At 37.4% G+C, this 251,979-nt stretch overlaps 1 protein-coding gene across 1 annotated transcript; it reads right to left on the minus strand.

The window, feature by feature from the left end:
* Positions 1-2,485: 2,485 nt before the first annotated feature.
* On the minus strand, positions 2,486-207,408 carry ATP8B4 (ATPase phospholipid transporting 8B4 (putative)). The gene is made up of 28 exons (XM_081049971.1): positions 207,026-207,408; positions 196,807-196,879; positions 181,544-181,602; positions 149,595-149,708; positions 146,068-146,166; positions 144,450-144,511; positions 117,268-117,340; positions 112,650-112,720; positions 108,343-108,425; positions 96,779-96,937; positions 90,468-90,556; positions 87,798-87,994; positions 80,377-80,585; positions 77,273-77,316; positions 66,485-66,650; positions 60,548-60,736; positions 53,076-53,191; positions 49,941-50,105; positions 48,896-49,007; positions 47,110-47,215; positions 38,268-38,415; positions 35,252-35,435; positions 34,504-34,727; positions 21,736-21,819; positions 18,283-18,528; positions 9,511-9,649; positions 6,454-6,584; positions 2,486-4,783 (listed from the first exon to the last, which is right to left on the minus strand). The coding sequence occupies exons 2-28, from the start codon at positions 196,832-196,834 to the stop codon at positions 4,502-4,504; spliced, it is 3,579 nt and encodes a 1,192-aa protein (XP_080906097.1). The 5' UTR covers positions 196,835-196,879; positions 207,026-207,408; the 3' UTR covers positions 2,486-4,501.
* Between the last annotated feature and the right edge of the window lie 44,571 nt (positions 207,409-251,979).

Here is a 251,979-nt window from a genome sequence, read left to right on the forward strand (position 1 = left end):
AAATTTATGGACCTTGATCTCAGAAAGGCTTTTGTGAACTTGACCTCAGAGACAAGGGAAGTAGAAGCAAAAATAAATCAATGGGACTACATCAAACTAAAGAGCTTCTGTAGAGGAAAAAAACAAACAAACAAAAAAACAAACCAATAAACAAAACCCATCAACAGCAAAATGGCTACCAACTGAATGGGTGAAGATATTTACAAACAATACCTCTGATAAGGGGATAACATACAAAATATATAAAGAACTTTTACAAATCCACAACAAAAAAACAAATAATCTAATTAAATAATGGGCAGAGGACCTGAACAGAAAATTCTTCCATGAAGACATACAAATGGCCAACTGATGAAAAGATGCTCAACTTCACTAGCTATTAGGGAAATGCAAATCAAAACCATAACGAGATGCCACCTCATACCTGGTAGAATAGCTACTATCAATAAGACAAGAAATACCAAGTGTTGGAGAGGATGTGGAGAAAAAGGAACCCTCATTCACTGCTGGTGAGAGTGTATATTGGTACAGCTTCTGGAAAACAGAATGGAGTTACCTCAAAAAATTAAGAATAGAGCTACCTTATGGCCCAGCAATCCCTCTTCTGGGTATCTACCTGAAAAATGTACCCCTATGTTCACTGCATCATTATTCACAGTAGACAAGACATGGAAACAACATAAGTGTCCTTTGATGAATGGATGATTGGATGAATAAGATGTGATATAGCTATACAATGCACTACTACTCAGCCATAAGAAAAGACGAAATCCTGCCATTTGCTACAACATAGACGGATCTTGAGAGTATCATGCTAAGCAAAAACAGTCAGACAGAAAAGGACAAGAACCATATGATTTTACTCCTGGGGATTATATAACAGAAAACAACAAACAAATAGGAAAAACAAACAAGCAAAAACTCATAGACATTGACAACAACTTAGTGGTTGCCAGAGGGGAATGGAGTGGAGAGAGGAAAGAGAAGGTAAAGGGGGCCAAATATATGGGGATAGAAGGACACTAGACACTGGGTTGTGATCACAAAGGGCAATATACAGATGATATATTATAGAATTATACATTTGAAACTTATGTTGTTAACCAATCTCATCCCAATACATTTAATTAAAAAAAAAAAAGTCCTCTAAGTCCAGGGACAAGGTAGAAAGAATTTTAAAATGGCTTTCTTCTTACTGGGTAGGAGTGTCTTGCCTTTCTTTTTGTATACTTTTGATATTTAAAATGATAGAGAGGAAAAGAGAGTGTGGATATAAGATGTTAGTGAATCATTAGCAAGAAATTGAGTGTGTTCAACAGTCAGAAGCTCTACTATAGGGTTTAGTACCTCTGTGGTAACCTGAGAGACAGCAGGACACCAGGGGCTGTTCTAGAAAAACACAAACCAGTACAAGAGCCAAACCCTTCCTCCCCCCAATCAAAAACAATTACAGTCACAACACTGGCAAAAACAGCTCACAGAATGGGTGAATGAGAAGGGGTGTTTGAGACCACACTGCCTGATTTCTGCATAGATGGACTGGGACACTAAGGCCTGGAGAAGTCAGTGGCATGCCCCGCCACACACCACTCAGCACCATCGCTGAGAAGCCAGAGTTCCTGGCCCCCTTTCCAATAAAATGTTCTTGATCTCACACTGACTGAAAAGGAAGTTTTGTTATTCTCTTCTCAAATACAATCTACTTTTTTTTCCTCTGAAGAGTTAAATTTATTTTTTCAGAGAGTCTTATCACCTTAAGAGATATATAACTGGAAACTTTTCTCTCTCTCCCTCCTCTCTTCTCTCCATTGCTTTCTTCCTCTCTTGCTTTATCTCTCTTGCTTTCTTCATCCCTCTCTCTTTACTTCACAGGTATGTATACCTGGAGACGGATGAAAGAGACAAAGATAGCAGAGCTATAATATGTCAGCGGGATACAATTTGTAATTGCCAGTTAAAGCTCAAAACTTGGAATGAGACTTTAAAAACCGAAGGTTACCAACATGAGTCCTGAATCTAGAAAAAAAAAAGTTTTCTTTCCAAATAATCTGATAACATTTATGTAAAATTAAAATTTTATTATTCCCCAGCGCACTGCCATCACCAGCCACTTCTCGAGCTCTTTTTCTTCAGGTTCAAAATAATCCCTGGCACTTGTAATCAAATGATCTCGCAATGGGTGTGTGAGCTTATTTGAATCTCATGGGGCCAAAGTAAGCTGATAATGTGTTTCTCTCACAATCATCAACATTATCTGCTTATAAACAGCCTTATTTAATTTGAACTGAATTTACAAACTTGGACCATTCCTAATCTTTCCCATCCCTTACACATAGATCCAATTCGTTTGTTTTATTCTTGACTTTGATCCTAAGAATGATGTACACTTTCCCCAGGCATATAAAGGAGAGGGGGAAAAAAATCAGTTGACCAATGTAACAAAAACTCTTCCCAATAAGTTCCCAATAAAGAAGAGGCAAAACATCAAACACCAACAGTGCCAAAACATTTACTGAGAGTTTTCAAATCTTTCAAAAATGTTACAGAAAGTGAGCAAACACAGTTAAACTAATCACACATTAGACACTGAAAACTACCATCTGGGTAAGTCTACACAGGCATGTAGGGGAAAAGGGAACATCTATGAGCTTTTACTTGCTTAAAGCACTGGATTAGGCTCTTTGACACATACTTCATTTGATTCCATTCTGGAAAAATTATCCCAGACTTGAAAATTAAAGCAAAAAAATAAAAAACAAAACAAACAAAACCCCACCAGGATTGTGTGATCTATTAATATCATGCTAGTCCAATATTCATCAAGACCACCCAGGATCAAGACCAACACAAATCAGGCTATCAGACTCTCTAGGGAAATACAACTTTGTTTGACTAATTCAATAGGGACCAGATTTAGAACCCTATAAAGTTGAAGGTTGATTTGTAAAAATTGAAAAGGCATGAGGATGATTTAGTTTTGCTTTTGGTAGGAAAATTCACCTCCTAAAACTCCAAAGTTTTAGTTTTATTTCCCTATAGGGGGAACACTAACCAGTTTTATATTTCATATAAAACCTTAACCAGTTTTATATTTCATATAAAACCCTAACCAGTTTTACATCTTCCTTTCCAATCTCATTTCATCAAGGCCTTTCCCACTGACTAGTTAGATTCTCGTTCTTCACATTCTCTTCAAATTGCTCTGCTATTCTAATGAGTCAAATGGAACTTAACTCATCATATATTCATATGAGAATTATGTTTTTAATGATTTGAGAATTTGTGCTTTGACAATCCTCAACCAACCACATAAGGTAGATGGTATATCCTCATTTTAGAGAAAGAAACTGAGTCTCAGAGGAGGCACATTACCTGCCCAACCTTATAGAGGTAAGAAGAAATAGAGCTAGAGATTGAACACAGATCTCCCTGAATTCTTTTATGGGAACTACACTGATCATTCACATTTGGATTGGAACATCTCCAAAAAACATCAACCTCACCTACATATGTTTATATATTGGAATTATAAACATTACAGCTGAATACCAAAAGCAACTAACTCTGTATGACCTAAGCCTGAATATTTAAGTAGTACTTGAAGAGAATGTTTATTAATTTGTTTGGTTTCAAACGGAACTTTTAAAAACAGGAAGTGTTGAAAGGATTTGCCCATACACTATATGGAATACTGTCATTCAAGTGTGAAATTCCAGTGCTTTGATACTACCATTAATGGTTCTGGATGACACAGGGCAAATTACTACTGAGGTTGTTATAAAAGTCATTGAAAAGTATTTAGAATACTTATTAGATAACCTCTTTTTGACATTTCATGAACATTCTGAATAAATTTGACCAAATTACCAGCCTATCCCACCATAAAGATGCTCAATCTACTTAGTCTTGTAGGACTAGTAGAAAAATGAGCAACACCAACACGCTCTTCTATTCTTTAGGCATGAAGATGATTTTGTTCTCACTGAATTCACAGGTTGATATCAACACTGGGGAGAGACAAACTCCTCTTAGTCTGAGAGTACCTTAGTACATTTTAAACCTTAAAAGTGTATCTCGGGAAAGGCTGATCTTGCATATATGTTTGTCTCTCAACAAACATGCTTTTCAGCTGGGATATATAACTTTGGAATGCACCCTTTTATCCACCTGAAGATCCATTCAATGTATAGGAAGATTTACAAGTTTTTCTCCATAAAGAAGATCCTAAATTCAGGTCAGTTGGTATCTAGGTTGATAAAAACCTGTGCTTGTATTGTGAGGGGGTTTTTCTGGCAAATCGCGATTTAGATAGTGACTATCTGGCTTGGTTTCCAGTAGAGCACACCTCCATTTCACAGCACCAGCCGCTGTCCGCCACATATTTAAGTTAAGTGAGGCAATCTGCCCCATTCCTAGCCCCTGATCCCAAACTCCAGAACCAGATGAATTTCAACTCCAGGTGAAGTGAAAAGATAACTATGTGGTTGACATTCATCTTGACTCACAGTTTTACTGTTTTATCCTGGCTAAAGCTGCTCACGGTTTCTGTGGTTTCCTTACATAAATTTTCAATGCAGCTAGTGCTATTATACGGTGTCTTTTCCACCCCTGACGTTGGGGGTGGATTTTTAGCTCGCATATTTTTCCCAGATGTGATAAGCTCTCCATAGCCCTCTTGGTGAGCAAAAGCATATCCAGATCTTCTTGAGCTTGATCTACGAGTGTGAGGCCTTCGGCTACGTAGTGGCCTTGCCTTCTTTTGAGCCTTCTGCCACTGGCGGATCTGGAAAGGAAGGAGACCCAGAGTGAGTCGGTACATCCAGATGCTAGTCTCCAGCAGTGGACCACTTGGTGCAGTGAAAGCCTCTTCAGTAAAAACAACATCAACAATAATAAAATATCATTGCAAAACTTCACTGCAAAGTTTTCACCTAAAAATGAAGACTTTTTCTGCCTAAAATATTACACTGGGCACTGGTTAGTTTTTATTTCTATCAAAGGACTATTAAGTAAGTGAGAAGTATTATGGCAAATTTCATTACTGTCTCCATCTCATACATCCATCTTCAATGAATAGAAACATACTTTTATACAGAAAGGTTTTCTAACATGCACCACCCAAACACAGTCAGTATAATAATTTATAGTCCCATTTCCCACCCCCAAAAGTCCTTTTCCTTCTCTTTTAAAGATTCTCAGGATCCAATAGTCATTAGTTATTAGATAAGGGCAAAAGTTAGAGAATGAGAATCAGAAATTTCCAACTCTTGTACAGATCAATGTATCATGAGATTTTCAGGATTTTGAGATTTCTTTGGGATTTTTTTTTTTTTGTGGGCTTTTAAAGAGGTCAACACCATTTGGGTGGGTTTCAATATTTCTTTCATTTCCCTATAAAGTTGGGGAGAAAAAAAGGCAAGGTTTGGTGCAAGCCAAATCAGTTCTCTGATTCATCTCCTTGCTTGGAGTCTCGGTTTTGTGTCAGAAGAAAACTGTAAAGCCGAAAATCATGATCTGACTAAATACAGAAAGAAATGAGCATCATCTTTCTTCATTCAACTCATCCATCATTTTCTTGATTTACATAAGAATGAGATTGCAGAGCCAAAGAGAAAGGACAGATATAACAGGAGACAGTGTGAATCATTTCAGAAGGAATCTTTTCATATTTTGGCCCCAGAATGTGAGGGATATCATGACAAGGCAAGTTCTGCCTCAGTTTCTCTCAGCATCATTGGCCTGGTCACTCACCCCATCAATGTATTTCCCCTTCTCATGATGTGGCTACAAATGTGTGTCTCCCCTTTCTTTCTCTTTTTCTCTTTTTGTGGGTTCTGACCTAACTTGACGCTGTCCTGCTTATATTCCTCTTCCCATGAAATACTGTTAATCCCTTGGTTTAGGTATTTCTATAATCTGTTTTTTCTATTTTCCTTCTAAACTGTATATTTTCCAATCCATCTGTTATGCTGCTGTTCCCTTTCTTAATCTGTTCAGAAAGTAACATCTCCCCCATGTTTTTGAATCTGCTACTATATTTCTACAAATATAGAACCCTTGCAGTGTATACCTCGAGTTTCTCTTTCCCTGTACCCTTGTTTCCCCTCCTCCCTGTCAATAACTTCCCCTGTAGCTTGCCTTTGTCTTAAGAGCAACTGCCCAAAATGCTGCCAGAGACCTCCTTTTTAAAAAGTCAATTTTAAAAAATATCCAACTTAACTTGTAATTCATGCCTCCTCACCCATGTTTATTCTAGACATTTATCTTTAGTGGCACTCACAAGGCTAGTGTTTTCAGATACAAGATATTCCATCTACTGTGATATCATGCCTGCACCAGTGGATGTTTGTCAATGCAAAGTTCATTGGCCCTTCCGTGGTCTTCTGATCAGGCCGTGAAGGACACAAGAGCCAGGAACCAGCCCTGCAAGTACTCATCAGCACTATAGCATACCTGATCACTCAGTGTTGGGAATAAATCCACCTTCAAAAATCTGAATGCCAACACAGGCATAACTGAAGCCACTGTTGTTAGGAGAATAACAAGCCAGACGCACATCTGGGTCAAGGACTGCCGTGCATTTCCTATCGTTGAAGAAAAATGTATATTGTGGTTATAAACAGAGTTGAATTACTGAATTAAGAGGCTCGTTGTCAATCCCATGAGATCTTTTTTGAAATGTTGAGATTTGGACTACCAAGGGAGAACCATCAGGTGTTTTCTCCAGGATACAGTATGTTCAATGGGGATAAGGAGAAGTCATGAGTGGTGAGATAACTCTTGGGAACTGCTCTGTGACCTGATCACTGGAAGGCTGTCAGCTGGAGCCAAGCTTTCTCTTATTCAGGCTCAGTCCTGCTTCATTCATGAAGCATTATTCTCTTATCCAGCCTCAAGATCCTTTGACTACAAACCAACCATTATTTCTAAAATGCATATTTACCTTGGCAGTTGAGACACATGCACCATCTTGAGCTAAGGAGAAAGGGGAATAGGTGGGGGGAGAAGCTAGTGGTTGGACTTCAAAGGGGAGGAAGGTAATTCACATGGAGATGGAGAAGCAAATGTCTGGTAAACAAATGTTTGCGGGGCCACCTGTAACACTGGGTCACAGAGAGGGCTTTGATCAAGCAGCCTTGCTAGTTTCCTCCCTCTGTATCACAACTAGTTCATGCTATCTCACTTCCTGGAGCATGTCCTTTACCTAATTCTTTTAGGCAGTCAGGGGAAAGGTCCAAGAGTCTTCTTGAGTCTTGTTTCTTAAAAAATAACCAGCTTAAAATAAAATATCCCCCCAAAAGGTGCATTTCTGGCATGGCAAACACTGTTCCCCCTCACTATCTATCGTATCAAAACTACAAAATATATGTCTTGGATGCAGGTACAATTTCAAATAATGGTCTTGGTGACTGGCTATGTCATAAAAGGTGAGCTTTAATCTACTACAGGGCCAACCTTTCCAATTGAGGCAACAGCCCAAAAAACTCTGCCTCAATGGGACTTGCTGATCTCTCTGACTTTCACTCAGTTGTAAGGTACTCAAGATTCCTGGGAGATCAGGAATGCTCCTGAGTTTGTGAAAAGAGCATTCCTCTCACCGGGAAACCACGGATGCAACCACCCATCATGATACTGCAATTCATTTCCAGGCCTGGAGCCAGTTTTCTTATTTTATACTCACACCTCGTCTACTGGGATGTTTGTTTAAACAAAGCAATAAGGGTCAGTGAGGAAGACAGACTAGTTCTATGGAAGATGTCAACCCTACTTATATCACCAAAGTAAACTTTTGTTCCTGTTGGTTTTCTAGGGATTTACCATGATACCTCCAATTACCCAGGTTCCCTCTCCAATGCTGAAGTGTTAACACCATTTGAATGGGCTTTGGGGATGACGGCATGGATGTTGATTGGTATGCCTGAATTTTCTGGCTTTGGAGGATAGACTCTGCCTACCAAAGAGCAGTTGGTTCCAGTTGCCAGGCAGAAACAAACTTGATTCAATAAATTAAATGTCTCTTTGAGCTGCTTGAAGCTCAGTACCCTGAGGCATGGCTAGGAAAAAACTAAGCTTCGCTTTAAAACCACACTCCTGTTTGCTGCTGGCTACTAAGGAAAACATTTTTTTGTTGTTGTTCTTAAACCTCAATGTTGATCTAACTTTTGAAAAGTCTCATTGGAGTGCAGTAATTAATTCCTGGAATGACACGTACTTAGCTGGGAGAGAGTGGTCCCCACACAAACTACTTTCTCCAGTCGAGGCATTCCAGTCTCATTACACATGCTAGAATGCTCTCTTAGGACTGGAAATCTTCTGGTCAATGCACTGAACTTTCAAATTTGGCAACCAGAAAAAAAAAAAAAACACAAACTTAAAAATAGTTTTAACGTCTTTCTTTCCTAATACACTTATTCTTATTCATAACCATCATGTTTCTACATGGCTGGAATCTTTTGGTAAACAAAGTATTAACATTACATATTAAGAGTGGTACAATTTAAGACTTCCATGTACACACAGGGCAAGGCAAAAGTTGAAGAATAACATTCTTAAGTGTATGAATGCACTTAAATGCGATTATAATTTCAGGTGTCTTTGCATCATTGGAAACGTATAACACTACAGTTGCTCTTATTTTGCTTTCTACATGAATCAGTCTTCTGAGAATTCGTTTGTAGACTGGATTCCTCAACTAGCAGATGCAAATCTGTCTTGCTTGATTGAACTCAAGAAGATTGTCACTGTGCATCTCTCCTTTCCAGCTTGCTGGGATAAACTCAGAAACATCACTGTTACCAACTTACCTCACATACCCTAGAGATTTCAAAACTTCTCAGAAAGTATATTACAATGTTTCTCCGAATATAAGACCAGATCTTACATTAAGGTTTACTTCAAAAGACGCATTAGGGCTTATGTTCAGGGGATGTCATCCTGAAAAATCATGCTAGGGCTTATTTTCCAGTTAGGTCTTATTTTGGGGGAAACACGGTAGTAGCCTCACTATATAAAGTTCAGTGGCCCTTGCTACAGAGCGTACTCTTCATGCCACTTAATGTCCTGCAATTTTTAGAAAGCTCTAGATGTCTTTCTTATATAAATGCAAATAAGTTCCACTGGTAAACTTTGGCACAGATGTTGGAGATAAAGTGGCATAAAAGGCAGAGCCTACCATTTCTTTCTCTTTCCTCTATTAATAACAAACTTTTCATAAGTCTTCAGGTAGCCCTCATATATATGCTGTGCCTCTTCTTTGCAAAGGGGCAGTTTACTGCATCTGGGCTGTTGGAAATCTGTAAGCAGCTATCTTAGTGATTCTTCTTCATCTGGTAGGGACTAATCTTTTGGAGACCTTTTCAAGCCTGGAAGCCTTCAGATACTTGCAATGTAATTAATTCCTAGAGAAAGGATTATTGGTCATCCCTAGTCCCACCCGACATAGAACATAAATTATCGACAAATAAATAACCACATGACACTAGGTCCCAGTAGATAGTAGGATTCACTTACCAACAAACGGAAACTGGTTTGGAAAGATGCCAAAGATGCCATTACTGTGCATTGTAAATAAAATGGAGAAATAAGTGGCAATGCTGCCCCAGATGAAGACGTGATTAATCGCAGTCCAGTAACTGGTGTCCAAGGCTATCTGTAAATAAAGTCAAATGCAAAGGGGAGATATTTGAGGATTAAAAGAGCATCATTTTACTGAGTGGTGTTTCCCCATAACTGCTCTGTGAAAAAATGGTTGCACCTGTTTAGCTACCAGCCAACTATAGGCACTCCCATTTTTTGTACAACATGGGATTGACTTGACATTTCTACTAGACAACTGACTTTGGAACTAATATCTGCAAGCCATTATATCTGCCAAGGTTGAGTCAGAATCAGGAGATAAAGTGTTCAATTACTTTTAAGAGAGAAATAAGAAAGTAGAATGGTAAATTGCTTTCAAAGCTTTTCTGTTGGAAAAATATATTCTGTAGTGAGCAAGTGCAACATACTATAATCTGTACATAAATTTTCACATGGCCATTTTTACACATGCATAATTTGTTTCACATCAATATTCAAAGTCATTTTGATGATCCTTTCCCTAAAATTATTCAAATAACAACAGAGACAAATCCTTAATACTCTTTTGGCATACCATTCAGAAGCTGGGGTTCATGCTGCCCTGCGAGTATGTTCATAAGCCCTTCTCCCTTCCAATAACTTGTAGCTGAAAAAAGCGTAGCTGTCTATCGGAGTGTCAAGGAAGCCACTGGTGAAACTGAACTATTGAGTTCTCAGTTAAAAAAAAAAAAAAAAAAAAAAAAAAGTAGGTTCTGGCATCATATTTGCATCTCAGAGGTCCCAAATGTTCCAAGTGAAGGTTTGCATTTCTTGCAGAGTCTGGTACAAAACCACAGACTTCTCACCTGCCTGAGGGGCCCTAGTTACTACCTACATACTAAATAGATCCTTCTCTGCATATGGAGATATACTTCCCCTTCCCACTTGAAGTTTACTGTCCTTTAAAAGGTTGCTCCATTAAAAGAATGCTGGCAGCCTTGGATGTCAACTGCAAGAGTTATAAAAGGACAGCCTTTTCTGTCCTCAAGAGGCTTGACAGCAGAAAGGCCTGATATCCATGCCTCAGCAAAGAGATGCTGGTTTTTCAGTTTGTTTGACTACCAAGAAATTAGACCAAAATCTCCAACTGTACCTTCTACCACCTGTCGGTTCATCAGTATCAAAAGACACCAATCGCCTTGACTATGTGAGTATGAGTAGGCAAAGAAAAATCAGAACCAATTTAAGACTCAACTGAAAAAAACAAGAACAGGTGGCTCTTATTGAGGCAGAACTAATGGAAAAGACAGACAAGCACTATAACCAAGAAAAAAGAAAAAGAAAAGAAAAGAAAAAGTAATGAGAACTCTTAAGGGAATGCAATTAGATCCCAGAAAAAAATCTGGAAGAAAAAGAGCATTATTCTGAATTTAAAAATTCAATAGAGAAACCAAATAAGAACAGTCACTGATGAGAACTGAGTTAATAGTCTGGAAAAAACAAATGGAAATAATATCTCACAACAGAAAGCAAAAACTTGAAGAAATGGAAACCATGTGCAAAAAGATATGACACAGGAATGGCAAATTCATAGATGTCAGACCATGGGACAAATATACAAAAAAGAAAAAAAAAGCGTCTTAAAGAGAGAAAAAAAACAAACAGAGAAGTAACGATCAAAAAATGACAGTAGAAAACTGCTGTTATAACAAACAGCAAAGATTTTTCAGATGGAGGTGTGGCACTCTAAATCCTAGGCAAATCAATGATATGTTACATTCTGGTGACATTTATGAAGTCCAGAGATAAAGAATACAAGCTTCTAGACAGAGAGATATCACAAAGGAAAGAGAATCAACTTAATACCAAACTGCTACACTGAAACTGGGATATAGTGGAACAACATTTACTAAGTTCCTAAAGAAAAAGGCTCTTACTCAAGAACCTTATGCTAGTCCAATACATCATTTAAATGTAAAGACAGAGAAAGAAAACTTTGAGCTCAAAAGTATAATATCTGGGTGCCCTTTCTGAAGAAATTACTCAAGGAAATTGCTGCAGCCAAATAAAAATTAAATCAGAAAAAAAGACCTCAAAAGAGCAGAAGAGAAAGAACATAAAAATGATGGTGAGCAATGATTCTTGTAAATTTATAGTTTGTTCTAAATGACTAATAATGTGTGAACTTCAGTATTAATTTATAAAGAATTTTACAACCATCAAAATATGTTAAAGGAGCATTTAATAATAACCTGGAACTAGAATTCTAAATTATTAACATGCAAGAACTGGGGAGGGGATAGGTACAGGGAAGGAGAAGTAAAGTAAAAACATTTCCAAAACTGTTTAATTTAGAGTTGGATGAGGGAAGGTGCAGAATAGAATAGTGAAACATTAGGTGGAGGATATAGTTATTATTTAGTTTTTGGTATATTAGTATAGAAATAGAGATTTAAATGACTATGACTATTTAAATGGTATCATACTAGAATAGGGAGACATCACTGGTAAATGGTAATACACTAGTATAACTTGTAAATTATTCATGACAAGCAGGGTATTTAAAAATCACAACATATTCAAGTATGTAAAGGAAAAAACGGAAATAAAAAGATAGAGTTAAAACATCATAAAATCACATAAGAGGAACAAGATGAAATACATAAGTCATTATAAAGAATGAGCTGCTTATCTCCCTTATCAAAGGAGAAAAACTAATAGAATGAGATTAAAAAAAAAAGAAATGAAAATGAAAGGATGGAACCAGATTATATACTAGGCAAATGCAGACTAAAAATAGCAAGAAAAGTAAAACATATTCAAAACTGAAATTTAAATAAGGATATTTTATCATGAAAAAAAGACAAAAGCTACAAAGAACAAATAATAAGTGAGAACCATTACGTGACAAATTATAGAAAGTAAAATCTCCTTGAAATACAAAGAGGGCTTGACAAGAATCATAAGCACAATGGAAAACATTAGTACACTTCTCTCAGCATTTGACAAGCCTGGTGGTGGAGGTGATTATTCACTGGAAGTCAGTGGCTGATCTGCCATCCAAAGTGGTCAGAGCAGAGCTGTAAGAGGTGGTAACAGCAATGTTTTCTCTACAATGACGCAGCGACGTGGTTGGGTGCTGCTTCCCATGGGTAGGCCTAGCTGTGGTCCTCCCTCTTTCATTTGTCCTCCTGAAGATTCTGGAGCTACCTAGTAGCTTTTAATAAACCTTTTTTTTTTTTTTTTTTTTTTTTTACTTAAAGAAGTCTCTGTTGTTTGTAACTGCAGTCTTTTTGGAAATTAAAATGACAATATTTATGAAATTTAATGTAAATTTAATATACACACTCTCTGACCCAGCAGTGGGAAAAAAAAACACATACCATTTTTTATACATCTGATGGGTGCAAGTTAGGAGTCCAGAAATTTCATTTCTAGGAATTTATCTGGCAGTATGTAGAATATATGTACTAGTATATGATACATACATGGCAGCATTGCTTCAATAACAAAAAAAAGGAAGAAAGAAACAAAAGAAACATCTTGAATGTCTATCAAAGGAGAATGGATGAATAAATCATTATATATCTAAATTATAAAATTCTGTGCAGCTTTTAAAAAGATGAAGGTAGACCTGAATGTGTTGATTTGGAAAGCTGTCCAGCATATCTCATTAAGTGAGAAAAGCATGTTACAGAATAATATGCATAGCTATGATCCCTTTTTCTTGATCCCTTTTTCTTCAAAGCAAAGAAAAAAATATGGAAAGATTAAGCTATGATTATCATAGTAGTAGTTAACCAGGAGAATATAGGTAAGGAAAGGAAGATGGTTCATTTTATTTTAAACACTTCTATATTGTTTGAAATGTTAAAAGGAACGTTTTATAATTCAAAGAATTGAAAAAAACAACAACCTGGCATTGAAAAAAAAAATAGAGTGCTGAAGTTTGGTATCAGCAGGACATATACATGAGACTTATAGCTAATTATGGAACTTATAGCTAATTATGGAACATGGAAATTTCATGGGGATTGCTACCACAATGACAAGTTAAGCTTAGAGAGGAAAGCCACTGTCAAAGTGAGCTTATTCACAAATTTCCTTATTTTTCTACATATTAAGAACAGCAGTTTCTGATTGAAGCCAAAATTGCTGAGTTTTCATGGTTATAAACATTTACACACTCAGGTCTTGGAATTCTACGGTAAAGTAGACATTTTTAGGGCTTCTTAGAAAAAAAGATAAATGTTAGACTAAAATGACAGAAATTAAGAATTTATATATTCCTCAAGTTGAAATTTTGATATTGAGAGAGGATCTGTGTATTTATCATCTATTAATAGTCTCTTTCTTATTTTATTTGAGGATGATGTTGGTGTCCTAGGTACCCCCTCACAGAAGAAAGAGGTGGACCATGAGTTCCCTGTAGCTACTATATATTTGGGGAGGACCATAACTTCCAGTCATCTTTATAGAAAAGGGAGGTCCACATGGCTTTGGAGTTAGGGATCTGAGGTCAGATCTATGTTAAAATCCTGGTCTGCCACTTTCTGTGTGACTTGAACTGTAACAAGTCTATTTTTTCATCTGTAGTAATAGTGTCTATGTTTCAGAGGAGTAACTGTGAAGAGGAGTAAGTGAGATAATGGGATTATCTCAGTAATAATTCATTTACATAGTAAATATTCAATTTATGGGAGCTGCTCTTGTTACTCTGAAAACCAGAAACGCTGACAGAGGCAAATGGGCCAGGTTTGCTTTCAGGGTCTATACCCTCTCCTTTCTCTATTCTTCCAGATATTCTCTTTCTGCCAAGTTCCGATGCTTCTAGCTTTATGACTTCTCTCTTTATTTCTCCTATATAAACAAGAAAGTATCTGGTATCTTGCTTTATGCTCAGTGCAACCCCTTTGTTCTCATACCTGAAAATTTGCATTTTAATGCGTCTTACTCTAAAATAAGACTTTGTCACAGACAACGCTGGAGTCAGATAGGTCTAGCTGGGTTCCAGTCCTGATCTGGGACTCACTGTGTGATCTCAGGAAAGTTGTTTAACCTCTCTGAGTTTCATCTGTAAAAGGGGACAGTATAATGCATGATATTACTCAGAGTCATTATGATTATTCAGGTTCTGAAGGCTAAAGCCAATGACAGGCTTCCTTTAGTCATCTAGAGTGAGATGGGCATGCAACTAATACAGTAGGGATAGTTGGGTACCTCAACCAAATTCTTCCCACTTCCTTTACTCAACTTTCACCTCTCTCTTCATATGCTTCCACCCTTACATTCATTCAATAGAGCTCATTTGTGTCTGGCACTGTAGTTTAAATTGAAGTACAGTAATAAACGAAGCATGCCAGATGTTGGAAACTGGTATCCATTCTCATCTTTTCTGCTTCTAGGCGACCATCTCTAGCTTAGATCTCTCATACCTCATTCTCCTGCCCAGAAACTTTCTCACTCTCCTGGTTGTTTCAGGCCCCTCCAGCACTCAGAATTAATGGTGGGGCATGAAGAAATCAGGTGGAGGAGAAATCTATGGGATGGAAATATGTGAATAAGATTTAGAGGACTTCACCCTTTAACATGGCAAAGAGATCACCAGCCACCAATGGTGAGACCCAGCACCTTCTCTTTTGAAATACAACTCCACGTGTGTGCATTGCGGCTTCTCAACTATGACTAATTACCCTGCAGCCCAGTAATAATTGTGTTGTAGGAAATGCTTGCTTCACAGTTGTCGTAGAACACTCACAAATGCATTTATTAAAGGATGTTTATTTGGGAAATAAGACTACTGAATCCTAGTCCTAAACTTGCAAGGCAGTCACTGTGTGATCTTGGGAAAATCTTGGAACCCAGTTTGTTACATCAATTTTATTGAAAATTATACCTGTTATGGTTTTAACATATGACCACCAATTCTTTGAAACTCCTCTCTCCAGGCAATGGAGCTTAATTCTCTTCCCTTTGAATGTGGGCAGGACTAAGTGACTCACTTCAGTCCATTCCTAAAAAAAAATAAACACCCAGGGACATTCTACAAAATACCTGACCACCATACTCCTCAAAAGTGTCATGGTCCTGAGAGACAAGGAAAGATTATAGAACTGCTAGAGATTGGAGGAGACCAGGGAGATGTGACCACTAAATGTAATGTGGGATCCTGGATTGGATTCTGGTACAGAAAAAAGGTCATTAATGGAAAAATTGAGAATATCTGTAGTTCAGTTAATAGTACTGTAGTAACATTACTTTCATAGTTTGACCACTGCACAATAGTTATGTAAGATGTTAATGTTAACATTAGAGAATAGCAAGGTGGACCACAGTTGCCCTTAAGGAGATGGAAGGCAGAGAATGGATCTTAGAGAGACAAATGGTGAATTAGGCCTGAACCAGACAGACCTGGATATCCCCACCCAACGCATCCTGAATGAGGGATCTATGGTTACTTTGAGTTCTAAGTATGAATACCTCTGAGAAAGCATGGGTATCATTCTTATAAAACTTTGATAACCAAGGTAAGAAATTTTGAATAGTTTATTTGAAAAACTCAGAATCACAGAATGCAACATTCTGTGATCTTTTCTGTAACTAAATAATATTTTTAAAACAAGGTTGTTTCTATGATCCCTCCACTTGTGAAAAAAGCAGAAATATAATTGTGACATCCAACTGTAACAAGAACTGTGTGATTTATGGGGGAACAACTCCTAAATCTAAAGTTACTATAGAAACATAGCATTGGCATTGCTGTGATAGCGCAAAGAAAACAATTTGGAGACAAGCAAAAGGAAAGAGAGAAAAAGATATATAAGAATACCAACAGACATTTTTTTAATGAAAAAGATAAAGTTAACCAAAATTGTAGAGTTAATTGTGAAAACCAGTTTCACTAAAAACATATAGTGTCTGTCATATCTACAACAAATTGTCCAGGTAATTTTTTCCCCTTACTTATATAGCAGATAATGTTAAGGACAGTTTGAAGAATAGTTTCCCTTTGCTTTTTTCTTCAGATACTGGCCCTTTACCTCAGTTACTACCTTTCAAATCATCTCTTGGAGTACTGAGTAATAGGTCTGACCTGGAGGTGACTAAGCTGTTACCACTAAAAAGATGTCTCTGTACACCTCACAACTGCCCTTCCTACTGGAAGGAAAATCTAGAGAGCTGGAAATGTACCCTCATGACAAGGAGTAAATCACCTAATTCTGTGGACTGGAACTATAAGAATACACACAGAGTTTGCTCAGTGATCAAAAGGAAACAGGACAAAACATAGCCTAATACAGCGGCAAGACCTACAAGAAAAGATGGAGCGATAATTTCTTGTGAGGTGATACAGACCTTATCCTGATATTGGACTCTATGGAAGCTATGTCGGATGCTATGTCAGAGGCTTCCAAGTCACACCATGATTTCCTCCTGTGCTGCAAAATTGAACATAGAGGAACTAGGCTTGGAGGGTTCACAAAGCATCAGTATGCTTTATTTAGTTGTGAAACAGACAAACTGAACTCTTTTTCAAGTGGAGAAATCTGATTCTGCTTTTGGATGCTACCTGTCTGATTCTGAATTTTGAACTGTCAAAATGTCAAGTATTAGATGGCTTCAGTATGGACTTAATGATAGTCACATAAATGGGCCAAGGGATGGCAGAGATGCCCTTTAAAAGTAATATGTTTACATTCAAGCCATTCAATCTATTTAATACTTATTGAATCATGAAGAGAAAGTCTATGTTTAATGAGATGCTTTGTTGGACATGAGCAGCTAAGATTTGTAAAAGAGATTGTTGGTTGGATAGAAAAAGGACTGACCAAAGGCAATTCAAACTCTATAAAAATTAAGCTCTTGATTCATACTTGCCCCTTAAAAACAAAGAAATACAAACAAACAAAAACAAAACAAAAATAAAAGACAGAATTCACATTATTCTCTGTACAAGCCCAGAGCAACAGATTTTCATGGATCAGAAAGCTTTTGGGACAACTAACTCCATATCTAATAGTACTGTCCACCATTTGAATTTAAAAGGAAATAGAAGCATAACTCAAGATGCCCAGTGGAAGAAGATCAGTGGAACCCCAAAAATCATCCCCACCAGAAGAGCTTCTCCGAACTTCAGATTTGGAGGTGCCACAGATATAATATTGAACCTCTTGAATAATTCCAAGGAAAGGTATTGCCAAATAAACTTTAGATTTCACTTTAAAACCTGGAAATCATTAAGTCTTCTAGAAATCATGGGGAAGTTTCTCTCTGTGTTATACGTGGAAAAATTTCTTCTTTAAACACCAGTAGGAAGTTTTTGTATAATCATAGCTCTTTACATACAGTGCTCAACGCCAAGAAGCGATTCATTGTGAGGTTTTTACTAACTGGAGGCTATCGTCAGCTAATGCTAATTCCCCACATCTGGTAATTTATGTTAAAACTTCGTGCTTTCTTTCTCTCTCTTTTTTTTCCTCAGTTTTATGAGAAATAATTGAGATACATCACTATATAAGTATGAAGGTTTGATTTACATATATTGTGAAATGATTACCATAAAAGGTTCATCTAACATTCATCTCAAAATGTGTAGTTAAAAAGGAAATCCCAGTATTCCTTTAGGATTTTGTTCCCCCAAGAAGTTGACAAAACCAGTCAACCATGAAACAGATTTTTGTAAGTTGTAAAGCCGTTGAGTTCAGATGTTTTCAGCAACAGGCTTACCTGCACACTGACCACAATGACCAAAGATGTGGCCATGGTAACTGCAAAAGACTGGTAGTCAGTGATGTGGTGCCCGTCGTCTCCAACCACATCGCAAAAGGCCCCATAGGGGATGAAGAAAAGGGTGAATGAGGTATAGATTCCATGCACCAAGCAGATGAAAAATTTATGCTTGTTAAAAAGTAGATTCAGCTGTCCAGGTTCGTAGAGCTGGGGACAGTCCATGCTGTTCTGGTCATTCACATCCTGTCAACAGAGTGTTACTTCAGTGGAAGAAGCTTGAGGAGAAGTCAGAGAGGCCCTGAATTCCCTACCTCCAGAAATAACAAGTGCATGTCTAAGCATGCCCTCATGTGCACTATTCATCTTGTTTGCATTCCCACAATAATCCAGAGGATACTAAAATGATCCCTATTTTATAAAGGAGGAGTCTGAGTTTCCAAGAGAGATTCATGAGAGGTTTCACAGCTCTTATAGCAGAACCAGAACATGACATGTACCCGGATGTTTGGCTTCAAATTGAAGTTTGTTTCCCATACTCTCCTGCAGCTGCACTTGTGCTCCCAGAATTCTAGTACATCATTTGCCGTCAATGGGCGCCCAGGGGTTAACTGCCAAGGCAGTGAGTGGTAGTGACTAGGTGATGGCAGCAGAGCGAGAACTGCAGAGTTAGACCTGGCCAGTCAGAGTTCCCAACTTCAGGGGGAGGGAGAGCAGGAAAAGGGGAACAGGGAAAGGGAGAAAGCATGTGGGATTCTAGGTGGGAAGAGAGCTTAACCTGAAGAGCTGAGTGTTCACCCAGTGAGGATTCCGATGGCAGTTACCTGGTATTTAGGACAATAAGTTTCGATAGAATGAGATGCTGTCAAGCTTGGCCCCCACAGGGGTCCTGGTAGAAATTAAAATAGTGCTTCTCAAACTTAATGCACATACCAACCACCTGGGGAGCAGAGGATGATCCAGTAGGTCTGGAGTGGGGCCTGAGGTTCTGCATTTCCGGCCAACTCCAAAGTAATGCTGTGAGCACCAACGCCAAAAGCAAAAAGGAGGGCAAGGACATCAGAGGACCATGGCTGGCGGAGAAGTAGGCAAAGAGGAAGGAGCACAGGCATGAACTCTGGGGGAGACCAAGTCTGCCTTCCTGCTTGTGGGCTGGCTTGAACCTTGCTGAATGGGGTCCCATGAAGATCACTGACATATTCTCTTCAGGAAGTCCTATTTTGAGATCTGCTGGGTGGTTGTTTCCCCAGCCCAGTGACTGATGGGATTCTATGTGCACAGGCTTTGAAGCCATACAATCCTGAGTTCAAATCCCGGCTCTGCAGCTTAGCAGGTGTGTAGCCTTCAACCTGTTACTGAACCTGTCTGAGTCTCGGTTTCCTCACTTACAGAAATGCTGACAGCACCTCCCTCACAGGACTACTGTCATTAACAGTGCTTTTGGCGTTTGGCGTTGGTGCTCACAGCATTACTTTGGAGTTGGCCGGAAATGCAGAACCTCAGGCCCCACTCCAGACCTACTGGATCATCCTCTGCTCCCCAGGTGGTTGGTATGTGCATTAAGTTTGAGAAGCACTATTTTAATTTCTACCAGGACCCCTGTGGGGGCCAAACTTGACACCATCTCATTCCATCGAAACTGATTGTCCTAAACACCAGGTAACTGCCATCGGAATCCTCAATGGGTTCAACACTCAGCTCTTCAGGTTAAGCTCTCTTCCCACCTAGAATCCCACATGCTTTCTCCCTTTCCCTGTTCCCCTCTTCCTGCTCTCCCTCCCCCTGAAGTTGGGAACTCTGACTGGCCAGGTCTAACTCTGCAGTTCTCGCTCTGCTGCCATCACCTAGTCACTACCAGTGTCATTAACAGTGGTCCTGTGAGGGAGGCGCTGTTAGCAATTCTGTAAGTGACGTTATATTCAGCAGAGTTCTTGCCACACCATAAGTAATAAATAACAGAGGCCTTTATAAATAACAACAAATAAAATAATGATAGTGAGAATAAAAATAGTAATAGCATAGCAACCTCTGAGTCAAGTGGCCTGTGCTAGGCTGAGTTCTATCACTTATTGGCCATATGGCTTTAGGGCAGTGACTTGAACCTCTGAGCTTTGGCTTCCTCCTTATAAAATGAGTGATCTGTAGGTGATCACTGAGGTCCTTCCAGCATAGGATTCTATGATTCTGTGATCAGTTTAAGGACCAATGTTGACAAAGCGAGAAAGAAAAGGAGCAGACACTCAACTGGATGGCAATAAGGGCTTATATACTTTTTTTCAAATTGCACAATAACCATCTTTTCCCAAAAACACCTTTAGTTTTTATTTTATTCCACATTCTGGGCAGATACAAAGCACTAAGGAAAGCATTACTTGTCAACATGGGCACTTGGAAATGAATGTGCTTAAATCCTTTACATCTAAGGTCTTTAGGAGTCTATTATTTTGTGCAGAATTCCATAAAATATGCCATTCACAAACTGCCATTTTTACATATGGAAAAATGAGACTTATAACTGACTATAAAGCCACAGAATGAGAGAGTGGAATGAGCTCATAATGTGAAGATTTATATTTTGCAATAGATGGCTTTGGGCCAGAAAATGAGGCCTAGCAAACGGGTCTAACAACAGCCTGGAGAAAATCTGGTCTCCTTAAAAATACTTCAAAAAAAATTTTTTTTTTAATAATACACTCTAATTGTGCCATGGAAAGTCCTCTGGCGAGACTTCTACTTCCCCATAGGCAGCCAGACTTTTCCTCCCTTCCAGGAAATACCTTCCAAGACTGAGTGTGCCAAGGAGCCACCATTTTTGTAATTGATCCCCTCCCTTCTCACCTCTCAAGCATGTTGAGCTAAACAATAGAAGACTGCACTCTTTCTCTCCATGGCTGTAAGGCTTGTGTCTTCCTCTCCCATTGGGAGAGTGCTCTGCTGGCCTGTAGTTCCTGTTCTGAGCTGTGCTGGCCAAGGAAGTGTCACTGCAGATGCTAGCTCTCTACACTCCAACCTAGTTCCATGATTTTCTATCACTTGTGGTTCTCCATATATTCAGAGGCTAACACAGGACTTCCTGGTGCATGAACCATGAGGTACTAGTCCTGAGACACACATGATATATGAAAAACAGATAAGTAAAAGTACAGACATATGACTTTGGGAAATGTTGACTTCAACTGAAGTCAAGAGACTATTTCCTGAAAGATGTCTCAGAGCCTTAATAGCAATAATGTGGGATATGAATCTCTAAGAGGAGAATAACAAAACTTTGATCAGAGAACCCTTTTGGGGTTGTGGAGGGACTAGACTGGTTTTTGATTCATGCAGTACCTCTTAAAACAACTGCACTCCTAAGACTCCTTCCATGACTTTTGTCTTCTACTTAGAAGTTAGAAGCGATTAAAAGGCACCAACAGAGCAAAATAAGTTGTAAGGATAGAGACAAACACATACCTGGTCAAAAATCCCCATGGCTAAAACAGGCAACGATGTGTAGACAATGTTAAAAAGGGTAATAAACCACGGGTCATAGACGGTCTGAAAAGAAATAACACATCAGTGAGAAACACCAGGAATGAGGCTATTCACCTATTGGCTCTTGGATTACATATCTCAATTTCCTGAGGTGGGTGAGAGTTCAGTTTTGCAGTGAGACAGACATGAGTTCTCCCCCAGTCTCTGTCTCTTAATAGCTCTGCTGTCTTAGTGTGTTATTAGAGCTCTCTAAACTTCCACTTCTTCACCTGAAAATGAAGCCATATTCTCCCTGCAGAGTTGCAGTGGGAACAAAAGGAGATCACATGTATAGAACACCTAACACAACACTGGACACATACAACGCTCTGGACCCTTATGGTGGGTTGTTATTTCATTCTTCAGGTTTTTGATGGCTTATAATGAATCCAGTGGTCTAATCCAAGTGGTACACAAAGGAGCCACTAAAATCTTCAGAGAGAGATGCAGAAATTAACCTGTCAGCTCTACCCTGAGAGCTTTTTCTTGGGAATGGTTTAAAGTAAGGTGAGTATGGAGCTAGCTGCCCAGGATATTGGGTATAAACAAGTAAGACAATAAAAATAGCCCCTCACACCTATATAGAGGACTTCCTTGCATGATTGTCACTAAAAGTCAGTGAGGCATGTAAAACAGGTATTGTATCCCCACTTTGTTCATGAGTACACAGAGAGGTAGAAACAAAATCTTTCAGACTTACAATGCTTAAAACAGGCAAAGGCAAAACTTAAAATCCCACTTCTAACCAATGTCTATTCTACCACTGATAACATAAGTTCATTCACACATTCATTCAATAAATATTTATTGAGAAACCAATATATGCCAGAACCACTAGGTTCTAAGCAATGGTAATTCAACATGATCATTTGGATAAAAATTCCTCATGAAGCTTGCAATCTAATGATGGCAGGAAACATATATGGGGTAAGTGAGTTCGAAGATAATAAGTAGTAGGAAGAAAAGGAGAATGGGAAATACAGGAGGGTTGCAATTGTAATAAGGTGATTGGAGAGGGTCTCACTGAGAAGTGACATTTGAGAAAATGTTGTATGCAACAAGGGTTGGCATGCATTCCTCCAGGGTCACAGCCCAGAGGAGGAGTCTTTAACAGCATCCCAGATGTCAACTCCTATCTACCCTGAGTCCGCCAGAGCTGCAGCTCAGTCTCTCTTTCTTCTGATGAAGGAATGCTTTCAACAACTCTACACCTAGATATACGAGTTCAGAGTTTCTGCTTTCATGTACCAGGAGACATACGAGATGAAGTCAAACAATACGTTGAATGTTTAAATTTAAAAATATTTATTACAGGAAAAGACACATTGCCATTAATCCCCCTCAGAATACTCCCCCTTGCTTCAATTACACTTAACCTATCGTTCTTGCCACATTCTGAAGCAGTTCTGGAAGTCCTCTTGCCTGAATGTCTTTAGTTGCGCGGTTGTGGCTGCCTTGATTTCCTGAATCATTTTGACTTTGGGGAAGAGTCAGAAGTCACACAGTGCCAGATCCGGTGAATAAGGTGGATGAGGACACACCATAATGTTTTTATTTGACAGAAATTGCCATATACCAGAAGCGATGTGAGACACGGAGCATTGTCATGATGTAGGATGATATATGGCACACTTTAAAACACACCTTCTCTCAACCATAACCCAACTGACTGCACTGAACAAGTTGAAACTTGTCTCACACACACACACACACACACACACACACACACACACACACACTGTTACTAAGGTTCCACATGCCGCCTCCCATATTGAAGACCCCTGCCTTTCCACTGGATGGCACTCGACAGCAGCATTCACCATATGTTGTGATCATAACGGAAAGGCTCCGTGTCATACATCGCTTCTGGTATGAAAATGTCTGTCAAATAAAAACATTATGGTGTGTCCTCAGCCACCTATTCACCGGATCTGGGATCTGGCACCGTGCAACTTCTGGCTCTTTCCCAAAGTCCAAATGACCATGAAAGGTAAACGTTTTGAATTGATTCAGGACATTGAGGCAGCCATGACAGTGCAACTATGTAATGAAAGATGACTTCCACAACTGCTTCAGAAAGTGGCAAGAACGATGGGACAAATGCCTTCAAAGTGAGGGGGGTATTTTGAGGGGCATTAATGGCAATGTGTCTTTTATGTAATAATTTTTTTAAATTTAAATATTCACCATAATTTTTGATCACATCTTGTATGAAAGTGCTCATTGCAGCACTGGTTGTATTAGCTCCAAACCAGAAACAATGAAAGTATCTCTCAGGAGTGGAATGGAGAAAGACACTATAGTACTACTATATTGATACAATGGAATACTACAGAATAATGAAAGCAAGAAATTACAGCTATGTCCAAAAACACAAATGAATAAAAAATATAAATAATGTTGAGCAAAAGAAGCCAGACAAAAAAATATGATTCAATTTCAGTAAAGTTCAAAATGCAGCAATCTATTCTGTATTGTTTAGGGCTTCATACTCATGTGATAAAATTAAAAGACAAAGCAACGAAGTGATTATAAAATGTCAGGGTAATAGTTACCTCTAGAGTTGGAAAAAGGGTCTGGCTAAGAAAAGATAAGGAGAGCTACTGGGAGTTTGGCAACATTCTGTTTTTTTGCACTGGATCATAGTTACATGGATGTTTGGTTTACAATTTGTTAATCTGACTTTGAACTATTAGGTACTTTTTGGTAGATCTGTTGTATTCCATAATAAAAAAAGAAAATACGTGACCTTTTTAAATCATAGCCTAGCAAAACTGGAAGTATTTTAACAATCCCGGTGCCGATACCATACCTCAGGCCAATTACATCAGTATCTTTGGGGGTGGGATGACCCAGGCATCGGTAGTTTTAAATTTTTTCCCAGGTGATTCCACTGTGAAGCCAAGATTGGGAATTTCACTCACCCACATCCAAAAAGAAAAAACAGTAGTTGACACAAGTCCTCAACTATTTGGTGATGGCAACTGACTTCCATTCCTCAAATATATCAATTCATTTCATGATTGCAGTTTGGAAAAAATGAGGGGGAAAGCAGTTAAAACGAAGTCTTGTAGCCTCAGGCAGAACTTGCTGCTGTGAAATCATTTTATTCTTCCTCTATCTCATCCATCACCCAACTTCCACTCATGGAGAAGAGATGACTTCAGGTATTAGGAAGAAAGGAAGAATCTTGGCAATTATGACCTGCCAAACTGTAAGTAGCTGATGGTCTGGCAGAAAGTGCCACCATCATCACAAGCTGGCTAGCACTAGGTAAAACCTATGATTATTTGACAGCAGCATTTGTAAACTGGCATTAGGATTTGAAGCCTCATTTCACAACTGCAGCAAGAGGGGACAGGAAGGGAAAATTAGTGAGAACAAAGTTTAAGTGAGTTTTTGCAATTTCTTGGAAGAGTTTTTACTGCCACTCAGAATCACAAGAAGAAAAAGAAAATCAGTTGATATTTACTGAGCACCTACCGAGTTTCCCCGAAAATAAGACCTAACCAGAAAATAGCCCTAGCATGATTTTTCAGGATGACATCCCCTGAACATAAGCCCTTATGTGTCTTTTGGAGCAAAAATTAATGTAAGATCCGGTCTTATTTTCGGGGAAACATGGTACTATGTACCAGGCACCAGTTTAAGGACTTTATATATATTGACTCATGACATCCTCTCAACCCTAGGAGGTCAGTGCTATTAATGGCCCCCAAATTACAGATGGGGAAACTGAGGCCCATCAAGTTAGGAGATTGTCCAATGTCATACATCGAACACAAAGATTTTCAAAGTGTCATCTAGGGAACATTTAGGGGATCCACAATGTCAAAACTATTTTCACAACGATACTAAGAAGTTATTTATTTGCCCTTTTCACTGTCATTCTCACATAAATGTATCTGACTTGTGATAACACAACCAACCAAATGCAGAAGCAGATATGGAATTCAGCTGCCTCCTATTGTGCCAAATAGTAAGAGATTAAGTATAAAAAATGACACTCTTCTCACTAACTTATTTTTTGTTTTGGAAAATGCAGTCTTTTTTTTGTTTTTCTCGCTCAAATATTTAGGTAAACATTCTGGGTTCATTTTTTTAATGAATTAGTAAAAGAATTTTAAATTTTTCTCCATTTTAATTTCTAATATGATATATATTGATAGAAAAGGTCTGGAGATCCTAAAGTTTGGGAACTGCTGGCCTAGCAAGTGTCAGGACCAAGTTCTTGGCCTGGTACTCTGGCCTCAGTATTCACAGCAGTTCATACATTGCATGAAACCACCTCTCTCGATCAGTGGTATCATTTGACAAGTTGTCTTAAAGGCCTTTTCCCCATATTGTTTTATACAAGTTGAGAGTATACAATAAATACAATTTTGTATGCTGGCTTTTGTCATTTAAAATGATAACATTAGCATCCATCTACCCAGGTTAAAAATCCTCCAAAGGCTTCCCATTTTACCTGGAATGGAATCCAGACTCTTTACCATGGCTTAAACGCCTTCCTGATCCCATGCCTGCCTGCCTCTTCAAGTTCACTTCACTGCATTCCCTCACTCACTGAGCTTCAGCTTCACTGACTGTGTTTCTCTAACTTACCAGGCTCATTCCCACCTCAGAACATTTGTACTTGTTATGCCCACTGCCTAGAATACTTTAAACCCAGGGTGTTCATATGAAAGTTTCCTTCTAAACACTTAGGACACAACTCCAATGTTACCTCTTAATGAGACTTTTTATATTACCCAGTTCTTTCTTAATAGTAATTCTGAATTTATCTTACCTATTTACTTCTTTATTATCTGTCTTCATCCTACTAGAAGATAATCTCCGTGAAACAGACTTTTTCACAACTACAATTCTGATGCCTAAAGCAGGGTCTAGCCAAAGGTAGGTGCTCTATAAATATTTGTTGAGTTAATTATTTTACAGCCTTTTATAAATATTACATATTTAACATGCTACTAGACATTCCCCTGAGAATGTGCCACAGGTTCCTCAAACTCAGCATATGTACACCTGAACTCATTCTCACACCTCCTTAACCAAACCTTCCTCTGGTGTTCCTTGTATCAGTTTCTGACACCACCACATCCATCCCAGAACCCAAGTGAGAAATCTAATATTTCTCCCTTTCTCCGACATTCACATCAAATTAATCCCCAAATCCCACTGATTTAAGCGCGCCAGATGGCTTGTGTTTCTGCCCAAGCCATTCTTCACTCTTTGAGTTTCCTCCTGTAGTATGCCAGCACACAGGGGTGTGCTAGCATGCCCATCCCTCTTACTTCTCCCCTGCTTCACTATGATTGATCCTTGAAGGGTCAGCCCAGGTATAGGTTTCCCAGGAAGCCTTTCTGAGCCTTGCTCACTCCACCCTCCAGGGTTGGGTTTCCGCTAATTCTGGGTAGCACCATGACACTCTATACCTCACTGCTTCATGATTGTCGACTTATCATTATTTATGTGCCAGTTCCCAGTGCCACCGCCACTAGATTGTAAGCTCCTTTTGAGCAGGTTATACGATTCAGTCCTCTGTATGTGTCCAAGAACCTAACTCCACACCTGGCATGTGGGCATGTGTTAAGTATTCAACAAAGGGAAGCTAATGTCTTACAGGTAACAGGGTTGGAGTCAGAGACAGAACTGGGTGTCCCTGAGTAAGATACTCAATCTCTCTGAGTCTTACTTTCCTTGGCTATAAAATGTTCTATTTAAGGAAAACCCCAACTTGCTCCCTTCTTTGTGGGAGCAATTTATCACGCTTATACCATTTTATATAGAGTGAAAATACTCCAACTATAAATTATAACGTAAAAGCTTAGGGAACACAAACTCTATGATTTATAGAATACCACATTTAAATAAACCTTAATAAGGCTTTTAAACAGTTACTAAGGGCTTTCTTCTCTGAGACCACTGGCTTAGTTCTCTGTTCAAATAACTGGATGAACCACCTCTTTGGAGCCGTGTCTCCCCTTTTTGCTGTGTGTTGCAGGGGGAAATTATATAACAATATATATTTTTTTCTTTTTGGCCTTAAAAAACATTTGTCATTTAAAGAAAACACATTTTGGAATAAATATGAGGTGCTCAGCCTCAGCACATCTGTTACTGATTTGTATAATTAGCAGAAACCCATTCGCAGGATCCAGGAATGGCCTGAGCCTGAGCACCCGCCCCTTCCTGGGTTTTCCACAGAGCCCATCTGGATGGCGAGGGGGAAAGGAACCCCCATGCCAGGTTGAGATGGGCTCTCAGGTAACCAAATCCATGAAGTCGTCAAAGCCTTGAGATTAGTTGCACTCTTTCGTGTCACTTTCCAAACTTTTCATTATGAGTTTTCTTATATTGTTTGTCAGAACTAAAGTTTTTCTGGCCTTGACAACATAATTGTTTCCATATCACAGCAGAATTTAAAAAAAAAAAAAACCATACACAGCTCTGTATCTCACTGACAATGATAAATTGTCATCAGATAATATCGTCTCACAAGTACACAGTGCCAGTAGTTGCATACTTTCAAACACGAATTTCCTAAATAGGGCCTCAACCAATGTCTTTTTTTTTTTTTTTTGGCTCTATACCTGGTGGGAACAGCTCATCTTTATTAAAAATCCTGAGGGCATAGGGTGCTTTTGAAATGAGTTACACATACAAATAGTGCACACAAATCCACAGTGGACTCCATGAAAGTCACGTGGGCTTTGATAACAGATTAAGGATGAAGCATGTCCTTAAAAAGTATCTGTGATTACACTTAGAGATTTATTTGACCTTTTTCCAAACACCTCTGGTCCAGAAATCTGGTTGAAAATCTCATCAGGACAGATTATATTTAAATTGTCTCTCAGTAGCAGTTTGGTTGTAGTGTTTGCTGGCAGAAGGTGGCTTCAAGCTTCCAGATGATTCTAGGAGGCAGTTTGCCTAGTGACAGGCTTGGCCTTTCTAAGGACCTAAGTTCTGGGAGATACACCCCAAGACATTAGTTCTCTCTCAGTAAAGGAGTTAATTTCCTCCCCCAACAGTCACATTATACTGAGATTTCCTGGATGTTTTTTCTTTAGAGTCAAAATAAAGCAAACATTTGCCTGGTTAGAGATTTGGGGAAAGATAATTTAAAAAGAGAAAATAAATAAAAGATAATAGACTTTCCAAGATACAGTCTTTCCAAAAATATTCTCCTTTCTAAGTCTGTGACAATTCAAGTGGCCACTTATCAAGCAGAGTAGATGGAGCACTGAAAAGAGAGTCGGAAGACTTGGGGTCCAGTGCCAGCTTGCCTTGGTTCTTGGGGGACTCAGGTTGTTCTTCTCTAAAAGGAAGGGCTGGACTCATTATCTCTGACATTCCCTGCCAGAGCAAAGATTCTAGATTTCAACAAAACGTACACTTTTTGTTCTGTACCTCAGCTGTTTCTCAGGAAAGTCCACCCAGGAAAGCAAGCAAAAGGAGTCTGGTTCTTCCCAGGCAGAGTCTTTTCTCGTGTGTCCCTAAGCAATCACAACAGAGGCGCGGTACTGACGTTAACCAGAAGAAAGTCCATAAAACAAGCACAGCCCAGCCTGTATCACATCATCATTCATCTGACATGTCCTAAGTGCCTTCATCCCACAGGCAGTGCACGATCCCACCCACTGGCCCTTTTGAGCCTCGCATGCCACAGTTAGATTGGCTTGCACATCTACCCTAGCCCACCTACCACGATGGGGCACTGGCTAGAATCTACTGGGGCGATCGTCAGAGAGAAACAGCCTGGATAAAATTTACCAGGCTCTGAGAGACAGGCCAAGGTAGTAAAGAAATAGCACATGTCACTTCATTAAGTAATTAAACTGGTGTTTTTAAAAGTCAACATTGTATGTAAGAAAGCCCAATCTGTTTACATTTAGTCGGATGTTTTCAGCTGCAGAGTGGATTACTTCAAAACAATCTGTGGAGAGGTGCAAGGAAGAAATATTTAGGTACTTATGAATCATACTGAGATTGGACAGAGTTGGCCCCAAGACATGGCTCATCCATGACAAATGTAATTTAAAAAAAAAAACGAAAAAAAACACAAAACACAAAAAAAAACCCAACAACAACAACAAAAACTCTTGGTGGAAAAATAAGAGAAAGGTGACTATGGAATTATTCCACATCAATTTCACAGTTATGAAAATAAAATTGTTCTCAGAATGTAAGTTCCCTGAAAAAGGAATTGTATCCCTGTGGTCCATTCTGGTGTCCCTGGAGGCCAGCAGAGCACTTGTCCCTAAACGGGCACTCTGTTTATTCCTGTTAAATGAATGAGAATTCAAAGACTGTATGTTCTGTGTTGGAGGATGTGTGTGTGAGTCTCAATTCTGTCAGGATGGGACAGATAAGTGACTGACGATCAGGCCTACCAAGGAAGGCAAAGGCCTCTTAAACACATGCCTGTTGTTCCTGAAATCTTCCGAGTTTTTATTACTGCCATGTTTTTATTTCACCATGGAGCTTTCAGTTCCATTGAAGCAATTTAGGAGAGTAATGGCACGGGGTAGAGAGACCTCAGATGTCCGACTTGCATTAACAGACTAGACGTAAGCTACCTAATGGGTTTTTGAGGCTAAGAAAGCCTTGTCAGCCAGCACATGGCTTTAGAGGCCAAAGTCAGCCAAATGAACTCAATGGGATAAAAAAGTGTGACTCCAAAAGTACCCCTTATTCAAAAAATTTCATTCTCTGAAGACTAGTATCTCTCCCAAATATGTTGTTTTCTTTTCACTTGCCTCATTTACAGCATATCATCCTTAGAAAAACAGGGCTAAGAAAAGGGCTAGAAAAAATGCCAATAGATTTTTCAGTTAAACCTGTTACTAATCAGGACCTTCTCGTGAAAAACAGGGCATGGGAAAGAGACAATTCTAAGAGGCCCTCACAGCCAGTTCTCAGTATCACCACACACCAGGCCACTTATATTGGGTGGGTCTGGGGAACACCAGAATTTCCATCTTCATAGTGGAATATCATCTGTTCTAGAAGATGCTTTTGTTGTACAAAATACCGTTAAGTATGATCCCCCTTCAGTGCCATCCAGTTTTTAAAAGATTTTTCTAAATGAGTTGACTTTAAACGAAATTTTAGAAATGAAAAAGAGATTTCTAATTCAGCTAACTGCTGGTCAGTTGGAACATGTTCAGGTATGTGGGGGAGGGTTTTCCTCCTTTTTCTCTACAGTCTCATACCTTTACACAAGCCAGCCCCTGAATCCCTGCAGGTAGGTAGACTTTCAGGCCTCAGACCTCCACTTAATTTTGGAAACATTCATATACTCATTTGAGATTAACTGAGCTCCTGAAGTTGTCCCAGATCCTCATAAATTTCTCCTTTTCCCATGCTCTCATATTAACTTCAATTACAATACTTCTGTTGGACTTACTATATGGAATTCTTTATTTTCCCAATGAGAAAATGAGTTCCAGGTGGGTAGGGACTTGTCCTATTCATCATTTTGTTTTTTCTTCCCAAGATGGTAAAAAAGTATTCCTACTAGCAATTTGACAATGTCATAGGACTCACAGCCAAGGGCAAGGAATAAATATTCAATTTAAAATCGCAACAATTTAAACATTCATAAAATCAGAATAGTTAAATAATTTATAATAAATCCATATTTCAGAATGCCGTTAGAAAAAAAATGTAAAGAATGTAAAACGAGGGATTTATCAAAATGTGATTTTTTTTAAATAAGAAAGATACAAATGGTATGATCTTAAATACATAAAAGTTGATATATATTCACATATAATTATTTTTATAATCAGAGAAAATCTTTGCGGATGGTGGAAAAGACTTTGCAGGAGTTTAACTGTAAACCCTCCACACTTTAGCACATGAAAACAGGGCTCTTTTGTCCCCTGGACTAGAGTTAATTTAAAAAATGGAAGTTTTTTAATGGAAGAAAAATAAATAGCTTGTTCCTATGGAGATAGTATTGTTAGCATAATTTTGTCCTTCATACATCTTACTGCCTCCAAAACATTGGAACTAAGATAAATAGCAGGGCGTTGTCAGGTTTTGAAACTGTCATGGAAGTGACATCTATTCCAGAATTTCCCAAAATGGGTTCTATATGGCACGTATTCTACAGGACATTATGAATATTGCTTGGGGGAAAACAAAAAAACAGGGTTCTGTGCCCAATAAGTTTGGGTACTAATACCAAATCTCATTGAGTCTAAGACACACTTTACTGTAAGAGACACCATTATTGATGCCAAGATTAGACCAAATGAGGAATCTAATAAAGCTAAGGCAGCTAAGGGCTGAATTCTTAGTGTGAGAGTAAAGAAAAAATCCATGTGCAGAAGGGAATGCAACAAAACATGACTGTCAACCTTGGTACTGGCTAAAGGGAGAGACAAAAAATTATCTCCTGAAACGTTGCATCACAAATGGTATTCACCAGATTTACAATTCAAAAGATCCTGGAACAGATAAAAAGATCGCAGGTAGGCAGTGTCCCCAGAGAGCCAAATACTCTCTGGAAAAAAGTGACTTCAGAAGTAATGCCATCAAGAACAGTGTTAGTTCCCCTCACAAGATGACCAATTGGCAACTATCCACAGACAAGGCACCATTGTGAAAATCCAGAACTGGGGAATGAGGCAGAAGCATCCTCACCCATCCCAGACCACAGAGACAGAGAAGGAGCATATGAGAAGAGAAGCAACTATCCTCTGACCACATCGCTCCTCTCCCAGGCGGCACAGCACTGCATCCAGTTGGGAAAAAAGAGCCCAAGATGGACAGTCAGCTCTTTGAGCACTAAAGGACACTTCCCGGGAGGCCCATTCCCCTCTTGCCTCACTGGAATCACAGGAGGAATCTGCAGGAGCTCAACCCTTGAGCATCAGAGAGACAGAGAAGGGGGGCGGGGCCTATAGCAACCAGCACTCATTAGGAAACTCTCACTCCTACTTGTGGTAGCCCTGGAGCAGAGATCCCAGTAGGGACTCTGCCCATCTGCAATTAAATCAAATACTTAAGAAACATAATTCTAGACAGGTTATATGTCTTACAGCTGGGTTTAAACATCAGCTACTCATGTCTTTGGAGCAATCATTGTTCTCCCTTGCTGTTCTCTTTTTAAATGTGAACATTGGCGAGAGAATTAAAAATCTAGTTGCTTAAAATCTGACTGACCAATTTTATCAGATCCTGAAAGCAGAGCATAAAATCATCTAAATGTAGAGGTTAGAAGTTATTGAACACTAGTTTCAACTTCACAGTTTTAACAAAAACAACTTTGGCAGTGAACCTGCCTCTTCAATCTTGATGTGTCTGTATATTGTACAAATCATTAACAACTTTTCTGTGCCCAAAGAGTTCTAAGTGAGGGTTAAGGCGTCCCTGCATAGTTTTGTGATTATTCAAAAGGCCCAAATCTTTACAATATGAAAACTGGATCTCTCAGAGACAGAGCTTAGCAAATAGCCTTGCTTCATTCTTACAAGGAGGGAAAGAAAGTACAGCCTAGGAAGGCACCGGCCACACTCCCATACCTATCTGTGCCAGACAGCGGTGAAATTGTGAGCAGGTAAATATCCCCATCACAATGCCTTCTCAAAGTAGAGCTAAGAAAAGTTTTATTTCTGAGAAGCTAAAATCAAGACTTTGCTTTACTTCAGCTATCTAGAGATTATCAAAAATATCAATAGAGTCTGCTTTTAGTTCTGGGAATGTTATCCTTAAAAGAGAAAATTAGGAGTGGGTATAGGTGTCCCTCACTTTAAGAAATCTCAACTTCTCAGAAAAAGAAAACGATGTACAAAACCTATTTTCATTACAAAAAGGATTTTCTAATCTCCCTTGGCACATTTAAGATAATATAGAATGCAAAGATTTAATTCATCCTCATTTTTTCTGGAATGAAATGATTGACAAAAGTTAGCTTCATGCATGTCATTGAAACCAGTGATTAAACCCAAGAGGAAGAACAACTGAAGAAATCTCTAATAAGTTATGGTTACCATTTCATTTTGAAGGACAATCTTTTTCTTTTGTTGTTCTTTAAAACACTAACATCTTTTTTATTCATAAGTATATTTAAATGCTATAGGACTTACATTTCACAGTTGACACCCACAGTCAAATGTGCCTGATATCCAAGCTATGGGATTAAGTAATATCCTTTAATATGAATAAGTGGATACAAAAGTAGAATTCTAATTTATAAATTTGCTAATTTTTCTTCCTTACAAATACATAATCTATATATCAATTTTTAGCTACTGTCAAAACATCCTTGCTATCAGGGTATCAATGACTTCTCCCTGATTTAAAATATTTACATTCAGTGTGTTAGGTGAGTGGCCTTCTTCCCAGTAGAGATACCTCAACATTTCTTGTTAATGTTTCTCAGACTTCTGAATTAAAACTCTATATCAAGCTTACCTGTCATCATACAAAAACAATTTAATACAAACTTAACAATGCACCGGAAAGAGTACCTATTGATTATTAGGTAAATAAGAGAAGAAGAAATAAAATTCCAACTAACTATATATTATTCTTGGGTTCAAAGCTCAAGTCAATTATCAATTACATAACTGCCATACTGTCACTTGCATTAGGCACACAAAAATGTTTTTTATTAGTAAAGAGCCATGAGGAACAGTCATTTACAATCCAGGGGGGTCTTAATAAAGGAAAGAAAAGTGCTTTTTTACCAACCTGGGCTGAGAAACCGCAGAAGAATCCGAACCAGAAATGCACAAGTGTGAATGCAAAATTCTTATAGAAAAAATAGCATAAGAATTTGCACATTCGGAAATAGGACCACCTTCCATGGACAAGGAGAAGCCTTTGGAGGTATCTAAACTGTGCAAATGAATAGTCGCTGGCTAAGACCGCCTGCAGTCCTTCCTGGCCGCTGATGCCGACACCGATGTGAGCACCTACAAAGGCAAAGAGGAAGGCTTTCACTCCCGAAACAAAGATACAGTCTCTTTGGGAACTTGTCATTCCATTTTTATGTTATTATTCATGTACAGAAAACTTACAGTATAACATTAGTAACTTTCATGTATGTTATCACATGAAACACTCACAATAGGTATTTATTCTAGTTTTACAAAAGAGGGCATCAGCTCAGAAAATTTGAGTAATTTGCACAAGGTTTTACAATCTGTAATTTACAGGTGAAACTGGGACTAAACCCAAGGGTTGGGATTATAGGACCAGTGTTCCTTCCTCTACACTAATATCCTTTTCTGGCCTAAAAATATACAAATGATTTAGTTACAAAGAGGATTTTTTTTTTTAATGAATGCTAATAATGGTAGGCCCATTAGATCCAGAGTGTTCACTCAGAACCACTGGGAAAAGGAAGTTGTCATGCAGTCTCCATTACATACAGCCAAACGCTGAGCCCAAGGGCGCCAGATAGGCAGCATTCCCCATTGAGCGAAAGTTCTCTTACTCTTGATCATGCTGACATCGTTGGCTCCATCACCTATGGCCAAAGTGACAGCATTTCTGTGCTTCTTCACCAGTTCTACTACTTGGGCTTTCTGGAGTGGTGTCACTCGGCAGCACACCACAGTCTTACACATGCAGGCAAGTTCTAGGAGCTCATTCTTGACATCACTTTCTAGGACATGAGCCTGTGTGATTAAAAAAAAATAAAGATCCAGACTAGAACAAAAAACAATAAATAAGAGACATCATTTGGGAAGCAGATTTCTTATTTCTCAACTGATTTCTTTTCTAATTCACTTCAATACTCATCGTCAACTCAGGGTCACACAAGCAACAACAACCAAGTAAAGAAATGAGTATTGAACTCCTACTCAGTGCCAAGTTTTAGAATAAACATAAAAGACACAGTCCCTTTGCGTGTCCTCCTTGACGCATTATCATGCTGCATTGGAGAGATACAGTTATTATAAATGCCAGAGAAGTTCCAGAATCTCTGGAAATAAGGAAAAACAAAAGACAGAACCTATCCATCGCCTCACCAAGTTTAGAAATAATTCATCAAGTTAGAATTAACTAGATGGCGAGTTGTTTATCCTCCATGATGGAATTTTTGCTTCTTTTGCATGTTGTTTTGTATATTTAGTGTTTGTTGTGGTTGTTAACGCACAGGTGAATGAAAAGCAGATAATCTGGAAATTAGCCCTTGAAGAGTAGTGATTGAAATCCAGAAGACTGTGCAAAATAGTGGCATGCAAAAAAAAACAGGTGGTGGCTCCCACAGGGTTCCCCAACCATTTCCACCCTCGCTTTTCTCCAAGTACATAATGGCCTTTACATATGCCAAGAAATAACTTAAAAAGAGAGCATAATCTTTTGTAATTAACTGTGAAATTTTTTTTTAGAAAATATCTCACTGTACATTGCTTAATCAACACAATAAGAGGAAAGGGGAATCCACCTAAACTTTGAGTCATCAGTATCTTTGAATGAATCTTTGGCAAGATATTCACAGCTCATCACAGTTGGTCCTTATATTTCTTTTGAGTTCTGTTTCTACCACCACCTTTAACTTTACTCTTTACTCCCATCATGCCAAATTGCTTATTTCCATAATTTGACATGTTCTGTCTTGCTTCTGCACCTTTGCAATGCTGTCTCCTCTATCTGAAAATACCACTTCCTCCAGGAAGTCTTCCCTGACTTTCCCACAGGAACTAAGTGTGTCTATGCTCTCAAGCACTGTGTTCGTTCCTCTTTATAGTATTTGTCATACCACTGTGAGATCAGTTCTTGCAACAGATGGCAATCCCTAAAACAAGGACCATGTTCTATTCACATCCTTATCTTCAGGTTCTAGTACTATGACCTAGCATGCTTAGTAAAAGTTAATGGTATGACTAGAAGGATAGATGAATGAGTATAAAAACATGACACTGGTAGAAAATTCTCATATCAAGGCCTATAATTCCTAGGGGGGAAGAGTGAGTTAGCATTCTCAAATAAAAATACCCTTTCTGAACGAGAAGGTATATAACTAACTATCTTGCTCAGAATAGTCCCCTTTTCTGTATTTTCTTTTTCCTTTGTTATCAACAAATGAAAACCTAAACTCAGATTCTGAAAAAGACCCAATTATATTCTGCAAAGCATCAAGGTTTAAGCAAACTGGAATCATAATTTGTTTTGTGTTTGTGTTTGTTTGTTTTTTTAGCCTTTGACAATGCTAACAGAAACATGGTCAGTTCTCCTTAAATGGAAAATGACATTTCATAGTTTCACAAGCTTTAGGCATTGATGCTGAAGGGGTTCTTAAAAGTATCTATCTTAGTTCTTCCTTTCAACAGATTTAGAGACAGAAGGAGAATAATGTGTTATCACCTGAATACTTTAACCCACCACATATTGGCTTCTTTGAGCCTGAGGGGAAAAGCAAACTACAGCTCATTGGCGACCTTTTTCATATTGTGGTCCCCGGGCAAGTTAGCTTGGAAGCCAAGAGCTCCAAGTCCCAGTTGACAGGTTCACAATTTTCAGTTGCTATTCATTTGTGCAAAGAGAAGTTCGTGTCATCTGGACAAACTTTCAACGGAGCTTGGCCTGCAGCTGAGCTCTGTAACTTTCCACGGTGTGGAAGGCAACACATCATTACGTCTGGAATCCAGCTGGATAATGCTCTAAGCACTAAGAGCTAACAGACAGCTGATCACAAGGGGGAAAGTACAATATATGCATATCCAGCTTCTTTGGTCCTCTAAGAAACTGTCTAAAAGAAGATAACATTTATTTTTCAAACTCCAGAAGTGAAAAATGATCATGAAAGCTGAAGAAAGATGTGAGATTAGCTCTTTTTGCATATAAATGATAATTTTACTGGAGCACCATCAGAGCTTTTGTTTTCTAAATTAGAAACTCAGAAGAGCGTTTTGATATTTGTTCAAGATTTGGAACCTGAACTACATTAAAAGTACAATGCAAGTTTATTCTATTACGACAAGAACCAGATTTCCTAATCAAAGCAAATTGTTTGGCATTGCTGTAAAATTCTGCTATTTAGAAAAACCACCGGAGGTATCTTAATGGCAATAATTTGGTGTGGTAATTATATGAAGGTCGGGTTGTACTCTGCAAATCACAAACATTAACAAGAGCAATAATTGTAATACATTCATCCAGTTGCATTATTTTAATTAAATAACAGTGAACTGTGACACTCTCCCTTAGAAAAACACTTAAATGATATTGCTAAATGGTCTATAGTCATTTAGGCAAGATTGATATTCTGTGATTTCAGTATTTCTTTGTATCCTCCCCCTTCAGTGTGGTGATTCAAGCAATAATATATGAAATATATATTAGAAGTTTCCTTTCCTTTTGCAAACAGGAAATCATTACATATGCCTTGCTTCCAGTGGTGTCATTTGTTTGGAAAACACAAAAGGAGATCTCATTGCGACAGTACAAAAAAGACAATTATTAGGATGAAGAAAAAGAAAGAACAAAGCCTTAAGTGAACTCACCAAACTGTGGCCATTTATGATTAAGGCATAATCTCCTGTTACAGTTTCTTCTACAACTGAGTCCAGCTCTAGCTGTTGCTTTTTTTCAAAAGCTACATGGCCATTGGAAAAGCTTCTGTCTTGTCCAAACAAACTTTCCTTTGCTTTCCTTAAAAGAAAGGGAGGAAAGCAAATCATAACAAAGTATACAGAGCATACCTTTTAACTTTAATAAGAGACTAGCTTAGAGCTAAATTCATTTCATCACTATTCAGACAGACTGTGGCATAAGATTCAGTTTCTGTAAGCAAGTTGGGTAATTCTTTGTGATAGGGATACCATAGCAAATTCCAAATTCCAACAAGTAGGAGGGTCAACACAATAAAAACATAATCATCTTGTATGTTTTAAATTACTTATGAGCTAAATCACCATCTTAATCTGGGCTTCAATTAGGGGCTCTTGATAAATTTGGCATATAAGGTTGAGCTTCAAGTGCTTAAGAACCGCTGATCTGTCACATGATGTCATTAAATAATGAAAGACTACAGACAATTGATGAAATCTTCTAGGAATTCTGGGGCATCTATAGAGTAAATAAAGTAATCAATCTGGAGAACAATGTAATATCATCCATCTTAAAACAGCAGGCTTCTAAGAAAGACATCTTTTATAAACTTGACAATTAAAAACAAATGATGGCATTTACTGAATTGGCAGTCATTATAATACAATGGAATATTTTAAGTGAAAATTGTATTCATCAGCTCAAACAATAGAATAAGTCTCTAAAGAAACTACAGACACCCAAGTGTAGAGGGTCATTCCAAAGGGGAACTCCCTTCACTTTCCTAGATCTAATCAGCAGAATAATCTTGCACACATCTCATCCATCTCTGAGGAAGAGGAAGATTGTATGGTGAGTCAATATCCTTAGAAGTGGCATTTTACTTTTCTCTTCAAAATGGAAAGATGATGCTTTTAAAGGAAGGGAAATTTCCTCTCCAAACATCCTTGAATGACAGGCCTTGAAGTAACATAGGGCAAATTGACAAGACTACAGAACTTTCAACCACAACCCGAGAGTTGTACAGCAGACACTCCCTGAAGATGAGTGTCAAAGTCTGCCACCAACACTTTCAGCTACAACTCACATATACAAAATGAGTGCGCATGAGAAAATGGGGAGTGAGAGGCCAGAAAATGGATGTTTTGGCTTAGAGAAAAATGAAATGATTCCCCAAAGGCTCATTCTACATAGAAAATATTTAATAAAATGGTTTTATGCTGTTGCTCCTCTGAAAGAAGGGAATGTTCACTGTACTGAAACAACCATTTTAATCTTCAACTTTCTAACTATTTGAAAATGTAACATTAATTGTTTACATGCTAAGTTTAAGAAACAAATCAAAACAAAAAACCCTATCTTCCAGCTCAGCATCTTTTGCTGTCCAGGACCAAAATCATAGTCTATATTTAGGAACCCAAGTAACCCAGAGGTTACATATCCCTGGCTCCAAGGATGATATTATGCATTTAGCTATCAGTTTCCAGAATAAAAAAAAAATTATAAAGTCAGAGTGCTACGTGTGAAATTTAAGAGTTAGGATGGGGAAGGGGAGGGAGAGCAGACATGAAAAATCATTGTTTTAAATGGGAGGACCAGACTATTGCATCAGATAACGATGTCAGGGAATCCTTCTCACAGACATGAAAATTTACAGTCTCATATAATGAAGAAAGCAAGAGAGACAAGTTCCTCGAAAATGAACACTCTTCTGACAATGTTGCAGAGCTCATAAATTGGGTCCTAAAAGAGCACCAAAGGGCAAAAATCTCCTGAGGTTTCCTTTTTCGTAAAGTTCACACTAGCTGTATAAATGACACAATCTCTGTTTTCCCCCCAGAGAATGAAAACATTCCAAAGAAGGGTGAAGTTCATGAAAGTATTGGCTGAAATTTTATTTACTTAGGATTTTCCCCCCCTAAACTGTCTTCCTAACATTTCAAATGAACCCTTTCCAGGCAGACAAGGCACAGTTTTTCTAACTCTGCTTAAATTCCCAGCGCACTTCCTCTGCACTGGCCAGCCCTCTAGACTGGGCTCAGAGGTTTGAAGACCTCTGCCGATGCTCTATTACTGTCATTTCTTTCTTCTTCCTGGAACTTAGCTCTTCAAATACCAGCTGGTTCTCACAAAAACAATTTATTAGGAGGGCAAAAGCTACGCATAACTCCCTTCAATGAAGATGAACTATATATTTTGCAGGCATTACACACAATGTTTAACCACAGGATACAAATAACACATGCTAAAACAAAAGCATGCCTTTTTTCCAAGCTTTGTAATAAAGGTCAGTCTATTACAATGTTGGCATGCAGAAATGAATTAATGGTTGAAGCAACCGTGGCATTCACAGCCCCATGCCACAACAAACACAGCAAAGCAGTTAGGCCCACGTTGGCTTACATGCAGTCTATAAAGAAGAGATGGCAGGGAAAGGAGTCCTTTTGTCAGTCAGTCCACTTAAGGCATTAAAAGTGTGAGAACATAAATTAAAGTCATGACATCATGTTTGAAAGAAGACAATCTTGACTTTGATGTAATAGCATTAGGGTTGGGACCCAGAGATCTGGGTTTAGGCCTGAGGTCTGCATCCGGCATCTCATGTGCCCACAGTTGAGTTATCTGACCTCTAGACATTTGATTACTCTGTAACAGGCCCAGGCTAGAACCCAGGACTTCTAACTCCTAGTTCTCGGTCTACCATAATGAACAGGTTTACCCATAGATTCAAGCCACAGGTTGCCTCTATGGTGAGACAAAGACAGAATGCCAGAAGAGCAGTTAAGGGGCTGCACTACTCTGCCAACTGTACCAAAGTGGAGAGACAGATGAAATTTTTATTTCAATCCCTAGTTCCCCCTTTTACTACCTGTATGACCTGTAAGACATTAAACCTCTAAACCAGTTTGGAAACTGTGTTCTTTCTTAGAAACTGAGGGAATGGTACCAGCCAGTCAGACTGGTTGATACCAGCTATGAAAACTTGGGTAGCTGTACCCACGTGTACTTGATCTCTAAGATTACTTAGTGCTCTACAGTTTTACCATTTATGATAGAAACTTAACTTACTAAAACATTTTGCCTGGGGGACTAGAAGTTGGGAATTAGGAACAAGATGCATTTTTGTTGAGCCTGCATAGTGTTTAAGAAAATCTGTCTACATTTATGGGCAATGTGATGTTCACCTTCACCAAATGCCTCCTATTGGCTAATGTCTTATATAGAGCCCAGGTCATACAACTAATGCTACCTTCTTGGCCCTGGAGCCAATCAACCCTGCTCATTCAAACAACTAACTTTCCACCAAGGAGATGTTAAAAAAAAAAAACAAGAAAACAAAAACAATGCATATTTTGTTGAAGGAGGAAATATCAATTCCTACGTATATTACTGGGATACTTCTCAGAAGCAGTGGAGTGGAGTCACTTCATGGTTTAATTATTTATAAGACATCAATTTTCCTAACAATAAAGCATGTAATCAAGGCAACAAAAATGAAACATGGAATGAGTTTGCCTGTCAGCCCAAGCAAAATTATATTCTCAGTCTGTTTTTCTTTTGGGCAGACAACATATGTATTGATGAAATGTAATAAATGCAGTAATCTTCTGAGAAACTATAAAAGAGTTTCATTGTAGACCTCTGAGCGTGTCCTCAGTACTAGAGCAGGTATGGCAGCAAAATTAACCCAGGACTCTAAGTGTCTAAAATGGTTTCATGACACTAAATTTCAAACAAGTCATATGCATAATATATATGAAAACTACATATCCATGTTTATGAAATAATCTAAACACATTTGTCAGGTTTAAAAATAAGCATTTAGGTCATTTCCTCCCAATAGCTACTGGATTCTGTTCTTTTGATATATTTTGTTTGTTTTTGTATGAATTCTCACTGAACTCAAAAGCATAACACAAGAAAACTGAAGGGTATAAATTTATGATTTCAATAGTTCATCCCCAAAACTATGAGTTTTGATATAAGTATCCAAGATTAGAATTATAGAGAGCACCTCGAGCAATAAATTTTCTTGGATGTTCTTTTCTCCCCAATCCTAATAGTAAGCAAATGCATACTGTAAATGTATTGATTTCTCTTAAACAGGATTTTCTACTATGCATTGCCTCTCAGTTTTAGACTCTAAGAAGGGGGTGATCTCTAAGTCTGAGTTGAAATAAGCATTATTTGCCAGTCAGTTAACCAAGGTGGCCACAAGGGTACTGAAATAATTAGTCTAGATAGAAATTATTTTTTCCCTCTGAAATTTTTTTCTTCTCATTTTCTTCTCATTAAAAAACTGGAGATAATTTTTTGGCTTTTTTCTTAATTGTAAAAGTATTGCATGAATACTATTACAACTTCAGATAACATAAAGAGCCATAAAAAGAAAGCAAACATTATCCATAATTCTATCAACCTGAGAGAACAACAGTATATGTCCTCCAGAGCATGATGGGTAGGTAGATAGATATGGATATAGAAGCATAGTGTTTCACATATATACATACATACATACATACATACGTACATATATACATACACTCACATACATTTTTTTTAAAAAGGGTTTACAGCATGCATGATATTTCATAATCTCATTTTTCACTTAAATATACCATGGATATCTTCCAATGTCAATAAACGTAATAACTTTTAATGACTACATAGTATTCCATTGCACGTATATGAGTATATCATAGTAATTAACAAAATTTTTATGGCAGGGTTATTTGAGCAATTTTAATTTTGTATTTTCATAATTTATATAGCAATGCATATTTCTTTATATACATATTCATACATTTGCCCATTTATTTTCTTAACAGTAATTCTTAAGAGTAAGAATCATTGGGTCAAAAGTGTACATATATATAATTTTGAAATATATTGTGAATTTGCCCTCTAGAAAGTCTCTACCAATTTATACTCCCAACAATGGTGTATAGGAATTCACATTTCTCTACATTGCTTCCACATAACAACAGTTATGTTATCTACTTATTCAACCAATTGTAGCTGGATAAAATCTTGAGATAACTTTGGGTCCCCACCCCTTCTGCAATCAGCGCAGCTACCACAGGTGACTCTCTCTGTTAACTCAGAGACAGACCTTGCCTCAGAGGGATCTGACAGAGACAAATACAGGGGACATTTAAAGAGAGTCAAGATCTTGCTTTTTGAGTATCAAAATAGACTCTTGAAACCCATAGCCATGACATCATTCTGAATTTCAGCAATCTGGAATTTCACTAATTGGGCTTTTTCAGAGGGTAGAAAAACGTTTCTTCAAGTCTCAAAAGTCTAATCCTTAAAAGAATTTGGGCATAAAATGTTGCCACAAGCAACAGACTAGAAAGAAATGACCTCTTTCTCCATCTCCCATTCAGCCTAGAGTAGAGGGACACTGATGAGGAGCTTAGATGCTGCTGAGTTACTCAAAGAAGCCTGGGTGCTGACCCATACCCTGGACTGGTAGTTGATGGGAACCATGTGGGTAATGAAATCCTCAGGTAAATTTCTGGGAATCTGAGTATGGAAGAGTTGCTACTGAAGGACAGTGACATGGAGGGTATTAGAGTAAAGGGATTTCAGGAACAGAGGTAGCCATATAAGAGCACAAGTGTTTGTGGACACAGAGAGGTTAGGAAGAGCAGCCAGACTTCATGTTTCCCCAGGAGGGTGTGAACATCATCCCAGAGGGACGGCCAGCAAGCCAAAGAGACCAGAGACCAGACAGGGACACCAAAGTGGGAAGCACTAGATGGCCAGCAGGGCAAATGCTGAGAATCACTAGCACATAACGCAATCGTGCACCCTACACTTGAACGAAATTTACCCCAAAGTGCCTAGTTTAATTGTTCTATCATCAGGCAAAAAAGGGTTCAAGTTCAGCTTTAGAAAATTTAATGAGTTTCTATTCTTGCACATCTGAGGGTATTCTGGACTGTGAAGTCAGACAAGCTAGAATGACAAAGTATCCTTCTACTTCTCTTGACATCAAATCAAATTCCAAATCCTATTCATTCTATTTCCAATATAGCTGTCAATCTCACACCATTCTTTCCTTCCCCATTGTTATCATCTCACTGCCTTAGTTTAATCTTCATCATCTCTGTGCTTGAGTATTCTAACCGTGTCCTGAAGCATTCCCGATACCATTCATTTTCCCATCAAACATACGCAATCTATACTGTCACCAGAGTGTTATTTCTAAAATGCAAAATTACATTTGTCACGTTTCTGCTTCCAAGCAATCTACATCCACCCAGTACCTTCAGGATAAAGTATAATCACTTTTGTTTGCCAATCAATCTATCACCAATCCACCTCTGAAAAATTATTTCCACCTTAGGTCTATGGTATACTCTAGCTGCAACTTGGAATATTGCTCCTAGAATATAACATGATTTCTTTCATGTTTCAATGCTTTTGTCAGTGCTACCACTGAAAACAACCTACAATATCATTATTCAATATAACCAATAAAGGAAGAGGATCCATAAAAGTGTAATAGAGGTCAGCATAGTGTTTTCAATATCATAAGAAGGTTAATAAAAAATGTAAATTTCTCTATGATAAAAATGCATAGAACCCCTAATTTTTTGTTTTGTTTTGTTTTCTGTCATTTTTGGCAACCATGACATCAACCTGGTGTAGAAAACTGCTATATCATTCTGATTAGAAGCTATGACTGGAGATTGCAAATGTCTTTGCCAAATAAAAATTGGGAGATCTAATTAATTGTTACTGATATAATTTTATTATTATTATTTTTATAATTTCAATGATAGACTCCATAGAGTCTACTGGGGAAATATTAATAAAAGTAATCCTTTTGGTGGAAAGATTGGGAATAATGACTGAAGGAAAGAGGGAAGGAGGGAAAGGGAGAAAGTGGAGAGAGAGTGGGGAAGGTAAGGAGGATACTGGTTGATGGCTGTAAAACTTTCAATTCTTACCTCACTTAATCCCCCAATTAAAATAATCCATAGGGTAGATATTTGTATATTTTCCATTGAACAAATGAAGAAACCAAGCAAAGAGAGGTTGAATAGCACATTAAAGTCACTCAGCTAGACAGTGAGCTTGAAGTCAAGATTCTTACTCGGCTCCTATTAACAGGAAGTCTGTACTCTTCCACCTAACAATTGCTGTCTCTCCCTGAAATTTATTCTTTCCTAGTTGCTCATCTGGTGTCTGACCTCAAGTGAAGCAATAAGATGCCTCAACGACTACATTTTTCTTCTATTAACTATTTAAAGGGAGTAAGAATACATGCAAGGTGTGTTTAGGAAGACACATGACAAGTGATTCGGAGCACAGGCTCTAGAACCACCTGCCTAGATTTGAATCCCAGCTGAACCACTGACTAGTTGTGAAACTTTGGGCACCTTATTTACACTATCTGTCTCAACTTCCTACCCTGTGAAATAAGGATAATGATAATGTCTACCATTGGGTTGTTTTGAGAATAAAATGAAATGATACATGTATACATATCCCAGGCATGGTCTCAAAGCATTTAGCATTAGGCTCATTAGAATGTAGATCTCCTCACTATCTTCCTTTAGCAAAAAACTTTAATTAATTACCAAATTATTAACATTTCTTCCATAGACTCTGTGGAATCTACCATTAAAGTTATGGAAATCATCATACTAAATTATATCAATAATAATTAGATTTCCCAGTTTTTATTTGGCAAACACACATGCAATCTCCAGTCTAGCTTCTAACCAGCAGGATCTAGCAGTTTTCTACAGTGGCTAAAGGCAGTGTAGAAGAAGTTGGGAAATTTGATCTACAAGTATCAGTGGTGCTAACAGTTAAGACTGCCTTTCTTTTCAAGATGCAGGAACAAAAGTTTAATGGTGGAGACACATTAAGGAAACCCTTCACGCACCACTGCTGTGTTGAGAGAAGGTTCAGCCCTGCTCTAGAGTGTAACAAGCAGCAAGAAGTTTGCCTCTAAGTCAAAGCTCTGCTTGGCTAGACCCAAAATGCGTTGAGCTTAGAGAAGCTACTACCACAAGTTTAGCAAGGAAAAAATGTTATAAGACTGCATTTTTTAAAGTTCTGGGAAAATATTTATGCAGACATAAAATGTTTTTCTTCAAATGAATTAACAGAAAAGGAATAAATTGGCAGATATTAAGAAATGTTATTTCTCAACATTTAATGTTTGCCCACTCTTACCTCCAATTTTACCACTTATATAGTGGTTACACAAATTTCACAGTATCTTGTTTCTCATAAGCATGATACATCTAGGTTTAATAGCAACTATGTCAAAATGCCTCATTCTAAAAGACTCTATTCCAACTTTATACATCATCTTTTACAGCTGTGCTTCCCAAGTTTATCTGACCATAAGCTTCATCTAGATGCTTATTATTAAAATACAAAACCCTAGGCCCCGTCTTAGCTCTAAATATTCTTAATTTTTAGGTCAGAATGAAGCTAGTATTTTAACAAGTACCCTCAGTAACACTGATCACTCATTATCATGTAAGAGTTAAAAGTTTGCTCACCCATGCATAAATTTAAAGGCTAACAATGTTAATGATTTGAAATCCTTTTCTAAAAATACTTGAGAAATGTTGGAGGCCTGAAGACGATAACTCACCACTAATGTCAAACTTATCTTAATTTGTCACCAAAATGGATAGAACTTCAGGAAACAAGACCATAGGAAACTACAGAACAGCTTTCCACTTTCTCAGCTATCTGATCTTCCTTTTCTCCTCTCTCCCTCCTTTCCTCTCTTCCTTTCCTTCTTCCTTTAACACTTACCTGAGTTCTTCTCTGACTTCCACTTCCGTGTTCCCTGCTATAATGAACACATCATTCATGTCATCAGTTAGCATGTTGCAAGCATATCCAATGTTGATGGCAGTTTCTGATACAAAATAAAGCCGACTTCAATTAGAACATCACGTGATAACATAAGTACCCTTTCCAAAGACATTTTGAGGCCATCACTGTATTTTCTTAGAGCTTACAGGCTTCCTTCATGTCAGAGAGAACATGACGAGTGATAAAATGCAAGAAACCCAAAGGGAAATTCAAAGACCTGGTCCCCTGATCAAATTCACCAATTGGTAAATCCCTGGAGAGGTGGCAACATCTATGAATCTCCATGTTTCTCATCTAGTTTTTACCAGAAGTCCCAAATACTGCCTTTGGAGAGTTAAAATACTAAACTTAGCTACTGTGCAACTCTAATATGGTAGGCAAATTGAAAAACATCTCACAAAATGTTCAGTGGAACAGCAAAAATGCTCTTGTAAAATTTTTATAGTTCTCCCACATGCAACATTACCATTTTCCCATTAAGTGAATAGACGGCTGCTACTAGATAACTGGAAAATTACATGATGTTGGGCATTCCTTCCTCTAATTTTATAAAAATGAAGCCTAGGGTAGTTAGGTAACCCTTCCATCTTCAGTCAAGTCATTCGATACAAATCCTGTCGAGTTCTTAGGCTCTAGCTAATTCTGTGGAATCATTAGATTTGTCTTAAGTCAAAGAAGACAACTGATCTTAGCATATCCTTTGTATAAAGCACAGAAATTAAGGTTAAAAAATAGCAAACTTGTCAATATTCGTAACTAATTGAACAGCTGTACCTAGGGATCAACATCAAACTCTAGGAAATCTCTAGTAACACATCACATAGCTCAACCCTCTATTGTTCATTTTTTGGAATCAGTGGTTTGGGTAAACATACAGAGAATTGATTTATCATATCTGCAAATCCTCCAATGTTCTAAAAATAATAAACAGGTAAATAGACTCTTAAAAACAGGTGTGTGCCAGTTAACAAAATATTTTTGGTTTACTAATGACCAAGCATTAAATCTCTTTTGCTTTAACCATTACTGTGAGAAATAGATCCAAAAGATCCCCTTTTCTTTCTTAGGAAACACAGTATTCTGAACATAGTGACTCTTTCTCTGATGACTTGGTATTTTGTCATGCCTGAAAGTGGGTCAGCACTCATTGTACTACTGCATGGGCAGACTTGGAATTCAGCCAGGTTGCAGCAGTACAGCTATGGTGGTTCTTAAAATACCAAAATATTTTCATACCAATTGATAAACTTGCTTTCCTGAGCCTCCCAAAACTTGCCCACCACCCTGACCCCTCCTCTGAGACCCCCAAGCCTCCCTACCATCAAGAAATTAAGAGGAGTAGCCCAAAAGGGGCTCCGATGTCCTGCTTCAGTGCTATGCCAGGCTCGGTTCTGATTGGAGGCAGTGCTCATATAAACCAATAGTTAAACATTTTTAATTCCATTGCTGCCTATAGGTGTAACTATTATATTTAAGAAACAATTGAGTTGAAACTCAATAGACCCCAAAGTATACTAGAGAAGATATTTTGTTAGTTTGGAATATGTTTATGTTGTTTTTAAATAGTAAATTCTTACATTACCTTTCCTTTTTGTATTTCAACTCTTTCCTTTATGGAGGACTGGGAAAAATACCTAACTAATGAAACTTTCTGGTTAATTAAAATTTTACCATATAAATTATTGCCCTCTTTTCAAAACATCATTATCCATTTTCAAATTACCTTGTTTGTCTCCTGTTAGGACCCAGATCTTAATATTGGCTAGTGACAAACTTGCGACTGTTTCAATAACACCCTCTTGTAACTTATCTTCTATGGCAGTGGCACCTAGAAGCTTCATTGAAAAATACAGAATACCTTATGTTAATGTATGCAAACAATGTTCATAACATCGATGGCTTTCAGTCACAGAGTTCAGAGGTCAAGGACCATGAATTGAAGACGGAAATTATGATGCATTGATATAGCAAGCATTCTATTATGTACAGAAGTGTGTTGACAAGGATTCAAAAAGAGTTTCTTAAATCAAGCCAACCGATAGGCACACCAATTAATGGCAAAGATCTTGGAAGTTAGCATATACAATCAGAAGCCATTTGGGCTTTTAAGGACTTAAGAATTCCCCAGCTACTTCCCCATTTATATCAACATGAAAGGGTCCAAAAAGAGCCCTCATTTCATAGTCAGATTCACAAAAATGTAGAGCCATTCTCCTACATTAATAAATCAGCAGGTGCCATAAACTAAAAAGTGAAGGTTCTTCTGAAATATTTCATCCAAAGATGAACAAGGTATGTTCTCTATCACTTCACCATAATTGAGCATCCTGGTCTTGGGGAAGAGTAGTTTCTAGAATAGATTGTACTCTGGGCAGCACAGATATCATTAGGATCTCATGGCTATAAGATGGTTTAAAGCTATAGCCCCACTCTTAATGACAAGTTTCCTTGCTCTAAAAAGGTCGATAATAAAGCAGCGAGGGGGAAAAAATAACATTAAGAACATACCAGAGTTTGACAAAAATAGGGAGTCTGCTGTCTTCTACTCTTGGGAAACTTCCAATTGCATAAGCTATCACTAATAGAAATAATTCTCTAGGGCCACACATGGGAAACTCAAAGCCAGCATATAATGCATGATTCAGTGTTTGAAAGAGTAACATCTGCTGTGAGCAACATGATGTAGCCAATAGATTATTTCTATGCTGGATCTCTGAATACATACTATCCCCTGTATAACACGAACCACCATGCTCTGAAACTCATACCATCAAGTCCCTTTCAATTTCTTCATACAGTACAGCTATCCGTTCATCCCTCTCATCTGTGGCAGCATTTGCATCTTCCAGCATCGTAAGCCACTCTTTAAAGTACTTGTCGTCCAGATCTCTGTATGCGATGGCCAAAGTTCGAAGGCCTTCCCCTGCAAATTCCTACCAGAGGAGACATTGACTTAGGAACCATCCCAAAACAATAATCACAGCAAGAACAACAATAACGGGCATGAAGTTTTGCACTCATTTTGTTCCAAGAGCCATCTTGATCTCCACCTGTTTAATCCTGGTAGAAATGGGAGATAATGTTTGTATTCTGTATTTTACTTTTACGGGGTTAAAACATTCAGGGGAGCTGGTTAGCAATCCACCTAAAAGATAGCTGCAATGCCTGCTGACGTATCCTAGCTGAGAGGTTATCTAGTGATGCCCATGATTTAAGATAGCCATTTGAAGCAACATGTATAGCCCTCCCAGCAATGCCAGGGACCCAGCCTGTTCCACAGTCCACGGCCCTTGGCTTCTAGCACAGAGGAAAAGACCCTTTGAGGAGCCATAGCTCTCAGAGGCAGGAGGCCCTCTGAAGAGATTGTAGCATGACGTCTCTCCAAAGTCTTGTCGTATTCCTCCTAATAATATAGCTGTGGCTAAAATTAACTCAGTCCTACTTTTGTTTATGCTTGAAAATGTTCACAATAAAAAGTTGAAAGTCAATAATAGATGAATAAATGATGTTAGTCAGGTAACAGACGTTTAAGCATATTAATTAAGGTTATAATAATAACCATTAGGGGAAAAAGGGAAGAAAGGCAGGAAGTTAATATAAATGTTTGTTTTTGGGAAGTGGAAGCTGACTTTTACTTTTCATTCTAAGTATTCTGTAATTTTTAAAAACAGTTTTTGCTATATGAAAGTTTCATTTTAATAATAAAAATGATTTGAAACTGTCAAAGACACCATCAAGTCAGGTTAGTTTTAAAATTATTTTTTATAAACTGCTTCCTATGGAGTGAGTATTTAATAATAGGTCAAATTAATGGGAGAATTATGCTTTTCCTTTAGCATCTGAGTAAACTGATAATCTTAAGTGATACCTCTGGTGCTGTGTCCTTCTAATAGGAAAAAAAATAAACAATAAAAATAGGACACTGGTAGTTGCTAAGTCTCACACAGCAGCAATAGCTAGAAACATGTAGATTGCTTTGGGGAAGTGCTAAAAACCTCCCACTTTGCCTAGGCCCCCAGTGGTCATTTTATGGGCTTCTACACTACAAGCGTTTTTATAACCATTTCTATTCCTTTGGGCATTGTCACTGAGTATATCTTCTCTGTGTGTTTTGGCATATGGAACAGACATAGGTTTGTGATGGGGCACAAGTCAAACCACAGCACATCCTAATTGGGTTAACGGAAAGAAAAGTCAGTGCACACTGCAATGATGTGCTTTACTCCAGAGAGACCATGGGAAAAATTGTCCAAATTTATCTTGTAGGCAGTTGGTAGCACTTTGTATATTGCAATCACATTTTACAAGCCCTGCCTTCCAAGACCACCACTGGGTCCCCTACTGATCTGAAAATCAAGTCACTGTGTTGTAAGGATCTTTTGTCCTCTTAGCTCATATAAACACTTCTTTGACTTGCAACCCCGCTGGGCATCACAGTGCTTTCCTCTCTGTTCTGCACGACAGTGAATCAACTCTAAGACGACATTACAAAAGGAGACAGATGATTTAAGTTATTTAATTACTACATGAAACACAAGTTGAATCCTAAATGAGCATTTAAGCAAGGTCCTTTCCTATCCTTAAACAATTCAAAATCAATGATTAAATATAAATTTAAAACCTCAGAATTTGAAAGCTGAAATGAATAAAGTGAATGAAGCAGAGTCAAAGTCAAATTGATACTATCTGAAAAAATTTTCTTTTACATAGAAATGTAAGAGTCAAATTAGGCTTTCAATATTTCATACTTTCATATGAAGGGAGAATGTATGAATCCAGAGCCTTCCTGTTTGAGCAATGGCAAAATCAAATACTTATGATTCCAATGTTGTTCTCATAAAAAAAATTAAAAATAAATAAATTAAAAATTAAAAAGACCCAGGCTGGCCTTCTGGAAGAGATTAAAAGAAAATCAAGAATGCTCTATTGGAAAGACTAAAACAATAGCTATGTTTGTACCCAATGTTACTAAACCATCATTCTTTAAACTTAAAGTCAGCAAAGTTTTTTGTTTGTTTGTTTGTTTTTTAAAGATTCAGAGAATGTTTTGTATTAAATATAGGGCTTGACAAAGAACATGAATTCTCAATAATTTTTTAAAGGAGAGAAACCAATGAGGAAATGAGAGTTTTGGCCCATTGCCCTTAAAGTTCATATTGGGTTAAACAGAACCTCAAACAAATATTAAGAGAGACACTTGAGTCTCAGGTTTAAACCAGGTAATGCTCATGTTAATTCATGGATTCTTTTGGGAGGGAAATTGCAAAAAATTGCACTGCTGCTCCTTTCAGAAAGGTTTTGGCAAAAAAGTATGCATAGTCTCAGAATGTATGCTTTTTGTAAATTCAACCTAGGGAACATTAAGTGTCTCCATGATTTATGACCTGAATAAAAGGACCCTTGGAGGAGAAAATTGGCTACAGAGACTATTTTCCTTTCACTATGTAAACATAGCCCGAAGCTATTCATTGGGATGATCATAAGAGATTCTGTTGGTGCCAAACACCATGGAATCCAGGTTAAGTGACTCTCCTGCTCCTCTTCCCTGAATCAGTCTAGTCTCCTCAGCGGAGCAGCCCCAAAAGCAGGGGAGTTAGAGAACATTTTCCCAAGTGTCCTGAGCCTTCTCCTGGCTGGAGTTCAGGAGCCTACACTCAGTGGCTACTTGTCAGCTGCTGTGTGTTAATCCACCTGTGGTGAGACCAACCAGCCTCTCAGCAGGGGAGGGGGTCGGCTCATGTGCCAGTTTCCAGACATTCACTGGCACAGTTTCCAGTGGACCCACTCTCCACATGTTTTTCATTTGAGAAGTCAGGTCATTTAGCTGATATTTTTAAAATAAGACCTAACCATAGAAAGTGGCCGAAGGGCCATTTTGCTAACCGTAAGACAAAGGCACTTACACTGATGTGGTCTGATGTCAAAGTCAGAAGGGCTTCATTGGCTGGATGAAGTTTTTCAAACAAAATAGTGTCTGCTCCTTTGGAATAAAGCTTTATCTGTCCTTCCGGGTTTCTAACTGAAAAGAAAAAAATTTGGAAAGCAGATTATAATCAATAAAATCTGTTAAAACTAGGCTCTACTAGACCTCCAGCCAGGCAATGTGGAAATGGGCATAATGTGTTAGCCAGTAGTAAAATATTCAGTGCCTTTGGTTAGAAGGTCACTCATTACCTAAGTCACTTGGCTTTATTCCTGTTTTATTAACTGAGAAATATTTCATCTACTGAAATCCTTTGATTTCCCAAACTCAGAAACAAGTGTTTTTACTCTGACACGTATGACCTTCCTATTTTACTTGCTTAACATTTCTGAAGGGTTAATGCATTTAAATTACGCCTGTATTGAGCAGAATTGAGACCTTTGTTTGCCGTCTCCCGAAATTCAAGACCTACTGTAGGAATCAACTATCAATGTTATGCCAAGTGATCTCCATATGGAATTCTAGCCATTCAAAGCCATGGTTTATGCATTAGTTCTCAAACCTTGCTAATACATATATATATATATATATATATATATATATATATATATTTTTTTTTTTTTTTTTTTTTTTTTTTTTTTTTTTTTTTTTTTTTTTTTACCCCCTTCACTTGTTGGAAAAGCCCTTTCATTCTGTGGTTCATTCTTGGGTCATTGTAAACATGACCATGTGAGGCTGTAACACGTAAGGCTGTAAACATGCCTCACAGGGAATTTTCAAAACTAAAGTTTCTACCTTCTTCCCACTGGAAGACTGTATTAGTAGGGCTGTGTTTTTAACCTGCTCCCCAGGTTTGGGAATGGCAGCCTTGCCTAGGCTCCCTCATCTCCAGTCTAAGCCTTCTCCTTGGTGTCCCACATATTTGTCAGACAAATCTTTCTTTATACCACAGAATATCTGGACTACCTTTCTAGGCTTGGTTTTACAGCTTGGCACATACTAGGCATTCAATTATTTGTTGAATGAATACATGAATGAAGGAATGACATGGCAGAGTATTTCTTTCCAGGAACAGCCTACAACTTAAGACACCCGGGTCACAGCTTCAATGGTCTGAACCTTGTGACCCTCACAAGCTTAATCAAGTCATAGATTATTACATGCTTTCCACTCAATTATAGCTTTTCTCTAAAAATAGAATGCCTCAAAACAGAGGAACATAAATATTGACGACCATGAATTTAATAGGATACAAAATTTAGAGCTTGATTTAAAGACTATAAATGCCATAGTACAATAAATTACTTACCCCTTCTTATCTTTAATGGCCCTTAGTCAGCTCTTAATCTGTTCTAGTTTCGTCCTGGCTTGAAAACGCCTAATGCAACCTGGAAACCCTTTTGTACTAAGACTTGTCTAGGGTTCATCATCTCTTCTAAGACTTTTGGTCAGTTTTCCTAGTTGCCAAAACTCATGTAATTTTTCTTATACTCAGCTCTAATTGTCCATATTGGGGAAAAGGAGAGACAAAAATATGCAAATTATCTAATTGTTTAAGTGGGAAGAAAACATTTAATTCTAGAAAAAGTTTTCTCTTGCTTTTCTTTTAAAACAATCCGATTTAATAATTCCCACCATATTTTCTCCCTTCCATCACCAGAGCTATAAAAACAAAGTATGTACATCTTAATTTGCCAGTATGACTTCTCTATGACTGTTTTTTATAGTCCAGGCTAGGACATCAGTTCTTAAACTTTGTGGTCTCAGAATCCCTCTGTAGTCTTCTATAAGAACATAAGAGCTCTTTTTAATTGGTTATACCTATCAATATTTACCAAATTAGAAATTAAACCTGAGAAATTTTATTATATCAATAGTCTTATGACACTAATTATAATACCATTATAACAATAATTAGAATAATAACAACCCTATTATACATTAACATAAATAACATTTCCATGAAAAATAATTGTATTTTCCAGAACAAAAGAAATTTAGTCTGGGAAGTGGTATTGTTTTACATGATTATAGATCTTTTTAATGTCTGGATTAAGAGAAGACAGTTGGATTTTCATATCTGCTTCTGCATCCAATCTGTTGTGATATCACATGTTATGTGGTTTTTGTACAACTCCACAGTATACTCATGAGAAAAAAATGAAAAAGACAAATCACATTAGTATTATTATGAAAATATTTTTGTCCTTATGCATCCTCTGAAAAACTTCAAGGTTTCCTAGGGTTCCCTGGACCACACATTGAGAACCACTAGTCTAGGGAAAACACAAACTACGGTTTGTGTACATCCTTTACTATCTCTTTGTCTCAGTTACTACATGTGAAAAGTTTTTAAAAATTTAACTTCTAAGGCCCTTTTTAGCTTACAATTTTCTGATTCAATAAAGGTTTTCCTTCTCGGATGTTTTCTCTTAACCCAGCCTTCGTCCCTTTACACTTTATCTTCCTCTAATAACTAGCTATTCTTCCTATGTCCCCAGTCTCAACAGAAAGCTTCACCATTCACTCAGTCTCCTAAATAAAATATCAGGTCAACATTCAAAGCGCCTTCCCCCTCACTATCCATACATCCAATAGAAGTCATGAATTTCTCTCTGCCACTTTCTCTCTTGCCTAGATTACTGCATTAGCCTAAATGACTTTATTCATTCCTGCCTCCTTCGAGACTTTTCTTTAACACAGCCAGAATCATCTTCACACCACTGCTTAGAATCCTGCAATAGCTTCCCTCTAAAATTAGATTGGGTCTGGACTCCTTCACAGGGGAGAAACAGGGATCATCAAGATTTGCCCTTTTCCTGTCTATTTTCTACCCTACTGTACCATCTTCTCCTGGGTGCAACCACACGGAACATTTTTCAATTCCACATTCTCCTTTAGTTTTAAGTCACTGGAACATGGTAGACACTTAATAAATACTGATTAAACGCAGTTGAATTATAATTATGCAAAATTCATTGAAAGCAGCAGCTATGCCTTTGTAACATAAGGGAAAGAAAAAGGTCAGAAATGGTTTCCAGGTTTACGTTGCAATAGTGGATACAATAGCAGCACTGTGAAAGATGACGAAACGTTCTACTTTGTCATACCTCAGCTGGGTGGCTGTTCATACATTCACACAGAGAAATACTTGCCATATGGCAGTTTGATTTGTACTTTGACAATCTAAAAAATTTACAGTTTAGCAATCCTTATCTAAAGATCTTGTAAGAGCTTTTCAAGAAGCTATTGTAATTAATTCTTCTTTTATGATTACCTGCCACTTGCCTCTGTTAATTACTATCTTTAATTTTATCTTTTTACTTATATAATTAGTAGATTGGTCCTTCAAAACTATAAGTTGAGATTTATATGTTTATGAATATAGTAGATTCTACACACTCTGACATACTTCTTTATGGAAATTTATTTTTACTTAGAGACTTCTGAATTAAATCAGGGTTCTTGCCCCAGTATTGAAACTATCGATTTATGATTCAATGAATTATAGCCAAAAAGGGCAGGGAGGGGAGGAGAAGAAGAAAAAAGAGGAGGAGGAGGAAGAGAAAGAGGATGAGGAGGAGGGAGAAGAGGAGGAGAAAATATCTGAGACTTTACATCAGGGTATTGTCCCCACAGACCAAGCCACGTGACAATCATGAGACTAGCATTGCTTTTTGCCTTGTTATCAAACAGACTTTTCTACTCTTATGCAGTCACTCTTTCAAATTGCTCCAGACTGAAAACCAAACAGAATCAAAATAAAACCCACAAGCCTCCATGTATTTTGTGGTAGAACATTACCTTTCTTCATATGGGATCTATTAAGACAAATATCTGATGTTTGTGGTTAGACTGTGATTTCTCCACAGCCGTAATGGTGACTGATGCTGGGGAAAAGCCAAAAGTTTCCTTGTGTAGCAATCTTAGGTTTTTGTCAACACCCTCAGAGCCAGTTCTGGACCAACCCAACATCAATAACACCTCCCCTGAAGCCATAAAGAGAAGAGAGCGCCTGTTGATACAATATTAGATCAACACTTAGAGCAGCGTATGTGCTCATCAGCAACATTGATGATGACTGCCTATAGCTTATTGTCAAAAAAATAAAAATTAATATCTTCAGATGATGTTTAGTTTTTACCTGCTGGGAGTAATCTCCCAGAGCTAGTTTCCAGTAGTTTAAGACCAAAATTCCTACAATTACATATACACACATGTTTTCCACAGTAAAAATTGATTTGATATGATGCTCAGGATATTCTTAAGTTGCAAAATTTGGGGTTAAATTTTATTTAACAAACATTTATAGAAAACCGATTGTGTGTCATGCTCTGTGCTTGTTCCTGGGCAGCTTATGAAAACTAAGACATAGCACCTGCCTTCAGGTAACGCACACTCTAATAAGTGGGGAAGTTTTGAGTATCCTGGGACTGGTATCATATTCGTATTATGAACAAGGGGCCCTGGGAAACAAAGGAGAATGCAGTTGTTTGAGAGAAGGAAAAGAATTGAGAGAACAGATGACAATTGAAGTGGTCATTACCAAGTGAGTAAGAGTTTCCAAAGAAAAGAAGTGAGGAGATGAAGCACTCCAGATAGGGAAAATAGCACACGCAAAGGGGGTGCAAGTGCACAATGCATGCTGGGAATCTTGCCTGGCAAGGTCTAGAGAGGCTGGAGCATAATGTTTGGGGAAGTGAAAGAAACAGGTTGAGGTCAGATTGCAAATGCTTTTGAAAGTCATGCAAAGGACTTTATGCTTTACATTCCAGGAAGCCACCAAGGTTTATTCAGTAGGTGATACCAAAATCAGCCCAATGTTTTAGAAAGAATACCCTCATGTCAGCACATAGGATGATTTTAAAGGGGAAGAGTTTTAAAGATATTGTAATCATACAAGCAAACAATGATGAGAACCTTAACTAAAGCAGTGGTTACTGGGAATTAAGAGAAAAGAAAAGAAGACTTTTAAAATTAAAATGGTTTTGAGGCTATTTCTAGAAAGATTACTCTGATGACCTAGGAGGAAAGACTTAGAAACAGGATGACTACTGAGGATTCTATATATAAAGCAAGAGATACTGAGGCCTAAGTAAAGAGAGTAGCAGAGAAGGAGACAGGTTTAAGAAATGCTCCAAACAGCTCTGGGCAACATAATGAGTAGTAATGTGATGACCTATTAGTCCAGGAAAGTGGTTCCCAACAGTGGTTCTCTGACCAGCAGCACGAGCGTCAGTCTCGTCTGAGAGCTTGTCAGACATAAGTTTGTAGGCCTGCCCCAGACCTGCTGAATCAGAAACTTTGGGACTGAGGCCCAGCATTCTATGTTTTAATAAGCCTTCCTGTGGTGCTGATGGGAGCTAAATTTTGAGAACCACTAGCTTAGGGGCATAAAGGAGATGGAGGGGTCAAAAGCTAGTGAGCTACAATAGAGATTAAGAGGGCAGACTTTAGAGAAAGAGAAACCTGCTGTTTATATTACCAGCTGTGTGACAAGTCAGGTAACAGCTGTGTGACCATTTTGGCAGGTTATTTAAAATCTTTGAGCTTTAATTTCCTCAACTCCTAAATGGGGTAACATAGTATTGCAAGAATTTAATAAAATAATTCATTGTAAATTGTTCAGTTCACTGACAAACATACTGTAAAAAGTGATTGTCAACAATTTTAATAAGGGCTATAGAAAAAGCCGTAGCTGTGAAAGAAAATCTCACATTAGACATGTAAAATTTGAGGTAACCATAGTACAACCCAATGGCAGAATCCAGGAGAAGGATGAAAATATGGGTGTGTACTTTAGAGAGAGATCGAAGCTGAAGAACTATATAGGAAGGACACAGATATAGGCAATAGCTACCACCATGTGAATGGTCAAGATTATCCAAGCGGAGCCCAGGAAGCAAGAAAAGAAAAGGATACCAACACTGAAAATCCGAAGGAGAGTGGTCAGCAAAGGAGCTTGAGAAACAAAAGACAGGACAAGAGGAGAACCAGGATCTAGTGAGGTCCCAGGGGCCAAAAGAAGAGTGCTAAGAGAAGGTCAACAGTCTCAATATAAGTAAGTTAAAAAAGATAGGTAGGGAGGGAGGGAGGGAGGGAAGGAGCGAGGGAGGGAGGGAGGGAGGGAGGGAGGGAGAGAGGGAGGGAGGGAGACGGACGGATGTACAGACAGACAGACAGACAGATAGACAGACAGATAGGGAAGGCCACTGCATGGAAAAGTCATGAGGTGTGACTGGAAACTTCTGATAAAGCATGCCTCTTGAGTAGTAGAAGCAGAAGCCTCACCCTAATAGGCTGAAAAAAGAAATAAAAGTGAGGAGCAAAAACTGACCTTGAGAAATTAAGCTGTGATGGAAAGAAGGCAAATAGGATCATAAAATCAGTGGAGGTTAGGACATGAACATTATCTTTACAGAAACAGGACAATAATAGAGTGGTGGGCTGAAGGAAGAAGCCAGTGATAAAGAAGAAACAAAGACACAAGTAAATGGGAAGGGAGCAAACAAGGAAGGAAAAGGAATGGGGAATGGGACCAGGTAGAACCTTTAGCTTTGAAAAGGAACAAGAGCAATTTTTCTCTGAGGCAGGAAAAGAATGAGTAAAGTAACAGCTAGGGGCTGAAGGAGCAGGATGAGGAAAAGTGTAAGTCGATAGTGCACACCTCTGAAGGCCTCTATTTTTTTTTAAAGAGAAATAGGAGATTAATTTAGCTTCCAAAAGTGAAGGAGATCATGGCAGGGGTGAACACTTGAGGAAAAGGCAAAGGTTTAGAACATCTGTTATAAGGACTGGAAACAGGAGCAAAGTAAGAATGAGAGGGACATTGAAGTATCACTGAGGGTTAGCACAGAGGTAAAAAAGCATGCGTTTGTTGTGGTGCCACATACAACATTAAGTGGTCATCTCCAGCATTGTAGGTAAACAGAGTAAATGAATGATAGTGAGGAGGCTGATGATGATAGTCCCAAAACAATATGGACAACAACTCTTAGCACGTGCCAAGTAATTCAGGAACGCTTCCTGAGCCAGTGTTGTGTAGTGATCAAGTGCATGGGCTTTGCAGTCAGACTTTCTAGATTTGAATCCCAGCTATTCCACTACAAGCTTTGTGACCTTGGGAAAGTTACTCAACCTCTCGTGTGTCAGTTTCATTATCTTTAAAATGGTCATGAGTACATAGTGCTTACCTTATAGGGTTGTCATGACAATTACATCAGTTAATTCATGCAGAGCATTTAGAACAGTGCTGGATACATAATATGTACTTGTTAAATGTTTGTTATACTTATTATTACAGTGTTGAGGCTAAGCTTAGGATGGCAGTACATAAAGTTACAAAAATATCACAACTCTCAGCACATAACCAAGAGTGAAGTCATCCCTGAGAAGTATCAACATAATCATAGCATTATCAAAGGTCACAAATAATCTCACTACCAACCATACCTATAACAGACATCCTTTTTCTGATATTGTTAAAATCCAAAAAAGCAAGCAATTGATAAGTAACCAATGTTCCCAATTCTTCTATTGTTATTGTCTCTGGGGTCCGAGACTTAAAAACGAATCCAAAATGTCTTGCAGCAGTCACTAAAGCCCCTTCATCTGGTGACTGAACTTGGTAAATCAGCTGTCCTAAAAGGAAAAGAAACAAGTGGATTAAACTACAACCACAAAGGTGTATTTTCAGTGCTTAAAGATGTGCCAGGAAAGTTTCACAAACTAAAACACTTAATACATATTGACTCATATATCCTCATGGCAAATCTTTGAGATAGGGATTATTAAAATTATTATATTTTCATTTTTTACTGGTGAAACCTGTGACGGAAGAGGTTATGATTTTTGCAAGATCCCACAGCCAAAGAGTGATGAAGAAGATACTTCAAACTCAACTTCAGTCTGCCATTAAAGACCTTTTTATGAGAAGGCAAATATGAAATCTCCTGAAATGCAAGGAATGAAACCAGGATGCCAATCCTTGGCACCTGATATTGTACATTTACTGGGGGCAGGGGGAAGGAGTAAGAGGGTAAAGTAGAGAAAAAGAATGAAGTCAGAAAAAGAAAACCAAAAAAAAATACACTTTAACAAATAGCATGTATACAGTAAGCCCTTCCATGTAAAATTAGTATATTATTTTTACAGGTAAAAATAAGTTAGAAAGAATAGGCAAATCTAGGTGCATATTTACTGATTTATAGTGATATCAAGATAAATTATACAAAGAAAATCAGTGGCATATTGATGTATAGATTATGACCCCTTTTCGTGAAAAACAAATAAATCACCTTCATGTCTGCATATATTCACACACACAAACACACACAAGAGCAAGTAGAAAGGGTGAAATGATGCACACCAAATGTTACCATTGGTTACCCCTATTGAGGTGGGATTAGAAGGAGTTCTAGAAAAAAAAAATTAGTTTTACCTTTGTAAATCCTTGTACTATATGGTTTCATTTGATATAATGGTACAAATTAATTTTTGAAAATCAAAAAAAGGAAAAAAGTAATTACTTGATTTATATATGAAATGATATAATAACGTTCACTTCTGGCAAGATGTTGAACTAGGTGCCAGAACCAACCTCCCCTGCTACAAACAACTACATATTCTATATCACATTTTAATATTTTTAATACATTCATGAATTGGCAAGAAAGCAAGAACTGTTCAGGTCAAAGACTGAGAAAATGAATATAGGTGGAATAAAGGAAGGGTTACAGGCATCTTTTGAGTTGAGGAAATTTTCTAAACCAGGAGAATCAGGAATTGGATAAGAGAAGACATAGCCCAGGATAAAAAGTCTAATGGAAGACCACTTCTTAAAACTGCCTCCCCCAAATGCTACTCTTTTAGTATAAGGATAAATTGGAAATCAGTGCCCCCTTTAAGAGTACCTGCAAGGAAAATCACCTATCTATAAGTGAGAGGGGAAAAAAAGCCTTTGCTAAAAATTTATGCCCAGACTGGCTTTCATGTACATTTACATCCTAAATTCACAATATTGGGGTAACCTGAAAAAAAAAAAACCACTTGAAAATTTAGTTTATTAATAATATGTTCCTATATTAGAACACAGACTGAAGCAAATGCATATCCTTTTTGGAGGAATCAGCCTTCACTTCAGGACCCAAAGAATTTATATAAGTAAGTTCCAAGTAAAATGGTAATTTCACAGTGAAAAATCATTAAAATCACAGTAAACAAGACACAATGGAAACTAATAGAAAGAACAAGAGAATAAGATCTGCCAAAACTTTAAATACTGGAATTATCAGAAATAGCACATACAAATATTCATAGATGACAAGAAATTAAAGAGAGACATGAGATTAAACAGATTTGAAAAAGAATTAAAGACCTTGTAGAAATAAAAAATCAAAAACTGCAGATTAGATAAAACTAGAGAATTAGTGTTATGGAAAAAAAATAAAGAAAATTCCAAAACATATCCCAAAAAGACAAAGAAATGGAAAAATCAGAAACTTGTTAAAAGAATAGAGAATAGAGTGAAAATATCTAACAATGACGATATGAGAGGAAAAATGAGTTAAAGGCAATACTGAAGAATTACTTGGCCGAGGAAACTCCAGAATGATAAAAGATCACATTCTATAGATTCAAGAATCAAAACGAATCCCAAACCATAAAAATTTTTTAAATTCTACAGCAGTACTAAGAACAACAACAACAAAAAAAAGAAATCTTAAAAGTAGCCAGGGAGAAAAGACTGATTACCTTCAAGCTACAATTAGACTGACAGCTAACTATATAGTAATAAAAATAGCAGCCAGAATATAGTGGAGTATCTTCAGTGTCTTGAAAGAAAATTGACACCTTACTACACACAGCAAAACATAATTCAAGATAAGGATGAAATAAAGATGTTTTCAAAGAAAGTTTTTGAGTGTCTACTACCAGTAGGCTCTCCCTAAAGGAAATTCTAAAGAATGCATTTTAGGTCAACAGAAGATCAGAGATGGGACAAGCATTGATGAGCCTAGAAATTAGTAAGGATATGGATAAATCTAAGCAAACATTACTATAAAAACAATAAAATAACATCTTGTGGTATTAGAAAAGTAAATACATAAGAAGAGTACTATGAGTTCATAAGTCAGGCAGGGTCAATTAGTATTGAAGGGTTTTAAGTCCTTGCTTTGTTCAAAAGATGGCTTAGGCTTTGAAAAATTAATTTTTCTAAAATTTCTAGGCTAACCACTAAAAGAATACAAATAAGACTATGTTATTTCCACATTAATGAATGCCAACTATAATTTTATATATATAATGTGATGGTTCAGTGTGACGTCGGAGGGATAGTGGATGGGGGGAGGGGGGTTCACAGTGTGAGGGATATAAATGATGAACGTCTAAGTATTACCTTGTCTTGTACACCTGAAACTAATAAATAAAAAAAAAAAAGACTATGTTATTTCCAAAGCAGCAGAAGTAAAAATGGACTAAATCCATAAGAAGGCAATAAAAGAAGAGATTAAAAAACAAAATATGGAGTAAACATAAATTAAATACTTAAAATCTAAACATATCAATAATCAATAAAGGTAAATGGATTAAATGTTCCATTTAACCTTTAATTTTGTCAAACTAGACATTCTTTTTAAATGGCAGAGATACTGCTTCCTATTAAATTAATCTTAGTCTGAAAGAAACAAAAAAAAAATTGTCACTTGCAAGAGATGTGCCTAAAACATAAAGGAAAAAAACAGGTTGGCAGTAAATGGGAAAAGCTAAATAATGCAAATATTAACAAAAGGAAAACGTCTATAACTATATTAATATCAAACAAAATAAACTTTAAGGTAAAAATATTTCTAGAGATAAAGAGGATTAATATACATTGATAAAAGTTTTAATTTAAAGAACATGTGAGTCTAAACTAATATCTGAATAACATGACCTTAAAACATATAAAGCAAACATTGACAAAACTACAAACATAGACTAATTCACCACTATAGTTGATGATTTTAACATATTCTCATTAACTGAGAAATCAAATAGTCAAAATAATCCACTGAGAAATAAAAGATTGAACAATACAATCAACAAATATTATCTAATGGATATATTTAGAATCCAGTACCCAATAACTGTGGAATGCACATTCATCTCAAGCACACATGAAACATTTATAGAAATTGACTGCATACCAGATCATAAAGCGAGCCTCAACAAATTTTAAAGGATTGCTATAATAAGATGATAAGAAAAAAAATCCTAAATCTTTTATCTCTTTAATTACCATCCAGTAAAACAGGAAAAAATAATCCTGCTGAAGCACTTGTACTTTTTACTTTCTTATTTCTGAAATTTCATTCTGGTAAAGGGAATGAGAATATCAATTTCCCCAAATGTCTTCTCCATGAAACAGATAGGACACACTTAAAATAAAAGCAACACCAGGAACTATAAATTATACAACTATTGCAGTTTTAAGTTTGTTAGATTTATGTTCTGTTCTTTTGCATAACTAACATTTATATAAGAAAACTTGATGTTTTTCAAAGTACTTTAACACACATGGATTTAAGCTATCTATCCTATAAATAAAGATTTAAATGAAAAGCAAATGTCATTTCCCCTTACTCAGTGATGTAATTCTTCACTTAGAATTTGATATCTTAAAGCAAGAGACAGAAATAATTGAGTGGATACATACATTTATCTCTCTGCACTTCAAAATACTTTTATATGTCAGAAGAGATATTAGCTAATATCCACTAGAATGGGTAAAATTTAAGAGTGACTACACTAAATGTTGGTAAGAAGGTGAAGAAACTGGAACTCTCACACACGGATGGTAAGAACCATTTTTGGAAATTGTTGGGCAATTTCTTATAAAATTAAGCGTACCTATACTATGACCTGGTAATTTCCATTCTTAAGTATTTACCAAAAACAAATTTGTTAAATATTTTTTAAAAGACATAAAAATGTTTATGGCAGCTTTATTCATAATAACCCAAAGCTGGAAACAACCCAAATGTGCATGAACATGGAATTGGAATGAAAAAAATAATGTGTTATATTCAAACAAGGAATATTACTCAGTCAAAAAAATGAATTATTAAAAATAGAATGAACTATTATTGATTGATACAACAACATGGATGAATGAAAAAAACAGACACAAAAGAATACATATTGTATAATTCCATTTATATGAATTATAAGAACAGGCAAAACTCTTCTTTGATGATAGAAATCAGAGCAGTGGTTTGTTAAGCAGGAGTTGGTGGTGTGGACTGGAAGGGAGCACAAGTAATCTTTCTGGAGTGATGGAAAAGATTTATACTTTGATTGGGAAGGTGGTTACACAGGTGTATATAATTGTCAAAACTCATCAAACCATATACTTAAGATCTGTGTGTTTCATTACATTAATTTTATCACATTATGAAAAAAATTTAAATGTTACTTACATTAAACATACCAACACTGTGGTGTGGTAATATCCATTCTTAAGTACTTGTGGAAATTACAACTGCAGCACCCGGCTCAAGTAACCAGAGAAACTATACCACAGGACCCCACAGGACACCTACTACATAAGGCCACTCTACTAAGGACAGGAGTCATAGCAGCCCTACCTGATACATAGAAACAAACACAGGTAGGCAGCCAAAATGGGAAGACAAGGAAACATGTCCCAAATGAAATAACAGAACACAGCTCCAGAAAAAGAACTAAACAAATGGAGACTAGTAATTGACCAGATACAGAGTTCAAAACACTGGTTATAAGGATGCTCAATAATCTCAGGAAGAACTTCAACAAAGAGACAGGAAACATAAAAATGGACATAGAAAACAAAGAAGAACCAGTCAGAAATAAAGAATACAATAAGTGAAATGAAGAATACATTAGAGGGAATCAATAGTATATTAGATGAAGCAGAGGGTCAAATCAGTGATTTAGAAGTTAAGGTAGCAGAAAACACCCAATCAGAACAGCAAAAAGGAAAAATAATCCGAAAAAATGAGGATAGTTTAAGAGGCCTCTGGAATAACATTAACTGGACCAACATTCACATCATAGGAATACCAGAAGGAGAAGAGGGAGAGAGAGAGAAAGAAGGGAAATAATGATGGAAAACTTTCCTAACCTGGTGAAGGAAATAAACATATAAGTCCACAAAGTGCAGAAAATCCCAAACAGACAAAATGAGAGCTAAGTGGAAAACATTCAATATATAAATAAATACAAAGAAAAGCTAAAGATAGGTAAGCCCCTTATGCAATGCTGTATTTTTAATTAAAAATCCTTCTAATTCCAAATATTTAAATACAAATATCAGTTCAGATTTAGAAAACAAGGTTCACTCACTGCTCAGACACACTTTCCACTTACCTGCACTATTTTCCTCTGACATTACAGTATGGCAGAGAGCTAGTAACCTAAGGAATTCATGCACTTTGGGATCACCCAATTTAATGGCTTCCATCAGATGATGGTCAAAGAACTGAAATGTTCTGTCTACTTGGAGGTTGACTGAGAAATCCACAGGCTCTTTTTTCTGTAGGAGAAAACAGCAACAATGAGAACTATAGACCTCATTCCAACAATAATCTTTTAAAATTCAAAAATATTTTCTCTAAGCATTTTTAGTGCCTATATGATTTTTTAGCCTCAAACGTCTGGCATTAATATGACTTTCTGTTTCACTACTGTTAAAAAATATCTTCTCATTTCAGAGCCATGTAGCAAAACAGTGAACCTTCAAAAAGCATATGGAGAAGAAAAATATCCAATACTGTAAAGATCCTGAAATGTTTATTGAAACTCCAAAACACAAACAAGCTCTGAAAACTGAAATTTTTTTTCCAAAACCTGTTTGATGGCAACACCTGACCTGATTTGAACTCATTTTGGCAGCGATATCTGACCTAAAATGATGTGTCTAATTATAGATGTTTTTAGCCTACTTAGTGTGAAGTAATAGTTTCTGATGTAAAAATTTAAATTAATTGATTACGGAACACTTTCTCAGATTTCACTGGTGATACTGGATAATATAATGACAGAATTAACATCAGGATCTTGAAAAGATATTTGCACTAATACATGTTCACTGCAGCATTACTCACAGTAGCCAACATGTATAAACAACATAAATGTCCATAGACAGATGAATGAATAAAAAATATGTGGTATATACATATAATGGAAGATTATTCAGTCATAAAAAAAAGGAAATCCTATCTTTATGCTACAACATTAATGAACTTCGAGGACACTACCCTAAGTAAAGTAAGCTAGTCACAAAAGAATGAATACTGCATGATTTCACTTACATGAGGTATCTAGAGTAATAAAAATCATAGGAATGGAAAGCAGAATGGTAGTTTCCAGAGGTTGTAGGAGGAGAAATGGGGAGTTGCTATCCAGAGTTTCAATCACACAAGATGAAAAAGTTCTAGATATCTGCTGTACAACATTGTCTTTATTGTTAACAACAGTATAGTTTATACTTAAAAATTTGTTTAGTAAAAAAAATAAGATGAAAGAAATAGGTTTCAAAAAAGAACAGAACAAAACAGTGAAAAATGATTCAATAGTAAATAAGGTCCCTGTTAATTCACCAACTTCTGGAAAACACAAAATGTAGTTCTAAAAGTTTAGTACTCAAAGCATTAATCCTGTGACAACGTCTTTACAGAAACAGTGGATGGGCAAATACTTTGTCTTGGAGACTGTAGAATAATATTTTATATTGTATCCAAATACATGGGAAGACCCATATACAAGACACTCAACTTAGTTTTGCTTATCCCATAATCATAGAGATTTATTTAATCACAGATTGTTTTATTCACATAATAAATTTTAAAAACAACCTCACTGGGGGCTGGGGGGGCATGATCAACACACTAGTAAAGAATAAAATATACAACTGATGTTAGACTTCCCTAAACCCTCCCAGATAATAAACTGTGACTCAAAGAGATTATAGCCAGTCAAACTGTCAGTCAACTGTAAAGTTAACTGATAGTTCTGAACACATATTTCTTCACCCTTCTTGAAACTGTAAGATAAACTTCAGCCAAATAAGAGAAAAACTATGGGAAAGGAACTAGTTAGTGGTGAACACCAAAGCTCTTCAAATGAAGAACTAAGTCTAAAAGAAATAGAGATTAGCATGGCCAAAAAAAATGAACACATAATATACATAAACTACTTAGAAAAGACAGCTAAAAGTTTTGGGAAAAATACTGATTTCTTAATTTTAACATTTGAAGGTCAGAAGATATCATTTAAAGATTTAAATCAACTAATGGAAATCTATATACATTTAAGATTAAGAAGTATCATCAATAAAAATAGTAGAAAAATCTGAGGGAAATAAGAAATCTAATAATTTAAGCATTGTTCATATTAGGAAATTAATAGAGTTGCCATAAGAGAGTTAAAAGTATTATATAAACTCTTGAAAGTATACAGTAGAAAAACAATGAAATACTTTTCTAAACATTACAACAAAAGTACACACACAAAGAGTCCATGTAGAGAAAGAACTATTAAAAATTATAAAGATACAAAGCATGACCTAAAATATTATAACAGAACTAAGACAAGATATAGGCCAATGTAGATGACCCAAACTCACTTATCAGAAATTGGAATGCAGAGCAAAATCCAATCCTATGCTGTACACAAGAGACATCTAAAAAAATGAAGTCATTCAGGAACACTGCAAATAAAACGTAGACAAATGAAAATGAAAAGAAACTAGATGACATCATAGAAATGGTGGCATGAAGTGAGCCTCTTGAAATCTCCCTCTGGAATTTACAACAAATTGAACAACTCTAATTCCACAAAGGACCCCCTGCACAGCAGACAGGCAAGACTAGGAGACGCATAACTGAAATCATCTAAAGAGGTAAACAGAGCCGCTGAAACATACAGGCCCTGAATCTGGTGCAGGAAGAGCTTCAGAACTTCAGGAGCTTTCCATATCCCCCAACGGAGATGGTGCCCTGAGACCCAGGCAACCTGCTCACAGAGGAGAGGCCCACCTTCCAGGGAATCCCCCCATTGTATGAGAAGGCAGAACATTGCAGAGAAACTATAACACTACAGCATGAGAGAGAATAAAAGACTGCAGTAGGAAAGAAAATAAAGCACTCTACCAACACCTAGTGGAAAGCAAAGATCTCTTCCTACCAATCTGTTGCAGAACCCACTCCTGTATATGCCCTAGAATGAGAAATAATAACTCACTAATTGCCATGAATAATCAAGGTAATAAGGCAGCTCAGAAAGAAAATGTAAAGTCTCCAGAAAATGAACTTAAAAACATAGAAATATGTGACTTAAATGACAGAGAATTCAAGATTGCGGTTCTGAAAAAACTCTACGAGATGAAAGAAAACACAGACAGGCAGCTTAATGAACTCAGAAACAAAATCAAAGAACAAAATGAACATTTTACCAAAGAGATTGAAATTTTAAAAAAGAACCAAATAGAATTTCTGGAGATTAAGAACTCAATAAAAGAAATGAAGAATGAAATAGCCAGCTTAGGTTATTGAGCTGACCAGATGGAGGAAAAAAATCAGTGACATCGGAGATAAAAATCTGGAAATGACACAGATCAAAGAGAGAAACTTGAGATTTAAAGGAAATGAAAGAACTCCACAAGGACTTTCTGACTCCATCGGAAAGAGCAATATAAGAATAATGGGCATATCAGAAGGAGAAGAAAGGGAGAAGGAAACAGAGAGTATATTCAAACAAATAGTCGTGGAGAACTTCCCAAACTTGTGGAAAGAACTGGATCCTTAAATCCAAGAAGCAAACAGTACACCTAATTACCTCAACCCCCACAGGCCTTCTCCAAGGCATATTGTATTAAAGCTGTCAAAAATTAATGACAAATAAACAATCCTCAAGCAAGCCAGGGAAAAGAAGACAACCTACAAAGGAAAGCCCATTAGATTATCATCAGATTTTTCAGCACGAACTCTACAAGCCAGGAGGGAGTAGACTCAAATATTCAAACTATTGAAAGAGAGAAATTAGGAGCTAAGAATAATATATCCAGCAAAGATATCCTTTAGATATGAAGGAGAAATAAAGACCTTTCCAGATCTACACAAGCTGAGGTAATTTTCTAACACACGACCTGCACTACAAGAAATGCTGAAGGAGGCTATTTGACCTGAAACAAAAAAGCAAAAGAATACAAAACAATGAGTAGTATTACAGACAGACAGACAGACAGAAGCAGGAAATGGCAATGCCTACACCAAATAAGACACTATACACTTAAACATAATCACAGGGTGAAGAAGAAAAAAAACACTTAAAGAAAAAGAGGAAAAAGACAACTTGCTACTGCAGTGCAGATATCAACTCACAGCATAAATAGGGATAATTTGTGACAACAAAAACATAAAAGGGGGGAGAGTAAAGGTCTGAACCAGCAGAAGGGAATGGATAAACTAAGCATGCTGAAGAAAATGGAATACTCTAAATAAGAAACATTCTTTTACACAAATTTAATGGTAACCACTCAAAAAAAATCCATAACTGAAATATGTAACATAATAAAAGAATAAACAGAGGGAAAAAAATCATAGAATACCACCACACTGAAACAATACGCAGCAACAAAAAGGCAAAGTAACAATGGAGAAACAGTCCTACCAGAAAACCAAAGGCAGAATGTTGAGAAATCCTCACATATCAATAATCACCGTAAATGTAAATGGACTGAACTCACCAATAAAAAGGCACAGAGTAGCAGATTACATCAAAAATCTAAACCCAACCACAAGCTGCCTCCAACAGACACATCTCAGCTGCGAGGACAAATATAGACTCAAAATGAAAGGGTGGAAACTGGTATCCAGAGAAGAAAATGGTATCCAGAGAAAATCAGGTATAACCATACTGATATCAGATGAAACAGACTTCAGGATAAAAAAGGTAACAAGAGACAAACATGGACATTTCATAATAGTAAAGGGGACTATACAACAAGAAGACATAACAGTCATCAGTATTTATGCCCCCAATCAGGGAGGACTGAACTATACCAAGCAACTACTAACAGAACTAAAGGGAGAAGTTGACGAAAACATAATTATAGTAGGGGACCTAACTACATCATTGACAGCTGTGAATAGATCATCCAAACAGAAAATAAATAAATATCAGTCCTAAATGATACATTAAATGAAATGAACATAATTGACATTTATAGGGCACTTCATCCTAGAATATCAGACTATACAATCTTTTCTAGTTTGCAAGGAACATTATCAAGGATAGACCATATATTGGGACATAAAATTAGCCTCAGCAAATTTAAGAAGATTGAAATCATACCAAGCATATTCTCTGATCACAAGGCTTTGAAATTGGATATCAAATATCAACTGCAAAAAGAAAGCAGGAAAAACCACAAATATGTGAAGATTTAAAAACATACTTTTAAAGAACAACTGGGTCAAAGAAGAAATAAGAGGAGAGATCAAAAGATACATAGAAACAAATGAGAATGAAAAAACATCATACCAAAATTTTGGGGATGCAGCAAAAGAAGTTTTAAGAGGGAAATTTATATCATTACAGGACTATCTCAAGAAACAACAAAAAAAATCCCAGATAAATAACCTCACATTACACCTTTAAAACTTAAAAAAGAAGAAAAACTGAAACCCAAAATCATCAGAAGGAAGGAAATAATAAAAGTCAGAGCAGAATTAAATGAAATAGAGAACAAAAAGACAATAGAAAAAATGAAAGTGAAAAAGAGCTGGGTTTTTAAAAAGATTAATAAAATTGACAAACTCTTGGCTAGACTCACTAAGATAAAAAGAGAAAAGACACAAATAAACAAAATCAGAAACGAAAGAGGGGAAGTTATCACACATGCCACAGAAATACAAAGGATCATCCAAGAATACTATGAAGGACTATATGCCACCAAATTCAATAACCTAGAAGAAATGGACAAGTTCTTAGAATCATATAGCCTCCCTAGGCTGAATCATGAAGAATTGGAAAATGTAAATAGACCAACCAACAGCAAGAAAATTGAATCAGTCATCCGAAACCTTCCCAAAAGCAAAAGTCCTGAACCAGATGGCTTCACTAGTGAATTCTACCAAACATTCAAAGAGGATCTAATACCTGTCCTACTCAAACTGTTTCAAATAATTAAAGAAGCAACAATACTCCCTAACTCATTTTATGAGGCCAACATTACCCTGATACCAAAACTTGGTAAAGATAACATCAAAAAAGAAAATTATAGACCAATATCTCTAATAAATGCAGATGCAAAAATCCTAAACAAAATTCTAGCAAATCGGATGCAACAATGCATTAAAAAGATTATACATCACGACAAAGTGGGGCTCATCCCAGGGGCACAAGGATGGTTCAACACATGCAAATCCATCAGTGTGATACAACATATAAACAAAATAAAGGACAAAAATCATGATTATATCAATAGATGCAGAAAAAGCATTTGACAAGATACAACATCCATTTATGATTAACACACTTAATAAAATGGGTATAGAAGGAAACTACCTTAACATAATAAAGGCCATATATAACAAACCCTCAGCTAGTATCATAATTAATGGTGAAAAACTGTAGCCCTTTGTTCTACTTTCAGAAACACAACCGGGCTGTCTTCTCTCACCTCTGCTTTTCAACATAGTGTTGGAAGTCCTCGCCAGAGCAATCAGGCAACATAAAGAAAAAAAAGGCATCTGAATTGGGAATGAAGAAGTTAAATTGTCACTTTTTGCAGATGACATGATGCTATATATAGAAAACCCTAAAGACTCCACCAAAAAGCTATTAGAAACAATAAACAATAAACAAAACTATTAGAAACAATAAACAAAATCAACGTACAAAAGTCCATTGCATTCCTATATACTAACAATGAAATCTCAGAAAAAGAAATTAAAAAAACAATTCCTTTTGCAATTGCAACAAAAAGAATAAAATACCTAGGAATAAACTTAACCAAGGATGTGAAAAACCTATATACTGAAAACTGTAAGACGTTTTTAAAAGAAATTAAAGACGACACAAAGAAATAGAAAGACAATCCATATTCATGGATTGGAAGAGTCAACATAGTTAACATGGCCATATTACCCAAAACAATATATAAATTTAATGCAATCCCCATTAAAATCCCAATGGCATTTTTTAAAGAAATAGAACAAAAAATCATCAGATTTGTATGGAACCACAAAAGATCCCAAATAGCCAAAGCAATCCTAAGACAAAAAGAACAATGCTGAAGGTGTCACACTCCCTGCCTTCAGCTTGTACTACAGAGCAACAATAATCAAACAGTATAATATTGACAGAAAAACAGACATACAGACCAATGGAATAGAATTAAGAACCCAAGAAATAAACCCACATAAATATAGACAGGTAATTTCTGACAAAGAAGCCAAAAACATACAAAGGAGAAAAGACAACCTCTTCAATAAATAGTGCTGGGATAATTGGAAAACCATGTGCAAAAGAATGAAATTAGACTTCTATCTTTTACCATATTCCAGAATTAACTCAAAATGGATCAAAGATCTAAGCTAAGACCTGAAACAATACACTACATAGAAGAAGACATAGGTACTAAGTTAATCGACCTTGGGTTCAAAGAATATTTTATGAATTTGACTCCAAAGGCAAGGGAAGTAAAAGTTAAAATAAATGAATGGGACTATATCAAACTAAAGAGCTTCTGTACAGCAAAAGAAACCATCGACAAGATAAAGAGGTAACCAACCGAATGGGAGAAGATTTTTGCAAACAACACTTCCATTAAGGGACTAATATCCAAACTTTACAAGGAACTCATATAACTCAACAACAAAAAAACAAACAATCCAATTAAAAAATGGACAGAGGACCTGAAGAGATGTTGCTCCAAAGAGGACATACAAATGGCAAATAGACATATAAAAAAATGCTCAACATCACTAATCATCAGAGAAATGCAAATAAAAACCACAATGAGATATCACCTCACCCCAGTCAGAATGGCTATCATCAACAAGACAAATAGCAACAAGTGTTGGAGAGGCTGTGGAGAAAAAGGAACCCTCATACACTGTTGGTGGGAATGCAGACTGGTGCAGCCGCTATGGAAGGCAGTGTGGAGGTTCCTCAAAAAATTACGAATTGAATTACCATATGGCCCAGCAATCCCTCTCCTGGGTATCTACCCAAAAAAACATTTATCCATAAAGACATATGTGCTCCAATGTTCATTGCAGCTTTATTTACAGTGACCAAGACATGGAAACAACCAAAGTGTCCTTTGATAGATGAATGGATAAAGAAGTTGTGGTATATATACACAATGGAATACTATTCTGCCATGAGAAAAGATGAAATAGTACCATTTGCGACGACATGGATGGATCTTGATATTATAATGCTAAGCGAAATAAGTCAGACAGAAAAAGTAAAAAACCATATGATTTCACTGATAGATGTGGTTTATAAAACTGAAAACAACAAAAGAATAAGACAAACAAATGAAGAAATAACAACTCACAGAAGCAGACAATAATTTAGGGGTTACCAGAGGGCAAGCAGGGAGGAGGGTGGTAGATGAGGGTAAAGGGGATCAAATACATGGTGATGGAAAGAGAATTGACTCTGGATGGTGAACACACAATGTGATATAGATGATGTAATACAGAATTGTACACCTGAAATCTATGTAACTTTACTAACAATTGTCAGCCCAATAAACTTTAATTTTAAAAAAATGAAAAGAAACCAGGAGCCAAGATCTTAATATCCAATCAGGTTGAATTCAGGCCAAGAAGAATTAAATAAATCAGAAAAGGGCACTTTTAATGTTAAATTGTGTAATTCATAATAAAAATGTAACCACTATAAACATTAATGCACCCCAAAATAGCAAAACAAAACAAAATTTCAGGCTATATCGGAGCTATATAGAGAGATTATCAGAACACTTTAATTAACCTATTTAATCCAAACAGATAATATAGATAATATAGATAAAACAGAAATAATGAAACAAAAGATCTCAACAATATAATTAATAAGGTAGAACTATATGACATCTAGCTAATTTTGTACACTTGAAACTTATATAATCTTATTAACATGTCACACCCATAAATTTAATAAAATTAAAAAATAAAAGCATTTCTGTGTTAAAAATTAATAAATGACATCTAGCTGATTTTACACTTTGAAAACATAATTTACATATGCTTTCTTTCATAAGGATCCTGGAACATTGACAACAATTGATCATGGTAAGCCACAAAGAAAACCCCAATAAATTCAAAACGTAAAAATAACAAAAATATGTCCTTTTTTAAAAGTCCAATAAAATTTGAGGAAAAGAGCCCCCACCAAAATTTTGAAACTCTTCCGTAAAAATTCATGGTTCAATATAGGTATTCAAATTGATATGGTAAAAATAAAGATACTTTAATAAACTACATGCCAAAATCCATGTGATAAAACTAAAGCCTTGTCCAGGGGAAAATTAATAACCATAAATATTTGTATAAAAAAAGGAAAGAATAAAATAAATGTTAAGCATCCAAGTATGAAGTTAGGAAAATAATAACAAAAGAAAACCCAAGGAATGAAGAATGAAGGCATTAATAAAGATAAAAACAGAACTTATTGATTAAAACAGAAGATAAAATAATATAAATAATAAATTCAAAGCTTGTACTTTTTGGAGGAGAAAGGGGCAACTTTCTAAAATCATCAGGAAGGGAAAAGAAAACCGAAAACAAAAAATAAGAAATGAGAAAAAGAAATAGCCACAGATAAAGAGGAAATTAAAAGAACCATAAGAGATCTCTTTGCTCAGCTGTGCAAATCAATCTGAAAATCCTATTGAATTGGTGAATATTCTAGGAAAATATGATTTTCCAAACCATTTCATAAGAGGTAGATAATCACTATAGAAAAGAAACAGAACATTATCAAGGGGCTACCACCCCAACAGCACCCGGTCCACGTGATTTTACAGAATTCTAGGAACACTTTAAGGCACAGATCATTTTGATGTTATATGAACTGTACTATAGAATATTAAAATAAGGAAAAATATAACATTTCTAAAGCAAATGTAACATTGGTAGCAAAGCAAACATTAACCCCAAAATAAACACTGAGGATCCATGTGTCTTATGAACACCAATGCACATATCTAAATAAAACATTAGCAAACAAAATGTAATTGCTCATTGAAAAAACAATTTAACATAACAAGTGACATCTATCCCCAGAAATTATGGGTGGATGATAATCAAACAGAAAAGTGGGTAAAAAATATGAACTAGAAGTTCACAGAAAAGGTAATACAACAGGCTGTTGGAATATATGGAAGATGGGCAACCTCACTCATAATACCAGAAATTAAATTTAGAACAATTTTGATATACCGTTTTTCACATAGTTTGGTCAATGATCAAAAACTTTAATAAAACATTGTGTTGGTGAGGATGGGATAAAGCCAGCACTCTTATACATTGCATGCGGCAGGATAAATTGGTATAAATTCTAAAGATGGTTGGGAATATTTATCAAATTATGAATGCACATAACTTTTGATTTAGCAATTCCATTTCTAAAGATGGAATTGTTAGTAGAGGATCCATGTGAATAATATGCGTACACAATGTTATTTTTCTACATTTTCTTCACTAGCAAAATATTGGAAATATCCCAAATGTCCATTAGTGTCTCCTTACATAAATTATGAAACATCAATATAGCAAAATATTATTCAGTCATTAAAAAGAATAAGGGAGCACTTTTTATTTTACTGATCTAAAAAGATCTCCAAGTTGGACTAGTGAGAAAGAAAGTTGAAGAACAGTATGTATAATATGTATAAAAATGGAGAAGTATTTTTGCTTGCATAAATATCCTCCAAAAAATAAAAATCAGTGAAAATTCTGTAGTTGGGGGACCTGGATGAAAAGGAATTTTGAACCATATGAGTCTATTTTTTTTAATGTTATGCATAAATGTCTCATCTGGTCATAGTAGAAATCAGGTCTCTCGGAATGCATCATTTTTAAAAAACATGTACCATTAGAAATTAAAAGTAAGAATAAAGTTTTATCACCTCCACACCTTAGTTATGTCTGTCTTCTGCCCCAGGTCATCACGAACTTCACCTGACAAAACAAAAACTGAGAGTTAAAAATACATAAAATTGAAATTAAATCTAGACATTTAGAGTTAAGGAATACACTTATTTATTAAAGCACCACTACTAGATAGCATCATCAAATATAAACTTTTTAGGAACGTTTTCAAATTGTAACCTAAACGTACCAATTCATGCAGAGAGTTACTCGTGTCTGCCTAAGATAGAACTAATAAGAATGCATTTAAACAAAATATGAAACTTGCAATCATGTTGTTCAGAAATTTTGTAATTCTGTTGTTACATTATCTATGATGTTCACAAGTGGCAAATTACATCTTCTACTTTACCCCCACTGTTAGGGAATACAAAATTATATCCTGGCCAAATCAATTCTCATCAGGGCTAGCTAGAGCTTGGTGAATACATCTTGCTCTGTCTTGGTTTGGGCAAGATACATCTGTGTAATATCAAGGTCAAACTAGCATGTAAACTTTAAATAATGTCAGTACCTTTTGCAGTCAGAGAACATAACCACCTATGTGCCAGGTATTTAAAAATAACTTTTCTTAGTATCAAGTCAATATGTGTTTACTATAGATACGCATATATTGGAAAATACAGGACATTTACAGTAGAAAAAAATTGCTAATAGTCCCACCACCCAGAAATAACTAATATTTGTAAAGTTGTTTTGGGGTTGATTATGTGTATATGTACGTATCTTCATCATACTGTCCATAAATTTCTGGTTCCTGCTGTTTTTAACCAGTTAAAATGTAAGAACGTCTCCTGTCATTAAAAGTTATTTGTCAATCTAATTTTGAATGTTGTATAATAGCCCATGTAGTATAATTTATTCAGATGTCCCCTATCTAGAGAGCTTTAAGATTTTTCTAATTCTTGCTTGGCATTTGAAAGTTTAATAATATTTTCCAGGACTATATTTCTTGTAATAATAATAAGAGTTACTTTCATCAGTCCTGTGCCAGGCACTTATATTATCACTGATCTTTATAACAAACTTGCCAGATGAAGATTTTCATTCCTGTTTTATGGATGAGGGAACTGAAGAACTAAGTAACATGACTAAACTAAAACTGAAAAGGCAGGACAGTGGATTTTTTAATACAACGCTCTTCTTTTCACTACACAAGCTGTCACCGAAACAACCCTTGACCAATAGTTATTTTTCTGGAGCATGGGTCTAAATCTGGAATGCTCTGTGGCTGTATGTGGGAGGAGTCCCTGAGCTAGTGAATGAACCTAGCCAAGCACCTGGAATTTAAATCTCAACTCACTGTGGTTATGTTCCAGTTATTACCCCATATGCAGTAATTTTAATAAATGATAAAAACTGTGTCTTTGTGTAAAATAGTTCCCCCCAAAGAAAGCCCATTTTTAAAGCTGTGATGAGAGGGAAGAAAAATTAAAGAGGTCTAAGAAAATAATAGTTTGAGCCAGAAAATAAAAGATTTAGATAAATGAGAGAGGAATATCAAAATTTTCCAGGGCCTGAATCTATGATACAAACAAGATCAACTTGTACGAAAATAAGAAAAAGTGATTCTGAAACATTTTTCGAGTACTTTAGTAAGAATATATATTTAATGACATCATAAATGCATTAGAAATTATTATGGTACATAAATTCAGGATCTAAAGAGGTTACTTAAATATTTCAGTTACTTTCCTGCATTTTATGATGGAAATTATGAGCTATTATGGAATTTGTAAATTTGGAGATTTGCAAAGATCTTGGGATATATTTGTGAAAATCAAGGGCATTCTCTAGATATAGCTCTGTGACAAACAAATCTTGGTGCACATGTATGATAATTTCCTTCGTATCATTTCCTGGAAGTGATATTATTATTATTATATTATCAATATGTGCCATGGCAAAATAAATCAAAAGATTCACAAATTCAAAATATCTCCAATACTCACACTAAAATTTTCCCATTTAAACTACTCTTTTGGATTAAGGCAGTATTTTTAGAAAGCCTTTGAAAATAATATAAAAAAAAAAACTTTTTAAGGAAAGGTTCTGTTTTATTTACCAGTCATTGTTATAGTGATACACAAAATGCACAATGAGGCCTTGTGGAAGTCCAGGTTGAAAATCATTGGGTCCAGACAAGGGAGGGAGCAGAGAAGAGGTGAGGAAACCATGATGACCATGGGTTTCAAGGGTGGGTTTGGAAAAGGGAGGTCAAAAGGCAGGAGAGAATAAAAATCAACTTCTTGTATTCTTAGTTTTGTCCAAAGTCAAACCTTGCTTTAAATTATTTGGCAGTATGTGAAGTTTCCCATCAGGAGACAGAGGGGAGTTTTTCCTCTCTTTCTTGGATTATCTTTACTTCCTGAAATTTCCTGAGAGACTAGAACTCAAAAGTGAGATTGGGAGTCCAGGGGAACCCAACAGAAACCCTCTGCACAGCTCCCATGTTCTCAGCAGAAGAAACTGTCTGCTATTTGGCCAAAGTGGGAGAGACAAGAATCACATATAAATAGAATGCTTGAAAATCCAAATACAGAGCAGGTATCCTGACAAAAGCATAGAAAGAATCAGATGTTGATGAAATAGCTTGTCTGGCCACTCAAAGCAGCCCTCTGTAGTGCAAATTCTCAGGAATGAATAGTAAATTCTCACAAACACAGGCACTAACATCAATTCCAGAGCTGACAGGAAGCAAGTATAAAATATTACTTTTATTGAAACAAATCAGACTACGAAGATACATCAGGCTCTGTCCTCCCGGAGATAAGAGTCCATTAAGTACCACAGAGCAGAATCACACAGTGGCAACATGGAATGGAACCTCAGACAGTATCACATCTAAGCCCCTTCTCTAAACACGAATGGTCAGAAATCCAAAGTTTCATCTAAATTATTCAACATTCATCCAACAAATACTTAGTGAGTGTTATTATGTGTCAAGTGCTGTGTTAGATGCTGGTGGTGTCCATATTAACGAAAAAGCTGGCAATGGTTTGGGTTTTTCTAATAAGAAAAAAATAGGATTGCATTATTTTTTAAGGACCATTAACCAAATAATTAAGAAAAAGGAACTGTGCCCCTTACCATAGATTATCCCATTAATGGAACATTTTTTAAAAGTCATAATGTTTTGAGTGAGGGTGCCCGTTTTGTCGGAGAAAACATATTCAATCTGGCCCAGTTCCTCATTGAGCGTGGTCGTCCGAGCTTCAGCAGGTGTTGCTTTCCCAGAGTAATACATCTTCCGATCCCAGTTTATAAAATAACTGTGTCCCAGACGAATTACTTCCACACTTTCATCCATTAACATGGAAAAAAAGAAGAGAAAAGCTTCATCAATTTCAGAATATACAAAACTTTGCCAAAGTAAGAAGTCTGTCAAAGTCTTCAGTTTTAAGAAAATGTGGATGGTCTGTTCCTAGGTGCTCGTGACTTTCAAACTATATCAGCAGTTTGTATGTAAACCTTTCTAAGTCATTTCCTTACAGCACCACGGAACAATAGGCTGGCTTTACACGGAGCCTTAGGGAATGTTCCACGGTTCTCTATTTACCTTACACTAGCACGGTGGAGATTTCTTGTGTAGCATATTAGTTGGCATCTCTCCTATTTCTTAGGAGAAACTATTATAAAGATGGCTTGTCAGTTGTCTGATCTAAAAAAAAATGTGTTGTTAAAACGAAAAACAAACAATCCAATTAAAAAATGGACAGAGGACCTGAACAGGCACTTCTCCCAAGAAGACATACAAACAGTCAACCAATACATGAAAAAGTGCTCAAATTCACCAGCTATTAGGGAAATGCAAATCAAAACCAAAATGAGATACCACCCTCACACCTGTTAGAATAACAGACAAATAAACCTGTTGGAGAGGCTGTGGAGAAAAAGGAACCCTCACACACTGCTGGTGGGAATGTAAATTGGTACAGCAACTATGGAAAACGGTATGGAGGTTCCTCAAAAAATTAATAATAGAATTACCATATGAACCAGCAATCCCTCTCCTGGATATTTACCAAAAAAATCTGAAAACATTTAACTGTAAAGATATATGTACCCTATGTTCACTGCAGCTTTATTTACAGTGGCCAAGACATAGAAACAACCAAAGTGTTCTTTGACAGATGATTAGATAAAGAACATGTGGTACGTATACACAATGGAATACTACTCAGCCATAAGAAAAGATGAAATACTACCATTTGCAACAACATGGATGGAGGTTGGGATTATTATGCTAAGCAAAATAAGTCAGATAAAGTCAAGAACAATGACTTCATTCATATGTGAGACATAAAACGGAAAGCAACAAAGGAACAAGACAAAGAAACGAAAACTCATAGGCACAGACAACAGTTTAGTGGTTACCAGAGGGTAAGGGGGGAAGGGAGTGGAAGAAGAGGGTAAAGGGGATCAACTATATGGTGAGGTACTATAGAAATGTACACTTGAAACCTATATAATTTTGCTAACCAATGGCACCCTAATAAATTAAAAATAAATACATAAATATGTTCTTGAGGACTTTTTCTCCAATGCATTGTTTGATGTAACTTCACTTTGCCAAAAGAGATAGAAAGCAGCATCTCTATGAAACACGGAGAAAACCATAATAGACATTGAGTGAAAACAGGGGTGTGTTGTCATTTTACTCTGCCCATTTACCAGGACAAGAGCATTGTCTCATTATGACTTTCCAACTCTGAGGTGGGATTTCTGTAGCCAAGGGTATGAACTTTTTCAATCTTTGTCATACATAAGGCCAAATCCATTTCTAAAAAGATTAAAACAATATCAGTTTCTACCATTAGATTATTGAAAACTGTCTTTGACTCTACACCAAGTCAACTGCATCTCATTACTGTTTACTGCATTTCTTATCAGTGAGTTGAACATTTTTATCAGATTTTATTGGGCAATTGTATTTCTTCTCAGAATTGTCTAATAGCGTTATCTGCCTTGTTTATTTTTCCTATTCAGAATTCGTATATGTCTTATTGATTTGTAAGAATTATGTGTATAATAAATCAAGACTACACCCCTACATTTAGGAATAGAGAACTGCCTTAGACTAGATAGCACACCTTTGCAACAGATGTTTTCTGATCATACAAAATAATTATACATAGTGGAATAAAGAAGGTGAACCACCAAAATAAAAAGAATTATATATGTATTATTTATATATGTACACATTATGCAATATGCTATCTAATTTATTATTTGTCTTTTAGTTTTGTTTCCACTATTTTGACATACAGAAGTTCTCTCTTTTTAACTGATAAAATTTATCCATAGTTTATCGTTTCTGTTTATAGTTTCTATTTTTGGAGTTTTGCTTAGCTAGGCCTTCTTTATGCCAAGATAATACATACAGATGTCTATATTATTCTTCTAGCTCTTTGTTGACTTTTTCCACATTTAATTCTTTATCACAATTGGAATTTTTTGAAGTATGATGTATATATGAAGAGCTAATTTCAACTTTTACCAACAGAAAGTTTTCATCACCATTTGTTGAACAACAAATTCTTTCTCCTATTGTGTTGGGCTGCTTCCATGTCACGTATAAATTATTATTTTTTCACTAGCATCTATTTTAGGGATTTCAGTTTTGTTCCTTAATATGTCACTTAATGCATCTCATGTTTTCATCATGTAGCTTTACAAAATTTGGCAATACCTGGGAAGATAGAAGAGAACATTTATTCTCTTCTTTTTCAAAAATTCTTAGCTGTAATCACTCATTCATTCTTCCTGTTACAATCAACAAACTCATCTAAACAAACTTTAGAATCAACATATCAGCTTCTTCATAAAATTTATTTGAGATTTTTATTAATCCTATGTTAAACACTTCATTATTTGAAAAGAATTTATATTTTATAATGCTTAGAACAATTTCAAAAAGGATAAATCTTTCCAGGAATTCAATTTTGAAAAATACCTCTATTGGCAAAGAGCTTTCGTTTAGTCTCATTTTGCTTTGTTTTTCACATAGGTCCACACCACAGCTCCATGGGGTTATTCTCAGACATAATATCTCTTATTGATGGGATAATTTTTTTAACTGTTATTGGCTTAAAGGAAAGCTTTTTTTAATACTAAAAGCTTTTTTATTAAAAATGTGATTATGTGGCAAAATCAGACATTTAAGTGAATTATCTTACTAAGAGTTTTGCAGAATCATTCTTTTGGATTTTCTAGGTTTACAATCACATTGTCTATAGACTTCTTTTCTAATAGGTTTATTTCAGTATTAGTTTCATGTCTCACTTTGTTCATTGACATTTCAGTTGCATGTCTTGGTACAAAGGACATCTAGAATAGTGGAAAATAGGAATGGTAATAGCAGGGACCCATAGCTTATTTCAAATCTTAATGGTAATTAAACTTTGGTTTTCTCAATTGTAAACTGAGAAAGTTGATAGCTGCCTGTTACATTAACTCTGAACATGTGTCTTCTTCAAGACAAAAAAATAATACCCAATTGCTTTCTGGGCATTAAATTCTGTGGTTCTAATTCTATACGTGCATGACATTATCTACATTTCCCTCCCAAAATGTGGTATGGTGCCAGTTCAGTTTCTAACCATTTAAATAGTAACACTTTTTTTCACTTAAACTGAAAATCACGCTATGACTCTGTAGAATCATAACATATAAAAATAAATGTCATTTGGCCATAAATAAGAATGAAATCTTACTATTTGCAATGATATGGATGGACCTACAGAACATTATGCTAAGCGAAATAAGTCAGATGCAGAAAGACAAAAGTCAGATGCAGTGAGACATATGATCTCACTTATATGCAGAATCTAAAGAACAGAATAAATGAGCAAACTAAACAGAAATAGTCTCAGAGATACAGAGGAAAAACTGATGGTTGCTAGTTGGAACCGGGGTGGGGATGAGGGAAAAGATGAGGGGATTAGAAAGTACAAACTGGCAGTCACAACATTGCCACAGGAATATGAAAGACAGTTTGGGGAATATAATCAATAATGTTGTAAAGATTTTGCAGGGTGTCAGATGGGCACTTGTCTTATTGGGAGACCATTGTGTGGATGGTGTAGATGCCTGACCACTGCAGTGTACACCTGAAGCTGACACTGAATAATACTGAATGTCAACTATAATTTAATATATACAAAACCACGGGATGTGGAGTACAGCATAAGGAATAGAGTCAATAGAATTGTAACAGCTATACACGATGTTAGAGGGATAATAGATTGGGGGAAGGAAATATCCCTTTGTGAGGGGCGTAAATGTCTAACAAGTACATTGTATTGTACACTTGAAACTAATAAGAAAAATAAACAAATGTCATACTCTGTATGCATTTATTTACATATTTTCCTGTTATGGCTTAATCTTCTGTATGTACCCCATCTACATGCACCTTCTTGTGTGTTTCTTAGCAGCTGTTCTGATTCAGCTTTGTTTTTCTTATTCAAACAGCATTAGCACCTACGGACCAGGCATAGTGCCTTCCTTGTCTAGGCAGTCAGTCCGTGTTGCATGAATGAATCCTGAGCCGCTATTGCCTAAGTTCATCCTTAAGGATATTAAGACCTATAGAAGTTAAGTGACTAACCCTGGATCACACAAATAATTAACCAGATAGCCAAGACAAGAATTCAGGCATTTTGTAACGCCAACGCAGACCTGACATTAAAAATGCCATTATGCAGGTAACTGTACAAATCACTTGATGCTTTTATTTATCTGAAAGTAAAGTAGCTCCCTGAAAACTCAAAGCATAATGAAAGGGACAGAATTTGATCTTTCTGCATTGCAGTATAAGCCAATGGAAGAATTCCAAATTAATTGTAATTCTTAGACCTTAAAATAGTCTGCAGAGAATAAGAGTATCTTTTTTGTTTGTGAAAGAAAAGGTTTAAGAGAGTCACAGTGGAACATTCAGCCCTTTGTTTTATAATAGCAGAGAAAAAGAGACAAGTGGTCAGCGTTAGCATAATCGAGCTACTCAGTGTTTTCTGCCTGGACACTCCAAGAGCAGAGCTTATGATGTCCCCCATTCTGTAGCCAAACAAGCAACATGGAAATGAGTTCCTATTGCTTTGGGGGAAAAAAACACTCAAAAGCTAATTCCTTGGGAGTACAACAGCTGCATTTCTTATGATGTATTAAAAAACTGTAGCTGAGCATGTTTTAGCATTACAGATAAACAAGTTGACAGCAGAGATATAGCCTACCAAAATCAACGCCCTTTGCTCACGTGGAATTATAAACCATTCAACGTAAATTCTACACTTTTATTCTCAAGTGACATATGGCACTAATTTATTCTTTGTACCTATTCAAAAGGTTAATGGAAGCTAGTATAAAAGGCCTTTATCCCTCTAAACAGAAATACTGCCTGAAACTTCTCTCTTCCTAGATCTCAGTCTTTAAGACTGAGCACCCTGAAATTCCTCAGAATGCTTTTTCCCCCAAGTTGAGATCAGAATCACTATTCTTAGTTGGTGAGGGAAAAGCTTACATTTATCCTCATCTATACTGTGCCTTACCAACAGATAAAGAATTCCAGCCTTTTTTTTTTTTCAGTCCTGATGTCTTCACTGATTAATACATCATATACAGCTTGGGCATAGAGAAAAAAATAATGTGCCAAGTGTCAGAAGACTTGTGTTTGGATCTTGGTTGTGTCCCTAACCAACTCCACGATTCTGAGTAAATCATCTCATTTGTGAAAAAAATTTCAATAACTACTTCCTAAGAGTGTTAGGATACATAAATGAGATGAAGTATGTAAATGCACTTTATATCAAATATAAAATGCTATCTAAAGGTAAGGTGGTCTTATTTGGAGCAGAAAGAAACGCAGAAACCAATTATTTGAATCCCCTCATTTTACTGAGCAGCACAAATTTGACAGACAAACTAAGGCACAGAGAAGCCAAGTACTTTCTCCATGGTCACACATCAATCAATGGCAGTGCCACGATTAGAACCTGGATTTGGACTATTTTAAACAGGTTTTCTTTCCACCACTGCAGGGGGCACATTAGAAGAAAAGGAAATGCTAACCTAGGAATCTAGCCTTGGTCTCCAAAAAAATCCAATCTTTCAAGTCATTACATGAAAAATACCAATGTACTTCAAAGAAAGAATGTATACAAAATATACTTCCTGCATGGGGACATATGAAACTGCACATGTACTAATGGTAAGCCACTAGGAGCATTTATTATTCATTTAGGACATAAAAGGAAAGCTATAAAAGCTGACCATAGCTCTTCTGGCAAAGAGCAAGATTTACTACAGACTTTATAATTGGATACAAGCATGAGAGGTCCTCAGAATCAAAGATGAGCCAGTAGGATACAGTTTAAATAGAGCCCACTCTAACCACAGTTCCAGAAGGCTCGAAGCAATTTGTGGTGTTGTGGCCACATGCCACTACTTCAAGTCAATTTCCCACAACTTGACATTTCAGTTTCCTGACCACTATCCAAAACAAGGGTGGATTTTGTGCATTAAACTTCCCTTGCTTCATCATAGTTAGAATTTTGGAAAAAGAGAAAAAGAAACTTGTAAAAATTAGTGGAGATTTAGAACTGGTGATTTTGTGTATTGTTAAAATACTGGTGATGAGGAAAGTCAAACAACCAAGTCTCATCTTGGCTCCAGTGTCTCTGGGACTGTCTGACTCAGTCTTGCTATGATTAGGATTAAGAATGTCTCAGGTACAGCCTCTAGGGCCAATTTCTAAGCCTTTTCAAACACACACACACACACACGCACACACACACACACACGGGGGGGGGGGGAGAGAGATCATGTTGTAGTGAAAGTTATGAATCATTCTTCTATTTAACAATGGTCAAGCACCACCAACTATATTTTAACTCTTTCATGTACTCATTTATAGTTAAAATAATAACAGGAAAACAATATTCATGAAGCTCTAACAATGTGTCAGGCATTTTTCTAAGAGTATTACATGTCTGTTTACTCCTCATACAATCCTATTAAGTAGAACTATTATTTTCTCTATTTTTAAAATGAGAAGTGAGGCACTAAAAGGTGAGGTAAATTGCCCAACATTATCGTGCTAGTTAAGTGTAGAATGGGATCTGAATCCAGGTATCTGGAACCAGACTAGTGGCACAGCGGAGCCATCACCATAGATCTCCCTAGATATTCTTTTATTTCATACCCAACATCAACTGAATTCTAATTGGTCAGGTTGTATGAGATGATATTATAGTCCATATAGTCCAAAGAAAAACATTCCTAAGAAAATGAATAGAATCAAGAAGAAAAGAAAATGCATTTATTGTCATTTGAAAATGTAAAAGTTAAACAGATTAAAGCGCTTAGTTGCCTCATTTGTAACAGATGTGGCAGATCATAAGCAGAGCAAGACATCTATCTCACTGCTGTAAATTTAAAACAAACAAAAATGGTTATGCAAAACAAAGGCTTTTGAAGAAATGGCCTCACTAAAGTATAAACTCTCATCTTACCTCACGTATAATGAAATGGGTACAACTGTATTGAGAATAATAATATATGACCAGAATGTTAAGAATCCTGAGAACACAGAGTTCTTCTGTCCTTCATTCCAGAAAAGGAAAGTTCTGAATTGATTCCCAACTTGATTCTCCCAGATTGAATTTCCTATCGCAAGAACAATTCCCAAGCATATCAGAAACCCAAATATCTGAAACGAGAAGAGAGGTCTGGTTATGGTCAACTTGAACCCTAAACTAGTCATATCAATGCAATCTGATTACACTTCTAACTCCAAGAAATTGTCATTTGAAAAGCAAGTTATACCACACTCTTCGTATTTATCATTAATCACATTAATCATACGAGTGAAATTTAACATTATGTCAGGATCTCAGCTAAATATTTTACACACATTTTCTCAATTCTCCCATTAACTCTGAGATAGGAACAATCATTTTCACACTTTACTGGTCAAAAACAAAACAAAATAAAATAGAATCACAGAAAGATTATATAACTTGTCCACAGTCACAAAGCTAATAACTTGACATCCTCAATTCATGATAAAAGTACATATGTTTAAGTGGCTTAAGTAAAGAAAATCATATGTCCTGATGTGCCCTGGTCAGTCCAGTTTACGTCTATTGTCCAGATGTAATATTAAAAGTGTTCCCCTCTTCCACCTTCAAAAGTATCCTATGATCACCCAAGGCACAAAAGCCAAAGGAAGAAAAGATTAGTGATAAAGAACTGTCTCAGACCAGTCAAGTCTCTTGGCTATAGATTTAGCTATACAATACTTACTTAAGGTCAACAAGAAAAATAAGGATTAATTAAAAGATTTCACAGCATATACTTTCCCTTTGAAATAAGAAAAAAGAAGTAGGAAGCAACCTAAAAATTAGCTCTTACATTGTGATTAATATCAGTATTAGCAAAGCAGATATTTTGGAGGTATAGCAACTAGAAAGACAGCAAGGTCAGTCTCTTGTGAGTCCAAAATCCCAGCTTTAAAAAGGAAGGACACAAAGTCAATGAACATGGTAAGACCTGAGCTGAAGAGGGTGTTCAGGGGACTTCGCTCTGCTAAGTGTCACACTATGCTAGGAGTTGAGACCAGTCACTGTTGAGGGAGGAGTGGGGCTAGACAATAGGAATGTATTTCTCTCCAATTTCCTTTCTCCTCTAGAAAGAGTATTCAGATGAGCTAGGGCTGTTTTCTTTTTCCACTCATGAACAAAATAGACACATAAGAAGACAAAGTTTAGGAAAAGTTGATTTAAAGTAAACCATGTATTAGAGGAAATTAGAATTGTGAGTCCCCAAAATTCTACCATGTGGTACCTGTATCATGCAGTACCCTCTTTCTTTCAATGGCTGATACTACAAATTAATTTAACCAAATTACTTTAAGAGCATTAAAATTGATGATACTTGGCATTAAATGCCCAAATTTAGAGACAGATTTGGCTTCTAATTCTCCAATGGATCATCCAATTTTCTAGTATGAAAAGCTGGGACAATCCCTCCTTCACAATCACTAATTTTACTCTGTCCTGGATAGATATACAATCCCCATGCAAACCCTAGAAGTGGGCTCAGGGCCATTTAAATTGGGAATTCTAGGAGAGGGACACAGACTCCTTCTGGTATATCTCGTTGGTCCCGTGGACTCAACCCCAAGAGGACAGGACTGAGAATGATACTGAAAGTAAAACACAGAGCCTGGACAATACTTTGTGCCCAAACAAGAGTCCATTTCCTTCTTTCCTTATTCAGAGTCCCACTGTTACACATCAGTTAAGCAAATATATATTGAGCTCAGATTGTATAATTTTTTGTGAGTCTGTGATGGGGCAGGTGGGAAAACATGGTTCAAAGTCACCGTCCTCATATTTCAAAGTCAATGTCCTCAACCATTCCCTACAATAAGGAGGCAATGCAATATTACAGAAAAATCAGAATAACCATCAGATCTGCTTGAGATAGCACAAGATTAACTGACAAAAAGGCACGAGATGAGGAATACTGGATAGTTTTTGGTAACTGGGTAGTAGAGAAAATCATTTCAAAAAATTCAGAGGAGAAAAAAAAATTCAGAGGAAAGAGATAACCACGGACTTGGAAGAGAATTGTGATTTCAGTGTCAGAGGATTCATAAGCAGAATCAGCGACATAATTTTCAAAGCCCAATGCAAAATTAAAATGTGTGACCCCTTGTTCAAAATTTATTAAGAATGTCTACATAGACAGCAGATCAATAACAAATGTGAGGTCTTTCAGAGTGAGGGTCCTGTATAACAGCACAGGTCACATACCCATGAAGTCAGCCCTGTCCATAAGCTATGTAGAGAGGATGTGAGCAAGAGTCAAAAAACAGAAAGACCAAACTATCTTAAAAGGTATGTTTTGATTTTCAAAAACAAATCCTTAGACTATGCAGAACTTACCATGAAGGCTTCATAAGCACTAACTTACCTCTCATAAGAAACTCTACCAAACGTTGAGAAATCATACCCTAGAAAGTAGAGGGCCAAATAACTGGGCCCAAAATATAAGATCCCCAAATATAAACTACACAAGGAGAACATAGACTTCTGAAAGAATTCCCAGCAAAATATAAAAACTATATTGTGATTATAATGACTAATGATATTGCCTACGTTTGTTTAGTAACTTACCCATAGTACTAGAGTATTCATCAATCTCTCAATGCTGGTCCTTTTAAACTTTGTCTTACCACTGTTCTGCATTAGTTTAGTGTCAGGACCTGCAAAAAAAATCTTTTTTTAATACCAACTTTCAAATGATTAGATCATGATGATGATGATGATGATGATGATAAAGATGATGTTGACGGAGAGGAGGAGGAAGGGGAGAAATTTCTACTCATATCATATGTTTCTGGAAAGAAAATAGTATATTTTTCAAAATAATTCCAGTTTTATTAAGAGCAAGCAAGGGCCATTATTAAGTTGCATGTGATTCTCAACTGGTGGCCTAACAACTCTGGAAAATACAGGAGAGTTGGTCTCCGTTAAACAGGATAAATCCAGACAGAATTTGTAGGTGAAAGATTTAAGAAATGTTATTTCTCAAAAAAATCTGTGTACGGATATGCTTATAGTTTGAAGCAGTTAAAAATAATTAAGTCACAAAGTGAGCAATAATTTGGAAATGTTTAAAAGAATGCACTAATAAACATAATTCAGAACACAAAGGTCAAAAGTGGAAAGTTAAAATAAGAAATCAAATTCTGAATCTGTTTCCAAAAAATATTTGAGGTGCTTTCACTGGAGAAACCAGAATAACTCCAAACAATACATGAGCAAATAATTTAAGCCTTTATTGTGTATTACACTCTGTGTATGTAATATTTACCTTATGTAAGGGCAAGAATTGTCTTAAATCTTGTGTTAGATTTATTTCAGGTAAATACATTATATCATGATACATGTACTAAATGTGTTGTTCAAAGAATTCTAAGAATATTATTAACTTCTTTAGAGGTAGATTATTAGATGATTAACAAAGGAAAATATTAAAATATATTGTTAAGATATATTCCAGACCAACTTATGATCTTCAGGCATATGTTTATCTCTGTCCTCCATGCTCTCCATGCTCCAGTATTCCTTATCTCAGGAAAGAATGGGCATATCCTTAAAGACTTTCATTTACTTTAAAGACAAACTAAAGTAAAGATTAGGTCTTAGAACAATTCAGTGTCTTGATTTGGAAATTGTACCCCAGTGTCCTATTTCCAGCCACTGTTGTGTAAAGCAGGCCACCCACATTGTCTCAAAATCATTTATTAAAATCTTATGGACATTGAGGGTGCGAAATATTTCTTTTATAGTAAAGATCACAAAGGGCAAATGAAGTTTCTGATTGCTAAAAGCTGAAATATTGACAGACCAGTTCTGTGCTAAAAATTTGCATTTCTTAGGCATATATACACACAGAGACTAGCTAAGAATCCACGTAATGGGTTTTTAAGTATTTATTTAAATATATCCCCAGATGTTGCTACACACATCTCTTCTTCCTCTCATAGCCACATCTCTTGAAAGAATTTCCTATATTCAACAGTCCTTGTTTCCTCATCTCCTTCTCATTATTCAATACAGTTTCTGGGCGAGTCACTCCACCCAAATAGATATAGTATTATCATCAATCCTCCATGCCTTCTTTGACCTCTCATCAGTCTTTGACACTGTTGACTATTCCATCCTTTTGAAACACACTCTTAATTTACCTTGTGTTACAATGTTCTCCTGCTTTTCTTCCTGCCTGTTTGATAGCTCTTTTGTCTCCCACGATGCCCACCCCTCTTTGCCCAGCCCTGAAATACTGGGATTCATTAAGACTCAGTCATAGGCCATCTTCTCTTCTTTCTCAATCCACTTTCCCTGGGCAATCTCATCTAAGACCACAACTTCAATTACCGTCTATAGGCCAAAAGTATATCTCTAGCTCAGATTGTTCTTCTGAGCTCTAAAAACTCATATATTTAAATTCATAGATTTAATTGCCTATATGACATCTCCACCTGAATCTTTCTAAGGCGCCCAAGTGGCCCTTCAGCAGCTCAACTTATGATCTTCAGGCATATGCTTATCTCTGTCCTCCATGCTCTCCATGCTCCAGTGTTCCTTATCTCAGCGAATAGCACCATCATTCATCCAGTTGAGAAACCTAAAAGTCTAGTCTATCTCCATGACTTCCATTCTAATCTAAAGTACCATCATCTCTCAAATGAACTATAATAACAGCCTAGTAATTTTGTCTTCCTATATGCACTCTATCCCAAACTCAAATCAATATTTTTCCTCCTTCCCCACCAAAATCATACATTCTTTCCAGGATCTGCTATTCACCAACTTTACAAACACTGTAGTAGTCAAGAGTGAACCTTTCAAATTTAACACATAAACACACACCATCTGTTTGAAAACTTGCAATGGCCTTCCAAAGCTCTTAGGATAAAGACCAAAATTCTTTTTTTTTTTAATTAAATTTATTGGGGTGACAATTGTTAGTAAATGTACATAGATTTCAGGTGTACAATTCTGTATCACATCGTCTATAAATCCCACTGTGTGTTCACCACCCAGAGTCCATCACCGTATATTTGATCCCCTTTACCCTCCTCACCCACCCCCCACACCCCTACCCTCTGGTAACCACCAAATCATTAAGACCAAAATTCTTGATACAGACCACAAGGTCGGACATGGTCCAGCCCCTATCTACGTCTCCAGGCACATGTCCATTTCTATCCTCCATGCTCTTCATACTCCACACCGGTCTGCTGAAGTTTCTTTCACCTCATTTCTTGCCTGCCATAGGCCCTTTGCCCATGATGTGCCTTTTAGCTAACTTGCTCTCTCCCTTCATATTCTTGCATTTTATGTTCTTGTGAATCCGTGTTCTTTTTTTTCAGAGCACTTATGTTAGCCTGAGATTATATATTCATGACTACAATTATTGGAGTGTAATATCTCTGTCACTTACCAAACTGAAAACTACATGAGTGAAGGGACTATCGTGTTTCCCCAAACATAAGACCCGGTCTTATATTACTTTTGCTCCAAAAGACACATTAGGGCATATGTTCAGGCGATGTCTTATTTTTTCATGTACAACAATCTACATTTATTCAAACACAGTCCTGTCATCTTCTTCTGGAACATCGCCATAACGTACTAAATGCGTCCGTCTGGCTGATGATCTTAACTGGGGCTTATTTTCAGGGTAGGTCTTATTTTCGGGGAAACGCAGTGCATTTGTTTTGTTTGCCATCTTAATCACACATGAGTAATTAGCATAGTGCCTAACATGTCGTAGTCAGTCAATAAATACTTGTTTAATGAATTAATTTATTAAGTATCTGCTATGTTTTAGGTAATGATCATATGTGTTTTTCGTCTAATATCACAGCTAATGCTTAAAACAAGCCAACAAATTAGGTACTATTATCCTTTGTTCACTAATAATGAAACTGAGACTTAAAGAATTTAAATAGTTTGCCTGAAATATTTAGTCTAATAGGTATCAGAGCCAAAATTGGAACCCAGAGATAGCTAACTCTAAAGCTCTAACCACTATTTTAAAAACTATATGAAATAGTTCATTAACTCATTAAGTCACTAACCCATTCAATCAAGGTGTGTTTAAGACTGTGACTCATTCAGAGTCTAAATGGGAAATACATGACACATTGAGCAACGATAATTAGAGGAAGGTTTATTTATAAAAGGACTCTATAAAAGTATGCCTGGAGATATAGGGGAGGCAAAAGGTTAAGGCAATACCAAGGACTTAGTAGTAATCAAGATGTTTCTATCTAAGCCATAAGGGAGGAATGAGAAGAGAGAGTGGTTACTAGACTCTACAGGAGCGGGAGGTATGTAGAGTCTGCAGACTTTAGAGGAAGATGACTCTATGTTGAGGGACTCAGTTAGCTTGCAATGACTACACAAAGAGGCTGTCTGGAAGAATAAATACCTTGATCTCAATGTTCTTTCTCCCTTTGGTTTCTTCCCAGGGATCCCTAATGACAGAGCCCATAAAAGCCAAAGTCCAAGGAAATCTATTAGTAATCATACAAATCAGCCTCCCAGGGCAGAGAAAAGAGTGGGAAAGGGTGACAGTAGATCTGGAGGGGCAAATGGAAGACACCCAGCACAAAAACCTACTGTGTACCAGGGCTGACTCCTATGGACTCCTTAAATGAATGACTCCTACCCTCAGAAACAAACCTTTCTCTTTTCTTGAGCATAAAAGCAAAGTCATTACCAGGGAGGCATGGCCTAGCCATTAATGTACGAGAATCTCATAAATTATAGATTTGTAAAGTCAAGTCTGTCTCAAGTAGATCCTTTAGGAATAAGTTCATGATGTCAGTCCTCAGTGGTAGGTATCATTAACACAACAACACAGAAAGAATAGTTAATAATTCATGTTGGGTACCTTTCATAAGATCTAGGTGTTCCCCTGGAACCAGTCCCCCAAGACTTAGGGGCTCTGAGACATTCATCTCTCCAACTTTGACATGGACAAAACCAACCATTCCTCTGCCTGCTATCATTCTAGTTAAGGTTTCTATTAACATTTGTGCCCAGACAAAAGTCAATGCAGGCATTCTCTGCTTTACAACTATCAGCCTTGGGAAGGGTTCCTGCCAGGGATCATCCAGGCCACATCACAGAAGAGGGTGTTCTCCCACTTCCACTTGCCAAGATCCAAAGAGCAGTACATTTTCCCAACTCTCAGCCAACGGAGCAGGCAATGCTGAAAGAAAGGAGAAGCAAGGAAGGAAGGCAAATAACATTTGTCAAGGTATCCTCTTCCATACGCATTGCCTCAGTGAGCTTTTACAATGACTGTCTGATGTACTTTTTATGATCCCCATTTACAGCAGAGAAAACTAAAAGCGTAGGAAGTTTAGGAAACTGAGGCTTTTACATCCCGCTGCTACTAAACAAATCTGAAGCCAGATCTGTCTAATCCAAATTCTGTGAACTTTCTGTTATACTGCCTTAAAGGGAGACCTGTTCAACTTACCACCCCACTTCCCTCTGTGTAGGAGCATTTTCCCACAGAGCCAACCTTATGAAGCAAAACTTGGCCCCTGAGTGGCTCACAGCAGCTGTCCTAGCTTAACGTGCTGTAGCTGAACCATAGTCCTGGTTAGTCTTTCCAAACACTATCACACAAATGCAAACAAAATTTTGGGCCGCAGCCCATTCATAAAATGAAGCACTCTCATATCTGGAATGATATGGAGCAAACAAGGAGGATCCTTCCCATCAGAGAACCTTCAAGAAGTCTCCCCATGATTAGGTAAGAAGGTAAATGGAGGTTCATGTATAGGCTTAGCTCTCTTTTTCTCAGTGCAAGAATGATGCAGATAAAAAATATATGATCATAGGCTTAATTCTCTGACAAAAGAATGAAAGCATCTGATGAGACAATTATGAAACCAGATTCATTCCCATATAAAAGCACATGCACTGCCTCATTTCTAGGGATTTCCAAAGTCCTTTCAATGGCAATGCCCCAAGCAGCAAAAGCTTTGCTAACACCCACAGCTGAGAGTATTTAGGAAGAATTGGGAAGATGTTTCTAGGTTTGGAATCCTTTTAAGTCTTTAATGAACATTCTGTTGTTGTTGAGGAAAGTCAGTTAGGAAAAACATTCCAGTTTTGATTGCACATATAGTCAACAGGCCCAAAACACATCTTAATTTGGTGTCACAATAAACAGGATTTTTAAAAATCAAGGGCTGGCAATTGAAGCCGTGAGTACAATTTGAGTGGCTTTATGGAGTGGTGCTACTGGAAGTTTCCTGAGCAGGAGAGTGCCACCTTGGGCCTGTAGCGATAAAGTAGAGCATGGGAAAGTGGCCAGCTGGAAGAGTAAGAGGTACCTCCGGCCCTCCCCTGACTTCCACCCTCACCTCCATCACACAGTCTTTCCAAGACCCGCTGTCCTATTGACAAATAGTAGAAGCAGCTCTGGAGTATAAACAGAAATGATTGCAGGATCTCTAAGAAAGCTTTTCCAAAAGGATTACTTGACCTTTGAAAAGTACAAAAGTAATAGCAGAGCAGGCAGCTTTCCTTCATACTATTTCCACACTTTAAAGCAATTTGATTAATGCATATAATGATGGGAGGATGATTGAGATGGTGTTAAAGAAAGAGAAATCAAACAGTAGGTATCTAGTGCCCCTGAATAATTAAGTTCCAAGCATCTTTAGGAATAAGTTCATGATGTCAGTGATTCCTCACACAGTGTGACCACACAGACTATTTCCAGAGCGTTGGTGTCTTCCCCTGGTGCCCTGCACTCTGCAGTCAATTCGGGGGGGACACCTCGGGGAGAATAAAAGCACTGTGCTCCTCTAATCTGGAGAGCCTCCAACCGGGACCATGCATAGCTCAGAAAGGGATCGTCAGAACCAACCCTGGGCTTTTGGCTGTACCTGCAAAAATAACCATTCCGAAACACCAGCTGGTATTTCTCAGGATGCATCCCCTCAGGATTATCTTCTCATTGCTGAGGGAGTGCTTGCTGTCATTCCAAGAGAGGACTCCTGTGAATTTATCTAATTTGTTGTTAGGTGCCTCACATACAGCAATCCCTGTAAAACAAAAAACATTTTTTTAAAAAAGCCTCTTTACGACTCACCTTGAACTCTCTTTAGAAGCCCACAGTACTTGGTTACCACTTTACTTCTCCTATACAGTATAGTTTACCTTTTCTTTTAGACTGCACAGTGTTACATACATACAAGATTGTGCTAAGAAAAATAAGCTAGGGGGGTACAAAAATGAAAATCCATGGAATGTTTTGAACGTAACTTTCACCTTGTCCAAATAAGAATAGAAAGCTAGAGAGCCATGAGATATTTTTTTCCTTAAAAAAATAAAAATCACTTATCTCTACTTCGGATTGCAACAATGACTTTGAAAGGATAAAGCAGGGCTGTCCTAAAAGTTTTTCTTATTCCATATCTTTATACTCACTGTGAACTTTCCCACAGGTTAAGATGGCATACTTCCAGTTTCATAACCAAAGTTAATCAGGTCTTTCTAGGCTCATAATCAGAATTTCGAGGGTTCTACTATATTCCACCCCCAAGACACCTGGGCCTTGTTTGCTATATGTGCCTGAGAATGCGTGTGATTCCTTTCAGCTGTTCTATGCTTCTTATCTTGATTAGATTCAGAGTTCTGGGGACTCTCAAAGGCACCATATAACTTGCCCCAACCTGGCCAGAAGATGTTTTTAGTTTTTTGTTGTTTTTTTTTAATTCCAAGCCCATTCCAAATCAATGAATCAATTCGTTCCATTATTTCAATAAGAATATACACTTTCAGGGTGGGGTTTCTTTTGATAGAAGAAGAAACCAGAAATAATCTTTCATGGACCCTGTCACAAAATATAATTATTAGATTAAAATATATTTGCACTGCAAACAGTTGGGGGTTTAAATTTTTATAAGTAATGAATACAAAGACTTGAAAGACAGAGGAAGCAGGAAAGGAAAAGAGAGAGGGAAGAAATAAAAAAGAAGGTTGTAGGAGATCCAAACAGGATTCAAACCAGAGTCAGGGGGTAATTAGTATCTATAAAATTCTCTTTCTCAAAAACAATAAAAATACATTTATTTAATCAGAAGCCAAAAATGGTAGGTTGGAACATAATAAATGGCATTTGGAAAATTAAAAAGGGAGGCATGTCTTCAGTACTGATTGAAGGGAAAGGAGACCAGCCCAGCCGGGGGAACCTCTGTATTACGGAGTTACACCACTCACCAAGCATCTTCTGAACTTAGAACATTGTTACATAGGCTCCCTTTCCTTCCTAGGATATCTTTTCCTTTTAACACTCTTAGAGATAAGAGACAGCAGCCAGTTTTCAACTGGCCTGATCACTTCTGACCAGAAGATTAATAAGATTAATAGACCTTGCATGAAAAAAACAAAAATAAACAAAACCCTGAAAGAAATGAGTGACTTGTGGCCTCAGGACTGCTTTTCCAAATTCCATCTCCCTTTCCTCAGTATAACAAAAGTGCTGCCTAAATGCCCCCCCACTCAGGCACTCACTGGCGTCTTCCCAGACATCCACTGCTAAACAAGAGAGTGCTGGCAGGAGAATTTGGATGAGGCTAAATAACCTATACAAAGTCACCTTTTATATGAAGGAAAGTGGCCAAATTCTGGTTGCTCCCCTTATGGTCTATCACTGATGTTAAAAAGTAAATTAAAACTGATTTCAACTGGCCCAAGTTGTTTGGACAATTACATTGTGAAAGAAGAGACCTTTTTCTAAATTCTAAGAATTCAATGTCTTTTTTTTCTTGACCAATAATTTTCATTCCTAGATTTTGTCGAACCTTGAATTGGTGTCACCAGAAAAATCTACATAAAATAACGGGTTGACAGCAACCCTTAAAACTTATTCCAGTTTCTTGACCCAAGACTCAATTTCTCAGACTTCAAACTTGGCCACCGGAAAAAAAAAAAAAAAAAAAAAAAGTGCTTTGGGCAAAAACAACATGATACACAGTCTCTGCCAATAGGAATATAAAAAACAGGCTCATTTGATCATTTTTTGTTGTCGCAAGCAAAGACAGGCATGGAGGCAAATGCAGCCTTGGACATGTTGGCTTGCTCCTCCCTGGCCCCAAGGCTCATCCACTTCTGGCCAAACACCAAGGGTGTGCTTCTAGACAGGCACAGGCAGTAAGGCCAAGGGGTTCTGCCCAGGTTCTTGGAGGCCAAGCCCCAACTCAGCCTTTCTCAAAGAGTGTGGTCCCAGTGATTTAAGTACTAAATACAGGGCCCAGTCAAAACAAAATGGTGAGAACCAAGCCAAACTACATATTTTATCTTCAGAAATGCCAAGCTTCCCGTTTCTTAGACCTGTTGGTATAAGACACAAGCTTTCCAATTTCTTTTCTGTCCCTTACCGAAAGGGGTGAACAGGTTCCTTAGAAGCGAGCACTGTATTCACTTCTGTATCCCCATAACCTATCAGACTGCCGACATAGTAGGATCTCAAGAAATATTTGTTGGAGAGATGGATGGAAAAAAATTTCAGATGATTTCAAAAGAGAGGTTGGGAGATGAGATGGGTATTAGAATAGATCTAAAATGAATGAAAGAATATTTCATGGTAATATTAATAGGCATATTTCCATGGTAATAATGATAAATGGGGATTAGAAAACCTAATAGCCCAGCCACAATGAAGAACTTAGGTTAATCTAACTCTAAAGGGTTACAAATAGACCTGAGAACACTGAAATGTAGGAATCTTAAAGCACATTAAAAACAACCAGAAATATATCCCAGACATAAGCATAATAAGGACTAGGGAAAAACTTCAAAACCTTTCTTCTTTTTGCTAATTGTATCAGAGAAAAGTAACAGGCAATAAACAGTCTGACAATGGATCAGAAAACTGTTTAGAAAAAAATGGCATTGTTTCTCACATAGTTATTCACTAAAAAGAGGCTTGGAGCACAAAGTCATTTTCAACGGGCAATAAAACAACGGGGAAATACCATGTCAATAATGAAGTATATATATTATATAAATGTAATCAAACTAGCCAGTCACATTTGTTTGCCTTCTGAAGAGAACACACATGAAAGCAGATAGTAATTCATCCAGTTCACCATCACATAGAAATGCCCTAGACCCATGCTAAACAAAATCCACAAGATTTCATTCTGGACCTTCCTCAGTTCTCTAAATTTAGTCAGGTAGATTGTTCATTAATGAGCAAACTAATAACCTTTGCCTCAAAGTGGAAATCTGTAGCTTATCATGAAAATGGAGCTCAGTACCCAGTACTCCATGATTTTCCAGAGAAGTTGGCTTCATTTCTCTAAATATATTATTATTAGCAATATTTTTTGATTACCCACATTGTAACTTTTCCAGAAGAGAAATTATCTATTAAACAAGACATCATTATTGCTGTTCAAGAGTTTCTCCAGCCAAGAGCTTCTTAGAGTTTAGGATATTGCCCACTACTGTTGCCCTGATAATTGTGATAAATATGTGGTTTTTTTCTTAGAAAGAAGAGTGTCACCTCCTTGTTTTCTAAAGCCTCTTTATTCTTCAACCGTTAAGCCTCAGCCACCCATCATCACCACCATCATGATCACATCAATAACAGCAGTAAACAGGGAAGTTATTCTTCCTGTTTTTACATGGAATCTGGGTCTCAGGCAATCACATTAGCTATGCTGTTGGGCTGTGCTTCTGTCCAGGTGAATGGGAAACCTCTCTGGTAGGTAAAAAAAAAAAAAAAAAAAAAAAACAAAGTCACAGGATCCTAACCAACCCTTTTTGTTTTGTTTTGTTTTTAACCAAAAAGAGATGCCTGTTTTTCTGTGTTTTAATTACACACATGCTATTCTTTAGAAAGGACCACAAAATACACAGGATTCCTGAAATAAAGAGTCAACCTTTCCCCAGTTCAGAACTCAGTATTAACAGTCATACAAAATATGTAAACTTGTCATAAGTTGCAAAAAACAGATCTCAGTCCACTCAGGAACAATATGCAAAAGATTCTTAAACACATTTGGACAATTCACATCCGGGGCTTTCCCCAAGGCATAAAAATGTCCAGTTTACAAAAGTATAATTGACAAGAATTTCCCGTTACTTATTTGAAAAAGCTTATCAATTCCTGTAAGATATTAGCATGAAAAATCAATGCCCACTGTATTTTTACACTTGTTATAATATTAGATCAAGTTATGAGTTTTCTTATAAAGTTCAACAAACTACATATCAATTTTTTTCTAATGTTTGAAATGTACAAAAATATTTACATGAGAACTTTTCAAATAAATGGACTTACCTACCACAACTCAACTCTGTCTTGTGAGTACTGGTCTCTATGTTTGGTCAGCTCTTCTATAAACGCTTGTCAGAGATCCTTACATTCAAGATCACTGAGAACACTGCTATTTTTAAAAAATATGACAATGCCATCTGAGTTCTGGATGGACATGATCTGTAGTAATTAATTTTGTACCTTTAGGTTTACAGTATTCTTATAATTTCTTACACTACCTTATAATTTCCTAGCCTGATTAGGGACTAAGCTTTCCTATTAATCCCTTCAACTCTCCAATGCTACCTTTCTGCTTGTAGTTTAAAGTCTCTCAGCCCCTTTGTAAAATAGGCTTTGCTAGCAGTCCTGGGTTCGTATTCTGGCTTCTCCACTTAGTAACCATCTGACTCTGTGAAAGTTACTCAATTTAGCTGGATCTCAGATTCCTTGCCCATAAATTGGAGGTAATAATAATTTCTTCCTCCCAGGACTGTAAGGATTAATAAAACTGTATACAATCACTTAGCATGGTGCCTGGTACATACTAAAAAATGTTCATACGCCAATACCACATTTAGTGCCTGAGAGCTTTAGGATGTTTACTTAATAAAATGTTTCTTTGGGGATGAGCACGTTTTCAAGTGTGCATTCTCCCCTGGACTATAAGCTCTATGAAAACAAGGCCTGCATCTGACTATTAACTACTGTATTCCGAGCCTTAGTAAATCCCTTGGTATTGCGTTAAAGATATATTTACCAAGGCGTTTTTTACAGAACTAGAACAAATAATCCTAAAATTTATATGGGACCATAAAAGACCCTGAATAGCCACAGCAATCCTGAGAAAGAGGAACAAAGTTGGGGGTATCACACTACCTGATATCAAACTATACTACAAGGCTATAGTAATCAAAATAGCATGGTACTAGCATAAAAAACAGACACATAAATCAATGAAGCAGAATAGAGAGTCTAGAAATAAACCCCTGCCTATGTGGTCAATTAATACATGACAAAGGAGGCAAGAATGTATGATAGGGTAAAGACAGTCTATTCAATAAATAGTATTGGGAAAACTGGACAGATACATGTAAAAAAATGAAACTGGACCACCTTCTTATACCATATACAAGAATAAACTCAAAACAGATTAAAAACTTAAATGTAAGACCTGAAACCATGAAGAAAATATATGCAATAAACTCTCTGACATTGCTCTTACTAATACTTTTTTCTGGTATGCTGCCTTCGGCAAGGGAAACAAAAGAAAAAATTAAAAAATGGGACTACATCAAACATCAATGGGACTACATAGAAAAACATTTTTGCACAGCAAAGGAAACTATCAACAAAATGGAAAGACAACTTATTGGTATATCCAATATGGGGTTAATATCCAAAATTTATAAAGAACTCATGCAACTTAACACCAAAAACATAACAATCCAATTAAAAACTGGGCAGAGAACCTGAATAGACATTTCTCCAAACAGGAAATAGAGATGGCCAATAGACATGAAAAGATGCTCAATGTCACAAATTATCAGAGAAATGCAAATCAAAACCACAAGAAGATATCACCTCACACCTGTCAGAAAGGCCATCAACAATAAACTAACAAACAACAAAAGTTAGTGAGGATGTGGAAAAAAGGGAATACTCATAAACTGTTGGTGAGATTGCAAACTGTTACAGCCACTATGGAAAACAATATGAAGGGTCTCAAAAAATTAAAAACAGAACTACCTTATGACCCGGAAATCCACTTCTGGGCATTTATTTGAAAAGATCCAAAACACTAATTCAAAGATATATGCATCCCTATGGCAAACTATATCAAACTACTATAGCACAATTTGCAATAGCCAAGATATGGAAGCAATCCAAGTGCCCATCAATAGATGATTGGATAAAGAAAATGTGGTATGTATATACAATGGAATATTACTCTACCATAAAAAAAGAATGCATTCTTACCATTTCCGACAATAGGGATGGATGTAAAGGGTATTATGCTAAGTGAAATAAGTCAGACAGAGAAAAACAAATGTCACATGATTTCACTTACAAGTGGACTCTAAAGGACAAAATAATGAACAAACAAAACAGAAACAAACTCATAGATACAGAGACCAAACAGATGGTTGCTAGATGGTAGGGGGGGTCGGGGGGCAGGGTGAAAAAAGTGAAGCAATTAAGTACAAATTGGTAGTTACAAAAAAGTCACAGGGATGTAAAGTAAAACACAGGGAACATAGTCGATAATATCGTAATAACTTTGCCTAGTGCCAGGTGGGTACTAGACTAGCCAGGGGGAACACTTTGTAATTTATATAAATGTCTAACCACTATGTCGTACACCTGAAACTAATATAAAATAATACTGAATGTCAACTGTAATTGAAAATTTTTTTAAAAGGGGAGTAAAGTGAAGGGGAATAAAAGCTTCCAATTTCCAAGTATAAAATAAATAAATCATGGGGATATACTGTACAGCATAGAGAATATAGTCAATAATATTGTGATAGCATTGTACAGTGTCAGATGGTTGCTGGACTTATCAGGGTGATCACTTCTTAGGTATATAAATTTGAATAACTATGGTGTACACCCCAAACTAACATAATACTGTATATTAGCTATATTTTAATAAAAATCTTTTCAAAATGATGCATTTACTAAGTGAACCAACAGGTGGCGGAGTAAATGAATGAAAGAAAAGAATGAATGAAAGATCATGCCACGCCAATGGAGGTCACCAGCAAGATACTGTCCTTTGGTTTAGAAGTAAAATTGGGGAAGCAGGGACACTTATGAGAGCTATCCTGAGGCCCTTCCCATCTCAGTTTTGACCCTGGTGTCCCCAATTTGGAGTTTTCAGTGGGAATTTCTCTGTGGATCAGAGTGGGACACTCAAGTCTTCAGACACTTGGAAGATATGCACTTATGATACAAGAACAGAATACTGTAATTTGGTGCCAGAGAAAGCATTTTGGCAAGTCTCAGGAGAAAAACCACACAGTAATTAGAAACAAAAATAATGCCATACTCAGATTTGCCCAGAAGTCACAAGCTAACGATATACTTAGCCCAGACAGGCACGCCTCACATGTCTGTCTCATCTACATGAACTTGCCATAGCTGGGCAGGCCATTTCCAAATGTACACAGTGCTGATATCATATTTTTAATTTAAACAAAAGAATGCAGTACCTGGTTTTGATTCCCACAACTCAGGAAGTCTTTTTCTAGTCACCAAAGGAAAGCCTGAAATCTATTGATAATCTATTATGGCAATGGTGAGTAGAGGAGACAAAAAAGAGGAGCGAGGAAATGGATGGGAGAGTAAAAGGACCAAAAGAAACTTGAAAATACATGTGGAGATATTTTATAATTCTACATACTTCATGTTGCATCTTGTGCTTAGGATGTGCTTAATAAACAGACTTAATAAACTAATATGGAGCGATGACAAACAGAAAAGATAAACAGAAAAAGAGACAATGCAGGTAGAGAAAATAAGAGTGAAAGAGGAAAATGAAAAGGAGAATAGTAAAAATGCAAAAAAGGAGAAAGGAAAAAAGAACTGGTAAAATGGGGTAGTTAAAGAAATGTGTGTGCATAGTGTACAGTATGTGAACGTGTGTGTCAGAGAGGCAGGGAGAGATCAAAATTAAAACATGTAAACTAGGGCTTGGAAAGAAAAAAGGGGGGCGGTAAGTTGAAGGCTATAGGAGAGCAATAGTAATTGTGGGAAGGATTTGGGGTTTGTTAAGTGCCCAACTCTTTCAAAAACTTTTCATACCACATCTTGTGTCACACTCAGGTCTTTAAATTTGGCTACTAACAGGGAAATCCAATTTGTATATTATATCTAATTTATTTCCCCTTAATGCCTCTATTCATTCTTCAGATACTTCTTTGGAAACAAAATAAAATCACATTCTACTAGGCTAAACCTATAAAACATCATATTGTCTTGAATTTTAAGGTAGATTGAAATTCTACCCAAGATTTAAGAATGAAACAGCAATGATGAACGTCTAAGTATTACCTTGTCTTGTACACCTGAAACTAATAAATAAAAAAAAAAAAGAATGAAACAGCATATTTAACGGAAACCTGGTTCTTAACCCTGAAGTGTATCAGCCTCATGCATTTGGCATTATATATTCTCTGAAAAATAACCACAGTTACAGAAAAGAAACGTGTGTGTTGCCTTTATTTGAAAACAATGATACATTAGAGATTTGGTGAGTTACCTATGCTGTGTGAAGCAAATTCAGGCCACATCTAATAAATAATTATTACTCCACTTAAAAAACAAATTTTATGAAGTACTAAAAGGGACTCTATTTATATATAAATAACTGCTTTAACCTTTCAGGATATCCCATCTGTAAAAAAAGAAATTATTTCAGATGAGAAAGTGGTTTTTGCTTCAGCCTGAGTAACACCACTTGTATTGCTTTAAATTAGGTTTCTTGCATTAAATTATGTTTGGAGAAAGGATTTTGAAGTAAAGGCATTATAAAACCACCACACCAGATGATCCCTCTCCCAGCCACCCGCTCTTTCTAGCTTTGTCCTACAAGGCCCCATCAGGAAGCCTTCTCCTCACCCCATCATTTCATAGGCTATTCTCAATCACTTTACCTTAGGCCCTTCCTTTGCTCTCCTATGCCTTTCTGGGACCTGATGGTGATCCTGTCCCCTACTCTCTGACACTTGGGACCATATATTCATGCATTCAGCAAGTACTTATTGAGCACCTACTATGTGCTAGGCACTGTTCTGAGAACTAGGTATATCTCAATTGCAAAACAAAGATCACTGTGCAGCTTACACAGCAGCAGTAGAGATGGACAATAAATAATAAACTTAGAAAATAAGCAAGCTATAGAGTACATCAGATGGTGGTAAGTGCTATGAGAAAAAGAAAAAGTTGAGCCAAGTAGGGGGGATTGAGAGACAAGGACTCATGCTGAGAAGGAGGAATCTTGGCCCCATTCCTGGGGTTCCATGTAAGAAATCCACTTAATCCAGGCTGGACCTTTACCCACTATCTTGGCATTGACCTATGGTCAGAGTTCTTGGACGATAGCAGAGACAGCACTCAACAAATATCCATACTTGTTATTTCCCAGGGTCCCTCGGTCAGACCCATGTGACTCATTCTTGCCAATGAAATGTGAGAGGAAAAAGCAGTTAAAAGTTAGTTTGCCTCTTTCATCTCATCCTTACTCTGATGTGCTGACCTTAGAGGCCACTAGTCTTAGAGGCCACTAGTCTAGGCACCATCGCTACGAGATAGAGAATGCCACCCAACCTGCATCAGAATGTGACATGAGCAAGAAATAAACTTTTGCTTTTTTATTCCACTAAGATTTGAGGGTTTTCTGTAACTGAATCATAGTATGGGCTATCTTCATTAATATCTATGAAAGAAAGTGAACTGGGTAATTATAACCTTCATCTTCCGCTTTTTGAGGATAAAGAAAACTAAAAATCATCAATTTTTACCTCCTCATAGATTGATAGAGGTATAAAGGTACAATTCTGGCAAGACAGAAATGAGGAATGGTAAATTATATTTAGGTTGCCATTTTAGGACTCCATAAATATACTACGAGGTATTTTAAGCAAAGTATTTTAATTCACGAACACAACTTACTTTTTTTGAATTCATATAACAATAAAATTTCATTGAAAAAATTAGTAGAAAATATGTAATTTGTTCTAATCTAATCAAAATATTTCTTGAGCCATTCAAAGATTCCTGGCTGTTCCCCGACTTAAATCTCAAATTGGAGGAATATTTCTTTTTTGTATACATTTTTTATAACAGAGCTATTTTTGTTTTTTCTATATATTTAAAAATAAAATTTTGGTGGGGTGGGGGAGATATGGAAGAATAGTGCTCCTCTCCAGGACCCATCAGCTCCAAGCTGCCGGCCCCCAACCCAGCCAAGGAAGGCACAGCCACTGTCCTCAACCTTCCATTGCAGGGGTACAGGTCACCTTCCCACGTGGGAACTGAACTGGCAGCCCTGTCGTTGAGAGCTCGCACTCCAACCAACTGAGCCATCCAGCTGCCCCCAGAACTTTTTTTTAACAGAGATTAAAATATTAACAGAATCCAGTTCACAAGTAAATGCAAAGCACAGACAATATAAGCTCCAAGCTGTGCCTTCGTAGTGTGAAACTCTATAATGTAAATTTGCCTGTGTTTAACTCATAGGATCATGCTAAGACCCTTGTCCACATTTTTTTTTAGTGGACTCTAAGGAAAACATTTTGGAAGGTAGTCTCAAACTCATCAAGATTCATTAATAAATAAAATCAATCTGTATGGAAATAATGATGTTCAGGGCCTAGCATACAAGTGTGTAAAGCAAGAGTCCATTGAGGGGTGGCAGAAAGGCCGTAAAGATTCTCCTACAGTTTGCCATGGTGCCTATAGTCCTACCATTAATGGCTCTTTCCTTCAGCTCTTAAAGGACTTTGTTCTCTATGACAGCTTTAACAGAAAAGAGCAAAACAGCTGGAACATAACAGGCAGAGGAGACCATGCTGAGGAGGAGCAGACTGGGTTGAATGGTGTGAAGATGTTGATAACAAAACCGTGATCTAGAAGGGCAACATCCGACCAACTGAGTAATAAATCAGAATATTCTTCCTGAGCACCAGCTGTCGTTAAGACATAAGGTACTATCCATGATATAGAAATACAAAAGGCAAGATTATTGTCTTCATGAAGTTTGGAGTCTAGTGTTTGTTCTTTATTATAGAGCTAGAGAATGAATGGATGGTTAGAACTAGAGCTTGAAATGTGTGGCTGATATTCATCCTCAGCAAGTCTTCATAGGGCTCCAGGGAGGCCAAGGTCATGCAAGTGAAGGGTATTGTGGGATGAAAGGGAACAAGATGTAGAGAAGAGGAAACAAGAATGAAATGAATGATGAACTGATAAAGTCATTCTCCCCTTGGTAATCATTTTTAATCTTTAGTGTGAGAAGTGATTACAGGCTTTGATGCCTGGAAAATTTTACGTCCTTCCACCAAATGAAAAAGAACAAGAAAAACAAAAATTGGTTTTCAGATAATTAGTTTGTTACTTTTTTTGTTATAAAAGCTTTTCGATTTTGAGGTTTTTGTTTGTTTGTCTATTTTAAACACTTACCATCAAATTCTGCAAGTCTGCTAATATCTGCTCCAAGCTCTGAGGTAACTGATAATGCATGGCGGACTTTAAGGTTCGTTTCCCTGTGAAATTAATAGACATGATGTGAATTTTCATATGGAACAGCCCAACAGGATCTTACACAGAACAATCAGGTCGGTGAAGCACATGCAAAATCCAACATAAGAATTCAAGAAATGCCCTTTGAGTTTTATTCACATCTCTTACAATGTGGACAGGGGTTTGCAGGGTCCTAAAAATCAGCATTCCACCCACAGCATATCTTTGTAACAACACAGCAATCTGTTTTGCTATATAAAAGAACAGAGGACATAATAAATATGGCTTCATTCGAATCTACTCAGACATTATGCATGAGTTACAAAACACATTAGGGACAGGAACACAGTTGCCAAATAAAGGAGGCCAGTATCACTCCAGAGTCTACTATCTGCATAGGAGTTTACTTGCAAAAGATGGTCATGGCTAATTTCACAGTAGCTGAAATTTAAATGGGAAAAGGCACACAGTTTTCTTTTTCTTGGAAAATCAAGCCAAGCATTCCATAAGTCTAGAATCAAACAACCAAACAGGAATTCAGTGAGCTAGTCATCTTCTTCCAGGCAGAACCATACATACGTCGTACAGATAGATGGCTGTCTGGTATTCACGAAATGATCAGCAGTGAAAGTTCTATGACCACCACTCATATCTTGTGTTTAAGAGCTTGCCATGCCAGTTTTCTCACTGAATTCAACCTGTTCTCTTCTACTGTATGTAGCTTAAGATCATCTGTCAAAGTTCTATATTTTATGGAAATGCTTATTAGTGGGTTCATTCAGTCAAGAAATATTGATTGAATACACACCATAGTCACACATGATACTCAATGCTGCCCCACAAGAGTTATTGTCCTCTTTAGGGAAACAAGTACCGTGTTTCCCCGAAAATAAGACCGGGTCTTACATTACGTTTTGCTCCAAAAGACTCATTAGGGCTTATGTTCAGGGGATGTTACCCTGAAAAATGATGCTAGAGCTTATTTTCCGGTTAGGTCATATTTTCGGGGAAACGTAGTAGTAGGTAAAAAAGCAAATATCACCTTTTGGAAGTAAATGCCAAACCATGAAATTATGAAATTTGGAGAACTAAGAAGCAGATAGCTACCTGAGAGAGCATTTAACCTAAACTTCCCATAGAAGAGTTTCACAATGATATTAAGACAATATAAACCCCATAGGAATGCCCATCGATGAAACAGCTTTCTGTGGGAAACACTAAGTTGGATGTATAATTGAAGTTACTTTGTATAAAAGTAATATCAGTGATCAAAATCTATTAATTCATAGGAGGCAGAGATGAGTAGGGAATGAGATAGCCAAGAACTTCATAATTAAGGCAGAAATTGAGCTGGGCTTGATGGACAAGTGAGATAATGGTGTTGAGGTTAAAGGACTGATGTGTGCATTCATTTAAACAACTTTTCAAATACTAGAAACAGTCACACCAACTAGGCCAGACAGTCTCATTCCTTAATCCTACTCAACACATTATGTCATGTTAAAGTATTTTATCATTTTAAGTTACTTCCTCAGGACTCTCTCCAATATCTCACTTCTACCTTCAGATACAGAAATCAAAGAGGGAAAATAATCACACATAGGCCTATGGTAAAAATTAAATGTATATTTTTCAAGACTCCTGATTAATACCTTCAGTGTCATGCCATATTCTTAAGACCTTAACCTGCCTAAGTTTCTTGATAAACTTCAGAATGATTTTCAGCATAAGAAATAATACAGAAACATCCTGTATACCCTTCATTGTTTCCCCTAATGGTTTCCCCTAAAATATACCAAAATATACCATTGTTTCCCCTAAAATATACCAAAAACGATATCACAATATCACAGTAAGGATACTGGCATTGAATCAGTCAAAATACAGAGCATTTCCATCACCACAAGGATTCCTCAGGTTGTCCTTTGTAGCCACACCCACTTCTCTGGCTCCTCTACCCCATCTTTAACTCCTGGCAACCACTAACTTGTTGTCCATTTCTATAATTTTGCCATTTCAAGAATATTATAAAAATGGAATATTATAGTACGTAACTTTTGGGATTGGCTTTTTTTACTCAGCATAAGACTCTGAAGATTCATTCAGGTTGTTGCATAGTTCATTTCTTTTTATTGCTCAGTAGTATTCCATAATATGGATACACCACAGTTCATTCATCCATTCACCTGTTAAAGAGTATGTTGAGTTGGTTCTAGTTTTGGGATGTTACAAACAAAGCTTCCACAAACATTTGTGTACAAGTTTTTATGTAAACACAAGTCTTACTTTCTCTGGGATAAATGCCCAGGAGTGAAATTGCTGGGTTGTATGGTAGTTGCCTGTTTAGTTTTTTAATAAACTGCAAAACTGTTTTCCAGAGTGATTTTAACATTTTACATTCCCCTTCAGCAATGTGTGAGTGGTCCTGTTTCTCTACATCCTTGCCAGCATTTGGAGTTGTTACTATTTTTTTATTTGAACCATTCTGATAGATATGTGGTGATTATCTTATTGTGATTTTAATTTTAATTCCCTTAATGGCTAATGATGTTGAATTTTTTTTCATGTGTTTATTTGCCATCTGTATGTCATCTCTGGTGAAATGTTTCTTTATATCATTTGTCAAGTTTCTAATTGAATTATTTGTTTGTTTGTTTGTTTTTACTGTTGAGTTTAGAGCATTTTTCTTACATTCAAGATATAAGTCCTTTGTCAGATAGATGGTTTGCAAATATTTTCTCCAAGTCTATAGCTTATCTTTTCATCCTCTTAATAAGGTCTTTTGTTCAGCAAAAACTTTTAGTTTTATAAAGTCCAGTTTATCAAATTTTTCTTTTATGGGTCATGAATTTTGTGTCAAGTCTAAGAACTCTTTGAGTTGTCAAAGATCTTGAAGATTTTCTCCTATGTTTTTCTCTAAAAACTTTGTAGTTTTGTGTTTTACATTTGAATTCAATTTCTTTAAAAATTACAGGGCTATTCAAATTATGTTTCATATTGGATGAGTTGTGATAGTTTGTTTTTCAATGAAGTGATCCATTTTATCCATGTTGCTAAATTTATGTGTATAGAGTTGTTTGTAGTATTTCCTTATCCTTCTGATGTCTACAGGCTCTGTCGTAATATCCCGTTTCATTCATTATTTTGTTAATTTGTGTCTTTTCTTTTTTTCTTTTTCAGTCTTCCTAAAGGTTTGTCAATTTTATTGATGTTTTCAAAGAACCAGCTCTTTGTTTCATTGATTGCCTCTATTGTTTTTCTGTTTTCAAGTTCATTGTTTTTTGCTCTTGTTTTCATCTCCTTCCTTCTGCTAGCTTTGGACTTATTTTGTTATTTTCTAGGTTCTTGAGATGGGAGATTAGATTTTTAATGAGACTTCTTCTCTTTTCAAGTGTATGCATTTATTGCTATAAATTTTCCTCTCAGCACAATTGTAGCTTCTGCCCAAGCCAGGGATAGGATTACAGAGGCCAGAATATTTGAATGGCTCAATATGACAACAATTTGGGAGGCAGTGGTTAAATGATGAGTTCTTTTGTCAGGCTGCCAGGTTGAGTCCTGGTTTCACTCTATAGAAGTTTGGGACAAATTACTTACTCTTTCTAAGAGTTGTTTTTCTTACTGTACTATGGGGCTTATTTAGTACCTACTTCAGGAATAAACGATAAATTTCATCTAAAAAACATTTATGGTATCTTTAAAATGTAAGCATTCAATAAATATTTTTATGTCAGACAAATTGACTCCACTGAAACAGAACCACTCTATGCACTAAATTCTAAATTAACATCAATGTCAAAACTGCATCACACTCCATTTCTCTTCTTTTCCATGTCTTCATTTGACCCAGTTCCAAAAGGCTGCCTTCTAAAGTTACATTAGTCCTTCTTTCCTCACTAGATCTGATCACTACTCCTCTCACTTTTCTTAGAGAATCACTTGAAATTAAAAATGAACAAATCCAAAAAGAACCCTTCTAAAGAATTTCAGTGAAGAGTCCCTGTGTAGAATTATTCACATATACATGTTTGGCTCACTGTTTCTGAAAGAAAATATATTCAAGAGAAAAGATAAGAGTTTTCAAAAGATCTGCAAAGTAATTAGCAAATTGACCTTGCAATTTAGACTCCTATTTCCGCCAAGAAAATAAAATGAAGAACAAAGTTTATATTTTAATCTTATTTCTAAAGGTATTACTCTTAAATTAAAAACCAAACTCATTAATTATCCTAATGTTAATAACTTACCCATCGAGCTCAGCAGTTTCAATATAACACAGGCCATGTGGCTCACTGCTTGATAGGAGAAGAAGATCAGCCTATTTTAAAATATCAGGATAAAGAATAGTTATAAGGGAAGATTGGTTAGAAGCTTTCTATGTTGTTTCACCCCTCCACTAGTAATGATCCAGGAGAACCTTAGGGAAAAAGTGAGAGAGGTGAAATCCTATTCCACCTCTCTGTCATACCCTGGACCAAATCCTCCCTCTACTTCCCTGCTCCTGTTCTGCTCACACTTGACAATCAAAGTATAAGTTAAGGCAGTGGATGTCATAAAAATAAATGTATTTTTGCAAGAAATATATAAAATTCTATTTTCTTGCTTTGATAATTACTAATAGAAAATATAAAACTTTCCCAAATAAATAAGATAAATGGAAATATTTAATATGCACATATTTTAATTCCTTTGTATTATCAGTTAAGAGCAGGTGGCAGGCAAAGAAGATGGGGAAAGACAGAAGTGAAGTCGGAGGAACTTGAAAACAATAGAAAAAAATAAGAGAGAAGAAAATTTTTAAAAGAGAAAAAAGATAAAAGAGAAACAAAACATATAGTTTAGAAAAAAGTAAAAGGTGGTGTGTAAGGAAGAGAAAAGAGAAAATAAAGCAGGGACTAAGCAAGAGGGCAAGGGAGAATAGGAAATGTGGTAAAAGATAGTGGAAAAACATTGAGAGATTGAGTAGTTGGTTTCTCACAGAGATAAGTCATTCTATGTAGCTGTCCCTTTGAGCATTGGAAATGACCTATCACAATTCAGTTTTAGAATTCTGGTAGCTTTCTATATTGGGAAGCTGTCATTTTATTTCAAATTTCAAATTTTATTTTAAAATAAGGGTTTTGCTTCCACATCTTGGTTATTGTAAATAATGTTACAATATTATTTGCATAGGGGTACGTATATCTTTTTGAATTAGTGTTTAGTGTTTTTGTTTTCTTTGGATAAATGCCCAGAAGTAGAATTGCTGATCCATCAATAGATGAATAGATAAAGAAGATGTGATACACACACACACACACACACACTCACACACACTCACACACACACAATGAAATACTATTCAGCAATAAAAAAAGAATGAAATCTCACCATTTGTGACAATATGGATGGACCTACAGAGTAGTATGCTAAGTGAAATAAGTCAGACAGAGAAAGACAAATACCATATGATTTCACTTATACGTGGATTGGAATATAAAACAAAATGAATAAACAAAACAAAACAGAAACAGACTCATAGATACAGAGAACAAACTGATGGTGCCAGACGGGAGGGGAATGAAGAGATGGGTGAAAAAACTGAAAAGAAGTACAAACTTCCAATTATAAAAAAATGTCACGGGGATATAATATTTAGCACAGGGACTATAATCAATAACATCTTAATAACTTTTTTCAGTGACAGATGCTTACTAGACATATTGTGGTGATCACATTATAAGGTATATAAATATAAAATGACTATGTTATACACCTGAAACTCATATAATATTGTATGTCAACTATACTTTAATTAAAAAATAAAGAATAATAAATAAAATAAGGGTTTTTATGAAATTCTGAAGATTTGAATGTCTAAAAAGAATTGACTAAAATTTTAGCAATATATTTTGACACATTAGCCCAACAATTTTCTGCCTATATCTGAATGTACAATTGGCATTTCCGAATGTGTGAAATTTTCTTACCTTTGTTTTTTAAAATAGAGAATTGCTGTAATTGCACCATTCTTAAATTCTGAAACCTAAATTTGAATCAATCCACTCCTTTCGGTGTCTCAATCTTTTACATTTCCAACTCAAAAATAGAGGGTCTGTATGTGTGTATGCATGTTTTGTCTAAATTGTGATAAAACCGAGTTTTAGAAGAAAAGCAACTCTAGGTACAAATAGGCATCTTTATACCTCATAACTATTTTCAATTACAGATGATTACAACGAGAGGATTTTGGATTTTGTTTAAAATGATCTTTTGAAGCTCAAGGAAGGAGAGGCATCGACCCAAAGAGCATGAGGCACTATTGCTATCATATTCATTGAAATTTAAATATGAGAAATAAGACGAAGGGAAATTTTCAAAAAGATTTTTTCCATTTAAAGTCAAGGTGGGTCATTTTTGGCTCAAGAGTGGCATATACTCTTCACATATTCCCTCTAGAGTGGGTATGCTTCGGTTACATTGTGACAAGTCAGAAAAAAACTTCTGCCTCAACAGGTTCTGTGACTCTTTTCATCTATAGATGAGGGAGAGCCTTGATAATGCAAACCTATTCATTCCTTCGGGAAGGGAAAGCAAGATTTTTGGAACTCACAGGTGGGCCAGGCAAACATCATTAATTCCAACCAGAACCATCTTATTTAGACCTCCATTTGTACTTTCTTCTCTCAGTTATTGGTTTTTTTTCCATGCCCTGCCAGGAAAGACTCAAATATGTCTCCCATGCATGAAGCAGTGTTTCCGAAAACGGTGCCTTTTCCCCCACCTTCCACAGCAACAAAAAAAAGCCCAAGCATCTGCCTTATGGATAACTGAAACAAATAGTCCAATCAGAGAAAAATTGAAAAGAATCCTCTGAACTTCTTTCAGTCCTCAGAGCCAACGACATGGCCCTGACATCATTAATGTTTGTTGAATTAAAGAATAAATGAAGGAAAACCTCAAGCAATGATAATATCCAAAAGCCTTACAATTCTTTAAGGATTTACAAAACACTTTTGCATAATTGTGTCACTATTTTCTCAACCACCCTGTGTGGGGGCAATACCATTCCCTTTGCATGAATAAGAAACCTGGAAAGGTCATCTCTGGCCCCACAAGCACGAGATGAGCTAAATTAATTCATGTAAAGTCCATAAGCTTTACAAAGTCATGGTGAGAGCTTCATCACAGCTAATTAAGAAACCCAAGGCTCCAAGAGACTTAACACCACACTCAAGGCCACACAGAGCTTAAAGAGCAGAGCTGGAACTAGAATTCAGAACTCTGATCCCCAAAATATATACTCTTTCCTCTGGTTGACTGCAAAATCACTGGCTACAACTACGAAAAACAGAAAGCATTTTGCTTTGTTTTGATTTGCTTTCTTGGTGTTCAAAAACCAAAACTACAATACTGAAAGAATATCACGATAGTGGCTCCACCACCTCGAGGCAAGATAAATTTGTAGAATTTGTTGGAACACCTTATTTGGATGGCCTTTTATTTTTGTAAGCTATTCTTACACTTGAAGTCTTTATCTTCTTTATCATCTGTAATATTATCTTACTTTTTTGTAGTCCAAAAATACAAATGCAAAATAGCTCATGCAATATGAGTAGACTTAGAGGGAAATATGTTGATATGGACAAAAATCAGAATAAAGTCTTAAAAATGTGTAAGATTATAGGTAATATTTTTATTTAAAATTTAAATTTCACATCGCAAAAACACAAGTTGAGTACTAATATGTACTAGATATAGCATTATTTTTGTTTTTTATAATTAAATTTATTTGAGAAAGTAAAGTTAAAAAATAGTGAAAAAGAAGAGAAGGAATGGAGGAAAATAATAATGGCCATCATAATCATCTATTCATGGATATGTCCTTTTTTTGGTTAAAAAAAAATCCCTGCCCATATATTTCACCCCCACAAATTAGTAATTGTCTATAAACACTGGCCATTTATTTTTTCCATGTTGAAAGTAGTGTGCTACACCTCTATAATTTAGCAAGAAGCTTCCACTTCAATACAGTTCAGACAAATGTTTAAAAAAACCTTTCTCTGAAAATTCCCAACTTTCTACTTCTCACATATTTTTTTAAAAGGAGGATTTATTTACAGAATTTATAGTACAACAAGTAACTCTGACTTGAAGCGATAAAACTGAAAATAATGAAGAGGGAAATTAGAGCACAAAATGCCCTCTCTGGAAAGATGTCCAAGAAAGGTGCTCATAAAAACTAGATAAGATACCCTGATGTGTCAAGAGAGAGCCAAAGCCTGTCCTTGTCAGGATTGGAGTTGAGGTCAAATTAATCTTTCTAGCCCTTTCATTTTACATACAAAACAAAATCTCATAAACAGCATTTTATTATTTCAAAACAATCAATAGAAATTTTCTGATTGTGATTATTCAGAAAGGAGCATAATTTTTCTCCTTCTCTAGCTTATCTTTTCTTCCAATATCCTTCAAATCAACAGAATTAATTCCATTATTGAGGGATAGTATTCAAATTACATGGGAACAAACTGTTTTTAAAGTACTCTGGAGCATTTCAAAAGCTCTTATTTGCATCAAACATTGGAAAATCTTTTGTATCTATTAATTTAAATAAAATCCCAAAGGAGATAGACAAGGTGATAATCACTCAGTCTTATCTGAGTTACCACATTATTGAAAGTAATTAATCAATATATCTTTTAAAACATTTTATAATTGAGACATTTAATTAAAACATTTTATATATTTTACAAATACATCCTGGTATTCCCTCCTTAATTACTCTGAATCAGTATAGATTTACTAAATTTTCAAATGTAAATACTGCAGTACATATGCTATTTTAATCTGAGATAAATTCTTTAAACAATATTAAATACTCACAGCAACAAATTGGTTATTTTCTAATTTAATGATGTCTCCCACTTTGACATTCATCCATTTTTCATTCTGCAGTCTAAGAACAGAAAAAAAAATAATTTTTTTCAGTAACAGAGAAGAATCAAGGGAATGTATTCACAATGGACCATCATATTAAGACAAAAGAAGCACATAAGACTTTTCTAGAATGCTAAATTCAAAGGCCCTTACATACAAAATCTTTTACCTAAGTGATGTGGGAACTAAGACCCAGAGAACTCAAGTGATTTGCCCAAGGGTACCCAGCACATTAATAGCATCCTTGGGGCTAAACTCAAGAAGGCTGACTCTTAGCTGTGAACTTTCCACCACTCCATGGTGTCAGCTTTACATAGCAGCTATTAACTCTTACTTGCATTTCCTCAGCCAGAACAGTAAATCCAGTCATTGACGTTCTTTGCAAACTCTATTATTAATAAATGTAGAAACAACATTGCCATTATATCAAAAGTCTGTTTAACTGAAGGAAAGAAGTGAGGAAGTAGCAGAGGCAAGGAAGAGTGGTTCGGGGCAATAGCTAAAATGCAATGAAGAGGAAAAGAATAAATTTTGGAAAGGACGAGAACAACAAGGAGTGATAAAAGAAGACTTGGAAGAGTTAATGAAAATGACCACCTACAAATCCTCCAGAGCCCTATGGCTCAGGACAGATTTAGTGGCATTCTAATGGCTGGGTCCAGCAGCTCAGAATTGAGAAGGACACTGCCAAGAAGCTGCACTGCTTTCTTTGACGTTCATGTATACAGTGGAGTTCTGAGTCTACCCTTCACAAAGGGGGTTATGATAAAAAGTGGATTGTATCTAGTTGGTTGGGCCCCTCATGACAAGTTAGGAAGGCAAGCCATCTGAAAACAGACCACCTGTGGCAGTATAACGTGATGTTAATCATCCCTTCTGATATTCTCTAAACCAGCTTTGTTTTTCGAGTGGGAAGCCTGCATCAAACATCTTTTTCATGATTCTTTTTAGGAGAGAAAGCCAGATGAGTAGGGCCGATTCCCCCAACAAGTTAAGGTGGGCAGGTTAATTTCATTATGGAGTTTTAAAAAACAACCTAATTTACTTGTTTTATAGGCTTGAAAACAGTTTTAAATATTTATACAACTGTGAAATATGCCTCACACTATCAACCCTGCTGGGTCATTTGGCTTAAACACTCAAAAATTTTTTCTTTAATATGGGTCCAAGTACATGTTGTTCTGGAAAGTTTTCAACTGCAGTATTTTCATCTCTAGCCAGAACTCAATAATTTTTCCAAAGCCATACTTTTCTGCACTTTATCTAGTTCAACGACAACAGGAGAACCTAGGAAGCCTTCTAAATCTCATTTTATTTATGTTTACAGGTATGGATGATGTGCTGGTTTGTTTCTTCTGGGGATACCTCCTTTGGAGTGCTAGCGACATTTCTCAGGGGACAGTATCTCAGATAAAAGCTGATGTGAAGGGACTGAGATGGAGACCATGTCTTTATTTATGGAAATTTCACTGCTACTGAATTGCCCTGAAATGCATCTCTTTCAAGAAGAAGCTGAGATGATATTAAGTTTCATTTCCAAACTCTTTTTCCTCCTACCTATACACTATAAGCTCCAGGAAGGACAGCATCCTACCTCCTCCATCCAAATTGAAAATCAACCATAGGAAAAAGGGAATACAGGAGCTCTTACACATTTCAAAATGCACTCTTGACAGTTACGTTTGCACAGAAAAGTGATAATAGCCACTCTTTGGGAGAACAAACCAAAACCTGAATTTTCCTACTTAAATTCTCTTTAACTTCTTTTTCTCCAGGTCAGTATCCTATCTCCCCCTGTAAAACCAAAGCATTTGGAAAGGTGGTTTTAAAGGTGTGATGGTTTCCATCGGAATTACTTGAATTAACTGTTACACTTGGGAAAATATAATACTAGAAAAAAATCTCTTCAAGAAAAAATTTGCAAAACCCCAGAGCATGCAAAGAATCCCTGATAGGAACAACCTGATATGGTAAACATGAAGTCCTACCAGAACCATAGAGAGGAGTGATGAAGCCAAGCTAAATACCTTTCCTTGTGCCAAAGTCTCAGGCCCATTCACCTCCTACCCACCTGTACCCCTACCTGTATTTTAACCTCTACTTCCTAACTTATTTAATATTTCCAAAAGCAGAAAAATACTCAAATAATTCATTTGACCATGCTTTGTTAAGATCTGACCATTAATCTGCTCATATCATTCGATAGGCCAAGAAAGCAGAAAATACCTATAACGATATATGAGCACGGGCTCCCTTGCTTTATCTCACTCTAACCCTCTTTCTTTTTCTCTCTTGCCACCTGCATGCTCTCTTCCCAGAACATATTCCTAGCAGTTTCTTCAAGCTCCTCTTCTCAAAAGGCACTTTTGTTATTCCAGACATCTTCCAATACCATCTCTACTCTTGGTCACCTATACTCCTCTCCACCTGTCGTAATGGAAAACTCTCTCTTAAAAATAAGTACTCCAAATATTTTGCCTCCAAAGTTTTATGATTAACAAACAATATTTGAGATCTTTGAAAACTTTCCAATATGTGTACCGTGTTTCCTCGAAAATAAGACCTAACTGAAAAATAAGCCCTAGTAGAGTTTTCAGGATGACATCCCCTGAACATAAGCCCTAATGCCCTTTTGGAGCACACCTTAATATAAGACCTGGTCGTATTTTCGGGGAAACATGGTACATACAAATTCCAGGGGATGCTATACCACTTGTGTGGACTACGGGCCGTGGAGAACTTCTACCAACCAAAAATACAGGCTGACACAAATTTTTTCTGAGCTTGAAACTAAATATAGCTTGTGAAGGTATACAACCATTGGAGAAATTTCCTCAAAAGAAATATTATTCAAAACTAATTAACAATCTGGCAAGAAACAGCAAGGAATATATCCCTTAGATGTTGACCCTGACCTAGCACTATTGAACTACTTCATCAATAAGCTACACAATGAACACACAGACACATCTGTTGTATTTGTGGGTGCCTCCTACCAAGAAGAGAGCATAACCACTATGAAGTAAGACGATGAGAGAAAGCCGTCATATGACTTGAAGAAGTTACCCAAAACTGAAAGAAGAAGTACAAAATAAATTATTGTAGAGAGGAGAAAGTAACACTCTACAGGTGTGATTAGTTTTGAAGAAATAGGGCCTGCAGATAATGGTAAACCATAAGGGTGTGTGATACCTTGGTTAATACCCTTATTTGAATATATACCCATAGAACAATCAATGTGTATAATACAATCGGAGCAGATAATTTTTTTTTCATGTTATTCCCTCTTCTATCTTACCAGGTAATTATAACTGCACTTAACAAGAACTTCAGAGATGTATTTCAAAGAACACTAAGGGTCATAGCTAAGAAGTAGCCAAACTTCCTGAACAAACATAAACTAACAAAGACCTGCAAATAAATGCATTTAAATCATCTATATTTTAAATTCCGCCATATTGCTTGTCCTGTTCACTACCATTGCCACTGATGACACATAAAAGACACACCAGCAGGACTGCAGAGGCAGACAGGAAAATTTACTTTAAAGCTCATCTTCAAAATGTTTCTAGACTTCTTCTAAGATTTTAGTCTGTATAGTGATTGCATTTCGTCATCATCCTGAAACAATGAAAACAGGCACTCCCTGGCTCTCCATGTGTGGTGCAGCTGTTCTTAGGGCTCGGCTAGTGTTTAAAGCAAGTTGGCATCATAGCTCTGTGAGGGAGACACGGGACAGCCTCCTGGGCTGTAACAATGACACTTAGCTACAAAGACTTGGCACAAACAAACTTTGCTTTTACCTTTTTCAGGGAAAGCCCTTCTGCTCTAGTGGAGATTCTTGCAATAAACGACTATTCTGAAAGCAAGTTAATTCACTTAATTGCACTGAATCAAGAACTTCAAAGACTTTAAAATATGCTTATTTCATTTCAGGTTTTGAAATGGACATAATCTAGTTAATGCTTCTTTGAGCCAGGTTTTTCAAAACTAGAATAAGGGGTAATAAGACAGTTTTTACCTTAGTAAACTCAAAAGCCAATCTCTAAATACAAAGCCAAAATTCAAGAAAAGAACTCATAAAATTTAAATTCCAAAGGCATCATAAAACATATGGAGTTTAACTGCCATGGAATAGAGACTAGAATTACTGAGAGGAAAGAATTTTTTAAATACACTCATTAACTACGGGCATACCTCGGAGATATTGTGAGTTTGGTTCCAGATCATCACAAGAAAGAGAATATCACAGTAAAATGAGTTGTATTCTTTTTTGCTGGTGGCAGGTCTTACCTTCCATTAGTAAAAAAATGCAACATCTATGGAGCCCAATAAAGTGAAACACAATGAAATGAGGTATGCCTGCATAATATCTACTCTCAAAACATCAGAATATCTGAGTTCTGAGAAAAGGTGGTAAGAGATAGCAACTGTGTCTAATAATTTTTGATAAATTAGTCTGAATCTGCTTCTTCCTGATGAGGCGTAGCATTATAAGAGCTGCTAGGTTTTGCTGAGAAACTTCTTGAGAACATGCAAGTCTGAGAGTGAGATAGCACCTACCAGGCTCCCTGTCACTGAACTATTGGCTCCCTGTCACTGAACTAGAGGCTAGAAATCAAGGATTTACCTTGAGCAAAACACCAAGCCCACTGCTGAAATCTTAAGGGACGGAAGGGGAGTTTGCAATGGGCTCCTTGAGGCTCCTGCATTCCTTTCTATACTCTAATGCTCCTGATTTTCTATTGGCAACATAGATTCCTGAAAAGAGGATTTCCTCAAAAGGAGGAGACATGTTGGGGTACAGGAGATGTGTTGGGGTGCTAGAAAGAGAAGATAATAAGAAGGTCAATATCATTGACCACCCCAATCGATCAATCAATTCACATACAATGAGTGTGGTTTCCTCTTTAATCTCAAGTCTGTGTCAGGTCTATAATATAACAAAAGTATTCTTCTGCTCATACAAACATTGTTTTATTCACCATTGTATTCTCAGGACCTGGAATAATGCCTAGCTCATAGTAGGCATGTAATAAATATTTGTTGAATGAATGATAAATTAATTAATGAATATAAAATAATTATAAGAATCATAGCAACCAACATTTATTTAGTGCTCACTGTATTCCAGGAACTGTGCTGATCCCCTCGTGTATAGGATTGCCAAATAAAATAAGTGACACCCAATGAAACCTAAATTTTAGATAAACAACAAACAAATTTTAGTATAAGTATATCCCATGCACTATTTGGGACATACGTATACTAAAAATTATCACTGTTTACAGGAACTTCAAGTTTAACTGTACATCCTATATTTTAATTTGCTATACCTGACAACGCTATTCATGTGTTTTATCTCATTTAATTCTTACAACAATCTTATGAGACAGTCATAAGCTATCACTCCCATTTTATAGACAAGAAAACTAAGGCTGAGAAATTGAGATATTTGGTGTATTTTGCAACCTCCATCGAAAGTTTAAATGCCTACACTTTGATGGAAATATTCTCCTTTACAGAACTGATCACACAGGTGCTCAAAGATGGACGTACAGAATGTTTATTGCATTATTATTGGTAATAGCACTCTATTAGAAACTATCAATGCCCACCAATAAAGACTAGATAGATGTACCGTGGTAAAACTATTCACTCATGGCTCATCTACTCAGTGGAATATAATGTAGCCAATAAAAAAAATAAGATAGGTCTATACGTCCTGATATGCAATATTCTCTAAATTACATTATAAGGTTGAAACATGCATATGCAGAGCAGAGCATATGCTTGGTAAAATTCTAATGGTGTTTTGAATCAAAGATATAACTACACACATCTCTGTTTCTACATGTGTAGACAAATTTTTGAAAGATACACATGAAACAGTTCAGTGGTTGCCACAAGAGGAAGGAAGTGAAGTGGGACGGAAGAGAGATTTTGTTTCAGTGTATACTGTTTTGTACAGTTTGAATTACATTCAGTGCATGAATTTTTGGCATTACATATAGATATTTTAAAGGCCAACTGAGGAGGGAAAATAGAAGAAAACTCTTCCAAGGTCACATGTTAATGACAGAGCTGGGACTGGAACCTGAGTCTACAAATCCCATGTTCTTAATAAATCTATATTTATGGTTGTCTTTTGTTTTATTTTTTAAGACACTTATGCATTGCCTATTTAGAAAAAGAATGGATCCTAAGGAACTAAAGCGATTTGATGACAGCAATAGTGCACACCCTCAGTGTTTAAAACCAGCCGATCTAAAGACAACTTGCAGTCATGGTCCCATGACACAAATGTTCAGTGGACAGCAGCAGTTTCTGGTTCTTTTCAATCCCACTGCTGTCAGAGCCACACTAGAGTAAGACGTGCAGCCTGGCTCTAATCCTCTAACAACAGACTGGTGAACAGAATCTCATTACATTGAGAATAGCATAATACTCATATCTTTGGAATCTATTTATTTTGAAGAATTCAGATGTTTCCCTCTCTTTCCCCCCTTCTTATTAGCACAATGCTAATGCTGAGGCAGAATCACACAGGGAGGTCTGTGGTCGGCTGCTGAAGATGCTCTTCTACCAATTTTGCCAGCAGAAAAGGGTGGGAAGAAGTGGAGATGATAAAAGATGTGATCCCACAGCATGGATAATTTAGTTAAATAATTTGCTGAGCAATAGTAATCAATCTTAGAGATGTCTTGCTTAACTTATTTAAATCCTTATAGATCCTGTTGTGCGTTACTAGGAGGCAAACACACACACACACACACACACTCACACACACAGACGCACACGCACACACACAATGTAGCTTTCTTATTTTAAAAACAGAATGACTAATTCATTTACTGTTTTACCTGAACTGAAAAAGCCTACTGAGAATTGTACAGAAAACATATTCTCTTTCATCATTTCCCTAAACTGAAACCCTTCTCCTGAATCAGTCTCTTAAGATCCTTTGTCTTCTGTTAATTCTTAGTAGAATGCCATTAATAGGTGGGTAATAGATGATGAGACCACAAGGAAATCAGAAGAAAATCATTTCAAAGGAAGACTGTTACACCTACTCTCATATGAATGCTGAAGGAAATACCTTAGATTGTGGAGAAAACAATTATTTAGGTCCATGTTGGATTCCTGAGTAGCAGTTTCAGAGGGAAATCTGTGTACAGGAAGTTTATTGGCCAGTTCTCTTAAAATGAAACCTGTAGAGGAGTGAAGGAAACACAGTTGGACAGAGGGAGGAAGTGGGCTGTTGCAGTCACAACAAAGGCTCAGCTAGCCCCTGGGGAGCTCTGGAGTTGATACAGGCCTTCAGAGCTGGATGGAGGGAGCCAGACCTGATACCTTGGCATTGTTCAGCCATTGGATGCTGTCCGATCCCAGCAGGCAAGGGTGATGAGCAAAACAGTTCTTCTCAGACAAGGTCAACTCCCAGAGAGGGTTAACACTGGAGGGTTGTATGTAGGCAGCACCTCTGGTAGCTGGGGAAGTACATTCTGCCTTCTGGAAGGGAGAAGTGGGTGGGACAGCAGAGTGTCCCCCACAAACTGAGAGCCTACTTCCCAATTTTGCTGCGAACATGTTCATGTAATCAGCTTAGACTTGAAAAGGAATATTCTATTTCACTTTTCTCTAGTTCCAATTTCAATTCTATAAAATCAATAAGAACAGCTGCCATGAGTCTTTGTATGCCTCCCCTCTGTTTTAACACTTTTGGGGGGAAATCTGTAAAACTTTGAGTCATCCAATTTACTCCTTTTTCCAATGATTAGTAAATGAAGTTAGAAGGTAATTTTTTAGTACTTTTCCATTAAAAAAATATATGCTCTACAGATAACTGTTGACTACCCAAATGTCCTAAGAATGTCTATAGGGAAAAAGAAAAATCACTGTTTCTAAAATATTCCTTAGAGAAAGAATATGTTTTGATGAAAAAATGTTCAAGTAAACACCTTAGCCTAAGTAGATCAACCATTCCCTTCATCTAAGTTGCCTCACTTTATTTTGAGACGAGAATATGCTCTGACTCAGACCAGTAGCGAATAACAACTTCTCTATTTGAAAAACACCCCCAAAGAAGATAGCTCCCAGTGGAGGAGAATCAAACCTGAATACCTTGGTTCCAGGATAAAAGGCTTATATTGTGTTTTCTCATTGCCTCTAGTGACATTATGAATCAATTTTCCTGTATAGGGCCAGGTTATGAGAGAACCAAATGTCTATTAAGACAGAAAAAAATATTAGTTGCTTAACATGCCAATTAATAAGTGTCATACCAGCATAGACAAAGCAAAGGCATCTCTCGGTGGTATGATTTTGTTTGTTCTTGTTAGAGAACCTAGTTTTCCGGAAATAGCATTCCAGATTTTGGAGCACAAAATACAACCACAAGAGATCACTGGAAGATCACGAGTTTATTTATTTAGTAGATTTACGGTCATATTAAGTCCTAAACTCTTTTTAAGAAAAATAAAAAATATTACTTTAACATAGGTTATAATGGTTTATCATTTTGAGTTCCTCTGAAACAACACCATGTAGGTAGAATTCTTAATTAAATCATCTCCCACTGGCATGTGAGGTCCCTTTCATCAATAGTTCAAGACCACCATACACACAAAATGGGCACTCTGAGCCAGGCACTGTGCTGAATGTCAGAGCTCCAAGTGCAGGTGGATACATACTGTGGTTATCAAGGAACCCAGAAACTAATGGGAAAATATAAATCTGGTTCTTCAACAACCCTAATTAAATCATCCTTGCCTTCTGATACCTGGAGCATATGGATATTCTTCCAGTCAGCAATGAAGAATACCTGTACTTCCGGACAATGACTTCAGTGTTAGATTGTTTGCCATACAGCTGTCATCAGAAGCCCAGTGAGAAAACCAATAGACCAGAGAAATTGTCTAATAAAGGATATATTAACTTTCATTCCTCAAAATATTCCCTGCTTTGTCCCCTTATACAATGAGCTCATCAGAAAACTATATGCCTGGACTATATTACTCTGGTCCCTGTAGACTTGACTTCTCAGAATCATGACTTAACATTGCGCCAACAGACTTCAATCAGGATTTACTTGTGGTCATAAGTAAAATATCTCTGCTTTCTGAGGCTTCAATCATTATGTCATTCATGTTTCTCTCAAGACCAGTATAAATCTTATTTCTCGCAATTATTAGAATACTTCCTTTCAATGAGCCATCAGTTTTGTACTATAGACACGTTCATTATGAGTAGAAACAAAGTTCAAGACAGTACTTCAAATTCATGAATGACAAATCTTAATGGATTATTTAAAAAAAACTTAATGGGTTATTTAAACAAAAACTTTATAGTAAAGACTCTGTCCTTTGAGGATGACATTGCAGGGACAATCTTGATACATGCAGAAACAAAATACTGTTCAGAATGGACCAGAAGTTGGAATCATTTTTTTAAAAGTCATTACATTCTTAAAGAGAACAATCTTGATCTCCTATTTATGACAAAAATGGTGCCACATAGTAGAAGAGTCCATGTCATTAGAATCAGAAAACATGGACTTGGGTCCCAGCTCACCCAGTCAGCCATTAGACGCCAGCAGGAAGTTGACCAAAATTGGAAATCCCCATTTTGACCTACATTAATTGGCTTATGCGAACCCCTCAGAATACCTCTTCATTCATAAGACTAAGGTCTTTAAAATGGGGTAAACCCACCTGACATTTAAACCCCTATCTATCATGACCTCTGTGAATTTCACATAAGATAAATTTATAAAAGCAGTTTGTAAACTATAAAATAATGTCTACTTTAAAGTATTGTGACTATCTTTATTATTATAAAGTACTTCATTATAAGGACAGTACATTCTGATTTTTATTTCTAGTCTTCAAAAGAGCTATTTATGTTCAGTATCTCAACTTCTTGATCACCCATGTTTTCTTCATTCACGATTTTGTCTTCATCCTTCCAACTGCAACGTCTCTTCATGTTGCTCAGTCCAAGGGTCAGCTCTCAGTCTTCACTTTACTCAAAACAGTTAGCTACTCCCTCAAATACTTTCTTTGTCCTAAATCCAGAGCACCACATTCCTTTGGTTTTCTTCTTACTTCATTTTTCACTCCTTCTCAAATCCTTAGCCAGCCTTTTCTCTTCTTCCCTTCTTCAAACCTCGGAGTGCCCCAGAGCTCCTGTCTTCACTATGTAGAAGGACTCTCACCCTAGGTGGTCAGATGATTTTCAAATATATTTTTTTAGACAAGACATCTTCCCTAAGTTTCAACTGCACATTCTATATCTCTACAGAATAACTAATACCACAATAGAACACTGGTCTCTCTGTCCAGGCAAAAAAATAACCATCACCACAATAATATGCTCCTTCCCTAGTTTTCCCCATCTTGGAACCTCAGCCAAGAACCATTCCTGATTTCTCTCTTCACAAACACCCATTACAGCAGCATACCTATTGGCTCTTCCTTCAAAATACATTTCAATCTTTGAGTTTTAGATGTTATTAAGGGAGTACTGCTACTTTATTGGGTATGGTAATGGTATTATTGATAAATATATTTTAAGTTCCTATCTGTTCAGGACAAACACTAAAGTGTCTACTAATAATGTGGTATAACACAGAATTTGCTTTTAAAATACCCTAGACAATAAAAAGTGAGGATGGATGCAAAAATATCAGGAAGTTAATGGTGGCTACAGCTGGGTATTACATAAATAAAAGTTCACTGTGTCATTCTATTTTCATGTGTTTGGAAACCCATAATAGGGTATATTCCTGCATCTCATCTTCTACATTACCACCACCAAGCGTATGGCATCATCACCTCACTTGGACAACAGTAAGACACATAATTTGTCATTCTAATTCTGTTCTTGCCTCTCTGTACTGTCCACTGTCCACACAGCAGCCAGATAAATCTTTTTGTCATTTCATGTCATTCTCTGGCTTGAAACCCTCCAATAGCTTTTCATTACATTTAGTATAAATGTGTAATTCCCCACTACGACCTACAAGAATTGGCTCTCTCCTCCCTCAGAATTCCTCTTTATCACAATACTCTAGCCACAGTCGACATCTTACTGTCAAGTTCATTTCCTCTTTGGAGCTTTTATACTTATTGTTCCTTTAATCCCAGATCTTGGCATGGCTAGCTCTCTCTCAACTTAAATCTCATCTCCTCAAGGGACCTTGACCACCCTACTTAAAATCATATCCCCACCTCCCATCCCATTGCTCTCTATCTTATTATCCTATTTTATTTTCTTTGGTGCACTTAGAAGTGCCTGAAATTATAGTATTTTTATTGTCTGTCTTCCCCACTAGAGAGTAGGCTCCTAAGGCAGGGATTTGTCTGCCCTGCTTATTTCTGTATCCCTAGTATGTATGACAGTGCCTGACACATATTAGGTACACAGTCCATATTTGTTGAATGAATATTTAACTGGACTAATTATTATATGGTTACTCATTCTGTATGCTTAACATATTTAGCTCTAGGGCTGAAATGAGTAAAAATTCCACATAACTACACCTGCTGGGAAGGCCCTAAGAAAGTATAGCTGAGATAACCGCAAAGTATGAAAAAAGGGTACAGACAGCATGACTGATTGCAAATCCTAACAGTTTAGAGGATAAAAGCATAATTCATTTTCCTCAGTGTGTACTGATGACTTACATTTCACACGGCTATAAGGCCAGATGCGTACCCACAGGGATGCCAACTTCTTTCATGTTTTTAAATTTCCAATTTCTTCATTATGATCTAGGTTCTGAATGTGTGTTGCTGGTTGAAAGAGTAAGTAGATTCTGCTGAACTCAACAAACACTGAACACTTACTACAAGTCAGGCAGTGGGCCATGCGCTGGGGATAACCGCAGTATGGTTCCCGGCCTGAAGACGCCTACCTCAAGGAGGAGGCCTCAAATGGATTATTAAAATGCTGGCTTAACTCTAGCCTGGTAACATGCATGTGCTGTGGGAGCACAATGAGGGGACTGATTGCTCTACCTGCCTAAAATAGATATTGGAGGGATTTCCCAACGTGGTTCACACAGATGCTGAGCCCCGATGGATGGAAAAGGAAGAACGAAAAGAGCACATCACAGGTTTAATCAAAGCAAGTGGTTCCCCACGATTATTGACAATGTTAGAAAGGCTGGCTGGAAGCTTGTTTGGAATAGGTGCTCTGATAGTAAGGAATGGGAGGGGACATTACTAAGGAGTTTTTAGCAGGACTATGTTTTTATCTGAGTTGTTTTATAGAAAGAAAACCGTCAGGAATGTAGATGGCTTGGCACCACCCAGTTCTGCTTAGAAAACCATGCTCAACACGCACACCACACCAGCAAAGAATCATCAAGCAATATCTCTGTACACAATGTAGAGATGTCATTGTTTCTGACTGAGAAATTTATCAGATGACAAAATTTTAAATATATTTTCAAACAGGACACAAAATTACTGTAGACCAGTAGGCAACAAATATAAACAGACAAGTCACTAAAAAGAGAAATAATACAATTAAAAAATACTTGAAAAAAATCACTTTTACTAAAAAAATCAATGAATTTTTAAAACAAGACACCAACTTGTACTTATCCAGTTGGCCTAGATAATATTCAAAGTTGTGATGGTTTTGTGGAAAAACCATTCATTTGTTCAAATGAGAGAATAAATGGGCACAAACTTCCTAGAAAACAAATTAACAATATATATTAAGAATCTTTAAAAAAGAAAGAAGGCAAAGTCTAGATTCCCTAGAATTGTAACCTAAGGAAAGAAAGATGTATATAAAATTTACATGCAAAGAAGTTCCTCTGAGAGTTATTTATAAAAACAAAAATTAGAAACAAGCTAATTATCCAACAATAGAGGAATGACCTATTATTCAGCTATTAAAAACATATTTTCAAAAAATTTTTAATGTCATATATGAGTTTTCATGTCAAAGAAAAAATAGAATACAAAGTTGTACATATTGCACGGGTCTTTTGCATATATGCATAAACAAATACAATAACAAGAAATAATGCTTTTCTCTAAAAAGGAGAAACTTTTTACTTTTCTGAGTTTTTTACACTTTTATTTGATTAATTTTAGCTAAAGCCTCACATCTTCCAGGAAGCCTCCTTTGACTCCTAAACTGAGCTAAACACCCCTCTTCAGTACTTCCATGGTAGTCCATGAATACCCCACTCATCATACACATTAGCTTGAAACTATCCTCTTGTTTATCTCTCTCCCCACAAAACTTGTGAATCCGTAAAAATAGCAATGGCATGTTAATCATCTTCGGTACATTAAAGGTACTGAATATTTGGGGAACTCAGACAGACTTAAACATTCTTCTTTTGTTCAGAGCAGCCATGTCTGGTTTCATGGTGCTGGGACCACAATTTAATTGGCCCCAACAAGACTGGCTCCATTGTTAAGCCCTCTCATTTTTTTCCAATCTAAGCCAATAGTATTTGGGTGGAAGCAGGAACTGTAACACTCCCTTGTGCCCCAATCTAGAACATGAATTACAGCTCCCAAATGAATCTACTATTCCTGGACCCTGCAAGCTTAGGTAAACTTGGTTTCTAGTAAAGATCCTTACACATCCGTTGCCCCATGCCTCATAGGCCACAGTTCTGGAAGTTCCTGAAACAGCTGAAAGCTTTGGGCTGATAAATGGTGGTTCCATTTCTCATATTTTAGATGCAAGAGGGATGATAAAGCCCTTCTAATACAATCCCTTTATTTCTCTCTGGCTTTACTCAAATCCCAAAGTCTCTAGAATTTTCTGCTCCTTGGATATATCTAGATGATGCTTTTTGTCTGCAATAGACTCTGGTTTTCTCTAAGGAAAATGAAACCTTTCTGCTAGACAGTTGCCCTTTTAATTACTTTCCAGGAAATGTGCTATATTGTGTGCTCCACTCAGCTCCAAGATGAAGTTTTTCTGCTTCAGAGCAATGACAGGCTGGCCTCACACTGCGCCAGGCCCTCTATGCTTTTTACCTATCAAGGTTTCATGCATAATTGTTTTATTTGTGATCTACAAAACTATATCTAAATATGTGTATAAGCAATCTTCTCTCTTCTGAATTTCTTTCCTAATAAGAAAAACCACTGCTGGGAATTATATTTTCGACGTGGTTAATTGAAAGATTTCACGCCAGAGATGGTGGCCAATAATTAGATACCCTTTAAGTAGAACTTATATTAATTCGACATTATCAGTACCAGATTTGAAACTGAACATCAACAAATCTGCATGCCAATTCTGAGCATTTATGCTCTCTACTTAAACGTGCCTATATTAAATATTGTTTTCCTAACATTTTTTGTATCTTGACTCCAGTGTTTTTTCTTTATCCTTAGAAGAGAAATGAGATACAGAAAAAGGATGAAATTTGTAAAACAGAGGGGAAGAAAAGAAGAATCTGAAGATATTTGCCAGAACAGAATGAAAAGGTGTTGCTGACAGTTTATAGTGACAGTGTCTCTGTGTCTTGGCACCCACAAGAATTAAGGCCAAAGTGGGGGGCAAAAATCTTATAGAAATACGTGCTACAACAAAAAGATCAGGTGAAGAAGAGAAAGCCCAACCAAGAAAACAGGACATATGTTGGACAATATTTCTTAATGTGGAAAGTGATGTGGTAGCACATTATTTACTTGGTGACAAGAAAATAAAGGAAGCCATGCCCCTTTTCCTATTTATTCTTTTTCTCACTTTTACTGTAAAATTAGGCTTCATTATTTTAAAGAATATTAACCTATTTCTAGCACCCTACTTTCAGAAGGAAGTATTAAGTGAAAGAAGGCAAATTTCCATTAAAATATTGTGCCTAATAACTTAACTCATGGTACATATCTGTGACCCCAAAATCTATTTCTATTAATGCAAGTGTTGGCAGAGCTGAGTTCTCAAGGGGGTGAAATCTGGCTGATAGAGACAGTAAACAGACTGTATGATAGAGGTCAGTACTTTCCAACAGATATATAATAACTGAGTCTAGAAAGGAAAAATAAAAGAAAACAAACAAAAAAAAAAAAAACCCAGCTCTCTCTTTTGGCAGAAAGCTTTACTTTTTTACATTTTAAAACTATTTACAATTCATATGGTTTCCAGACCTGCTCTCCAGAAGCGAGGGCACAGTTCCCTGCCTGGGTCTCTCAGCTCTCCATATGTGATTTCTCAGGCAACCAGCAACACGAGCATTTGATTTGAAAATTAAGCCTTAAATTTAGCAGTGTGAAGGGGGAAAATATGTCTGAACAGAAATGCCTGGTAAGGGGCAAGGTAACCAGATGAGGCAAGCTGGGTTAACAGGATTTGTTAGCCAGACAATTCAGAAAGTCCGGCTGGAGGCAAACATCTGACGCAGACAGAAGGAAGCCCATTTCTGCATCTCTGTCCAAGTGTCTAGGGCTGCTCAGGAGCCCACATTTTTCTTCTTCAGATGTGCTGCACTCAGGAGGCAGCTGCGAAACAATAAGCATTGCTTCAAATACTACCTTGAGCTCTGCTAATTCAGAAATGAAGCCCAGATGGACCTAATTGTCTCCCTTTCTTTCCATGTCAGACACGGTCCCATGAACATTAAGGTGCAGCAATGTCAGAGAGACTCCCAGTAACACAGAACACTTGAATTAAAGATGGGTTTGTTATCCAAAGACCCCACAGCAAACACCAGTCTCAAGTGGCAGTGACAGCAGACAATGATGTTCACAGAACATGCCATGCAAATGCACCCCCTTGCCTCATATTAGTTGTAGGGAAGAAAAAAGGGGGAAGGAAAAGTACATAAACGATATTCTGATCTTGCCTCACAATGATTCATTTAATTCATTTAGATGCCCCTCTTTCTTCCTCTTCTCCTTTTTCTCCTCCTTTTCCTCCTTCTCCTTCTAGTATTGTACATATAATCCTTGCCAAAAGTCAGTAAGTAGTGAGAATTTTTTAAATTCCTGGCATGTAAGGAAATAGATCTTAGTTTTTGAGAAACTCAAGTGTAAAGGTAGTTTAATGTTTCCCTGAGTTACAGCTTCAAGACACCATTTCCAACCAGGTTTTCAAATCCTCTAAGGTTTTCTGCCACCTGGCACTGGTTTGTCTACAGAGCCTGTATACTGATAAGGATTTTCAAAAGCTGCACATTCCTAATGAGATGAGTCATTTTGCTCACTCGCCTTACCAGTGAGTAAAAACAATAAAATGCTGAGAGTATTGTGGCAATTCTAAACATAAACCAGTTGCATACCATATATGTATGATTGCATTATATTTCAGACACAAATTATGTCTTCTTTAACTTTGCATTCCCAGCCTAAAGCTTTCCACCTGATATGTACTAGGCATTTAATAAATATCTATCGAGTAAAAAAAAAAATTGAACAAACAAAACCTCTCAATTAAAAGCTAAAAACAAGTGAGTGTTAGTTTCCTAGGACTGCTGTAACAGATTACTACAAACTAGGTGGTTTAAAATAGTAAAACTTTATCCTCTCACAGTTCTAGACACTAGAGTCCAAAATCAAGATGTCAGCCTGGCAGCACTCACTCTGGGGGCTCTAGGGAACAACCTGTTCCATACCTCACTTCCAACTTCTGGAGGTCTCATGCATTTCTTGACTTGGGTCTGTATAACTCCAATATCTGTCTCCATCTTCACCTTACCATCTTTTCTGTTTATCTTCTTCCCTTCTCTTATAAAGATGCTTGTGATTAGATAAGCAGGATGACCTCATCTCAAGATCCTTACCTTAATCATATATGCAAAGACCCTTTTTCTAAATAAGATCATAATCACAGGTTTTAGCAGACATATATTTTGGGGGGGGGCACAATTCAAACCATGACAATAGGAGATAGTATAATCTCAATTATTTTTAAAATGAATATTGTTGAAAGTGTTGAAAGGAAAAAGAAGAGGAGAAAGCAAAGACGGAGGAGGAAAGAAAGCAATAAAATGCCTTCACAAGTTCATTGTAGTTTACTCTGAGCTGAGTAGTGGGATCAATAATAATTTCTACATTTTCTTTATACTTTTTTAAGTTGTCTTAATTTTCTACCTACAACAGACAGATCATATATCGTGTTTCCCCGAAAATAAGACTGGGTCTTATATTAATTTTTGCTCCAAAAGATGCATTAGGGCTTATGTCCAGGGGATGTCATCCTGAAAAATCATGCTAGAGTTCATGTTCTGGTTAGGTCTTATTTTCGGGGAAACACGGTACCAATCTAAAATGCGTGGAAGAAATTAACCCATTGAAACTATCTCAGGATATTTAAAGCAAATGCTCCTGTAGCAGAAATCTAAGTAGTTAATCAACAAATGCTGTTAAAACATTTGTTTGGTTTGGTATAGATGTGTGGGCTCTGACTGAAACCAAATTTACTCACTATAACATTATAATGTCTTTTTAGCTTTCAGATTTTAAGATCTTAAGAGGGCTTTACATTATTAAAGTTAATGTTCTAATATCCCAAGGCGTTTGTGGCCTTAAGTTTGGGTTGTGTTTTTTTTTTCAAAAGAAATTCTAGATCTCCTCCTTATGACAACAGAGAAGAGATACATAAACTTGTCTTTTAAGAGAGGGAAAGAATCAAGTTTTAAATGTTACGTAGAATGTGGTGTATTTTAAGCTTCCGTGGTCGTCCAACATAAGTGGATCCTAGCTAAGAAAAGTCTGCTATTTTGGTAAGCAGCTGTGATGGGCTTGAGTTCAGAGCCAAGGAAGAACCAAACTACATTGAGTAATAAAGGGAGATAAATATGAAGAGCCCCAGATACTGAGAGAAGAGGAATGGAGCCAACTACACTGAGCACTGAATAGGGAAAGAGATTGCAAAGGCCAGCAGCAAAATAAGAACTTTGAGGAAGAAAAATGTTAAAATGGAATTTTGCATTATTCGCTATGAAGTCTGTGAAATAAAACTCCTCATTTGCATCCCCCACCAAATTTTCATTCAACTCTACCTTGCTCTCTAATGCTTTAGTGGTGGGGGAGCTTTAAGAGGAGAAAAAGAGAGCAACCAACATCTGGGTTATATAAATTTTAAAAAGAAATTAGGAGATACCACTGAAAAGCCCATGTGCAGAGTTTTGAAGCATTATAATTTCCTGTTATTTCAAGATGTACTTCATTTGGGGAAATAGTCACCATTTAGAAATTTGACATTTTAAAAATTGTATTTATGCAATATAATAATTGATTACAATGGAAAACATTTATAAGAACTATAACAATGTCACAACTCACACACAGAAACCAGCCCATTGGCAAATGGACCCTTCCATCTGCAAAGCTGACACGCAGAAACTGCCCAAGAAATGATCAGTCCAAGGCTGAAGAAACTGAAATTAATTTATTGAGGGTGAAACTATTTTTGAAACACTTTTTCTGTGAGTTAGCAACATGAACTAAAAATTAATTTTTAAACAACTTCCTCTAAATTCACAAAGCACTGAGATTATTCCCATTAGCTTGTTTTTAAACTCATTGTTATTTAAGCCCATAATAGTATGTTTTACTAACATTGTTTAAAAGAAGAAGAATCAAATTTTTCACATCAATTTTCCTTTCAGATATGCAATCTCTTCATATAGACCCTAAGTAGCTATCCCCTAGACCCAGTGGTATCATCATAACATATAAATTGTCTTGGTGGGCTGAAGATTAAAAAAACTCAGAAAGTTGGTGCTCTGCCTTATGTTTAACCACAGAAGTCTCCACTCCAATTGCAAGCCCACAAACCCTGAAGACAAGGTAACTCAATGCCGGGTGCATCAGTTCTCCCACGTGATAGGCAGAATCCCAGAGTTTTACATGTTCCCACTTATAAGAAACACACAGACATACTAAGTATGTGTCAGCTTCAGATGCATTAAGTTCAACAAACTTTGATATTTTCTGTTACAGATGCTCCAGGAGAAAAAGTAAGAGCATATTTAACAATAATAATCCACTCTTACCCAAGACTGATATTTTGGATCAAATCCAGCAGAGGGCAATGCCATACATGAATTCCCCCTTTTTTGGGTAAGTTATTTCCAAGAATTCAGCAGCAAATGATAGCTCTTTTGACCATTGCTACATACCTCTCTAATCTGGAAGGACAAAGAAGATGGAAAGAGTTCTTTCACAGCTGCCTGAAGAATCTGCTAGCCACACTGCCCAGTCACTCCCCAAATTTACTCTAGGAACTCTGCAGACCAGAACTGATGCATATATTTTACATATGAGTGCTATGTAGCTAGTAATTGTAATATAAAATTTACATTCAAACTGTTTCAGATTATTGATGCTTGGGGATTTGCATGTGTCACTAATACATTTTTTAAAGCAGAACATTTTGAGGTTTTTTTCATGTTGTGCTATGATTAAGAGAAGATAAAATAGGAACTTATGGTAGTAGTTTGACAGCCACCCATTCAGGAAACCCCCCATGTTTGACGGACTGAAATCTCCCAGGGTTCCATCAATACTATGCCCAATCTGGTCCTACTCACACATAAACCCTGGATACTTCAATAAAGGTTGTTGTCAGTGGATTGAGTAATGCTTTAACTTCTAATTACTTCATATAGGAAATAATGGGTACAATGTAATCATCCTAGGTGAGTTTTATAAATATGTCACCAAAACCTAGTCTCATGGAAAAGAATAATTCTATCAGTTCAGAAAGATCAAGAAACTATATTTTAAAATTTAACAAAAAAGACTAAATATCAAACAAGGGAGTAGTAAATTATGAGACTTGCATTTAATGGAATGTTATGCAGCCCTTAAAAATTATGTGTATAATGGAAACAACCGAAATGCCCATCGGTAGATGACTGGATTAAGAAGCTGTGGTACATTTATACAATGGAGTATTACGCAGCCATAAAGAAGAAAGAAATCTTATCATTTGCAACAACATGGATGGATCTAGAGAACATTATGTTAAGTGAAATAAGTCAGAAAGAGAAAGACAAGTACCATATGATCTCACTTATATGCGGAATCTAAAGAAAAGAATATGTGAATGAACTAATCAGAGACAGTTTGAGGACACAAAGAAAAAAACGAGAGTTGTTAGATGGGCGGGGGCGGGGAGGGGGTTGGGGATAAGGGGAAAGGTGAAGGGATTAGGAAGCAGCTGGTAACCACAAGATGGCCTCAGGGTTTTTTGAAAATTAATTTGGGGAACTTATTCAAAAATGTTGTAAAGATTTTGTTGGGTATCCGATGGACATGCGTCCTATTTGGGAGACCACCTCAGAGATAATGTGGATGCCTGATCATGGCATTGTACACCAGAAGCTAAACATTAATGAATGCCAACTATAATTTTATATATATAATGTGATGGCTGGTTGTGAGGTCGGAGGGATAATGGATGGGGGGAGGGGGGTTCACAGTGTGAGGGATAGAAATGATGAACGTCTAAGTATTACCTTGTCTTGTACACGTGAAACTAATAAAAAAAAAAAAGAAACTGTGGTACATTTATACAATGGAGTATTACACAGCCATAAAGAAGAAAGAAATCTTACCATTTGCAACAACATGGATGGACCTAGAGAACATTATGTTAAGTGAAATAAGTCAGACAGAGAAAGACAAATACCATATGATCTCACTTATATGCTGAATCTAAAGAAAAGAATAAGTGAATGAACTAATCAGAAACAGTTTTGGAGACAAAGAGGAAAAACTGAGGGTTGCTAGATGGGAGGGGGGTGGGGAGAAGGGGGAAGGTGAAAGGATTAGGAACAGTCGGTAACCCAAAGATGGCCATGGCGTTTTGAAAATTAATTTGGGGAACATAATCAATAATGTTGTAAAGATTTTGGAGGGTATCCGATGGACACATGTCCCATTTGGGAGACCACCTCAGGGATAATGTAGATGCCTGATCACTGCACTGTACACCTGAAGCTGAACAATAATGAATGTCAACTATAATTATATATATATATATATATATATATATATATATATATATATATATATATGTATGTATATACTTACAAGAAGTGGAGTACAGCATTAGGAATAGAGACAGTGGAAATGTAATGGCTGTGTGCGATATCAGAGGGATAGTGGATGGGGGGAGGGGGGTCCACATAGTGTGAGGGATATAAATGGTAAACGTCTAAGTATTACTTTGTCTTGTGCACCTGAAACTAATAAAAAAATGTATCACAGAAAAAATAAATAAATAAAAAATAAAAATGAAAACAAAACAAAATTTTAAAAAAATTATGTGTATAAAAACAAGATAAAGACTGGAAAATGGTAATGATGTGATGCAAAGTGAAAACAGAAGGGTATGTGTATATATATATATATATATATATATATATATATATATATATATATTTGTGTATATATACATACATACACACACACATCTACACAATTTTAAGAAATATTGGCATAGGAAAAAAATAGAGAAAGGACATACAAGAAATTAGTAACACTTTTGGATAGTGGAAGTATGAATGTTATTTTTTTCCTTCTTTTTCTTATTTTCCAAATTTCTCTTAATGGACATACGCACAATGGGGAGGAAAAAAAGCCTACGTATTAAGAAAAAAATGAAACAAAATTTTCTATCCCAATATCCAATGGGAGTTATCACTCAAACTGGAAAAGTTGATTAAACAAAGAGAAAATATGTTCCTATTGAAATAGTATGTATTTTGACACAATTATGCAGCATCGATGAATACCAGGCTTGAATTGTGCAGACAATACTCTGCAAATGTAAAAGAAATCCTTTGCCTCTTCCTATAAATACACAGTTGCCAAATGAAAAATCATTGAATAAGATTAATGGGGACATTTCTGTGAAAGAGCTTGGGAAATTTAAGTCAAGTTTACCAATGCTCAGAAAGGTATAAAGTGAAATGTGTTGCACAAAAAGCTGATGGTCAAGAGCAATTTGAAAACTAGAGGTGTCCAGGAAATATCCTGACTGAAAGAGGGGTAACTGCACTGGAGTATCTGAGCTTGGATTGTTTGAATGTAGAAGTATGAGTTCAGGAGATGTTAGGGACGTAAGAACATTACGAAAAAGTGATGCTGACTCTATTAGTTCAAAGCCAGCAGCCTGCAAGATCAAATAGAGCATCCTGGATTGAGAATCAGGAGGCCAGGGTCATAGCACAGAGCTCATTTTCTTCTCAGCTCAGTTCTCTCACCTGTAACTAAGGGTGGGGTGTGGAGCAGTACCATCCAATAGACATAAAACTCCAGCCTCAAATGTGAGCCACACAGATAATTTTAAATTTTCTAGTAGCCACATTCAAAAAGAGTTAAAAAAAAAAGGTAAACTTAATTTTAATAACATATTTGATTTAAATTAATGTATACAAAATTATAATTTTGAAACAGAATCAATATAAAACAAATTATTAATGACACATCTTACATTCTGTTTTTGGTTAAGTCATCGAAATTTGGTATATACTTTATACTAATAACACATCTTTATTTGGACCAGCTACATTTCAAATGCTCAGTAGCCACATGTGGCTCAAGGCTGCCTAATGGGGTAGCAAAAAGTTTCCCCACTTCTTCTGTCATCTAAAATCCATATGACTAGAAATGTGATGGGCTAGACAGGGGTGTCCAAACTGCGGCCCATGATCCATTGTTAATTGGCCCGCAGCAAATTCCAAAAATGTATTTAGTTTACTTAAATAAACCAGGTGAGGCAATACGTTCTTCACCTCGAGTGAGTGGCCCGGCTGTTTGTGTATTTTACTACATATGGCCCTTGGTGGAAAACATTGAAAAAAGTTAGGACACCCCTGGGCTAGAATAATAAAAATTAGAAGTTGGATAAATATGTTAAAGTCAGCAAATGATTCAGCATTGAGAACAATACATATAGGTAATGGGGAAATAAATAAAAGACAACAAATAGGAGAATTTTTAATTTGAATTTCTGAAGGAAAGAAAAGCATGGCTAAGTAATTATTGACTGGCCAACTGTTTGACTGAAAATGTGAACCTTACCACAAAACAAAAAGTAAATACGTGAGGATATTTATTATGTGAAAAACTAAGTTTATCATTTAAAAACTTTGTAGAATTTCTTTCCTTGGATGTCTTTTCAAATTAGAGGGACATAGGCATAGAGATATAGACATGGGTAAAGAGATGGCTACCATTAGGGGTTCTTGACCTTGCATGTTAGAATCATTTTGGAAACTTTAAAAATTACAGAATTGTACACTTGAAACCTATGTAACTTAACTTACCATTGTCACCCAATAAACTTTAATTTAAATAAATAAATAAATAGATAGATAGATAAAAAGAAATTTTTAAAAAACACCAGGGCCTCACCTCCAAGACCCTCATTTAATTACTCTAGGGTGTGGCTAGGGCATTGATATAATGTGCATTCAGGTTGAGGAGCACCAGATTCCATGACCTCTGCAGCAACTTTCAGACTCTTTCTCACAACCTTCACCTGCCCAGTTGCTCCCCCGGTGGCCCAGGTGTTGGCATGACTTGAGAAAACCTCCTCTTGTGAAACACTGGTATTCACAGATTCAGTCAACAGACATATTTCATCTTGTCTCGGGTGAGAATGTGCACTTCCTATTCAAGAGTCACATTAATTTTTACCATATGGAATCATGCCACTACTACTTAGTTTTAAAACTGAAGTCACCAAAAGATCTTATCAAAGCCTAATACACCTATTTCTTAAGCACTTTCACATATTATAACAGATTGCAGATGCAGACTATTGATCCTAATTTCAAAGAAATACTAGTAACAAAACCAAAAAAGTAAAATTGAAAAGGAAGGTTATAAAGGAAGGGTTTTATTTCCCTAATTATTTTGTAACTTCAGTTTACAACGTCCAGCATCACAGCTTACACAATGCTAAGAACATAGATGAGTAATGCTCCAAGCACTGAAAGTGTGGATATATGTTTATTTACGTATCTATATTACATATAGATAAACTACATATATATTATGTAATTATGTTCATATTTCCATAATTGTATACAAAGCCCTTCAAATACAATATAAACAGTGAACATATGATCAAACCATAAAGTTCACACTTACATATAGCCTTGTGAGTGGGTAGAAGTCAATTCAGGGTCTAGCCATGGAACACTAGACCAGTCACTCCCTTCCTAGTCTCTTCATCTCCAAACTAGGGCATCATTACCTACATTCTGGGGTTTTATGAGAGTTAAAAGTGGAAGCACTGGAGCCCACACATGGTAGTTGCTCAATAAATACATATTGAATCTGAATGTACCTGCCAACCGCCCTTGCTTCTGGGCACAGAAGGAGACCAAAGCCCAGAAGGAAAATTAATTGCCCAGAGTCACACAGTGATCACTTACATAGAACCAGGTTTCCTAACTGGTGCTTTCATTGCTCCCTCTTCCCTTCAGGAATCTCCTCCCTGAGGCTGACTGTGTCTCTTCTTTCTTCAGGACAAGCCGATGATGGCTTCTGCCCTAGTATGAAGCCTAAGTCCAAGACCTTTTGCCAGGAAACCACAAGCACCCAGTATGTCACCTACTTCCAGCAATGCCTGGACTTCTCTGATCCCCTCCAGGCTTTTTGCTTTATCCTGGATCCTGACCCACAGGTGCCAAGGACAGACACAACATAGTTTCCTACTATTTTCCATAACATTGCTATGGGATTAAACATGCATTAACTACTGTGTTAGATCAGGCTCCCTAGAAGCAGATCCTGAGATGAGGATTCACAGGCAAGCTGTTCATTCAGGAAGTACTTCCGGGAAAATCTGGAAAGGGAAATGAGAAGCAACACGAGGAAGGGGAAGAAGTCACACAAGAGTGTGATTTCAGGCAAAGTCCCATCGTCAGCCTGATCTCCATGGGTGTTCAGGGGTGTAAAGTACACCTCAGTGCTTATTCCACTTGAGACAGGGATGCTGTTTTTTCTTACACCTGTACAATTGACCATTGGCTCCAATAGCCCAAGGGCAGTGCTCTGAAGAAAGTGGCAGGTGCTAACCCTTAGTAGCAATGCACAGAGGACCTGGGGGTGAGCATAGGAAAACAGTGGTGGTCTGCGCAGAGCACCAACAGCAGTGCTCTACAACCACCAGCTCCAAGGAGGACTTGAATCTCCCTGGGCTGTCTCAGATCTGAACCCATTTGATTTCCCCAACTTCTCACAATCCAAAAAGTACAATGCCAGTCTCCATAGCCTGAGTACATTCTGCAAAGACCACCACTCTAGCTGCTAAAATTGGCTAGTGATGAGACTGCAAAATTTCACAGATCAAACTCCTCTGGTACATTGCCCTCTCAGCAAAGATATGTGTTACTGTTCAATTTGAAAATTCAACAGGCACTGTGCTAGGCTCAAGAGACATAAAGATGACCAAGAGATGCCCTAGAGGAGCTCACAATAGTAGGTAACCTCACACATGGAAAATCTTGTCTGATTTTTAACTGATTCTTAAAGAATACTCCAGTCTCAATGATATATGCTTCTCCCTTCAACTTGACAGCACCAGTAACAATACTTTTTAAAACGTCACACCATACTGAATTACAAAGAGATGCCACCTCATAAGGACTCAACAACAAGATAAATGAAACCACAAGAAAATAACACTACGGCTACTTCTAATAATAATGACAATGATAGCTAGCATGTGTGAGCCACAGTCATCAAGTTCCTGAATATCTAAGTTATTGGATTACTCTCATACGTTATATGAAATGATACTTCAAAGTAATGAGACTGATTATCAAATGTTGCATGGGAAATTAGTCAAATCATATTAATGTCAGTGTAATAGCAAGTCAGAACTGTAAGACTTGAGAAAGTCAAAGATACTCGTATGCAGCAGTACAGCCCAAAGTCACATACCACATTAGCTTACAAAAGTCACCACCTCTTAAGACCTTTTTCAAGATTGCAGAATTATTCAGGGTCGGGACTCAACTCATATTTAAAGTCTCCCTGAGTGCAAAAACCCACACTTTTAAACACCATGCTATAGTGGCAAAAATTCAAAACCTGCTAACATTGGAAATGAACCACATGGTTCCAGGCATCTCTTAATGGCTTATCCATGTCACACTTTCAGAGGCTCTGTCTGTACAACTAGTTTTAGATTAAGATCATTTTTCTTCACTGAGCATTTAACATCATTTTCCAAAACAATCTGATATAGAAAAACAATGTGTATTCATTACATTATTAGCGATCAGTCAACATTAGTAATGAAAAGAGATTAATTCCTTCAAGCCTACCAGTTATTGTCTTGGCTACATAGCCCCTCTTGATATCTTTCATTTCTTGGAATTTTCCATCTCACATGATTACTTTGTTTTATTATATTTCCTTTAAAAACTATATATTTTTCATAGTATCCAAATAATTCAAAATCATCAGCAGATGTGGTTGACTGATGGATTGAAGTACATTCTCACAAATTTACTTTGCCGTATGTTATTAGAAAAAAAACTGGGACAGAGAGAGTAAGAAAGAATGGAATGAAAGTTTGAAATTTACCTTTTGTCTAAGTTTTCTGGACGTTTTTATTCCCATTGTTCGTAAATACACATTTTAAAGCATTTCAGATTCAAGAACCATTCCCATACGTAAATATTTCTTTATTGATGGACAAATTTAAAAGCACTGAAAAATCTGTGTTGTGGTGGGTAATCTAGTCTAAAATCAACTATCAATGGAATACAGAATTCTTATCACTATCAATAATGTATCAAAGTCTCCCTAGCAATATTCCCCAGAAATTACCAAACTAAATAATTCAAGTACTTATGAAACATCTACAACATACAAGACATCACATGTGTACCAATTCTAAATAGTACTAGATCTCGAAATGAAAAGTGAAGATGATATGTCTACATACCACAGAGAAACTCCAAAGGGATTTGAAGTAGAAGTTGAGTGGCTAGCACAAGCATTTGCTGAGCACAAAAAAGAACCACGAAAATAAAATGGGCTTACATTGCAATTTTTAATAAATTAAAGGAGGAAATAAATACGTAATTTAAAGAGGAAGCCACCGATTGTCAAGATCTGTTTGGTGGTCTCAGAAATCTTAAAAATAACCCAGAGTGGATATCTTACTTGCTGTTGATGAGCACTTCAGATTGCCGATTATTCACTTGATTATCACTCTTGTGGCGAAACTGAAAAATCAAAGTGTTTATGAACAAACATATTAAATCATACTTTGTCAACACAAATAGGGACACTGAAAGTACTTCAAGTTCATCTATTTGGACAATGTTACCATCGGTCCAAAATGAGCACAGCTTACATTTATCTTGGACCAAGCTCCATGTGTTCTAAGTGTGAGTCAAGACCCTTCTCACTAAACCTCCTTCTGGGTGTCACCAATGGAACAAGTCTATCCACATGCTCTTCCAATTCCTACACATTTTTAGTTGATTCTAAAAAGACAGTATGCCCTTTACTCAGCCGCAGAGTTCCAGAGAAAACCATACATTAATTTTGATGCCTTCAACAAGGAATGGGGACTTCCATTTCTCTCACATATGTGCTCAATACTTTATTGGAACATCATTCATTCTGTTTTATGGATTTCTTTGAAGTCATGAAATTACTTATAACAACATGTATTTTTATTCTCTAGAAATTCTAATTGTTAACAGTGATCTTATGAAATACTGAATACTTAAAACAAAAATCAAAATACAATACTGAACCACATTTGGTGTAGATTTGTGTTTTTATGCCCAAGTGATCCTATTTCTTATTGTATATTCCAGTAATGTAAACATCTTTTATTACTTAAAAGAATCCAAATATTATGAGCCCTCTACTAAACTCATAAATTAGCAGCCATTGAGATAAGACTGTCTACGTGAAATGTCAAGATCAGATAGTGATAGGCTAAAGCGTAAGGTGTTATTTCAAACCAATTAGCCTCGATGCACAGTGGAACAAGGGGTAGTATCAGGAAACATGAAACTGACTTCATAGATCATAATCATCAGGATTGGTACTTTTTTCCTTTTAAAAATACTCAAAATATTACATCAATATCACAATAAATAAAATGTTCAAACCAGCCCTTCCCTTTTTCAACATCCTTCCCAAACCCATCCTAATCTTTTCTCTTATGCTATGCCCAGTGCATACAATTACACTGATTTCCAGGTATAAATTAATGGGGATTACCAAGAAGAATAAAATATTTGGCATTTGTTAACATGGACAGTTGATAATATTGGTAGAGGAGTAAATTAAGTCAGCCCATCATCAGCATGCAATCTTCTCCCCACCAATAGAACAATAGAAATGGAAACAATTATTTTGTCTGCATACATAACTTGACAGGGGTGCTGGATATTTTCTATTTGCTCTTCCATGTCTATACCCATCCTTCTCCACTCTGCCATGTGCCAGGGAAGCTGACCTCCAGGGTTCTGGCCCTCTGGTTTCTGGTTGGGCTTGGCCAGTAGGTGGCACTAGCAGAGATCAGAGTGCCAGAGAAAAGTGCCAGAGTGCCTGGCTTCCTTCAAGATGGGTTAACAGTTGCTTCTTCCTCTCCAAACAGCCCCAGCTGCTGTAAGCAGCCCTCAACTACAGCTCCAGGTCTGGTAATTGCTTCCTTCCTTTTCCCCTTCAGGCCCAGAGATAGTTTTGCCACACTTTGTTGCTATCTTATGTGTTTTTTCTCACCCATACCCTTTGTAAATGTGAAAAAGCAAGTACTCACATAGTCATCTGTAGCATCTTTTACAGCTGTCATAGTTATCACAAGAACCAAAGGCACAATGGTGGTAAACCAGGTCAAGGAGGAAATTTCTGGAATCAGCTGAAACAAACATTTCAAATAGCTTAGGACTTTTAAATTTAGTAAACATATCTTCTAAATGTTGTCCTTTAATTTTGTAAAACTTGACAGAATTTAATGGGATTATATTCAGTTATTTATACAAATTTAGAACAACTTTCAGTAATTTAAATGTTTACATTTGGTTGTAAGATACACAGAATAGAAGTACCATTGAATCTCTTTTCAGACTACCTGATAAAAAATAAAATTTTTATAGTGTGAAGTAAGCTTCTTGAAATCTTTCACAGATGATCATTCCCCAGGATAATAAACATCACCTGTCTTTTTTCAGCTTCTCAACTTTTAACAATTTTACCAACTCCTCACCAGTTTCCAAAGAGAGATTCTTTGAGCCTCTTCCTTGAGCCAGACACTGTGTCAAGCACTTTCCATATATTACATCATTTAATCCTCAGAGAAGTTCATAGAGTTAGATTCTGTATCAGAGTTGTTTTGCACGAACACTTAGGATTTGTATTCCATGTAAATACCACCCCAGCACAAGACACACAATATACTGTGAATGGTGCCCCAGAATCAAGAAACACTGTAGCCCTGGGTATAATTTTCCCATTGTATAAATAAGTATCTGAGAGGTCAAGCAACTGGGCCAAGAACATATACTGCTAAAGTTTGAACCTCAGTCTATTTGACTCCAATGCCTGGTGCTTATCCTCCAAAGCCACCCACCTGAGACACACATCATGACAGTTGACATGACTCTCTTAGACAGGTAGTTTTCAAATGAGGCTCAATTTGTGGCTGCTTTAGAGCCATCAGGAATGGAAGGTTTGGGTAGAGATGGTCAGTGTATCAATATCAGGTGCCATCAAAACAGCTCTAAATGTAATCGATTTTTATAATATTTCCACATATGATTCAAAAAACAAACTAACTTCGAAAGCTTCCGAGGTATCACCAAAAATATTGGGCTGGGTGGCAGAAAATCTGGATTCTAGTCCTGGTTCTATCATTAACTGTGGTAAAAGCTTTATATGAGGTCAGGCAATTAAGTCCACGAACTCATCCTAGAAAAAGTGCTACACACCTCATTGCTGAGTATCACTACAGTCACCTTCGAAGTACTCCCCTTGGGAAGCTATGCACTGATGCCAGCACCTACTGTACCCTTCAAAGCAATTATGGAACTTTTTTTCTAGAATGGCCATCAGAGCTGTTGTCATGTTACACTTGATGTCCTGAATGTCATCAAAATGTCTTCCTTTCAATATTTCCTTTATCTTTGGGTAAAGAAAAAAAGTCATTGGGGGCCAGATCAGGTGAGTAGGGAGGGTTTTCCAATACAGTTATTTGTTTACTGGCTAAAAACTCCCTCACAGACAGTGCTGTGTGAGCTGGTGCACTGTCATGATGCAAGAGCCATGAATTGTTGGAGAAAAGTTCAGGTCGTCTAACTTTTTCACGCAGCCTTTTCAGTACTTCCAAATAGTAAACTTGGTTAACTGTTTGTCCAGTTGGTACAAATTCATAATAAATAATCCCTCTGGTATCAAAAATTTAGCAACATCGTTGCAACAAGTTCGGGAACTTAACTGTCAGAACTCGTACATCCTCTAAACTTTCTGGGTATAATTTCTTCATCAGTAAAAGAAAGGAGGTTGGACTAAACCATCTCAAAGATACCTTCCAGATATAAAATTCTGTGAACAAAAGGCTTTGACCATAAATAATAAAGCAATTAGAGAAATGACCTCAAAATTCCAGAATGGTGTAAAGAGTTGTATGAGGAAACCAAAAGCAAATTCACAGGGAAAAAAAGAAAGAAATCTAGGATACTAAAGTCTCTTCAATAACTTGTAAGGTGTACAGTTATTGTTTTTGTTGTTGTTATTGTTGTTTATTGTTTTTCTTTCGGTTCAGCATCCAGTTCTTTTCAACTAACCCTTATTAGGGCGCTTCCCCACCTCTTCCACTTTCAGTCCACATCATTTTAGTGCACTTATTCCATCCTCGCTCGAGGTTTTAGCATGTGATCTAGGTCAAGACAGTCATTGCATCAAAATCTTGAGCCACAGTGATTGGTTTTGGAATAGGAGTGTAACTCAGCAAAGTCCAATCAGAACTAATGTCCCTTGCTCTCTTTCTCTCTCTCTCTTTCATATTGGAGTTGAAGCTAGGAAGATAAAAGTTTAAAGCTTTCAGGGTTTTCCACATAGAGAGATCCTGTGAGAGAATGAGGCCAACATAAAGTACAACAGAGGAAAGAGAGGTCACATTCTGTTGAAATAAGTTGCCCATAAATTGAGTCACACATTAAATGATATACTGGGGGTGCCACAAAATGTATACACATGACTTGTATTCATCTTTTGTTATCAGCATATATTGAGTATTACAATTTCAATACAGTTTTTTCCTTTCTTAAATTGTGTATACATTTTTGGCACCCTCTGTATACTCATGAATGTGTTTCCTTTTTGCTTAAAAGAATTAAGGTTTCTGCCCCTTACAACCAAGATTCTTAATGCAAATAGTTACTCAATTAAAGAAAAAATAGTATCAAGCTATTAATCTATACTGCACATATATAATCTACCTGCTTACCTCCTATAATTAACACAGAGACCAGCACATTCTGAATCTACCCGTTTATTCTGATTAAATTACTCTAAAATAAATACTAGGTGAATAACTGGCTAATATGTGCTGTTTATATATATATATATATATATATATATATATATATATATATATATATATACTTTGATTTATGCCTTTTCTTTTCTAAAATATCAGTAAAAGCTGAAATTTCATTTAGGCCCAAATTTTAGTAGAATGGGAGGAAAAAGCAAGGTTATCAATTAATGTATAAATTAACCACTCAAAACTTCAAAAAGTAGTCATTCTACAGTCATTCTATAGCATACATCACTTATTTTATATATATATATACATATATGTGATGTGTGCTATATGTATATGTATATATATGTGCTATATGTATATGTATATATATATATATGTGTGTGTGTAAAATATATCATTGTTCTTAGATGCAAATGAAATTTTCCAAGTTAAGTTCCACAAACTACTACTCAGCTAGATTCTTTGTCTCCACTCTGGCATTACCCATTCTGTTGACATGAGAGAGAGATAAAGAAAGGAGGGAGGCTATGAACAGTAATTATTAGGCTCTGGTTTGGTTCAAATAAAGTGCAAGGCTGCATTTTAAAATTACGTCAGTGTTTAAAATGATGAATGTACTAGTTTTTCCCCATTCCTAGCCCTCCCACATTTGTGAAGAGAAACAGTAATATTAACATTAAAAATCTAAGGATGGTTTTACCTAATCATGAACATTTAGCTAAGTGAATTAATTTATTTTTTTCAAATCATATGAATACTTTTAACCAAGAGATGATGAGTAAATACAATGTAAACATTACCTGTAAAATCAGAAGAAAAAGGAAATAGGCATTCGCCACTCTTTGGAACTGTTCAAATAAATTAATTGGCAAGAAGGTGAGAATGTTGTACTTGGATGTGTGGATACGATTATCCTGAAAAAGAAATAGCATCTCATTAGTTTGGAGCAAGGCATTGCACATTATTGGAAATAGCTCTAAAACTTACAAAGCTGAGCATGAGTTATACCAGAGCAAGAAAGATAAGCCAGTTATCTAGGAAATTTTAAACTCTATGTGGCCCAAGGCCGTTCATTTTCCCCAAGATGATATTCTCCTGATACTAGTTGAAATTACTGTTCAATGCCATACAATCATCTATGAGTCAAAAATGTATGAAGTGCAAAAGTCTATCCCTGAGTTTTTTTACTCTTATGCATTCATTCATTTGGCAGATATTGCTGGAATATTTACTATATACAGACACTGAGCTCGTGCTGGGGCTCATGAGGTTGGAAGGAACTTTGGGGATCCTCTGGTCCACCTTCCCAAAGTATGACCCTTTAGATAACTCCAACAAGGAACCCCCTAGGTCTATCTTTGAAAGTCTTCTGTGATGGGGAATTGACTACCTTGCAAGGCAGCCTGTTTCCACTTCAGAATGGAGATTGCTGGAAAGATTTTTATGAGAAACCCAAATCTACCTCCCTCTAACTTCTTGATGTGTGTCAAATTCCATCCCTGGGTAATCTAATTCAGGTCTAAGACCTTTCCACATTGACAACCTTGAAAACTACTTCTAGAGCTCCCTTAAATCTTCTCCACTCTGATCCAGACGTTCCCGAATCCTCAGCCATTCTCCATGACATATTTTATAGATATCTCTTCCTGATGAGCTTCTTCTGCACCCATCCTAATTTCTCTGCATCTCTCTTAAAACATGGCATCCAAAACCAAACACGTATTGCAGATTCAGTTCAATCAGTCCAAGTACAGTAGATACTTTGATGTCCTGTGTTCTGGACTATTGCATTAACATGACTTATATTTCATTAGCATTTTGGCAAGTATATCTCACTGTTTATTCACAATGACTTCTGATGAACTAAAAATTTCTAGATTATGTCTTCATAAATCACCATTAAATCATGTCTCCCCTTCTGAAGCATATACAGTTGATTTTTTTAAAATATCAATGCACAAGATCTTTCATCTACTTCTATTATACCAGCCTATAGAAAAAAATTTAATCTTGGGTGTACTATCCCAAACTGTTAAATATTCCTCCCAGCTTTCTGTCATCAAAAAATTTCAAACACATGCCTTTTATATAGTCTTCCAAAACTATAGGCTATTACATTTAAAAAGATAGGACTAAATACCAAAAAAAAAAAAAATTAATTAAAGAAATATAACTTTGGAAAATTACTACAGACCTCTGCACAGATTACTGTTAACACCTTTTTCAGGTATTTATATAAAACATGTTAAGTATGTTTTATTTAAACATTTACAAATCTGTCTAACTATACTCCCATGAGGCTTAACTCTATCTTATCCACAAAGATCTCATGAGAAATTTGAGGTCTTTCTAAATTCAGAATCAACATACCCAGCGAGTTTCTATCCACTAATATTTTAAAACTGAGGTTAGGTGGTGTGACTCGTTTTAAGTGAACCTAGACTGACTCCTAGTAATCACTGACTCTCTTTAAAGAAAATACAGTCATCTGTTAAAGGGCCATTTTTAACATTTACCAGGAATCAATGTGTCCAGCTCTGTGCAATAAGTTTTGGAAGAATAAGACAGGTGTCAAGAGAAGAGTTTCCACCCTAGTTGGTCTAATACATAGTAAGGTGCTAAAAATTGTTCTTTATGTTAATGATGACTATTTTGCAATGAGTTATCAATTCAAGAGCTGGGCTGGGAAGACTGTCAGAACTGTTGATCGTCACATGTTTTTCTAAAGAAAGGACTCGGAGAAGATAATAAGGAAGAAAAAGAAAGCTAAGAAGAAAAAGCAGTTAACTAAAAGGATCACATATTCCTAATTCTGTTTTATATTTTCCTAAGTTGAAACTAAAACAGAGGTTAAGACTGTAGCTTGCTAAAAGGACAGACTGAACATCTTCTGGGACATTCAAAATCATGGCAGGAATTATAATAAAACTCTCCTACAAAATTCAATTCGCCATAGGTGAAGAGCCAGTTGTATGGGATAAAGTGATAATGCCAAAGAGGGACTGTGACAATTTTCTCCTATTTGCTTAACTTAACATATAGCAATGATTGTATTTGTTCTACTGACTCTGTCATGACTTAGTCACAGATGATGCAAATCCTCACAGCTGTGACTGGAAGGAACGAGGGCTCCCCCTCCTGGAGACTCTCTGGACACATTTACCTTTGTTTTTCAGTCAAAAGGAAAGAATATTTTCATTTCTATTGCTGTGTCCAAGAATATGAGTATTGTTAAAACCTTATATTAGACACATTAATATTCAATCATGTCATTGACCCAGGCTACAGTCAAATTTTAGTACAACTCATTCCATAATACAGTATGGGAGATCTTCACCACTACCCTCTTAACGTTCCCACCATGACCCATAAGAAATACCCCAATCCAGAAGAAAAGAAGAGCGGGACAAGCATGAAGAGGAGGAGGAGGAGACCAAGAAGAAAGAAATACATCTGGAGACTCTAGATAGCATATTTAGTGCTGACAGAAACCGGGCTGCAAGTCATGGTTTTAGTTTGTAAGCCAGGTGAGCCAGTTAACTGACGCCATGATGAGGTAGGCTTAACCACATAGTCATAGGCAACGCCAGACCAGGGCAGACCTCCCATGGAGTGGGAAAGAGCCTACCCCTAGAGGAGCATCAGAGACCACTGGCTCCCTGTAGAAAGCTTACTTCCAAGAGGAAGAGAGCAGAACTGAGCTGAGGAGGCCCAAGTATTCCTCTAAGACTGACACAAGACTCTACTTCCCATGAAGCAGAGTGAGTAAAGAGGTGGAGAGAGAAGTGTTACACCAGTAGAGACCCCTCCACCTGAAAGGTAATGTCAGGACAAGAAAAACGCATTGTTTCTCCAAAATATATTAATATTAAAGCCCTGGAGAGATCCAATATGGCAGAGTACATAAACACTGTGCCTGCATCCTTCCATGAGCACAATAAAATTACAACTAAATTATAGAATAATCAACCTGGAGAACCATCTGAAGTCTAGCTGAACAGAAATTTTATAACTAAGAATATAAAGAAGAAGCCACATTGAGACTGGAGAAGAGTGGAGACACAAAATGTGCTGGCCCCAAACTTCCACGTGGCAGTTGAGAATCAGGAGGGATATCTCAGCTTCAAGGGTCCTTCCAGAGGAACAGGGACCCCAGCCCCACATGAGGGTCCCCATTCCAGAGTACTGGTACTGGGAAGAGGAGCCCTACATCTGGCTGTGAAAAAAAAAGTGGGGATTCCAACCATCTGGGTGAGATGGAAGGCTGTGGAAAACCCAAACATCCTCTTAAAGGGTCCATGAACAGATTCAGTCACTTGCGGGCACTCACCCTGAGCTCTGGCTGAGGGACAGTAACTCAGGGGATGTCAGAGACATGGAGAGGGGAGCAGACTGAGGTGTGTAACTTTGAGGTGAGGGCTGGGGGACAGTCACTATTTTCCCTGTGTGGAGTCCTTGTCCCTTGAAGCTGGCTGATAGGCATCATTTTTTCTGTGTTGAGCATTCCCCCACACCCACGGCCAAATCTGAATCTGTTGACCTGGTGAGTTCTGCTGGAACCCCACCCCACCCAACTCCCCCAATGCCAGAAGCACTTTCTCAGCAAGCAGCCAGCCCCACCTGGATGTACTGTTTCTTAGAAAACAATAGGAGTCCACAGGCCCCAGGCACGTGGCAACTAGCCTCAGTGTGCTGTGAGACTTTTGCTGAGTAAATCCAAGCTCAGAAGTGACACCAAACCAGAATCTACATTAACCTGGTGACCAGAGCTCTTCTCACTCTAGTGACTCCCTGAAACCCTGCTTCACACAACTTGTGTACCACATGAGGCTTTATCAGTAGCTGAACAACCTTAAGGGAGCTGGCAGGTGACAGCAGGCTTCAGGGTGTCCTGGCTTTTTGTGGAGCTACCCCAGGCATGGTACTACTGGCAGACATCCTCAGTTCACAGCATGGCCTCTCCCATATGCCTACAGGTTTAGCACAAGCAGCGAACAACTGTGGATGCTTTGCAGTTCTTACCAGGTAGTCCATGGCCAGTAACAGGCAGTGGGTGACCCGGACATGCACCAGATCGCCTCCCAAGAGGTCCCAGAACCAACATACTTTGAGCTCAGCTTCAGACCACAGCAGAGCACTGCCCAATTAGCCCCATAAGGGGCACACACAAAGGGTGGTCTCAACACGCACCAGAGCCCACTGGTGCAAATCCCACTTACTGAGATTTGCAGTAAGTGGGATTTGCACCAGTGGACTCTGCAGTAAGTGGGGTTTGCACCACTAGGGTAAACCCCCCAACCCCCGCCAGCAGCCTGTAAGGTTTGGATGTGGCCAAACCCTGTAGCCAATCAGCCTGAGGGTCATACTCATCCACTGATGAGCCAATAGTAATCAAGGCTCAACTCTAACAGAAGGGCACATCCACACAAGGGACATTCCTGGAGCACTCACAGTAGATGACCAAGGAGACTGTGCCAGGGCCCCATGGGACACCTACTACATAAAGCCACCTGGGCAAGACTGGGAGACAAAGAAGATCCATCTAATACATAGAAACAAAACAGAGAGGCAGTCAAAATGAGGAAACAAAATAATGTATACCAAATGAAAGAACAGGAGAAAACTCCAAGAAAGAACTAAACAAAATGGAGGCAAGCAATCTACCAGATATAGAGTTCAAAATGATGATTATAAAGATACTCAAGGAACTTAGTGAGAACTTCAGCAAAGAGACAGCAAGCACAAAAAAAAGGACATAGAAACCATACAAAATAACCAGTCAGAAGTGAAGAATACAATAACTGAAATGAAGAATGCACTAGAAGGAATCACCAGCAGGCTTGATGAAGCAAGGGGTTTGAATCAACCATTTGGAAGACACAGTAGCAGAAAACACCCAATTGGAACAGCAAAAAGGAAAAAGAATCCAAAAAAATGAAGATAGTTTAAGAGACCTCTGGGACAACATCAAGAGTAACAACGTTCACCTCATAGAAGTACCAGGAGAAGAGAGAAAGCAAGGGATTGATAACCTATTTGAAGAAATAATGGCTGAAAACTTGCCTAACCTGGTGAAGGAAATAGACATTCAAGCCCAGGAAGTACAGAGTCCCAAACAAGATGAACCCAAACAAATCCATAGCAAGACATATTATAATTAGAATAGCAAAGGTTAAAGACAAAGAGAGACTCCTAAAAGCAGCAAGAGAAAGGCAACTAATAACTTATAAAGGAGCTCCCATAAGATTGTCAGCTGATTTCTCAACAGAAACTTTGCAGGACAGAAAAGATTGGCATGAAATATTCAATGTGATTAAAAGCAAGAACCAAGGGTACCCTACCTAACAAGGCTGTCATTTAAAATCAAAGAAGAGATAAAGAGTTTCCCAGACAAGAAAAAAAAAAAGCTAAAGGAGTTCAGCACCACCAGTATTATATGGAATGTTAGAGGGACTTCTTTAAGACAGAAAAAAAAAGATCAAAATTATGAATTATAAAATGACAATAGCTACATATCTACCAATAATTACTTTCAATGTAAGTGGATAAAATGTTCCAAACAAAAGACATAGGAGGGCTGGATGGGTAAGAAAACAAAACCCTTCCATATGCTGCCTACAAGAGACTCACTTCAGATTGAAAGACACAAACAGACAGAAAGGAAAGGGATGGAAAAGACACTTCATGGAAATGGAAACCAAAAAAAAAGAAGAAACTTGGAGTAGCAATACTTATATCAGACAAAATAGAGTCTAAAACAAAGGCTATAACAAGAGACAAGGGACCGAGTACTCCCAATTCTGGGTATTTATCCAAAGAAACCCAAAACGCTACTTCGAGAGGACATGTACATCCCTATGTTCATTGCAGCACTGTTTACAATGGCCAAGATATGGAGGCAGCCCAGCCTGGGTGTCTGTCGATGGAAGAATGGATAAAGAGGAGGTGGTACATATATACAATGGAATATTGTTCAGCCATGGAAGGGGATAGGTTCTTGTCATCTGTGGGCGGCACGAATGGACTTGGAGGTATTGAATTGAGTGAAGTGTCAGACAGAGAAAGACAGATGCAATGTGATTTTGCTTATATGTGGAATCTAAAGACCAAATAAACAAACAGATAGATACAGAGAACATTTTGATGGCTGCCAGATGGGAGGAGGGTTGAGGGGGTGGATGAAAAAGGTGAAGGGATTAAGAAGTACAAATTGGTAGTCACAAAATAGTCATGGGATGTAAAATAAAGCATGGGGAATATAGTCAACAGTATTGTGATAGCATAGTATGGTGTCAGATGGTTCCTGGACTTATTGTGGTGGTCACTTCTTTAGGTGTGTAACTGTTTAATAACTATGGTGTACCCTTGAAACTAATATAATATTGTATGTTAGCTGTATTTTTAATAAAAATTTTTAAAAAACAAAAAAGCCTTGAGGTGGGCCTTAAACGGCACACTGGGGATCTGAAAGAGGGACTGTGAGGCTTCACTATAAAGGTCAGCACAAACTGAGGCTAGGGAGAGAAGGTCCTTGGAATCTATACTAAGGATATTAGTCTTTATTGGAAAGACTAAAAGGAGAAGTGAAGAGGGAATTATTGAAAGGTTTTAAGCAAAGAAATAACTTGATGGATTCTAATCTTAAAAGGATACCCGAGCTATCAGGTAGAAAAAAATTGAAAATTATATAAGAACAGATGTGAGGAGGCCGACGAGGAGGTCTTCAAATTAGTCCAGGTGACAGATGATGGGTGGGTCAGATCAGGGTGGTGGCAGAAGGGGTGGCAATGAATAATAATAAATAATAATAATAACAATTAATGATATTTATCAAGCTTTTACTATGTGTACTGTTCTAAAAGCTTTACATTTCATAGCTCATTTTATCCTCACAATATCCTTATAAAATAGGTATTGATATCTCTATTCTCTATAGAATGGGGGAAATCCAAGGTTCAGAGAGATCAAATAACCAGAATTTGAATCCAAGCACTCTGCTTCCAGAGCCTACCATCTTTACTATTTATGCTCCCCCAATTCAGTACAAAGAAGATATCTCTTTCACTTTCAGAGCAATTAGTTCTTGCTCTCTGCTCCACTCTGTGTTTCTAGTCAGCTGCCACTTTCTTACCAAGGGAAATACTGTATATTTACCTTTTCCCCTTGAGTTAACTCACTGAGTAGGAGCCCCAGTTACCTACTGCCTGATGTATGATTACAGCTTCCTGTATTCCCTCTCAATCCCCCTCAAGAGTGTTTCTCTTGGCCCCTGACAAAGCTCAATGCAGGCAAATAGCATAGCCAACCACTCCCTTAGTTCAGCTTTCCAACAGAAGCTGTAGTGGCCAAAGCCCTTCACATTTTCATCACTGACGAGTTGGTATGGGGAAAGAATAAAGTAAAAAGTGATAAATTCTTCAGGGGTGGGCAATCAGATGAAATATTAATAAAATGAGAAGCATTCTTTATAATGAGATTTTTGTTGCATAATTGTATTGCCTAAGAAAACAAAGCCAATAGAAAAATAATCAACTACTAAATTCATACACCAAGCATTAGTTTGCCTCAATTCTTCCACTGGCAAAATGCAGCTAATATTTCTCATCTATAAATAGGACTATTGCAGAGATAAGATGAGTTCATAGATGTGAAAGCATTTTTGCTAAGTTGAAAGAATTATACAAATGTAGGATTTCTGTAAGCCACCCCTAAATAATCCAAATGAATTTAGGAAATCCTATGTACCAGGCAGCATCAACTGGGTATGCCATGGTAACTACTCCAGAATCTTCAGAGCTTAATGCTACTTGTCCAGCATGAGCCAGCATCATCATTACTATGATGAGACTCTGGTCATCCTAGTAACTCAGGACTGACCAGCCACAATTTCAGACACTTCCAGTTGCAGTACCAGAGGGAAAGAGAAAGATCTGAAGGGTCTCACACCCACAAATTAATGCTTTAACTCAAATGGTCACAACTCACTGACCAGAAAGAGTCACCATATGAGTATATCCAAGAGGCAGAAAGTCGGAAACACTAATGGACATGACTAATGGCTACAACAACCAGAAATGGAAACTAGCTCTAATATTTGGAGAGCATAAGACACATCAGCTGCAAAAACTAACATCAGTGCTGCATATCCAGTCCTGTTTCCATTCGAGATGTAACAGATATTTGACTATTTCCCATTCTCCTTAGCTAACAGTGCTCCAAATTTCTTAGTCCTATAGTCTGGATTCAACTTCCATCCATAACTCCAAGGTCAGGCCCAGATTAGTTTAAACCAACTATGTGACCCATAATCCTGATTACAATTTTGAATTTAGGGATTACCACATGACCTATGTAAATTCCGGGAATTTGCTGAGGAAACAATCTTACTCTTTCCTCCAACTTGGAGGCAAGTGGCACTGGGGTCATTGATGGCATCTTGCGACCATGAGAGGGGACGCTGCCAAAAATAAACTCCACACTGAAGATACAGGACTGAGAAATGAAGAGAAAGAAACTAGACCAAGCCTCTTCTGAGGGTAGGCCCTATCTCTAGACTTTTCAGTTATATGATCTGTTCATTTATTTTATCATCTAAGTCAATTTGAGTTGATTTTTCTTTTACACCCAACCAACTGAACACCAGGTAAGAGTATTAATAAGATCAGTTTACACTTTTAATAGTTTATTTTTATCTCTATTACTTGCCTGCAAGAATGAGTCACAGAAGACAAAGCGTAAATGTGTTCAGTGGTTGTCTGGGGACACTGCCTGCGTCTGTGAATCCCACAGGCCAAACCCCAGGAGCTTTCGCAACGAGTACCACAGTTTCAGCACTATCAAAAAGATCTCCCCACATTTGAAGAAACATTTTTATGTCATGACAGCTCTAAAAAGTAATTGTCAGGAGCTTGAGGGGGGAAAGCCTAGTTTTCTTTCCATAAGAGGAGACAGATATAATACTGTTAAGATACAATCTGGATTCCAGAGAGAAAAATAGTCATGACTCTTAAGGGAGAGATTACCTCTAAATCATAAAATAAAAACCAAAAAGTGAGTGTGTCCACAGACCACTTGCATAAAAAAGGAAGTGGCCTACAGGCATTTGCACCACTCAGGAAATATGTGAAACACCCATGTTTATGCAAAGATTCCAAAAGAATGCAGTGTGTGGGGCAAATAGGCCTGAAGATTGGGCGTCTGGCGCCTCACTGATACCAGGCAGAACCACAACTCCTCAGTATTGTCCAAAGTTGCCCAGTGCGGGGTCCATAGCCTTCAGGGTTGGGAGGAGTGAAGAGGTGATAGTGTTCCTCTGTGAACTGTTGAGAGAGAACCAAGTCTCAGGAGAGGCTTTAGAGACAGCTGTCAATAAACATTGGTTACAATCAAACATTTGTGGGAGGGAAAGAGCAGAGGGCCCATCTCCCCCAACATGCATCCATTTATTCACCTGAGGGCATTCTATGTGTCAGGCACAGTGTCACTAAGCCAGGACTACAGATGTGACTAAACAAAGTCCCTGCCTCCTGGAGCAAGTCAGCATTATAGTTGTGGGGAGAGAGGCAGGAATGAGCAGACAATAAACTTGTAAACTGATGATACAGTTTAAGAAAGTGATCAGTGCTGTGAAGAAAGCAGTGAGCAATAGAACAGGAGCGCCTGGCCTGCCAAGACTCCCTCAGGAAGCATGTTTGTTTGACTTTCCAGGTTAATGCAACCTCAAGATTATCTGTCTGATGAGACCGCTGGGGCACCTATCCCCCAGGGCATGCCCAAAATAGTCCTTCAGGCTACCAGAGAAAAAAATATAAACTTTTAAGCATATATTAACAAAAACATTTAAAGTTACTAATGTTTAACGCACAGATGGTCTTAATCATATATGTATATACATACACATATATATACACATATGCCTGTAGACAAGTATACATATACTTATACAAATATATAAATACATATATATATAAAATAAACATGTATATTGGGAAGGTTTTCTTTTTACAAGGAGGGAACATGCTCAAAACGTATGAAGATCACCAGATTAATCATTGTTATAGTCAAAGGAAATGCGTCTGACCCACATGTCACGAAGACTTGATCACAGAATGGAGAATGTATCACACTGTGTATAATGGTATCATACAATGACACCAGCTAACATGTCCCATCTCCTTACATATGCCAAGTACCGTATATACATCATCTCAGGTAATCTTCATCAAATCCAGTGAGCTGTTACTATTTCAGCACCATTTTACAGAGGAGGAAGCCAAGGTTTAGAACAGTTGTATGGGTGGTCCATTAAAACTATGTTTCGTAGAGTCATGTATTCTCCTAGGTGGTATGTATTTCCTGGGAAATGAGTCAGAAACAAGGAGTTTCTAGACTCTCTCTTGATTAATGAATTCACTGACCCTTATAGAATATTCTTGCCCTGGTGAAGGAAAGAACGTCTCTAAACTAAAGCATAGTGAAAGGTAAACATTAATTCAATCAGCTAATGTAGTCACTTCCAGTCCTTTCAATCTAGGGAGAGCATCTCAGGACTTGTCTAGGGAGCTTCATTTCCCATCTAGACCTCAGAAACACAGACTGTGGGTCGGCAAGATTTTAAGCCTCAGTTTTCCCCCAAAGCAAATAATAAATCTTGTTCTCTTTTCTACTCTCAGGCCTGGGTAAAGTGTCCAGCATCTGAAAGACTGTTCTAGAGCTAGTAAATAGCCTATGAATTGTAATTTATCCACAAAGAACTAATACGGAGCAATTACCAGGGGATCAAATTAAATTTCCCTCTGAGATTAATTTAATCACACTAATCCTTTTTTTTCCTCCGGGGTGTTTAGATGCATACAACATATAAAGACTTTTAAATAGTTCTAGACAAAATGTTAACTTTTCCTTTGTGACATGTGAAAATACTCTTAAAATTATACAAAGAGAGACCTAGTATATGTCTTCTCCAGAGAGATAAGAGGCAAAACAAAAGAAAGCCATGCAAAAAGAGAGAAGAAGAAAAAAATCGATTGTATTTCAGTGGGACTTTTATAGAGCATCGCTAGTGATTTGTTTGCCTCCGATTACGGCTTTGCCCAAGCTCTTCTATGTCTCCTCCTTATGGATCAGCCATCTGCTGGGTAGCAGGCCTTAGCTTTGACCCATTGGTCCATCTCATTCTAGGGCTTTAGAGACCTTGGATAACCAGAATGGGCATTTCTTTGAGTTGATGTGGGGCTGACTTGCTCAGGCCAGTTGCCTGAACTACAATGGCATCTTGGGACAACTGAGTGCCATGATCTGTTTTGTTTACTAGGACTAAAAATCAGACCATGTTCATGCTGCTGTGCAGTCTGGGAACTAAGCCAAATTTCAGGCAGGACCTCAGCATTTATGACAATAACAACAGCACAGTGGAAAAGTCCAGTTAATGAGGAAAGATACCCATAAAGAATTTCCCAAAGGGCCGAGGGGTTATAATAACATCCTACAAATAGGATCTTTTCTAGGACTCTACCTCTTTCACTAGGGTTCTACACAAATAACACCAGCTCGGGGGTAACCATGAAATTTTTTCCTGAACCCCTGGGGATCAAATGGAAAGTACATGCAGCTCTAAGCCGCCACCCTCTGCAGGCTGCGGGAGCAACTAGAGCCCCTGAGAAAGATATCCTAGCCTTTCCTGGTCTCCAGCCTCTTCTCATCCAGGGTTAAGTGATAAATCTAAATTTAGACAAACCTATGCCACCAGGCTTTGTTTTGTTTGTTTGTTTGTTTGTTTGTTTGTGCTGACACAGAGATTCAAGAAGCTCATGTGAGAGCTGAGCAGAGTAAGACTGCCATGATGTGAACAGAGAAAACGCAGTGGTTTCAAATGTGAGTCTCCAATTAAAACTCACCAGGAAAGATGCTCTAAGTTGCTGAACTGATTTGTAACTGAGCTGCTTGTCATAGGAGCAATCGAAAGTACCAGACTCCAGGGCAAGCTGCAGTGGGCATTTATTTATTTAATAGTTAATGATCCAACCAAGCATCACTGAGGAGGCCAGCTAGGTATAACAGTGAGTGTACAAAGCTGCTTTGGAACAAAGCAGACCAGATTCTTTCTCCTGTTTCATGAATGAATAAATGAATGAATGAGGGGCTCCTGCCGCACTGGCACCTTCTCCACAATCTCATCCCATTTTTTTCATATTCCTCTTCCCCAGTGCATTCCTCTCCTGTATTCATTCTCCTGATTCACATCATCAGGAGTAAGAGTTCAACAACAAAGTTCATCCAGATCCCTATGCAAATTTGTTGGTTTGGGTAGGGGAAGAAGCCAGAGAGGTTGGTGGGTTTAAAGAACAGAGTCAGGAGGCATTTCATGAGGATGTGTCCTTCCCACCAGAGGTATTGTAAGCAGGACAGGAATCAGAAGCGGGTGGAGGAGGTGAAACTTAGGGGTCTGGTTATGTCATATGGCCTGAGGCCTTCCTGAGCAACTGGTTTTTCTCAAACCATTATTGTTTATATTGATAACAACAAAGGATAGCAAACCAATTTTAGATATTTTCCTCCCACAGAGTCCTTTCCAGTAACTGATGTGCCTATATTCTCAATAAGGAAAATGACACCCAGAAAGTTTGAAAGCACTTGCATTGATCAAGCCAGGGTAATGGCCCACAGCATCCCCCTGGGTTTCTAGGAAATTTTCTGATTCCAGACCTGAAGAAATTCCCCCACTGGACTGCGAGCTCCTTGAAGGCAGATACCAGTGAGCCTTATCTACCTCTACGTACCTCATCTCTATGCCAGGCACACGGCAATTCCTCCAAAATTGTTGTTCCTAATAATTTAATTTATACTACTTTTTAAATTTTTAATAATAATTGCGGTTGTTAAATAAATGCATGAATAAATGAACAAATAAGAAATAGACAATGACTCAGAGAGGCCCACTACCAAAAACTTTTCACCTACTATGTGCCTGGCAATGTGCTAGATGTGAGGTAGGGCATGAAGGGGAATACAGATGCATCACTCTCAGGCCAACTCTTGGTGTCAAACACTGTCTCTGACCACCGGTCTCCACTATAATTCTAATACACAAGGAAGGATAACACATTAATGGCTAACACTTCAATGTGAGGAGGGTTTCCTTGCTGATGGGAAAGATCTTGGAAACAGGAAAACACCAGGCAACTAGGTAGACAGGGAAAGTAACATGGGGGCTGGGGGGATCTAGAAAGCATATGATGTGGCATAATTCAACCATAAATAGCTTTAACTGAAAGCACTTCACTTACCCTTAGCATGGAATTCAGGAAGCGGTTAATCAGAGCCTATAGCACTGTTAGCATTCTACACCCTCCAACCTTGAATTCAAACTTGATTTTGCATTTATGACTATCCCCCACAGTTTCCCTGAAAATGCCATTGAAATGTGCCAATTTCCTATTGCAAATGGCAACATAAAATACTTTCACATATGCCTTCTAACTCATGACAGACACAACTATTTTGACAGGAACTATTGTAGAAGGAACTATTGTAAAGAAGAAGGAAGAGAATGAGGAGGCAGACAACCAGAAGGAAAGAAAAGAAGGGAAAAAGGGAGGAAGGGAGAGAAGAAGAAAAGGAGGAAGGGAGGGAGGGAGGGAAGAAGGAAAGGAAGGAGACATGCTATAAAGAAAGGAGATACACATGGAAGAAGACAAATCTAAACCTCAAACTCAAAATGCAAAGATTAAAAAGAAAGACCCTCCTTGCAAATCTTTTTTCAGGAAAGATTCAAGAACTTCTTGAAGATATTTTTCCAAAAAAGTCTAAGTCGTATTCACCATGAGGAGATAACAATCCGGTTATTAAGTACTTGGGTAATTGCCAATTGTCCCAGGAGATAATTGAGTATTAGGAAAAAGTGAGGGCTTTGAGTGCTGAATCTGAAAGGTTACTCCACATTTTCCAACTAAGTGACCTTGGAAAAAAAATCCCTTCATTCCTCAAGTTTCCCATGTGTAAAATATGGGTAATAATGTCTACCATGCAGACTTGTGAAGATCGAATGAGATAATGCATACAAAGCACCAGCACTGTGCTTGACAATTAAATACTTTTTTTCGGCCTCACCTCTTTGCTTTTGCCAAAATCTTCAGGGCACATCTAACTAAAGAACAAGAAGATGGGTCCAGTGCTTCTGAAATTCAAATGTTTCATTAACAAAAGTGTACATGAATCGTTTGTGGGTTTTGTTCAAATGCAGATTCTGACTTAGTAGTTTTGTGGTGGGGCCTGGGACTCTGCATTTCTAACAAGCTCCAGGGGAGGCTAGGGGTGCTGCCCTAAGCCTTGTGGATTACACCTCAAGAAGCCAAGTATCAAACAGCCTCTAAGAGTTTTGATAAGCACAAATGTCTGTGGTATAAGAAATGTGGCATGCATTTTTTTAAAGGCTATGTAAATAATTTCGTTAAATTAATACAAATCCAAAAACATCCCATTTGTGCTCTGTAGATAAGGTACTGAGAGATTTTTGATTTCACCACCAGACCATGGAGCTAAATCAATGTCACAGATGAAACACTGAAATGACTGACACCATGACTTGGACCACAAAAACGAAGTGTCCTTGACTCAGCTTAAGATATTTTTCTAGATTTCTTCTCCTTCAATCCTTAGAAAAATACACTGGATGAAAAGAAATATCACACATTGTCAATTTAAGCTCTAGCTAGTAAAAAGACCACATCAAGCATTAAGTTGAAAAACAAAGGACCATGGACGAAATTCAACAGGTATATGATGGCCAGGGGGAGCATGCAAGGTGAGGAAAAGAAATGGGGGGAGAGAGTAACCCTTTTTTTTTAATGATAAAATGCAAAATAGTGATTCCTTGCACAGGCAACAGCATATAAGTCCCGTATGGCTTCAAGAATTTATTTATAATTATCTGTTCATAAAACATAAATTTAGAACTATTCCTTACTGTCAAAATATTTTAAGTATTGATTTTAATAATCACATATATAATTTTACATTTGAATTTTTAATAAAGTCAACTGCCTTTATACTCAAAATATTCGATTCTAGTGTATCGCAGAAGTACTTTTGAATGAGCTCATAATTTTCTTCAGTTTAGGTTTACATGGGCTTAAATGTGACTGACACTTGACTTTTTTAGTAGCCAAATGCTTCCCCAAATCCAGACAGTGATTCAAGTGCAGTGCAAATTGGTAGGTTTCCAAATCGAGCCAGATAATTTTTACACTGTGTAAATGCAACATGGTATTTTACCATTTTTTTTCATATTTTTAAAAGGTATTTATTACCAATTTGAAAAAATTTAAGAAAAGAATTCATCTCTCCTTAGAAAACTGTCTTCCTTACCCAAACATAGTGCAAATGTTAATTGTAAGGCTAACACCATTCATTTTCATACTTAATATTACAAAGTTTTATGCTGTTATTTCATCTATGCATATAAAATAATGTCAAAATCCCAAGGGGATAGTCAGTTTCTGAGGGGTAAAGACCTGACCTTAGGCTTTTTTAAGTCTCTGAAGCATTTAACAAAGTGACAAACACCTATTAATGACTCGGTACAAGGCTGATAAACCCAACTCAAAAAAATACAAAATAATACATGAGGAAAAAGTAATTCCATTTATCAGAACAAAACATGAGCTAATATAATTGTTAGTAATTCACAACACAAACCAGTAATTTCTAATATGTACGTAGAGAAGTACTTGGCCAAAGAAAGGTAGGCACTAGCATAAATATAGATTTTTCACATTTTATAGAGCAATACCTTCAGGCAGTTTATTAACTTTCTCATATCAGAGAACAAAGGAGAAGAAAAAAAATCACATATTCCTTTTGGCTTATGTTCTCACCTAGAAAAGCCTGAACAATGCTTTCTCTGCAAAACATTATGAAGAAGTTCAGCCTATTTGTGCTTCTAACCTCAAAAATGTCTTGCTTAGAACAATGGCATTTTTGTGGCATTTGGTCTACAAGAGTGTTTAAAATATCACAACATGGGACTAAGTGGTTTGCAAGAATCATAGAAACATGACTGGAAAGAATCTCAAAGTTCAATTATTCACTCCATCCTTCTGCTTCCATATAGAAGTCATCTAAACCAGCTCTGTAATCGATTAATTTTTTTTTAAGGCTCTACTTATTAGGATAGAGAGCAATACTATGATATATGTTAGCTCATTTTGGAGCAACTCATTTTAAGAGGTTATAGAAAAGCTGAAACGCTTCAAAAGGAAAGAGAATTGGAGGTGATTGTCCTGGAGATTAGTGTACTCAGTGAACTCAAGTTTAATATTTTAAATACAAATTATCAGAAGAGTTGTCATGTGAAACAGGAGACATGTTGGCTCTGCTTTGGCCTCAGAAGAAATACTAAAGTAATGGATGATAATGCAAGAAAAGATCAATATTGTTCAGTTGATGGAAAAATTGTCTAAAATCAAAACTATCCAAAGATAGAACAGGCAGTTTGGGGAGGAAGTGAGTTCCCCTGCTCCAGCAGAATATAAACACAGACTGGACAGGTAATCGGTGAGAATTCTGCAGAGAGAAGTGGATGGGAAAGCTTCAAAGGGTAATTCCACACTGAGATCTATCATGAACTTAAGCTAACTTAACAGTACTAGAAAAGTTAGTCAGGTTCTGTATAAAACAACTCTTCTTCCCAGCACCTTTGGACTGTTGGTGCAGAATGATGTCACCATCTGCAGCATACCTAGATTGCACCTGGACAGCCACAGCTGTAATGATGTGACTTTGATTCAGAGCAAGCTTGATAACCAAGGAGCACGCATGAAACTCAGAACAATCAAGGCCACTAGAGATGTCAAGACAAAGGTATCAGCAGCTAGAGATTTAGATCACTGATCTAAGATATAAGAATCTGATTGCTGTCCTGTGCTTAATTCCTCAAAGAACAGTTTTTCACCATTCAAACCAGAACATTCTTACAAAGATGTATACACATCCTTACAACAAGAGCCTTACCTACCTGCACAGGTTCATACATTTATATAAATGGCCCCTAACCAACTCCTAAGATCATTTTTAAAGTATCTTCAAATTTAAATTTAATGCCTAACTAGCTTAATTTTGTACAAAACAGCATAGAAAGTCAGATATAAAATACAACAGCAATCTGAACACTGGCTTTAAAATAGTAGACATGAATTTGAGACTACATTATTAACATGAATGATTTGATTAATCTTTCAACTACAAAATGTAAACAATGACAGTTACCATCTTTTAACAATATGATTCACAGAACCAAACTATTCGGTCCAGTAAAGAAAATTACAAAACAAGATTAAAAACCACTTTGAGACCGTTGGGGATGGTGGTTTTTCTGTTAAACTCTCAACTGTTACTGAACTTGCCCAATTATATCCACGTGGTTGATTTATAAATGACTTTCACAATCATTTGCCAGCAAAGAAAACTGTATTTGTAGTTCTCCCTTCACACAGGAAGTTACTTTTCTTCCTGCTCTATCTTTTCAATGCTCAGTCTTAATTTAAATCTATTTCACGATAGCTAAGCTACAAGAGAGCTCTAAAATTAACATCAAAATTAGCTTATGAACTCTACTAATTCCAATTATATATTGCTTGTAAACTTTCCAGTTTCGTATCATTGCAAGAAAGAAAGTAAAAGTAAAATAAGCCAAATCTGTGTGATTTTACTTGAAATTTACTTCACAAAGCACATGGGATGGAACTAGTTTATGAGGATGCTGAAATTATCTCAAGCCTGGTACAGGTAAATCACAAACAAACACTTCAGAGATTTAACTGGATTTTTTTAAATTTATTGGGGTGACAATTGTTAGTGAAATTACATAGATTTCAGGTGTACAATTCCGTATTACATCTTCTATAAATTCCATTGTGTGTTCACCACCCAAAGTCAGTTCTCCTTCCATCACCATATATTTGATCCTCCTTACCCTCATCTCCCACCCTCCACACCCCTTACCCTCTGGTAATCACTAAACTATTGTCTGTGTCTATGAGGTTTTCTCATTTGTTTGTCTTGTTCTTTTGTTGTTTTTGGTTTATATACCACATATCAGTGAAATCATATGGTTCTCTGCTTTTTCTGTCTGACTTATTTCACTTAGCATTATACTCTCAAGATCCATCCATGTTGTCACAAATGTTCCTATATCATCTTTTCTTACCACCGAATAGTGGTAAGAAGTATTCCATGGTGTATATGTACCACAACGTCTTTATCCATTCATCTATTGAAGGCATTTTTGTTGTTTCCATGTCTTGGCCACCGTAAAAAAAAAGCTGCAATGAACATTGGAGCACACGTGTCTTTATGCATAAATGTTTTCAGATTTTTTGGATAGATACCCAGAAGAGGGATTGCTGGGTCATATGGTAATCCAATTCGTAATTTTTTGAGGAACCTCCCCACTGCCTTCCATAACGGCTGCACCAGTCTGCATTCCCACCAACAGTGTATGAGGGTTCCTTTTTCTCCACAGTCTCTCCAACATTTGTTACTATTTGTCTTGTTGATGATAGCCATTCTGACTGGGGTGAGGTGATATCTCATTGTGGTTTTTATTTGCATTTCTCTGATGATTAGTGATGTTGAGCATTTTTTCATATGTTTATTTGCCATTTGTATGTCCTCTTTGGAGAAATGTCTCTTCAGGTCCTCTGCCCATTTTTCAATTGGGTTGTTTGTTTTTTTGTTGGTGAGTTTCATGCGTTCCCTGTATATTTTGGATATTAGCCCCTTATTGGAGGCACTGTTTGCAAAAATCTTCTCCCATTCAGTTGGTTGCCTCTTTATTTTGTCGATGGTTTCTTTCGCAGTGCAGAAGCTTTTAAATTTCATATAGTCCCATTCGTTTATTTCAGCTTTTACTTCCATTGTCTTTGGAGTCAAATTCATAAAATGGTCTTTGAACCCAAAGTCCATAAATTTAGTACCTATGTTTTCTTCTATGCAGTTTATTGTGTCAGGTCTTATGCTTAAGTCTTTGATCCATTTTAAATTAATTTTGGTACATGGTGACAGATAGCAGTCCAGTTTCATTCTTTTCATGTGGCTTTCCAATTTTCCCAGCACCATTCATTGAAGAGGCTGTCTTTCCTCCATTGTATGTTTTTAGCTTCTTTGTCAAAAATTATCTGTCCATATTTATGTGGTTTTATTTCTGGGTTCTTACTTCTGTTCCATTGGTCTATATGTCTGTTTTTCTGCCAATACCATGCTGTTTTGATTAGTGTAGCCCTGTAGTACAAGCTAAAGTCAGGGAGGGTGATACCTCCAGTATTGTTCTTTTTTCTTAAGATTGCTTTGGCTATTGGGGGTCTTTTGTGGTTCCATACAAATCTGATGATATTTTTGTTCTATTTCTTTTAAAAATACCATTGGGATTTTGATGGGGATTGCATTAAATCTGTATATTGCTTTGGGTAATATGGCCATTTTAACTATGTTGATACTTCCAATCCATGAGCACAGAATGTCTTTCCATTTCTTTGTGTCTTCTTCAATTTCTTTCAAAAATGTCTTATAGTTTTCAGCATATAAGTCCTTCACATCCTTGGTTAAGTTTATTCCTAGGTATTTTATTATTTTTCCTGCAATTGCAAAAGGAATTGGTTTTTGTATCTCTTTTTCTGAGATTTCATTGTTAGTATATAGGAATGCAATGGACTTTTGTACTTTGATTTTGTAGCCAGCAACTTTACTGTATTCATTGATTGTTTCTAATAGCTTTTTGGTGGAGTCTTTAGGGTTTTCTATATATAGCATCATGTCACCTGCAAAGAGTGATAATTACACTTCTTCATTACCAATTTAGATACCTTTTATTTCTTTCTCTTGCCTCATTGCTCTGGCAAGGACTTCCAACACTATGTTGAAAAGCAGAGGTGATAGGGGACAGCCCTGTCGTGTTCCTGAATGTAGAGCAAAGGGCTTCAGTTTTTCACCATTAATTATGAGATTAGCTGAGGGCTTGTCATAGATGGCCTTTATTATGTTAAGGTATTTTCCTTCTATAGCTATTTTATTAAGTGTTTTAATTATAAATGGATGTTGTATCTTGTCAAATGTTTTTTCTGCATCAATTGATATAATCATATGGTTTTTGTCCTTTAGTTTGTTTATGTGATGTATCACATTGATGGATTTGCGAATGTTGAACCATACTTGTGCACCGGGGATGAACCCCACTTGGTCATGACGAATAATCTTTTTAATGCATTGTTGTATTCGATTTGCTAGAATTTTGTTTAGGATTTTTGCATCTGTATTCATCAGAGATATTGGTCTGTAGTTTTCTTTTTTTGTGTTGTCCTTACCAGGTTTTGGTATCAGGGTAATGTTGGCCTCATAAAATGAGTTAGGGAGTACTGACTCTTCTTCAATTTTTTGGAAGAGTTTGAGCAGGATTGGTATTAGATCCTCTTTGAAGGTTTGGTAGAATTCACTAGTGAAGCCATCTGGTCCCAGACTTTTGCTTTTGGGAAGGTTTTGGATGACTGATTCAATTTCGTTACTGGTGATCGGTCTGTTTAGATTTTCCAGTTCTTCATGGTTCAGCCACGGAAGGCTATATGTTTCTAAGAACTTCTCCATTTTTTCTAGGTTATTGAATTTGGTGGCATATTGTCCTTCATAGTATTCTTGGATGATGCTTTGTATTTCTCTGGTGTCCGTGATAACTTTCCCTTTTTCATTTCTGATTTTGTTAATTAGTGTCTTCTCTCTTTTTATCTTAGTGAGTCTAGCCAAGGGTTCGTTGAGTTTGTTAATCTTTTCAAAGAAACAGCTCTTTGTCACATTAATTTTTTCTATTGTCTTTTTGTTCTCTATTTCATTTAGTTCTGCTCTGATTTTTGTTATTTCCTTTCTTCTGCTGATTTTAGGTTTCACTTGTTCTTCTTTTTCTAGTTCTTTAAGGTGTAATGTGAGGTTATTTATTTGGGATTTTTCTTGTTTCTTGAGATAGGCCTGTAATGATATAAATTTCCCTCTTAAAACTGCTTTCGCGGCATCCCAAAAATTTTGGTAGGAAGTATTTTCATTGTCATTTGTTTTTATGTATCTTTTGATCTCTCCTCTAATTTCTTCTTTGACCCAGTCGTTCTTTAAAAGAATGTTGTTTAATCTCCATGTATTTGTGTTTTTTCCTGCTTTCTTTTTGCAGTTGATATCCAATTTCAAAGCCTTGTGATCAGAGAATATGCTTGGTATGATTTCAACCTTCTTAAATTTGCTGAGGCTGATTTTATGTCCCAATATATGGTCTATCCTTGAGAATGTTCCATGTACACTAGAAAAGAATTTATAGTCTGATGTTTTAGGATGAAGTGCTCTATATATGTCAATTATGTCCATTTCATCTAATGTGTCATTTAGGGCTATTTCGTTATTTATTTTCTGTTTGGATGACCTATCCATAGCTGTCAATGATGTATTTAAGTCCCCTAGTATAATTGTGTTTTGGTCAATTTCTCCCTTTAGTTCTGTTAGTAGTTGCTTGGTATATTTCAGTGCACCCTGACTGGGGGCATAAATATTGATGACTGTTATGTCTTCTTGTGGTATAGTCCCGTTTACCATTATGAAATGTCCATCTTTGTCTCTTGTTATCTTTTTCACACTGAAGTCTGTTTCATCTGATATCATTATGGCTACACCTGATTTTCTCTGGGTACCATTTACTTGGAGTGTCAATTTCTACCCTTTCACTTTGTGTCTATACTTGTCCTTGTAGCTGAGATGTGTCTCTTGGAGACAGCATATGGTTGGGTTTAGTTTTTTGATCCAATCTGCTATTCTGTGCCTTTTTATTGGTGAGTTCAGTCCATTTACATTTAGTGTGATTATTGATAGGTGAGGATTTCCTGTCATTCTATCTTTAGTTTTCTGGTAAGGCTGTGTCTCCATTGTTTCTTTGCTTTTTTGTTGTTGTCTCTTATTTCTGTGTGGTGGTATTCTATGATGTTTCCCTCTGTTTCTTCTTTTATTACAGTATATATTTCAGATTTGGATGTTTTTTGAGTGGTTACCCTTAAGTTTATGTAAAAGAAAGTTTGATATTTAGAGTATTCTATTTTCTTCAGCACACTTACTTTCTCCATTCCCATATTCCGGTTCAGGCCTTTACTGTCCCCCTTTTTATGTTTTGATTGCCACAAATTGTCCCTATTGATGGTGGTTGAATAGCCTTCTTTAGTATTTCTTGTAGTGCAGGTCATGTATTAGAAAATTCCCTCAACTTCTGTATGTCTGCAAAGGTCTTTATTCCTCCTTCATATCTAAAGGATATCTTTGCTGGATATATTATTCTTGGCTCATGATTTCTCTCTTTCAATAGTTTGAATATTTGGTTCTACTCCCTCCTGGCTTGTAAAGTTTCTGCTGAAAAATCTGGCGATAATCTAATGGGCTTTCCTTTGTAGGTTACCGTCTTCTTTTCCCTGGCTGCCTTGAGGATTCTTTCTTTGTCATTGATTTTAGACAGCTTCAATACAATGTGCCTTGGCGAAGGCCTGTTGGGACTGAGGTAATTAGGTGTTCTATTTGTGTCTTGGATTCAAGGATCCAGTTCTGTCCACAAGTTTGGATACAAGTTTGTCCACAAGTTCTCATCAACAATTTGTTTGAATATATTCTCTGTTGCCTTCTCTCTTTCTTCTCCTTCTGGTATGCCCATTATTCTTATATTGCTTTTTCTGAATCAGAAAGTTCTTGTAGAGTTCTTTCATTTCTTTTAAGTCTCAAGTCTCTTTCTTCTTCCATCTGTGTAATTTCCAGGTTTCTATCTTCGATGTCACTGATTCTTTCCTCCATCTGGTCAACTCTACTACCTAAGCTGGTTATTTCATTCTTGATTTCTTCTATTGAATTCTTAATCTCCAGAAATTCTATTTGGTTCTTTTTTAAAATTTCAATTTCTTTCATAAAATGTTCATGTTGTTCTTTGATTGTGTTTCTGAGTTCATTAAACTGCCTTTCTGTGTTTTCTTGCATCTCATTGAGTTTTTTCAGAACCGCAATCTTGAATTCTCTGTCATTTAAGTCACATATTTCCATATCTTTAAGTTCCTTTTCTGGAGACTTTTCACTTTCTTTCTGAGCTGTCTTGTTGCCTTGGTTATTCATGGCAATTACTGATTTATTATTTCTCTTCCTAGACATCTACAGGAGTGGCTTCTGCAACAGGTTGATAGGAAGAGGTCTTTCTTTTGTTTTCCAGTACTTGTTGGTAGAATGTTTTATTTTCTCTCTGACTGCAGCCTTTTATTTCTCTCTCACATGGTAGTGCTATGTTTTCTCTGCACTATTCCAGCTTTTCACACAATGGGGGGATTCCCTGGGAGATGGGCTTCTCTTCTGTTAATAGTTCGCCTGGGTCACAGGGTGCAGTGTCCGTGTGGGTATGCGGAGAGCTTTTGAAGATCCAAAGCTCTTCCTGCACCAGATTCAGAGCCCGTATGTTTAAGCAGTACTGTTTACTCCTGCAGGGATCCGCTCAGATAGGTGGGTCCAGGGGCGGGGTGAGTTGTGAGAGGTGGCCCAGAGCAATGGCAGCGACCACCACCACAGCCAGTCCTGCTTCCACAGTTCCCTCCCTTTTGCCGGAACTAGTTGGGCTGTGAATCTGTGTCTGCGGTCCACAGTTCTCAGAACAGCAAATATTCTGTTCTTTTGATCTGACACTGCTACTGTTCCACTTCTAGCACCGGGCAGTTGGGGGCAGGGTGAGCTCTGGGAAGGTAGGGAAGGGGCGGCTAGTCTCAATGCCTAAGGCTTCCATTCTGTGCTCAGCAGTGAGGGCTTAAACCAGTTTTCAGCCTTCTTCCCTCAGTCTTTTCTCTGAGGTCTCTGCTGTGAGCGTTGGGTTCAGCCGTGTTATATGCTGCCCCCTCAGCCCTGTGTGCCATAAGCGGAGCCCTAGCAGTCCGAGTTCTTCCCTTTCCCACAGCTGCAGTAGTTCCAATGCAGCGAGCTCAGAGCACTGAGCTAGGTCTGTGTCCTGCGCCCGCCCAGCTCCGTCTCTGCATTTCTCCCTTCCCTCCTCCCCCGCTCGCAGGATTTGCCCACCTTTAGGTGAATTCAGTAGTGGGCCTTTTTGTCTTGCCTGTCTGCTGTGCAGGGAGTCCTTTATGCAGTTATTGTTGTTCGATTAGTTGTAAATTCCAGGGAAGCTTTACAGAGGCTCACCTCACGCCGCCATTTTGATGACATCTGCCTATGGATTTTTTAAACTACCTTAATGTGCCATTTTAGAAATTTAGGAATAGAAATTCAGAAACTAAAACAAAAGATTACAACAGATCAACCAAATTAAGGAAACAAGGAATCGGACAAATGCTTAGCCAAAGAATAACACTCTTTAAATAAATCAAATGTCAAAACGATAAAATATTTGTACTTTTAAACTCTTTAATCCAGAATGAAAATAAATTTGAGAGATGTCCAAAAATTATCTTTCCTCTTACAAGTAAATTATTTATAAAGGAAAAATAGAAACCTCTGTCATATAGAACGTAGAATAATTTACACAGATATTAACAGAAAGGCACGCAAAACAGAAGTTATTTTCAATGTTTGCTGAAAAGCCCCTGTTACTATAGTAATGTCCCCATACAAAAACGCAACACCAACAACCATAAACCCATAACAAATGCAAGTTACTGGCACTTTCCACAACTAATTCCAACTTGTCATACTGCTTGTCACCATCTGTACTCTTTGGTTGGTGCATAAATTGCTTTGGATATTAGGCTTAGTGGTGAGGATCTACAGCATGTTGGCAGTGTGACTACACTGCCCGTGAAGAAAAGAAAGAGAAACCCAGATTTTCCATCAGGCTGAGGATTAAAGCATGACTGGGATGTATCCCAACATGTTGAGATCCCAAGAGTCTCCCAAAGAAAATATTTACTTTTACCTTTCCATGGACTTTATGTACTTGAATAGCCAAATTTTGTGAGAAGGTTGATTCAAAAATGCTTCACATCAGTGAGCCTGAAAGCTTTTCTTCTATTTCACTCCTTTTTTATTGCAATCTTAATTGAGTGGGCTATACCGCACTCTCTTTTTCTTGCATGTTTTTCTTTCCTGCCCTTTGACTTGCAAACCCCAACTTCAAAAAAAAAAAAAAAAAACTGCTTTCTTCAGGTTCTCCAGTTGCTTCCTTCTGATTTAAAGATGTTTGTCCTTAGTTCTTAACCTCACAGGCACCTAGCATCAGATATGACCCACATTCCCTGTTTCCTGAGAGGCTCCTTTCCCCCAGGCTTTCATCTCTATGTCTTCTTTTTGTTCTCCTCAGTCCTTGCTCTCTGCTCCTTCTTGGGCTCCCTCCCTTCCCGTCTCTAACTAATTGTGAGTTTCTACCTCCACACCCCACAGTTCAATCATCACTCTTTAAAAAGTTCTATTGTTCTCCTAACTTTAAGTATCTCCTCCCAGCTGATATCTTTCATCTACAGCTCTACCTCACCTTAGTTACATTCCATATTAACCTGGGCCTTCCATCTGAATATCTAATCTATATCATCTGTAGGGCAATAAAATCCTCTTTCACTCTATTACTCCTCAGCTCCTGAGAATTTATTGCCTCATATTCAAACTGTTTTCTAAAATAATCTGGATTCACTCACCTGCGCCATAATTTCCTATGACAAACCCCTCACCCTCAATTAGGTTCTAGGCTTCAGGACTTTGCTCATGTCTCTCCTTACCAACATTAGTGGTACAAATAAACTAACAGCTGGAATCATTTCCCATTTCCTCTGGCAGCAATTCCTCAAACACTTTCACTCACTTTGAGCCTTTATTTCCCTAATACTTACAGGCCACATCATACAATTAGAATTTAGCATTACTTTATTATTATTTCTCTTATTTATTATTTATTATTATTTCTTTATTATTATTTTTCATTATTACCTATTGTCAAGTTCTTATGGGTTGGTCTTCTCTTCTTGATTAGATTATATGTTCTTGGAAGGTGGAAAGCAGAATTTGTATGCCCTCTCTCAATAACCCCAGTAGCTCTCAACACATTGCCTATCTACGAGATAGAGCCTTCTAACATGCACTTTAAGGCCAACCTAAAAATACCCTGCCCATCCGAGTTTCCTCATGTATCTTTATTCCCTTGAACTTTGTTTTCACTTTGTACTTGCCTCAAAACCACTTTGGAGAGTAATTATGTCAACAAACACACATTTTGCTAGGCATACACTAGGTACATTGTAAACATACCAAATTTTGGAAATCATTTTTAGTTCTATAAAAGAGACCATCAATCATTGATTCACCCCCACACAAAGGAACATAAAGTTTTACTGTTATGCCAGTCTGGTCTGAGAAAAACACAGACATTATTATCATGTGGGTCTAAAGAGGTCCAGTCTAAGCTCACATACCCAAAATGATGGTGGATCATATTTTTCTACTCCACTCTTAACCTCTTATTCTGAGTTAAGAGAAAAGAGAGGTGATTGTAGAAACATACAAAGTCCCATTTAAATAAGTTGGAGGGCAATGGAAGGGGTTCATGTTGAAGGGAGTCTTGCTCAGAGTCAGCCATGTTGTCTTATTGAATGAACACTCTTTGGAAAATCCAAATGGTCTTTGTTCTATCAATCACAAAAATAATGAGAGCAGCAAAAGATTTCATCCAATAACTATAATATCAACAAGACATATTAAGATTCTATTATTGGAATATGTTAAGCTGTTAGAATCACAACTTTAGATGGAAGGCTTTCTTTATAAGTATGCAAAACTATTTGGTTAAACATTCACCAACTTATATAAGTCTCTGCACTTCCTGAATAGGATTAATAATTAAACTCAGGGGGGAAACCCCAACCCTTTAGAAACTTCTCATCTACGTTTGTGTATAAAATACATTCAGATAAAAGTTACTAAGTGTTCAGCTTTACTGAAATTTCTGAGTTTAAGGCACAATAACTTTCTCATCGCTCAAATGCGTTCACCTACCTTCTCAAATTCTGTTAAAGTTTAAGAAATTAAATGAGGATAGAACGTGCCTATACCTCTGTGAGGAAGAGAGAGAATAAGAAGCAGTGGAAACCAACAGTTCCTAACATCATTTCTTTATTTTTAAACAAAGTCAGAACACAGCTATAATTAATCTAATACTTTTTCTGACATTTTTTTACATCAACACATTTTAATACAACTACAACTGTTTTCACTACTACTATTCACTTTGAACTCCTTTTAATGGGGATAATGAGTCTGGTTGTTTGGCTCACTTTCACAATTTTTCTAACATTTTTAACATTTACATATTTTAATACAACACTGTTTTCATTACTTCCGTTATTCATTCCTATTATTAACCAAGAAAACTTTGAACTCCTTTCTAACGAAAATAATAACTCTAGCACTTGGCTCACTCTCCCTCCACTCCCCAATCCCACTTTGTTTTACACATTTTGGCAGTCTGAAATCCCTCTGTAATTTTATGTTTCCCACCTTCTGGTTTTCACAATATCATGTCTAATTTACCAATTAATATCACTTAGAATCATTAACTTTGTCTTTTGTTTATGCTCTAAATGCTCTATCTCTTAAAAGCACTTTTGATCATTTTTTAAGACTGTGCTATGTCCTATAATGTGCTTTGAAGCTTTAAACTTTGTTGATAAATTAAGATTCTCTAGGTACTGAAATATCTTCCTTCAGCCTTCAAAGAGAAAAGTTTACTTGGCCAGCCTTAGTGTTTGTGGAAATCACACCATTTATCTGGCCTTTGTGTAAATTTTTCTCCCAAGTTCTCATCTACAAATGCTAAGGATAAAATTTAAAGCCATTCTTAGCGTCACGTTTGAAAATTCTATATCTCCTTTATCTGTCTTTGTCTCCAGAGTATAACAACTTCACCAGTAGGTATCTGAGGGAAGGAGAAGAGATTTGGGAGACTGTTTATTTGTTTTTTGGTTATTTCTTTTGCTTTGTTTCTCAGGATTGGTCCAAAGAATAGCATGGTATCATGGAAAAAGCATGCTTTGGAATCTGGCCAATCTGAATTAGAATTCCAGCTTTGTCACCTCTTAGTTATGTGACCTCAGAAAAATTGCTAAAAGAAGCCCTACTTTATCTCTCTGTTTTGTGGAAGATTAACAATATGTGCAAAGCACCTGGCACACAGCTGGATTCACAGCTATAAGAATGGGAGTCATTATTTAGCTGTGTGACCTTCAGCAAGCCACTTAAGTGAGCTCTCTGTGCCTCAATGTTTTCATACATATAAGTGAAATAATAAAAATACTCTCTTCAGATAGTCGTGGTGAGATTAAATAAACTTATTATAGTAGAGTGCTTACAATCATGGCTTTCATATGGTAAGCACTAATATGTTTGAGCTAATATTATCATCACTAACATTGTTGTTCTTATCACTGATAACCACGTATCTGTCAATATCCATGCTGACAGTTTTAGGACATTTTCCTGAACTCACAGAATGCTTTGCACAGAGTAGATAATCAATGTTTATCTCATTGAATTTTTATCATGTCCATGTGGCTTATTTCGTGTGGTTGGGGGAGGGTCTCTACTACCACAATCACAGTACTGGTCTTGTTTTAGGTGCATTTGTTTCTCTACTATTCATCATCTGCATAATTTATCAGCAACGTCCACATCTTCAATATCACAGATTTACTAATTTTAGGTATATTACCTGCTGCAAAAAAGTTTACAACTTTAATCAATTTCTCAGTATCTTCTTAATTTTATTATCATTGATATCTTACGTTAGCCAGTACTTTATAGAGAATCTAAAATTTATTGTGGGTATTTGCTCACAGCCATGTTAGGTTGAAAAGAAAAAATCATATAAAATGTTTAGCAGGATCTGGTATATTGTAAGCATCTAATATATATTAGCTAGTCTTACTACTATAATATATTTTTTATCAATTATAATTTTATATAAATGAGTTTAATCCTTTAGTAAATAATCTTATAAGGAAAATTCTCCATTTCACAAATGAACTAAATAATGTTCAGAGAAATAAACAAATTAGGATCGTAAATTAGCAAATCAGAGAGAGAGAGAAAACAGATTCAAGCTATGGTCTATCTTATCCCAAAACACTCTTTCCACTACATTTGAGGGGCGTTCGTTACTTCTCCTTTCATATTTTTCATAATAAGTTTCAGTTTCTTCCTCTTTCTTTTTCAGCTTTTAGGTGAGAATATTACTTCTTCAATTATTATGAACATTCTCCCTGGGATCTGTTAGGGTCTCTTCAAATCCATTTCCAGTTCGGGTAATATCCATTAAAGCTAAGCAAAAGGCCCCTGGCTTCTGCCTCTCTTAAAAGGATATTTCATATAGGAAGTGGTTTACAAGCCTTAAAATCAGACAGATTTCAAATCCCATCTCTAATAGACAGCTCCTAACATCATTGTGTTTTTCTACTTCAGTCTTTGCAATAACTCAATGAAATAAGTACTTTTATTACCCCAAATTTGTAGCTAAATAGACTGAGGCTGAGAGAGGCACCACAGCTCACCATATGACCAGCCATCCTGCTGGGGGTTCCCTACTCAGGACCCCACAAGCCAAGTCTAGTTGGGAGCCATGCTCATTCTAAGAGAACCTGGCTTATCCCCAAGACACAGTAGTGGTCATCAGACCTGGAATATCTGTGCCCCTCTTTGCTCTGCAGTTCCCCTTTCTCAACTTTTGTTGTCATCCTTGGTTTTGCCAGCCAGTAATGGGGTTTTGTTCTTCCTTAGTATGTTTTAACTCAGAGACTGAGCTGCCTTGTTTGATCTGCTGCAGCTGCAGAATACTCTTCTACTGTCTCGTCATTGTTGGAAACCCAACAGAAAACACAGCCGCAGCCACTTCTCTGTGTGTGTTTGTTCAGTATCATGCAAGCTCAAAAGAAAACCATCTCTGTATCATTGGAATGTTATTACTTTTTAAAGAAAGTAAGATCTGAAGCAATCGAGGCAAATTGTTAACATCTATTCAATCTGGGTGGTGGATACATGGGTGTCATATTATTTCCTATACTTTTCTGTAAGTTTGAAATATTCATAATTAAATAAAAATAACTATAAATACAGAAGACTGTATCATCTTACAAAATGCAAATAAAACATGGCTTTCCTTATAGAGTTACTACTCACAGAATGAAAACTCTTGTATGTTAGAAAACAAGTAACAGCTAATACTTAAATATATAATTACCCCATAGTAGATTACTTATTACTGTTTTTCCCCCAGGGTCTTAAAATATACTCGTCTACACCTCTATCTTAGGGTTTGACAGTCTAGGCTTTCAAGGGTCATCTTCTGTAGTTAACGGACTAGCTGTAGAATGGGTAGAAAGGCATAGGGCCAATTCTGGTGATGACCAGAAAAACTAAATGACTAAATGTCAGGAAGTCACACAGAGTGGTATTAATCACCATGGAATATTATAGTCCCTCCCTCTCACAGGCTAAGAATGTTCATCTGCCTCCTGAGAATGATGCCTTCTCTGAAGGGCAGACTTATTTTAACCAAGCTTACAAGATTGATGAACAAAATCAGAATGCCAACATATTACTTTGCAATGAGAAATCTGTCAAAGAGATATTGTATTGACTCCCTGTAGGGAAACTTATATTGAACATCAAATTATAATCACAAGTTTACCTGATAAGCACACTACAAGAAAAGAGGAGGTATTAGCTACCTCAGTTGAACATTTAATAGTATCAAACTGCAATAACCCAAATCATCCATCCCCATATATGGGAAAGACCTACCAATACAAATAAAATACTAAAGATGATCTGTGGGCCAAAATTCCCTCTACACTGCCAACATTTGCCCCTTAATACTCACATTTCTATGCTGTAATGGCCATCAAACCCCTCTTTGAATTGAGACTTTCTTTCATTAATGTGCTGGCACACTCAAACTTACAGCAGGTTGTATAAGCCACATGTCACCTACAGAATCAGTTCCACCAGTTGTCTTTCTTAGAGCTTATAAAAGACTATGCAGCAATTTAGGTTGAATCATAGAAAGATGAGATCTTTATTACAGCCCGGGATAGAATTCACGAAGTTGTTCACCAATGTATCTCAAGTTTCTAGAACAGTGCCAGACACTTAGTAGATAATAACTATTTCTTATGCAAATAAATAAAACCCTCATTTAAAAAAAATAGTTAAGTACAAGCTTAAAGTGAACACATTTTAACTAACATCCTCACTGTTCACGTGGTAAATACAATCATTCAGGAGCTAGGAAACTTCTCCTACATTTACTTTTCCACATTCAGCCTGAGTTGCTTAGAGAAAAATCCCCGACATACCATTCATCATCACCCATCAGCCACTACCACCACTTCTATCACCAAATACTATCACAGAGACCCATTTTCATATTATTTCTATGCATTCTAGTGCCCAAATGGGCACCAAAATGAACTAAGCATGAATTCTTGAAAAAGAAGGTATTTCATCTTCTTTCCATACCAATAAGAACACCAACCACTATTACTGCAGAATAGAAATAAGTGTATAAACATTACTAAAATCTGTATTTATAGAAATATTTTATGCCTTGCTATTAAAGTGGCTCAACAAAGAACATTTTTAGCGAAGTCATAAAGTTCTAAAAGGCACGACTCCTACTGTCCTTAAGATAAGACCTAGTACATGTATGTGCTATGTGTGTTTTACTCACTGCGTACTGGAACTTTTCATTATATTCACGATCATTGGCTTTCACAATCCGTTCCACTTCTAAAGAGAAAGAGAAATCAGGTATGAAATTAAATTTTCAACCCAAAGAAACATATAACTCATTAAACTAACATCACTTAGGTTACTTTGATTGTCGTCAAGGTTGCAAGAATTCTTTCCTTTGAAATTTGAAGGGCATTGGTTTTTTTCCAGCCTAAATGTTGGAACATGTATTGGAAAGTCTCAAAATGGAAAGCTGAAATGTTTCTCATTGTCTTTCTGATGCCAGCCATAAAGCAAAACAGTATGTGTCTCCAATTTCTACATCACTTCAGCTCCACAAAGACATTTTCTCTTAAGTTCAAGTAGTTCCTCAAGGAGAAGGAGCTGCTAAAAGTCAAACGCCACCCTGGGAAGGCACTTTTTTTTTTTTTTTTTTGCTACAAAGTCACAAAATATAACACAGCCAAACAAAAGCATATTAAAATGTCTAGTGACATCACTGACCTTATGGTCATGGAGCCAAAGGTTATATTTCTAAACAACCCAGGCTTATTGAGAGGAACATCACATCATCTGGAGACTCAAACCTGCCTTTAGCTGGAAGTGGCCAAAAAATAAAATCTCTTCTGAAAGCAAAGGCAGAGTTCTGGCTCAAGATGGTGCCGTAGGAAGTTTGCGAATTCACCTTCTCCCATGGACACTTGGAATCTACAGCAATATATGGAAAATTTTCCTCTGAAAAAAACCCTAAAACCTGGCAGAGTGACCCCTTCACATCAGGCAAAACAAAGAAAAAACACATCAAAGCAGGTAGGAGAGGCTGAGACATAAACATCATAAACCCCAACCCTAGTGTACCGACCCACCATTGGGAGGGAACTCAAAATTGGAGCTTCTCCTTGAGAAACAAAGGGTTCATATCCCACATCAGGCATGCTAACTTTTAAGACCAGCACCTGAGAAACAAGCCCCAAACATCTAGCTTTGAAGACCAAAAGGGTTCACACCCACAAGACTGCACCACTATGGTGATTTGAGGACTGGCAACTAAAGGGCCTGTGCAGACTCGCCCACCCTAGAGCCCAAGGCAGAAGCACTCCTTTGAAAGCACCCAGACTTTATGCGAAAAAGACTCACTTGCTACTTTAAAGCATTGACCTGAGGAGTAGTACCCTCCCGGCTACTGGGCCCCATCTTCCTGTTCTCCCGCTACATGACTAAAGACAACCATCTTCCCCCTGCTCCCTTTTCCTCTTTTTCTTCTTTCTTTCTTTTTTGTTTTATTTTTCATTATATTCAGCAGATGCCATCTTTGTTCTCCCCCTCTCCCTGCTCCAGCCAGTGCGCACTATCTTCACGCTCTCCCTCTGCCACATTCCAGAACACCAGTATCTCCCAGAGCAGAGCTTCTACACATATCTGGTGCCCAAGTTGTTACATTTGATGACCCTGTTTTTGCAGCTGCCACCCAGGAGGCATCCCTTGATCACCTGGCTCTGGAGGCCAGGGGAGCTTATATTTCTGGGTCCCACGGGAATGTAACAATCAGAGATTCCATTCTTGGCAGACTACCACCTTCAGGGCACTGCACAGGTAGCAGGCTAAAACACACCCCCAGTCTTGCAGAGAAAGTGGCCTATTTGCTTGTCCATAGCTTTGGCCTGAGGGACAGGCTTCTGATTTGGCACATTTATAGGGGCCTATGGAGGGGCTCTAGGAGAACGAAGGCTGCTGAACACAATCTTGGCACTCTCCCTCTGCCTCATTCCAGCTCGCTGGTATCTTCCAGAAAAAAATCTTATATATCCTTCTCTGGTGCCCTGATTTTTGCAGCTTCTGCCAGGGGACACCTCTACATTGCCTGAAAGCAAGTGCAAACACCAGTATAAGTAACAAAATCAAAGGATAACAAATCCAAAAAGTATGATAGTACAGAAATTAAAATTTGTAGAGGGCAAGAAAAGATAGTGCCCCCAAAATACCAGTAGAGCATATTTTTGTGGTAAGGGTAGCAAGTTCTTACTCCATGTTTACTGAATCCATGTTTACTGAACAGGGTAATGGTGGAATAATAAAAGCTTTGGGATGGTGGTCAGCAAGTACCACCAGATGTCAATGCTGGATTCTCATGGGAAATGACTTCACCATCTCACCTTAATCCCACAATTCTCCACCTGTGCACATTATATTTGAGAAAAAGTATAAGGTAGGGTTAAGAGTCTGAATTTAGAGAAGGTACATACAATCATAGAGATGAAGGAGACTGGATGGTGGAAAGTAAGTTGGAGGTACATATTAGGGATAGAAGAAGGAAGACCAAGAGGAAAGCAAAGATAAGGAGAACTGGAAGTAGAAGGGAGATGAGAAAGATGAGGGAAATGAAGAGGGACGGGAGCAAGAAATGAACATATCTTCATACCCACCCCCTATATGCCTGGCACCATGAACTGTAAGAACTGCCTACTTTTTCCCAAAAGTCCAAGAGGAATCTAAGTGTCTCTAGAGCCCCTATCGCTCAACTTCCAAGTATGAAGTTCACCTCTGAGTACTGCTCCTGAAAAATGACACCCTATCTTTGGTGTTGGTTGGATTTCTGCCATTTGTAGAGTATTTATGTTTGACATCCACTTACATGGCTTCCTTCTTATCCATCTAATGAAGTCAGTTCCCTATGATTGTTCCTGTTTTCCAGTCTAGCTCACCTGATTGCTGAGAGGAACAATATTGGACTGATGTCCACAGCTGATGACACCTGAGATAACTCTGAAATCCAGAACCCACCAAGAAGCAACCTGTCAACCAAATGTCCCCTGGAAGAAATAATTCGAACTCTGCTATAAAAGTACCATCCTTGTCTTTCGTGCCGATTCCCCAACAAAGAGAAAAATATCAAAACCCAAAACAGTATTTTGGAAGGTGAGGAGACTTAAAAGCTTTACAAGCTGGATGATTTGTTTATACATCACTACCTTAACTCAGGCATAGTAAAACTGCTGACAGGAAAACAATTAAGAGGGTGGAGGGCTCTCTTCTACATGACAAAGATTAACCTGGTCCACTGGCGTCCTGTATGTAATTTACAGATTAATTTTAGCTGTAAATCAAAAAACAAATATGCTAATTTGTTCATTAATTGGCTTTAGTTCAGATCATATACATTTAGGTGATGATCATTTTTTAATTTCACATTTATATGAAGCATATGCAAGTACAGAATTCTATAGTTCTGTACCTAATTTTACTGACTCCAAACACCAAAATCTTGACTCCTGTCCAGTGTCTCCATGTATTCACCTTCCCCACAATGGCTGAGAATAGCAATTTCCCAGTGGCCAACGAAATAATTTCTGTATTAAGAAAGTTTGGCTCTTCTTCTGGTATCCACATTGCTCTCGTCTCATGAGATCTTGTTAGAGCCAGGAAGTCTTCTTTTTGCTTCTAAATCCTTATTATTAAGTTTTCATCTTTGCTTCAGTACTTCCAGTAAGTATTATCTTTCTGAATTGAGGTTTCATGGGTAAATTCTGACAGAAGATTTTCTATTCCTTCACTAAGAACTGCAAAATTCTGGCCTTGGTTCTAAATCCCTACAATTTTCTGCCTTTAACCTGACTAGCAAGGCCTGAATTATCTTTGCAGGAATTGACATTCTTTCATGTGCTATGACAGTGGGTGCCTCTTGGCAATGATTCATATCCTGCAAGAAGAAGAAGCTAAAAACATATCCGCCGTAAGTAACTCTCATTGAGAATTGCTCAGAGGTTCAATGACTTAATGCCTCATATTTCACAGGCATCATGGTTACCTTTCAGATGTGAGAGTAATGAAAGGAAAGTACTCACCAAGGAATTTATGATTCACCAATGTAAACTCACTGCTGCACAATTGTTATCACTGAGTTGTCTGATTCTAAATAGGAGTAAAGCGATACACACAGATATATAATATAGTAAACTAGCCTATACTTAAAGTGGAGTAAAAGAGTTTTCAGTTCAAGGTAGCAAACTGAGTATGTCTTTCTACCTCCCTTCCATCTCATATCCCACTGAAATGACAGAAAATATATTTTTTTAAAAAAAGAATAACAGGGCCGGCCCAGTGGCTCAGGCGGTTGGAGCTCCGTGTTCCTAATTCCAAAGGCTGCCGGTTCGATTCCCACATGGGCCAGTGGGCTCTCAACCACAAGGTTGCCAGTTCGACTCCTCAAGTCCCGCAGGGATGGTGGGCTGTGCCCCCTGCAACTAAGATTGAACATGGCACCTTTAGCTGAGCTGCCGCTGAGCTCCCAGATGGCTCAGTTGGTTGGGGCACGTCCTCTCAACCACAGGTTGCTGGTTTGACTCCCACAAGGGATGGTGGGCTGCGCCCCCTGCAACTAGAAAACGGCAACTGGACCTGGAGCTGAGCTGCACCCTCCACAACTAAGACTGAAAGGACAACAACTTGAGTTGGGAAACAAAAAAGTCCTGGAAGTACACACTGTTCCCCAATAAAGTCCTGTTCCTCTTCCCCAATAAATAAATAAATAAATAAATAAATAAATAAATAAATAAATAAATAAATAAATAAAAAAGAATAACAACAAAACAGTGCTAGAAAATAAGAGTGGGGGTTAGTAGAGCTTCATAAATTTTAAAGAAATTCTAGAAAATAAAACAGAAATGAGATGAGATCAAGTTGACAAAAAAAAAAAAAAAAGGAAAGGATAGGAATAGTTCTAGCCAAAAGAATTAGAAGAGTGGTCTTCCCAGTGGAGCTCAGAGGAGTTCCAAATTCAGTCAATAAATACAAAGATTGAGAGTGTGTTGTAGATAGGGTGACAGTCCCAGTTTATGCCTATTGTCTTGGCAAAATAATTAATAGGGTCCCCTTTCAGCCTCAAAAGTTTCTCAGTTTGGAAAATAAATTATCTGATCACCTTAGTTTTGGAGCATCACCAGAATAATTAAATAATAAATGAGCCACTGGTCCCTACCATACCCTCCTTCCTTGCCCACTAAAGAGAGTAGGCACCATGCCTGGAGAGGAAACCAAGGGTGCTTGTTCAGGCCTAAGAGAGAAGCAGTTCTGAAACAACACAGCAGTTATGGCAGACTCAGACCCTAGTAAGGCCTGCCTTACTCAGGCAAGTGTGGGATTTGCCAGACTTCCTGGCTAACCCACAATGCTATAGACTGAATGTTTGTATCACCTGAAAATTCATATGTTGAGACTTAATCCCCAATGTGATAGTATTTGGGCACTTTTGGAAGGTAATTAAGTCATGAGGGTGGAACCATCATGAATGGGATTAGTACCCTTATAAAAGAGGCCCCAGAGAGCTCCCTGCCCCTTCTACCATGTGAGGACACAGTGAGAAGATGGCTGCCTATGAACCAGGAAGCCGGCCCTCACCAGCCACCAAGTCTACTGATGCCTTGATCTTGGACTTCCCAGACTCCAGAATTGGAAGAAATAAATTTGTGTGTTTTGTAAGCCAGCCAGTCTACGGTATTCTGTTAGAGCAGCTAAAACAGGCTGAGAAAAGCCTCTCTGTGAACTGCTAAGTAACTGGCCTTCCCATTTAAAGGAGAGGTTTGGCAGGGCAAAAGACCTCTGCAACTGCACTAGTCCATATAGTATTTCATTTGTGAATACAAACCATCAACCATAAGTCACCAGAAATATGAGAAAAACTAATAGCACAAAGGAGAAGGATGCAAGGGGAAGAGATAATGCTGAAAACACATGGGGAAAAGGGTTGTTTTTCTTTTTAATTCTAATTAGTACCTTGAAGGTATTCAAAAAAATGTGGCATCCATGAAACAAGAACAATCTTATAGGAACAAAGAAAACAGAGAGCAAGAAAGAGTTCCTGGAAATTAAAAATATTTAATGAACAAATTATATGGTAGAATGAAAAATAAGATTGAAGAAATCTCTTTATATATATATATATATATATATATATATATATATATATCTTTATATATATATGAGGAAGATGGAATATATATAGGAATATATCTATATATATAGGAATATACATAGGAATATATCTCTTTATATATATATGAGGAAAATGGAATATATGTAGGAATATATCTATAAGAATATATCTATATACAGGAATATATATAGGAATATATCTCTTAATACATATATATGTATATGTATGTGGATATATTTGTGGATATATATGTGTATATGTGTATATATATATATATATATATATATATGTATTTAGAGAGAGGATAGAGAGAGAGAGAGAGGAGGAGGAAGAGGAGGAGGAAAATGTGAAAGGAAAATTTAGGAGAAGGGAACATAAACAATGGATGGGAGGGAATAATCAAATAGATAGAAGAAATTTCTCTGCACCAAAGTAAGACATAATTCCTCAAAGTGAAAGGGACAGCAAGTGCCAATGAAGATAAATGAAAATGGACCCACAGATTTTCATAAAATTTTGAACTCCAAAAACATAGAGAAAATATTAAAAACTTTCAGAAGAAAAAAAAAATTGGTTAATCTCAGAGACACAAGAATTAGACCATGAAATTTCTTATCTGCAATAAGGATGATAGAGGACATTTGAGTGATATGATGCCTTACAGTTTTAAGGAAAAAATGTTTTTGAAATTAGAATTCTATACCCAGCCAAATAATCAATCAGGTGTGAAGGGGCAATAAAAACATTTTTTAGACATGCAAGAGTGTGTACATGCAATACCATCTCCAAAATAACTACTCAAGAATATGTCATAGGAAAAGTAACAGTTAAAATTTAAAAGTAAAGTGTAGTGGAAGAAAATATAGAAGCAAGGATGATGATCCTTGAGTCAACAATGAAAATAAAAATGCCTGACGTGATGACCTACACACTTGTTCCAGGTGGGCTACAAATTCTACAGAAAAATGAAAGATCTGTCTATTCCCTTTTATTTCATAGCCTATAAAATAAAAATAAACCAATTTATCAGGAAAAGTACAATTATGTATTCATTCTTGGCTTAAACAATAATTTCTCTAATAAATCCTCACAAAGAAGTCATTGTATGATATAAAGAATATAAATGAGTTTTTTTGGAGCAACAGCTCTAGGGATATCATCCCAAACACAATTCAGAAGGCCCAATGAGAGTCTCTGTACTCAGTCACTGATGAGCTGATTAAAATTCAGGAATGTATTTTAGGATATTTAGATGAACAAATGAACTACATGTCCTTTGAGCAATCATCTTAATTATTATTTCTCTCAACTGCACTTGTGTTAAATATTAAATGACTGTGAGCTTGAGATTGAACTTCCCAGAAAATACCTAGAAGGCTGCTATGCTATGTTGCTAGCTGAGCACAGATCCATAAGACAAAAGATCAAGCTGGTAATAGTGTTAGCATTCTTTTGTGATAGCTGAGGAGACTAACAAAGACATATGCCTGGATAGGAAGTCATCCTTCACCATTTCAATTAGCCAAGGAATAGACATGAGCAGAAAGAATTATCTTAGACACTTGTTTTGAATCTGCTCCAGAATATAGAAAAGTAGGTAATTAAGCCTTCAAAATCCTACTCCAAGTAGGGTGATTGATATAGCCTTCAGTCCCCAAGATTCATAAAGGCCAATATAATTTGATGTTTGCCTCAATCACAAAGCACTTATAGAATACTTGAGCTATGTGATTCTTATTGTATGATCCAAGATAACTAAATGAGGGTACCTCATTTATTTCATGAAGTCATTTATAAATCAGTTAAATGTTAGGGAACATTTTGTTTCAGGATTATTGACATATAGCTTACACCCTGCCTCCCCAAAAATAATTATCTGATAGAGCTGATGGCTTGTTTGTGTCAATCCTGATTTCAAATAATAAAACCATACTCACTTATGTTTGCATGTATGCTTGTCTTTTTCTTTGGAAGAAAGACATGCATCTAGAAAATCCAAAAGTGTTATCAGATCACTAAGACACAGATTTGAAAGATAGGAAGGAAATAACACTACTCTACTGAAAATTTTTAACTGCAGTCAAGATGTTGTTCCCCTGCTAGCAAGACTTTTTGGACCTATAAAAATGCAAGTTTGATGAAAGAATTCTCATATAAGAAAAAGAGGTCTGGATCTTGAGGAAGAGACCCAAGATCTCCTTCCACCAAACTATCTGTGTGAGCACATTTAAACTTGTGATCTCTCCTTACCTATGGTTCCTCAGTAAAATAATGTCACTTTGTGTTGCCATCATTAAGTGAGAAAAATGCATGCAAAGCACTTTGTAAACAAAAAATACAAAAAAAAACTCTTTTGAAAACAACAACAACAAAATAGCAAATAAAAGGTGAAAAAAAGAAATCACCCAAGCTTGGATAGTCAGTCTTAAAGTTGCTTAGGTTATTATTTTGGAAGAGGGTCTGAAGTAATTTTCTGAATATTTTCAGTAGAAATTGGCAAACACCCGTTGATTCTACTCCAGGTCCTCTAAGGCAACATCCAGCTCCCAATCTGGACTCTTCTCCCTCATAATTAATAAATTAAACATTATCCAGCTTCCCCTGGATAAGCAAGGGAAGAAAATCATTTACGTCTTTTGTTCTTAGTTTTCCTGGGAACACCTTAGTATTTAAGACCAGTTAATGAATGCAGCAGCTATGTTAACAAGACCAAGAGTAGGGGCAAGGTTTAGGAGGCTTCCACTAGGACCTGTGAGTGATCACAACTATGAGTTCCTCATTAATGAACAGGAGTGTCTTTCTTCAATTAACACCAGAGTATTTTGCCCTTCGTCAAGTGTGGTTTAGGAGAAAGCCTTCAGGCAATTGGCGTTAGATCCCCAAAGTCATGAAATGATGAAGCACGGAGACTTTGGGGTCTCTGTATAAAATGCTAATGGCATGCACTGATATTTCCTCAGCTAGATTGGTCCCAATCCAAACGCTGAAGAATGTCTTTAAACATGGAGTATCATGTGGGTTTTGTTGGTGGTGGTGGTTTTGGGGGTTGGGTCAGAAATCTCAGAAAAATCCCCTCAAGCCAAATCAATAACTTAAGCTTTTTCCTTTCTTAATTTTCTTTCATTCTTCACAATCTGGTCTGTGTGGTTGGGAGCCAAACTAATTCATTAAAGACATGAGAAAAGAACAATGAGTGGGGAGAGCTTTGAAGAAAAGAGTGCCCCAGCCTCCAAGATTTCCTGATTTGACTCCAAGAGCACATTCTAATACAATTAAAAAATATGTGTCCCAAATCGGGGTTTCCTACTGAAACCCAGTGGTGACCTGCAGCTGGTGGGATTTAATTGACATTTAAGCAGCAAACTAAAGAGAATCAAGGCAAAAACAAAATCGTCCCATAAATATATATTTTTTTTAATTCTTGTCCTCACAGAAAATCTCAGAAACAGAATTAGGAGATTCAAATAAATAATAAAGGGCCATGGGTTTGTTCTCCTCTTGGCTAGCCAATTTGCTCATCAGATCCAGATATTTGGAAATTTTGATTTATTGGGAGTTTTATTCCTCCCATGGCTTACTATAGCTTCTCCAATAAATATATAATTTTTTTATTGATTCATTCTTCTTCCAGCATCCATGAATTGTATTATACAAGTTACAAGTAAAAGTAAAATCAGTAAAATCTTCATACAAGCCCTTGGCATGTAGCTTTCCAAGTGTAGGTTCACAACTGGAGATTTAAGACTTACTGTGATATAATGATAACAGCTAATATTTATTGAGTCTTTTTTAAAAGCTAGCTACTATTTGAAGTGTTCCACCTTCATTATTTCATCAACCCTCAAAACAATTCTGTTCGGTACGTACTATTAGTCTGAGCCCCACTTTACAAATGAACAAACTAAAGACTTAGCAGATCATGCAGTAGTCACAATTCAAGCACCCAACTGCCTGTCTTGTAAAACAAGCTTAGAAGAAATTCTGCATATAAGGGGGTGGTGGATCATACTGTGGCGAGATGACTGAGAAATTGTAAACTGGTGTGTGTTTGTGTCCAGAGATCAAGAAGACAGAGAAGAGGCCTCTTTCATTGAATGCATTACTCCAGGATGTACTTCAAATCACAGGTCCCTTCCCAATGAACCCTGTGGCCCTGTGATCTCTTACATTCCATTGTTTCCAGGCTTCTGTGTTTCACAGAGGAGGCCTTCCTAGAGAACCAGTCTGCTTTCTCCTGGGATCCTTTGGCCAGTCCTTTCTGAGAATACTCTCCCAAACTCCTGTTCAAAACTTACTGTTTTAGAATGCTGTTTATTTATCTACATTCTGTTACAATGTACTTATCTATCGGGGGGAAAAAAATCACATTTTTATGCACTGGGCCAGGATCAGAATGCTTTCTGTAAAGACTGAAAATAGCTATATCTTTCTATAGCATCCCCATTCAAAAAGAAAAAAAATAATAAATCAAGGTCTACCCCCCAAGGATCACAAGAGCCTAGAGGAAGCTAGAGGACATTTAATTTTCCACAGTGAGACACATTCCAGCCATCCAAGAGAAAGCAAGCCACCTTTCACAAAGTGAGAGGGGAAAAACAAGTGGAAAAAAAAGGACACATGAGAAGGAAATCTGAGGAGATCTCTTATCTGCTTGATATTTCAGGGGTTACAAGAGAAATTGTTTTTTTCAAAGCTTGTGGTTGTCATTTTGAAATGCATGAGTCTATAAATTGAGTTTTTAGTACATATTGGTTTCAGTGTCTCAGGCCCCTGAATCCATGTGGCAAATAAAATCTGCTGGAGCCAAGACAAAGAGATTTATTTATTCCAGAAATATTTCTTGAGCTCCTCTGAGCAAGGCTCTATTCTAGGCAGTAAAGGAAAAACAAACAAGACAGTGATCGCCTTCAAAGGGCAGACATGCCTACAAATACCCACACAGCAAGGAAGAGGAGAGGCCTAGGGAGTCACAGAAACCAGAGGAAAGGAAAGTCAAGTCCAGATGGGTTGTGAAAAGGCATCCTCACTTGTCCCATGCAACTCTGAAGGGAATTTCTGCTGTATACAAGCTGTGGAGTGTGGTAGGGTGTTCTGCCAAGAACCTTATCTAAGTTGAGCTGCAGTCATTTACTGAAAAGAGAAGGAATTTGGTAGAGGCGTTGTGCCACATAAGATGGAGCAAAATGTGGACTTTGTAAGAAGACATCTCCAGTTCTTCTTCAGCTAGTCCTTCTAAAAGGCTATTGGACCAAGTGTGAAAACAGGAAAAGAAAATTTGTAGTCTCATTTCATTTATTTGTGAAGCATTCAGATAACACATATTTTAAAAGAGATAGTGGAGCCAGAACTTTGGGCAGAAAAGAAATCTGTCCTCTTCTCACCCCCTCCTCCGCCCACAGTCTCGTGCAAGCTACCTCACCTCTCCCAGCTGAGCAGCCATAGCCTCCCCTTGGCGCTCCCTTCTTCTACCCCACCCACTATGCGCTAGGTAATTTCAATAGAGCAACAAGAATGATCCTTTTACAGTTGTATTCATTTCCTATTGTTGCTCTAGCAAATCACCACAAACTTAGTTGCTTAAAACAATATGAGTGTATTATCCTATTATTCTGGAAGTCAGAAGTCAGAAAATGGATCTTACAGGGCTAAACTCAAAGTGTTTCAGCGGGACCCTGTTCCTTCAGGAGACTCTAGGGGAGACTCTGTTTCTTGCCTTTTCCAGCTTCTAGAGGCTCCCTGCTTTCCTCGGCTCACAGCCACATCACTCTGACCTCTGCTTCCATGGTCACATCTCTCACTCTGACCCTCGTGACTCCTTCTTACAAGGATCCTTGTGATTTACCTGGGGCCCACCTGGATAATCTAAGATAATCTTCCCATCTCAAGATCCTTAACGTAATCACATCTGCAAAGTTCCTTTTACTATGTAAGGTAACATAGTTATAGGTTCCAAGGATTAGGACACGGGAGTTTTGTGGGGAGAGGACATTACTCTGGCGACCACAAAAATTATGTTTCCTCTGCTCAAAATGCCCCATGTTTCTTCATCTCAAGAAAGAAGCGAGTTCTTACAAAGGCCTTCAGGGTCCTGTTTGATCACACATCCATCCACCCTGTTACCTCCTTGACCTCAAATCTCTACCAGAAGCTACTTACCATGAAGCTAAGAAAGCTTAAACCTCAGCTCACCTCACTGTTATTTTCCATTCCAAGTCCCTCAGAGCAGAACTAAAAGTGTGTTTTTATTATGTTTTTTAAAACTATTTTAGCCACAAGGGCTAAGATCATTAGCTCTTATCACTGTAATTTTACCCCATCACCCTTTGCCTTATGTCAGATGGTGCTGGGATCCAGAAAACGGACCTTTGCTCTGGTAGTACCAAAGAAAATTTCCCATGCCCTTTCCTCTCTGGACACCAATAGTCATTAAAATGTAGAAGAGAATTCACTAGCAAATACTAACCCCTAAGTTACGAGAGAGAGTTTATGAAATCAGCACTGTCTTAAGTATGTCACTGACGAGCCAGTGATGATGGGCACTTCATTTCATTGGCATCATTTTTAGTTAAACTAAGAAAATGGAGGATTTGGGGGGAAAAGAGAGATCCAATTTTATAGACAAATTACTATAGCAGACAAAAAACAAGGTCAAACAAAAACTAATTCCTTCACAAGTGTAACTGCAAAACTATTCGAAAAATAGCTTTTGGATTTGTTGCTATTGTTCCATACGTGATAAGCCCCAGGAGAATAAAACTCTTTAAACGCGCGTACGAATACTCCTACATGTACTTTTCTAGGCATTGATATGTTACCTATAAGTAGAGGTTCCATGTCTTATGGATCATTTTTGTCACCAATCCTCTATTGCAGGACCAACCCAGTACCTGCTAAATAGTATATGCTCAAGAAAATGCCTGAGAAGCAGGTATATAAACTTCAACCAAAGAATAGCCTCATTTGTAGGCACAGCAGATGCAGTGCCTGGGGCCCACAATACTTCTGGGGGTACACACAAAAGTTTAAATGTTCATAATATTTTTAAAGTCAGAAGAAAAAACATATGTAATAATAATGGACACATAATAATGAATCCAACCTGGATTATATTTGTCTTTGTACCCACAATCGTAAAACATAATTTTCAGTATTTTTTGGAGGAAGGGCCCACGAAAGACATAATGTGACCCTGGTCTGATTTTTCCCACCCCACTCCCCATAAACACACTAAAGGACTGCCCTGAGTGGTGTGTGCTGACTCCACAACCCGCACATTTTGGAATCCAAAATAGCTTTAGCTTGTTTAAAGAAAGCCTTTAATTATGTACCTCTTTTGCTTCCCATATTACCAAACTACATGAAATCTTAATTAGGTATTTTATACACGAACAACACTCTTCCGGATTGCTTTGTAGAATAGAAAAGCACATAAATGCTTTAAAACGATTGTTTTGGGCCTCCCATCAAGCTACACAGAAAGCGTGAATTACAAAGAACCAACAGAAAATAGACTGTAATCCTAATGTTTTAAAGATTTGAGTCAATTAGCTGGAATTTTTCACATCTTGAAGAATGTGAGATTTATACAAATATAGAGATAATAAATAATAAAGCATATCTGGAAGAAAATTATTGTTTTCCCACAACACCGTGGCGGGCTTCCTGATGATGTTGTGTTTATATAAATGTGAGTACACCTTAATTAAATGTTGCAGATATTAAATATCTCATTAAGGTAAAATACCACTTCTGCATGATTTTTCCCCTGACAACTCCAAGCTGATTAGAAGGTCTCTAGTCTGTGCTCCTCTGGCAAATATACACTTGTAATGAGGTTTAGTAAACTGTTTTTAAGTTATTATTGCTACTGTAAACTTAACAATTGTGTGAGGATATGTGTATTGTATTGAATAGTAAAAAGCTACTTGAAGTCAAGAAAGGTCGGCACTATCCTAGCATACCACAGGGGCTCAAAAACAGTTGTTGACTGACTGCATAAATGGGTAAATATTTTGTTGTAAAAGCACTCCAGTCTATTACCAGATCTACAGGAACAAATATAACCTCAAGATGCATCATTCACAATTATGATGATGCAAATGATGGTGACACAAATGTCACTCCCTCAAGTCACATGGTCATTGTAATAAGTCCAAGAGGAAGGGACTGGCTTCAGCTTTCTCTGCAAATCAATGCGATAGCAGATAAAGACCCACCCAAGTCACCAAAACATATCAAAACCTACAACAATAAATTTTATTAGAAACTTGCCCCAGTTAAAGCTGGTTAATTTTATGTTTACACTATTAAGACTATACTAGTGATTTGATATAAACAAATCATTTCATTTGAAAAACAAAAAATGATGACAGTCATTCTAAACTCTAGATTAGCACTGAGAATATGAAAGCATTGCCCCAGAGGGTAGAACTAATGACCTCTGGGTGGGAACTACATTGAGACATATTTCAGCTCATTATGAAGCTAAATATTGCAATAAATAAGTGTCCAACAAGGGAATGGATTGCACCATGAAACAACTGCCTATCGAGGTAAATTAATCACCTGTCAGAGATGTTATTAGATGAAGGAACAAGGCATTATGTAAACCCTAATCCAGCCTTTAGTCTCTAAAAAGTCTATGGTCAAATATAAAGAAAATAGCAGTAATAAATTAAACACATGTGCATTGAAGGGAAAATTACATAATAGTCTGTCACTGACTAACTAGAGACAAAAGAGAACATCAATACTCTTTGGCCAGGATGCTGTATTAAAGAAACTGAACTATTGTTAACGCTGCTCAGCTAGACCAATTAGCCAAACAAGAAAACCACATGTGTTTCCTGTCATCATGAACCAAAATTATTTCTAACTGAGAGAGCTTAGTTTTAAATGTTGGTGTATTCATATAATGTAATGTTGCTTTGAAAGAAAACATGAGGCACTATTTATTCTTGCAACTATATGGATATATGTCAAAAAGCCTTATGCTGAGTAAAAGAAGCAAGACACAAGAATACGTGCTATATTAATTCATTTATGTCAGTTTCAAAAACAGGAAAAGGTAATCTGATAGAAAGAAGATGGTTGTATGGAGTGCAGGGAGAATAAATGAAAAAGGGCACAAGGGAACGCTTTGGGTGATAGAAATGTTCCATATCTTGTTTTTAGGCAGTAGGTACGTAGGTATACACAGTAGTCAAAGCTCATCAAATGAACACTTAAGATCTGTGTGCTTTTTGTACATAAATGACGCCTTCGCAAAATAAAATATAATTTAATTTAAAAATCTTATTCAAGTTGTATCATCTGAAAAACTCAACACTTACCAAGTGATTTCTTTTTACTGCCGAACATTATTGCACTTGATTACTTTTCACCGGGCCTCAGCAGTTGGCCTGCCTAAGAAAACAAGAAAAGTAGATAACATCAGCATTTGAAGAATGCTCATTAACCATACATTTCCATCCTTAAGCTTTCTTCCTAATCAAATCTAGATGACTAGGAATTCACTGGCACAATAAGGAACAGCAGATTCCATGTGTTAGGCTTAAATATAACTAGATAAAAATAATTCTATAATTTATTATAGAGGCTATAGAGGACAACTTGAGGTAAGCACAAAAGTGCTATTTTCGTTTTGGCATTTAAATTGGGACAAATTTTCTAATAAATCCCAAACCCTATGAATCACAATATCTCACGGTGAAGCTCCAAGATTTGCTTCTTTTTAAAAAATACTTAACATAGAATATTGTATTCGTTTCAGGTGTACAACATAGTGATTAGACATTTATATAAGACTCTGCCTTTTATTCAAGTGCCATAGGTGATTCCTTTCAACAACCAGAGCTGAGAACCACTTCTAACTGTGGGAGTTACATGTGAGAGGAGATTATTGGCCAGGCTCTAGAGAAACAAAATGCAATTCCAAATTTTCATTAGTTTATTCTTGAGTATATAGTATTCCCCAGGTAATTACCAAAACAGCCAGAATAATGTCATGATTCTCTTTCTTTTCTTCCCCTACCCATGGTCTAATTTCCTTCATATGGTAAACGCTATTAAAGATTTAGAATAAATAAATAAAGGGGAAAACAAGTGACTTCAAACACTTAGAACCTAGAAGACCATGAAAATGAACTCTCAGACACCTTAGCAAACACGTGACAAACTGAGCAGAGGTACTAAATGCATACTCTTTTAGTTAGCAAGAGAAATGGCTTATTTGCTTTCTGCTCAAAGAAGTGGTGTGACAGGATGCAGTAAACATACTTAGAAAAGCTGGTCAAAATGGGGTTGATCCCGGGGCACAAGGATGGTTCAACATTCACAAATCCATCAATGTGATACATCACATAAACAAAATAAAGGACAAAAATCATATGATTATATCAATTAATGCAGAAAAGGCATTTGGCAAGACACAACATCCATTTATGATTAAAATACTTAATAGAACAGGCATAGAAGGAAAATACCTTAACATAATAAAGGTCACATATGACAAGCCCTCAGCTAATCTCATAATTAATGATGAAAAACTGAAGCCCTTTGCTCTACGTTCAGAAACATGACAGGGCTGTCCCCTGTCACCTCTGCTTTTCAACATAGTGTTGGAAGTCCTTGCCAGAGCAATCAGGCAAGAGAAAGAAATAAAAGGCATCCACATTGAGAATGAAGAAGTTAAATTATCACTTTGCAGATGACATGATGCTATATATAGAAAACCCTAAAGACTCCACCAAAAAGCTATTAGAAACAATCAACGAATACAGTAAAGTTGCTGGCTACAAAATCAGCGTACAAAAATCCATTGCATTCCTATATACTAACAATGAAATCTCAGAAAAAAATATAAAAAACAATTCCTTTTGCAATTGCAGGAAAAAGAATAAAATACCTAGGAATAAACTTAACCAAGGATGTGAAGGACTTATATGCTGAAAACTATAAGACATTTTTGAAAGAAATTGAAGAAGACACAAAGAAATGGAAAGACATTCCGTGCTCTTGGATTGGAAGAATTAACATAGTTAAAATGGCCATATTACACAAAGCAATATACAGATTTAATGCAATCCCCATCAAAATCCCAATGGCATTTTTTTAAAGAAATAGAACAAAAAGTCATCAGATTTGTGTGGAACCACAAAAGACCCCCAATAGCCAAAGCAATCTTAAGAAAAAGGAACAATACTGGAGGTATCACCCTCCCTGACTTTAGCTTGTACTACAGGGCTACACTAATCAAAACAGCATGGTATTGGCAGAAAAACAGACACATAGACCAATGGAACAGAATTGAGAACCCAGAAATAAAACCACATAAATATGGACAGATAATTTTTGACAAAGAAGCTAAAAACATACAATGGAGGAAAGACAGCCTCTTCAATGAATGGTGCTGGGAAAATTGGATAGCCACATGCAAAAGAATGAAACTGGACTGCTATCTGTCACCATGTACCAAAATTAATTCAAAATGGATCAAAGACTTAAGCATAAGACCTGACACAATAAATTGCATAGAACAAAACATAGGTACTAAACTTATGGACCTTGGGTTCAAAGAGCATTTTATGAATTTGACTCCAAAGACAATGGAAGTAAAAGCTAAAATAAACTAATGGGACTATATGAAACTCAAAAGCTTCTGCACAGTAAAAGAAACCATCAACAAAATAAAGAGGCAACCAACTGAATGGGAGAAGATTTTTGCAAACAGTGCCTCCGATAAGGGGCTAATATCCAAAATATACAAGGAACTCATGAAACTCAACAACAAAAAAACAAACAACCCAATTGAAAAATGGGCAGAGGACCTGAAGAGACATTTCTCCAAAGAGGACATACAAATGGCAAATAAACATATGAAAAAATGCTCAACATCACTAATCATCAGAGAAATGCAAATAAAAACCACAATGAGATATCACCTCACCCCGTCAGAATGGCTATCATCAACAAGACAAATAGCAACAAGTGTTGGAGAGGCTGTGGAGAAAAAGGAACCCTCATACTGTTGGTGGGAATGCAGACTGGTGCGGCCGTCATGGAAGGCAGTGTGGAGGATCCTCAAAAAATTACAAATTGAATTACCATATGACTCAGCAATCCCTCTCCTGAGTATCTACCAAAAAAATCTGAAAATATTTATACATAAAGACACGTGTGCTTTAATGTTCATTGCAGCTTTTTTTATGGTGGCCAAGACATGGAAACAACAAAAATGCCTTCAATAGATGAATGGATAAAGAAGTTTTGGTATATATACACAATGGAATACTATTCGGTGGTAAGAAAAGATGATATAGGAACATTTGTGACAACATGGATGGATCTTGAGAGTATAATGCTAAGTGAAACAAGTCAGACAGAAAAAGCAGAGAACCATATGATTTCACTGATATGTGGTATATAAACCCAAAACAACAAAAGAACAAGACAAACAAATGAGAAACAAAAACTCATAGACACAGACAATAGTTTAGAGGTACCAGAGGATAAGGAGGTTGAGGGGTGGGAGATGAGGTTAAGGGAGATCAAATATATGGTGATGCAAGGAGAACTGATTCTGGGTGGTGAACACACAATGGGATTTATAGATGATGTAATACAGAATTGTACACCTGAAATCTATGTAATTTTATCAACAATTGTCACCCCAATAAATTTTTTTTTAAAAAGCTGGTCATTCATATGGAAAGCAAAAAAAGAGGAAGAGCAATGCTTATGGCTTAGTAGTTACAAGAAAGTAAGATGCAGAAGAATTTCATCAACACCAACGGCTCCACTACAAACCTCTCAGAGTCTGAAAAGCCTGAAACCAGTATAGGTCCCTGTCATGCCCCCAGATCCATGAGTTCCCATCCACCACCTCCAGGAAAAGCAATAGCCTACTGAGGGCACAGCCTGACAGATAGGGCCCATTGACATTTTTGGGGATCTACTGCTTTTCTAGGGACCAGTTACTAAAACTGATAAATCTGAGCAAGAAGATGGAGTACTGCTGCCAGGTGCTGCTAGAAGCAGGGACAGGTTCTCAAATATAACCCATCAATAACTCTTCTGTTTCTCCTCCCACATCATCTACCAACTGTTACCAAGGCTGCCCCGAACACTCTCTCCTCCCTCTCCTCACTGCTCCCCCCTCCCTCCCCAAGAACATGCCTCCTGGCCAGTGATTGCCTTTCTCCTGCATTCCTCCTAACAGGTTCCCCTGCCTTGGCCACGTATAGACCAGGGTCCACATTGAAGCCAGAGTCATCCTCAGAAAAGATAAATGACATCAGGTCATGTCCATACTTAAAACCTACCAATTATCTCCCATTGGCCTTAGAAAAAAAGATGCAATTCTAACATGACTCCTGGGACCCTCTGCAACCTGGTCCCTGCTCATCTTTCTGTCCTGATTTCTCATCACTCTCCTCACGGCCCCCATTCCTCCTTGCACTCCCCACATCTATACTTCTTTCCATTTGAGGGCCTCCACACATGCTCTTCCCTTCACCTGTTACCATCTAACCCCATTGCTAAACAACCCTTTCACCTGACTAACTCCTAACTCCTACTCATCTTTCCAATATCAGCTCATACATCACCTCCTCTAAGAGGCTTCCCCTAATCTCCCAAATCAGAGATAGGATCATCTCCTGTGCGCTCCCACAGAATCAAGAACTTTCCATTTCAGAGTCCCTATCACTCTAGAACATATTTGCCTATTATATTGCCTGTTTCCCCATTAGTCCACACAATTTCCAACCGGGCAGAGACCTCACCTGTCTGGCCCATAGTGGGATCTCCAGTATCTAATGCATACCAGGCATATAGTGATGCTCAATAAACATTTGCTAAATGAAAAAATGATTGATGTCCTCAATTGCTAAGAAGAATGGAACAAGGTCTTCCAGATGCTAAAGTACACTTCCCTTTTAGCTCCTATCCCTTCCCAGACCCCAGACCCAAGAACCAGAATGTCCTATATCTCCCCAAGCTTGTGGCCTTCATGGCTTTCTTGCCCCCCCCCTTCCTTTGGCTGGTCCCCATCCTCCTGTGCACCCCTATCTCCAGCCTAACAAAAATCTCAAAGGGTTGGCAATATTGAGTTAACACTAGGAAGAGTGTTGCAGGCAAACTGAAAAGCACAAGAAAGGAGGAAATGAGCAAATCTTGGGGGAAGAAAACAAGAGGAGGCATTCTGGCTATAAAAGATTTGCAAAACAGATTTTTTGAGGTAAAGCCTTTCTGTGAGAAATAATGTGAACAAAAGTGGGTTTTCATCCATGGAAATAAACTATCTTTGTTCCCAAAAAATAGTCACAACAACAAATACAATATGGTAGAAGGGAGAGGAATGAATGGATTCTGTGACAATGATGTCTGTATCTGGTGGCCCCAGCTGGCCACCAGATACAGAAATCTCATCAGAGAGTTCTAAGCTAACTTGTTAGGGCTTGAAAACTCTCCCTGGGGACTAGGTGAACATGTTCTGTTTTCATGGGCTCAGAGTCCCTAAAGCAGGTGAAAGGAAGAGTGATTCTTTAAGCAAGATGGCAAAAGGGACTCTACACCGTGACAGATGACAATGAAAATGCAGGCAGAAGAAATTCAATCTCTCAGGAAGTTAGTAAGAGTACTGGTCACTGGCCAACTTTTTCTTTCTCCTTATTGGTTTGCTAGATTGCTTTGAGGAATTAATCCTAACAGATAACTAGTACAAAAAATGAATCTAAATATGTTTGTAAAACATGAAGGTAACTAAATAGAAAATAACCTTGTAACCACTGCCCTCTCTTATTTTAGATCCTCTTGTAAAACTTTAAAAAACCCCTAGATAATCAAACATAAAGCAATACCATACTCTTCCTAAAATTACCGTTAAGCCATAAAGCTATTTCATTGTTTTTAATTTCTCTAATACCATTTCCAAATTGTCTTGGGAAACTTTTATTCTAAAGACATTGAATAAATCCATTTTAGCCATTTTTGCTTTTGTAGAAAATATTCTCTTCTTCCTTGTTAATCCAGACTGATAATATAATTACTGTAGTATGAATTAAACAATATTTCTATAAGATTTGTGAAAGTTATCTCTTATTAATGATCTTAAATAAGAATCATTAAGAAGTGACATTCAGGTCCATGTATCCTCCAACCCAATCTTTTCCTTGCAAAAGCAGCAATCAGGCAAATTTAAGGAGGATTCATACTTACGTAGCAAATTCTAGTTTCACTCTGAGAAAGTGAAATTTAGTCCTTTCATTCTTGCACATTTATCAACTCACCAAAATACCCCAGCTGACACTTGTTCCACCTCTAAAAGATGCTGGAGTAAAGAAAAAGTCATCTTTTGATGAACTTTTGGATCAGTGAAAGTCCAAGGAAACACAGTAAACAAAATCAGTTTCCTTTCCCTGTTTCCTTTACTTTCCTTCATATTTCTCACTGCAGTATTTGTTTCCCAACCCAACTCACCTTCTCTCTGAGGAATGACCCACCAGGAGTAGGAATTCCTAGGAGGCCAGCACCAGGGTGAATTTAAAAGAACTTTGAAAAGCCGACCTGCTTGAGCAGTAGTGGGGTCTAAAGATGGAAAGCTGCAATGGCAAGATTATGAAACCACCACCTTCTCTCCTCCTGATCCCTCCATCTTCTCTGGTCTTACTGGTACCTTTTCCTCCCCCTGGCCCTAGATTCCCAGAGGCTGAAAAGCAAAAACCTCTGTGAGTCCTCCCACCCCTGGACATGATGACCTTGCAGTCATATCTGCTGGCAACTATGCCTACCAGCCCACGAATATTCCCCGCGGTTCCCAGGCCAGACCCCTGCAGAATACGGGTGCTGTTGCACAGCTCTAAGACCCCAGAAAGAGGAAATCTCAGCTTTGGAAGGTGAGACCAGTGAGGGATAAGGAATCACCCTGGGTTTCTGTCCTGAATATGTATAGCTTTGAGTGTGATGGGAAGGTGGGAGGTGTAGATAATGCTTTAATCATATTTGGTGTCAGTGACAGCTGCCAAGAGGCATAGTACTTACAAATTGTAGGTATTGGGCAAAACTAGAAGTAAAAAAATTTTAAACCGGTTTGTGTGTGTATACTTGTGTTTGTAAACATCATGGTTAGTACAGCCAAATTTATATATTGCTTAGCAATTATATCTAACTACCATGCCTCAACAATAAATTGTTCTATTTCCCATGTAATATACATTGGATTGATTTTGTTGTGTGTTATCATGTTAATATTGAAGTCTGTTATATTCTGTCAAGCATGCAGCTGCTACCCAGCCACAAAATTCTAAAGTGGTGGGAACCCTACTTCCCCTCCTCCTCTTGTTTATTCCCTGCTCATTTTCCAACTTAGTCTTCTAGTTGGCTTTCTCGTCCTTTCCTAGCCTGCTCTAACTGCCGCCTTTGTGCGTTTTCACCATCTTTCTCCTCATCTTGCCTTTCTCTTCCAAACCTGCCTCCCATGGCTTGGTCATCTTCCTTCCTCTTCTTACTTCCCTATTCCCGCACCAGCACTGGAGTCAGAGGGCTGGGTTTGGTCCTGCCAGCTGTGTTATCTCCAGCAATTCCCCCTCCTCTGTAAGCCCCACCTATAAACAGGAACAATCAGGGTAACTCATAGGATCCTTCGGCAAAGTACATCAGCTCATGCCTATAAAGAAATTAGCACAGTGCCTCCTGCTACAAAGTTAATACTCAAATACTTGTTTTTATTTTTAATCCATTTTTAACTCTCCACAAAATTGAGAGTGTTTGAGTGTTACATCAAACACTCATCAGGTGCCTATTCTATATCAAATCTGGGTTAAATAGAGGGAAACAAGGATCATCAGCCCATCTCTGTCCTTCAAAAGCCCACAGTCTAGGGGAGACAAGACAGACAGATACATGGAAAGATCATTAGAATGGCAAGTTCAGGGCTATGATAGCAGGAGGAATTGAAAAATATGGAGGCAGAGGGGAGTCATCAAGCCTGCTCTGCAGAGTCACTAACACTCTGCTCAGAGAGACTGATTCCAAGTTGAATCTATTTGAAATAAAAAGAAGAGTTTGCTCAATAAAATGAGGTAAGAACAAGCAAAAGGAGTAACATGTGGAAAGACCAAGTGTTGTGAAAGGGAAAGGAAGCTTTGGGAAGCAGTGAGAATCATGGCAACCAGATTACAGACAGCGTAGAGTAATGTGGTATGATATGGGACTGGCAAAATAGATGAGATGGATTCTAAAAGAAGTCATCATCATCATTGCCATCATCATCACTGTCATTTACTGGGTACTTGACCTTGTGATAAGCACTTGACATATGTCATCTCATTTAATCCTCACCAAAACTGTCTGGGCAAAGATTATCATTATCCCCATGTGATAGACGAGGTGACAGAGAGCACCGCTGTGGTTGATCCTGTAGGTAATGGGATGGCAGGAGAATGCTATGATTAGAATCCAGCCCCCTTGTCCATTGTCATTGCTCGCTGGTGTCTCTCTATACAAGCGCATGCTGTCAGAGTTTTTAGGAAGGTTACCCTTACAGCATGGACTGGCAAGGAAAGAGATGGGGGAGCAGTGACAACAAGCAAGTGGAGCTGGAGTCTAGAAACGTTCCTGCAGTTGAATTGACAGAGTTTATAAATAGCTCATGTGTTAAGGTGCAGAGCAAGGAAAAATCTGGGATGACTTTTAGGTTTTCGGCTTGGGACAATGAAGGGATAGATGTGCCACTAACTAAAATGACAAATACAGCCATGTAGGGAGAAGGAGAGAAAGGTGTAAGAGCAGGAGAGGAACTGGGGTGGGAGAATAGAAAGTTCAGCTTTAACACATTGAGCTTGAAATGTCTCTTGATCATTCAAAATATCCTCAGCACTAAAGAGAAAAGACAGACTTGTAGACTTGGAACCAACATATGAAGAACCATTGGAGTCATGGGGAGTGAATGATCTCACTCAGGAAGAACAATAATAAAGGGAAGTGAGGAGAAGACAGAGGGTGAGAATAATTCAATGAAAGGACAAGGACAAAGTCCTAAGGAACACTCAATCTCAAAAGAAGGGTCAGAAAAGGAGATATAGAAATGAAAAGCTGTGGCTTTCCTACTGTGCCCTCTTCCTCTGGGCACTTAGCACAGAGCCTGGCAAAGGTAGGTGATCAATAAACTGGAGCTGAGTAAAGAAAAGGAGAGAGGAAAGAAAGGTACCCTCAAATTAAGGAAGGAAATACAATGGTCAATAATATTTAATATTTACATTCAGAAATTTATTGGCTAATATTTGAAAAATATTGCTAAGAAGTTAGGTAAGACTTTAGGCATGTGCTAGAAATGTGGAACACTTGGAGGTTACCACTTTCTATGATTTCCCATGAGACATCCTAAAAATGAATACTAGCATCTAATTCTTGTATATTCCATACAAGCATCTGGAATGCATACATTAAGAAGTTTTATTTCAGGAAGAGCTACAATTTCCAATTTACTTTGAAATGATAGGTGAAGTCTTTTCCTACTAAGTAAAAATTTCTAATTTACCATATAAGAATAAGATGAAATCCTCTTGTGCTTAGAAAACATATATATGTATATATATACATACATATATATGTATATATATACATACATACATATGTGTATATATATACATACATATATGTGTGTGTGTGTATATATGTGTGTATATATATATATATATATATCTCCCAGGGGTGCGTGCGCACGCGCACACACACACACACACACACACACACACAAAATCACTTGGCCCCATGCTTTTAACGATGCATGTATGATGAAACAACATAAAAACACAAAACAGATAAATATAGGTTAAAAATTATTCTGAATTTATATTTTGCAGTAAAGGCTAGCGTGGAGCAACACCTGAGCAAAGGTGACAGTTCACAGACACAGATGTTGGTAATCCCATATGTGATACTATATTTCCTCATCTTTCTAATAAGCCTTCAGCCCCTGAATAATGTTTCTTGCCAGTTTCCTTTTTTGTCAAAACAGTTAATTGTTAGCCAAGGACCTGTGACTCTCTCATGTCTGTCAACAGAATAGCTAGAAGAATCAATTCTTCTGTTCAGACAAATCTCAGCACTGAAAACATACCCCTCAAGCCTCAGAGAGAGGGCTTAGTAACAAACTATTTATGTCCAAAGCGTGAATTTATCACAGAATAAACAATATGGTTGAACAAGTGTACTAGAAAAAAAAACCCTGAAAAAAGAAAACAAACTCCTATCAAAGAAAGTGACAAAAACCCACAAACCAAGAAAAAATGGCCATATAATAAGTGATGATAACAAAATAAAAATTTGAACTTCAAGAGACAAAGAGAAAATGTCCTATTTCCCAAACCTGACTAACTTCCCAAAATATTTTTTTTAATGAGAGGAGAATAATAAAGACTATTTTCTAAACCTCAACCACACAGAAGATAAAAACAGTAACCTGGAAAAGAAAAACAGAAAGCTCCGAACTGCCCAGAGCTAACTCTCTTCTTAGTCTCACCAACCTTCAAAAGTTCCCCATGGACTTACCTCAGCCTGGACCTAACACTCTCCCCAAAGGGGGGATTTCCCAGCAGCGCAGGAATATCAGACAGGTACCCATTCCGTGACCATGTCGGCGAGAAACACCAGGCTATTCTGAAAGCCCTAGTAATTACATAGAAAACACGCTGGGTCTCTAGAGGACATTCTTGAAAACCTGAGATCAACTCCCGGAAAAACACTCTTGACCATTTACCACTACCGGAAGCTGCTAAATGTCAGATCAGAATCAGCATCTCATCAGAAAAAGAGGAAGACATTGTAGGAAAGCAGTTTCACTACCAGTGAGGAACTGGGGGAGAAAACACTCCTTGGGAAAACACCAAAAGCCCAAAAGAGTCTTCTCTCTATAGTTGCCTGCTGCCGCTCCCAGCACAGAACTGGTTAATCTTGGAAAAACAAAAGGAAGCTCCCTAGAGGATGGCTTTGGGAGGATGGCTTCCTCAATGGGAACCAAGAGTTCAGAAGGATGGAAGAGGACAACGAAAGGGGGTCACCAGCTACCATTTCTGCTTACCAAACTTTTATCAGCCCTTGGCTGAAGGAGATAAGCAAATATCTTTGGAGTTCCCACTTGTTTTTCCCAGAGATGACGGCTTTAGCAATGGTTTGTTTGTGTGTTTTTTAATCATTACAAAGAGAGTTCAACTCTCTTATCAATGAAAGCTAAGCACTCTCAAGCAACGTTTAATACACAGAGCAATGACAGTTCTTTCCCAACTTCCTTAATTTCAGCTCAGAGAAAGCAAACAATTAACCCCATGGATGCCAGAGAACAAATGCATGTGCAAAACAGATTTAACTTTTTAGTTCAGAATCGCTTTGAGGGGGTTCTGGTTTTTAAGATGGGATTAGATGAAAACAAAATATTTTGGCTTGTCACTACGTTTAAATGAAAGGATTATGGCTCCTTTTAAATGTCTAAAGCTAGGTATGGATTTTCAGAAGTTGCATCAGATTTGCAGTTAAGTACAGAAACCAAATATGTTCTAATCATGCCTCTATAACCAGGGCACGCTGATCCCCTGTGCATTGTCAACGCCATGCTTCTAGAACATCCCGGTACTGAGCCCTCAAGAAGGACCAAGAACAGCCAATACAATGAAGCAATCATTTCTTTAAAATATTTAAAGTGAAAAACTTTTTTAAATTAGAAAAAAAAAATAAGTATAACCTCTACACCATGTTTTAATTTATCATATTGGCAACTATTATAAGTTTCGTAGTTCCCTTTGTTGAAGAAGATATAAGGAAATCAGTACCTTCTCCTACACTGTTAGCAGGAGTAGAGATTGGTAAAATATCACACAATGCCTGCCTCATGTTTATCCTATGCACAGAGGTTTTTATAATGCATGCATGTTTGTGTGTTTGTGTGTTGTATGTGTATGTAAGAGAGAGAGGGAGAGAGAGAGAGAGAGAGAGAGAGAGAGAGAGAGAGAGAGAGAGAGATTCCTAGCACTGGTTCTTTATCATTTTGAAATATCCATTCCTTTTAAACTGCAAGTGTCTCTTGCAGATAGATCTTTGGGTATTTAAATAAAAAATAATGTTACAGTGTCATAGAATTAGGTGGTTAAAATCATAGACATCAGATTTATTTGTCTCATCATTTAAAATCCCAAAGCTCTTTATATATCTCTGGAATATAACATTACAGCTATTGCCACTCTACCTCTATCAGGCTCTCTTGTCACCCACATATCCCCTTGACTATCTTCAGCATTTCATTCAGATCTCTACTCAAAGTCCCTCAGAGAGGCCTGCACTGGTCAGCCTCCCTAAAACAACACACACACTCCCTATCACTCTCCATCCCTTATCTTGTTTATTTTTCTCTGTAAGAAAACTACACAGCTGAATACGGTACATTTCTTGTTTATTGTTCACCTGCCCCCACTAGAAAGTCTGTTACAAGAGACAAGGGACTTTGCCTTGTTCACTGATATACACCCAGGACCTAGAACAGTGCTTAGTAGGTGCTTGACGAATAAACAAATGTTGAATAAACAAATAAATAGTAAGAGTGTTGTATAGCTATTTCTTGCTTACTAAATATGTATGCCGCCTCCTCTAGAATGTGAGCTTCTTGAAAATAAGAGTGCTTGTCTCATTCATTGTTGTATCTTAAAACTGCCCAGCAGATAGTAATTTATCAATAATGGAATTGAAGCTGAACTCTAAAGTATAGTTCTCTGTATGACACTGTTCTCTCTTTTTTTTAAGAGTCACAATAATTCATTTGTATGGCATTAAATTTCCATTGAAATGTACCCTCAACTAAATTTCTCTTAGCTTACCTTAACTTGTCAGTCCTCGAAGTTGTGCCAATTGGCAGGTCTAATTGAAATAGACCTTCTTATAGGTATAAACATAATGACATAATGACTGTAACCAGTCAGATTTCAGATTCCTTTGTAGCTGCATCTTAAAGTACCAAATTCAGAGGAGGAGGAGAAGGAGGAGGCAGAGCCTAAGGGAAAGGATAGAGGCCTACAGCACATCAAAGGTGAAGAAAGGAACTGCTCACTCTTTAGGGCATGAATGGTGGAGATACACTTGCTCTGGATAACCAAAAAAGTGTAGAAGAAATGATGGTTTAATTAAAGTTCTGCTTTGTTCCACTCCTAGGTACATATGCCAAACAACTGAAAGCAGGGACTCAAACAGACATTTGTACACCGGTGTTCAAAGCAGTGTTATTGACCGTAGCCAAAAGGTAGAAACAACCCAAATGTCCATCAATAGATGAATGCATAAACAAACAGTGGCATATACATACAATGGAATATTATTTTAAAAGGAAGGAAAGTTTCATACATGCTAAAACATAGATGAATCTTGAAAACATGCTAAGTAAAATAAGCCAAATGCAAACGAACAAACATTGTATGATTCCACTTATATAAGGTACAAAGAATAGGCCAAGAATAGAGGTTACCAGGAACTGGTGGGTGAGGGGAATGGGAAATAATTGTTTACTGGGTGCAGAGTTTCAGATTGGGATGCTGAAAAAATTCTGGAGATGGATAGTGGTAATTGTTACATAGCATCACGAACTATATTCTTAAAGGTGGTTAAAATGGTAAATGCTATATTATTCCCACTAGATAATATTACCTGAACAAGGGTTAATCTTTAATCTTCACTAGATAGTAAGTACATTGTCAGAACACCAGACATTCTGGGCTTTTAAGAGGCCTTATTTTGCTTTAAAATCTTACTTTTTACTAATATCCCTTATGCCTGTAATCTAGTTTCCAAAGAGCTTTCTCAGTGATCACCTCAATTTGTCCTCACAACAACCCAGTGAATTACGTTAAAAGGAATTTTGATTAAATATCTGAGCATTTGAGATAAATTCCTCATTTATTCACCCTCTTACTTTGTCATCCAACTTTGCACACATTTCATCAAAAAGAAACCATGGAAATTTTTATGCTTGAGAATCTGAAGCCATGAAGCTTTTCTAAACAGCATAAAAGCATTATGTGTTTCTTAGAACCTGTGACTATATCTAGCTTTACTGCCAAAATAGCTAAGAAAGCCACCGAATTACCATTTTAATTAAACAGATTAACCACAGGTATCCCACATCTAATAGCAAGTGGAATGCCCCGACCCATAATTTGAAATCTATAGTTGGACAAAATGGATTTAACAAAGATATTTTTATTCAACAAATGCAGATGCTCTACTAGGCACTATAAGAGACGTAGAAAGATAAACAAAATCTAATGCCTGCTCATGAGACACCGATCACATGCTGGGAGGAGTCAGACCTGCTGATGAGGGGATTCTACAATCAAAGGGGAAAACAGGCTCTGCGGTTGAGAACGGGACTGCCAAACAGTAGAGTCAGTCACTTTGTGTCAATTCAACTTAATCACAATGAAATCAACTAGTTACGATTTAATCAGTTCCCTGGAATTTAGCCATTACAAGAGTTCCATGGTTTTTGTTTATTTGTTTGTTTGTTTGCTTGCTTTTAATGGAAAGGAAGATTGACTGAAATGGCAAACCAAGCCTTGGTGTCAGCCTAAATGACAGAGAAGTATGCTTGACCTAAAATTATGGTTTGGACATATACAATAAAAAAACTATTGTATATAGTATATGTATATGAACAAACTATTTTCTGATCCTATAAACACATTCTCGAGCAGTCCACCTGCTGTGAGCAGACTAGAAGTTGCTTGGACCTACTGAAGCAGCATCTCTTTGAGAGAAGCCCTGGAGTCTACGCTGTAAGCCCATGCACTAAAGCATGAGAATTGCTGGGGTACAAATGATATGATATTGCGCAAATTACTTACCTGCCTTAAACTTTAACTTCCTGGTTGTAAAATTAGGAAAAGTAAAACCTTCTTCTTTAGCTGTTTGTGAAAATCAAATGAGATAGTCACTAAATGAATAAAGGAATGCATGCATGAGTAAATTGCATGTGTAGTGATAGAACAAGAATAAGTAGCACACAACCCCGCCTCTGTTACTTTGTCCAAAAATGGTCAGTGTCCTCCCTGCTCCCTCTCCAGAATCTACCCAAATGGCTACCGCATTTTCTTTATCAGAAGAGAAGGAAGTCCTCTGAATTCTGAGCTACTCCACATCTCCGGTTATTTCCATTCTGATACAACTACCTGCCTTCTCCTCATCTCTTTAGGACAGTAGTCCTCAGGTCTATCCTTTCTATACACCATAAAACAGCACAAGAAATAAAGTTTCAGAGTGAATGATAAGTTTTAATGAAATCAATAAGAATAAATAGAAGTTTTAGTATTTTCTTCCTGTAGGAAATTGTTTGCAAACCACTGCTCCAGGATGCGGTTCAGCAGATGATAGAAGTGCACTGGAAATGTTCCTGTCCCACCATACCCTCTTCTCCTCGGTGGTTGAAACCCACTCACCTCCCATTGAGAAACAGGTTCGCCAAAGCTTTCAAGTCATACGTACCCTCGTGGTTTTAATATCAAAAAAGAAAGGAGAGTTTTCTAACCTCTTGTGGTTTCGTTTACTATCTGGCAATTTCCATGATGTGTTGGGCTGAAGTTCACCAAAAGAAGGTAATTCAACTCCTCCTTCCTCAATCTTCCTACCAATCACTTGCTGTTAGTTAGTTAACCTTTTGTGTAAGAAAGTAGGTTTCCTTACATTGGCCAATATAAACAACTGACCCATTGCTGGTGGTGCCATTTCCTCTGTGGAACTTTCCATCTTGATGAAAATATTCACAGTTGTGCTTTAGTTATTACTCAACTCACAAAAAGAACAAAAAAAAAAATCAGAGAATGCAAGAAGAAAGACATTTCTTTAGAAGCTAAGCCCTGGATAGGGATGCAGATTTAAGAATAGAGGAGTTTCCTACTCTGCTATTAAAATTTTAGGTAAAAGTAAACTAAAAATAATATAAATCCACTACTATGTCAAAAATAAAGTGGTATGGTTTTTAAAAAGAGACATACTCAAATTTTGGGGTGCTAAAGGTCACCTCTGGGAAATAGTTCCTCCCAGCAATTTGGACTTTCACCTCGATGGTTTTCCTGAATATTCCTTTCAACACAGACATTCAAACACAAAGCAGAACAGTGGGACTTTAGAAAGATTGATGTTATCCAAGCCAACTCACCCAAGCCAGGTGATTTGCATTTATAATAACTTGCCCTTTCAAATCCATGTTGAACCATGTGTTCCAGAACTAGATGACCCAGCTCTAAATCAGACACCCTAAATCCAAGCCAGATAATTGGCACACCGTGTTTCCCCGAAAATAAGACCTAGCCGGACTATCAGCTTTAATGTGTCTTTTGGAGCAAAAATTAATATAAGACCCAGTATTATATTATATTACATTGTATTATATTATTTGAGACCTTGTGTTATATTAAAATAAGACCGGGTCTTATATTAATTTTTGTTCTAAAAGATGCATTAGAGCTGATGGTCCAGCTAGGTCTTAGTTTTGGGGAAACACGGTAGTTGTAAAAGTCATTCTAACAGTTCCTTTCCAAATGACAAATGCTCCATGGCCAAACTGGATGCTGTTGGCAGCAGTGAGAGGAACACTCCTCGAAATGATGTATTTCTTGCTATTAGGGAAGCACAGTGTCTTCTTTGCACTTAATAAGTGCCCAAGAGATATTTTTAGGCTCTACTTTTTTACAGATTAACATAAGAAGTCCTTACAACAATAAATGGCATTTACCATAATGGAGGACTCCATCCGGATCAGTTTCAAGGCTTCGGTGGTTTTTGCCATCTCAGAACCTTCAAGACAGAAGCAGCCGGACACTCAGAATCTTTTAACACTCACTCCAGCCCCACTTTCTCTTTAGCGGGCTGTCATTTCAGCAAGAAGGACCAGGGCCACATGGCTTTTAAAAAGATTTTCCCTTCATCTCTTTACCCTTTCAGCCTGCCCTGCACATCTATAGATGAAAACTCCCCACCCCTTACACATCATTTGGAAAGTGCAGCGTCCAACGTCAAAAGAGTTCAGGCTTCTAACCAGGACTATCTCGAGGACATTTCACACATTCATCACTATTTTCCAAATCCTGGTTCTGTATCTATCCCTATGCAATGCATTGGGGATCCCAAGATAACCAAGACCTGGTCTCTGCCCTAGCAAGAACCTTTCTAGTACAAAGGGAAATGAATTGTCAATAAATCACTGTGATGCAACATGATAGGAACTCTAACAGAGGTATCCCCTGTCCAAATTAGGTTTGGAACTACAGGAAAAGTAGTATTTATTTCTATGTGATTGCGGAGGTATCAAGGGTAAACCTCAGGATAGCATGTAAGCTGGATCTTAAGAGATGAGCAGAAGACAAGTAAAGAGGATCTTGTTAGTTCCATAAGCTAACAGTCCAAGACAAAAAAAAAAAAAGTCACTGCCAGTTTTTACTGCCTCTCCTTGGCTACTATTCCGTCCAAGCTCAGAGAACAGCAGCAGCCCTGTCACCTGGGTTTCCACTCCAAATGACTAGTGTGAGTCACAAACACACATCCTACAGCATTCATGAATGAGAAGGACAGAGGAGTTTATCATCCCTTTAGTACATCCATGAAGGTCATTACTAGTTCCTGGTGACTCAGAGACCAGGCAAGGAATAGGCAGCAATTGAGTCCTGAAGGCTTTAAGGACTGCCTTGGGCACTGCACCTCTGAGGAAAGCAATCTAAATGCATTCTTTCCTGCATACAGTGCTGCAGCTGTGTTGTAGTGTACAATGTAAGGAAATCCACCCAGCTGGAAGACTGCACTGGGGTATGGTGCAGGAGGCAGGCAAAGTTGTTCAAGGTGGATCGAGGGACATCCTGCCCTCTAGAGTTATCCCATATCTAATGGAGGGAAATAGGCGCCATTGAAGGCGTTCTTTGGGAAAATATGAATTCCAGGTCAAGAATGATAAGGTGTGCATCACTGTAGTTCTGGACACATCCCCACTAATGCTGAGCTACCTTTAGGTGAAATGCACTTCAGTCTCAAGACCTGGGACCTACGGAGGCTGAGATGATGAAGTTACTTCCTGTGCATTCCCATGTTCCTGTGCATCTTTGGGTAAGGAAGGTGTTTTTCAGATCTTCCTTTATCGGTAAGCCTGTGTTTCATCTTGTATCCAGTCTGTCAAGGAAAAGGGGCATAAATCCTTCCCGGGGTGGGGGGGGAGGAGAATTAGACATGGTGTTAAATCATGCCAGAGACAAGAAAGAGAAAGGGAACAATGGAGACAGACATCAGAGTCCTGGTTTTCCCTCGCTTGGGGTCTAGGAAGGAGCTGACCATAGAAGTATCCAGAAAGATGTGATGGCACCTGGGAAATCTGGGTTAATGACCTGTTTCCTGTAGCTTGAAAGGGTGCCTTTGTCCATCATGGCATCAAATCCAACAATGCTGGTAGCAGTGAGAGGGCACTGAAGGAAGAAAGTGGATCCAGACACTTGAGGCTGAGTTTCTGCCTCCTCATGTCTGATGAAGGGCAAAGCCTGGGTCAGGATGAAGATTCCTTCTTGAGCAAAGAGAATTCAGAGGACCCAGCATGAATACAAAGCTCCCATCTCCTTCACAGTCACATAGTCACATGAGTTGCCCATTTACCCAGATGCCATCGTGGAGAGCAGCAGGGACAGAAGAAGAACACCTAAAAGGCCCTGGAAATGCTGAAGACTAAAAAGGAGCTTATTTGAACTGGGAAAGACTCTGATGTGTAAACTGGCTAGTTTAAGGCTTGTTGGGGATTGGTTTTCCCTACTTACCCATCAGGGTGTATGCATTAGTGAGAAAGAATAGATCCTTTGTAAAAATTAAGCAGCCATATTATTTAAGGCATATAAGTAATAGTGTATATAAGTAAATTGTTACCCACTGCACTCATTTCCACCACTCAAGGCAGTCTGTGTATGTCTTTTCCTTGTTACCTGAAAGAGTTAGATTCCTACCAAGAATGCTGTATTAGTTTCCTAGGGCTGCAATAAGAAATTACTACAAACTGGGTGGCTTACAACAACAGAAAGTTATTCTCACAGTTCTGGAAGCTGAAAGTCTGAAATAAGGTGCTGGCAAGGTTGGTTCCTTCCGGAGGTTCTGAGGGAGAATCTGTTCCATGCCTTTCTTCTAGCTTCTGGTAGTTGCTGACAATCCTTGGTATTCCTTGGCTTGCAGATGCTTCCTTCCACTCTCTGCCTCCGAATCACATGGTGTTCTCTCTGTGTGTCGCCTCTGTATCTTTCTGTGTCTTTGTGTCTTCATGTGGCTTTTGTATTAAGACACCAGTCATTGGATTTAGTGCCTACCCTAATTTAGTATAATCTCGTTTTAACTTAATTAATTTAATCTGCAAAGGCTCTATTTCCATATAAGCCCACATTCTAAGGTTTTGAGTAGGCATAAATTGGGGGGCACACTATTGAACTCAGTAAAATGTAAACGGGTGTTTTAATAAATAGCCAGTATTAAAATTACAGGGTAGAGTCTAAGGGGATTTTCATTTGCTGAAAAGAAAGCTAGAGATCTCTCTCTCGTCTTTGGCCAGACTGGACTTCTTTTGCTTCTCTATATACATTACATGTATGTTGGGACCTTTGCACACACTGCCTGAATGCCCTTTCCCTACCTTCTTTATCTAGCTAAATATTCCATATCTACTAACAAACTAAATGTTTGTGTTCCTCCAAAATTCATATGTTGAAACTCTTATCTCCCTCTCCCTGCTTTTGATGGTATTAGGAGGCAGAGCTTTTGGAGGTAATTAGAATTAGGTGAGTTCATGAGGGTAGGGCCCTCATGAATGAGATAGGTGCCCTTAAAAAATTACGGGATCTAGAGAGCATTATGTTAAGTGAAATAAGTCACAAAGAGAAAGACAAGTACCATATGATCTCACTTATATGCGGAAGCTAAAGAAAAGAATAAGTGAATGAACTAATCAAAACAGTTTGGGGAACAAAAAGGAAAAACTGAGAGTTGTTAGATGGACAGGGGAGGTGGGAATAAAGGGAAAGGTAAAGGGATTAGGAAACAGTTGGTAACCACAAGATGGCCTCAGGGTTCTTGAAAATTAATTTGGGGAACGTAATCAATAATGTTGTAAAGATTTTGTTGGGTATCCGATGGACAGGTGTCCTATTTGGGAGACCACCTCAGGGATACTGTAGATGCCTGATCATGGCACTGTACACCAGAAGCTAAACATTAATGAATGCCAACTATAATTTTATATATATAATGTGATGGCTCGGTGCGAGGTCGGAGGGATAGTGGATAGGGGGATGGGGGTTCACAGTGTGAGGGATATAAATGATGAAAGTCTAAGTATTACCTTGTCTTGTACACCTGAAACTAATAAATTTTAAAGAAATGTGAAAAAAAGAAGAATGCTGAGACTTAATAAACAAAAGACTTTCAGACAAAAAAAAATCACGAGAGAACTTCCTTCCCCTCTCTGCCCTCCACCATGTGAGGACATAATGAGATGACAGTATTCTGCAACCTGGAAGAAGACTCTTGCTAGAACTCAACCTTGCTGGCACCCTGATCTCAGACTTCCCATCTCCAGAAATGTGAGAAATAAATTTCTGTTGTTTATAACCAAGCAGTCTATAGTAGCTTGTTATAGCAGCTCGAAACAGACTAAGACAACATCTTTTAGGTTTTCCCTTCATTATCACTTCTTCTGGGAACCCCCTTTGGAAAATCTCTAAGAAATCTGGAGCTCCTCTCAGCTCCCATAAGATGCTGTACTTCCCTATCATGACACATTACATGCCTTCCTGTCATCTCCACCTGTTCACTTGTCTGGGCTTCTAACACATGAGAGTGGCAACTCAATGTCCCACACATAGCACTGGACCTAGCACAGGTATAAGAGCCCATGACACCTGTGATGAGATTACCCAGGCCCTGATGAACAGCTGGATGATCGTATACAAGTCACTCAACTGCTCTGGGCCTAAGTTTTTTCATCTATAAAATAAGAATCTCATACTACAATGTCTAAGCAAACTTCCAAATCTACAATTCCATAATAATAATGATAGATAAGAATTCCTAATAGTAATGCAATACTTACCATAGTCTAAGTGCTTTACACATAGTAACTCTATTCTTTCTTAGAACAATACTATAAGGTAAGACTTTTTGCATATAAGGAATCAGAGAAACAGAGATGTTAAGAAACTTTCATAAAGTTGCAGAGCTAGGTGTTAGATCTAGAATTTGAGCCTGGAAATCTGGTTCTAGAATCTATGTGCCTACCTATCTACTGACTCTGCTTCTGTATAATGAAGCCTCCTTTCACTCCATATAGGAACTGAAGTGAATGTGTTCATTCCCAAGAGCATAGATGTGTCTGATTCCCCACTGATATGCTAGAAATATAAATTCTAGTTTATTATTACAATTAGGTAAAGAAACAAAATAGCATTCCAATATCTTATCATTTAATTTTTAACACCAATATCTAAAAGCATTGGTATACTTTAATATCTCTTCTTTAAACTCTTAGTAATATAGTTAGGAATAATGCTAACAATACTTATATGTCTATTTAACATTAATTATGGTATAATTAGAACTTCAAAAAATAAAAAATGTAAAATGTCACTACTATTCTTGAATGTTTTCATATACAGAGGGTGCCAAAAACATGTATACACATTTTAAGAAAGGAAAAAACTGTATTAAAATTGTAATACCAAGTACACTGGGGGTGCCAAAAAATGTATACAAGTGGACACTTTGGTCAACATATCTCAAGCAGTAGTTTGCTGTAATCAGAAATGTCTGGACACTGATGGTAACCACTTTGAGCACCTCTTGTAATTGCAGAAGTCAAATGTGATGTGTATTCATCTTTTGTTATCAGCATATATTATAATTTTAATAGTTATTTCCTTTCTTAAAATGTGTATGCATTTTTTGGCACCCTCTGCATACCGATAACAAAAGATGAATGAAAGTCATGTGTATACATTTTTTTGGCATCCCCGATACTTATTCAGCATTAGAAACAAAAATATTTCATTACGGAAATTTTAGTGATTCTGTTTATAAAAGACCAAACTTTTATCATATGTATTTTGTCATTTTAGTTATTTTTAAAAGTTAATGCTAAAAACCATTTGATTCTATGCTTGATTATAACAATCACACTATAATAATCATTTAGCAATTGTCCTATGGTTGGCATCCAGGAAACTGAAATGACATAGACAATTAAATGATGATATTTAGACATAGTACTATTAAATAATTAGTATCCTGTTTCATGAGTTGTATGCTTTGCATAATAAAAAGTTCAGAACCAGCCATCCCAAGCTTGTATTAATTGTGTTAATTAGATATGGATTCTTACATTAAAAAGTTAAAGTTTAGTAAAAAAAAAAAATTAAGACATAACAGAAATTATTTAACAAATTATGCAGTTAAAAGTGCCTTTATAAAGGTAGAAAGAAAGTTTCAATGGGAAAGGAAACAGAGCAAGAAGAGGCTCATGATCAGGGCAGATTTTAGGGAACAGAAAGCATTTGTACTGGGACTGGGAGAGTTGGTATGATTTATGTATACAACAATAAGGAGTGAAAGCCATTCAGGTAGAGAGAACGAAGGAGCAAAGTCAGAGAAGTCAGAAAAAGTATCTGCAAGGATCATCAAATACGATATTTCAGGCTGTCTAGCAAATAGAGTGTCTAGAAAAAGATAATGGGAAATATTGAAGAAAAAGATATGTTAGGTTTAGATTATAGCTCTTATAATTCTTGGCAAGTGATAATAGGACCCAAAATTAAAGCAATGTTAATGGGAATGGAGACCAAAATATAGATTCAAGAGGTATGCCCAAAATAGAATCAATAACATTTGGCAACAGGAAAGGAAAGGAGAGAGGAAAGTCAAAGACGCTGATAAGTTCTGAGCCCTTAATGGCTAGAAGAATGTTACAGACATTGAGAAGAATTGGAAGAAGGTGGAACAAGTTCTGGTCCATCTATCTGAGCTCTGTGTACCAGTCTTTTTTTTTTTTTTTTTTAGCAAATATATTTATTTTTTTTTATTTTTTTTTATTAATTTATTTATTTATTAGTTTCAGGTGTACAAAACAAGGTAATACTTAGACGTTCATCATTTATATCCCTTATACTGTGAACCCCCCTCCCCCCATCCACTATCCCTCCGACCTCACACTGAACCATCACATTATATATATAAAATTATAGTTGGCATTCATTAATGTTTAGCTTCTGATGTACAATGCCATGATCAGGTATCCACAGTATCCCTGAGGTGGTCTCCCAAATAGGACGCATGTCCATCGGATACCCAACAAAATCTTTACAACATTATAGAATACCTTCCCCAAATTAATTTTCAAAAAAAAAACCCTGAGGCCATCTTGTGGTTACCAGCTGCTTCCTAATCCCTTCACCTTTCCCCTTATCCCCAACCCCCTCCCACACACCCATCTAACCACTCTCGGTTTTTTCTCTGCGTCCCCAAAACTGTCTCTGATTAGTTCATTCACATAGTCTTTTCTTTAGATTCCATATATAAGTGAGATCATATGGTACTTGTCTTTCTCTTTCTGACTTATTTCACTTAACATAATGTTCTCTAGATCCATCCATGTTGCTGCAAATGATAAGATTTCTTTCTTCTTTATGGCTGCGTAATACTCCATTGTATAAATGTACCACAGCTTCTTAATCCAGTCATCTAATCAACAAACAACAAATGCTGGCGCGGATGTGGAGAAAAGGGAACGCTAGTGCACTGTTGGTGGGACTGCAGATTAGTGCAGCCACTATGGAAAACAGTATGGAAGTATCTCAGGAATCTGAAAATGGAACTACCCTATGATCCAGTAATTCCACTCCTAGGCATCTACCCGGAGAAATCCAAAACTCCAATTCAAAAATCTGTATGCACTCCTATGTTTATTGCAGCACTTTACACAATAGCCAAGATATGGAAACAACCAAAATGTGTACCAGTCTTGCTAGCTCGTCACCAAGCAGGAGGAGAGAACATTTCAAGTTCAACAGTCATTCTGTGATTCATCGGAGGTGAGGGTGAAGTTATTTTTACTCTCACAGCAGTAAAACAAAACCTACGCATTATTAGCCAAATCCTTCAGGATGCCTGAATGTTCATGTAGGCTGTCTAGAACGATTAAGTCTCAACTTAGAGCCTCAAAATCTAACCTTAGAGGAAAGTTTTAAAGTTTTTATGTTTCTACGCTTTAGTCCTTAGCTGGTTGAAATCTGAAAGTTGTATTTTCTCTATTTGAGATGTAGCTGTGATATATTCATTTCCAAACTTTCTCAGTTTCATCTACATTAAACATTTAGTATGACAAATTCTCAAGGAGGTACTCTACATTTCATCCTTTGGATTTCACCCTCTATCAATATCTGAATAGTCTTTCCATATTGCTCTCAATCTTTAATCACTCCACCATCATTTGATAGTATCGCACCTCAGAGAACCTTTCATTTTAACCTTATTTCATGAATCATTTTCACTGTAGTTTGTGAGACCTGCTTGAGATAACACCTAGCGCATTTTATATTACTGTGTCTATCAAGATGCTTTGGGTGACATTTTCAGTGCACACTTATCTATGCTCCTAGACATTCTTTCAAATTTAAAGCAATCTGGTCACAGCTTGCATAATTTTACAAAAGAATGGAGAACAAACTGATTGAAAATCCAAGTGCAAGAATTCCACATGGAACTTTATCTAGCAACACGATAAACAGATGCTTTTTGCTAAGCAATGAATTGGAGTCTACTTCCTGGACATATTTTCATAGGTCATCATAATTGAAACCTGACATACATAAAACTGTAACTAAGTATGATGCCATTGGAGCAGAGCACCATAAAGAGAAATGTCCTAGGCTCCTCCTGTATCCGCCCAGGAAACTTCCGGTCCAGTTAAGAGAACACAGATGTAACTTCAAAGGGCCTCCAAAAGAGTGTAAATTCTCACTGATCAACTTTTATCTCCCCAAGATTAAACTGTACAGCCCTCAGACATTTAATAATTCTCTCACATACATTTCAATGAATGGTGAGGCTGTTTTATTGACTCCAGCCTTGAGTGTGGAGACTTTCTTCTTCTGACCTATTGATACAAGCTTGACATCTAAATGCGCACAACAAGTAGCAGCAATTCTGTTTGGATCTCCTGATCGTGTTGGTTACTGTGATGCTAACCATGCCCGTTTCCTCCTGGGGTTTAAGTAAACAGGACCACCACTCTCTGCTCTTAGCTGAGGATTTATGGGGGCTGTGTGTCTGGCATTTGGAGAGAGGTTGGCTTGCTCTCACCAGTGATTACATATACAACATTGTCATATAATTTTTGGATTTTTCAAAGACTTCAAAGCTCACAACCTTCTGTGAACTTGCTATCTGAGCATGTTTATCACGGTGAGGAATAAAGGGAAGAGTGCTGCGCAGAAACTCCAAATAGTGAGCACTTCACAAATGCCTTCTGTATGTCTATAAAATGTCAAAATATCCAGGAGAAAAATGAAAAGGTCAATCAGTCTACCACCCATACAGGGATAAAACCAGGCAGCAGCAAACGTGGCTTCAATGGTGGTTTGGAAGGACCATTTGATTTTCCCATGATTAAGATATTTTATCCTAATTGTTTCCTTTGCTAAATGAGTGGTGTCCAATTGGTAAATAGCAATGAGTTTACTTCCTCCCCTCTCTCTTTTTTTTTTAAAGTGACCAGATGTTCCATTTGGGAGAATTATCCTTGTGACATGATACTGAGAACACAGAACAAGTATTGTGTGTCTTAAGAGGCCACATTGCGTGAGAATGAGAGTGGGGGCTCTGGAGTCAAGCTTGCCTGTGGGTGAAGCCTGGCCCCACCATTTTGTAATCAAATACCGTAGGATAATGTAGTCTAGCTGTCTCAGTTGACTCATCTATAAAATAGGGATGATAATAATGGAACCTACCTCATCAAGCTGGGAGGAATGAATAAAATAATAGGTGCCTCATACGTGGAAAGTATTCAATGACTATTACTTTATTATTATACTTCAAACATTGGACAGGAGAAATAAAAGTACTTCTTTTCAGCTTAGGGATTCAGCCCTGAAGGACCAATAAAAATTCTCTTGTTGTGGTTCTGAATTCTGTATCCTCATAACATTGTTTACACTTTCCTTGAGCAGTTATAATATGGATGTCCTCCTCTGTATCAAGCCCTGTGCAAGAGGCTTCTCATCATATTACAGCCACAGAATCAAGCAACATCTTAGGACTGATTTAATGTCAATCTTCCATAAATATTCATACTTTCCCGTTCATTTTCTCATTATGTTTCGTTCATCGAGAAAGGACCTATTATGTGCCAGTAAGTGGGCTACCCAATTCAGCTGTCCAATATCCCTACCACTTACTAATCGATGAGTAAATTTTTCTAGAAAAGTAACATTTTGGGAGATGCTTAGATTCTCTCTATGTTAGCCAGAAATTTCTGTGAGGACTCATTCCTAGGGATGGCAAACTATGCATCTATCTTTCTGTGCAGAGCTGGCTGAGGACTGCCACTGTGTCCTTTGAATGCTGGGCGTCACAGGGCGTCATCATGACTCACAAGTGATCAATCATCGAGTGACATTTAAACATCTTGACTAACTATAAGTGGCATTTTCTACAGTTATCGGAAGCCTCTTGAAATAAGATATGAATCACTGCCTCTGAGGGCAACAATGCTTATTGCCAGGAAATTCATAACAAACAAGACTACAAGAGTAGTCCCACTTTGTGCCACTTCACCAGGAGGCATCTGCTGTCTCTCCCTCGTTAACAATGCTCACCTGCTTCTCTGGTGAAATGACATACGTGCCCCTCATAGCCATTTGCAGGATTAGAGCTGGGATGGGTGCCATCTTGGAGACGAGTGATAGAGAGAGAGTAGAAGGAATCTAACATTTATTAAATTCCAGAACCTAGGCCTCCAGGCAGCTTCTTTAATGATCTTTCCACTGTCCCACATCTGGTGACAAGCTTTCAAGATTTTTCTACTCAGCTATTCTTTTACCACAGTTCCCACTGATCAACTTACTTATCAATATTTTGGTAAAGGCTGTGAGCACAGCCTGCCAACTGTAATGCTCATCGCAGTATCACTCAAGCTGCTGGCTGAGAAAAATCTATCTCATTTTCATCCTTCTGCTATCTGTAAGCTGCACTGGGATAGGTTTTGTCATACCCTGGTGGTGAGAGGGTGGATGGTGCCACCTTTCTGGTTGTGTATGAAACTCCTTATCTGTGTGTATACCTTGTGGTTTAATCCTTCCGTTTCCAGAAATGTACACTAAGATCAGAGATATGGCTTTGTCCCTTTCTAAGCACATCTACACATATGATCAGATGTCACAGCTCTGTTCATATTGATCACTAATATATGTGTATATATAATTGAATGAAATATGTGTTCACATATTTCAGCCACATCAGGAAGCCCTAAAAGGCATCACCACCCCCCTTGGAGCAGGTATTAGAATTGAAGGCATGATGCCAAGGATAAACTATCACATAAGTGTATCTTGTAAAGTCAACTGAATTTCACTGACTGCAAATATCTTAATTTCAAAAAAATTATAAATAAAAAATTTTAATAAAAATATCCCTTTCCAGCCACTTTTTATTTATCCTTTTCTCCCTTTGCTGCTGTCTTATACCTATCCATACCACCACCTCCATCTTCCAAGAAGTTTGCCTGCATTGTAAATTCTTTCTTTTTTTTTCTAAGTTAAAGTAGGCATGAACAAGACTCAATTGCTGATATGGGGGAAATTGTTTAAATAATTAAGGTAATTAAATATGTCCAGTCCATAGATGAGTCAATACTTCTTCAGGTGACGTTGATATATTAGACCGAAACTAATATTCCAACTGTTAGGTAGTTCTTACTGTTAACTATCTTCCTGTAAAACCTCAAATTTGAACCTGAGAAAATTCACTGATTATCCTTGATTATACATATTAAGGAAAGTAATTTCATTAACCACTATGTTCTAAATAAGTATTTTTGTTATAAATCACATTTTATCTTGAGTCCTGGAGTTTACCTGCATAGTAGAATATTTTCTGCTAGATGGGCAGATAGAAATTAAAGTTGGACAAGCACAAATAGGTAGTATCTATCTTGTAGAGAAGATAACACAAAGAGTAGGGAGAGATTATCTCACAGCAGGTTCTGACAGGAAGTACCTAGAACCATAAAATGAAGATTCCACTGTCCAGGGCTACCTACTCAGCCTCCTCTACTCACAGGATCTTCAATTTGGCCCTTACCTACAAGATCTCAAGACCAATCTTGTTCTTTTTCTGATCCTGTACTCCTTCATCTTACTGAAAATAAGTCTTAAGGCTCATAGAATTCTGCAGCATCATATATTTCTTTATATACTCGTAACTACATACTGAATTACTTGTAATTTTTAGGTAGTTTGCTTGGTTTTTTGTGTTTGTTTTTGTTGTTTTTAATTTGTGGAATTTATTGTAAAGAAAAGCACATGTGAGTTTTCCAGTTATTGGAAAATGATCTTTAGAAAGGTCATTATTACTATTAGGAACATCCTTCGCTCTGAGTAAGCTCCTTTAAGTCAGAAAACAGGTTTTTATTTTGTTGGGTTTTTTTATTAAGGTAACGTTGGTTTACAGCATTACCTAAGTTTCAGGTAGACGACATTATAATTTGACATCTGTATGTACTATATCATGCTCAGCACCAAATGTCTAGTTTCCATCCATCACCATACAATTGACCCCCTTTACTCATTTGCCCGTCCCTTTCCACTCTTCCCTTCTGGTAACCACCAATCTATTGTCTGCCTCTATAGGTTTCTTTTTATTTTGTTTTGTTGGTTTTGTTGTGTGTTTTTCTATATTCCATACATGAGTGAAATCATTTGTCTTTCTCCATCAGACTTATTTCATTTCACTTAATACACTCAAAGTCCATCCATGTTGTTGCAAATAGCAATGCTTCATTTTTTAATGGCAATGTAGTATTCATTGTGTGTGTGTATATATATATATATATATATATATATATATATATATGTATATATATATACATATATATATATATATATATATATATATATATATATACATATATATCACATCTTCTTTATCCACATTCATCTGTCAATGGAGACTTAGGTTGTTTATATAAGACCCAATCTTATAGCAAAATAAGACCCAGTATTTTATATTATATTATACTCAGTTTTATATTATAGTAAAATAAGACCGGGTCTTATATTAATTTTTGCTCCAAAAGACACATTAGAGCTTATTGTCAATCTAGGTCTTATTTTGGGGGAAACACAGTATGTGCTTTATGGTTTCAGGTCTTACATCAAGATCTTTAATCCTCATCAACAAAACAAATAGTAACAAGTGTTGGAGAGGCTGTGGAGAAAAAGGAACTCTCATACACTGTTGGTGGGAATGCAGACTGGTGCAGCCGCTATGGAAGGCAGTGTGGAGGTTCCTCAAGAAATTACGAATAGAATTACCATATGACCCAGCAATCGCTCTCCTGGGTATCTACCCCAAAAATATAAAAGCATTTCTCTATAGAGACACGTGTACGCCAATGTTCATTGCAGCTTTGTTTATGGTGGCCAAGACATGGAAACAACCAAAATGTCCTTCGATAGATGAATGGATAAAGAAGTTGTGGTACATATACACAATGGAATACTATTCGGCGTTAAGGAAAGATGATATAGGAGCATTTGTGACAACATGGATGGATCTCGAGAGAATAATGCTAAGTGAAATAAGTCAGACAGAAAAAGCAGAGAACCCTATGATTTCACTGATATGTGGTATATAAACCAAAAAGAACAAGACAAACAAATGAGAAACAAAAACTCATAGACACAGACAATAATTTAGTGGTTACCAGAGGGTAAGGGGGTGGGGGGTGGGTGATGAGGGTAAAGGGGATCAAATATATGGTGATGGAAGGAGAACTGACTCTGGGTGGTGAACACGCAATGGGATTTATAGACGATGTAATACAGAATTGTACACCTGAAATCTATGTAAATTTACTAACAATTGTCACCCCAATAAAATTAATTAAAAAAAAAAGATCTTTAATCCATTTTGGTCCTGAACTTTTTTTGGCAGATTATTGTTTCAATCTCCTTACTAGTGATCATCTATTCAGATTTCCTTTCTTCATGATTCAATCTTGAAAGGTTGTATGATTCTAAGAATTAATCCGTTTCATCTAGATTTTTTTAATTAGTTGGCATATAGCTGTTTATAGTAGTCGCACATGATCCTTTGTATTTCTGTGGTATTCATTGTAACTTCTTTCATTTCTGATTTCATTTATTTGAGATTTCTCTCTTTTTTTCTTAGAGAGTCTAGCTAAATTTGTCAATTTTATCTTTTCAGAGAACCACCTCTTAGGTTCATTGGTTTTTTTCTATTGTCTTTTTAGTCTCTATTTTATTTATTTCCACTCCGATTTTTATTATTTCCTTCCTTCTACTGACTTTGGCCTTCATTTGTTCTTTTCTTCTCATTCCCTTAAGTGTATATATACACTGTTTTTTTGAGAAGGTTTTTTTTGTTTCTTGAGGTAGGCCTGTATTGCTATAAGCTTCCATCTTAGTACCACTTTTGCTGCATCTATTTTGGTGTGTCATATTTTCACTTTTATTTATCTCTATGTATTTCTTTAATTGCGCCTTTGTTTTCTTCATTTATCCAATAGTTGTTTAGTAGCATGTGGTTTAATCTCTATATATTTGTGATTGATCCAGTTTGTTTCTCGTAGTTGATTTCTAGTTTCATACTGTTGTGGTTAGAAAAGATGCTTGATGTGATTTCAGTCCTCTTATATTTATTGAGATTTGTTTTATGTCCCAACTTGAGAATGTCCCATGTGCACTTGAAAAGAATGTGTATTCTGCTGCCTTTGGATGGAATGTTCTATTAAGTCCATCTGGTCTTAATGTGTCATTTAAGGCTGATGTTTCCTTGTTGGCTTTCTGTCTGGATGATCTATTCATTGATGTAAGTGGAGTCTAAATCCTGAATTTCCTCAGGCCTCTGATCATGCTACTTCCCATCTTGCTATTACTTCCATTCTCCTCACTCCTAGAAGCTGGATCTTCCCCCAGGTGTGAGCTTCATCCCTTCCACAGACTATATCTTCCAGGTCCTGGCTCCTCCTTGTCTGGCTCCTTTTAATTCCAACAGAGTTCCTGTTCTGAGTGTAGAGACCTAAAAAGAGACTCCAAGCAAAAAGACATTCAAAGTACCTCCAAATTCAAGACCTCAGACAATGTGGAGAAAAATATTATGATAGGAGTTATCAATGTAAAGAAAATTATGTTGAGTCACCCACTATAATGTACTAAATTCCAAGGAAAGACTCAATAAGAGCATTTAAAACACAGCCTATTGAGGAACATGATTCATTCACAAATCTTAAATATTTTTTAATTTCACAAATGAAGCAAAAGTATATGCATGTTAAAACAATGCAAATGAAAAACATGGAAACAATTACCAGTTGCTACTTTGTCCAGAGAGATTCAGGAGACAGCAATGATTGCTAGTTGTTATTAGTGTTGTTGTAGTAGTAGCAGTGATTGTAGGACTAGTAGCAGCCAGCCTTAATCTGCGTCCACTATGGGCTAGTCTTCATATCAGATACTTCATATAAATTACCTGAGATCTCCACCATAAATTTATAAAAGAGGTGACATCCTCCTTTTAAAGAGAAAATGGAGGTTAAGTGGCTCTCCCAATATAACATAACTTCTGAAGAGTAGAACAAATATCTGAACCAGTGTCTATCTGAGACCAAAGGCTATGCTTTATCTCAATTCCACACTGCCTTCAGGAGGAAAGTTTGCTAACAGGTAACATCACCTGGCAAGAGTAAGAAGAAGGAGCTTCTGCATGAGGTGGGTGTCATGTCCAGGATGAGCACATGGTAGAAAGTGTCAAATCTATTTGTCCAGGAGGAGGGAGAAAGTTCCTTGGGATGGTTGCAAGGCATGAGTATGGTGAATAAAAGGACGGCCATTTAAGGGTATTTAAGATCAAAAAGGGTAAGAATTTAGACCTAATAGCACAGGCTCTAGAAAGCTTATGAGGCCTTTTGAGTTGGACAATGACTAAAGAGAATTCTTTATTGGAAGCTGTATGGAGGGTGCTATTGAATGAGGAGACTGGAAGCAGGGGACCCAGTTAGGTCCTGTGTGAGGGATGACTAGAGAAACAACTGAAAGGACAGGAAGGAAAAGGAGGGGCTGAGGAAAGACTGGCAGCACATACAGATGGAGGCTTTAGAAGGCAGGAAGAGGGTGGCGGTGAGGAAAGAACAACATGAAGAAAGATTTCAAAAGTGTCTACTCTAATTAACTGTGAAGGGGAATTGTATGACCTAAATTACAGTTATTTGGGTGGAGTAAAAAGAAGAGGAAAGAGACTATAAAGACTAAGAGAGAAAATTGATGCTGGAGTCAGTTGTTATAGATCACTTGTTCTAAAAGCCTAGAAGGAAAACGCAGTGAGCTGTTAACTGTCTGAAAAGTTAAAAGAAGATTTTTTTTCCTGTGTAATTGGGAGCTTGAATATAACAGAAAGAGAACAAAATGGTAAGAACGATGAATCCATTGAGCGCTCACTGATATTCAGGAGATTCCCCAGGGTAACATAACAACACAAGGGTAAGGTGTACTCACAACCTGCCAAGCAGCAAAGCCTAGTATGGGATGAGCCAGGCTGTCACTGCAAGTCCTGACTCCTGGCTTTTCTGACGATTAGCCTCGGAGTCTTCGTTAAGTCACAGTCCATTTCCTAATGTGTAATGTGGGAAGAGTAATCATTTACCTCTCTTCCCAACACTGTTCCCAATCAACACTAGGAACTCATTAAATATTCCTTGGTTGATTGCCTCACAGAATTGTTATGAGAATGTAGATAAGAAAGCATGTGGGGAGGTTTAAAGGTGCTATAAATGTCATTCAATAAATGCTATTTGCCAAAGTAGATCAAGATTTATCATGGCATAACATGATTTCATTTATTCTAATTCCTGAATTTAAAACACACACGGAGTGAAATAACTCCCCTACTTCTCTGGGGGAAATTATTTACCTATACATTTTAATATGTTTAGAGCAGTGATTCCTAAATATCGACCTGAACAAACTGCAAAAGAGTTAACAAGGATCTTTTAAAAAACATAAAGACATTCGAATCCCACTCCTGAAGATTCTGATTCTGTAGTTTTGGGGTCACACTGGGGGAGCTGTACTATTTAAATTTCCTAAGGTGATTCTAACATATAGCAGCTTTGGGAAGTAGTAACAGAATATTTTACAAAAGGACTGATCTCTCTCAGACAATTATTAGATCACCCTCAAAAGACCAAAAAGCCACCAATACCTTCTCGAACCCCTCCATGGAAGGACCTATGGATCAGATATCCCCACCCTAGTACCTGTGAGCCCCAGGACACTCTTGGCCCACACCTGCTCCCTGGGCCCACTTTCTCTGGTTCTCTCATATTTTCTTAAAGTTGCCTCCATCTGCCCCAAACTTTGGGGTTCTGCCCTCCTTCCCAAGACCAAGTGCAACAAGGGCAGCCATCTCCTTTTCCTCTACCTGTTTTGCTGTCCCTGTAGATAAGCACACGGGCCCTTTCCCTTCTAAGAGGTGTTAACTGGTGACACTACAAAAGAGAGGGAAAACAAAAGGCAACACACCTACGGGAGAGAAGAAGTTTCCAGACTAAACCAAGGTCCTACCACCATGATCCTGGTCTATGGTTCTTGATTCCCATCAAAGAGATTGAGCTAGGTGGGAATTTTGAGAGTAAAACACTGAGAAGAAGGTTCTGGTTCAAGATGGTGACCTTAGAGTATCCTGGGGTCACCTTCTCCCACAAACACACTGAATTTGTAGCTACATATAAAACACCTTCCTCTGGGGAAAAAAAGCCATAAAAACCATCTGAGTGACACCTTCACAGCAGGCAAATAAGAGTGAAACCACATCGAGCAGTGAGGAGAGGCTGAGACAATTTCACCATAAACCTCATCCCGTGGGTGGCAGCTCTTAATTGGGTGGGAACTCAAAACCTGGAGCTTCTTCCTGAGGAGTGAAGGGTGTGAACTGCACATCAGGCACCCCAACTTTTAAGATCTTCACCTGAGAGGTGAACTCTGAAAACATCCAGTTTTGAAAGCCAACAAGGTAATCATGAGATTCACAGGCTATAACAATCTGAGAAATGTCTCTGACTCAGCCGCCCCAGGGCTCAGCATGGAAGCAGCTGACATTATATGAATGAGGCTCATTTGCTAATCTTTTATTATTATTATTATTATTATTATTATTATTAAAATTTATTGGGGTAACAGTGGTTGGTAAAATTACATAGGTTTCAAGTGTACAATTCTGTAATACATTATCTATATATCACATTGTGTGTTTACAACCCAGAGTCAGTTCTCTTTCCATCACCATGTATTTGACCCCCTTTACCAGAGGGTAAAGGGGTAGGGGAGATAGTAGAAGAAGATAAAAGGGGGTCATTTGCTAATCTTAAAGAATAGGCCTGAGTGGCAGACATCTAACTTAGCATACATCTAAGAGCCAGCATCTTTTTTTTTTTAATGCTATGCTTTTCTATCTAAAGGTAAATATATAGTAAAGGTAGTGGATTAATCACTTATAAATCTAGTAGGAAAGTCTGTAGTATGTTGGTGGTAGAAACACAAAGGAGGGGAAGAAAAGTGAAAGACATTCACAAAAAAAAAAACCCTCATGACCGTGATATTTTTGCATTCCCAATTAAGTCATATTTTCCTTCATTTAGTCATGGAAGCATGACATATTATAGATGGCATGGCTTGCAATTATCCATATTTTTTTTACATCTTTCCCCACCACCAACTCATATCTACTATTTCCATCAGCCCCTTTTTAAAACCCACCTACTCCGGGAAATCCTCTCTGACTAAGCCTGGTTGATGGGATCACTCCTGCCCTCTACACTTATGGAAAGAGTTGGTTCCATACCATCTTACACTAGTGAATATTGTGCTTGGCTTTTTAAGTCAATCCTGGGTACTGTATCGTGACTCCCTCAAATTAAGATCCTTTATGCCCCAGCCCAATGCTATCATGCATCCATGTGTGGACCTCAAAAGCCAGCTAGAAAGTAGGAAGCAGCGAAAGAACAGGATAAAGAGTAGGGGAATCCTGCAGTTTGGCATGTGGTTTGCGGGTTCCAGGCTTCCTCCCAAGGTCTCAACTATGTAGCTTTTGGAAGTAAGACTAACTGTAGACCTAGCTCCTGGGATGAGCCTGCAAATGTAAGATACTTAGTTCCTCCAGCCTAACAGAGACATGGAAGCCTGTGGCTGATCCAAATAGAACTTTTTGCAAGACCGGCTGAATTAATCATGGGTATGATATTTACCGCTATCATTCCTGAAGATAGCTCCCAGTTCCTAATCTGAATTAGAATGAATCTTGCTGTTGAGTTTATTTTTCAAAACTTTTTTACTTGTTTTTAAAATCATGATCAAACTAAATTGAATTAAGAACAATTAGTTTAAGACACTTACAATAAAGAAATTTTAATTAACTTTATGTTTAAAAATACATTTTACCAAATCTTAAAATTATTTTTAATATTTACTGTTCAGAGCATCTTGTCTGACTTGAGACCCATCTAGAGATTGATTCAGGGTCACAGTCCCTTTGGTTCTCATTATAATATCAGATTACTGTGAGGTAAACAGGATTAAGAATTAGATTTTGAAAGTTAAATTCCTGTGATCTGAAGAGTAAATCCATCTAAAAGATTTCTGCACCACGCAGGATACTGTAAAAAATATACTCCACAGCTCTTTCCAAGTAGGTTTATCACTTTTCCAGAACGCTTAGGAACCTTATTACTGGGGTGTTACTGCCATCTAGTGGAAATTTTACTAAATGTGAAATAAAGGCTTTCTTAACCCTTTCGTCGCGAGGATCGAATATATCCAAATGAATATTTCCATCCACTGACTGCGGATGGAAAGTTCCAGAAAGGAAGTTTAGGAAAGCAGATGTACATTTTTCTATATTTTTGTGTTTTTCAAGAATGAATAACAATAGGAAATTTTTATACATAAAAATAGTATCATTTATAGACAAAGCAGCTCAAATTGTTATTAAATGCATAAAATACATTGTCAAAAATATCAACTTTTTGTTTTTTTGTGGATTTTTGACACATTTTGGGGGGAAAACTTGAAATCAGTTTACACAGCGAAAGAGTTAAGGCTAGTTTTTCTCCCCCACCTCTCTCACCACCCATTCTTTCCTTTTTCTCTTTCTTTCTGTCCTAGGTGCATTTAAGTGCACCCAGAATAGAAAAGGTTTGGTCATTCATTGGGAACCTCCTTGAAATTTGGGGCTTTGTGTCAATAGGGCAACAATATTTCTATTCAGCCAAAGATGATTTTTCAGAACCTCATGTAAGAGAATTTTGAAATTAAATATTTTTGTATAAATGACAAGAAAAACAAGGTAAAAAATAAAAAATATACGTGGTATGCTACCTTTTGTAAGACAGAAGGTGAAATAAGAAAATATATGCTCACAATATTATGTTAATTGAATCTCAATAAAGCTGGGAAGAAAAATACGTGCTCATTTTTACAAAATGAAATGCAGGAAGGATAAACCAGAAACAAATAGGATTGGTTACCTGGAGGGGGAAAACGGAAATGAGTAGAAAAGACAGGGAAAACAATAGAACTACAGGTTTTTCCCACTACCCCAAAGTAGAGCATTCCTATAAAATCTTTCATAAGCCAAAATGGAGTAAAGCAAAGAAGCAATTATCATTAATTTAAATAAAACATTTTTTGTGTGCTCTCAGAACCCAAACTCAATGCACTCAAATGTCTTCATTTCATTCACCATGATCAAACTGCTTAATTATGTCTAGTTTTATGCTAAACATAAGACCCTGAGGAGCTCTCTTAGGCTTTTCCAGTACCTCAGGATACATCTTACTAACGATGCACAAAGTAAATCGAGATACAGCAGGTGCTCCAAAACACAGTTCAAAGCTCTGGCTGCTTGATTCTGAGTGTAGCTCCAGGGGAAGGAGTTTGGTGGTGCCACTCTCATAGCTCCAAGTGTGTGCTGCCTGTGTAACAGCTCGGGCAAAACAAACACTGAACACTATTTTCACTTTTTTTCATAAAGCAAAAAAACCTCTTTGGATTGTAACAACAGTTACAAATGTAGGTCTTTCACAAAAGTGAAATGGCGGAAAGAAAACTTTCAAAAAGCAGGGATACCTCTTTTTTTATATAGTTTTGACTTTTGAACCATGTAAATGTTTACACTTTCAAAATAAAATTAAATCAACAGGTTGGTATGACTCTAAACTGAACAGAAACAGAAACAAATCAACTTAAGCATGATCGCACCAATAACATGACTACTTGAAACAAACAAAAAAATAACCATTCCACATAATTTTTTAATGTAAAACTCTAACTTTCAACACTTGGGAGATGTTTTAAGGATAATAAGAACTGCAAGAAAACTTTGCACTTCACCTGGTAAGTTGTTGTTGGCAGTGCTATTGATTTAGTAATGAAACTATTTTTGTGTATATTTTAGAATGCCAAATAAATAAATATATTGATGGAACCAGTTTTTCCACTATGGTAGTTTTGGTTTTTGTAAATAACAGAAAAGAATTACATGTTGAACTTTTTAAAAATCGATTAGTCTATACCCATCCTTTAAAAAAAAGAAGAAAAAGACGTCATAGGAATGGTGGCAGCGAGGCAAACTTCTTGAGTTCTCCTCCGGATCTTATCACAAACTGAACATCTATAACTCATCAAAGGACTCTCTGCTCATCACACAAAACTGCTAAGAGACTCGAACGAGGATTTCTTGAAGGTGGGCAAATTGGGCGAGCAGGGGAAAAGGGAAGGGAGCCAAGTGGAGACGTGGCCTGCATCCACAGCTGCGGAGACGCAGGGGATCCCAGGATGGAACAGAGACAACAAGAGCCAGGCGGTGGGCTCTTTCCCTGCATCCCACAGCTGATCTCTCCCACTGAGAGAGCAGCATATCCAGCATTTGAGGCAGTAATCTCAGGTGAGACCTCCAACTGGGCCCTAGGTCAGACAAAGGATGAAAACTCCATACCAGGGCCCCTCCCCCACACTCTCCCAATCCTACTCCCGCTTTTCCAGGGACTTAAACTGGTCCCTGAACTGAGGAGTAGTGTCAGATTACAGAAGAGCCGTAGTGCTCAGGATCTGGGAAGACCGGGCATGCAACTCTGAGCCAGGGAAGAGGCTGGGAAGAGTGTGATACTACTGGGCTGGGAGAGAGAAGACTCCTCCACCCTCAGCCCCCACCCTTTCTGGCCTGCCTAGGGCAGGGCAATTACAACTGTGGAGACACTCCCAGGGATCAACAGTAGACGGCAGACACAGCTCTGGGCTTTCAGCAGCTCAGAAATCTCCTGCCCGCCATACACACACACACACACACACACACACACACACACACACAAACATGGAAGAAGTGCCCTAAGACTCAGCCTGGGCACAGGGCTGCTTACGTTACTCTCAGTGCGCATATGGGCAGACAAGAGCAGAAACTGCACTGACTTTGTAGAAACTACTGTCCAGACCCTTTAGCCCCACTCATGTAAATCTGCAGTCCCAAGGTCACTCTGGGAGCCAGGTGACAGGCTCTGCCTGGACAATACACAGAGAACTCTTTGGTACAGCAGAGGACAACCTGGAGATTACTTGGTGGGCTTAAGCCAAGACTGGCGCTGCTTTTTTTGTTTTGTTTTGTTTTTATATCTTTGATATTTTTTCCTGTGTTGAATGTGGGTTATCAGTTGTTTTTACATGTGAATTGTATTTGGTTTTTTTCTTTGTTGTTATTGTGTTTGGTGATTTGCTTTGTTCTGAAATTGCCCTACACCAGGGCCCAGCTCAAGAGGCACAAGATTCAACGCGCCCAGAGGCCAACTCCAGACCAAACTAGAGTACTACCAGGTTTGACCTACAAGTGACAAACCCAAAGGGAATTCTCTACAGACACAAGAGCCCATAGAGACCAACCCTCATTTAAGCGGTCAACCCTCACACAGCAGAACATCCTGCTATGGGCAGAGCCAAGTCTCACAACTAGTCAGCCTAGAAGTCAATCCCACCTACAAGTTAAAAGCCATTAAAGATCAACTTTAACAGGATAATATACACAACACAAGAGTCACCTTTGGAGCACACGCAGAAGGAAGTGGTGCAAATCAAATATAAAGGACACATACTACATAAGATAACCCAGCAAAAACTAAGAACCCTAGGGGAATCTACTTAATACATTGAAGCAAACACAGAGTCAGCCAGAATGGGGAAACAAAGAAACATGTCCCAAATAAAAGAACAGAAGAAACCTCCAGAATTGGAACCAAATGAAATAGAGGTAACCAATCTATCAGAGACAGAGTTCAGAACACTGATGATAAGAATGTTTAAAGAGCTTAGTGACGACATAAAGAAGGACAGAGAAATCATAATGAATAACCAGTTAGAACTAAAGAATACAATAACTGAAATAAAGAACACACTTGAAGGAATTACCAGCAGGTTAGATGAAGCAGAGGATCGAATCAGCGACTTAGAAGACAAGTTAGCAGAGATGACCCAAATGGAACAACAAAAAGGTAAAAGAATAAAAAACAATGAAGATGATTTAAGAGATCACTGATATAACATCAAGCGCAACAACATGCGCATCATAGGAATACCAGAAGGTGAAGAGAGGAAGCAAGGGATTGAGAACATATTTGAAGTAATAACGTCCAAAACTTCCCTAAGTTGGTGAAGGAAACAAACACACAAGCCCAGGAAGTGCAGAGAGTTCCAACCAGAATAAACCCAAACAGGTCCACACCAAGACACATTATAGTTAAAATGGCAAAGGTTAAAGACAAAGATAGAATCCTAAAAGCAGCAAGAGAAAGACAGTGGGTTACATACAAGGGAACTCCTTTAAGACTATCAAATGACTTTTCTACAGAAACATTGCAGGCCAGGAGGGAGTGGCAGGAGATACTCAAAGTGATGGAAAACAAAGGCCTACAACCTAGATTGCTTTATCCAGCAAGGCTATATCATTTAAAATTGAAGGAGAGATAAAGAGCTTCCCAGAAAAGAATAAGCTAAAGGAATTTATTACCACCAAACCAGCACTGCAGGAAATATTAAAAGGGCTTCTGTAAACAGAAGAAAGATACAAACAATCTAACTACAAATTTAAAAAATGGTAATAACTATGTACCTATCAATAATCACTTTAAATGTAAATGGATTAAATGCTCCAATCCAAAGACATAGGGTGGCTGAGTAGATAAGAAAGCAAGACCCTTGTATATGCTGTATACAAGAGACTCACCTCAGGTCAAAAGACACACACAGGCTGAAAGTGAAGGGTTGCAGTAAGATATTTCATGTAAATGGAAATGAGAAAAAAGCTGGAATTGCAAAACTTATATCTGACAAAACAGACTTTAAAATGAAGAATATATTAAAAGACAAAGATGGGCACTATATAATAATAAAGGGATTGATCTGACAAGAGGACATAACCTAGTAAACATCTATGCACCCAACATAGAAGCACCTAAATATATAAAACAGATATTGACTGACATAAAGACAGAGATCAACAGTAACACTATTATAGTAGGGGACTTCAACACACCTCTGACTACAAGGGACAGGTCTTCCAGACAGAAAATCAATATGGAAACAACGGCCTTAAATGACACATTGGACCACTCGGATTTAATCGATATTTTCAGAGCATTTTACTCCAAAGCTGCAGAATACACATTCTTCTCAAGCACACATGGAACATTTTCCAAGATAGAGCACATGTTAGGCCATAAAACAAGTCTTGATAAATTTAAGAAAATTGAAATCATACCAATTGTCTTCTCTGACCACAGTGCTCTGAAATTAGAAATGAACTATAGGAAAAAAACTGGAAGACACACCAATTTATGGAGGCTGAATAACATGTTACTAAATAATGAATGGGTCAATGAGATCAAAGAAGAAATCAAAAGATATCTCAAGACAAATGAAAATGAAAACACGACAACCCAGAATCTATGGAATGCAGTGAAAGCCATCCTAAGAGGGAAATTCATAGCATTACAGGCCTACCTAAAGATACAAGAAAAATCACTAATCAACGGTTTATCTTCACACTTAAGGGATCTGGAAAAAGAACAGCAAAATAAGCCCAAAGGGAGTACAAGGAAGGAGATAATAAAGATCAGAGCAAAAACAAATAAAATAGAAACCAGAAAAACAATACAAAAGATCAATGAATCCAAGAGCTGGTATCTAGAGAAGATAAACAAAATCGACAAACCTTTAACCAGACTCATCAAAAAAAAAAAGAGAGGACCCAAATTAATAAAAAAGAAGTGACAACACAAACCACAGAAATACAAAAAATTTTAAGAAATTACTATGAGTAACTATATGCCAACAAATTTGACAATCTGGAAGAAATGGACTATTTTCTAGAAGTATACAACCTTCCAAGGCTAAGTCAAGAAGAAACGGAAACCTGAATAGACTGATTACTACCAGGGAAATTGAATCAGTAATCAACAATCTCCCAACAAACAAAAGCCCTGGATCAGATGGCTTTACAGGTGAATTTTATAAAACATTCAAAAAAGAATTATCACCTATTCTCCTCAAGCTCTTCCAAAAAATCCAGAAGGAGGGAAGGCTCCCAAACACTTTTTATGAGGCCACTATCACCCTGATGCCAAAATCAAAGACACTACAAAAAAATAAAACTACAGGCTGATATCCCTAATGAACATAGATGCAAAAATCCTCAAAAAATATTAGTGAACAGAATTCAGCAATACGTTAAAAAGATCATACACCATGATCAAATGGGATTCATTCCTGGTATGCAAGGGTAATTCAACAAATCAACAAATCAATTAATGTGATACACCACATTAACAAAATTAAAAATAAAAATCATATGATCATATCAATAGAAGCAGAAAAAGCATCAGACAAAATCCAGCAGTCATTTATGATAAAAACCCTTAAGAAAGTGGGAATAGAGGGATCATATCTCAACATAATAAAGGCCATATATGATAAACTCACAGCTAACATCATACTCAATGGGGAAAAGCTAAACCCATTCCTCTTAAGATCAGGAACAAGGCAAGGTTGCCCACTTTCTCCACTTCTATTCAACGTAGTGCTGGAAGTTCTAGCCACAGCAATCAGACAAGAAAAAGAAATAAAAGGCATCCAAAACGATAAGAAGTAAAATTGTCATTATATGCAGATGACATGATACTATATAGAGAGAACTCTAAAGACTCCACCAAGAAACTATTAGAGCTGATAAATGAATTTAGTAAAGTAGCAGGATACAAAATTAATATTCAGAAATCAGTTGCATTTGTATATACCAATAATAAAATATCAGAAGGAGAAATTAAGAAAACAATCCCGAGGTTAGACTGAAAAAAAATGGCGGCGTGAGGTGAGCCTCTGTAACGCTCCCCTGGAATTTACAACGAATCGGACAACAATAACTCCACAAAGGACTCCTTGCACAGCAGACAGGCAAGACGAAGAGGCCGACTACTGAATTCACCTCCAGGTGGGTGAATCGCGCGAGCGGGGGAGGAGGGAGAGGAGAAGTGCGGAGACGGAGCCGGGCGGGCGCAGGACACAGACCTAGCTCAGTGCTCGGAGCCCTCTGCTCCCGGAACTACCGCCGCTGCGGGAGAGGGAAGGACTCGGACTGCTAGGGCTCCGCTCACGGCCCGCAGGGCTGAGGGGGCAGCATACAAAACCGCTGAACCCAACGCTCGCTCACGGCAGAACTCGGAGCAAAGACTGAGGGAAGAGGGCTGAAATCGGTGGTTTAAGCCCTCACTGCCGAGCGGAGAACGGAAGCCCTAGGCACGGAGACTAGCCGCCCCCTCCCTACCCTCCCAGAGCTCGCCCCGCCCCCACCTGCCCCGTGCTAGAAGCGATAAAGTAGCAGTGTTGGATCAAAGGACAGAATATTTGCTGCTCTGAGAACTGTGGACCGCAGACACAGATTCGCAGCTCAACTAGTTCCGGCAAAGGGGAGGGAGCTGTGGAAGCAGGACTGGCTGTGGTGGTGGTCGCCGCCATTGCTCTGGGCCACCTCTCACAACTCACCCCGCCCCTGGCCCCACCTATCTGGGCGGATCCCTGCAGGAGTAAACAGAACTGCTGAAACAAACGGGCTCTGAATCTGGTGCAGAAAGAGCTTTGGAACTCCAAAAGCTCTTCGCATACCTATCAACCTGTTGCAGAAGACACTCCTGTAGATGTCTAGGAAGAGAAATAGTAAATCAGTGATTGCCATGAATAACCAAGGCAACAAGATAGCTCAGAAAGAAAGTGAAAAGTCTCCAGAAAAGGAACTTAGAGATATGGACCTTTGTGATTTAAATGACAGAGAATTCAAGATCGCAATTCTGAAAAAACTGAACGAGATGCAAGAAAACACAGAAAGGCAGTTTAATGAACTCAGAAACACAATCAAAGAACACCATGAGCATTTTACAAAAGAGATTGAAATCTTGAAAAAGAACCAAATAGAATTTCTGGAGATTAAGAACTCAATAGAAGAAATTAACAATAAAATATCCAGCTTAGGTAGTAGAGTTGACCAGATGGAGGAAAGAATCAGTGACATCGAAGATAGGAACCTGGAATTTACACAGAGGGAAGAAGAAAGAGACTTGAGACTTAAAAGAAATGAAACAACTCTACAAGAACTTTCTGACTCCATCAGAAAGAGCAATATAAGAATAATGGGCATACCAGAAGGAGAAGAAAGAGGGAAGGGAACAGAGAATATATTCAAACAAATCGTCGATGAGAACTTCCCAAACTTGTGGACAGAACTGGATCCTCGAATCCAAGAAGCAAATAGAACACCTAATTACCTCAATCCCAACAGGCCTTCACCAAGGCACATTGTATTGAAGCTGTCTAAAATCAATGATAAAGAAAGAATCCTCAAGGCAGCCAGGGAAAAGAAGACGGTAACTTACAAAGGAAAGCCCATTAGATTATCATCAGATTTTTCAGCAGAAACTCTACAAGCTAGGAGGGAATGGAACCAAATATTCAAACTATTGAAAGAGAGAAATCATGAGCCAAGAATAATATATCCAGCAAAGATCTCCTTTAGATATGAAGGAGGAATAAAGACCTTTCCAGACATCCAGAAGCTGAGGGAATTTTCTAATACACGACCTGCACTACAAGAAATACTAAAGGAGGCTATTAGACCACCATCAACAGGGACAACTTGTGGCAACCGAAACATAAAAAGGGGGAGCGTAAAGGCCTGAACTGGAATATGGGAATAGAGAAAGTAAGCGGACTGAAGAAACTGGAATACTCTAAATATCAAACTTTCTTTTACATAAACTCAAGGGTAACCACTCAAAAAACATCCAAATCTGAAATATATACTGTAATAAAAGAAGAAACAGAGGGAAACATCATAGAATACTACCACACAGAAATAACAGACAACAACAAAAAGGCAAAGAAACAATGGAGACACAGCCTTACCAGAAAACTAAAGACAGAATGACAGGAAATCCTCACATATCAATAATCACCCTAAATGTAAATGGACTGAACTCACCAATAAAGAGACACAGAGTAGCAGATTGGATCAAAAAACTAAACCCAACCATATGCTGCCTACAAGAGACACATCTCAGCTACAAGGACAAGCATAGACTCAAAGTGAAAGGGTGGAAATTGACACTTCAAGCAAATGGTACCCAGAAAAAATCAGGTGTAGCCATAATGATTTCCGATGAAACAGACTTCAGGGTGAAAAAGATAACAAGAGACAAAGATGGACATTTCATAATGGTAAAGGGGACTATACAACAAGAAGACATAACAGTCATCAATATTTATGCCCCCAATCAGGGAGCACCGAAATATACCAAGCAACTACTAACAGAACTAAAGGGAAAAATTGACCAAAACACAATTATACTAGGGGACTTAAATACATCATTGACAGCTATGGATAGATCATCCAAACAGAAGATAAATAACGAAATCGCAGCCCTAAATGACACATTAGATGAATTGGACATAATTGACATATATAGAGCACTTCATCCTAAAACATCAGACTATACATTCTTTTCTAGTGTACATGGAACATTCTCAAGGATAGACCATATATTGGGACACAAAATCAGCCTCAGCAAATTTAAGAAGATTGAAATCATACCAAGCATATTCTCTGATCACAAAGCTTTGAAATTGGATATCAACTGCAAAAAGAAAGCAGGAAAAAACACAAATACATGGAGATTAAACAACATACTTTTAAAGAACGACTGGGTCAAAGAAGAAATTAGAGGAGAGCTCAAAAGATACATAGAAACAAATGACAATGAAAATACATCCTACCAAAATTTTTGGGATGCCGCGAAAGCAGTTTTAAGAGGGAAATTTATATCATTACAGGCCTATCTCAAGAAACAAGAAAAATCCCAAATAAATAACCTCATGTTACACCTTAAAAAACTAGAAAAAGAAGAACAAGCGAAACCCAAGGTCAGCAGAAGAAAGGAAATAACAAAAATCAGAGCAGAACTAAATGAAATAGAGAACAAAAAGACAATAGAAAAAATTAATGTGACAAAGAGCTGGTTCTTTGAAAAAATTAATAAAATCGACAAACCCTTGGCTAGACTCACTAAGATAAAAAGAGAGAAGACACTAATTAACAAAATCAGAAATGAAAAAGGGGAAGTTATCACGGACACCACAGAAATACAAAGGATTATCCAAGAATACTATGAAGGACTATATGCCACCAAATTTAATAACTTAGAAGAAATGGACAAGTTCTTAGAAACATATAGCCTTCCAAGGCTGAACCAAGAAGAAGTGGAAAATCTAAACAGGCCGATCACCAGTAACGAAATTGAATCAGTCATCAAAAACCTTCCCAAAAGCAAAACTCCTGGACCAGATGGCTTCACCAGTGAATTCTACCAAACCTTCAAAGAGGATCTAATACCAATCCTGCTCAAACTCTTCCAAAAAATTGAAGAAGAGTCAGTACTCCCTAACTCATTTTATGAGGCCAACATTACCCTGATACCAAAACCTGGTAAGGACAACACAAAAAAAGAAAACTACAGACCTATATCTCTGATGAATACAGATGCTAAAATCCTAAACAAAATTCTAGCAAATCGAATACAACAATGCATTAAAAAGATTATTCATCACGACCAAGTGGGGTTCATCCCCGGGGCACAAGGATGGTTCAACATTCGCAAATCCATCAATGTGATACATCACATAAACAAAATAAAGGACAAAAACCATATGATTCTATCAATTGATGCAGAAAAAGCATTTGATAAGATACAACATCCATTTATGATTAAAACACTTACTAAAATTGGTATAGAAGGAAAATACCTCAACATAATAAAGGCCATATACGACAAGCCCTCAGCTAACCTCATAATTAATGGTGAAAAGCTGAAGCCCTTTGCTCTACGTTCAGGAACACGACAAGGTTGTCCCCTATCACCTCTGCTTTTCAACATAGTGTTGGAAGTCCTCGCCAGAGCTATCAGGCAAGAGAAAGAAATAAAAGGCATCCAAATTGGGAATGAAGAAGTTAAATTGTCACTCTTTGCAGATGACATGATGCTATACATAGAAAACCCTAAAGACTCCACCAAAAAGCTATTAGAAACAATCAATGAATATAGTAAAGTTGCTGGCTACAAAATCAACGTACAAAAGTCCATTGCTTTCCTATATACCAACAATGAAATCTCAGAAAAAGAGATAGAAAAAACAATTCCTTTTGCAATTGCAGCAAAAAGAATAAAATACCTAGGAATAAACTTAACCAAGGATGTGAAGGATTTATATGCTGAAAACCATAAGACATTTTTGAAAGAAATTGAAGAAGACACAAAGAAATGGAAAGACATTCCGTGCTCATGGATTGGAAGAATCAACATCGTTAAAATGGCCATATTACCCAAAGCCATATACAGATTTAATGCAATCCCCATTAAAATCCCAATGGCATTTTTTAAAGAAATAGAACAAAAAATCATCAGATTTGTTTGGAACCACAAAAGACCCCGAATAGCCAAAGCAATATTAAAAAAAAAGAACAATACTGGAGGTATCACACTCCCTGATTTTTCCTTGTACTACAGGGCTACAATAATCAAAACAGCTTGGTATTGGCGGAAAAACAGACTCATAGACCAATGGAATAGAATTGAGAACCCAGAAATAAAACCACATAAATATGGACAGATAATTTTTGACAAAGAAGCTAAAAACATACAATGGAGAAAAGACAGCCTCTTCAATAAATGGTGCTGGCAGAATTGGATAGCCACGTGCAAAAGAATGAAACTGGACTGCTATCTGTCACCATGTACCAAAATTAATTCAAAATGGATCAAAGACTTAAGCATAAGACCTGACACAATAAACTGCATTGAAGAAAACATAGGTACTAAACTTATGGACCTTGGGTTCAAAGAGCATTTTATGAATTTGACTCCAAAGGCAATGGAAGTAAAAACTAAAATAAACAAATGGGATTATATGAAACTGAAAAGCTTCTGCACAGCAAAAGAAACTATTGACAAAATAATGAGGCAACCAACTGAATGGGAGAAGATTTTCGCAAACAGTTCCTCTGATAAGGGGCTAATATCCAAAATATACAAGGAACTCATGAAACTCAACAACAAAAAAACAAACAACCCAATTGAAAAATGGACAGAGGACCTGAAGAGACATTTCTCCAAAGAGGATATACAAATGGCAAATAGACATATGAAAAAATGCTCAACATCGCTAATCATCAGAGAAATGCAAATGAAAACCACAATGAGATATCACCTCACCCCAGTCAGAATGGCTTTCATCAACAAAACAAATAGTAACAAGTGTTGGAGAGGCTGTGGAGAAAAAGGAACTCTCATACACTGTTGGTGGGAATGCAGACTGGTGCAGCCGCTATGGAAGGCAGTGTGGAGGTTCCTCAAGAAATTACGAATAGAATTACCATATGACCCAGCAATCGCTCTCCTGGGTATCTACCCCAAAAATATAAAAGCATTTCTCTACAGAGACACGTGTACTCCAATGTTCATTGCAGCTTTGTTTACGGTGGCCAAGACATGGAAACAACCAAAATGTCCTTCGATAGATGAATGGATAAAGAAGTTGTGGTACATATACACAATGGAATACTATTCGGCGGTAAGGAAAGATGATATAGGAGCATTTGTGACAACATGGATGGATCTCGAGAGAATAATGCTAAGTGAAATAAGTCAGACAGAAAAAGCAGAGAACCCTATGATTTCACTGATATGTGGTATATAAACCAAAAAGAACAAGACAAACAAATGAGAAACAAAAACTCATAGACACAGACAATAATTTAGTGGTTACCAGAGGGTAAGGGGGTGGGGGGTGGGTGATGAGGGTAAAAGGGATCAAATATATGGTGATGGAAGGAGAACTGACTCTGGGTGGTGAACACACAATGGGATTTATAGACGATGTAATACAGAATTGTACACCTGAAATCTATGTAAATTTACTAACAATTGTCACCCCAATAAAATTAATTAAAAAAAAAAAAAAAAAACAATCCCATTCACAATTGCTTCAAAGACTATAAAATATCTGGGAATAAATTTAACCAAAGAAGTAAAAGATCTGTGCTCAGAAAATTATAAGACACTGACGAAAGAAATTAAAGAGGATACAAATGCATGGAAACACATACCACGTTCATGGATAGGAAGAATTAATGTAGTTAAAATGTCCATACTGCCTAAGGCAATTTGCATATTCAACGTAATTCCTATCAAACTACCAATGACATTTTTCACAGAAATAGAACATTTAATCCTAAAATTTATATGGAACCATAAAAGACCCCAGATAGCCTCAGCAATCTTGAGAAATAAGAGCAAAGTGGGAGGTATAATACCTGACATCAAATTATACTACAAGGATACAGTAATCAAAACAGCATGGTACTGGCATAAAAGCAGACACATAGATCCATGGAACAGAATAGAGAGCCCAAAAATAAATCCATGCCTATATGGTCATTTAATCTACAACAATGGAAGCAAGAATTTATGGTGGGGTAAAGACAGTTTATTCAATAAATGGTGCTGGGAAACCTGGACAGACACATGCAAAAAAAATGAAGCTGGACCACCTCCTTATATCATATACAAAAATAAATTCAAAATGGCTTAAAGACTTAAATGTAAGACCTGAAACCATAAAATTCCTAGAAGAAGATATAGGAAGAAACTTTACAGACACTATCCAGAGTAAGATTTTTACTGATATATCCCCTCAGGCAAGGGAAGTAAGAGAAAAAATAAATATGTGGGATTACATCAAACTAAAAAGTTTTTTCACAGCAAAGGAAACCATCAATAAAACAAAAAGGGATCCTACTGAATGGGAAAAGATATTTGCCAATGATATATCCGATAAGGGGCCAATATCCCAAATTTATAAAAAACCCACTCAACTCAACTCCAAAAAAACAAACAACCCAATTAAAAAATGGGCAGAGGACATAAAGAGACATTTTTCTAAAAAGGACATATAGATGGCAAACAGACATATGAAAAAATGTTCAACCTCACTAACCATCAGAGAAATGCAAATAAAAACCACAATGAGATACCACCTCACCCCAGTCAAAATGGCTATCATCAATAAATCAACAAACAACAGTGCTGGCAAGGATGTGGAGAAAAGGGAACCCTTGTGCACTGTTGGTGAGATTGCAGATTGGTGCAGCTACTATTGAAAACAGTATGGAAGTATCTCAAAAACCTGAAAATGGAACACCTTATGATCCAGCAATTCTACTCTTAGGTATCTATCTGGATAAATCCAAAACTCTAATTCAAAATAATTTATGCACCCCTATGTTTATTGCATCACTATACACAATAGCCAAGACATGGAAACAACCAAAATGCCCATCAGTAGACAACTGGATTAAGAAACTGTGGTACATTTATACAATGAAGTATTACACAGCCATAAAGAAGAAAGAAATCTTACCATTTGCAACAACATGGATGGACCTAGAGAACATTATGTTAAGTGAAATAAGTCAGACAGACAAAGACAAATACCATATGATCTCACTTATATGTGGAATCTAAAGAAAAGAATAAATGAATGAACTAATCAGAAACAGTTTCAGAGACATAGAGGGAAAACTGAGAGTCGCTAGATGGGAGGGGGGTGGGGATAAGGGAAAAGGTGAGGGGATTAGAAAGCACAGTCAGTAACCACCAGATTGCCACAGGGTTATGAAAGTTAATTTGGGGAATGTAATCAATAATGTTGTAAAGATTTTGTAGGGTATCCGATGGACACTTGTCTCATCAGGGAGACCACTTCAGGGATGATGTAGATGCCTGATCACTGCACTGTACACCTGAAGCTGAAGCTGAACAATAACGAATGTCAACTACAAGTTTATATACATATATATATATAGTTATTAATTATATATATTATGTATATAGTTACAAGAAGTGGAGTACAGCATTAGAAATAGAGACAGTGGAAATGTAATGGCTGTGTGCAATGTCAGAGGGGTAGTGGATGGGGGGAGAGGGGTTGACACAGTGTGAGGGATATAAATGATAAATGTCTAACTATCACATTGTTTTGTGCACCTGAAACTAATTGAAGAAGAAGGAGAAGGAGAAGGAGGAGGAGGAGGAGGAGGAGGAGGAGGAGGAGGAGGAGGAGAAGGAGAAGGAGAAGGAGAAGGAGAAGGAGAAGGAGAAGAAGAAGAATAGAATACTTTGTTTACCAGCACCTCACTAGGAGTCAGAAAACTTGGGTCATAGTCTCCTCTCCAAAACTGACTTGCTGTGTGTATGGCCTTCAGCACATTGGTTAATCTCCCTAAATCTTAATTTACTCATCTGAAAATAAGAATAATAATATCTGCACTACCTGCTTCACTCTGAAGTAGTATGCACCTAGTACACTTTAAATAACTGCTAAATTAATAAATTAGTAAGTGAGTGACTGAATAAACACATTCATCTGGAGGTGTTCTGTGTGCCATATCAAACCACATCTGGAACTCAAGAGAGAGGAAGGGCTCAGTCTGTCAACTTGAGAGTCCTCAGCATCCATAGGAATAGATGAGGCCGCACAGAAAGAGATGGAGACAAGAAAGTTGAAGACATAACGCTAAGAAATGTTTACGTTTAAGAATTAGATGAGAGGAAGATATTACAAGAGAAGGAAAAATAGGAACAAAGGGGAAAGGAGTAAAGAATTTACCAACACACTCCGGGATGGAGAATAGCGCATTGTGGCAGGGACTGGAAGTTGTGGGTTGTAGTGAGAAGTTTAAAGAGGAGAGAGAGGGTTGTTGAACAAGTAGAAAATAAATTTTGTGAAGCATGCATATTAGCATGAGAAGCGATAATCATTGCACTAGGATTTTCCCCTCAATTAGAATTCAACACCAAATCAAATGCATTCTGATCAGAACTAATTAGAGGAAACACATTTCTCTCAAATTATATTTTGTCTGGATTGTGTAGTTAACAAGCACAACTGGGATGCCAGAAAAAGGGGGACCCTGCTCTTCATGTCTAATACCAACCAATTGTCCCCAAGGAATAGTTTCTCCTCTCCCTCATTGTCCAAAAGAAGGGCCAATGTCAGCATATGACATCTCCACCAAACTCTCACCATTTTCCTCTCTAAACACCTACATCATCTGAATGTCCATACCCAAATGCCCCCATGACAGGCATTCAACAGGATAGCAACACCCACATTTCAATAAATGTGATTGATACATGGTAGACAATACAGTCGGAGACAAACCTTCCTATAAAGCACTGAACGAGTCAGTCACACAATATTCCTATTTGTAGTACGTTAATGTCACAAAAGCTGCAGGCTTCATAACAGTCTGTGGGCATTAGGTGCCTTAAGGCCTACAAAATTAACACAAGGCATTGTGGGAGCTCAGGTAACTTCCTGATAAAGGTCCTTGGCCAACATGTGACAAATGAGGACTTGAACGCAGGTCCTCTGACTTCATTATTTTTCTTTTCTTCATTACTTCATTCTTTTGCATGACTTCACTCCAGGAAGTTGAATTCTAGTTGGGAAGGCAAAACTAACAGGCATGAAACAATCAAGAGCCAAGCTGCATAGCAGGTTTGTACGTTCAGTACAAGGAATAGATCCATATGGGATGGAGGATTTAAAAGGTTTTGGGAAAACTTTTTTCATGTGAGGTCTACAAGGGAGTCCAATATATAAAACAGAAATACATGGAGCTGCTCGGATTGGTGCCAGGGTGGGGTGCCAGAGCCCCCTCCCCATGCTCTGCAATGGATTCTCCTTGACAGCCCTGCAGAAGGCTTGGGGCTCTGCAGAGCAGTTTGGAAACCGTGGGGCTAAATCAGTGGTTCTGCAAGTATAGCCCCTAGACCAGCAGCAACAGCACTGTCTGATGTCTTCTTAGAAATATGAATTCTTTGGCCCAAACCAAGGCTTCTTGAATCAGAAATTCTGAAGGTGGGGCTTAACAAGCTGTGTTTTAGCATGTTCTCTGGGTAATCTCGATGCCCAAAAAGTTTGAGAACCAGTGGGCTACTTCATCTCCATAAAGTCATAGGGGGAAACCACCTGCTTTGAAAAAACATTTGAGGTTGGGATTAGGGACTTTGAAGGGAGTTGGGAACTGCCGCTGGGAGGCCTTCTCTAAGACATCAGCAGAGATGGATGAATTCAGGTAAAGCAGCAGAGAAGTCCTGACCACGACTGGCAGGTGTCGGCGTGCACTCCCAGTAATCCCATCTGCCCCCTGAATGCCTCAGAATAAGAGAGAGAAGAGAGTGGGCATTTGAAGTAACCTAGCGCTCTATGTAGAAAGTCTAAGGAATAGAGGAGTCTAGGAGGCCACAGTGAAGTGACTTGCTATGAGGGAACTAGACTTGGGGTGAAGGTAACAAGGAGGTTCAGTGGATGGGGGGGCTTGGGAGAGACAGAGGCAGCTTCCCTAAAGGGAAGGGGGTGGAGAAGTTTCATTGTTTGGGTTCTCAGTGGTGAAACAATCCTAAGTTATATCAATGCCCAAGATTTGGCTCTCTCTACATGATGCTTCACAGTTGCCTCAGTCCTTCAGTCCATTTCTAAATGGACAAACTTGCGTAGAAACCATTTCTATATAATAAACAAAATGAAAAGTTGTATTTTTTTCTGCATTCAAAAATACTTCAATTTCTATCTTTTTTTATGTGTTGGTGTAACATTGTCTTCATCCTATCTTGAAAAGGACTGTACTTTCCTTTTTGTGTGTATTTTTCCTTTTTTGTACGGGGGTGCCAAAAAAAAATGTATACAAGGGGACACTTTGGTCAGCGTTGCTCAAGCAGTAGTTCACCATAATCAGAAGTGTCTGGACGCTGATGGTAACCACTCTGAGCACCTCTTGTAATTGTAGAAGTCAAACGTGACTTATATTCATCTTTTGTTATCAGTATATATCGTTTTACAGTTTTAATACAGTTTTCTTTTCTTAAAATGTATATACATGTTTTGGGCACCTTCTTTATATTTTTGTGGTAAAATACACATAACATAAAATTAACCATTTTAGTAATTTTTAAGTGTACAGCTCAGTTATACTTTCCTTTTTGGTGCTAAAATGTCATTCTTTTATGAAAAATAATAAAAACAGACAGTGGTTGGTTGGGGGGCAAGCTGTTTTCACTTGAAAAATTAAAAAGTTGGTACTTTATGTTAGGTTCCTAACTTTGCTTTGGTGCTATTGGACTAAGAAATCCAGACATCTATGCGCCACTGCCTTAAAGGAGAGCTGGGATTTAGAAGAGTGGAGAGTTCGGGGATTGAAAGAGGCAAGAACAAAGCCATACAGAGGGGAACATGCAGGGCATTTTTTGGAGGGTGCACAGGAAGCATGTGACCCTAAGGGGTTGGCAGCCATCTTCGCATCATGACTGGAGAGCTTACACGACAACAGAGAAGGTGGCACAGAGAAATGGGAAGCTGGGTCTAAGTCCCAGCACTTACACCAAAGATGAAGGCCCACCTAAAGCTTATCCTACCCCTGGACTCTGAGGTTACTATTTAAATTTCTGTTTCAGCTTAAGCCAGTTTGGGTCTTGTTTTCTTTCACTTGCAACTGAAAAACTAGTGATGGACAAGGCTAAAGTGATCCTCAGAATAAGGGAGAAGAAAGTGGGCATTTGCGGTACTCCAGGACTCTGGAGTGCAGCTCTTCAGGGACAAACGGAGTCTAGGAGGCTTTTGAAGTGACTAGCAATGAAGGGGTGGCATTGGGATGGAAAGGGAGGGTGGGCCCTGAGCTTCAACATGAAAGAAGAGGAGCCCACCGAAATGGTTTCTGTCCTGAGCCCTACTTTGATTAACACCACTGCCTTCTCGAGGGTAAGGAAGGCCACCAACTTCTCCCAGGGAAATGATGCAACCTGTCACTAGATGGTGCTGGCATCTGTGATGGAAGAGTTGGGAAAAGGTAGACAAAGAGTTGTTTGAACAGGTCCCAGGGGTAAAAAAAAAAGGGGGGGGGCGGGGGGGCTAAAACATGGGGAAGGGAAAGACTGGGGAAGGGGGAAAGAAGAAAGAAAATTGCTGAAAACAAAGAGAACATAGATAGAAACCTAGAGAATAGGAGGGCAGCATAACATGGTTGCTAAGAGGGGGCCCCGGGACCAAACAGATACCATTTCCAAAACCCATGCATCACGTACTAGCTGTCTTAATTCAACTCGCTCAGCATCCCTTTCCTATCTGGAAGTGAGCATGAAAGTGCCACCTTTAAATGACTGTGAGGCTCCAAAATATAACCTAAGGAGGCCCCTAGCAGAGTGTCTGGCAGGAGTAGGCATTCTTATTTGTGTCTCCTATGGATGAGATGGATGAATGCAGGAAGACAGGAGAGGAAGAAAGGAAAACACTTTTTTCACTCAGATCCTGACCCTCCCCAATAGCAAGCAGCAAATATTCACTCTGTTTAGAAGCACCACTAAGGGAAAGAAAGGATCACACTAAAAGAAAGGGCTTTTGAGAAATGCCAATAACATTTACTTCATTTCCTCTGCGTTGCCCTATTCTCCGACGGAGCCACAGTAAATGTGTGTTGAATTGGGCTGA

The sequence above is a fragment of the Rhinolophus hipposideros genome, assembly GCF_964194185.1.
Source record: "Rhinolophus hipposideros genome assembly, chromosome: 5".
Lineage (NCBI taxonomy): Eukaryota > Metazoa > Chordata > Mammalia > Chiroptera > Rhinolophidae > Rhinolophus > Rhinolophus hipposideros.

Coding starts and splice junctions, on each gene's coding strand:
- ATP8B4 (XM_081049971.1), bottom strand. CDS start 196,834: ATGTTCGGCAGTAAAAAGAAATCACTTG. Junction 181,603..196,806: donor CAGTAAAAAGAAATCACTTG/GTAAGTGTTGAG, acceptor CTTTCTCTTTAG/AAGTGGAACGGATTGTGAAA. Junction 6,585..9,510: donor AAACCAGTTTCCGTTTGTTG/GTAAGTGAATCC, acceptor CTTCAACGATAG/GAAATGCACGGCAGTCCTTG.